At 36.0% G+C, this 288,358-nt stretch overlaps 1 protein-coding gene across 6 annotated transcripts; it reads right to left on the bottom strand.

The window, feature by feature from the left end:
* Positions 1-169,488: 169,488 nt before the first annotated feature.
* ZBBX (zinc finger B-box domain containing) lies at positions 169,489-287,439 on the bottom strand. Of its 6 annotated transcripts, XM_032341862.1 has the most exons (21): positions 287,361-287,421; positions 285,931-286,051; positions 279,840-279,980; positions 275,341-275,454; positions 272,714-272,804; positions 266,153-266,201; positions 265,159-265,268; positions 258,185-258,280; positions 227,499-227,654; positions 218,347-218,521; positions 213,604-213,724; positions 204,901-205,010; positions 204,418-204,518; positions 203,186-203,265; positions 200,896-201,035; positions 195,737-196,044; positions 192,037-192,190; positions 191,122-191,238; positions 184,405-184,662; positions 172,970-173,108; positions 169,490-171,197 (listed from the first exon to the last, which is right to left on the bottom strand). In XM_032341862.1, exons 3-21 carry the CDS (start codon positions 279,905-279,907, stop codon positions 171,080-171,082), a joined length of 2,505 nt encoding a protein of 834 aa, XP_032197753.1. In that variant the 5' UTR covers positions 279,908-279,980; positions 285,931-286,051; positions 287,361-287,421; the 3' UTR covers positions 169,490-171,079. The 6 variants fall into 6 exon arrangements, with proteins under 6 accessions (XP_032197773.1, XP_032197753.1, XP_032197762.1 ...); XM_032341871.1 differs by lacking the exon at positions 285,931-286,051 and having other exon boundaries at positions 195,737-196,041; positions 287,361-287,439; XM_032341853.1 differs by lacking the exon at positions 285,931-286,051 and having other exon boundaries at positions 169,491-171,197; positions 287,361-287,439.
* Between the last annotated feature and the right edge of the window lie 919 nt (positions 287,440-288,358).

Raw genomic sequence — 288,358 nt, 5'->3', positions numbered from 1 at the left:
ATCACTGGGGGTATGCACTGCTATGGAAGGCTGTGATTTGCATGGTTCTTGCAGAGGAGGAGACTGTGTTCTGGAGAGTTTAGAGGGAAGCAGAATGTGGTTTCTCTCCTCTGGGGTGGATGTCTGCATGCAGACATTTTCCTCTGACTCAACCATCCAAAAAACCACCAGAGGGGGGAAAAAAAAAAAAGTTTGCACAGAGCCCAGCCTCTTGATGGGGGACCAGGGCAATTCCACCCAAGCAGGGTTGCCTGAAAAACAGCGTGGCAGGCCCCTCCCAGAGAAGACACACTGGAAGGAAAAGACCATGACAACCTGAGGGTCCCCATAAAACTGTAAAATCCCAGCACTAAGGGAAAATAGCATACTAAACTTCTGGTGTTTCCTCATAGTCTGCATATTTCTCATATACAACTTTTTTATACGTTCTCATGTGTCTTCTGTTTTTTCTTTTTACCTATTTAACATTTCAACTAGGTGTGTAATACCTGATCCCTAGTAAATTTTTAACTTCTGCTCTTTCACACATATACTTTTTTCTTTTTCATTTATTTATATATAGATAAATATAGATATAAGCTTCAGTGTAGTCCTTTTTTCCCTATACAATACTACCTTTATGTATATATACACCAGTTTTAATTTCCCTGTAACTCTGGGAAGTAGTGTTCTCTAACAAAGAGAACAAAATACACCCAAGAAAAATTGAAACAATCTACCTCACCCACATTAAGAGATTATAGCTCCCCCATCCCTCTGTTTTGTTTTGTTTTGTTTTGTTTTTAACTTGATAAATCTTATTCTTTGGTTTCCTTTTGGCTGGGTTTCCTTGGTTGAGGTTTCTAATCGCTCATAATTTTTTCAGGGTGCATCTTGTCTGAATTGAGGTTGATATTTTCAACTCTATACATTCCCTCAACCACCTCTCAACAGAATTACTAGGAGGAGGAACTCCAAACATTAAGAAAAGAGCCAGAAACAATGGCCACTCCCACAGACCTAATGGATATGGATATAACCAAGATGTCAGAAACAGACTACAAGGTAACAGTTATGAAGACAATAGCTATGCTGGAGAATACCATTAATGGTAACAGATTCTCTAAGGGCAGAATGAGAACTAATCAGGCTGAACTTAAAAATGTTATCAATGAGATGCACTATAAATAGATACTCTAACAGCTAGGGTAAATGAGGCAGAAGAATGAATTAGTGACCTGGAAGACAAAATAATAGAAAAGAAGGACTAGGAGGAGACCTGGAAAAAACAACTTAAAATCCATGAAAACTGAATTAGAGAAAAAATGATGCCATGAAATGTTTCAATGACACAATTACTGGGATCCCTGAGAGGGTGGAGAGAGAGAGGACTAGAAGATACATTTGAGAAAATCTTAGCAAGAACTTCTTCAAGAAGCAAGCGTGCATGTCCTAGAGGCAGAGAGGATCCCTCCCAAGATTAGAGAGAACAGACCAATACCCCAGCATGTAACAGTAAAACACAAATCTTAGAGCCAAGGAAAGTATCTCAATGGCAGTTAGGGGGAAGAGATTCCTTATATATAGAGGAAGGAACATCAGAATAATGTTAGACCTGTGCACAGAGACCTGGCAAGCCAGAAGAAAGAGAAGGAAAACTTCCAAACTCATTCTATGAAGCCAGAATTACCCTAATCCCCAAACCAGGCAAAGACCCCCATCAAAAAGGAGAATTTCAGACCAAGATCCCTGAGGAATATGGATGTCAAAATTCTCAACAAGATCCTAGTTAATAGGATACAACAGTACATTAAAAGGATTATCCATCATGACCAGGTGCGATTTATCCCTGAGATGCAAGGGTGTTTCAACATTCACAAATTAATCAATGTGATAGAACACATTAATAAGAGGAGAGAGAAGAACCATATGGTTCTCTCAATTGATGCAGAAAAAGCATTTGACAAAATACAGCATCCTTTCCTGTTTTAAACTCTTTAGAGTATAGAGATAGAGGGAACATTCCTCAATTCCATAAAAACCATCTAAGAAAAGCCCACAGCAAATATTCTCAATGGGGAAAAGCCGAGAGCCTTTCCCTTAAGATCAGAAACATGACAAGGATACCACTCTTGCCACTATTGCTCAGTATAGTACTAGAAGTCCTAGCAACAGCAAACAGAGAACAAAAAGAAATAAAATGTATTCAAATTGGCAAAGAAGATGTCAAACACTGCCTCTTCACAGATGACATGATACTTTATGTGGAAAACCCAAGATTCCACCCCCAATTACTAGAACTCATACAACAATTCCAGTAATGTGGCAGGATACAAAATCAATGCACAGAAGTCAGTTGCTTTCCTAATACACTAACAGTGTAACTGTAGTAAAAGAAATTGGCGTATCAATTTCATTTACAATAGCACCAAAAAACCATAAGATTCCTTGGAATAAACCTAACCAAAGAGGTGATGGAGCTATACTCTAGAAACTATAGAACATTTATAAAAGAAATTGAAAAAGACACAAAAACATGGAAAAACATTCCATGCTCATGGATCAGAAGAATAAGCATTGTTAAAATGTCTATGCTATCCAGAGCAATCTATATGTTCAACAACATCCCAATCAAAATACTAATGGCATTTTTCAATGTGCTGGAACAAATAATCCTAAAATTTGTAGGGAAAAAAGACCTGAATCACCAAGGAAATGTTGAAAGATAAAAACAAAGCTGTGGACATCACGTTGCCTGATTTCAAGCTATATTACAAAGCTGTGATCACCAAGACAGCATGGTACTGGCACAAAGACAGACCATAGATCAGATGGAACAGAATAGAGAGCCCCAATATGGACTCTCAACTCTATGGTTAACTAATCTTCGACAAAGCAGGAAAAAAATATCAAATGGACAAAAGACAGTATCTTCAATAAATGGTGCTGGGCGTTAGACAGCTGTATACAAAGAATGAAACTCAACCACTTTCTTACACCATACACAAAGATAAACTCTAAATGGATGAAATACTTCAATGTGCAACAGGAGTCCATCAAAATCCTAAAGGAGAACATCAGTCACAGCAATTTCTTTCAAGACACGTCTGCAAAGGCAAGGGGGATAAAAAGTGAAAATGAACTTTTGGGACTTCATCAAGATGCTTCTGCACAGCAAAGGAAACAGTCAACAAAACAAAGAGGCAACCCAGGGAACAGGAGAAGATATTTGCAAATGACACTACATATAAAGAGCTGATATCCAAGATCTATAAAGAACTCCTCAAACTCAATACCCAGAAAACAAATAATCAAGTCAAAAAATGGGCAGAAGACATGAAAAGACACTTCTCCAAAGAAGACATATGAATGGCCAATAAACACAAGAAAAAATGTTCATCATCATTAGTCATCAGGGAAATTCAAATCAAAACCACATTGAGATACCACCTTAAACCAATTAGAAAGGCAAAAATTGACAAGGCAAGAAACTACAAATGTTGAAAGAGGATGTGGAGAAAGGGGAACCCTCTTACACTGTTAGTAGAAATGCAAGGTGGTACAGCCACTTTGGAAAACAGTGTGGAGGCTCCACCAAAAACTAAAAATAGAGCTACCCTATAACCCAGCAATTGCACTACTGGATATTTACTCCAAAGATACAGAGGTCGTGAAAAGAAGGGCCATGTGCACCCCAATGTTTATAGCAAGAATGTTCATAATAGCCAAAATGTAGAAAGAGTTGAAATGCCCTTCAACAGAAAAATGGATAAAGATGAGGTCCATATATACAATGGAATACTACTCAGCCATCAGAAAATTTGCATCAACAAGGACAGAACTGGAAGATATTATGCTAAGTGAAATTAGTCAAGCAGGGAAAGTCAATTATCATATGTTTCACTTATTTGTGGAAGATAGGAAATAGCATGGAGGATATTAGGAAAAAGAAGGGGAAATCAGAGGGGGAGAAAAACTCTGAGAGACTATGGACTCTGGGAAACAAACTGAATATTTTAGAGGGAAGGGGGGTTGGGGAGTGGTTAGCACAGTGATAGGTATTAAGGTGGACATATATTGCATGGAGCATTGGGTGTTATATGTAAACAATGAACCATGGAAAACCACATCAAAAACTAATGGTGTACTGTATGGTGACTCTCATAATGTTAAAAAAGAATGAATAGCCTATATTACAGGTAACTGTTATTGCAGTGTACAGAGTTAACTGTGTACAGACTATGATATCAATTCAATAAAATGTAATATGGCAACCAAAAATTTGAAAATAAAAATAAATAAATAAAAGAGTCCCATAATGTTGGGGTTATGTCAATGGGATAAAGGACTCAACTAAAAGAATTCCCAAGAATTTAAGCAACAAAATAAAGTAGTATTGGATTATTACCCCAAATATAAAATAAATATCCATGAACCCATACTGACATAAATGACTAAATAAATAAATGAATGAGAATATATAAGTCTCTAAAGTAGAATAATTTCAGTATCAAGACATTCAATGATTGAATTAAAAGGACAGTGCCATGGACTGAATATTTGTGTTCCTTCCAAAATACAAATGTTGAAATCCTAACCCCCAAGATAGAGTTTTTCAAAAGTAATCAGGTCCTAAGGGTGGATTCTTATGAATGGGAATAGTGAACTCAGAGAACTCTCTCCCTGTTTCCACCATGTGAAGATACAATGAGAAGATGGTACAATCTGCAACATATTTGAACAGGCCTTTCTCCAAAGAAGATATATAAACAGCGAATAAGCATATAAAAGATTGTTAAACATCATTAATTTTAGGGAAAAACAAAACAAATCAAACCATGTCAAGGTACTACATCATACCTAGCAGGATGCTTAAAATTAAAAAGACAAAAACAAGTGTTGGCCAAGATGTGGAAAAACTGAACCCTTATACATCACTGGGGTACTATAAAATGGTATGGCTACTTTGAAAAACAATTTAGCAGTTTTTCTCAAAAACGTTATATGTACAGTTTCCAGTTGTTACATGACTCAGCAATTATACTACTAAGGATATACTTGATAAGATTTAAAAGGATAGGTATCCACAGAATTGAGTATTATGAGTTTTATCTTTGGATCAAGTCTAATTAACAAAAATCTATATACTTTTTTTAATGTGGTATCTTTACCCGTTATGAATGCCTCCACTAAAATATAACCATATCCCTTATAGTCAACAGAGAAGGAAAATTCAAAACTGAATTCTAACTACATTAAAGGCTTAATTTACATAACACAATTTCAATACATACAACTCTTACACAACATACGTTAATTGCTTTAAGGAGCTTCACAAATAATCCTAGAAAATAATTAAGGCATGGACTTTGTAGAACATTACTCTAGTAACTATATCCAGTTATTTTTATTCTAATGATTTATAATATAAAAAACAAAATAGCTATAAATTATATAATTCACAATTATATCAATAATCTTTGGTTTAGTCTTTAAAATATAACACACTTCACGCTAGGAAAAGGTTAAATCAACTTTTGGCCTGATAATTAGACCATCTGAAAGTAGATTTGTCATGAATATTGGCATGATTTATAACTTACTTGGAAGAGGGAAACCATTGTTTTGGTTTAAATGTTCTTTTTCTCCACTTCCATCAAGATTGAAATAAAGATGTTATTTATAAATCAACAAGAAAAGTAGAATAAATGCATATTTGAACTCTATCAAATTTCAGCATATGCTTTCAACTAACTGCAAGTTGGACATCAATACAAGTATCTAATTTTACATATTCAAAATATAACTCATTATCTGTATTATAAAATAAACTTAACTCATCACTATTTTGAAAGTATCAAATTGGTTTTACCAATTATTCATATAAATCACAGAATTCTTCTACTTTATCCTGAAATGTCTCTTAATCAGTTTCAGTTATCCAGGCAAAAGACCAGGGTTAGTAACTATGGAGGTGAGGTAAAATCATAGGAGCCTGCACAGGATATGTAGGTAGGAATATTTCTGACATGGAGATGTAAGGGAATACAATATTTATATGCCATGAAAGTATGAATATGTACAGGTTTTTTAATATCTGATTGGTTTTGATTAGTGAAGCAAGATGGCAGAGGAGTAAGAGACTGAAATATCATTAGGTCCCAGGAGTTCAGCTAGATAGTTACCAAACCATTCTGAACACCTAAAAATTCAATAGAAGATAGAAGAGAAGAGCAACAATTCTAGGAACAGAAAAGCAAGCATTTTCTGGAAGGTAGGATGTGCAGAGAACTAAATCCGAAGTGACAGAAAGATAGACCATGGGGGAGGGACTGGCTCCAGGCAAGCTCTGGAGCAGCAGAACACAAAATCAGAACTCTTAGAAGTCTGCTACACTGAGGAAGGTCGCCTCAGAGGCTAAGCATGGGTGGAGTCCTCACGGGAACAGTGTGGTCTCAGAATCTGCAGGGTCACAGAAAGACGAGGGGTGTCTGAGTGTGGTAGAGCTTCCAGGTATCAGAGCCGGGAAGCCAGCTACAGAGAGGGAGACAAGGGGTGTGCTCTCAGCTCAGGGTTACCTTAAACTGTGATCCAGGGCACAGTCAGTCCACTGTTCTTTGAGCAGGGACCCCACAGGTGGCAGATCTGGAGAGACACCCACCTTCTTCCTCTGGGAGGAGCAGCATGGGAGTGCATGGCAGGAATCTGCTGGGTTTGGAGACTCCAAATGGGACTGTGCGCCAGAAATAGAAATGCTTGGTCAAAGGCTGGGTGAGCAGAGAGCGTGGCCAGAGACTATGGAGACAGGAGAGAGTGACTGCTTTTCTCTGAGGGTATACTGAGAGTGGGGCCCTGAGCTCTTGGCTCCTCTAGGCCGGGTATTGGGAGGCCACTATTTTCATTCCCGTCCTCCAGATCTCTATGGAAAGTGTTCAGGGAATAAAAGCTACTGACAGTGAACCCAAGCAGATTACTTAGCCTAGCCTCTGTCTAGGAAGGTACAATACTGCATCAGGAAAAGATATTTGGGAACCATTGCAACAGGCCCCTCCCCCAGAAGATCAGCAAGAACATCCAGCCAAGACCAAGTTAACCAAACAATGAGAGCCGTGGAACTCCAGAGCTAGGGGAAAGCAACACATAAAATTCATGGCTTTTTCCCCATGATCCTTTGTCTTTCAAAGTTAACTTTTTTAAATTTTATTTTTTTCTTCTTTTTATTTAACTTTTCCTCTTTTCTCTTTTAATGTTTTTAACTACTTTATCTTACCAATAACTTATTAAAAATTATTTTTAAATTTTCATTGCTATAGTCATATTTTATCCCTTCATTATATTTAACCTTATTTTTGGTAAACATATAGAGTTTTTTTTTTCTTAAAATTTTGGGATACAATTTCTTCTAATAGATCAAAATGTACCCTAAATCTAGCGAATGGCTTTGTTCTAGTGTCCAGCCTGATCACATTCTCTCCTCCTTTTTTTTTCCAACCTACTTAACAATTCCTTGTTTAGAATCTATTAATTTTTAACTTTACAGTCCTATTCTATCCCTTCATCATGTTTATCCTTATTTATGTATGTATATTTTTCTTTCTTTAAAATTTTTGGAGGTAGTTTCTTCTAAGAGACCACAATACACCCAAAATCAAGTGGGTGACTCTGTTGTACTCACCACTCTAGTATTTATGTACGTATGCATATCTATATTATATATATATGATATATATATATTATTTTTATTTTTATTTTTAAATTTTTCCCCATTTTTTTCTCCCCCCAGTTTTTGGTCCCTTCTGATTTGGTTAGCACATATTTTTCTGGATTCTTTGCCACCTTTTTTGTATTTTGTTCTATGATTCATTGGTTTGTATCTGGATAAAATGACAAGGTGGAAAAACTTACCAGAAAGAAAGAAAGAAAGAAAGAAAGAAAGAAAGAAAGAAAGAAGGAAAGAAAGAACCAGAGGCAGTACCAATGGCTAGGGACCAAATCAATATGGATATTAGTAATATGTCAGAACTAGAGTTCAGAATGATGATTATCAAGGTGTTATCTGTGCTCAAAAAGCATTGCAGACATCAAAGAATCCCTTTCTGGAGAAAAAAAATCTCTTTCAGGAGAAATAAAGGATCTAAAACCTAACCAAGTTGAAAGCAAAAAAGCTCTTAATGAGGTGTGATGAAAAATGGAGACTCTTACTGCTAGGATAAATGAGGCAGAAGAGAGAATTAGTGATATAGAAAACCAAACAATGGATAATAAAGAAGCTGAGCAAAAGAGAGACAAACAACTAGTGGGTCACAAGGGGAGAATTCGAGAGATAAGTGATACCATAAGACAAAACAATATTAGAATAATGGAATCCCAGAAGAAGAAGAAAGAGACAGAGGGGCAGAAGGTATACTGGAGCAAATTATGGTAGGGAATTTCCTTAATATGGCAAAGGAAACAAGCATCAAAATCCAGGAGGCATAATACTCCATAGTGTATATGGAGCACATCTTCCTTATCCATTCGTCCGTTGAAGGGCATCTTGGTTCTTTCCACAGTTTGGCAACCGTGGCTATTGCTGCTATAAACATTGGGGTACAGATGGGATGGCCCTTCTTTTCACTACATCTGTATCTTTGGGGTAAATACCCAGTAGTGCAATGGCAGGGTCATAGGAAAGTTCTATTTTTAATTTCTTGAGGAATCTCCACACTGTTCTCCAAAGAGGCTGTACCAATTTGCATTCCCACCAACAGTGTAAGAGGGTTCCCCTTTCTCCACATCCCCTCCAAAACATGTTGTTTCCTGAGGTTGGGGTACCAGGTGGTGGGTATTATAGAGGGCACGGATTGCATGGAGCACTGGGTGTGGCGAAAAAATAATGAATACTGTTATGCTGAAAATAAATAAATTAATTAAAAAAAAAAACACATCAGTTTAGCCAAGGGCATAGCTTAATGCTCGTGACCCTGTAGTTCAAGAAATCCAAACATTAATGGAAAAATTAGGTGCCATTTGAAGTACATTAAATTCTTTTTTTTTTTAAAGATTTTATTTATTTATTTTACAGAGAGAGATCACAAGCAGGCAGAGAAGCAGGCAGAGAAAGAGGAGGAAGCAGGCTCCCCGCTGAGCAGAGAGCCCGATGTGGGGCTCGAACCCAGGACGCTGAGATCATGACCTGAGCCGAAGGCAGAGGCTTTAACCCACTGAGCCACCCAGGCGCCCCAGTACATTAAATTCTTATCTGAGAACTGTTTAACACATAAAAACGATTATCACTATCCAAACCGTGAATCAAAATTATTACTTACACTTTTAATAGTTCTTCATGTGGGGGAAAAGATGATGCCTATTAAAAAAAGTTAAATGTTATTTCAAAATAGTTATTTCTACAAGACTACAAAAAAGCTCTTCTCAGATATAAGTTAACAAAGGTAAAAACACTATATATTCTGTATACCTGTGACCAAGTAATTTTAATAAAAATATGTATAAATTTGGAAAAAAAATAATAATCCAGGAGACACACAGAAACCCCATCAACATCAATAAAAATAGGTCCACACCCCGTCATCTAACAGTAAAACTTACAACTCTTAGTGACAAAGAGAAAGTTCTGAAATCAGCTCAGAAAAAGAAATCTGTAACATACAATGGTAAAAAATATTAGACTGGCAGCAGACTTATCCACAGAGACATGGCAGCCCAGAAAGGATGGGCATGATGCATTCAGAGCACTAAATGGGAAAAGTATGCAATCAAGAATATTATATCCAGCTAGGCTGTCACTGAAAATAGGTGAGATAAAAAGCTTCCAGGACAAATAAAAGCTAAAAGAATTTGCAAACACCAAACCAGCCCTATAGGAAATATTCAAAGGGGTCCTCTAAGCAAAGAAGAGAGCCTAAAAGTAACAATCCAGAAAGGAACAGAGACAATATACTGTAATATTCACCTTACAGGCAATACAATGGCACTAAATTCATATCTTTCAATAGTTATCCTGAATATAAATAGGCTAAATGCCCCCAATCAAAAGATACAGGGTATCAGAATGGATAAAACAAACAAACAAAACAAGATCATCAATATGCTGTACAGGAGAAACTAATTTTAGACCCAAAGATACCTCCAGATTTAAAGTGAGGGGGTGGAAAACAATTTACCATCCTAATGGACATCAAAAGAAATCTGGGATAGGAATCTTTATATCAAACAAATTAGATTTTAAGCCAAAGGCTGTAATAAGAGATGAGCAAGGACATTACATCAAACTTAGAGGGTCTGTCCAACAAGAAGATGTAACAATTTTAAATATCTATGCCCTTAACATGGGGGCAGCCAATTATATAAACCAATTAATAACAAAATCAAAGAAGCAGATTGAAAATACAATAATATTAGGGGAATTTAATACCCCCCTCACTGAAATGGACAGATAATCCAAGCAAAAGATCAGTGAGGGGATGCCTGGGTGGCTCAGTGGGTTAAAGCCTCTGCCTTCAGCTCAGGTTGTGGTCCCAGGGTCCTAGGATCGAGCCCCACATTGGGCTCTCTGCTCAGCAGAGAGCAATTTTTTTTAATTGCCTATTGATTACTATTTATTTGAATGTCATAAGGAGATGAGGTGAGGCACAAGATACCAGGGTTGCCTTTGGGTCCCATTCACATCCCTAAGACCAGGGAAACTGTTCAGTAGTTGAGACTGAGTCAGTGGTATTTGCTGGAAAGAGTTGATCCTCTGTGTGGTCATTGGGATCTCATCCTTCTAAGCTCCCTCATTTCTCTTGTGTCTGCCCAAAATCTTGTGAATTGTCCTTCTGAAGGGATCCATTGAAAGATGCAAGAGCAGTTCCCTGTGTAGTGGGAATACTACAGAAGTTGTCACTTAATGTCATCCTGATGCTCTGGGAATGAGCTGAAGACAAAGAAGAGTGGTGGTGACAGAAAGTATGTCGAGAATAGCTGTACATCACTTCATGTAGTGCAGGGGGAAGTCAGCATATTCATAAAAGTGCATTCAGTCTGAAAGCCAATAACTTAAGTCATTCAAACTCCATCTTGTTGGACCATAAAGCCTCTGGCAGTATTTCTTATAAAGGACTTCTTGGATGCTTTCGGTGAGATGTCTTCTACCTCCACGTTCTAATCTTGGCTTTTCGTGGTCAAGCCTGATGCTGTCCCGGTCCGAACAAGGGCCTTTTCCATACAGAAAAGATGCAGGAGCTTGGCTAGGGAGCATCCATGACTCTGCGCAGAGAAGCATTTTCCCAAGGGCGGCTCACTTCCTTGGGGGAGGAAGGGAGCCTGCTTCCTCCTCTCTCACTCTCTGCCTGCCTCTTTACAAAATCTTTACAAAAAAAAAAAAAAAAGATCAGTGAGGAAATAAAGGCTTTAAATGACACACTAGACCAGATGGATATCACAGATACATTTAGAACATTCCATCCCAAAGCAACAGAATACACATTCTTCTCTAGTGCACATGGAACATTCTCCAGAATAGGTCACATCCTGGGTCGCAAATCAGGTCTCAACCAGTAACAAAAGATTGGGATCATTCCCTGCATATTTTCAGACCACAATGCTCTGAAACTAGAACTCAATCACAAGAGAAAAGTTGGATAGAACTCAAATACATGGAGGCTAAAGAATGAATGGGTCAATCAGGAAATTAAAGAATAATTGAAAAAATTCATGGAAATAATTAAAGATGAAAACATAGCTGTTCAAAATCTTTGGGACATAGCAAAGGCAGTCCTGAGAGGAAAGTATATAGCAATACAAATCTTTCTCAAGAAACAAGAAAGGTCTCAAGTATATAACCTAACCCTATACTAATAAAGATCACCGCAGAAATCAATGAAATAGAAACCAAAAGAACAATAGAACAAATCAATGAAACTAGGAGCTGGTTCTTCAGGAGAATTAATAAGATTGATAAGCTCCTAGCCAAACTTACCAAAAAGAAAAGAGAAATGACCCAAATTAATAAAATCATGAATAAAAGAGGAGAGATCACAATCAACTGCAAAGAAATACATACAATTATAAGAACAAATTATGAGCAACCATATGCCAGCAAATTTGACAATGTGGAAGAAATGTATGCATCCCTAGAGACATATAAACTACCACAACTGAACCAGGAAGAAATAGAAAACCTGAACAGACCCATAACCAGTAAAGAGATTGAAGCAGGCACCAAAAATTTCCCAACAAACAAGAGCCCAGGGCCAACTGGCTTCCCAGGGGAATTCTACCAAACTTTAAAGCAGAATTAATACCTGTTCTCCTGAAACTGTTCCAAAAAATAGAAATGGAATGAAAACTTTTTTATGAGGCCACCATTATGAGGCCACCATTACCTTGATCCCAAAACCAGACAAAGACCCCATCAAAAAGGAGAATTACAGATGAATATCCTTGATGAACACAGATGCGATGTGAAAATCCTCACCAAAATACTAGCCAATAGGATCCAACAGTACATTAAAAGGATTATTCACCATGACCAAGTGGGATTTATTCCTGGACTACAAGCCTGGTTCAACATCTGCAAATCAATCAATGTGATATAATACATTAATAAAAGAAAGAACAAGAACCATATGGATACTCTCAGTAGATGCTGAAAGTATAGCATCCTTTCTTCACAGTGTAGGGATAGAGGGTTCATAACTCAATATCACCGAAGCCATATATGAAAAACCCACAGCAAACATCATTCTCAAAGGAGAAAAACTGAGAGCATTTCCCCTAAAGTCAGGAACATGGCAGAGATGTCCACTAATGCCACTGCTATTCAACATAGTACTAGAAGTCCTAGCCTCAGCAATCAGACAACAAAAGAAATAAAAAGCATTCAAATTGGCTAAGAAGAAGCTAAACTCTCACTCTTTGCAGATGATATGATACTCTATGTGGAAAACTCAAGACCACCCCAAAACTGCTAGAACACATATAGGAATTCAGTAAAGTGTCAGGATATAAAATCGATGCACAGAAATAAGTTGCATTTCTCTACACCAACAGCAAGACAGAAGAAAGAGAAATTAAGGAGCCAATCCCATTTACAATTGCACCCAAAACCATAGATAGGAATAAACCAAACCAAAGAGGCAAAGAATCTTATAAAGTACTCATGAAAGAAACTAAGGAAGACACAAAGAAATGGAAAAATGTTCCATGCTTATGGATTGGAAGAACAAATATTGTGAAAATGTCTATGCTACCTAAAACAACCTATACACTTAATGCAATCCCTATCAAAATACCATCAATTTGGGGCACCTGGGTGGTTCATAGGGTTAAAGCCTGTGCCTTCAGCACAGGTCATGATCTCAGGGTCCTGGATCGAGCCCCACATTGGGCTCTCTGCTCAGCAGGGAGCCTGCTTCTCCTGCCCCTCTGCGTGCCTCTCTGTCTACTTGTGATCTCTCTCTGTCAAATAAATAAATAAAACCTTTAAAAAAAATACCATCAATTTTTTTCAAAGAAATGGAACAAATAATCCTAAAATTTATATGGAACCCAAAAGACTTGAATAGCCAGAGGAATATTGAAAAAGAAAGCCATTGTTGGTGGCATCACAACTCCAGACTTCAAGCTCTGTTATAAAGCTGTCATCGTCAAGACAGTATGGTACTGGCACAAAAACAGACACATAGATTAAGGGAACAGAATAGAGAACCCAGAAATAGACCTTCAACCCTATGGCCAACTAATCTTCGATGAAGCAGGAAAGAATGTCCAATGGGAAAAAGGCATTCTCTTCAACAAATGATGTTAGGAAAATTGGATAGCCACATACAGAAGAAACTGGACCATTTCCTTAAACCACACAGAAAAATGGACTCAAAATGGATGAAAGACCTCATTGTGAGATAGGAACCCATCAAAGTCCTTGAGGAGAACACAGGCAGCAACCTCTTCGACCTCAGCCACAGCAACGTCTTCCTAGAAACATTGCCAAAGGCAAGGGAAGCAAAGGCAAGAATGAACTATTGGGACTTCATTAAGATCAAAAGCTTTTGCACACCAAAGGAAACAGTCAACAAAATCAAAAGACCACTGACAGAATGGGAGAAGATATTTGCAAATGATATATCAGATAAAGGGCTAGTACTTAAACTCAACACCCAAAGAACAAATAATCCAATCAATAAATGGGCAGAGGACATGAATGGACATCTCTGCAAAGAAGACATCCAGATGGCCAACAGACACATGAAAAAAAAAAAAATCAAAACCACAATGAGATACCACCTCACACCAGTCAGAATGGCTAAAATTAACAAGTCAGGATAGGATAGATGTTGGCAAGGGTGTGGAGGAAGGTGAACCCTCCTACACTGTTGGTTAGAATGCAAGCTGGTACAGCCACTCTGGAAAACAGTATGGAGCCTCCTCAAGAATTCAAAAATAGAGCTACGCCTCGACCCAGTAATCACACTACTGAGTATTTACCCTAAAGATACAAATGCTGTGATCTGAAGGGTTTATAACAGCAATGTGCACAATAGCCAAACTATGGAAAGAATTTAGATGTCCATCAACAGATGAATGGATAAAGATGATGTGGTATATGTATACAATGGAATACTATGCAGCCATCAAAAGAAATGAAATCTTGCCATCTGCAACGACATGGATGGAACTAGAGGGTATTATGTTGAGCGAAATAAGTCAGAGAAAGACAATTATCACATGATCTCTCTGATATGAGGAATTTGAGAGGCAGGGTGGGAGGTTGTGGAGGGTAGGGAAGGAAAAAATGAAACAAGATGGGACTGGGAGACAATCCATAAGAGAATCTTAATCTCACAAAAGAAACTGAGAGTTAATGTTTGGTTGCGGGGTGTGACAGGGTGCTGGGTGATGGACATTGGGGAGGGCATGTGCTATGGTGAGTGCTAGAAATGTGTAAGCCTGATGATTCATAGACCTGTACCCCTGGGGCAAATAATACATTATATGCTAACAAAAATAACAAATTTTAAAAAGAAGGAAAAAATGCTTATCAGTATTTTGATTTGTAGTTTTAAAAAAGAATCTGATTGTCTTTATTTTCTTTATTAAACCAACAAGTTTGAATAGTCTTCCCCACATCCCTAATTTTTATTCTAAAAGTTTGGTCTTGGCAGACACAGCCCCCGATGTAATCTATTTTGCCAGTAAACATTTGTTTTAAAGATCAGACATGAGCTTCAGTCATAATTTCCCCTCCTATATAAGTAAAAAGAAATCTATTTTTTATGTTCTAAGTCCATTGTGTTTGCTTTCTAGAATTTTATTCAAAATATACTAAAAATAGTATATCATCTTTAATTCCCTCATTTCAATTGTCCTTTTATTTTACAGATACTTCTATAATCTCTACAGGGAATTTAATTTAATTATGCTGAACACCAAGAATACTTTCAGTATACCCCTGCACCCATAATCTTTTTTGGACAAACAACTTACCCACAATTTTATTAATGATAACCCTCCTCTTACTGTTCCAAGCTTCTAGAAGTTGCCTGTATATAAGAAAAAAAAATGAAGAGATAGTCATTTTTATGCTACAGGAAATATAATGTCCAACAGAAAATTATACAGGTAATCAGTTCATCCAATTTTATTAACAGGAAGGTAAATATTACAATATCAAAATATTTTTCTTCACTAAAGGAGCTTAGAGAACTAAAAATGGGATGTTATTTTTTAAATTATAGACATCTATAATATTTTCAAAGTAAATATCCAATGAATTGAACAACTAAACTCAGAGACGTATGCTCAAGAAAATGATAAATGAAACTAGGTACTATATACAGAGCACTTACCATGCCAAAGCACTGTATAAGATATCACTGAGATATAGACATGATCCATCATTAAGACAACATGGAATACAATAAGAGTTGAACAAAATACTTAACCATTCAGAACAAATGTAGCAAAGATGTCATTTGAAATATACAGATAAATACTGCTGTAAGAAATTATAGAGGAGAATTATCACCTCAAAGTAAGGTCAGCAAGGAGAACGTCAGGAATTTGAATTTGATCTAAGATTTGTGCACCACTAGATTTACACAGAAACCAAAAGAAACAAGAAAATAGAAATTTAAGAAAAACTATTGCTATATACAAGTATTTATCAATGAACAACATAATAGAAAAGATGTAGAGATGGAATGAGATGATAAAAAAATTTATATATGAAAATAACTGTTTATATAATTTTAAAAACCCAACATCACTTTTCCAGGAGAATGGGAAAGCAAAAATTGACAGAAGAAAAATTTTAAAAGATGAAATGCTTTGACTGTTATTAATATTTTCACATTCCCAGCTAAGTCTCCAACTTATTTCTTCTTTTTCATGCAACACTTACAGATTCATTAGAACTGTGTTGCCTATGAGAAGTAGAGGCTACAGATGCAGAAAAAAAAAGTAGGATACCACTCCAAACAATCACTGAATCAATTGTTCCCCAGCTATTATTTTCCCTCCCTTTCTCTCAGAAACTAAATTTTGCACAGTTGCATTAGTAATTCTGTCTATCAGTTAAACAAGAAATCAACAATCTGACTCTTATTCACACTTCACTATAAATAAAATACTAGGGTAGCAAATTGATTTTATAGTTTCACACATCTATATACTTCAAAGCTAGACTGTCCTTTGGATATCTGTCTTGAAATTTTTTGAATAGCCTTCCTTTCCAGGAAAAAAAAAAAAAAAAAGAAAGAAAAAAATTGCTTTCTCAGGTTTCTAGTAATTGGTATTCTGAATCACAGGATGCCAGAATTTTCAAACTAAATATGGAAATACACATCCATACACTAGTATTGACTTCTGTTGTAGTTCCATAGTGCAGAAAATTTGTTTAAATTATCTCAAAAGGACAATACCTCGAACATCTGAATCTAACTTTTTTTTTCTCCAATTTATTTTTTTTCAAAGAAACTATGCTATTTTATTTTAACAAAATAACATCTCAGGGGTGTCTGGGTGGCTCAGTCAGTTAAGCATCTGACTTCACTCAGGTCATGATCTCAGAGTCTTAAGAGGAACCCCACTTCAGGCTTCCCACTAAGCAGGGAGTTTGTCCCTTTCCCCTTTCCTCTGCCCCTCTCCCCACTTGTGCTTGCTCTATCAAATAAGTTTTTTTTTTAATCTTAAAAAAAAAATAACATTTCAACACACCCATACATATTTAAGGATTCCCTAAACATGTTTAGAGAAAGAAAAAAACAGAAATTGACTCTTGAACATGTTTTGCTTTCTGTTATTACAAAGAAGGAAATTATCAGCTCAAATTAATGTCCAATTAATGTCCTATTACCTAGAACAGAATCTTGTATACATTTGGACAGTGAACTGAGCCTGAGATTCAATTAAAAAATCAGTTTATCACGTTACCTGATTTCAAGTTTTATTACAAAGCTGTGATCACCAAGACAGCATGGTACTGGCATAAAAGCAGACACATAGACCAGTGGAACAGAGTAGAGAGCCAAGATATGGACTCTCAACTCTATGGTCAATTAATCTTCGACAAAACAGGAAAAAATATACAGTGGAAGAAAGACAGTCTCTTTGGGGCGCCTGGGTGGCTCAGTGGGTTGAGCCACTGCCTTCAGCTCAGGTCATGATCTCAGGGTCCTGGGATCGAGTTCCACATCAGGCTCTCTGCTCAGCAGGGAGCCTGCTTCCTCCTCTCTCTCTCTCTGCCTGCTTCTCTGCCTACTTGTGATCTCTCTCTGTCAAATAAATAAATAAAATCTTAAAAAAAAAAAAAAAAGAAAGTCTCTTCAATAAATGGTGCTGGGAAAACTGGACAGCTATAAGTAGAAGAATGAAACTCAACCATTCTCTTACACCATACACAAAGATAAACTCAAAATGGATAAAAGATCTCAACGTGAGACAGGAATCCATCAGAATCCTAGAGGAGAACATAGGAAGTAATCTCTTCGATATCAGCCACAGCAACTTCTTTCAAGATATGTCTCCAAAGGCAAAGGAAACAAACGCGAAAATAAACTTTTGGGATTTCATCAAAATCAAAAGCTTCTGCACAGCAAAGGAAACAGTCAAAAAAACAAAGAGGCAACCCACGGAATGGGAGAAGATATTTGTAAATGACAGTACAGACAAAAGGTTGATATCCAGGATCTATAATGAACTCCTCAAACTCAACACACACAAAACAGGAAATCATATCAAAAAATGGGCAGAAGATATGAACAGACACGTCTCCAATCAAGACATACAAATGGCTATCAGACACATGAAAAAATGTTCATCATCACTAGCCCTCAGGGAGATTCAAATTAAAACCACATTGAGATATCACCTTACACCAGTTAGAATGGCCAAAATTAACAGAACAGGAAACAACATGTGTTGGAGAGGATGTGGAGAAAGGGGAACCCTCTTACACTGTTGGTGGGAATGCAAGTTGGTGCAGCCACTTTGGAGAACAGTGTGGAGATTCCTCAAGAAATTAAAAATAGAACTTCCCTATGACCCTGCAATTGCACTACTGGGTATTTACCCCAAAGATAGAGATGTAGTGAAAAGAAGGGCCATCTGTAACCCAATGTGTATAACAGCAATGGCCACGGTTGCCAAACTGTGGAAAGAACCAAGATGCCCTTCAACAGACGAATGGATAAGGAAGATGTGGTCCATATACACTATGGAGTATTATGCCTCCATCAGAAAGGATGAATACCCAACTTTTGTAGCAACATGGACGGGACTGGAAGAGATTATGCTGAGTGAAATAAGTCAAGCAGAGAGAGTCAACTATCATATGGTCTCACTTATTTGTGGAGCATAACAAAATGCATGGAGGACAGGGGGTGTTAGAGAGGAGAATGGAGTTGGGAGAAATTGGAAGGGGAGGTGAACCATGAGAGACTATGCACTCCAAAAAACAATCTGAGGGGTTTGAAGTGGCGGTGGGGTGGGAGGTTGGGGTACCGGGTGGTGGGTATTATGGAGGGCACGGATTGCATGGAGCACTGGGTGTGGTGAAAAAATAATGAATACTGTTTTTCTGAAAATAAATAAATTAATTTATAAAAAAAATCAGTTTAGTTATGTCAAACTGATAAGCATGAAATCAGTCTATATTTTACATTAAATTTAATCCGTCTATATTTTACATTAAATTTAAAATACATAATCAGACTGATTGATCTTAATGAATGCCTCAGTTCTAGTAACTAACACTTGGACAATTTTTTTTTGTTTAATTTTATTTTTATAAACAATCTTCAAAATGTCTTCTTCAGAATTTTCAACTTGTCCTGCCTGCCATTTTGTATCCATGTGATATATTCATCTAAATTAATCTCACTAAAGAAAGTTTCCATTTCATATAGACCTTATTCTTCTCTACCACCAAAATCACAGATTTTAAAATGCCTCAGGGACATTTTTTTAAAATCCAGAACTACTCAGCATATTTATTTGACTGACCCCTAAGTTATTGTATATTTTCACATAAAAAGCAAAGTTCAACCTACTTGGGCCATTCTGAAAGCAGTCAGGGTGTGTTTAATAGAATTCAATAAATACTTTAAAGTGTACTTGTGCCCACAGGTGGTATGGTAAATGTCAGATGTCATAAAATGAAAACTAGAGAGAACTCTAAATTTAAATGACACCAGTGAAATTTGAGTATTAAGAAGTGATGATTCCTTAAAGTTTTGAAACAAAAGCATAAGAAACATTTACCGATAATTATCTAAATAATTTTATCTGGATAGAGAATGAATTTCATGGATAAGAAATATAAACAAGGCAAAACTATGGGGATGGAAACAGACAAGTGATCATCAGGGACTGGGAGCAGAAGGAGGGGTTGACTACAAAGGACATGGGGCAATTTGGAAGTAATGGAACTGTTTTGAAGTATGCTGTGAAGCAAAATATGAAGTTCTATGTATTTTTTTCAAAGCCCATAGAAGCATACCCCACAAATTGTAAATTTTCATTTTTATAAATGAAATTTATAAAATTTATAAAAATTTATAAAAATTTTCATTTTTATAAATGAAAAAACAGAAATACTGATGAGAATTTCCTAAAGTAGAAAATCTGATGTTCTTTGTCAGTATCAGATACTACCACAGGGTGTCAAATTGGTAATTCTATTTTTTGTGCTTTGTCCATATTTTTACTCATTGTCTCAGGATATAACACCTTAATTTCCAGTGAAGATAGAAAGGCCTCAATATGCATGTGAGTCTGACAAAACAACAACTACAACAACAACAACAAATATAAATCAACTCTCTTTAATCACTTTTTATGCACTATATTAAACTTTCTGAATATAATACAGCAAATAAGACATTGTAATAAATAAGCAATATAATACTTGTTTATTTTGTTTTATAAAATGCCAAAGGTTAGCTCACCTTCATAATAAAATGTGATTAAATTTTTTATAAAAACAAAAATTTTTTTCCCATCTCATGTATTTTTGGTTGGGGTATAAAATGCCACAACCATATTGGAAAATATATGTAAAGTCCTTTAAAAGAGTTAAACAAATACTCTCCTATGATCCAGGAATTTCAGCCCTAAAAGTTATCCAAGAAAAATACAATTATATCTATAATAAGACCTATATGCTAATATTTATAGTATCTTTATTTTTAATAAAGAGTAGTCTCAAGGCACACTGATAGATATGTGAATAAGCAAACAGGAGACTGTTCCTGCAACAGAATATCACCCAAGAATTTTAAAAAGGTACTGATACATGCTTCTAATATGACAAATTCTAAAACCATTGAGCTGAGTGTATCTAGATGCAAAAGAATACATATTGTATGATTCTACTTATATGAAAGTCTAGAAAATGCAAACTAATCTACAGCAACAGAAAGCACAGAAACAGTTGTCTAAGGACTGGTGAAGAATAGGGAAGATGGTCTTAAAGTTGGAAGAAGTATGTTTGGAGAAAGTAATGGAAACGGTCTAAATATCGACTTGAGTAATGGCTAAAAACTATGAATATTTGTCAAAACTCATTGAATAGCATATCTAAGATGGGCTCATCTTGTACATAAATTTAAAATTTTAAATTAGATTTTGCAACTAGATCTTAGATTCTAAATACCATTTTCCAATAAAAAGAGTCAGCGCTCATAAGGAATGGGTTGATTTTAGGTCCTAGAACATTTTATAGGACCAGAAAATCAGAAAGTTCTAAAATGAAAGAAAGGAAGGAATAAAGAAGCATAGAACCCATCTGAAAGAACTCTGAAAGAACTCACCACAATGATCAAAGTTTCAACTTAAACAACAAAATAAGACTTTTTTTTTTTTAAGGAATGAGCCCATACTGATATATACAAATAACAGACAAATAAAGGGAAGACAAGTGGCAACCCTTCCCTACAGAAGAATTCCAGTTAGTAAATATAGAAAAAATGAGGGAAATAGATATCCAGAAATATAGCAAAGAATAATTATCACAAACTATAAACACTGATAAATGCTAAAATGAGTAGTCAAGAGTTTATCCAGTAAAAGGGTATTTGTAGGGTTCCAAAATATCTCTCCTAATATATTTAGTAATTCCAAAGAGAAAATTAAGAAGTTTATGGCATAGACTCTTGGTAGGCACGACGTTAGTCAAAAATGAAATGTAACATCACAAGCATGAAGATATTCTGACATCATATGCCTTCTAGCATAATATAATGAGACAAGCACCTTACCTCCATAATATCCTAATAATATAAATTCAGTATAGCTATAAGAAAACATAAAACAACCCAAATTGAGAAACATTCTATAAAATAACTTACAAGTATTTTTCAAAAGTGTCAAGGTCATGAAAGACAGAAAAAACTGAGGAACTATCATGAATTGGAAAAGACTGATGAGATATGGCAATTAAATTCAGTGTGAGATCCTGAACTGATCCTGCTACAGAAAATGTTCATCATCACTAGCCATCAGAGAAATTCAAATCAAAACCACATTCAGATACTACCTTACACTAGTCAGAATGGCAAAAATTAACAAGACAAGAAACAACAAATGTTGGAGAGGATGTGGAGAAAGGGGAGCCCTCTTAACACTGTTGGTGGGAAAGCAAGTTGGTGCAGACACTTTGGAAAACAGTGTCTAGTTTCCTCAAAAAAATTAAAAATAGAGCTACCCTATGACCTGGCAGTTGCACTGCTGGTTATTTACTCCAAAGATACATGTGTAGTGAAAAGAAGGGCCATATGTACCCCAATGTTCACATCAGCAGTGTCCGCAAGAGTCAAACTATAGACAGAGCCTACATGCCCTTCAACAGACAAATGGATAAAGAAGATGTGGTCCATATATATACAATGAAATATTACTCAGCCATCAGAAGGGATAAATATCCAACTTTTGTATCAACATGGATGGGACTGGAAGAGATTATGCTGAGTGAAATAAGTCAAGGAGAGAGACTCAATTATCATATGGTTTCACTTACTTGTGAAACATAAGGAACAACATGGAGGACATTAGGAGAAGGAAAGGAAAAGTGAAAGAGGGAAAATTGAAGGGAGAGATAAACCATGAAATACTGTGGACTCTAAGAAACAAACTGAGGGTTTTATATGGGAGGGGGGTGGGGGGATGGGTGAGCATTAAGGAGGGCAGGTATTGCATAGAGCACTCGGTTTTATACATGAACAATGAATCTTGGTACACTACATCAAAAACTAATGATGTACTATATGATGACTAATATAACATAATTTTAAAAAAAGAAAAAAGAAAAGGGACATTAGTAGAAAGATGAGTAAAATCTGAATAACTTCTATGTTTTAGTTAATAATAGTATGCCAGGGTTAATTTCCTAGTTTTGACAAATTTTCTATGGTTATAATAAGATGTTAACATGTGGTCAAGCTGGGTGAAAGTATATGAGAATTCTCTGTATTATTTTTGCAACTTTTCTGAAAGACTAAAATTACCTCAACATATTTATTGTTAAAAAGTTTCAAATATTACTGGTGATATTACATGTTTCCAAAAATACATAGAAAATTAGATCCTTAGCAAATATTCAGTGAATTGGCTTTTCATGTTTGAATAAATTAATCAATTAAAATTATATACTGAATTCTTACTCCATGCTACAGAGAGAGCAAATTTCCCATGGAAAGGAAATAAAACATCCCAATTTAAAATAATATTCTACCATAGTCCCTTCATTCAAAAGTTATCTAGCATCTACTATTTAAGAAAAAATGTATAATATGTGAAAATATTCACAGAAAGCTAATTTAAAATACCAGCAAGTAAAATAGGAATTGATGGGTCTCAGGGGCCCTGGGTGGCTCAATTGGTTAAGAGTCTGCCGTTGGCTCAGGTCATGATCCCAAGGTCCTAGGATGGAGTCACACATTGGGTTCCCTGATCCACAGGGAGTCTGCTTCTTTCTCTGCCCCTCCCCCTGACTCATTCTCTCATTGCTCACTCTCTCTCACATGAATAAATTCTTAAAAAAAAAAAAAAAGAAAAAGAAAAGAAAAGAATTGATAGGTCTACATGGATGTCATTCAAAACTGGCCATATTTTTTTTTCCCTTGGGACACTTGGGTAACTCAGTTGGTTAAGCACCCAACTCTTGATTTTAACTCAGGTCATGATCTCAGGGTCTAGAAATTGAGCCTTGTCTCAGGCTTGGCACTAGGCATGGAGCCTGCTTAAAATTATCTCTTTTCCTCTGCCTCTACCCCTGCTCCCTCACCCACTAAAAATTTATTTTTTTTAATTCTTAGATTTTTTTGCTGCTTTAAATAAAATGATTCTAAAATGTGTGTAAAATTGTGTTATAAAAATTATTGTTTTACTCCATATAAATATCTGGCCACATACATGGTAATAATATGCAATCATTGTTTTCACCAATTTATATTACTTAAGAGTTTTCACTTGCTAGGAATTCATCTAGAAATACCTTGACATTGTACCTTGCTTTAGTTAGAAAACATCAAGTCAATGACAATAAAAATAACTACCACTGCAGAAGAAAAAAGTAGGACAAAACTTGTATATTATTAGCTTTTCTTTAATCAATAAACTTAAAAGCACACAGAAATTTGATTGCTTCTTTTAAGTGGTTTTTCAGTTGTTTTTTAAATTTTGTCTAAGTGTATATCCTGTATGAAGTACATAGGTGGGTTTTATTTTCCAACCCAATCTGTCAGTTTCTGCCTTTCAACAGAGGATTTCAAAACATTTGTATTTAATGATATAATTAATAAATTTCCTTCAAATAATAAACATTTTATAATTTCTCTATTGTTTCTTCTTTTTGCATTTTCCTTAAAACTACTTTTTGAATGTCAAGTTCCTTGCCAATGAAGCATAAAGAAAATGAAGAGCCATTTTACATCAAGTGCATCAGATACTGTGAAGTCCCACATTAAACAGCCTAGAACTTCACCCCTTAATTTATCTGAGAACAAAGCATCCTCCTTTCAGTGTCCTATTACATTGCTTGTTCTATTATTAAACAAAAGAAATAACAACGGATATTAATTTATGTATCCCAGGAAAGGTTGAGTTTGTTTGTGGCTTTGAGCAAAGGAAAATAAAGAGCAGCTTATATAATATTGTTATCTACTTACATTATCTCTGAAGTTTCAATCCACAACATGGAAGCCAGGTATCAAGGGATTTGGCAATTCTGTCACTCTGGGCAGTGGGCAAAAACTTGGAACTACTGATCTCTCTCCACCTAGCCACTTCTGGGTTTAGTGCCTTATGTGCTGTGAATGACCTCACAAAAACCCTATTTTAGGAACTCCTTTCTGAAATTTCAAAGACTGTCAAATTTCTTTGAAATTATAATTTTTGTTTGTGTGTTTTAGCAAATTTGGTTGGGGAAAAAAAAAAATCCCAGTTCCCTGTGAAGATAAAGTCCCTTCACCATCTGGCTTTTCTGAGTTGGTCAAGAAAGAAGATTCTTACTTCATTATTTCTCCATTTCATGCTTTAGTACCAAAGACTCTACCAATATTCCTGAAAGAAATGTATCCACTGCTTCAAAAGGATTCAGCTTTATCAGAAGCAGGGCCTACACAAAATCATCTTTTTAGGTTTTGTCTAGAAGTTGTAATATGAAGTTTTTCCTCACCACACAGAACTGTATCATTTAACTTTGATCAGCAACGTTACTGTGAAGAGAGAAAGGAGAGTCTGTTCAAAACAACAGACAGGAACTGATTCAAAGACTCATTTTCTTAATAGTTATTTTACAAGATCTTCATTGCAAGGTAAATCATTGAATCAGATCTCATCAGAGACATTGAAAAATCATGAGGTTTTTGGCACATTGCTCCATTGTGTTAGTTAGATACTAGAAGTAGACAATTATGTGAACTTCCCCAAGCTTAAAATAAAGTTTCTGGCTAGCTGATACACAGAATGATAAAGCTGTGTCTATTTATCCCCAAGTAGAAATCTATAGAACTTGTAAATGCTGAAGAAATTTTGTATCTGTCCAGATAAAATTAAACTTGACATGTGGATTTATGACCATTTACTTATTGCTCTAGATAAGACACCTCAGTGAGAGAAGACTTTCCAAACATGAGGTCACTGGCTTACAAAGAAAATTGTTCAACAGAAAGTCAGGGCTACGAGTTGAAGTCCAATGTTCTTTAACACAAGCCTTTCTTCATCTAGTAAAATTAGCAATGTGACATTTGGGAATGATTTGTTTTCCTATGTGTGTAAAATTTTGCATTGATAGCTGTTATGATCGAAATGCAAAGCTAAAATTTGTATGATTTCAAAAAATATTACCTAACCGATTGGTCAATACTTTTCACCTGTATTTCACTATCCCCCATCCACAAGTGTCTCAGTCCTCCCTTGCACCTTTGAGGAAATGTGAGCTTCCTACTCTTACCTAATAATTAATTTGCAGTGATAATACAAGCTAAGTACTGCAAGCCCTGATTTATTTACTCTGAAATGTAAAGTAGCCAGTGGGAGAAACAATAGGACTATAGTAATCTGGAAATTCTCAAATCTACTAATTTGGATTTGCATATTTCCATAATTTAAAAAAAAGAAAGAAAGAAAGAAAGAAAGAAAGAAAGAAAGAAAGAAAGAAAGAAAGAAAGAAAACCTCTCTCTTTTGACTTAGATATGCCCCAGCAGTAAAAACCTCTTTCTCTTCATTTATTATTTCCTTAGAATGGTACATCTTTCTTGCCACCCATCTTCCCCATGTTGTCTTATGCTGTGAAAGGCCACTTAAACAAATGATATTTGTAAATCTATATCCTTGTCACCATACGGTTAAAGAAATGAAGCAGTCTTCTGTTTAACACCTGCATCATCCCTAATAATAGTAACCTTAAAGCTACTTGATTTTCTTCCCTAAAACTCTTAGATTTTCTTCCAAGTGTATAACAGCATATTTCTTCAAAAAATATTCAAGTTAAAAAGTTATCTAAATTAAAGATAAATAAAAAGTATGCTTTGAGACAGACATTTTATCTAAAAGGCATCAATTAGTGTTAAACTGAGCTACTCATTTCTTCACTGTTTTACACGTTTTAGTCTGTTATTTTGTGCAAACAGTTTATCTACTTTTTTGGGACGTATTATATGAACCTTACATGCAATGTATTCTGCTGCTCAGCTATACTCCTCATCATTTCACCAACCCCAAATTTCAAATACTTTTTGTGCTAAATAAAAGCATCTTTATTACAGTCATTTACTTTTGAGCAGAGTTAAAGTTTAGGTTTGGGCTTATTTTCACAGCTTGAATATCATTTTATTTAAGAAATTACAGTTGCATTTTGCTTGAAAAATGGAGAAAAAAATTAATCCTTTATAAAGATTGTTTTTACATCCTACCTATATAAAATATTTTATAGTTTTAAAGAAAACTTTCTATCAAATTTTTTAACTTTACATTTACCATGACAGGTATGTTACTGTTTTTTAAATGTATCATTTTAATTGAAATAAGTATCTTATTCCTCTTAGATAATGTTGACCTGCTGTCATAGTGTATATTTCAAAAATAATTTCATGTGCATTATTTCATTTGATATTGATAAAAACTTTCAACGGAATGGACCAACCCTTCACTGGCCAACCTTCCAGCTGCCTCCCCCAATTAACCAATTTTATAATTGATGACATAAAATCATCAAGAATAATGGGCTCTTTTATAGCTATATAGTAACTAAAAGAGGATTTAAGACTAATGTTTATCCCTTTAGAACAGAATGTTCACTTCCCCACACCTCTTTTTTTATTATGTGAGAGAAGGGAAGAAATGTGATTCATTATTCATCAATTGTCCCAGCATACTAAATATCTCTCCCGAGTAAATAATTTAATTATTTTTGATATTTACTTAAAATCTTCCAATATTACAAGTGCAGAGACTAGAGGAGTCATCAGATCCATCTTACAATTTTATGTAACTCCTAAAGTATTTCATACATGAAACAAAATCAAAACCATCTACTTTCTTCTTATTCTCCCTAAAGATAAAAACTGTTTTGCATATAAATTACCAAAATTCTATCAAAATCTTTATTTCCCCAGTCTACATATTTGAGTCAGTTGAGATGTTTCAGCCAGAAACATGCCATCATCTAGACAATTTATCATCTGATTTAAAGCATGTTACTGATTCTTAAACTGTAAAAACCATTGGAGACCAACCCAGATCATTCCAAAAAGGTTTCTAAATTTCCGTTATCAAGTTGTATTCACATTTTGCTTTTTTGATATTTAACAATACTTTGCGTCAATAGGCAGTTCATTTTCAGAGGTCATTTGGTTCTTTAAGTGTTAGAGAAGAATCATTGTTTTATTGGTTTGCTTAGTTTTGGAGGTGGGATGGATAGTCGGAAGACCTTTACCTTTCTTTGTTACATTCTCTCAGAAAGGCCCACCAGAGGTTAGCAAACTTTTTCTGTAAAGGTCAGTAATAAATATTTTAGGCTTTGAAGGTGGGAAGGGAAAATAAAAAATATCACATAGTTACCTATGTGACCATTTAAATGTAACCATTTACAAATGCAAACACCATTCTTAGCTGTCAGGTAAAAAAGTCCACTGGGGAGCTCTCTCTTTGCAGGCTGCCAGTGCAGGATTGTTTCAACCAACCCACAAGATTCAAACACAGGAATTCAGACTACTAGTACATAAACTGAGGTCTTCTAAAACATCTCCAATCCAGCACTGGCAGTAATAACAAATAGGTCTGAATCAGAGGGGCTGTTTGCACAACCCCTGATAGGTCTGGGTGTAGAAGAAGTACCCATACCATTCTCCAGAGCACCCTCTGCTCCTAAACATTCCCACCAAAGAAATCACCTCTGGTCTCTTCAATACAGGCTACACAGGGGGTTATGGTGATTCGGGATCAACATTGTTATCTTTTGTTGAATTATCTTTTACTAAATTCCAGGAAGATCCATGATATTTGGGACTTTGTGTCCCCTTCTTAAAGACAGAGGGTAAGAATATCTTCATTTGCAAGAGGATAGTTCCATCTTGAAAGGCGGGACCTGAGGGTTATCACTACGGTGATACTAAAATTTGGCTATCTATAGGAGGATATATATGGATGCTCAGTAAGCAGTATTTGACCATACTATTCATTAATCCATCATCTCTCAGCCCTAAATCAACCAATCTAGATTACGATTTGCTGGGCTGGGAATGGGACTCTGACAATCATACTTCTCTTCAGTCAGGTTCCAACAGTAAAGGGCACCAGAGGGAAATGAAGTCAATAGCAACACTTGACTTCATCCTCCAGCTTCTTGCAGGCTCAGATCAGCCTAATTGGATATCCTCCAACAGAGCAGCAGGGGTAGCGTCCTTCCTCAGAAGGTCTGAATTCCAGCTTCTTCGGGCCCTTTCCCCAAGACTCCAGGTTTTGAGCAATCCAATAGGTTCTCCGGGATGACAACTGCTCCCTGCTCTTCTTACCCCAAAGTTCCCTCTTGACTCTTTCAGAACATCTATACCTATGTTCCTATAGTTCTATCAAAGTCCTTTGTTAAAATGTCCAGTGTACTTTTAATTTTCCTATCAGAATCCTAGCTAACGTAAAGGAGAGGATAGATTTCAAATTCAGGTTAAAACTGATTTTTTAAATTAATCTTTTTATTGTTTTGACAAATTGTTAAATTGAGATTGGAAAGAGATCATTAATGGAAAAGATCAAAATAGGAGATTTTTTGGAAGAGCAGAAGGCAAAGACTAATATTCATAATTTCAAAAACAGGAGCTACACTATTGAGTGTCTACTAGTAGCCAATATTGTACGAAGAGCTTGTTTACTAAATCCTCACGAAAGCACTGCAAGGCAGAATCATTATCTCCACATCACAGGTGAGGAAACAGGATCAGAAAGTTAAATGACTTGCACAAAATCACAAAGCAAGAAAGTGGCAGGGTCAATACTGAAGTCCTGTTCTATCTGATTCTAAATTATGTCATTCTACCTCCTAAGGAAGGAACCAGTCTGAAAGGCTGTGAGTGTTCCTAGTAAATGAAGTCACATAGCTAAGTAGGGATGAAAGAACAGAAGATATTGATTAAAGGCTCACTTCTTTGGCAGTAAATATATGTACAATAAGTTTGGAGAAAGCAAAAAATGTACCACTTGCACTGTGAGAATAAAAGTCTGAAAATGCAAGGAACACACTTGAGATCGAAGGCACATGCCCCTATTGGAGACACTTATTTGACAATTAAAATTTAAATTTTAAAGAAGTAATTTTGATTTTAATACTACCTGAGGCAAATTTGCTTTAAATTCATGTTGTTACAAAAGACTATAGAGTAGAAAAAAAGTAATTTTTAGGGGATTCTCTCCAATTATTTAGATGCCAGATTCTCAGCAGTTGGTCAAAAAAAGTTTGATTAATTACGTAAGGGATATAATTCCAAATCCGAGATCAAGGACTTGGAACGGAAGGGCAGAATTTGGGCATTAGTTGTGTTGGCAATAGTAGAACAGCCAGTTTGTACATAGGTTGAGAACAATAATGGCTGTGGAAAAGCTTTTGCAGGACCCCTGGAAAGAAATGGATTAGGCATTTTCCGTAACAGCATTGAATGGCAGCATTTGTGACATTTAAACATTTGGCTATTCCACTGGCTGGTGTGAATTACAAGATATGATACATATAAATTATTTTAGAGTCTAGATAAAGTCTATTCTACTGCCATACACCCTACATTCTGGGCATATTTGTCCTCTCCCCTAAGAATTCATTGCACCATGGGCTTACCTTTGAACACTCTGAACAGAATGCTGTAACCAAACCCTCCATCTGACAAACTTTTACTCATCTTCAATGTCAAATCAGATTTTATCTATTCAATAAAACTGTCTTAGGTGCTGTCAGGAAAAGTTCATTGTTTCTCTGTGATTCCCTAGTGCTTTGTCAAAATCCCCTTAATTATATGTACAATGTTGTACCTACTTAATTCCTATTTTCCCTTCAACTCTCCAGCTATGAATAGGAAATTTGTCCTCTTCATTTTCTAAACCCATCTAAAATGGTGTCTTATAAAAGATAGTTACAAAATGAGCTAGAATTCTTGCCTCACCAATAAATATTTATTGAACAAAAGAATGAGTTAATAAATTAATCAAATACAAAAATGTCAGTTGGTTATCTATTACAAAGAACAAACTATTCTGTCAATTAAATTTAAAGTCAAAGACACAGGGAGATGAAAAATCACAAAAACCCAGAAATAATGACTCTAAATGCCATAGTTTTATAATTTTAAAATATAAGCAATTAAAGCAGTGCCATACATTAATGATTTCTAGTAAATTAAGCAACTTGGGTATTCAACCATGCTGTTTAATTACCTGTGTCCTTAAGTGTTACCAATTATGTCTCCCCTTTATATGAAAAAATATGGCTATAAGTCAGTAGAGCATCACTCCTTCTGGACAAGGAAAGTGAGTAGTTAATTAGTGAAGGAGATCAAACTGCTTCCTTTGGGATGAGAAAAGTGGCATTCAGCAATACCTGGAGCATGGACTGAGAAATAAGTAATTTTAGGTAAGAGGTTCTTGAGCTAGTGACTTCTACCAATTAACACCAAAAATTTAGGGTAACATATATTTTGGCAGGACATGGACAATGCAAGAAACTGAAAAATCCTCAACTAGATAGAATTTAGTTGTAGGACTGCTGCGACAACCGAATTTCCTTTCTCCCAACTTTTCAACAATACTATAATTATGATCAAATAGGAATACGGGTGTTCTGGTTACTCCAGGTGACTAACGAATCTACACCATGGACTTAGCTCACTGATGCTTACTCAGTTAATCCTACTTCAATTTTGAGTTCTTTGGTCCTCTTCACCTGTCTTGCAAGATTTTCTCTCTTTCTTAAAGTTCCAAATGCACAGTTGATCACAGAAAGGAGGCATAAAAAATAACCTTTTTTGTTAAAGCTTATAAGTTTTATACTATCAATCCTTTCTTCCTTGTCATCCTCCTGTATCTGAAATCTTTTGGTTTCTGACTTGGCAGTTGAGACAAACACACTCTTTTCATGATAATGATGTATGAATGAAGAAATAAATATCCCTGAAAGCTAGTTATTTCCTGATGCTCAACTAGAACTTTGAGATTCTCAGATAGAATTCAACTTTCTGCCCCTCATCCTTGACAAATGATTCATCTGGCCATGGAGCTTTTGTTGAGCATCTAAAAAGTTGAAGAGAAAGTCCTTTCCAGAAAGGACCACGATGGTACCACATGAGCAGGCATAAAGCAGCAAAAGCACCAAATATGGGCTGAGAACAAGAAAGTTGTAGAATTATATAACCTCTCCAAGAATGTTTATTTCATCATCTCAAAATAAGCATATTTAGGTAAACTTTATAGGATGTGTTGTGAGAGTTAAATATGATAATTTCTGTAAAACATTTGGTTTGGCAGAGATTGCAATTTATGATAGCATTCCATTATCGCCTGGGCAAACTACATTCCCCAGACTTCTACGGAGGAAGCTGTGGCCACATGCCTATGTTCTGGCCAAAAAATGTAACCAGACATATTATGTATGATTTATGGAAAATTTCCTTCCAAGGGCTACACTCATTTTTTCTTTTTCAATTCCTGTTGGCTTGAATGTACTAATCATACAGCTGAAGCAGACATCTTAATCATGAGGTAGATCATGAAAGATAGGTGAGCAGCAATATGGAATGAATCTAGTTCTCTGCGATGTTTTACTCCCTACTTCTGGACTCCTTCTATTTGCAAGTCATAAAAACTATCTTTATTTTGTATACTCATTTTTTGTTTCTTTGTTCCTATACATTCAGCACAACCTAAATCTTAAAACTTATACAACTTCTTACAACTTCTATAATGTCAGGATGATTTTGAAAGAACAGAAATAGAAGAAAAGGGGACCAAATAAGAGACTCTTACCTAAATGAAAAAATACTGCAGAGACTAGATAGGCAAGGCACTGGTCTTTAAAGGGGTCAAGATGATGATTTGGAATGATATATTACTGAGACTTTACACAGAGTGGCCGGGAATATACATGGTAATATTAATCGGAATAGGGAATCCACAGCAATAAAGCTATTATGGAAGAAAAGAATAGGTTGGATTTTAGACATACTGAGTTGGGTATGCTGGCATAGTATCTAGATGAAAATGTGAAGAAAAAAAAAAAGAAGAAAGAAAGAAAAAAGAAAAGAAAAAATTTGAAGCAAATATCACAGTCATATTTCTGCCGGGTATAAACTTAGATTGTACTCAATTTATTGTAATTATTAATTCATTCAGAAGTTTTTCTTAAGCATCTGTTTTGTACCAGACACCATTTGGGGCCTTTGCAATACACCAGGATTTTTGTCCTCCAGAAGGCTCACTGTCATAAAAAGCACATTTAATTTTCTTCTAGGGCATGAAGAAGGTAAATTCATTTTACAGAATCCATCATTGTTATGATAATACAGTAATTGCACTGATATCTTACCATTATCCAATATCTTAACCAAAACTTTACTTTTAAATGTAATTTCATTTTTATTGTGTGATACCATGAAGGAGCCAGTTGCTTAACCTTGAAATTTTCAAAATAAAGAGTAATAGAAAGTTTCAGGACAGAAACTAAAGGAAACAGTCTTACACATTCCACTGATTTTAAACAATAATTTCCTGAGTAAAATCTGGAGCAGCACTTTGAAATTGTAGACATTAATAAAGCCTATTCCTTCCCCTTGCTAGCAATTTGGAGAGTGTACCTGTATTATTGCAAGCATAAATTCAGCTACAGAACCATGTAAACAGCTCTGTTAATATTTATTACCCCCTTTCTTTGTTTCATGAGGTTTCAGCAAAGGTCTTTATTTTGGTCTGGGAAAAAATACTTAAATCCATTTAATTTTGAGATTTCTGAAAAGTAAGTGATTATTCTTCAGTACAATGTATATGTTTATGTTGATTTTATTGACTAATGTTGGTTTTATTAATCACTTCCAACAATTTTTATATTCCTTAACTATTTTAGTTACACAGAACTCTTCAAATTTAGAATCAGTAATACTTCGTTGCTGCAATTGTGTAACAGAAATATTAAGCTATACTTTAGGACTAGCTTCTGACTAGATAAATGGTTTTGAACCAAGTCATAAACTTCAGATGACTGAGCAGCTCAGTTCACTAAAATATTTATGTCTCGCTTTAAACATTCCATAAAAATACCAACTTTGGTTCCCTGAACTCTTCTAACATTTTAAAGGCTTACATACCAGTCGCTTTGAGAGGCTTTCAGTAAACTTTTTTATAACTACCTAAGGGGCTTATTTTACACACAAACCATAGGTCACATATCCACATGTATTGACATAACACTGCCAAAGCACTACTAAGTTGCCTATTGTGGATTTAAATAATTAGGAGGAAAGCATTAGTTTAAACGTTAAGATCAGTAGGCTAGGGCGCCTGGGTGGTTCAGACTGTTAAGCGTCTGCCTTTGGCTCAGGTCATGATCCCAGGGTCCTGGGATGGAGCCCCACACTGGGGTCCCAGCTCAGCAGGGAGCCTGCTTCTCCCCCTTCCACTCCCCCTGCTTGTGTTCTGTCTCTCGCTGTGTCTCTGTCAAATAAAATCTTTTTAAAAATTATGCCATATTCACTGAGTCTAATTGGCTGCCAATTTCATCATTTTATTGAAGGATATCATGCAAGCTTGAGTGTAAGTATTAATTTTAAATCACAATACCTGCCATTTATGGGGCAAACATATGCTTTTCAAAGTGCTTTATCCTTTTCAACCCTACAACATTGTGTGAGGCAACATTTAAAGAAAGCAAACAGTCATGGATATTACTGAAAAGTTCATTTTTTTTAAATGTAAAAGTCCTATTTACCATATTTTACATTACTTATGGAAATAGGTGTGTAGGACCTGCTATTTTGTTTTTAAAATATGTTTTCTTGTGTATATTATTTATGTTATAATGTTTAGCTACGCCTACCTGATATGTCCATTCAGCAGTTAGTGGCTGCGAAACACATATATAAAATATGCATAGGTAATATTAATTTAAAAAAAAAAAACTTCAAGAAACAAGATCACAAGTTACAAATCATTAATTCATGTATATATGTGTGTAAGATTGATTTGTTTTTTAATAATTTACTGAATTTGAGGAGGCTTGGTTATGATAAACTAGATTCCTCACTTTATGAATCCCAAAACAGATCAGCAGCCTGAGTCAGGCCTAGGTCAAGGTGGCAAATACCAGGGACAGCATGAGATGAAGGGCTTAGACACTGGTCCAAGTCCCAGCTTTGCTCAAGGTCATTCAGCTACTAACTGGCACTCGTTCCATAGTTAAGAGTATCAATTTCCTTCTTTGAAAATATATCCCTGCTGGTATCACTGGGAAAAAAAAAGGACTCAGATATGATGATTTATACCAAAGCACTCCATATTTCAAGCACATGAAAAAAATGTAAGTTATTAATACTACTGTGCTGTTGTTGTCACATTTTTATGGATCACTGAAGAGTAATCATATGCCATATGTTCCAGAAAGGACATTCAAGCTCATCTCTACTCATTACCTTGTGAACTTAATTTACTCATCCATGACATCTGATTCTATTTATCTTTTGTCCACACATTGCTAGTATCTCCTTACAGTAGTACTTGCCTGGAAGATGGTAAGTTGATTTCTGATGGCTCAAATAGTGATTCTAACCCAAAACTTCAGTTCTCAGAATCTGGGCTGAGCTGATCCCTGCAATACATTCTCTAGCAGCCCATTAAGGAAATAACAAGTACACTTAAAAACAGAGATGGAATTGACAACCCAGTTGTGATTCCCCATCTCCACTTGTTTTTTTCCTACCTCCCTCTTCTATGACTGGTAGAAGCTACACTTCTACTGCCACACTTTATTTATTTATTTATTTATTTTAATTTACTTGACAGACAAGAGATCACAAGTAGGCAGGGAGGCAGGCTCCCTGCTGAGCAGAGAGCCCAATAAGGGGCTCAGTCCCCGGGCCCCAGACCCCGGGATCATGACTGGAGCCAAAGGCAGAGGCTTTAACCCACTGAACCACCCAGGCACCCCCTATTGCCAGACATTTTAATGTAGGTGTTTGAGTTAAAACTTGAAGTTAAGACATTCATAAATTCAGAAGACATTCCACTCATTATTTGTCTCACTACTTCTGTTTTTATTTTTTTTTTAATATTTTATTTATTTATTTGACGGAGAGAGAGTTCACAAATAGTCAGAGAGGCAGGCAGAGAGAGAGGGGGAAGCAGGCTCCCTGCTGAGCAGAGAGCCTGATGCGGGGCTGGATCTCAGGAACCTGACTGAGATCATGACCTGAGCCGAAGGCAGAGGCTTTAACCCACTGAGCCACCCAGGTGCACCTGTTTTTATTTTTTTAAAGATTTTTATTTATTCATGCCCAAAAGAGATAGCGAGAGAGGAAACACAAGCAGGGGGAAGCTAAAGAGGGAGAAGCAACCTCCCTGCCAAGCAGGGAGCCCGATATGGGGTTGGATTCCAGGACACTGGGTTCATGACCTGAGCCAAAGGCAGCTGCTTAATGACTGAGTCACCTAGGCACCCCACTGCTTCTGTTTTTAAAAAAAAAATAATTACTATTTTAGGGAATTAACCAACAGTTTTAAAGGACATTTGAATACCTTTATATTATATTTATTAGGAATGTGGCTTTGCCCAACTTTCTTTTTCCTTATTTTTGTGGTTGATAAAATATCAGAATTTGAGGTCCCACTCAAACTTTGAGATCTTATGTTTTTCAAGATGCCCTTTTCAGGCTCCCTCTGAAGGATGGGTTCATCAGTTAATTTTTTAAGAAGTTGATAAACATTGATATAACCAATCAAATAATCTTTTCAGTTACATCTTATTGTTCTCTAACAGTGTATCTTTTTTAATGTCATTTTTCTCTTCCTCAATTTTTTTTCCTACTCTTTTTCCAAATCAAGAATCTTTTCAAATTCATTCCAATGCCTCTATTATTATCATTTTCCTTAGGCCTCGTATTCAAGATGGCAATAACTATTTAAAAAGTAATTGAAATGGACAGTACATAAACATTTTTCCTTATTAGTACTAAAATAATTTGGGAATACTGACAGGTAATGAAAGGCTGATCAGCAAATTATCAGACATTTCTATGATCACATTCTTTACATAAGCATACCGTTTGCTATAAATCTATTTCAAGAGAGCTAAAAACTACTCATTCAGTCTTTTTATAACACAGTTATGGAACACTTGTGGGTTTTACAGAGCTGTACTTCATTGGAAAAAATTATAAAATATGATCTTGGCCACTGAAGAATGTACAATACACAAATACACTCACTCATGTTGACTACAGTAACTATGACTTTTTGTCCACTACTTCTTCACAAAGAGCCTGATGCATAGTAAATACTCAGCAAGTACTTTGAATCCATAAACTCACAAATGGTGTAACCTAAAGAGCCGATTACATCATGTGGATATTCCACAAAGAAAGAAAAAGAAGATGGTTACGTGATTGGAACCAAGAAATACTACATGGAGAAGATGAGACACAGAGTATTTGTGGCAAAAATGCATTTCTAGTGGAAATTACTTCAAATGTTGGAAGATGGCAAAGTGTTTCTATGGCTATTTATGTCAGTCAATGAAGTTTTACCTAGACCCCTACCCCAACAAAATTCTGAAAATCTCCTCTTATACCCATTTACTCTCACTTCTCACCTACTGGACTTCCCACTGAACTGTCTGGAATTCACAGTCGAATCCCTTCAATCCCTAACAGCTTCCCCAAATATTCCCTTCACATTGTTGCTGTAACTTAACTGGATTTCTCATGAACATATTGTTACCTGAAACCTCCTCAAGTGATCCCTGATTTTCTTCTCTCACCACGCATACCACTGAGCTTAGAGGCAAGACAAAAACCAACCTTGTTCCACATGCTACTTCTAGATCTTCTTTGATGATTAAAAAAGAAAAGAAAAATCCTTTAATCTAATATCTTTATATCATTAGATTACAACCTCTCCTTGTTTCAATCACCTACAGACAACTTGGGTGTCTATGGTGTCTAAAAATCTATGAAGATTTTTGGCCACAATGTCACAGTTGCTTTATTTGGAAAAGTTCTCAAAATCAGTGATCCTAATATTCACACTGATTATATATCCAGTATGTTGGGTTTTGAGATCACTAAATGTCTTCTAATAAAATAGTTCTTTACTTTTTCTTATCTCCTCACTCTCATTATTATACCCTGTATTTTATCTTAAGAACAAAGTTAATACCTTCATAGTCTCAATTGCTATTATTCTATGTACTCATTGTCTAATCCTTCCCTGTGTTTTTTTCTGATTGATTCTCATATTTTTGACCTCTAGATGCCAAAATGCCCACCTAGACCTTGTTCTCATATATATTACCTGTCTCTGTTTGCTGACTCTTCTGGTCATTTCATCCAATCTCAATTTTTTAATAGTGACCCAAATGCTACAATCATATATCCAAAGTCTTGACACTTTCACATGAACATCTGATATTTCAGTATCAACATGTCCATAAGATTCCTGATTTGTTTTTTCATTTAGACCTTCCCCCCTTCCAATGTTTCCTATCCAAATCAACTGAATCTTCCCAGTTGCTTAGCCACAAACAGTGCAGTTATACTTGATTCTTCTTTCTCTTGAAATTTTAATTCAGATATTAAACTTCATGTTCAAACTATATTGCTTATTTACATATTTATATATATTATATATAAACAATTATATCTAACTAGTAGTTACATAATTTTATGTATCTATACATATATATATTCCAAAAACTGTTCCTCTGTTGCTATTGTCTGATCTAAGACATCTTTCACCTAGACTATTCAAATAGCTCCTAGGTGGTATCTCTGTTCCTGCCTTCATTGCTCTGCTCTGTAAATTAGTATCCAGAATGATCCTTTCAAAGCTTAAACCAGATCCTGTTATTAATCTGCTTTGGAAGAAATCTAATTTTTCCCCTATTTCACTCAGAATAAAAACCAAATTCCTTACAAAAACCTATAGGACCCTGAATTATTCTGCCTTTCCTTTTATTTATATGACTTCGTCAACTAATAGACCCCTGCCCACTTTATTCCAACTCAAGTGAATTTGTGGCTGTTCCTCAACCATGCCAGGCCCATTTCTACCTTAGGACCTTTGGAGTTGCTTTTTTTTTTTTTTTTTTTTTTTGAGGTGGGTGGGGGCCAGTTACACTACTTTCCTAGATATCCACATGTCTCACTCTAACAAGTTTTGCCAGGCTTCAGGCATATGCTCAAGTCTCCTGAAAGTATCACATCTTCTCCATGAGACCTTGCTTACCAAATATCCAAAACTCTACTCTCCTAGCATTTCCTAATCCTGTTCCCTATTTATTTCTTCATAGAATTGATCACCTTTGATATAATATCTATATCATTTATTACATCTATTGTCTTTTTCTTCCCAGTTGAAATGTAAGCATCTTTTTTTTTTTTTTTTTAATTTTATTTTATTTTATTTATTTATTTTTTTTATTTCTAGCAACATGGACGGGACTGGAAGAAATGTAAGCATCTTGATGGAAGGAATTTTTACCTATTCTTTCTCCTGCTGTATCCCTCATACCTAATACAGAATCTGGTATATGGTAGATGCTCTTTGTTGAATGAATGAATGAATGTGTGAGTGAACAGAAGAATAATGAATCGTTAAAGACTAGGATTGCAGCAAAGTAGAGACAATTTTTCTTACCAGATTAAAGAACTAAGATTTTATATCTTATAAAACTATCTCCATTCCCCTACATTTCTAGTGCTTTCATAATTTCTGATTTGTACAATTGTCTCCAGGCTTTTTTTTTTTCCCCAAATACCACAAACTACCAAGGCCGTTTTATTTCTAAAATAGAATGTTTTCATGCCACTCACATTCTTAAAGCCTTTCATTGGTTTCTTATTTCCCAGTGGATTCAACCCAAATTCATTTTGGCACTTCAGGACAGAAATAAGACTGTTTAAGATACATCCCAAAAATGTATTTTTACCAACACTGTCAACAGTACATACCAGAATAGCAACTGTATTGGTCTGGTCTAGCTAATCCATAATGCTGCCCTAATCCGTTCTTTAACTCAATTGTTCATGTTATATACAATAAAAATTTTATGTGAGGTTAATATTATGGAATTAAAGTTCTATATAACTTCCCATAGCTAACTACATAATTTTAAACAACCATTTGTAGAATACAGCACAGTTCTGATATTAAATATAAGAATTAATGCAATTGCTTCTCAGCCTTTTGGCTAAATCAAGTGTAGAAAGTAATGCAAGTGTCTAAGTTCAGTGTGGCTATGGGAAACTTCCATTCGGCTCCCAGGCAGATTTTCTTCTTTTCCTTCCTTCCTTGCCTGCCTGCCTGTCCAACCAGCCTGCCTGCCTGCCTTTCTTCTTCTTCTTTCTTTTCCTTCTTTTTCTTTTATTTTTTATTTTTGCCATTCTTCTTCAGTGTATCCCCTTCTATTGCTCCTTCTGGTCCTGCTATACTCTGTATTCTTTGCATCAGCCTTCTTATATCTATTTGCAGAATAATCTCAAATCTTTACTGTAAGACCTAATCTTTTACAATTGTTTTGCTGAGGAGGATATACTTTCTTCCAATGATAATTATAAAAATTTTGCCACAAATTTTATTAATCACCTAGAATAGCTCTTATAACTGCATGATGCTTTGGTATTAGTTTTTGGGTTTTTTTTTTAATTTATTATTTATTTGACAGACATCACAAGTAGGCAGAGAGGCAGGCAGAGAGAGAGGAAGGGAAGCAAGCTCACTGTGGAGCAGAGAGCCTGATGCAGGGCTCAATCCCAAGACCCTGGGATCATGACCTGAGCTGAAGGCAGAGGCTTTAACCCACTGAGCCACCCAGGCGCCCCTGGCGTTATTTTTTTTATTTAATTTGAATTTGTATTTCCTCATACATATTTCCTTATCATCATTGATAGAACCATTGTCTCAGGGACACTACTCATCTTTTCTAAGACACTAACAATTCCACATGTTATTATCATCACAGGTGAGTTTGTTTGTTTGCTTTTAACTTATAATGTACTTAATTCTTTATGGCTCAATTCCACTGGAAAAATATAATGCTAAATACCTAGTAGGCACCATTCTTTCATTTACCAGCATTTTGCATTTACCAGCATTATTCAGTAACTGTACATTGATACTATTAAGGCGTATATATATTAGCCTCTAGTATTTAGCACCAGACACACAATAAGCACCTCAAAAATATTTGTTAAACTATCCTGTGGATAAGAAATGTGGAGTTTCTGTTACCACTAATGGTTGACTATGTAATTGAGGTCAGCATTCCCTCCAAGGACAATCAGAAAAGATGCGCAAAAAAGAAAGCAGGATTAAATGCATGAGAGTACTGAGTAGCAGGGAACTGAACCAGAGGGCTAGAGCCTTATTTTTCTATGAGGTCATATGCTAAGTCAGGAGGATGAAGTTGACAGATCAAGAAGTTTAGCAATTTCTTGCCTAATCATGGGACAAAGCCCACAGAAAAAGGTGTATAAAGCCTGTCAAGATGGGCAGAGATACCACAGGGCACAGACTAGACTGGCCGTATCACAAAAGCAATTATTCATGTTGCCTTTTCATCATAAGGAGTAAATTATTTTTCCTTTTTTCTTATGTTCTTTTTTTAGTGTATCTATATGAAAAGATGGATATTAGTTGGGCCTGTTGTGGCAATCATTTCATAATATACATAAATCAAACCATCATGCTGTATATCTTAAACTTATACAAGAAAATATTTGTTATTTCTCAATAAAATGGGGGGGGGAAGCCACCAAAGAACACATTTTATATCATCCTATTTATTGAATTTTCAAACATCAGGCAAAACTAAATTATAGTGTTTAGGAATGCAATAAAAAAAAACCCAATTATAAAAATCAATATTGTGTTACCTTCATGGGTAGGAATTGGAGAGAGATGCCAAGGTAGCATGAGAGAGATTTCTGATATGCAAATAAACTTTCCGTTTCTGAATTAATGATGGTTACAACAGTGTTTGCCTTGTAACATTTTTGTTTTGTGAACTCTTTTATATGTGTTTTATATATTGCCTCAAATAATTATTTATGAAAAAAAGAAAATGAAGAGCCATTGGAATATGTTAATAAATGCAATTATATATTTCACCAAGAACAGCAAACTATTTAAAAGACCATTTAAAGGGTGCCTGGGTGGCTCAGGGGGTTAAAGCCTCTGCCTTCAACTCAGGTCATGATCCCAGGGTCCTGGGATGGAGACCCGCATCTCTGCTAGGCACGGAGCCTGCTTCCTCCTCTCTCTCTGCCTGCCTCTCTGCCTACTTGTGACCTCTCTCTGTCAAATAAATAAAATCTTTAAAAAAAAAAAGACCATTTAAAAAGCCCCGATTATCTTTGAGAGTATGATCCCTGTTTTCTGGACTTTATTCTTTACATGAAGAAAGAAGGAAGCAAGCAAGCAAGCAAGCAAGAAAGAAAAACATATTCCTGTGTCTAGTGAAGTTAGTCGCCAAGTGTGGCATGAGAATAGGGAAATATGCTATATTCAGCAATGTGTTAAAACTGTCAAAAAAGATATGAGCTACATTGTGAAACAGATGTTATAATTCTGTGTTTTGTTATGGTGATGAAATTGCTTTCTCCCTTAAAAATAGAATATTTCAAAAAATTGATTTGTGTGTGGGAGAGGGGAGATTGCGGTGGGCCATCTTGTAGAGAAACCAACACAGTTGTGTTTGCACCCCCACACTGACCCACACATACCTTGCCACCTATTTTTTTTAATAATGTCTGTGCCTCCAGGGACCTCTGAGTGGTGTAGTCAGTTAAGCATCTGACTCTTGGTTTGGGTTCAGGTCATGATCTTGGGGTAATGAGGTTGAGTCATGTTCTGCCTAAAGTTTGCTTAAAACTGTCTCTGCCTCACCCTTTGTCCTCCCTCTACTTATAAAATAAATAAATGTCTTTAAAAAATAAAATAAATGCTGTGCCTATATTTTAAATCTAAAAAGTTTTCCCGAAATGACCTGCATGACATTTTGGTGTTATCCAAATTATGTATTCCACAGAAAAGGCCATCAGAACTAAGCAAAAGTCACAAATTTTGTTAGATACTCCTTTCTAAAGCAGGAAGTATGGCTGACACAATAGGCTATAATCCATATATTTATTCCTCTGAAGATCACATGTTCACCATAGCTAGAACATAAAAGTTTGAAGAAAAGTATGCAGATATTACTTAATTGGTCTTTCCCTTGATTCAAACTACCAAGTATTACTGCTTAAAAATAATTTTATGTGTATTTAAAGTTGGTATCATTATAGAGTAAAATATAGTGGCCATAAAAACACACTGATTATCCTTTTTTTTTTTAAGATTTATTTATTTGACAGACAGAGATAACAAGTAGGCAGAGAGGCAGGCAGAGAGAGAGAGGGGGAAGCAGGCTCCCTGCTGAGCAGAGAGCCCGATGCGGGGTTCAATCCCAGGACCCGGGGATCATGACCTGAGCCGAAGGCAAAGGCTTTAATCCACTGAGCCACCCAGTCACCCCTCACTGATTATTCTTATCTCAGTCTCCTTCTGCAGTTGTGGAAAATAATATTGATTTAAGGTAATTCATGTCACAATCACAGCAAGGTATCTAAGTCCTTAATTTTCACTTTTCCTGTCATAGCAGAACTTTAATAATATGAGATAAATAATAATCTTTAAATGTTGTTATGCCTCTAATGTCATATATAGATGAAACTTATTCCCTTCCCATTCACAACAAAAGCACGGCAAATATCCCATGCAGAAAATTTACAAATGATTTATGCAGATAATGCATCCTTAAAAAGGGGAACATAAATCCCTAAGTGTGCTATATAGAAGGCACATTTTATAGTAGAGAAACTGGTAAATGCTAGCCCAGCCAGTTGATTATGGTTAATATCAACAGTCATATTGACATATGCACCCTTGATTTGATGTAATGAGAATGGCACTTCGTCTTTGTGGTCTTCCTTCCAAAAACATGCACTCTAGTCTAACCATAGAAAAACATTTAGAAAATTCCCCCATCGAGAGATATTCTACAAAATCCCTGGCCAGTCATCTTTAAAAATTGTCAAGGTTATCAGAAACAAAGAACACCTGAAAAACCATCACAACCAAGATAAGCCTAAGGAGACACGATTAGTAAATGAAATGTGGTATCCTAAATAGAATCCTCAAATAGAAAAAGGAGATTAGGGAAAAACTGAGGAAATTTGAAGAAAGTATAAGATTAATAATAAAATACTAACAATAATTAATAAGAATGTAACAATATTTGTCCATTAAATGTGACAAGGATACTATATTAATATCTGATGTCCATAACAGAAAAAACTCAGTTTAGGGTAATCAAGAATTCTCTGAACTACTTTTAGAATAATTCTGAAAGCCAAATACTGTTCTAAAGTATAGGTATGGTTTATCCTAAGCCCAGACTAATTATGACAAAAGGTCTAGAGACAGGCATATGAAGGATATGTTCTTTGAATATCTGACAATATGATTATTTTGGGATGTGTTATGTTTGAGGAATCATCAGTGTATCCAAAGGAGAGTTCCAGGATTAAACTAATAAATTAGGGGTAACATTTAAAATAGAGGTCATTATTTGAGATATAGAACTTGAAATTCAGAATAGGGAAGAACTGGGGTTAAGTGAGAAAACAAAGGAGCGTAGTGAGCAAAGAAAAGAAAGAGACTGACAAATCTTAGAAATAGCTTTTATTGGGCCAGTAGAAGGAAGAAGAGAGACTCTGGGTGGGTCCAGAAAAGGAAGGAAATAAAAGGTGCAACTAGAATGATGCAGGGACACAGAAGGCAAGAGAGAAGAGAGGTTTAAGAACAAGAGAATGCTGGTCTCAGTCATGAAATGAATAAGCAAATAGTCATAAGAATTAGAAACAGCTGGTAATACAAAGACCATTGTATGGTCAGTAGATTGGTAGAGTGGAAGCTTGAGGCAAGGAATGCAGGAGTGTAAAGAAAATAGGAGAAATTGGACAGTGATTTAGTGAAATGGTGTCTTAGTTGATGCTACTATAACAAAATACCATGGATTAGGTGGCCTAAACAACAGACATTTATTTCTCACAGTTCTGGAAACTGGGAGATCAAAGCTTGAGAAGCCAGCAGATTTCCTGTCTGGCTGAATCTTCTTGCTGCATATTCACATGGAGGAGCAATCTTGTGTCTCCTCTTCTTTTTATAAAAACAATAATCCCAAATTAGAGCCTATTCTCTGGACTTATTCTAACCCTAGTGACCTCCCAGAGTTGCCTTACCTCCAAAAGCCATCACCTTGAAGATTAGAACTTCAACATATAATCCTCAGAAAGACAAAAACTTCAGTTCATAGCAATTGTTTTGTCAAATATAATTTGAATTTTTCCTATTCAAGAGTATTGTGGACCAGCAGCATCATCATCACCTGGGACCCTGGTAGAAATGTGAGAATTCAGGCCCATCCCAGACATACTTAATCAGGATGTGCATTTTAGCAAGATACTCTGGTGCCCTTTACAGTTTGAGAAACACTAGGTTATACTATTATGTCAAGATGTTTAACAACATCAAAATAGAAAAAATAGTTTAAGTGAAAAATGAATTATAGGAGTTTTGTTTTTGTTTTTGTTTTTGTTTTTTTGTTTTTTGTTTTTTTTAGAATAGAAGACCCGTGAGAATATTTGTAGATGAGAGGAAGAAACAAGTGGGGAGAAAAAGACATAAAAGAAATAAACACGAGGGGGAAAAAGTACTGCCCACAATATTATTCATTATAACTGTTCTTTCCGATTTTTATTCAATTATCTCATGCTTGCTTCTTCTCCCTGAGGCTGTGTCATTTACAGTTAGTGAAAGTGGAGATGCTGGGGGAAAGGGGGGGTCAACAAATCTCTTGGCCAAGGGTCATCCAAGGTCTTTTGTAAATTCTCTGAAACTTTGACTTCTCTTTCACCGTCCTGAAAATAAGGACCCTGAGCAACTGCCTGTATAAGGTATTAAAAGTTCAATTTTTAAAAGTTTTCTAACTTTGAAGACACTTAGTTAGCATTAAGTAGGTATTAAAAAGACAGCTATTCCATTTGAACTTCCCTCACAGATTGTACTTTACAATCTGACTTTCCCAATTAATTTTAATTTTTTTATGAATCCCCAGAGAGACTGACAGACCTGTCCTAATCTGCTAATTAGGAGGCCAGCAATGTGCCACTAGGTTTTTTTGGAGTACCCTCCCTAAGGAAGCATTTAGTACCAAGTATTTCTCTTTGAATGATCTGTAAATAAATTTTAATGAACAAGACATTATTCATAATGCTCCTATGGAGACCCAAGGAGCACTAAGACAGCTTAAGAAAAAGCACTATTTCATTGATATCCATGACAATGTAGAGAAAGGTACAAGGGTCTCAGCACTGAGGCCTTGGAAATCAAAGTTATAAGAATAATTCAATGACTTTGGCCTTTTTATTTCTTCTCTTCTAGTCAGTGTTTTTGTCCTAAAATGGGGAGATTGAGCTAAATATGATTTAACAAACTGGGAGTCCCGAGATCAGATGTGCCTCACATGAGTATTTTAACTTGGAGTCTTTTACATTTGACTGAAGATTTAATGTAGGTAGATTTAACTCAATGATCTGAATTACAGGATTTTTTTTGAAACGTTGGAAAATATGATGTTATCTGCTTCATTTTTCCACATGACAATTATCAGCCGAAACTGATTAGCACCATGGAGGAGATCTGATGATGCCGTGCTCAGATACTTTCTCCAGAGCCAACATATCTCTCTCTACACCACCACACCCATTCACCCTGCGCCCAAATTCTCCTGGGACTATCAACTGCTGGCAGCTCATAATTGTGTTCATTGTTGAGAATTACCCTTGACCAGATGCAAGAAACTATCTAACTCAAGACGGAGTTAGACCAACAGAGGCCTGACTCCTTTTCTTCAACTAAGGACAACTCTGAAGGGTTATCCAGCTCTGGAGCTCTGCTTGGGCTCAGATAATGTCTTTACTCAAACTTGCCTTCCTTACTTTCTAGAAATGCATCTCCTAAGAGCACATCCTAGTAAGCCTACATGTCATTCTCCTCCTCAAAGTCTATTTCCAGGGACACAATGTAAAGCACTTGTCTCCAGTTTGCCCAAATGGCCACCACTCACTAATTTTTTCCCGGGGGGCATAAGCTAAAGTTTCATTCCATTATTTATCAACACTATCCCACTGTTGTTTACTTCATAGTAAAGAACAATTTACCTATACTCATATTTCTGTCATAGTTAGGAAAACTAAAGACAAGATGGCCAAAGGACTCAATATTCATCCTTTATTCATGCCTCTCTAGAAATTAGAATTTATGAACTCAGGACTGGATGTTTTTCTAAGATCCTTTCCAGAGCCAATACTCTGTGGTATAAGAACCCATGTAATTTTTCTATTGCAAGGAAGAGCAATTTTAGTACAAAGAAGTTACTGTAACTGTGAAATTTCAAGACTCAGAAAGAGGCCACTGTTCACTCTAGCAAAGAGCAGCATCAAAGCTTAGCAGTAGCACCATAAAGAATAAACACAGGGAATAGTCCACATGACAGTTGTTTCAGGACTAATTATGCAGTGCAGCTGGAACATGTTTTTGCCCTTTCTTCTAGATTATATAATGACCAGTGAAAAAGAGTAAATGACCTAGCAATATATTCCCAGGATAGAGACCCTTGCTATTTCCAGTAAGTAGGTCTGTAGCCCATTAGCACTTACCAACATCTTTACAAATAACTTTTAAATATGAATGCTCATTTCGACAACAGCCCTGTCAAGAATATATTTTTAGCCTCATTTACAGATGAAAAAATCAGAAGTTGGGAGAAATCAAATCTTTTGCGCAGTCGGGAAATACAGAGCAGGGGCTGTGTACGCAGATTCCAAACTTAGACTATTTGACTTCTTTTCAATCATGGAAAATATAATCCATGAGATGTTAGTGTTTATCAGAATCTCTCCAGAGTTGGCAGAATTTTTCACGCTGAGTAGCAATATTTAGATGACCGTACTGACATAATGGCAAATTTTGTACTTTATGCTTTCATTTCTCCTCTACATATCCAGTCTAGTACACAGAGAAGTTTGGTTGACTATATAAGATTTGCTTTTTAAACTTTACTGTACTGTTCCAATATAAGGTATTAACATTACCACTATTTCTAATCAGTTCAAAATAGATAAATAAAAGTCAGCTCCAAGAATAATTTATTCTAGGAGTGAACTCATTGCCTGGAAACAGTACTATCTTCCCTGTATCTTCAGCAAGATTTACAGGAAAAAAAAAAATTGGACCAAAAAAGCAAGTAAGAAGAATCTCTCTGGACAATAAAACATATATAATTATTTTGGGTATTTCCAATTGAACATCTATGTATGTATTATAGACACATATATATGATGCAATATAAATGTATTTGGATTCACAAACCATATTACTCAGTGTTACCCTCAAAAATGTTTATCACAGTTTTATTCAGAGCAGTGAAAAACATAAAATGATCCAAATGTTCAACATAAGAGAATCAGTTTGGTAGATTACGTCACACCCACAAAATGGATTGTCATGTAGCCCTTAAAATTATAATTATGAATAAAACTTCATGACACAAGCAAAGAGAAAATGGTAGGAGAAAAAAAGCAGGATGCAATTTATGCAAACTATGTGATTTCAACTTGTTTAAAGAACAATTCATATAAAGCTGGAAAGAAATGTACTTATATAATGTACTCTTATAACCTCAGTATCCTTCCCTTTAAAGTATTATAATAACCTATTTCATAGGGCTGCTGAGCAAACCAAATGAAACAGGGAAGCAATATAGCACAGTGGATATATCTTCAGAGTCCTAATGGAAACAGATGGCACTCTCAAATTGGGTAACTGGAGATAATTTGATGAACGACTTACCAAAATGCGGCAAGGGTATAAGACAACACCAAGGAAAAGTGGAGTAATATAGGACTTGTAAAAATCAGGGTACAAGAATCTCTCCTGACTATGAGGGGGCAGATTCCGAATCCCAGAAGAAAAGATATCCATATGAAAAGAATTGGTCCACAGAAGCTTTGTCCTCCTGTTGGGGATGGCAGCCAGCCTATTGTAAACCAACAGAAAAAAAGCCAGGATATTAAGTACCCCAACAGGCTTTTCTTCCTTCCCTCTATAAAGCCATATAGCTCTGCCTTAAGGTACAAAATAGGATGGAGAAGAGGAAGGGAACCTGGTAGGAAGAATGGAAGTTATTTACAGAGCTGGCTTTCTTTCTTCTTTTCTTTCTTTCCCCTTTTGCATCCATTTTTATCCTACTACCAGTGAAAACGTGTATTCCCAAAACAGAGATCATACAAAATCTTATCAACGACTTCATCCATGTGAGATCTGTTGTTTGAGATCCAAGGTGAAGGATAAATCACTCTGAAAGCTCATTGATGCTTATACTGTAAGAAACCCTATGGACAGAAAGGTAATTTTATGTCCGTAGGAAGGGTTCCTGTATAGTCAGTGCACCACCAGTTCTTAAAATTAAGGTGGGGAAAAAAGTGATGATGGGTGTAAGGGAAGAAGAGGAGGGAGCCGCTCTGACAGGATTGGTGTGGGATGGCTCATTCCTTGATCTGAGGCCTCAGGTCCTGTCAGACAACCCTACCTACTCAACTATCTTAGTTTCCAGGTTCCAACAACCATTCTCTCTTCTTATCTCTTCAGCCCTAGTGATGGCATGCATTATCTCTTATGAGTTTCCAAACATCCTGCTCAGAGGACAGTAAATAGACATTAAACTCTCCTCAAATTACCCAGTTGGACCTTAACATCTATTTTCTAACACTGACTGATAGAATAATTGGAACTGAGCCATGGCCTCAGGAAAGATATTGTCAAAATAAACTCTGGGACTGAGTTACTTATATAATTGAAGAGTAGAGGGATAATCCCTTTGGCAGAAGGAAATGAGTGATGGGTAATCCATGGCAGGTGTTAGTTTTACAATAATTCATATAATTTAAATTACTACTGCTGGTGGCTTACTATCTTAGCCAGTTCAGCTGCCACCACAACATACTACAGGCTGGATGTTAAATTTCTCTTCTCACAGTTCTGGAAACTGGAAGTTCAGGATCAAAGTATCCACATGGTTGGTTTCTAGTGACAACTCTCTTCCTGCCTTGTAGATAGCCACTTCTTGTTATGTACTCACACAGCTCTTCTTTGGTGTGTACATGTGGAAAGACAATGAGTTCTGGTCACTTTTCTTTTTCTTACAAGGGCATCAGCTCTATTGGATTAAGGTTTATGATCTCATTTAACCTTTATCACTTCCTCACAGGCCTCATATCCAAGTATAGTCACATTAGGTGTTAGAGCTCCAACATAAGAATTTGGGGAGGATACAAGCTGAGATAACAAAATATATACACAGGTCTCTGCCCCCAAAGCTAAAATGTTTATAATTTCCTAAGTGATCAGTATACTGGGAGCATCTCTTATTCTATTTGTCTTTGACCCCATCCCTGACATATATTCATAAGTGATAAAAAGGATTAGAAGCATCTTTTTTTCTGTTAAGGTGACTCTGGGTGGGCTCCTGGATGGAAGCTGGTCAGCAGAAAGACAAACCATGATTAAAACCATGGAACTTTTGCCCCTTCCCCATCCTCCAGAAAAGGAAAAAGGGCTGGAAATGGAGTTCATAAGTGATCATACTTAGGTGAGGAAGCCTACATAGAAGCCCAAAAATACAAGGCCTGGAGAGCTTTCAGGTTGGCAAACAAGCATATCCATACCAGAAGGGTGACACACTTCAATTCCACTGGGACAGGAGCTCCTGAGCTTACAACCCTCCCAGACCTACTGTATCTCTTCATCTGGTTGTTCATCTGTGTCATTTATCATTTCCATTAATAAACTGGTGAACATAGGTAAGTGTTCCCCAGAGTTCTTAGAGTTACTTTAGCAAAGTAATCAAACCCAAGGAAGGTAATTGTTGGAACCTCTGACCTGTGGTCAGAATCACAAGTGATCACCTGGGCTTGTAATTGGCATCTTAAGTGGGTTGTGGGGTGGAGGGTAGGAGATAATGTTGCAGACCCCTTAATTGGTGGGATCTGACATTATCTCTCTGTGGACAGTGTCAGAATTGAGTTAAATTTTAGCTGGTGTCAGAGAGAATTGTTTGATGTGGGGAAGAACCTCCATACATTTGGTGACCCAAGTGAAGTGTTTTATGTGAGTAGTTAAGGAGACTCAGAGGGAAGAAACACACAGGAGAGAAGAACTGGGTTCTTCCCCCACAGAAGGAAGAAAATTGAGGTTTGCCCCTTTTTATACATATTCAGTCCATAACACTTAGGATTAAGTACACAAGGCAGGAAGAGATCATATAGCTGTGACACTGATATGACTACAGTAATAATAACCAAATATTGATTACAAATTGGTGCCAGGATCTAACTTTTGAAGTCCTGGAACATGTAGCAAGAAAGGAAGGAGAAACTAAGACATGTGACTGCCCAACAAAGAATGCAAGTGGACAATAAGAAAACCTCTTTGGGAGTTCATCTCTTACAGATGTTAGCAGACATGGCTGGGAATCAGACCCAAGACCTGATCATAATGACAAGAATTGCAGTGTCAATTAAGTGCCCAATCCAGCCAACTAAAGGCACTGGTAGGGAATGAATGAGATTCTGAGACATGGAGAGAAATGTGAGCAATCACAGACAAGACTGAAAACTTTGAAATTATAAATCATCTTGAGGCCCCTTTTGCCAGCTGAGGTACAACCAATTACCCTCCCTTTGTAATAGAAGCAGGATTTTCTGAAATAAAAAGCTTTCAGTGTTTGTAATTGGGACAGTTAACTCATTGCCTCCAGACCCCGAATGGGACTCAAGATTCCTGAATATCCCAGACAGCCAAGTCCAAAACTTGACCCAAGAAGAAACAGCTTCTATTAAGAAAAAACTGTAGGAATTCATCCATCGGTATGGGCAGCAGTTAAATAGAGTATGTGTGGAAAGGGTAGATGAAGCAAGATGAAATAAAACTCTTGAGTGGTACAACTTAATTGACAACAGTGGGCATATCCAAGGTTCAACATATTAATGTGTTGACTTAAGTATTAAAAGTCTACGAGGTTGGCTTATTGAAGCTTGGACTCAATAAGTTTCAAACAATAAGATTTTTTTTTTTAAGATTTATTTATTTATTTATTTGACAGAGAGATCACAAGTAGGCAGATAGGCAGGCAGAGGAAGATGGGGAAGCAGGTTCCCAGCTAAGCAGAGAGCTCGATGAGGGGTCCGATACCAGGACCCTGAGATCATGACCTGAGCTGAAGACAGAGGCTCAACCCACCAAGCCACCCAGACGTCCCAAACACTAAACTTTTGTTTAAAGTGTTGTACACACACCAGTAGCATAAACATCACTGAAGAGCTTGCTAAAAGTGCACCTTGGCCCCAAACTACATCTACTCATCAGAATCTGTTTTCTGACAAGAGCCCCATGTGACTTGTATGCACCTTAAAATTCAAGCAGCACTTCAGGTAAAGAAAATAATCCAAAGGAGCTCAATCTGAGAAAATTTCTCAGCTAACTGTAACCTCAATAAGAGAGACAATTTTCTATCATTCTCTTGCATTTCTGCATGTCTTATAGGCAGAGATACAGGCTGCCTTTTTTTTCTGAAATATTTTCCCAATGATATTCATATAGTGAAAGGCTTTGAAAGATAGAGATAGTGTTCCTTCTGGAAACTTCGGAAACTTCAGAAAGGCTTAGTATTTAGTATAATAAAATTAATGTCTCCTCCTATAGCAAAAGGCAGGCAGGTTTGCTGCCAAAATTATTTGTGTTCCCCAAACTCAGAGTTCCTCCCCCATTATCTCGAACGACTGCAGAAGCACATATCATTTGTGCTTCTTCCCATCACCAAGGGACTAGAACAAGAAAATGCTAATGTTCTGGTTAATGCAATTTTTGTAGGTAATAAAGCCTTTTGTGTCTGCTATAGGATGCTCACATCTGCCAGCATCTATGAGCATTCTAGCCTGTTAGCTTGCAGTTAGGGTAAAATATCAGACTCTTCCTAGTTCTGGACAGTTTTATCAACAAAGATGAGATGCTGGTAGAGGCATGATTTTCTAGAAAAGGAAAAATGAGGCCCTTTCAAGTCAATAAATGAGATCTGAACAAGCCCATGGGAATTGGTAGTAACTATGTTGATGGAACCACACAACTAGACAATAAAATGGTCTTCCAACTTATTGCTTGTTAATGAGAAAGAACTGGGAAGATTATTGTAAGTCAAGTGCAGTTGACTCTTGAACAATGCAGGAGAGGGGTATGTCAAAAATCCACATATACCTTTGGACTTCCCCCCAAATTTAACAACTAATAGCCTACCATTGACACGAAGCCTTATCTTTAACGTAGTCAATAAGCACATATTTTGTATATGTATTATATACTGTATTCTTACAATCAAATAAGCTAGAGAAAAGAAAATGGTATTAAGAATATTTTGAGAGAAAATATATTTAAAGTATTGTACTGTATTAATCCCCAAGAAATCAGCATGTAAGTGAAACCCTGCAATTCAAACCCCTGTCATTCAAGGGTCAGCTACAAGTAAATGGGTTCAGACAGCTGACCTCATTGTTGTAACTCTCCTCCATGTGGCAGTATTTCCTCTCCAATTTGGTGATCCATCTCAGAACTACTCCATTGTCACAATTAGTACTAAGATTTGTCCTGAGTGACAACCTGGAGAAAACAGTTACAGGGAAACCCACTTCAACCAAGAGTGCAAGGAGGGAAATCTATGACCATGGTTGGCTGAAACCAGGTAAATCATTAGAATTTCGGTGGTTAACTTGGGAGATGTGGGGTTGGAATATGCAATGCTTGGTAAGAAAGAAGACAACTCCTAGATTATCCTAGGATTCAACCCTTCCTAGGGTTTATCATGTTAAACTTCAATCCACTTAAAGACAATAAAATTTCTACAAGACTTTCGCAGTAGGTATTGACAGTTTCAAGGAAGCTTTGGGCCTCACATTTCCCTGGAACAAATGTGATGGTACACCATAGATGAGGCACTGGATAGTATTCAAGCCCTTACTGTTAACTGCAGATGAAGATGACCCACTAGAGAATGAGAAATTGATTCAACGAAATCTAGATAAATGTTTGCTGTCAGTCTCGCCACCCTAAAAAAGTTCCCTAGCCCTTATGTTAAAATGATAGAGTAATTTAAGAGATGTTCTCATGACAACAGGAAAAAAAATGCTTCAGAGTTTAAGGAGGACTGCTTTTAAAAAATAACCGTTGTGCAAATCAAGCACCACAGCCAACTAAAAAAGCCCCAGAGCTCCAGCCAGAAAGCAATGTGACTTTGGATGCTGAGTCAAAGTGTCCCCAACGTAATCATGATGCTGCTGCCCCATATGGAGCTGTGAGCAGACAGAAAATATTGGTAGTTTGGTTGAGCTACAAGCAGCAGCAACACTACTAGAAATCAAAGGTAAATGTACCTTGCTTACTGGCAAGAGCCCCCCTCTCTCTTTCCGTCTCTCTCTCTCTCGTTCAGTTAAATTAAAAACAAAGATTATTAAGCCCTTGGGCTGGAGTCTCTGGTCCCAAGAAGAACCAAAGGCTGTAAGCACCTATTTAAATATGCATAGAAACTTTAGTGAAGGGAGGAATTGAAACTTAACTTTCCACCACAATACAGTTTGGAGAAACCATGATTTTCTAAACATTTAACATAATATTTAAGTTTGTGCTTTAGAGTCAATCAGATCCTTCGTTTTTAGACCTTGTATAAGATGTTAAACAGCTCTGTGTTTCACTTTTCCTCATTTTAAAATGAAGACCTTTAGAGTACCTACTTAATAGGATTATCTGTTCCCAATCATTATTAGCCCTCATTGTCATCTATATAAAATGTATTATGCATACAGCACCATAATAATGTTGCCATTGATGTTATGACAGCCAAAGTGTTCTTCTAGCACTGCTACAGTAAAAATATGGTTTGTACTAATTATAAAATTAGTATGAATATAAACTCCAGAGATTGAGTGCAGACTTTTTTTTGTACTGAAGCTTACAAATGAATATAAACTTAAAATACCTAGGAATTAAAATTTATGACATAGATCAATGTATATTGACATGAAAAGAGAAATACAAAATATTGCTTAGGAACAGAAAAAGCAAGCTGTAAAAGTATGCAATAATAATTGATCATATTTATACATATATAGAGAAGTATATAGAGAAAGTGAGAAATTGTGTGTGTCTGTATATGATAGAAACTAGACTAAAAAGACATACTGTAGATTTTAACTATGGCTATCTCTGGAGATGAAATTAAGAAATATTTGTACTGTCTTTTATTCTTCTGTTTAAATACTTTAAAAACAAGTATGATTTATACATACATATCCATGTAACACTTTATTCACATAGAAAAATTCAATTTTTATTTAACACACATCTCTGAAAATCAAACAGTGAGATATGTTCATAATATATAATCCTTCCATACTTTCTATTATTTTTCACATATCTGTCATATATAACTCCCCAAATCCTTCTGAATACCCAGAACAAACAAAATCTCAATTTAACAGATTTTAAAAATGACTTAGAAATAGCATTCCACTATCATTATTTTGTAAAATCCTTGAAAAATACCAAAGCTTTTTAGTAACATGCAAAAAGTTAGTACAAGTATTCCTGTTCCTAAATATTGGTCTATTCTTTTTTCTATTATTTCACAAGGATCAGCTTATTAGAAGTTTATACTGAGGGTACAGTGAGAAGAACTGGAGGAAACTGACTTATCTACGTGCCAAAAGCTAAGCTTTTGTCAAATAGAAAGAAAATACAGGGAAGAAGGAGTTAAAGTGGCTGTGTTCCATTTATTCCCTTTACTGGTGGGATACTCTGTGGGAAACAGAGAAGGCAGGACATCTAATCTAATGTCCCTGCAAATAATTTTCCAAACTGCTAGGTAAAGAGAATAATGATATTTACTAAGTAGAGGATGTTTATCCATAGCATATTCTTTATAAGAGTTCCATGTTCAGAGTGTTGTGGTTAATAAACCCAGAATCTATAAATACATAAATCTTGGCTTCATGGACAGTGCTACACAAGCTATGGTATAATTGGGGGAGAACTAAAATCCTTCTGCTATGTGAGGGACCATGTCTTGAGAGACCATGTCTACTCTCAGCCAGAGAGCATATGCAGGAAGGAAGAACATAGAAAGCCGTCCTCCATGTCCCAGACTTCTCCCTACTTTGTCTTGCAGTTGCCTTTAAGATTAGTAACAGGTAATATTTTTGATTCACATGAGTCAGACTTGGAAATACAATTATCTGTGTTAGTTCAAAAAGAGGGTGAAAGCAGCACCTGGGTGGCTCAGTCTGTTAAGCATCTGCCTTCAGCTCAGGTCATGATCTCAGGATCCTGGGATCGAGTCCCACCAACGGCAGGAGAGCCTGCTTCTCCCTCATCCTCTCCCCTCTGCTCCTACTCTCTATCTCACCCATGATCACTCAAATAAAATCAAATCCTTTTTAAAAAGAGGGTTAAATAAGAACCAAAATACATACTTAATAATGCATTTCTCCAGTAACAGGTGTGATTTTAAAATGCAAAGGAAAATGAATATTCATGTAGAGCTTACCATGAACCAGGAGCTTTCTCTATCTTACTTCCCTAATATTACCTACCACGTGAGGTAGTTAGAATTATTCCCATTCATATAAAATTAATAAAACATAAAGATTTTTATTAATGTGAACTCTTACTCAGCTATTATGCCAGGGATGTGGCATGCCAACCTAGATCCAATTCTCAACTAGTTACCACTGCCTCTTTCAAACCTTTCCATGAGTTGAATTCAAGAACCAGTTTTCTAGTTCAGAATCCTATGTGAAATCACAAATGTATTAGAAAGTCATACTTTCTAGGTTTTACAGCCCTGTCTTTATCCCTTTCAAAGCTTCATATGTCCAACAACTAACTTCATCACCTTTGTTTAGATGGCCACTTCTAGTTTCCAAGACTCGGGAAGGTGAAACGATTCTTCAACTAATAAAATTTCCCTTGTTGGCACTCAGCACCTACTCTTGAAAAAGTCACTTTTAATTACACTTTGACATTTATTTTACTTTACATATAAACAAACAAGCAAACAAACCAACCTCATGACTTTTAATGAAACAGACTTGGATTTGGCCCTGGTAGTAGGCCAAAACTGAAAGAGGTTATCTATAAAGCTTTTGAAAGAGTTTGAATGAAATTACATCATGTTTCTTCATCTAAAAATAAAGTGATTCTTCTGTGCTCCATAGGTAGAAATTTTTCTTCTTTTTTGACATATGATCCAGGGGGATTTATAACACTTCTGTAGAAAAATGAAATCTGGAGAGGCTAAGATGATGAATAATTACAAGTACCAGAGTTCTCTTCTTTTTTTTTTTTTTTTTTTTTTTTTTTTTTTTTTATTTTTTTTTTTTTTTATTTTTATTTCCAGCATAACAGTATTCATTATTTTTGCACCACACCCCGTGCTCCATGCAATCCGTGCCCTCTATAATACCCACCACCTGGTACCCCAACCTCCCACCCCCCGTCCCTTCAAAACCCTCAGATTGTTTTTCAGAGTCCATAGTCTCTCATGGTTCACCTCCCCTTCCAATTTCCCCCAACTCCCTTCTCCACTCTAAGTCCCCATGTCCTCCATGCTATTTGTTATGCTCCACAAATAAGTGAAACCATATGATAATTGACTCTCTCTGCTTGACTTATTTCACTCAGCATAATCTCTTCCAGTCCCGTCCATGTTGCTACAAAAGTTGGGTATTCATCCTTTCTGATGGAGGCATAATACTCTATCCCCAGGGGTACAGGTCTGTGAATCACCAGGTTTACACACTTCACAGCACTCACCAAAGCACATACCCTCCCCAATGTCCATAATCCCACCCCCTTCTCCCAAACCCCCTCCCCCCAGCAACCCTCAGTTTGTTTTGTGAGATTAAAAGTCACTTATGGTTTGTCTCCCTCCCAATCCCATCTTGTTTCCTTTATTCTTCTCCTACCCACTTAAGCCCCCATGTTGCATCACCACTTCCTCATATCAAGGAGATCATATGATAGTTGTCTTTCTCTGCTTGACTTATTTCGCTAAGCATGATACGCTCTAGTTCCATCCAGGTTGTCGCAAATGGCAAGATTTCATTTCTTTTGATGGCTGCATAGTATTCCATTGTGTATATATACCACATCTTCTTGATCCATTCATCTGTTGATGGACATCTAGGTTCTTTCCATAGTTTGGCTATTGTGGACATTGCTGCTATAAACATTCGGGTGCATGTGCCCCTTTGGATCACTACGTTTGTATCCTTAGGGTAAATACCCAATAGTGCAATTGCTGGGTCATAGGGCAGTTCTATTTTCAACATTTTGAGGAACCTCCATGCTGTTTTCCAGAGTGGCTGCACCAGCTTGCATTCCCACCAACAGTGTAGGAGGGTTCCCCTTTCTCCGCATCCTCGCCAGCATCTGTCATTTCCTGACTTGTTGATTTTAGCCATTCTGACTGGTGTGAGGTGATATCTCATTGTGGTTTTGATTTGTATTTCCCTGATGCCGAGTGATATGGAGCACTTTTTCATGTGTCTGTTGGCCATCTGGATATCTTCTTTGCAGAAATGTCTGTTCATGTCCTCTGCCCATTTCTTGATTGGATTATTTGTTCTTTGGGTGTTGAGTTTGCTAAGTTCTTTATAGATTCTGGACACTAGTCCTTTATCTGATATGTCATTTGCAAATATCTTCTCCCATTCTGTCAGTTGTCTTTTGATTTTGTTAACTGTTTCCTTTGCTGTGCAAAAGCTTTTGATCTTGATGAAATCCCAATAGTTCATTTTTGCCCTTGCTTCCCTTGCCTTTTGCGTTGTTCCTAGGAAGATGTTGCTGCGGTTGAGGTCAAAGAGGTTGCTGCCTGTGTTCTCCTCAAGGATTTTGATGGATTCCTTTCGCACATTGAGGTCCTTCATCCATTTTGAGTCTATTCTTGTGTGTGGTGTAAGGAAATGGTCCAATTTCATTTTTCTGCATGTGGCTGTCCAATTTTCCCAGCACCATTTATTGAAGAGGCTGTCTTTTAGCCATTGGACATTCTTTCCTGCTTTGTCGAAGATTAGTTGACCATAGAGTTGAGGGTCTATTTCTGGGCTCTCTATTCTGTTCCATTGATCTATGTGTCTGTTTTTGTGCCAGTACCATGCTGTCTTGATGACGACAGCTTTGTAATAGAGCTTGAAGTCCGGAATTGTGATGCCACCAACGTTGGCTTTCTTTTTCAATATCCCTTTGGCTATTCGAGGTCTTTTCTGGTTCCATATAAATTTTAGCATTATTTGTTCCATTTCTTTGAAAAAGATGGATGGTACTTTGATAGGAATTGCATTAAATGTGTAGATTGCTTTAGGTAGCATAGACATTTTCACAATATTTATTCTTCCAATCCAGGAGCATGGAACATTTTTCCATTTCTTTGTGTCTTCCTCAATTTCTTTCATGAGTACTTTATAGTTTTCTGAGTATAGATTCTGTGTCTCTTTGGTTAGGTTTATTCCTAGGTATCTTATGGTTTTGGGTGCAATTGTAAACGGGATTGACTCCTTAATTTCTCTTTCTTCTGTCTTGCTGTTGGTGTAGAGAAATGCAACTGATTTCTGTGCATTGATTTTATATCCTGACACTTTACTGAATTCCTGTATAAGTTCTAGCAGTTTTGGAGTGGAGTCTTTTGGGTTTTCCACATATAGTATCATATCATCTGCGAAGAGTGATAATTTGACTTCTTCTTTGCCGATTTGGATACCTTTAATTTCCTTTTGTTTTCTGATTGCTGAGGCTAGGACCTCTAGTACTATGTTGAATAGCAGTGGTGATAATGGACATCCCTGCCGTGTTCCTGACCTTAGCGGAAAAGCTTTCAGTTTTTCTCCATTGAGAATGATATTTGCGGTGGGTTTTTCATAGATGGCTCTGATGATATTGAGGTATGTGCCCTCTATCCCTACACTTTGAAGAGTTTTGATCAGGAAGGGATGCTGTACTTTGTCAAATGCTTTTTCAGCATCTATTGAGAGTATCATATGGTTCTTGTTCTTTCTTTTATTGATGTGTTGTATCACATTGACTGATTTGCGGATGTTGAACCAACCTTGCAGCCCTGGAATAAATCCCACTTGGTCGTGGTGAATAATCTTTTTAATGTACTGTTGAATCCTATTGGCTAGTATTTTGTTGAGTATTTTCGCATCTGTGTTCATCAAGGATATCGGTCTATAGCTCTCTTTTTTGGTGGGATCCTTGTCTGGTTTTAGGATCAAGGTGATGCTGGCCTCATAAAATGAGTTTGGAAGTTTTCCTTCCATTTCTATTTTTTGGAACAGTTTCAGGAGAATAGGAATTAGTTCTTCTTTAAATGTTTGGTAGAATTCCCCCGGGAAGCCATCTGGCCCTGGGCTTTTGTTTGTTTGGAGATTTTTAATGACTGTTTCAATCTCCTTACTGGTTATGGGTCTGTTCAGGCTTTCTATTTCTTCCTGGTTCAGTTGTGGTAGTTTATATGTTTCTAGGAATGCATCCATTTCTTCCAGATTGTCAAATTTATTGGCGTAGAGTTGCTCATAGTATGTTCTTATAATAGTTTGTATTTCTTTGGTGTTAGTTGTGATCTCTCCTCTTTCATTCATGATTTTATTTATTTGGGTCCTTTCTCTTTTCTTTTTGATAAGTCGGGCCAGGGGTTTATCAATTTTATTAATTCTTTCAAAGAACCAGCTCCTAGTTTCGTTGATTTGTTCTATTGTTTTTTTGGTTTCTATTTCATTGATTTCTGCTCTGATCTTTATGATTTCTCTTCTCCTGCTGGGCTTAGGGTTTCTTTCTTGTTCTTTCTCCAGCTCCTTTAGGTGTAGGGTTAGGTTGTGTACCTGAGACCTTTCTTGTTTCTTGAGAAAGGCTTGTACCGCTATATATTTTCCTCTCAGGACTGCCTTTGTTGTGTCCCACAGATTTTGAACCGTTGTATTTTCATTATCATTTGTTTCCATGATTTTTTTCAATTCTTCTTTAATTTCCCGGTTGACCCATTCATTCTTTAGAAGGATGCTGTTTAGTCTCCATGTATTTGGGTTCTTTCCAAACTTCCTTTTGTGGTTGAGTTCTAGCTTTAGAGCATTGTGGTCTGAAAATATGCAGGGAATGATCCCAATCTTTTGATACCAGTTGAGTCCTGATTTAGGACCGAGGATGTGATCTATTCTGGAGAATGTTCCATGTGCACTAGAGAAGAATGTGTATTCTGTTGCTTTGGGATGAAATATTCTGAATATATCTGTGATGTCCATCTGGTCCAGTGTGTCGTTTAAGGCCTTTATTTCCTTGCTGATCTTTTGCTTGGATGATCTGTCCATTTCAGTGAGGGGAGTGTTAAAGTCCCCTACTATTATTGTATTATTGTTGATGTGTTTCTTTGATTTTGTTATTAATTGGTTTATATAGTTGGCTGCTCCCACGTTGGGGGCATAGATATTTAAAATTGTTAAATCTTCTTGTTGGACAGACCCTTTGAGTATGATATAGTGTCCTTCCTCATCTCTTATTATAGTCTTTGGCTTAAAATCTAATTGATCTGATATAAGGATTGCCACTCCTGCTTTCTTCTGATGTCCATTAGCATGGTAAATTCTTTTCCACCCCCTCACTTTAAATCTGGAGGTGTCTTCGGGCTTAAAATGAGTTTCTTGGAGGCAACATATAGATGGGTTTTGTTTTTTTATCCATTCTGATACCCTGTGTCTTTTGACAGGGGCATTTAGCCCATTAACATTCAGGGTAACTATTGAGAGATATGAATTTAGTGCCATTGTATTGCCTGTAAGTTGACTGTTACTGTATATGGTCTCTGTTCCTTTCTGATCTACCACTTGTAGGCTCTCTCTTTGCTTAAAGGACCCCTTTCAATATTTCCTGTAGAGCTGGTTTGGTATTTGCAAATTCTTTCAGTTTTTGTTTGTCCTGGAAGCTTTTAATCTCTCCTTCTATTTTCAATGATAGCCTAGCTGGATATAGTATTCTTGGCTGCATGTTTTTCTCGTTTAGTGCTCTGAAAATATCATGCCAGCTCTTTCTGGCCTGCCAGGTCTCTGTGGATAAGTCAGCTGCCAATCTAATATTTTTACCATTGTATGTTACAGACTTCTTTTCCCGGGCTGCTTTCAGGATTTTCTCTTTGTCACTGAGACTTGTAAATTTTACTATTAGGTGACGGGGTGTGGGCCTATTCCTATTGATTTTGAGGGGCGTTCTCTGAACCTCCTGAATTTTGATGCTCGTTCCCTTTGCCATATTGGGGAAGTTCTCCCCAATAATTCTCTCCAGTATACCTTCTGCTCCCCTCTCTCTTTCTTCTTCTTCTGGAATCCCAATTATTCTAATGTTGTTTCGTCTTATGGTGTCACTTATCTCTCGAATTCTCCCCTCGTGGTCCAGTAGCTGTTTGTCCCTCTTTTGCTCAGCTTCTTTATTCTCTGTCATTTGGTCTTCTATATCACTAATTCTTTCTTCTGCCTCATTTATCCTAGCAGTGAGAGCCTCTATTTTTGATTGCACTTCATTAATAGCTTTTTTTATTTCAACTTGGTTAGATTTTAGTTCTTTTATTTCTCCAGAAAGGGCTTTTATATCTCTCGAGAGGGTTTCTCTAATATCTTCCATGCCTTTTTCGAGCCCGGCTAGAACCTTGAGAATTGTCATTCTGAACTCTAGATCTGACATATTACCAATGTCTGTATTGATTAGGTCCCTAGCCTTCGGTACTGCCTCTTGTTCTTTTTTTTGTGTTGAATTTTTCCGTCTTGTCATTTTGTCCAGATAAGAGTATATGAAGGGGCAAGTAAAATACTAAAAGGGTGGCAACAACCCCAGGAAAAATTGCTTTAACCAAATTAGAAGAGATTCAAAATCATGAGGGGGGAGAAAGGGGATAAAAAGAGGTTCAAAAAGGAAGAAAGAAAAAAAAAAGAAAAAAGAAAAAAAAAAAGAAAAAAGAAAAGAAAAAAAAAAAAAAAAAAAGGAAAACACCTAAGAAAAATGTAAAAAAGAAAAAATATATATATTAGATAAACTAGTAAAAAATCGTTAAAAAAGAAAAAGGTAACAGTTAAAAAAAAAAAAAAAATTTACCCGAAGGCGAGAAAAAAAAAAAAAAAATGAAAAAGAAAAAAATTAAATTAACTGCAAGACTAAAAAAAAATCACAGGGAAAAAGCCATGAGTTCCGTGCTTGGCTTTCTCCTCCTCTGGAATTCTGCTGCTCTCCTTGGTATTGAAACCGCACTCCTTGGTAGGTGAACTTGGTCTCGGCTGGATTTCTTGTTGATCTTCTGGGGGAGTGGCCTGTTGTAGTGATTCTCAAGTGTCTTTGCCCCAGGCGGAATTACACCGCCCTTACCCAGGGCCGGGGTGAGTAATCCGCTCGGGTTTGCTTTCAGGAGCTTTTGTTCCCTGAGCGCTTTCCGTAGAGTTCCGGAGGACGGGAATACAAATGGCGGCCTCCTGGTCTCCGGCCCGGAGGAGCCGAGAGCCCAGGGCCGCACTCCTCAGTGCGCTCTCAGAGAACAGCGCCCAGTTACTCCCGTCTGCCTGACCTCCGGCCGCGCTCCGAGCTCTCCGAGCCTGCGACCAGTTCAAGGTAACACCGAGCTGTGAGCTTACTGTCGGCTCTGTCTCTGTAGCCCGCTTTCCCGTTCCAATACCCGCAAGGTCTGCGACACTCAGACACCCCTGCTTCTTCTGTGACCCTGCGGGACCTGAGGCCACGCTGAACCCGCGTGGGCTTCGCCCCGGTTTAGCCTCTGGAGCGATGTCCCTCAGCGGAACAGACTTTTAAAAGTCCTGATTTTGTGCACCGTTGCTCCGCCGCTTGCCGGGAGCCGGCCCCTCCCCCCGGGGTCTATCTTCCCGTCGCTTTGGATTCACTTCTCCGCCGGTCCTACCTTTCAGAAAGTGGTTGTTTTTCTGTTTCCAGAATTGCTGTTCTTCTTCTCTTCGATCTGCCGATGGATTTTCAGGTGTTTGCAATCTTTAGATAAGCTATCTAGCTGATCTCCGGCTAGCTGAAGCAGTCTCAGCGTGCTACTTCTCCGCCATCTTGACTCCTCCCCAATACATCGAGTTCTCTTCTTTTGATGTTATTCCCAGTTACCCCTAATTCTGAATAAATAAGCATTTCTGGGAACAGAAGGGCAGTTGAGAAGTAGGTGCAGGTAGGAGTATGCTATGTTATACAACTCCGGAATTCATTGGCAAGTAGGCATTATGCCATGAAGCAGAAATCCACAGGTGCACAGGTGGCATCAATCCATATGCAAGGTCATCTGGGCCACATTTTTAAATAACTCTTAAAATATACAACTTAAAATATATAACTCATTTAACTCAGTGGATTGGGATAACTGAAAAAGATGTAGGCTATGAAATCTATAACTCCTAGGGAAAAAAAGATAATTAAAATATATAACTTATAGGAAAAAAAGAGTTCTTTTGTGGTCCCATGATTTTCAATATTTTCCAGAATTCACAAAACGTATTTGTGAATAGGTTTACATTTAAGAAAAAAAGAAAACCTCATGTCAACATATCACAAATGACAGAAAATCTAAAGCAGAGGTGATCAAAATATGTAACTTCTGCATAATCTGGCCTAAGTCCTTTTAGAAGAAATGCTAATGTAACAAAATTTTCTTTTTGCTGCTATTTCTGGTTTTGCATAAATTATTAGTGATGTGTTAGTTTTTGTATCCAAAACAAGCTCATTTGATTATTGGTATGATTCTTCTGGTATGAAAATTGGTAAGAGGAAGTTCCTGAATCCACAGGCTTTTGCTCTAATGAAGGTATACATTCACATGTTGACAATTCTTTTTTTTTTTTTTTTTTAAGATTTATTTGACAGAGATCACAAGTAGGCAGAGAGGCAGGTAGAGAGAGAGAGAGGAGGAAGCAGGCTCCCCGCTGAGCAGAAAGCCCAATGCGGGGCTCGATCCCAGGACCCTAAGATCATGACCTGAGCCAAAGGCAGAGGCTTTAATCCACTGAGCCACCCAGGCACCCCACATGTTGACAATTCTTTTACAAACATCCAAGTAATTGACTCAATTCATTATCATGGCATGTATGACTTGCTTTTATTAACTGAGGAAGAATGTCTGAGGTCCAGAAGTTGAGAGGAGCTCTGAGTTATGACAGATATACAAGTATCTGCTTAAAGTAATTCAGCTTTTATGGCTTTTTTTCCTTGTACAGACCATTAAAATGTGAAAGTTTGCCCCAAAATAATTTTCTTGCAATCAATTCTGAGTACTTATATGCCAAGTTACAAAATGATGGGAGAATGATACATTGCCTATATTTGCCAAATAGATAGATGTGAAGTGAGGAGATGTGTATAATACACACCTATATCTATCTATCTATATTATATATGTATGATTCAAAAGGAAAACAAGCTGAAAACCTTCATAGTTCTAACATACTACTCAAAGTAGACTCACCACTCATCCAAAAATCACCTCATTAGCTCTAAGTACTTTTTTATGAAATTCAGCTAGTCTAATACCAATTTATATTTTCTCATAGTCTACACCTTCTCCAGTTATTCTAATCCAATGAAAGACTTAACCCATTTACTCAGCCACCAGATTCTAAAATCTCTACTCTTTCTCTGATTGCTTTCTCTTCATCACACACAACATCCAATCACTAACAAAATCCAGCATGGTTCTTTTTTTTTTTTTTAGGATTTTATTTATTTATTGGACAGACAGAGATCACAAATAGGCAGAGAGAGAGGAGGAAGCAGGATCCCCGCAGAGCAGAGAGCCCGACGTGGGGCTCCATCCCAGGACCCTGGGATTATGACCTGAGTTGAAGGCAGAGGCTTTAACACACTGAGCCACCCAGGCGCTCCTCCAGCATGGCTTTTTTATATTTCTCTCTTCAATCCCCACTGCATCCATTGTCTTTTAACCTTTATCATTTCTCAATTGAATAAAAGCAGCTTCTGAACGGGTACCTCTGTCTCTCTTTAATCCTTTTCACCCTTGGTTGCCAGAATGTTTTTTGGGTTTGTTTTTGTTTTCAAAAATAATACTCTGTTACTCCCTGTTTAAAATAATTTAGAGGTATTGGGGCATTATTTGTCTAAAATGCAGGTGTCTTATATGATATACATTAGCTTTTGGGCTCTGCCTACTTCCATAGGCTTCATTGCTTGGAGAAAATTGGACCTATAGGTCTTAACTATCTTATCTTTCTAACAAATGAACATTATATATATAAAAAAAAAAGTTGGCTCAATATAGGTGAACATTATCCCTCTATCTCAGTTCATATGGAACAGATTTTGGTATTCTCAGATTTTCATGCAGGAGGTATCAGGGGTGGGGAAATAGTATCTGTGAAGGATGAGCTAGCTGAAAAGAAGGGAAGCTGCTGCCACTGAGGTTTGGCCAATCCTACAGTGAGTTTTGGGGCTGGTATTCATTTCTTCAAAGTTTTCAATAATGAGGGCAAGGGGCCAAGTTTTGATGACCCTGTCCTCTAAGTACCAATAATGAATACTGGATGCTCTGGGAGAGAGGCAAGACCTGAGTGAACCAGCTTCCCCTCCAGTGAGGATGATTCCTGGAAAAGAATTTAGTTTTGAGTCAACACCTGTCAATACTAACAGCAGCTAGAAGAATGACTACCTAGGTCCCAAAGAGGTTCCTGGGTAGAGCATCCCAGTGTCCTCTATCACTTACCAGAACTGCTTTATTTCAGCAGTTACTATGATTTAAAGTTGTCCCTAGCATGATATTAATGAGAGCCAAATTCTAAATTTAAAATGAGGATAAATGCTAATGATGATCATCCTGAAACCCTAAATAGCTTGACCATGATTTCCAACGCAAACATTAAGAAAGTGAAAGTGAGGGGCACCTGGGTGGCCTAGTTGGGTGAGTGGCCAACTCTTGATTTCAGGTCAGGTCATGATCTCAGGGTCGTGAGACGGAGCTCCTGCATTGGCTCTACTCTCACCACAGGAGTCTGCTTGAGATTCTCTCTCCCTCTCCCCATCGCTCACATGCTCTCTCTCTCTCACTCTAAAATAGACAGATAGATGATAGATAGATAGATAGATAGATAGATAGATGATAGATAAAATCTTTAGAAAAAGAAAAGTTAAAATTAAAGAAACCAGCTATATTGACTGAAGCAGGTAAATTGTTAACAGGGTAGAATTTCAGATTTCCTGCTTTCCCAGGATTTCTATAAATAAAGAGGGAGAATTTGGGATTACAAAGAGCACTGGAGAAACTGACACATCCTTGTACTTTGGTCAATCCCATTAATATTACATACCTGCCTTATGGTTCTCTACAAGAGATTTCCTGACATAGGATTTACATTGTAATTTTAGACATCAATAAAAATATTGAACTTTATTTTGGACTTATTTTCTGTGCTGAAATACTGGCTGAAAATATGCAAATAAATGTTGACTATTTTGAATAACTTAATTTTAATTAAATATTATTGTAATAATTTAATTCAATGTAATATTTAGTATTATAATAACTTATGTTCTATTTAATAAAATGCAAGTAGGATTTAGATAGATATTTACTATTCACTTGTCTTAAGCCAAGCATAGGTACAACGAATGCAGAGAACTGTCTCTAAATGATCTTGTGAGAAACATAATGAATGAGGGAAGGAAGTTGCCCTCCCAACAAACACACACACACACATTCCCCTATAAAGAGAAAATAGTCAGTTGTGCTGTACTGTAAGAGCTATAGGAGAAACAGACATTCTAAGCTTAGAGTCTTCATGTAAAGATACCCACTAATGAAAATGAGCACAATAGAACTGCAGCAAGGGAATTTCAGAAAGCAAAATGAGTATGCAGATGTTTTGAAGTACTGAGATCAGAGCTGACATGGTATTCTCAAATTTTTAAATAAAGACAAGAAAATACTTCTTGTATTTTTCAACTCTAAGAATAACACAGTAAAACTCACATTTTCTTAGCAATGTATAGGTTCTATCCCTTGGTCTCATGTTTGTTCAGACAAAGATCACCACTGATTATCTAACTTGCAAATCCAATAAACTTTTCTCCAACCTCATCTTATTTTACCTTTCTACAGAATTCAGCACTGAGTGTATATGGAATCACACATATGTACATATATACATATATACATGTATTTTTAGTTTGGGGGGGTTTGTTTTTTAGTTGAAGCATTTTTTTAATTATACATGGTAAAAATGACTGAAAGTAACATAATTAAAATCAATTACATTACCATATATATGGATTTTTGGAAAAATATAAAACAATAAGACTTTTAAATTTAATTGTAAAGCTTGAACACGTTTTACCTCTGTAATTTAAAAAAATTAAAAGAAATCAAATAGATGTCAAACACTGGAAAAATGTGATAAACTCATGGTCTCCACTGAGGGCTGAGCTGGTTTATTACTCTATTTAGTTTGAGCTGACCCCCCATCTTTCATGATTGGATCAAACTTTCAAAGAATCCTACATCACAGTCAGTAATGACAAAAGAGAAAGCCACTATATTTGATGTTACACACCCAGAAGTTCTTTTTCACTCTATGGATCACTGACCAAAGGCCACAAAATTTCCAAATTGAAACCATGAATGAGAAGAAAAGTTAGCTGCTGACTGAGGCACCTTTGTCCTGATTCACAGCAGCCCATGCCTCTCCAGTTTGATGTGCCTCAGCAATGTTATTTTGGGTTAGTTACTAGGCAACTCTATCTATGAGTCATGGGAGAGCACTTGGCAACACCATCACCCATGTCATCTTTCAATAGACTTAACACAATAGCTAAACACTAGTCACCTTTTTTCCACAAAGGGCCATGTCAGAAATCAGGAAGCTGGGTTGTGTAAGATGGTTTTATATTATAGGATTCATAATTGGCTTTCATGTAACTTCAGAAATAAATATCATTTAGACTATTAGGGAAATAAATGGCTTACCAAAATGGAGTCAACAATAAGGATTATGAAATAAAAATAAATAGAAATCCCTAAGGTGGGATGGCCCTTAAGACACCTTTAGAAGATTATTATCCCTTTTAAATCTCCATTATCCTGGAGATTTAAGCTTGGGAAATCAGCTATTGTCTTCTATGCACTGAAACAGTCAACCTGATTCTTCCCTTCCTGGTGTTTATAGGACAACATACCCTGTAATCTCAGTATAGACAAAAGCCTTCTGTTCCTTTTAAACAGATTTAATTATTCTGTAGGCTTAAAAATCTGTCTCATCCTAAAATATAAAAGTTACTAGGGATTGTGGACTTGGGGCCTAAGAGGGAACAGATGGGTAATGAAGAAAATAAAAGCAGATTTTTTCACAGGCAGCTCTTCAACTGCCCAGTGGACACCTGATCAATGTGCCACAAGGGACTTTCAACATTCCACCGCATTCCTCTCTCTAGATCAGTTTTTTCCCCTGTAGGTACCTACCACCATCTAAAATAATGCTCATGCTGAAAATAACGCTTCTCTCCTCCCCTTCATTCAGCAGGCCCTCTTCCTGTGCACGTGAGCTGTGCAGGTGCATGGCAGCCTGCTCACAAAAGGGTCCCACACTTGGTCAAACACTCCCATGTCACCATTTGAAATTCTTAATCATTTATAAACAATGTGCCCTGCATTTTCATTTTTCCCTGGGCCTCACAAATTATTTAGCTGGCCCTGCCCTTCATTCCTCATTTGAAATTTGCTACCAATCCTAACCATTCTAGTGATGAAACTAACCTAAAAACATATCAGCTCTTTATCCCACTTTCATGGTTCAGGCCTTCTGCATCTGATGCTCTTGATTCAGGAATCTGACAGTCACAAGGATTTCGGGGGAAGTGTCTCCTCGAAAGTGAACAGTTAGGAGTTGAAGGTAGCAAAGAAGAATAGGGGAAAGAACGTGACGGGTGGTCGATTCAGCAAAAGACGTGAGGTAGGAAAGAAGATGGCAGCTAGATGGAAAGAGGCTTAGAAACCCTGGGTGCTTTCACTCTATTTCTTCTCTTCTTCGTTCAGTCTCCTTCTGCATATTATCTAAAGCTTGGATATCTAGTTAGAATCCTACTCTCTGGATCTGCCAAGAGATTTTACTGTAACTACTTTTTTAGTCTGTGGCACTGCGGTTTATAATAAGTACTTAGCCCTGGAATCTCTATACATCAAAATACTCCACTGTTCGGTCTATCCCAGTCCCTAAAGTAAGAGGTTGAGAGCAGATAGAGCCTCATCTCTTAGCATTTTTATATGCATGACCCATGTATAAAGTACTGTTATCATTATCCAACCAGGACTATGCATCTCTATGTTGCACAAGCTGTTCTCCTGACCTATCACTCTCTATCTACACAACACTCCAAAGAGTTTATTTCTATCTAATTGCTATCCATCTTGGAAAGTCTGAACTTCACGTAGAGTCACCCCTTTCTCCCTCTACATTCATGTAGCCAGCTTGCATAATTTCTACTTCAGAACCAGCCACATTTGTTGAATGGTTTAGAGGCAGGAAGGAAGAGAAAGAGAATGAAACAAGAGTTCTAGACTCCTAAGGAGAAGGTCTGAATGCAAATCAGCAGCTGAAGTCATTTGAAACAGAAACACTATAGCCATCAAAGACAGATCACCTACGTCTATACCGTTCCCCCATACCTTTACCCTACCAGAAATTGCCAGCATTTCCCTAAATGAATGAGTGCCAGTTTGAATTGGGCCAACATTTCTCAGGAGAAAAGCCTGAGTACTCTCCTTGCAGCCCTGAAAGAAAATTAACCAGAAGTCAGCAAGATGAGCCTCCCCAGCCTTCTGTGTGCCTATTTGCTCCCTGCATGTATAAAGGAAGATCTCAGTTGTTCCCTCCTTTCCCACTGGAATCAACATATTGGCATTTATGCTGGTTCACCGATTCTAAAAGGTCAGGATGGGAGAACCACAACTCTCTCCAATTACCAAAATAGCTGAAATCAGCAGACACTGGAAGAGTCCCTCCATAGAATCTTTTATAACCATCCAGTTTTAATCCAGTCATCTGTGTATGTACAGACTAAACAACTAAGTCATTCTCAAAAATAAAAAATAGATCACACAGGAAAGATTTCTCACCTACCTCCTCCTCTCCAGGTAAAGTAATTCCAACTAGATAAGCTGTTCTAGAATTAGAAATTTGAATATGTAATTACCACCTCAAAATAAGATGTTACAAATCCACTCAACAAAAGGCAATGCATTCGTGTTTTCAACTGTACTCAAATTAGAATATGAAAGAAAAATCATTTTGTGGTATTTTTGTCTTTTAATTCTTAGCTTAATATAATGAGAATGTTCCTAATATCCCTAGGACCAAGGTGGGGAAGAAATAAAGGGAATCGCCCCTCTCCAATACCCATGTAACCTTTGCTCTGAATTCAAAAATATGTAATGTTAATAAATTTGGCAAATTAGCATTTAATGCCAGTAATAACATTACTTGATTTCTATTATTTTGCGTTTGCCTTTTGTCTTTATCAGATTTGCAAGTTTTCCTAATTTTTTTCTTTTGAGTTTAAATTTCTGAGTCTCATTTCCTACTTATAATTTGCTTCATTTGTGAAACTTCTTTTCAATTTATACACCATGATGTTCTGTATAGGAGTGTACAACCAGAAGCCAATTATATCTTTCAGGCATGAAAAAATATGCTTATCACCACACACACACACACACACACACACACACACACACACACACACACACACAAATTATCCTTTGTTTTTATGATCACACTACCTTTGACAATACAAAGTGCATTAAAATGCAATTGCATTATGCTACACCATTAATTACTTAACATTAGAAATGTATTTCAAAGAAATAGGAATACCTTACTCAAGTGTCAGTGCTATTGAAATTCCCTCACATTGAACATGTACTAGTAATATTTGTAGAGAAAATGTGTGCGCTATATGGAACAGCATCACTTACTCAGGGTGATTGAAATAAACTCCCCTGTGTCATTCCGTGCTTAGCGCCTAATGGTGTCTGCCTTGTACTACTTCCCACCCTATCCATGTAGGAGAGCATAATATCTATATTTTCTAAATTCTCCTCAAATGAATGTTAGTTATAGCTTAAAATTCTTATAGAAACCTAGTTCTCATATAATGTGTAACATCAGATTTAAAGAACTGAGATGTAAATTTTCTATTTTTATTTTCTACTTTACACTACACCATGCAGAAAAATGACTTTGTATCACTTCTTAACACAAATGTCCTTATTATTAGTGCTCACTCAAGCCCATCCACAGTGCCCTAAACCCCAAAGCCTATTAATTTTGCCTTCGTTTTTCTTAAGATACTAAACTTAATTCTAAGTATAAAGAAATAAGATGATGATGATGTTAGTGGATATAAAACAGTAATAACAGTAGCAATAACATAGCAACTAACATTTATTTTTTTTTTATTATTTATTTTATTTTATTTTATTTTATTTTTTTATTTCCAGCATAACAGTATTCATTATTTTTGCACCTAACATTTAAATAGTGTTTCCTATGTCAGGCATCTATATAAGCCTTTGACATATGTTAACTCACTCACTCTATCAAGTTGGTACTACAGAACTTTATAGTCTCTGGTTCAAATTTCATTTTTTGTGAAATCGTTGAAAGCTCACGACAACATAAGCTTTGCTATTTCTTCCATGATCTCACTGCTTATAGCAATGCCTACAACAGAGGCTTCAAAGGGCTCTGCAGTTCTAAGAAGGTATCACTGTATCTATGGCCTCAGTAGTGCTATTTCCTACCGGCTCACAGCTAATTGCACTGGACCTGCTCTCACATCCTATGTGGTACTCTCCAGGCAAATATTACTTCAAATGCATACGGTTACTTGGATTAGGACTACCATCTCTGCCAGGTATCAGTGTCCCTGTGTTGGCATTGCTGGCTCCATTAGAACATTAGCAGGGGTATCTTACATGCAGCTACATGAGCTGCTGGAATTCATATGTAATGTCTAATTATATCTGCACATATATTATTGTGGACACTGTGTTTTATTATTTTTACCAAAGGTTAAGGATAACTACAGAGTAATATGGCAAGGTGGGTAGAATTCTCTTCCCCTGTTCTGCATTATGCTCCCTTAGCAGGAATCCAAAGCACTGTAGCTTGTGCCTTACAATTTTATAGGGCGTAAACAAAAAAAGCTTTAGTGATTTCTCTTTATACTTCCTCCTTTAAACAAATCATAAATATGAGTTCAGCCAAAACAGAGATGACAGTCATATCTGAGGAGCAAACCCTCATTCTTCTCCTGGAAGCTCCTCTTTTAGAATCAAAGATTTCTTTTTTTGGCCAAATTTGTAGAATTGCTCCCACTTCTCTTAGGATAAATTCTTTCTCACCAGACTCCCAGGTCCTTTAGAAAATATCATCACAATGGACCTATCTCATTAGTTCAGAGTATATGACCAGCCATCTTCATGCAGGAAGTAACTATAACTTAGATCTCAGGTTATTTCACTGCATCAAGATAATCACTACTGATTATTGGCAAAATGGTTTTCTCAAAAGCAATACAATCTGTAACTAAGAATGAAGGGTTAGTTAATTCAACATTTAACAACCATCCATGGCATAAACTATGGTGCTCACCAAACAGGCCTTCTGCCTATCACTCCCATGCTCTCTTACATTTAAGCTCACACATTTAATTAATGCTAAACAAGGGCTATGAGTGGAAGCTAGCACATAAGAGTATCACACAACCTCCCAGCTACCTTTTCTCTGCCATAACTGAAGAACTATGGTGCACATATAAGATGGTAGAATTTCTATCAGCCTAGAATCTTGATTTGTACCATTTGCTGATTTCTATGATGTGAATATTTCCAACGAATTTCAAACTATTAACATGAAGTTACTTAATGAGGACTCAGGAAGATATAAGCATAACTGGCTCTCAATCATTTTAACCAAATCTAATACACTACCATGGGCACCAGAAAAAAAGAAGACATACCCATAATTTAGGCAGAGAAGAAGAAAACATCACCCTGTGAAATAAACTAGTAAATAATATTCAACATAGGTTTGGTTGAGCTTAGACATCGACATAGGTAACACAAGGAACTGAGAATGTATGAAATTGTGTTGCATTTGAGAGTCAATTTATCGCGGAGAAAAGATTTCACAGATATGTTAGAGAAATTGGGAAGTCTCCCACAGCCTGTAAAGGTGGTCAATGTGAACTCAAATTCAATCAATATTTTAGTAAATGCACATTTATTTGCCAAGAGTAATGCTAGTGGATTTTACATATGTTATCCCATTTTGCCACAAACCCCTTTATTTCATCTCTATTTTGCAGACAAGAAAAAATGAAGCTGTTGGACAATTAGCAAGAAATGCAAAAGAAATTGGAATCCAAGCCCTCTGCCTCCAACCTCAGTATGCTGCTTCTGGAATAACACTATCTCTATGGTTTCAAACAACAACAACAACAAAACGGTCACTAGAATGTAACTGAGGATATAAAGTTTTATTTTGCTCAAGCATATCATAACATGCTTCAACAACTGGGTAATCACAACCAAAGAAGTCAAACACCCAAAAAATACAGAAAAGATTTGGAGTTTTTCATTTCTCTCCCTAACTGCCGTACAACCAATAAACATTTAAGAAGCTCCTACATGTTATTTTCTCCATGTAAACAAGGGAGTGGATTCTGAAAAACCAATATGTATTATTAATCATAAATGTCTCTGGCATAAAGAATGATTTTTCCAGCTACTGTGGGGTTTTGCTTCCCCAAATTTTTATTTAAATCCAATTAGACAACATACAATTTAATATTAGTTTCAGATGTAGAATTTAGTGATTCATCACTTACATACAATACACAGTGCCCTCCTTAATGCCCATTACCCATTTAGCCCATCCTCCACCCTGCTCCCTGCCAGTAACCCTCAGTCTGTAGTTTGAACCACCATCCTTTTTTAATTTTTTTTAAGATTCTATTCATTTATTTGTCAGAGAGAGAGCATGTATGCAAGCAGGGTGAGCAGCAGGCAGAGGGAGAAGCAGGCTTTCCACTTCTCCCACTGAGAAGAGAGCCAGACACAGGGCTCAAACCCAGGACTTGGGATCATGACCTGAGCCAAAGTCAGACATTTAATGGACTGAGTCACCCAGGCATCTCAACGATATCCCTTTTATAAAATGTCCATTTGCCCTTTGTCCACGCTTTGCTCATGTGTTCTTAAGACAGAAGGGAGGTTTCCTTAGCAAGGGTCCAGTATTGGTAATCTTGCAAAATGTATCTCCCATTATAGTCCAGTAACTTGACACTCTATAAATCAGTCTCTGTAGGATATTTTTACTGTGTAAATCCTTCAGAAACTGACACCATCTAGAATACTTAAATAGATTCTCTGATGCTGCACATTTAGGACCCAGTTTCTAAAACCACAGTGACCCACCAAAGGTCTCTCTTTTTCAATACATCTTATTCTAGTTTAACCACATTTAACTATAAAGATGCTAAAAATTCATTTAATTTTTTTATATTTAAGTTAAACACAGCTAAAGAATTAAAAACTGAATTAAATTTTCTGAAAGAATTGTAGGTCTTATTCTCACATGGTATTAGAGACTTTTATAATGTCTACCAAGAGCATCATTTAACAATTTGCAGAAGTGCCCTGAATTAGTTTCATTTTCAAATGCAAAGAGAGTAAATTTTCTTACTCCCAAAACTCTTTCCAACTTCAGCACACAAAATAGCAAATTAGTCTCACCTATGGGTAAAAAGACAGGATGAACAGTGGAAAGTTCATTAAACCATTCTTTTTGAAGTTCTTCAGGGTAATGTTTACATAAGGCTGCCTAAAGATGATATGACTTGGCATAAGGTTGAAAACACATTTAACAAATGAGTATAGAAATCCCTCTTCTGTCTCTTTAGAATTTATATCAGTTGTTGTTTCTCTGAATTCCCTGTCCCAATTTTTTTTTTTAGGCTTTAAGCACGCCTATCTCCAATGCCTTTCAGAAAGTTATTGTGCTAACTAAATATTTAATTTTGGGATAGTTACTTACTCTCTGTCTATCCATTTCCTTCTGGGACTTCTCAGACCAATAAACGATGGGTGTAGAACAAGACCAACATTCAGCCTCTCAGATTCTTAGCCAAATACATTTTAACATCTCCTTGTCTTGAACAGAAGAGAAATAGCTTTAATAGCCTTTAAATAGTTTAAATAGCTTTTGATAATGCCCAGTGCCATCAGAGCAACAATCCTGCTATTGTCAAGCTGTTCTAAAGGTTATACATAAATGAGAACACAATATACTTTCCAAATGGAGGAGTCTTGAGATTATTGGAAATATTGGTATTTACGATCAGCAGTTCTTTATTTTTAGACTTAGCTTTTCACCATTTGTTCTTTGAGCTTATGTAATTCATTCATCTAAGACTCAGTTTCCTGTCATGGAAAATAAGACTGAACTGAAATTTCTCTCATATTTGAAATGACAGCAGTTAAAAAATGATAAAGCAAGAACAGACAATATGTCTACAAGTAAATGAGACCAAAGAATTTGACAACTGAGAAAGTTCACCAACTACCTATCTGCTCCTCACCCTTCAGAAAATCTTCCTATTGGCATTCTCCATTCACTCACACCAAGACCACAGTCACCTCATAGTCAGTGGAATACAGTACAGAAACCATTGATGCTGAACAGGAAAATCTCACATATACTAGTCAACCTAGTTCATCATCATCATAAATACAATGGACAAAAAGAAAAGAAAAGATCAGATCACAGGACATTTGACGAAAATCATATCATGTTAGTGAAAGACCAAGATGAACAAACACAATTCATGACCCTGAAGGAAACAATGCTAATTTAGGGAAATTTTTACAAATTTTAGGACAATGCCCTTAAAGAAATTAGAGATAATATTCTATTTACAAAAGCATAACATTTTTAAAATGGTATCATATCAAAGAAACAATTCATTTGAAGAGAGAATTACTTTCTCCCTCTCTTCCACCCCCTCTCCTTCCCCCAATATACTTTTTTTTTTAATTAATTTTTTATTTTTTATAAACATATATTTTTATCCCCAGGGGTACAGGTCTGTGAATCGCCAGGTTTACACACTTCACAGCACTCACCAAAGCACATACCCTCCCCAATGTCCATAACCCCACCCCCCTTCTCCCAACCCCCTCCCCCCAGCAACCCTCAGTTTGTTTTGTGAGATTAAGAGTCACTTATGGCTTGTCTCCCTCCCAATCCCATCTTGTTTCATTGATTCTTCTCCTACCCACTTAAGCCCCCATGTTGCATCACCACTTCCTCATATCAGGGAGATCATATGAGAGTTGTCTTTCTCTGCTTGACTTATTTCGCTAAGCATGATACGCTCTAGTTCCATCCATGTTGTCGCAAATGGCAAGATTTCATTTTTTTTTCAACTACTTTTGGATATTTGATAAATACATATTAAATCCTTACTGGATATCAGTTTCTAGGAATGTTTTCCTAGATACTTTCTCACCTCAGTTTCAATCTCTAACCTTAGCAAAGAGCAAAAATTTAATCTATAATGGAAAATAAATATTCAAATAATGATAATTAAACCATTTAAGAAAAATGTTTAGAGCCAAAAAAGACACATTCAGATTGATTAAGCCCACCTAGTACGAGATAGAACAACTGAGGAGAAAAAAAACAAAAACAAAAATATGTCAAAATATTCTGGTAAAATTTCATAATTAAAAGAATAAAATTTTTATTAAATAACTAACTGACCTTACCAGATATCCCATAAACAACATGCAGACTGATAAATAAAATCAATTTTGCCACCAGAATTCTATACCAGAGAAACTATCACGTATACATGGGGACATATTCAAGTATGCAAAATAATCTTAAAATTCCCTGTAACAATAAATTGCTCAGAGCTGTTTCAGAATAAAGAACAAGGAATCCAAGATTAGGCATGATGTGAGACACAGGAATCAGTGGCAACAGGACAGTGAATAAATAAATGTACAAAGTTTCACTTATTTGAAATTTTTTATCTGGTCAACAGAATGTTAGAACAATACTTAAAATATTTTGAGGAAAAAAAAAGTAATAGCACTAGAATTCATTTTCTTATATATATATCAAATTTTTCCCTTAGAGTGAATAATATATATATATAATCATAACATTACAAATGATGTGTTGGGGTTTCCTATTTTTAGAATCTACCTATTGACAAAGGACAGGGAAAGAGCAGAAAGAAAAGAAATATGGTAATTTCCTTATGTTTCAGAACAGGAGTCAATAAAGACTATCTAAATTTGATAAATCAAGAAACAGATTTATGAAAGTTCAGTTCAACTACTACAAAAGCCCTAGAACTTAAAAAAAAAAAAAATGTTCATCATCACTAGCCATCAGGGAGATTCAAATTAAAACCACATTGAGATATCACCTTACACCAGTTAGAATGGCCAAAATTAGCAACACAGGAAACAACATGTGTTGGAGGGGATGTGGAGAAAGGGGAACCCTCTTACATTGTTGGTGGGAATGCAAGTTGGTGCAGCCTCTTTGGAGAACAGTGTGGAGATTCCTCAAGAAATTAAAAATAGAACTTCCCTATGACCCTGCAATTGCACTACTGGATATTTACCCCAAAGATAGAGATGTAGTGAAAAGAAGGGCCATCTGTACCCCAATGTTTATAGCAGCATTGGCCACGGTCGCCAAACTGTGGAAAAAACCAAGATGCCCTTCAATGGACGAATGGATAAGGAAGATGTGGTCCATATACACTATGGAGTATTATGCCTCCATCAGAAAGGATGAATACCCAACTTTTGTATCAACATGGACGGGACTGGAAGAGATTATGCTGAGTGAAATAAGTCAAGCAGAGAGAGTCAATTATCATAAGGTTTCACTTATTTGTGGAGCATAACGAATAGCATGGAGGACATGAGGAGATAGAGAGGAGAAGGGAGTTGGGGGAAATTGGAGGGGAGGTAAACAATGAGTGACTATGGACTCTGAAAAACAATCTGAGGGTTTTGAAGGGGTGGGGGGTGGGAGGTCGGGGTACCAGGTGGTGGGTATTACAGAGGGCACGGATTGCATGGAGCACTGGGTGTGGTACAAAAACAATGAATACTGTTATGCTGAAAATAAATTAAAAAATTTAAAAAAACACACACAATTATCAAAATCATGTAGTGAGAAGTGTAAGATACAATATGAAGAGACCAAATTGTTCATACTTAATGATGAGGAGTCAATAGATATGATCAAAGTTGATCAATCTAGGAGTAGGTATAATATCAAATTAATGATAATTCACTAGAAGAATCAAATTCAGAAATTCTTAGTAATTGCCTCTAGGAACTGGGGAAGAGGAATTACGAGTGGGAGAGTGGTGAGTGAGATCATTTTAATTTACGTACTTTTATGCCATTTGATATTTCTTTAATATACCTAATTCCATAGTATTTTTAAATTTTTAAATGAATACCTGTGATAGGAGAGTAAGTCCAAAATGATACAAATAATATTAATTGCTTATATTGGTAAGTTACTTAGTTATAAAAATACATTCACATGAACTGTCTTATGCCTAACAATTATTAAGAAAGTAAAACTCTGATCACCAGTTTCAGCCTGTGGGGGTTTTCCCCACACCACAAGCAACTGTCTAACACCTGCTGGTTGCGCTGAAATTCAACTGAATTCTGACACTATCTACACAGTGGTAACATCGGATCCCCCGAGTTAAGGGCTCAATCCTACAAGACTGCCTCCCCCTAACCGGACTTCAACAGCCCATTACAAACCCAAGGTATCACTTCTGCTTCTGTCCAACCAACTAGAGACTGGAGGTTCCAACCCTCCTTGGGTTCAATTAATTTAGAAGAGTGCCTCAGAAATGGGGAAACCAGTTTATTCACCAGATTACCAGTTTACTATAAAGAATATCAAAGGATATAAATCAACAGCCAGATGAAGAGATAACATAGGGTGAGGTCCAGAATGAGGGAGTTTCTGTCCTCACCTGACATTTGGGGACCAGCATGCTAGCACCAGTGTGCTACCTGTGTGTGGTTCACCAACCTGGAAGCTCTCTGAACTCCCTCCTTTTAGGTTCTTTATAAAGCCTTCATTACATAGGATGGCTTAAATCATTGACTTTTGGTGGCTGATTGAACATCCAGTCCCTCTTCCCTTCCTAGAAATTAAGAAATGGGACTGAAAATTCCAACCATTGTTCCCTTAGTTCCCTTGGCAACCAGCTCCCACCTTTAGGTGCTCTCCTAGTCGCTCATTAACACAAGAAAAGACATCTTTATTGCTCTCAGCACAAGAAATTCCTAGGGTTTTAGGACATCTGAGCCAGAAACAGGGACAAAGATAAATTGTGACAGTAACTATATATACACACACATATATAGATACACAGATGTAGATAGATCTATATATCTATATATGTGTATACATATAGTTACTACAAATCACAATATCATAGAAAGATTCTATTATTCTTGTAAAGAATTGAAGAAGAAAAAAAGATTAGAAATGCTAGTGAAAACATGGAGAAATTCTAATACTTGTACCTTCTTGTTAGGCATGTAAAAGAATTCAGCTGCCATAAAAATAGAATTACCATATGATCCAGCAATCCCACTTCTGGGCATATGTCCAAAGGAGGTGAAATCAGGATCTCAAAGAGATATCTACTCACTCATATTCACTGCAACTTTATTCACAACAGTCAAGGCATGGAAACAACCCAAGTATCCATCAACAGATGAATGAATAAAAAGGTAATATATATGTATGATGGAATATTACTCTCAAAAGAGAAGGAGAACCTGCTATATACAACAACATGGATGGATCTGCTAAGTGAATCTACTAAGGACAGTATGCTAGTGAAATAAGTTAGATACAGAAGAACACACACTGCATGATTCCACTTATATGAAGTATCTAAAATAGTCAAATTCATAGAAACAGATAGCAGAATGGTTGTTACCAGGGGCTGAAAGAAGAGGGAAGCAAGGAGTTTGTTGCTGTTCCAAGGATATAAAGTTTCAGATATGCAAGATGAATAAATTGTAGAGATCTGTTCAACACTGTGCCTACAGTAAACATTACTACATTGTATACTTAAAAATTAATCAAGAGGGTAAACCTCATCTTGTGTTTTTTCAAAAAAAAAAAAAAAAAGATATATGGAAACAAAAAAGTTTAGAGGGAAAAAAAAAAAACTGACTTGCCATAAGTCATACAGCTAATTAAATGACAATGCCAAGGCACAAACTCAGGTATGCTATTGTCAAATTTTGTTGTAGTTTGCAATAAAAAACAAAATAAACAAACAAAAAAACTAAGCACCATTTATATGAGTTGTTTCATTGTGTTTGTTGGGTTTTTTTTCCAAGTCACAACATAATTTGTAATAACTTCATCTTAACCGATTCTCTCAGTACCAGATTTGGAGACAAATTCAAGTAATAGTTTCTTAGGGAGAAGAGTACAGAAAACAGGAATATCGAGTAGCAATGCTGAGAAAGGGAAAAGCAGCAAGAAAATAGAAGTTCTGTTAGAAAGCAAGTTACCAGTGCAGAAAACTGGAGTGGATTCTTTGGGGGACCCAGGGAAGAGCACAAAATATACACCTCAGAGTTACTCCACCAACTGGTAAAGAAGCTTGAATATTTATCTACTAAATACTACTGATGAGGGGAGATTACGTTGGGGATGTTTGTTACTTGGCATTTCCTACCAGTCCAGCAAACAGGACAAGCTTTAGTGGTTGCAAGTGGAAATTGGGCTTGATATACACATGTGTTATGCAAAGGACATATGAGTAGGAATCTGCTACAAACTCCCAACTAAAATGTATCATTCCTTGCGAGTGGAATGCAGACCTCTCTCTTTATTTCTACTACCTAGCATGGGGCTAAGATTAAATAAATATGTTATAATTCATTGGATTAGGAAACCCAAGCATTCTGAACTCATCATTGGTTTAGCTGACAGTTTTATTTTACCAAAAGTAAAAAGAGTTTTGTTTTTATTCTGTCACCAAATGCAAAGATTTTCTTTATGACATTGATTCCCAGATGCTGTTTTACAACCAGTGCTGGTCTAGAAATAAATTTTTACCAATCTGTGGTAAAATAAGAAAAAAAATTTAATACTTTCACAATTTTGTGAAATTCACAAAAGTGGATTAAAGAATGTAATCAGAAATTAACTTTGTCCAGTATTTTTGGTATTAAGATATCCCTTTTTTTATGAAATTACACTGAGAGTAAATGGTACTCTTTCAATGTTTGTATGTTCTTTTTTATTCTCCCTTTAGATCCCTGGGAAAATTTTTTTGAAGTGTGATCGTTTGTGTAAATCAATTTTTAATTAAAATCATAATACTTTATAATATAAAAATATCTAGAAATCACTGATATATAGGCTATTCCTTAATAAGATTTTGTGAACTCATATTATTACCTTATGAGTTATTTTCTAAACTTAAAACAGCTTTAAAATCACTGATGTGATCTCATAAGGTAAATAAGGTTATTAGCATCTTTAAAAATAATATAAAATTTGTTTACTCATAAACAAAAAAGTGAACATCTGTTTGGCTATTTTAAGATCATATATGGGTAAAAATTAATGCTGTGTTTATCTTGTGATTATTATTACTTCTATAGTATATAAATAAACTGTTTCATTTTAAACATGAACATATGGATTTATTGAGCAGTTGATTTACAAAGTAAAATATACATCACTTTGAGGAAAATAATCATAGTCACACAGACTTCTTTAAAACCCTGGTGTAGGGACACCTGGGTGGCTCAGTCAGTTAGGCGTCGACTCTTTATTTCAGCTCAGGTCTTGATCTCGGAGTTGTGAGTTCAACCCTATGCTGGGCTCCATGCTGGGCATGAAGCATACTTAAAAAACAGAAAACAAAAATGCTTGGATATGTACAAGATTGAAATAATCGTATTTTCTAAGTATAAGAAGATATTCAACAACCATGAATATGTTTCTGAGATCACATACTCCCTGACTCTTTAAAACAGTAACTCTTTATAGCCAAAAATGTAGTTTTGTCATTTTATTGATCTTCCTGTATGTAAAGTTGAGTCCTATCTAGTTCCTTTTTATGAATGGAATGTTGCGTATGATCCAAATAATTTGGTTGAAAGATTTGGAAAAATGATTACCAACAATCCATGATATTTGGGATATCAGGCAGGGCTTTCCGTAAGTAACTGATGGAGTCAGGGCCACCTGGAGACATAGGTAGATCATACTGTGAGACTTTAGCTAAATATATGGAGGCAGAAAAAGGTTAAAATGAGCACATATACACAAACTTTAAGGACTAAGAAAGTCATCGCAGTCATCGCAATTTATACCTTGGGAACAGGTCTCAAAATCTCTTCCAACTTTGTGTGTTTAAAGGGACATACTCAAAACCCCCTTTCTATTCATGGGTATTATTCTTGATTCAGTACTCAGCATAAATCCTAGGTTTTCTTGCCTTTCAGCAGCTCTGTTTCAGAACTGACTGGATATTCCTTTATTCAATTTCTTCTATGTCTCTATAAGTTAACTCACCCATGCAGCAGTGAGCAAAGACTCTTTATCAGGCAAGGTATTAAGAGTGTTTCATCATGTGGCATCATCCATTTATATTTCTCAAATATATGGCACCCCTTTTTCCTCATAGCTAGATTCCTATGCACCCACTGGAGTAAGTCAGAGGCTAAGAAAAAGGCCTCTAAATCTTGTCTCTAAACCACTTCCACATAATAATGTAAGCTTGTAAATACGTGTATGGCCTTGTTTGTGTGTGGGGGTGTAGAGATCACTATTACTATTAATCCCATATAATTGGCAAAGTCATCTAAAAGGTTTCATTATCTTCCTAATTTATAACTTAGCACCAAAAATTAAGAATTTAGAGCTCATTTAGTTTTGAAATAATGAATTTTTAAACCCACAAAAGGTACTTGAATAAATAGATATTTCTTATGAATATTCTAATAAGAAATTATGCTAATAGCAATTGCTAAAGCTAAAAATGGTTGAGAAGGAGACTAATTACTTATAATATGCCATGAGCAACATGGGACAAAAATAGATGATTTTTCAATCCTTAATGCTCAAATATTTTATTGATATATTCTTGATGAGAAAGGAAACAGAGATTAACCTACAGAGTTTAGAAAAATATTTCAAGAAGCAAAAAAATTTTTAGTCTCTGCATAAATGTTACTGTTTTTCCTTAAAGAGGTTTATACAACCTATGAGATGCTTTCATGAAAAATAATAACTTGGTTTTAAGCCACTAACATTAAGAAGAAATAGAGGACTTACTCCACCAGATACCAAGACTTATTACAAAGCTAAAGTAATATGTATTGTATTGCAAAGATAGATAAACCAATAGAACAAAAAAGAGGGTCCAGAAATAGCTCACACCTGTATGGATTCTTGATGACAAAGACAATTGAAAAAGCAATGGCAAAAAATGACCTTTTCAAAATATGGTTTTTGGTCAATTGTATATCCACATGTAAAAGAAAAAAATAAAATTGACCCTTTTTTGAAACACACTCGAAGATTAATTCCAGATAGACTGTCATTCTAAATGTAGTATATGAACATTAACTCTACCAGGAGTTAGCATAAAAGAATATTCTCATGAATGTGGAGTAGGTAATAATCTCCTTCCTCATTAACATTAGCCACATTAGAAAAGATTACCAACTGGATTACACTGCCAGAACTTCTGTTTATCTAAAAACACCATTAAGAAAGAGAAAATTTAAAACACAGAGTGACAGGAAACATTAACAATACATATAAATAATAAAGGGCTTGTATATAATATATATATTAGGAAAAATATGTAAGTCAGTAAGGCAAATAATCCAATAAAATGAATAAAAGACTTGAACAGGCATTTCACAAAAGAAGATATTCAAATGGCTAATCATAAAACATGTGACTAACATCACTACCCATTAGGGGTATGCAAATTAAAATCACAGCTATATACCATTACATGTATACCAAAATAGCTGAAATTTAAAATTGCAATAACACCTAAGTGTTGGAACAGCTGAAACCAGAACTGTGATACAATGCTTGTGAATGGAGGAGGAAGAAGACAAATTCTTGAAACCACCACATAGAATTTTTTGGTAATATTGGCTAAAATTTAACAAATACAAATCCTAGGAACCAAAGATTCATTTCAAATTAAATGTCCCAAATTGTGTGTGTGCATGCATGTGTAGCCAAAGTAACCAAAAAAATGTTCACAGCATCATTATTTGTATTAGTCAAAAGCTAGAAATAACCCAATTATACTTCAATTGAAAAATAAATTATAACAATTTCATACAATGAAATACAATAAAACAGTAGAAATACCTGAAGTGCTATATGGAATGACACGGATTCACTTAACAATAGAGTTAATTTTTTTTCTTAATTCAAGACTTTGACTTTTGTCTCCAGCAAAAATACAGCAACAGGAATGGTATTTACCCTTCCACCTGAAGCAAAAAACAAAAACAAAAACAAAAATGATTAAATAAGTGAAACAACAATTTTCAAAGCACTGCAATGAAGGACAATTTTCTCTGAAAGACAGAAAACAAATGAAGTGGGCCCTGCAATTGCCACAGACTTACCTACTAAAACAAGTTTCCAAGAAAAAGAGACACAGCAGATGCTCTGAGTTGAAGAGACAAAGCTGAGAGTATGGGGTAGGTAAAATGGCTAGAATTTGTATCTAGAATACCAGAGAGGAGAGAACATAGAGAAATAAAACCACAGAGATCTGCAGAGTAACTCCCACTAGAGTACACAACAGAGTGTGGACTGATACAAGTTCCTAAAGAAACCATACAAGGCCAGGAAAAGAACTACCTCTAAAGATTAGAGTTCACAATGTCTGGAGATCACAAAGAGGCAGGGATAGTACTTGATCCAACCAGTCATAATGGAAAATGTCATAATTCATTAAGTATTACAGAATATTCAAAAAGGTCTTGCCTCAGTAGTGGGGAATAATTATCCCTACAGCAAATATTATTTTGAACCTGCCCAACACATCTTAAATGTAAAATCCAAGAGGATCAAATCATTTCCAAGTAATTTAACGATCCCAGAACACATCTCGAGAAAATGTATAAAACTATAATAACAGTAGGAAGCTAGGTAAAATGTAAAATGTCTGGCATTCAATCAAAGGTTACCAGCCATACAAAGAAGTAGTAGTGCAGGTCATTATGGGGAGAAGAATTTAATCAACTGAAACCATTCAGAGCTGAATTAGATGTTACACCTAGAAGAGAAGGACATTAGAATAGTCACTGCATTCTTTATATTCAATCAGGTAAGCATAGACATGGAAAACAAATAATAGACCCAAACTGAACTTCAGTATATGAAAACTACAATGTCTGAGATAAAAAATACACTGGCCAGTACTGGATTAAGAAAAGATTAGACAGGAGAATAAAGTATTAGTAAACCTGAGGACACAGCAACAGAAACTATCCAAAATGAAACACAGAGATAAATTAATGGTAAAAGAAAGAGAGAAATGGAGTGGGGAGATGGACAAAATGGTTGAAGGAGAGTGGGAGATACAGGTTTCCAGTTAAGGAATGAATAAGTCACAGGAGATAAAAGGCACAGTGTAGGGAATATAGTTTATAGTACTGTAATAGCATTATGCGGAGACAATGGTAGCTACAGTTGTGGTAAGAGTAGCATCATTTATAGATTTGTCAAATCACCATATTGTACAGCTGAAACTAATGTACATTGTGAGTCAACTATACTCAATTTAAAAAGAGAGAAAGAAAGAAAGAAAGAAAGAAAGAAAGAAAGAAAGAAAGAAAGAAAGAAAGGAAGGAAGGAAGAAAGGAAGGAAGGAAGGAAGGAAGGGTGGGTGCCTGGGTGGCTCAGTCAGTTAAGTGTCTACCTTCACCACAGATCATGATCCCAGGGTCCTGGGATCAAGTACCCATTGGGCTCCCTGTTCAGCAGGAAGTCTGCTTCTCCCTCTCTCTCCTCCTCTGCCTACTTGTTCTCTTTCTCTCTCTGTCAGATAAATAAATAAATAAAATCCTAAATAAAGTAGGAAGGAAGGAGGGAGGGAGGGAGGGAGAAGGGAAGAAGTTCTTATAAAAATGTATAACTGCGAGTAGCCAAAGGAGGCAGTTACAGAAAACTATGCATATAGAAATAAGCACCAACGTTTCTCCAAATTTCACAAAAATTATAAATCCAGAGAGGCAAGAGGCTCAATAGTCCTCTCGAACGAGAAATATGAAGAAAACTGCAATAAACTATATCACACTGAAATTGTTCAAAACTAGGAATAAAGAAAATAACCTAAAAATAATCATAAAAAATAAGACATGCATATACAGAGGAACAAAGATAAGAATGACAACATATTTCTTGTCAGAAATAACGCAAGCAAAAAGATAGTGGAGCAGCATCTTCAAAATACTTAGGGGAAAAAAATGTCAACTTAGTATTATATAACTGACAAAAATATTTTTCAGAAAAGAGGGCAAAATAAAGACATTCAGACCAACAAAATCTGGGAGAATTAACCTTGAGCAGACATACACTACAAGAAACATCAAAGAAAGATCTTCCAGCAGAAGGAAAGTGGAATAAGAGGGAAATATAGATCTATACAAAGGAATTATAAAAAAATGGAAATGCTAAGTAAAGACATGGGTTAATGTGTGGATTTCATTTCCTTATTAAAATATAGAATATAAGTTCTTTCTTACTGCTTACAACTCTTTAAAGACCACTTATACCCCCAGAGAACTGAAAGAATACATCCACACAAAACTTTCACAAAGGTGTTCCTGTAATAATTAAAAAGTGAAAGCCCAAATTTCCATCAACTGATGAATTAAAAAAAAATGTAGTAGTCCCATACAATGGACTATTTTACAGCCATAAAAAGGGATAATATGATTCATACTACAACATGGTGAAATCTTGAAAATATTATGCTAAGCAGAAGAAGATAAATGCAAAAGACCATATATCATATGATCTGGCATATCCAAAATAGGCAAATCCATAGAGATAGTAAATAGGGCTTGTGAGGGGCCAGACTTTGGAAGAATAATAAATGATTGCTAAAGGATACAGGGTTTCTTTCTAAGGTTCTGAATTAGATAATGTGAATGTTTGCACATTTGGTGACTATTGGAAGTCACTGAATTCCACACTTTAAAAGGGTGAATTTTGTAGTCTATAAATTGCAGTGGTCAATAGTGGCCTCCCAAAATTGTGTTCAAGTCCCAACCCCTAGTACCTGTGAATATGACTTCATCTGGAAATAGGGTCTTTGCCAATGTAATTCAGTTAAGGTTCTCAAGATAAGGTCACCCTAGATTTGTTTTGAGTGGGCCCTAAATCCAATGATGAGTGTCTTTACATGAAAAAGGAGTGGAGGATGGGAGACTCTCATACACACAGAGGAGAAGGCCATGTGAAGATGCAGGCAGAGACTGGAGTTATGGCACCACAAGCCAAGGAATGCCAGCAGCCCCTAGAGACTAAAGAGAAGTATGAAACACGTGCTCCCTAAGAGCTTACAGAAGGAAACAACACTGTTGACAAATTATTATGAATTTCTGGCTTCCAGAACTATGAGAGAATACAATTCTATTGTGTTTTTTTTTTAATATTTTATTTATTTATTTGACAGAGATCACAAGTAGGAAGAGAGACAGGCAGAGAGAGAGAGGGAGCGGACTCCCCGCCGAGCAGAGAGCCCGATGCGGGGCTTGATCCCAGGACCCTGAGATCATGACCTGAGCTGAAGGTAGAGGCTTAACCCACTGAGCCACCCAGGCGCCCCCATTTCCATTGTTTTAAGCAACCAATTTGTGTTAAAATGTTACAGCAGTGCCAGAAAACTAAAGCCTAAACTGTGTATCAAATTAAAATACTATGTTTGGAAAAAAGATGGCTTATATAAAAACAATATAGTACAGTTGGATAGCATATATGAAAGTAAATGTATGAAAACAATAGTGAAAAGTTCTATAGGATACCCAAAGGAGTGTACTATTGCAAGGTTCTTTTTATGGGCTTGGGTAGTGTTCCCCAAAATTTCATGTCCTTCCTAGGACTTCAGAATATGGCCTTATTTGAAACAAGTTTGTTACAGATTGAATTAATTAATATAAAATGAGATTATACTGGGGTAGGGTAGGTCCTTAATCTAGTAAGACTGCTGTCCTAAGAAGGAAAGAGGAGACACAGAGACAGACACATGGGAAAGTGCCATGTGACAACAGAGGCAGAAGCTGGAATGATGCACGATAAGCAAGTAACATCAAGGATTACCGGCCACAAGCAGAAGTTAAGCAGAGGCAAGGAAGGTTTCTAACCAGAGCATCAGGGGGAATGTGCCCCTACTGACACTTTGATTTAGACTTCTGCCCTCCAGAACTATGACAGAAGAAATTTCTCTTGTTCTAAGTCACACAGTCACACAGTTTGTGGTATTCTATTACAACAGTCCTAGGAAACTAAATACAGTTTGCACAGGATGCAAAATTCTGTACGACTTGAGGGTGTAGATGTGATAAGTTGAAGATGCATTTTATAAATCCTAAAGATACCACTGGAAAAAGTATTTGCCCCTTCGGTTTGAAGTGGTGGGGGGCGGGAGGTTGGGGGAACCAGGTGGTGGGTATTAGAGAGGGCACGGATTGCATGGAGCACTGGGTGTGATGCAAAAATAATGAATACTGTTATGCTGAAAATAAATAAAATAAATAAATAAATAAATAAAAATTAAAAAAAAAAAAAGATTTTATGGCTTTCCAGATTCTAAAATACAAGTTGTATAAATAAATGACACATGTTTAAGGCCTGCAAAAAAAAAAAAAAAAAAAAAAGTATTTGACAAAATCCAATACCTGCTTTTGTTAAAAACCCTCATAAAGGGGGCAGCTGGGTGGCTCAGTGGGTTAGAGCCTCTGCTTTCGGCTCAGGTTGTGATCCCAGTGTCCTAGGATCGGGCCCCACATCGGGCTCTCTGCTCAACAGGGAGCCTGCTTCCACCTCTCTTTCTGCCTGCCTCTCTGCCTACTTGTGATCTCTGTCAAATAAATAAATAAAATCTTTTAACAAACAAACAAACAAAAAAATACCCTCATAAGGGTTGCCTGGGTGGCTCAGTCCTTAAGCGTCTGCCTTTGGCTCAAGTCATGATCCCAGTCCTGGGATCAAGCCCCACATCAGGCTCTCTGCTTGGCAGGAAGCTTCTCTCTCTCCCACTCCCCCTGCTTCTGTTCCCCCTCTTGTGGTCTCTCTCTCTCTCTGTCAAATAAAAAAAAATCTTTAAAGAAAACCCTCATAAAAGTAGGAATAAAATGAAAATTCCTCAATCTAATAAAGGGCATCCATGATAAACGTACTGCTAACCATACACTTAATGGTAAAAGACTAAAAACTTTCCCCTGATGAGTAGAGTAGTAACAAGATCTAAATACCTGCTATCACCACTTCTAATTAACATATTTTAGGGTATCGGGCCAGCAAAATAGGCTACAAAATAGAAATAAAAGACCTTATTTATATAATAAGGGGAGGATTAAAAATGTCCTTATTCACACACATGGTCATGTGTGTGGAAAAATGGATAAAAACTACCCCCAAAAAGCTACTCAAACTAAAAACTGAGTTAGCAGTATTTCTTTAACCTGGTTTGTGGAGCTTCCTACTTCTGTAGGATCAATATATAAAAATCATCTGTATTTCTACATAATAATAATAATAAACAATTGAAATTGAAGTTAAAAAAAATTAATACCATTTAAAATAGCACCAAAAGCATGAACCACTTAGGGACAAATTGAACAAAATATATTAAAGGTTTATACACTAAAAACTATAAAATATTGGTGTGGGAAATTAAAAATGTAAATAAGAAATTAAAAATGCTCTATCCCCAGGGAGTTGGGGGAAATTGGAAGGGGAGGTGAACCATGAGAGACTATGGACTCTGAAAAACAATCTGAGGGTTTTGAAGGGACGGGGGGTGGGAGGTTGGGGTACCAGGTGGTGGGTATTATAGAGGGCACGGATTGCATGGAGCACGGGGTGTGGTGCAAAAATAATGAATACTGTTATGCTGGAAATAAAAATAAATTAAAAAAAAAAAAAATAGAACTACCACATGATCCAGTAATTGCTGGACATTTATCCAAGGAAGGCAAAAATACTGATTCAAAAAGAAAAAAAAAAAAAAAAAAAAAAAAAAAAAAGAAATTAAAAATGAAAGTAAAATGTAGAGAAATAACTCGAAAACCTTCTGGTTCCATACAAATTTTAGGATTGTTTGTTCCAGCTCTTTGAAAAATACCTGTGGGATTTTGATTGGGATGGCATTGAAAGTATCAATTGCTCTAGGCAGTATAGACATTTTAACAATGTTTATTTTCTGATCCATGAGCATAAAATACTCTTCCATCTTTTTGTGTCTTCTTCAATTTCCTTCATGAGTGTTCTGTAGTTCCTCGAGTATAGATCCTTTACTCTTTGAGTATTATGCCTCCATCAGAAAGGATGAATACCCATCTTTTATATCAACATGGACAGAACTAGAAGAGATTATAAGTCAAGCAGAGGAGTCAATTATCATATGGTTTCTATGGACTCTGAAAAACAATCTGAGGGGTTTGAAGTGGCAGGGGGGTGGGAGGTTGGGGTACCAGGTGGTGGATATTATAGAGGGCACGGATTGCATGGAACACTGGTTGTGGTGAAAAAATAATGAATACTGTTATGCTGAAAATAAATAAATTAATTTAAAAAAATGTAGAGAAATATACCTGTTCCTGGGGTATATCCTAATATTAATTTCAATAGTAATTCGACTAATATACTCAATATTAAAGGTAGTTCCTCCTAAATGGACTATAAATTATAATTCCAATCAAAGAAGTACTGTACTTGCATCAAGACAGATGTGTCGAGGCATGATGAACAAACCTTTTTAGAATCCCTAAACGTGGAATGCTTGAGTGGCTCAGTTGGTTAAGCATCTGCCTTTGGCTCAGGTCATAATACTGGGGTCCTGGGATCAAGCCCCACATTGGGCTCCCTGCTCAGTGAGGAGCCTGCTTCTCCCTCTGCCTGCCACTCCCCCTGTTTGTGCTCTATCAAATAAATAAATAAAATCCAAATCTAAATCTAAATCTATCTATCTATCTACCTACCTATCTATCTATAGTACCTAAAAGTTAGGAAGAAGAGATTCATTGGAGTCGCAGCTAGTAAAGTTCCTGGGGAAACATGGTCTTCACGGAGAATAAAGTGCTCTGGAGAATGAATAGTTTTTATAAAGTTATATACTTTTCACATCTTACAAAAGCTCCAAAGAGTATAGATTAGCATATAGGTAGGAATCATGAGTTTTCTCACAAAGGAATGCAGGGAGTAGGAGCACTGATGGATATAGCAAGGACAAGATGGTTTTCCTTGAGGCTACTCATTCACAAAATGGATATACAATGCATGTGTGGTGGTCCATAAATCAGGCTTTTAGTTTGAACAAAGTTTATATATAGTCTTGTTGACTTAGAAATCTAAAATGGCCTCTCAAGTATATCATGTCTTTGAAGAGCTTTTCTCTCACCATGTGTTTGATCTCCAACAAATCAAGGAAACAAAATAGAGTGTCTAGAAGTAGAACCATGCATTTATGGACAACAAATTTCTGACCAAAAAAATGCAATTCAGCAGAAGAAGAACACTTTTTCAACAAAAGGAGCTGGAATAATTTATATGAATATGCAAAAAAACCCCCTTTGATCCTTAAATTAACTCAAAATTGACCATAGTCTTCAATAAAAAATAAACCACAAAGCTTCTAAAAGAAAATATAAGAAAATTTTTGTGAGTTTAAGTTGGACACTATAAGCACAATCCATAAAGGAAAATAATAGATAAATAGTACTGCACCATTTTTAAGAGATTGAAACGGCAAACCACAGTGAGGAGCAAACATTTTAAAAGCATATTTCTTAAAAAATGACTGGTTTCTAGAGCCTATAAGGAAGTTTGGAGTATATTAAGAACTTTAAGACATCAATCCTAAAACAAGACCACCCATTTTTTTAAGAAGACAAAAAAAATTTGAATGGATATTTTACCAAAGAAGTTATACTTAAGACCAATAAGTACATGGAAAGATGCTCAAAATCATTAGTCATTAGGGAAATGTAAATTAGAACCAGAATGGGATTTCATCACCTACCTAATAGGTGATGAACTATATATACAGATCTATAATGTTAGAATAACTAACACTGGTAAGCATGTGAAACAACTGAAACTACTAATGGCACTGAATGTACATGGACCTAACTGCCTTGGGAAATGATTTGGCAGTTTCTTAAAAAGTCAAACATATACCTACTTCATGATCTTTTCTCTCCTAGGCATTTCTTTACATAAGAAAAATGAAATCATATGTCTATGATATTACCCAAGAGAAATGAAATCATATGTAGAAAAAGATATCTACATGAATGTCCATATAAGCTTTATTAGTAAAAACCCCAAACTGGAAACAACCCAACTGTCCACAAACAAGTGAATGAATAACCTGGTGTATCCATACCATGAAATGCTCATCAGCAAGAAAAAGTGAACTACAACATAGAGGACTCTCAAATAATTACACAGATTTTTTAAAAAGCAGAAAAGAGTACATAGTCTCTTATACCATTTATATGATCTTCTAGAAATGCAAACTACTTTTTATTGAAAGAAAGTAGATCAGTAGTTACCTAGCCTGGGAGGGAAGAAGAGCAAGGAATGATAAAGATGCTTGATGAAACTTTTGGTAGTGTTCACTATGTTTACTATCCTTATTGTGACAATGTTTTTATGGGTGTACACATAAGTCAAAACATATTAAATTGTGTAATCTAAACATTCATCATTTTGTGTCAATTCTGCCTCGATTTTAAAAAGACTTTCTACCTCTCTGTGTTAGGTCTATGCAATATCTGCATATATAACTTCCAGGTTGGTTTGTTTGCTAGGATCACATCTTCTGGCCCTGTTCAGTTGCAGAAGATGACATTCTTACTTGTAGTTACATTCTTCCTCAATCAGGAATAAGTAGTTTCTTCTCCAAACAGAGCTACTGCTCAAATTATGCTCCTACCAATGCATGTAACTTAAATATCTGGATTGGGAATGTTATTATTCAGCCTGTCAATCTCTGTTCTCAACATTTATACATGCTACCTAGTCTGGCCGTACAGTGGGAATAAAGTATTCCCACTGAGAGGCAGTCTAGGTAACAGAAGACATCACATCCAGCAGCCAAGACTCCCCATTTCCTCACCATCATTTATTAGGTGACCATGGACAGTCCCTAAACCTCTCTGAGCCTTAGTCACCTACTAGAAATATCGGGACATGAATTCCTGTCAGAACTATTGCTAAAGCAGATGATTTGTCAGCAACCCCTCCAGTTCAAACAGCCATGCCACTACGCTACAAAAATTTGAAAACAGACTTTAAAGTCACACAATGATTTGTAGAATGATGTACAATAGCCATCATAATTATATAAAGATTCATAGGAAATACTTTATTTATTGTTTTCAGTGTTCCAGAATTCATTGTTTATATACCACACCCAGTTCTCCATGCAATACATGCCCTCCTTAAACCCACCACCAGGCTCACACAATCCCCCAACACCTCTCCCCTCCAAAACCCTGTTTGTTTCTCAGAGAGACTGTGAACTCGAGGAAATATTTCCTATTTAGAAAAATCTCTTTCTTTGAAAGCCTACAGTTTCTACTAATGTATGTCTTCAGACATCTTTCAATAAAGTTATATGGAGAAAATATACATTCTCTTCGGTAATATTTCTAAAAATTGCCATCACCATTCTAACCAGAAAATACACACATACACACACACACATGCACGTGTGCATTTAGCAAACACTTTCAGTGGATATTCACAGTTTTTATAGTATTTGAGGCAGTAAAGGACTTTAGAGATCATGCTGTTTTAGCCTTATTTTAAAGCAGAAAAAGCTAAATTCCAGACAGGCTAAATGACAAATCAGAGACATTCTGGCGTGCAGAAGTTGGTGTGATGTTCTAATCTACAAAGACTTCAAAGAGCAATGAAAAAAACATTATTTGTCATGAGGAAATGTTCAGATAAAGATGTTCAATTCTCACTGCCTCTAAAATAAAGAATTGTCTTACAGAAATTATCAAAATAGACTTTTTTCCTTTGGCCATATTTTTCCATTCAAGAGAGATTCACATTTGGAATACATGATTTGGTGTTGTATCTGACCAAACATAGGTGTTTTTCTAAAGGCACTTTTACGCTTTTGCCATTGTGATTAGTATAAGCACTACCCTTTGCTATCTATGAGAACAGAAAGATAGCACCCATATCGATCCTTTAGAAGCAGATAATCTTTTAAACTAATATTCTACTTTTTTATACAATACTATTTCATATGTTTCCTGGAAGCTTTAATAATTACAGTATTTTGTCACACTGGGAAAAGCATTTAGTACAAACACTAAATGTATTAGTGTGCAGAAAAATACTTGGATTGATAACTAGTTCAATTTTTCTAAGAATATACTTGTATTTCTGATTAATGACTCTAACCTGACTAGTATTTAATGCCTTCGTGGGATGAACAGAGATGAAGTAATCATGTATAACCATTCATTGTTCTTTTGTTTTCAAGAAATAGAAAAATCAAGTTCCTTGAATCACTGCTTCTCATAAATTTAAGTCAGCCAAAAAAAAAAAAAAATCAAGCACAAGTCCAGCAAATAATGCAAGATCAATTTTTTAATATAAATGTTACTTATTTCCTAATTCCATAGAAATATTTGTGTCTATCAAATGTTGGATAATCTAAGAGATAGTCTTTTCATTATTCTGTGCAAACATAAGTACTACAAAGATCTTTATATATAACTTTCTGAGGGCACTGGAGTGGCTCAGTTGGTTAAGTGTCCAACTCTTGGTTTTGGCTCAGGTCTCGATCTCTCAGCTCAGGTCTCGATCTCAGGGTCATGGGTTCAAGCCCTCCATTGGGCTCCATGCTGGGTGTGGAAGCTACATATATATAGATGTGCATATATGTAGATGTATATATGTAGACACACACACACACACACACATACACACACACAGAGAGAGACAGACAGACAGACGTATATGACTTCCTGGTACCTATCTATTTCTTTCTGCCCTAACTCAGTAAGAGGAAAGCCTCTGATATTATAAGAAGGGGAAATGGTCTCTTCTTGGTCTCCTCATAAGTGCCTTGAAGATCATCTGCTCCATCAGGCCTGATATAATTTGATTTCTTTGATTCACTTTGTTGATGGACATCTAGGTTCTTTCCATAGTTTGGCTATTGTGGACATTGCTGCTATAAACATTCGGGTGCACGTGCCCCTTTGGATCACTACGTTTGTATCTTTAGGGTAAATACCCAATAGTGCAATTGCTGGGTCATAGGGCAGTTCTATTTTCAACTTTGAAGTCTGCAATGAAACAATGTGCATCAACAACTATGTGGCATTGGTAGGCAAACATCCCACATGACAACTATAATCTAAGCCTATAGAAAGCCTAGATCTCAAAATCAAATCGAACTTAAAGACAATGAACATAATAATATGCACTGACATTTCCAGAAAGATTAAATATATTTAATACTGGTATAGTTTTATCAGTGTACAAAAGGAATTTCTGAGGTCAGCTGGACAATTGTTCTTAGTCTTATTATTCTTTTCTGACAATAATCTATCCCACTTTGAAGTAATATAAAAGCCAAACTATTCATAATTTTTCTCTTTCCTTAGTTTATTTTTCAGTATTTACATGTCAAACTAAAACAAATTTCTCTAATGCAAATTTTTTAAAAATTCTTCTATCTACTCAAAGATGGATGCACAAGATCACAGTTTTTAAAATGCATATGCTCCTTCACAGCACTCACCAAAGCACATACCCTCCCCAATGTCCATAATCCCACCCCCTTCTCCCAAACCCCCTCCCCCCAGCAACCCTCAGTTTGTTTTGTGAGATTAAGAGTCACTTATGGTTTGTCTCCCTCCCAATCCCATCTTGTTTCATTTATTCTTCTTCTACCCCCTTAAGCCCCCATGTTGCATCACCATTTCCTCATATCAGAGAGACCATATGATAGTTGTCTTTCTCCACTTGACTTATTTTGCTAAGCATGATACACTCTAGTTCCATCCACGTTGTCGCAAATGGCAAGATTTCATTTCTTTTGATGTACCCCTGGGGATAAAAATATTAAAAAAAATTTAAAAATTAAAAAAAATCAAAGAGTATTAAGATATTGTACTAAAGGAAGAAAATATAAGTATATTTTACCTAAAATAGTGATCAACTTCTTTGCCTCTCAATAAATAAATGTAAAACTTAAAAAAAATGCATATGCTCCTATTTCTAAGATCTAGGATTCCCTCTCAAGCTGAGTTTCCTCAGGCTCTATCACATCTTTGCTTCTACTGTTTTGTACTTATGAGGTCTTTGGTAAATACATTCATCTCTTTCCTACTCCCATATACTTTGCAAACAAACCAATATTAGTTTTCTTGGAATCTGTAAATGCCTAGGTCCTTATTGAGGGATGAGAAAGAAAGAGGAGCTTAGAGGGAGGAAGGAGTGACCCCATCCAGATACACTGATTTGGAAAGAGAAAGGGAAAAACCTGACATTTGGAGGAAGATAGGAACCTTTCTGGTTAAAAAAAAAAAAAAAAAAAAAAAAAAATCTACTTTGTGTCTCAAGTACTAGGATCATGAGTTAGTGAAAGCACACAAAAGCCCAGTAAAAGACTTCTATCCACCTAGACAAAGATACATACTCTTAGAAATAACTCCTCTTAGAAAATTATAGATTCTATGGAAGAAATCATATAGGAATGCTAGAGAAAAAGGGTAGGGGTGAAGTTAAAAAACAAACTATTTATAACTTAGTAATATCACTCAGCTCTTAGCCAAGACTAGAGTATACAACAGGTCTTTAATAGAATAGAACCTAACTAGGTGCTGTTCTAATATGTTTTACTTAAAATTTTCAATGCATATATTTGCCTTTGACAAAATGTATATCATGAGGCTGTAGGTTCAGGCATGCTCAAATAATCCTTTTGTGTCTTATATTCTCTAAATCCTTGATATATGGCCATTGGTAGATATCAGGCCTGAATGCGTATCACCTAAAAATATTAGATTCTGGCACTCAGAGCAGGCAAAGACAGGAAAAGGAAACCCCAAACTAAAAAGCAAAGGAAAATGATATTTAAAGGTGTTTTTTATTTTGTGAATTATACAAATTGGAAACTTAAAAGTTACTCATGCAAAGGTTCTAATCAGCTCTGCTATATCCTGCCTCAATTACTCAGAAGGTCACAGAGTTGTAGGAAGAACAAAAAATCACCAGCAGTAATGAACCGATGACAATTTCAAGCAAGTCTTTTTTCAAACTTTGGCCTATGAACTACTTGTATAAGAATCTGCAACTGCTTTATTTATTTTGAACAAAAAATGAAGAGTCCTAGGCCTCATTCCCAGAGATCTGAAGTTTACCCAGGAAGATTCTCAGGAATATGTTATTTTAACCAGCTCATTAGATGATTTTTTTCAGTACTTTCAAGCTTAAGACTGTGCCCACCTGCTTCAAAGATCTTCCTATGAAAATACAGACACCATCTTCTATTTAAGACTGTACAACGTCAGTGACATTTCTTTTAAAAAGCTATCTACATCCATCTTCCAACTATATGCCCACTCCAGCTCTCAAACCTAGTATTCTGTTTTTCTTCTTCCACAGCAGTTTCTTATCAAATCTTCTCTAACCAAAAGCTAAGGTCCACGAGAGCAGAGACATGCCTGTTTTAGTCACCTATATCCCTGGTACCCAGTAGTGTAGGTACTCAAATTTAGCTCTTGACTGAACAAATGAATACATTAACAAAAAAGACAAAAGGATCCACTGAGCATAACTAAAATGCCACTCTCCTAACATGCCTTTTATTATAGAGTTAATCTAGACGTGTATGTGTGTGTGCGCGTGCATCCATGCATAAATGATGTCTTCACATTGTGGATGAGGAAACTGAAATACAAAAGCCCCATGTGATTAATTCTAATTAATTCTGTGAAGACAGTAGTCTTCTATGTACCCTTTCCGTTAAGAATCTAACATGCAATCAACTCCCTCTCCATTCAAAACCCCAGGAAGAAGGATGGCCTTGGCGCTCCCTTTCCCTGATTCAGAAACAGAAGGAAGTTTGATAACTTAGAAGAGAAATAGAATCAGCAAACAACAAAGAAAGAAGGAACACACATTTCACGTGGGGATCAAATGGTACTCATTCCCAAACACTTGCATAGCTCCTCACTGATTCATGGCACCATTCTGCAGAGCTCCAGCACTGCTGTGAAATCCCATTACACTTCTGAAATTTCTGCTGCACCAATATGACAATCGTACACTTTCTGCAACATAGTGTTTTTTTAGCATACGGTGTTCTCCATAAATAAACTGTAAGCCGCTTCAGGGGAGGAGCAATGTATTTTACTCATCTGGAATGTTACTTTTCCTATCTCCCAGAAGTTAAAACAAAGTTCAGTTAGTAGATGGCTTTCAAGAAATATTTATTGAACAAAATAATTAAAAAATGGACTACTCTGGGCTGAGCCAGGCAAAAAGAAACAGAGCAGACCAACCAAAAAAAGAGTCATTAAAAATGAGAAAGAGCTATATTTTCTTGCTGTTAAATTATTCAGCTAAATCAGACTAATTAATTATAGACAGAAAAGACCGTATCTACTCAAAACTATATTTTACTTTCCACTTTAATTTTTCCACATTAATGCTGTATAAATAAAAGCTCTCCTTCTTGAATGCAACAAATTTACGAGGACAACACATAAAATGTCATATTCATAGGTCTTGGTAATAATAATAATAAATTATCTCCATGTTTCTATAATTCACACTTGCATGATTTCCCCAGAATTTTTTATCACCCCTGGGAGTTAATGGATTTTACTATAAGGCATTGGAATTTATTTTTTTGTAGTCATGAGTGCTCATAAAGATCCATTGAAAATTACAGATTTCTCTGTGACAAACTACTTCTACACACAAGTTCTTATACAATCTGGGGACATTTTCTGATCTCTTTGATGTCTGAGTAAAGACTCCCACTCTGCCTTAGAAAAACTTTACATTCCTAAGGGACAAATAAGGGTGGTTCACCATGTTCTTTGGAAGGACAAGTGGGCCCCTGTTTTGAAATTTCTCTTTTCCCTGCTTCCTTACCTGGTTCCCACCTGGACAGACTGCTTTATCAGACTGCACAGCTGCCCACTCAACATTGATCAGAACCTCATTCATTATATTTATAGATATGTTTTGGTGCCCACTCACCAAAATTCTCTTTTTCTTCCATCATTGCCCATGATCCCACATGACCCAGATGCATGACATTTTTGTTCACTATGACAAATTATTTGCCTTCAAAATTTCAATCTCATAATAAGTTTCAGTTTTAAAACTAAGATTGTGTTTCAGTGACTGGTTAATGGACATAAGCCAATTATCAAGGTTTCCCGGGTGCAAAGTTCTAATATATCCATGTAGCACAGCCAGAATAGGAATTCATCTAAATTCTACTTCATCTAAAAACAATTGTCCCGGGGCACCTGGGTGGCTCAGTCAGTTAATTGGTTGCCTCCAGCTCAGGTCATGATCTCAGGGTCCTAGGACTGGGCCCCACATCAGGTTCCCTGCTCAGCAGAGAGCCTGCTTCTCCCTCTCCTTCTGCCTGTCACTCTGCCTACTTGTGCTCTCTCTCTCTTTCTGTCAAATAAATAAATAAATTCTTTAAAACTTTTTTTAGATAAAAAAAATAAAAAATAAAAACAACTGTCCCATTGACCAAGCATAACATTCTAAAGGGGATACACATTGAATAGCATGAGCATGAGAGGATATTGGCCTAGCCACAGCAAAAAGTACTAAAGATAGAAGAAGATATCAACAGCAGTTTCTCTTCAGTCCAGAACTTTTTTTTGTTTTCAAAATGGCAGGGCTTTCTTTAAGTGACACCAAGAACAACATTCATGCCTTTAAATTACTGTTTTTTTTCCCTGCCAGCAAAATGAATCATCAAAGAAAATTAACTGCTGCACCATCAATGTCTTATCCCATCTGCTTTATTGAACTTATTTTATTATTGGGAAGCTCATATTAAAAGAAAAAGCTCATATTAAAACATAACAATGAATTCCTGGTGTTAAAATATTGCTGCCTTTGCTATCAAGCAGTTTGTGATTACTTGAATATAAATTTGCTTTTTTTCCCCAAAATTCTGCCTCTCACACTAAAGTAAAATGACAGCTTTGAGCTTGAAAAATATTATATTTTAATTTTCTTCTGTGTCAATTTTAATGATGAATAAACATGGGAACATTCATAAAGAGGAAAGACTTTTAAACCACTTACACAGTGAAGAATAAAAGGAACAGATTCCAACCACAAGAAAGTTGGTATCCATCTATCTTTTCATGCAACTGCATAGAAAACTGTGTATCTTTTCTAGCTTTGGAATACTTAAGTTCTAGGTTGATTTAGTAATAAATTGGAAAAAAGCATTTAGTACATCTATGCAGCACTCTAGACCTCAGCTTCTTCACCCGCATGGTAGAATGTTCTAGTCTTGCTACACAATGTGTGGTCTGCAAATCAGCACCGAGAACATTACCTGAGAGCTTGTTAGAAACCAGAACTGTCAGGACCCAGACCTTCCTGAGAACTTCCAAATCAGAATATACCTTGTAACAAGATCCCCAAGGGACTGGTATATATATTCAAGTTTGACAAGCATTGATCAAGATGGTTTCACCAAGGCCAAAAGGAAATCATACTGGAAAAGAAAAAAAAAATATAATAAGATGAAAAGAGGAAACTCTTCTGCGTTTAAGTCTTCTACTCATTTCTCAGAAGTAATGAGTGGCCCAGGTTGTCTATTTATGGAAGAACACAGGTGACCACTTGTAAGTTCATCTCAGAGATAAAGGACATGGTTTTACAAACAAAATTTTTATATAAAAATGATAAACAAGAACAAGAAAGGACTAGACCAAAAAAGGTTTTTTGAAAATTTGCCCATTTGTTTTCAATAACAGGAGAAGATGAAATTAGATGAACTTCTCCAGAAAGATAATAGGGAAAATTTGCCTAAGAGCATGCTATTGAAAATAAGATATAGAAGCAATGAAGTAGAACATCAACAGGTAACAAGAAAACAAGCCCAATACAGGAAGGGTGTTTATTGTAATGCCTGGCTATAGGTAGCATTGTCATGAATCTCAAAAGTGATTTTTCCTTCTTCTGAGGAAACGGTGACTTGAATAAAACAAAGTAAAAAGGAAGAAAACACCCATAGTCTTAAGTTGGACTAAGATGTAGAAGCAGCACTACTTGGCAACTGTGTTGTAAGCATAATAATATTAGGACAATGTCATTTGAAGGGAGAAATATTTCTCCTCTACTTGCTGACTCTGAATTGTCTATAAGGGTATAAAAGATGTTAGTAATAATGGAGCAGATACAACTGAATTGGACAGAGAAAATTCCCCATCACATATAGCCGAGAAAATCACAGCTATATTTTTGTCAAATGTTTCAAATTGGAAAATCCAGTTGAATGCTGTGGTTTGCTTAGTAATTTTTCAATACAAGTGCTTTTTTCTTGATTCTTCAGCTATGACCAACCTATGAGTTTTTGAAAGATATAATATTTCCAGAAGAAACCAAAGAAAGTGAAGAAAAAAAAAGCATCCTTGGCAAAGCAAAGAAAAAGCAGATACTTTTTATAGGCAGTAATGATTTTCTCCATCAACAAATAAGTCTGTGGTAGATGGACACAAAATACCTTGTCCCGGGACTGCATGGCGGGTTTCTGCTTCCCCTGACTAAACTGAGGAGTTTGGCATATCATTTTCTATTTTTTCACATCATCAACAATTTCAGCAAATCAAAAGTCCTGGAGGAAGTTCTAATAAAAGAAAACAGGGCGGGTGGGGGAGGAGGATACTTGCTCTGTTACATTCAGGTCAGGCTTTTCCCAAGTAGAGATGTAAGCAACTCAAAAATAGCAGTGAAAATGTTTAAACTACACAAAGATGTTTGGGAAATATGGACTGTGAATGTCTAACAAGTCTCTAACATCCCCAGGGCAACTGTATAAAAAAACAGTTCTTCATTTTTTAATATGTTCAGTCACTTTTCAGAAGTCTTAAGAACCAGCGGCACAGGCCATTTGCATGTGTAGAAAATTCTAAGGATGTGTATGAATTCTGTCTATAGAATGAGCACCAGGGTTTGATGAGTTCATTCTGGAGGGTTCTTTAAAGGGGACATAGTGAGGGACACATGCATCAGCCTCTTTGAAGAGTAAATTTGGAACAACTTGAGCAAATCTTAGTATAGACTCCGGAAACCAATTATTGAAAATATATAAACATGAAACAACAATGTTTCCTTGTAAGCAGCAAATCTTCATTAAGTCTTTTGGCATTGATTACATTCACATGATTCATTTTGAACTCTTCTTAGTAATGTGAATTTAATGCATAATTTCTGTGTAATGACTTTTTTTAATTACCACATAATCACGGTGGAAAAAAGTGTCTTCCATTTGGTCCATTTTATGAGGCTAAGCAAATAAATCTATAAAATAATTTATTCTGCTAGTTGCTTGGAAACCTTATTGTTGATATGACAACCCTAGCATAATAAATCAAATCACTGCTTTTTTTCATTTGCATGTAGAAGTCCTATATTTTCAAAAGAAAAGAAGTCCCCTTTCTTTTTGCTATGCTACAGTGACATCTACAGAAAGGAATGAAGAAAAATAAAAAGGAAAGAGTTTTCTTGCTTGCTTTTTTTAACAAAATACTTCAAAATACACTTAAACTCCCAACTTTAAGAAGTAAGTTTAATATTTCCAACATGGAATCTTTTATAAGTACTCTAATAATCTCAGAGGGCCTAATTTACAAAAGCTTATAACTTGTGCCTCCTGAAAATCTAGCTAATAGCAATTTTTCAAGCAAAGTTAGTCATGATAATTCCAAAAAGAAGTAATTATTTCCTTCATGAAGATCAGTAATACTTGAATTTTTAGAAGATCAGCATTTGTAGTCAAGAATAATCACTTAATCTTTGAAGCTTCTTTTTAAAATGCTTCATCAGACATTTTGCAATCTATTACTACAAACTACTATAGATTTTTTTAAAGTCCTACCGATTTTTAAATAATTTGAACAAGCAAGCCTTTGTGCTTAAAGGGGTGGGGAGAAGGAGGAACAATAGAAGTACCAAGCTCTATACCAAATAAAATATAAATGAGATTTTTTTATTGCTAATTCGCCAAATATCTATCTCCTCCAACTACAAAGATTGATCTGAGAGGAAAATGATCTTAATTCCTGTGTTCTCGTGTCTGTAAGTTATTCCACCTGCACCTCATTAAAAAGAATAAGAATAGAAATAATCTCCCTTGGGCGCCTGGGTGGCTTAGTGGGTTAAAGCCTCTGCCTTTGGCTCAGGTCATGATCCTGGGATCGAGCCCCATATCGGGCTCTCCACTCAGCAGGGACCCTGCTTCCTCCTCTTTCTCTCTGCCTGCCTCTCTGCCTACTTGTGATCTGTCTGTCAAATAAATAAATAAAATCTTAAAAAAAAAAAAAGAAATAATCTCCCTTTTCTGTCAGTATCACCACCACAACAGAGATGTCCAAAAGAAAAATGTCACTTTGAGTAGAACCCACTGAAACAGCTCCCTTTTTTACAATCTGTCCTGCAATGACAGATCTCAATGTGATTTCTAAGAGGTAGTGAAGTTATGCAAAGCAGTATAGCAAAGACTTTTGTATATAGAAAGGAATTTTTCCAAATGCCTATGTAATCAATACTTTCTCATTGAATGTATTTCTTTTGCAAATTAAATCAAAGGGAAAGGATGATATCACTGTTGTCGTCATCATCACATTGTGATGTATGGGAGAGAATTCAACTGCATGCGATGTTCTTGGTTTGCAGGGTAGTGAGAGGAGGCTGGCAAGTGTGGAGGAAGTCAGCTGAGAGAGGAAAGAATTTCAGTTCAAGAAAACAAACTAAATTAATTCAACTGACACTTAACAAAACACTTGCCATGTACCAGGCTCTATGTTCACTGGCAAAGGTACAAGGAAAGTAGAAATGAGATGTTTAAAAACATGGAAATGATTCCCTGGAACGGTGATATCCTATAGGACTCGGTACAGATGTATATGCATATGGATAGATTAGATAGCTAGAAAGAAATTTTTTCCTCCACCAAAAAGCTTTATTTTGGGGTTTTGTATTTTGTGTTTGGCTTTGCAGAAACAGATTTAATTCTTGGAAAAAGGTTTAATTCATATTGTCTTATTATTTTAAATGCACAGAATAGCTATTTATTAGGAAGAATACCGTCTCACCAAAAGCAACATTGTTTTCTACCCCTGGCACCACACATTTCAAAAGCACATGATTAAAAATGTCAAAAGCTCTTTCTTTTGAAGAAAATCCTTTAATCCTGCCTTCATCTAAGAGGCAATGTCCTCATTCCAGTAAACCCGCTGGAGTATTCTGCACAATATAGAAAGAAGTCCCCCATTCACATGGCCTCTCCACTCATCTTTAGCACTGGTCATAAGAAAGATCTCAATACAATCCCAAAGAAAACGCTAATAAAAATATCAGATGAAGTCAGAATGATGTAATTCTGATGAGTGTTGAAGTCAGGGATGGATACAGGAGGGGTCCATTGTGTTACAAAATACAGAAAAATATATTAAAAGTTTTTTAAAGGAACATTAACGTCACAAAACTGCCTGAGATTCTAACTTTCTGTTAATCAATCTATTTCATTTTCACTGCAAAATCTAAAACCTGTTCACTATGAATTTATACCATTTCTTTCTCACAGATCACTATATAGTAAATTTAATCTGAGATTCTATGTTGGGTTTATACCTATGAGAGAGGAGCTGGTAAATCATGAAGTAGTAAATAAGGAATTATCTATGTTCTTTAACATTTCTTTTTTAAAGACTTTATTCATTTTTCAGAGAGAGAAAGAGAGGGAAAGAAAGAACACAAGTAGAGGGAGGAGCAGGCAGAGGGAGAAGCAGGCTCCCTACTGAGCAAGGAGCCTGATGCAGGACTCCATCTCAAGACCCCAGGATCATGACCTGAGCCAAAGGTAGATGCTTAAATAACTGAGCCACCCAGGCATCCCAAAGGTCTCTTTTTTTCCCAATGGCTATTTGACATAACCCACAAAATGGACTCTAGCATATTGCTGAGATCCTTGGAGCCTGAGCTTGACACAGGTATGTAGCAGGCCAAGACCTTGGATAAACCTAGGAAACAAATGAAAACAAAAATTTAAAAACCTTCCAATACCTAACCATGCCTAACTTTTCCTATTGACTGTATTTAGACCCCTATTTCCTTATTTCTTCACTTCTATCTCTTCTGGTAGCTCAGCTGATCAGTTTTTCTGACTCTTGAACCTTTAATGCCATTTCTGGTTTATGGATTGACCCTTTATCCTTGTCTCATGCTTGGATTTTTGCTACCTCAAGGGATTCCTGGGGGCCCCCTCTCTGAACTGCCTTCTCTTGCATTTCTCTGGAGTGAGGCCCTATTTTCTGGGCTCTACTCCAACACTGGCTCAGGCCACAGTGGTAGGACTCTGAGAGGCAGTATTCTCTCTACTGGGGGTTGCATAAATCAACAATGCACAGTGGGGGGATCTGAGTTGTCCTCCCATCTCTGCTCCTGTATGTTGTTGGTTTATCTGGCACAAAGCTTTCTGACTACAGACCTAAAGCTGTGATCCCAAAAATCCATTTTACTGATATTTCATAGATATTCAAGGCCCAAGAAAAGAGTTTAGAAAAAAATCACAAAAGCAATTCCAACTTACTGCAATAGACATTGCACAGAAAGCCACTGTTGATCTCCTAAAGAGTTCCCATTTGTTTTGTGGAATGGTTATGGCCTCTGACTTCACTTAGTTATTCTTCAATTCAAGGACTGAAAAACCCAAATACTATGTAATGGTGTGCAGTTATACAAAACACTAGTATATTAAGGCTTTCAGATACCATAATTAATTTGGATTCTGGAATTCATTCTTACAGTTCTTCAACAAATACATATTCAGTGCCAATTATCTATTGGACCCTGTGTGCTAGTAATCGCTAGATAAAAAGTAAGCAAGACAGACAGGGCCCCTGCCTTAATGAGCTTTCTGCCTTATACAGGAGAGTGGAAAATAGACAGTGATAAAAGGATCATCTGGTATATACTTTAAAAAAAAAGAATTACTGTGAAGGAAAGTTATAAGGAGCCAAAAGCCCAAGGTAAGGAGATTCTATAAGGTCCTATGAAAAGACTCTCTAGGAAATGTAATATTTTTGCCGAGATCTGAAAGGTGAGCAGGATCTAATGAGGTAGGGAGAACAATGTGAATAGGAGAGAGATTTTCCTGGCAGTGAAGATTAGCATGTGGAAAAACACCAAAGGAGAAATATGTCTTTGAGGAACTTAAAGAAGACCAGGGTGGCTAGAACACCAGACAAAAAGAATGATCCATGAAGGATACAAATGCCTAGCAGAACGGCTGTAAAAATGACAGAACGTTCAAAGTTATGTTGGTTGCCTATAATTGGCGCCAATGCATATGTAGTTACTAATTTTTTTTTAGATCTCTCTCGTTCTAACATTTAGCTGTATACCAGGTTGAATTTTGTCAGCTCATTTATCTATGAGTAAAATAATTCTCTTTTATTCATTTGGTTATTGGTTCCAAAATCACCTTGAACTGACTGACAAATATTTCACCCTATTTACTACTTGATAGTGCTCTACAAGTTCTCTAGTTAGTAGTACTCAGCACCATTCATTTATCCCCCACAGGTTCCTTGACTTATTGGCAAGACTTAAGAACACTTTAGTCATAGAAGTAAAATCGGTCATCAAATAAGCAAATAAAGTGATACTCATATTAGATAATAATAATCCATTTCTTACTTTTTGTCAGAAACCCTAAGAAGTACTTTATCTGAGTGAACTTCCCACAGCCAAAAATGGAACTTGGGTTTTCTGATAGTCAATTCAGTGGCCTTACTACTACTCCATGCTCCTCTCTCCACCATTAACTGTGGTAAGATACACATAGTTATCTCATAAGGAAGGAACAACTCCTAGATCTAGGAAATGGTGTGGAACCCACTTGTATAAACACCTTGTATAAAGCAGAGGGTCACAGGTACAAACTTTTTGATGGGGAAGACTTCCCAGGGCAGCACACTAAGCTATTGTGTTCTATGGTTAGAACCACCAGAAAGAGAAATTCTAGAAGAAGAAAAGAAATGCATCCTCTGAAAAATAAAATTGAATTTCACTGTGGTTCTCAGAATCTCAGGAGATTTCCTGAGAAATATACTCCTTCTTAAAAGGAAGGAAAATTAATTATTTAGGACTAATTACTTTTAAATTGAAGCATCTATGCATGCTTCAGACTAGGCTGACCAAAAGGGCTTACATGCACACAAGCCAAGGTAAATGATTACTTCACATAACTGTTCTCTCTCCAAAGAGATCCAGTTACTGGTTACCACTGGTGACAGTTTTGCTTTGTGATATAAAGCAAGGGATGGTAAGGAAATCAATGTCATTTGGTCTCCATTACAAAAGGACACCATATTGCATTTGCTTTAAGAACAGAGTAGTATACTTATTTAAACAACAAACTACAACTTCTAATGAGGGAAGGTATTTTATATGTATTACATAGTTGGTATCTGAATTGTCATGTGTGTTTTGGATACAATCAACAATACAGAACATCAAACACAAAGCATTTTCTGTTTTCACTACATGACAGAGTCTGGAGAGAATATGAAAATGGGATGCAATCGTGTCATTACACTACATGAAGCATTTGGGGGACAGCAGGTTTTCTTCTAAAGCAGTCAATGTGCCCTAACACTACCTATAGATTTTAGCTGATGAGCAAACAATTTAGCTTCCTCTTCTAGGATAGCTACATCCACTGGAAAATAGAATTATTATTAAAGAGGTTCTTCCCAAATCATATATATTTTTCAAATCACTTGTATAATTACTGTTCTATGTTCCCACTTGCATTGTATTCAAACAAACCATTTATATATGGTTCAATTCAGTTATTCATTTATTTTTCAACCAATATTTAAGTAACCTTGAGTAGGCAGTGGAGACACAGCTATCACTGAGAATCTAGAAGAGGATTAAAGATGTTAATTAAATAAAGTGCTCATGCAAATAGATTTCAGTTCACAACCATGACAAGCATTTCCAAGTACTAAAATGAGAGATTTTGAGAAAGGAGATTTGACTTTCTCAAGGAGGCCAGAAGAAGACTTCATCCTGTATTATGTGAGAGCAGAAAATAAAATGATTCCATTATAAGAAAGAAGACCAAGGGAAATTATGAAAGGTTGAGAAGTCCCGGTGGGAGGAAAGGGAAGTGAAAGAGGCAGAAACCACCTTGTCAGAGATGAGATGGAGAAGGCAGGACAATTCAGGGCTTTGTAAACCATGATAATGGGGTTCATCTTACCCCATGGGAAGTAGGGGAATGTCACAGATTTGCATTTTCAAACTTCAATTTATCTCTGTAAATTGAGTGTAGGCCAGAGTACATATAAGGAGAATAACTGTGGTTTGAATCAGAATGGTTCTTCCCATGACAAGAGAATGAGAATCAACAAAAATTGTGTTTTGCTGATTTAGGAAGTCCTGTATCGTGTTATATAAACTAATATATTGGGATCTCTCAGAATATGTTGAAATATTTCTGAGCCACCACCAGCTTCTCATTCCACTATCAGCTTACTTTGGAACCCTCATCCCATAGAGGAAAAAATTCTCCCCCACTTTTTTTCCCTCAGAGAATTTCTGGTTGGAATTATATAATTCAAACATAGGTGCTATCACTATTTGTCCAACTTGGGATTTCAGTGTCAGGACTCCCCAGGCCTAGAATGCATGTGATTCAAGTTTCCAATGTCATCACCGATTTTTCTCTAATTCTGTTTGCTACACATTACAGCATTCCCAGTGCAGGTATGAGAAAGATCAGAGCAGCTGGATTTTTTTTTAATTTTTAATATTTTAATTACTTTTCAGTGTACTAGAATTTATTGTTTATGAACCATATCCAGTGCTCCATGCAATACATGCCCTCCACAATACCCACCACCAGGCTGCCCAACTTCCCACCTCCCACCCCTTCAAAACCTTCAGATTGTTTTTCAGAGTCTATAGTCTCATGGTTCATCTCCCCCACCAATTTCCCTCAACTCCCTTCCCCTCTCCATCTCCCCATGTCTTCCATGTTATTTCTTATGCTCCACAAATAAGTGAAACCATATGATAACTGACTCTCTCTGTTTGACTTATTTCACTCAGCATAATCTCTTCCAGTGCCGTCCATGTTGAAAAGGAGGTGGGTATTCATCCTTTCTGATGGAGGCATAATACTCCATAGTGTATATGGACCATATCTTCCTTATCCATTCGTCCATTGAAAGGCATCTTGTTTCTTTCCACAGTTTGGTGACTGTGGGTGCAGCTGGATTTTAATGTCACTTTTGATGACCTTTTTTTTTTTACACTGGAATGCTATCTTTATCCTCTATGTGGTATACAAAATTCTCTTAAAGTTGTATTGTTGAAAATAATGGGTTTCTTTTTGTTTTTTTTCCTTGCTAAGAAATACAATTCTTAATGATTAGTACCACGTAATTCATTTTAAGTACCTTGTTATTTTTTTTCTACCTACCTATGCTAACATGTGCTAAATACCTTCACAAAGGCAACTTCTAACAGTAAAAACTTATTACCCCTCCCCAAAACTGTAAATGTAGTCTAAAGAACTCAGAAAAAAAGTCATTTCATTCCTACGAGTTACAATTGCCATTATGTTCAAATTATCAACACGTGGAACTCACAATCTCACTTATATATGTGTATTTTTTAATTTAAATTTTACTTTTTTTAACATAGAACAAGACTGTGTCTTGCCAGGATATTTCAAAAGCGTACCCTCCTCAACAATGTTTTGTAATTCATTTACTTAGGAAGCCATAGCTCAGATGCAGCATCTGGTTTTCAGTGAGTTTTGGCTTTTTCCCCATTTTTCCATCTGGATTGACTAAGGTACAAGTCAATCAAGTGTGGAGCCAAAGGTCTCACAGCAAGACAGAGTCTGGTCCAGCAATGAAGTCCAAGCTTCTCCTTACAGTAAGCAATGTACCACTAAACAATGATCTTTATATATAGATCCCTCTTTATATATACAAATCTATAACAACATACAGATATTGTTTAACTAATTCTATTTTTAAAGCATGGATTATTGCAGCCCTGCCACTGTTAAAACTACACATTTGACTAAAGATTACAGTCATAATAGCCATCATTTTAGAGCATCTGTTATATCACACATCCAAGTTAGCAGTTCTAATATTCTGCAGCATGACTTTCTTTGGTAAGCATCCACCCTGTTTGCTTACCAATGAAGACCTCATTGTCGAATCTACCACTAAAAAAAAAAAAAAACAGCAAATATATCCTCCCTAAGGAAGAGAGTATAATATTTTGAGGAGGGCCGAAATTTAAGACCCAGTTCTGGCTCTGTGATCTGAGTAGAATATTTAACCCCTCCAGATCTGTTCAACATCTAGAAAATGAGTGAAAATAATACTACATTATTCAAAGTAGTGTTACGAGAGAATAAAACTTGAATGATGGTTTTTTATAGGCACAAGAATACCTTAAATTTCATATGCAGACAATGGTAATTGTTACAATGGATTAGCTTTATGATTTTTCTGAAAATAGAAGATATAAGAGATCATTGGCTAGGGATTGTATCAAGTTCCTACTTAAGTGACTACATACTGAGTTTAGACTGGTACCAGAATATACCATTGTGTGGGGTTTTCCTGTTTTCTGCGAAGGAGAGAACATTTTATACCAGACATTCTATGGTCTCTCTCAACATTTCCTAACCTCCTTGTAGTTAGGTAGGTTTTTGTGACTAGTTCTGGAAAAGAGCTCTAAGTAAACATGACTTTTGTCATTTCCAAGTGGAAACATTTAGGTCCCAGAACACAAGGTTCAGTAATCTCTTCCCTTGTTGTATTAGTTATCTAGTGATGGAAGACCAATTGCCCCTAAATTTTGCAGCATTAAACAACACACATTTCTATATCTCCCTGCCTCTGTGGGTCAGGAATCCCCCTGAAGCTAAGTTGTCTGCCTCAGGGTTTTTCACAAGGCTGCAATAAAGATGTCAAATGGGACTGAAATCTCCTCTTAGAGCTCAACTGGTGAGAGATCTGCGACTAAATCTCACTTATGTGGTTGTTGGCAAGGCTCAGCTCCTTAAGTGTTGTTGAAATGAGGCTTCAGTTCCTTGCTGGTCACTGGCTGCAGGCCACCTTCAGGCCCCCTTTGCCACGTGGATCTCTCCACAAGGCAGCCTGCTTCAAAGTCAATGAGAAAAAGTCTGCTAGCAAGACAGAAGCCACACCATTTTAGAATCCAATTATAAGAGTGGCATGCCTTCCACATTGTTACAGTTGTCTACTGGTGGGAGGCAACTTAATCAAGGGGAGCAGATTACACAATGAATGCCATGAATATCAGAAAACAGGTATCCTAGTAGGCCATCTTAGAAGCTACCTGCTACACCTACCAAAAGATGAGATAGCCGGTATCCGTGTGCTCCTACAATGCTGGGAGCAGAGCCTCCATTCACCAGTGCTGGATATGTACCACCAAGATTTCAGGGGATTTTGATATCCTGACAAAGATAGCATGTGCTTAATTTGCCTCTTACAGCAAGAATTCTCAAATTAGGCAAGACATTTCCCAAATATAGCTAAAAGAACAGACTCCTAGAGTTTAGGTAATTTTCTTTTTCAAGATAATAAAGCAAACTACATCAAAACTTAATTCACAACCAGGCATTTGACCTCAAAACTAGTGTTCTTTAGTCTTACATTTTCCTGTAATACTGTGTCCCTTAGATCTCATCCCACCGCCCCCCACCCCCAACTGTCACTCTGGTTATCCTAAATGGTAAAAAAAAAAAAAAAAAAAAAAAAAATGTAGATAACATTTTTGTTACCTTTCTCTCTTCTTTTGGCTCTGTCTGCCTAAAAAATGAAGTTTAAACTCACAGAACTGCACAAAGCAATTATTTTGTAATTCTGTTTCTGCTTGTCCAGTTACTTGATCTATCTTCTAGAGGGTCCCAAAAATCCTTTGCTCACACCTCTTTTTTAGCACTCAGCACTCTGAAGTGGAATTTTTTTGTATCTCTCCCTCTTCCAGATGGTGAACCCCTTATGAGTAGCGGCCCTATTATTCTCATAGTAAAACATGTGATCAATTTGGAAAACATTGTTTATCTAATCAATATAATGCAGAACTATTACAACTCGGGTATTTTGCAAATTCCATGTCAAGTTCAAACAACTATGTATTCCTTTTACTAAATTTAAAAATGGCAACACAGATTATTAGGTCAATCCACATAGAAAAGAATTCTAAAAAAAAATGAGAGTCCAGGTCTCATTAGTATCTTACTTCTGAATGTAAGTATTTGAGCTAGTGATATGCACTAGACCTGAACACCATCAACTTCCTCCTTTGCCTGCCGGGGATATATTTTCTAAATATATCTAAATCCACAATTTAAAGTAACAGAATACTGCTGCCTCTAAATCCACAATTTAAAGTAACAGAATACTGCTGCCTAATTTTCTTTACAATGCCAGACTTTTAAAATTTTGTCTCCATTTTTCAGATAGACGTATTCTCCCCTTCATCTTGGTTAGAAAACATAGTATTTGAATCTAACCTTATTCCTCTTAAATGTTACCAGCTTGGCAGGAATCGTAAACTGTCATATGTTTAAGCCAAATTAATACATACAAAAATATTTTCTATCCAAGCATGCATTTTTACTCATGCATCCCCATCACAGGCAGGTGCAGAGTGCTAAATGAGTGAAATTGACATTCTGTGGCACTTGATTCGGGTTATTATCCACTATCTGAGAGAGAAGGTAAAATGGCTTTGTAGGCTAATCTGCTATGTTAGTCTGTTTTCAAGCAGAATCAGAACTTTAAGGATGAGAAATGGCTGCCAACTGATAGATAAGAATCTATTGTGCTCTTGAAACTTACAGGTAAGGAGATTCCTTTGTGTACTTCAATACTCTTTAAGAGAAAAGTGCACTATTTACATAACTGACTGAAGCTGAGGCCCACAATTTCCTTTTAATTAGCAAGGATGTAATATTATGTTCACAATCCCTATATAATATTCTTTTGTAAGTGATAATACAAAAACATAGTAATGAAAGTAATAATAACAACAAACATTTAATGGTGCTTATGATTTGCAGGCACTACACAAAGAACTTTACATGTGTTATCTCATTCATCTCCAGAATGTATGCTTAAAAGGAAATGTCATTGGAGGAATTCAGTCGGAGAAAATTTAGACCATTTGCCCAAGGTCAAAAACGCAGCATTTATATGGAATTATGATTCAATCATGAATGTCTAATTCTAAGTCCTTAGTGCTAAGTTGCTCAACTATACTTTCTTTTGAATAAAATACACATTCAAATTTATGACATTCCCAAAAATATTAGAGCCAGACTAATTTTGAGAACTCAGAACAGATCACATTTTAGAGCTCTCCCTGCTTTCACCCTTGCAAAGCTATAGCTATTGTCAATTCAGCAGCCAAAATGATCCTTTTAAATAGAACTCAGATCATGTCACCCCTCTGCCCACATTTCCAATATCTTCTCCTTTAGCCAATTAAAAAAAGTGCCTACCATGTCTTACAAATCTCTACACACTCTGCTCCCACCTCTACCACTCTCTCTGATCTCGTCTACCTACTGTCTCTCTTCCTGCCTTCCTCCTCTCCACAGACCCGTGCTTGTCTCATTCTTCTCTCCTTGAACATACTCTCCCTTCTCTTCTCCTCTTGAACATACTCTCCCTCCTTGGGGCCTCTCAACTTGCTCATCCCTTGGGCTGAAATGCTCTTAACTTGTGATTATATGACTTGATCTTCCAACTCCTTGAGGCTTTGGCTGAAATACCCTTCTCAGTAAGACTTTCTCTGACCTCCTGTTTAAGAGGACAGCCTTTGTCTGACACTTCTTGGCACTTACTCTGACCACTTCACAACCATCCGACATAGATTTTACTTAATGTGTCTCTCTCCACAAAAATTAGAAATCCTTGTCTGATTGCTGAGGCTAGGACCTCTAGTACTATGTTGAATAGTGATGCAACATGGGGGCTTAAGTGGGTAGGAGAAGAATCAATGAAACAAGATGGGATTGGGAGGGAGACAAACCATAAGTGACTCTTAATCTCACAAAAACTGAGGGTTGCTGGGGGGAGGGGGTTTGGGAGAAGGGGGTGGGATTATGGACATTGGGGAGGGTATGTGCTTTGGTGAGTGCTGTGAAGTGTGTAAACCTGGTGATTCACAGACCTGTACCCCTGGGGATAAAAATATATGTTTATAAAAAATAAAAAATTAATAAAAAAAACATTGGGAAAAAAAAATTAGAAATCCTGAGAGAAGGGACTATTTTTTGTCTATTTTGTTTGGTACTGAGTCCCTAGTACCCAGAATACTGCCTGGTACATAGAAGGTGCCAAATGAACACCTGTAGAATAAACAGAACAAAACAAATGAGTGAATGGCATTCATAAGCCCAGAATGCATATCCTAATACAATGATTGGCTTTATTCTATCAGCAAACTGAAAAAAAAATATGTATTCTAACTAAAAATCAGAAATATGATCTATAAACCTATGTAAAAATGAACAAATTACTTCAAGATAATTTTAAATAAAAAAGAAAAGATCTCCCAAAGCCAGTTTTAATTTTTAAATGCACAAATTGAGAGTTTAGACAAGAACAGACATGTGAGATAAACCACCTAGATACCTCGAATATGAAGTGCTCCAAATAGAGCAACTAATAAAGTTACCAACACAAAATGTCATGTGCAGAAAAAAATCAAGATTACAGTGTCATGACTTCATTGTTCCTGTCAATTGAGAAGTGTAGGAAATGAAGCAGAATTTAACCAGTGACACCAGTGAACGAAGTGACAAGAAGACAAGGGAATAATAGCTCCACAGTAATGACTCATGCGCATTTCAATTCATGCTTGCTTTTTACCAATTTCACATTAAAACCTGATAAAGATAAGAGTGAAATATAACCACACAAGGCCTTTGTGAGCTTTTAATATGAACATCAGAAAGATCAGGAGTCAGAAAGAGCTATCCTTAAATAATTTTTGAGCAGTCATTCATTCCTCACTCTGCCCGAAATGGAAAAGAAGACAAACCAAAAAAAGTGAGCAGGGGCTGGGAAAACATTTTTCAAGTGGCATCATATTCCCAAACACTCATCGACCTGCTTTTTAACTACCTCTCCTTGGCACTGAAACCAGCCAAACTTTGTGAACTTGGCTATCTCACCAGATGGAGTGTGCTCAAGCTCCTCTCTACTACGATCTTCTCCAAGGAGAGTTGAAAAGGAAAAAAAAAAAAAAAAAGAATTCCAAAAACTCGGCAGAGAGAACCATTCTTTTTATTTTGGCAGTGATGTGCAGCTCCTTGGCAAGCAGCACTGTTAGTTAACGTAGTTAGCACTCTGGAATTGTCTATGACTTTTGTCATGTGTTTAAGCTGATTAGCCCCCTGGGTGACTTTGGCTTTCAAGGCAGCATTTCTTTTGACAGCTTGCTGAGGGTACAGATGTCTGGACAGCAGATAAAGTTCTTAACCCTTATTTCTCATTTGGTTTCTGCTCAACTATTTTAATAGCGCCTGTGGACTTATAAACAGAAGGCAATGGTTTAAAATGTTTAAGATGTTCACTTACAGGCTAACAACGATCGGCTACGGCAAATTTGCAACAGTAGAGGCATCGTAAAATGTGACTCTTCTTTGACACTTGAACTTCTTTCACATGCTGAACTCCATAGGTTCTACTTCTACAATTTCAAAATGGCTCCAGCCTTTTTATGCCTATTGCTACTACCCTTTCACCAGCCCTATTACTTATGCCTGAGAACAGACTCTTCATGAGGTCTGTTCATCTTCAGCTCTGTATTCTATTGTTTCCTTGGTATATGTGCTGCCGAAGCGAGCACTCTATTGTTTCCTTGGAAATGCTCCTTCCAAACTGGAATACTTTGTACTACCTGGTTATGCCCACTGCTTTGTGCTTTTTTTCCAGATTAATCCACCTCATATATTTTTATTTAATCTACTGTTCAAATCAATGCTTCAGTCACAGCTATTCATTGTGATATATTGGATATATCCTCATAATCTTACCATCATATCAAGTCCTAGTTCTGTTTTTCAAACACCTTAAAATACTTTATATATATATATATATATATATATCATATGTATTTTTTATATTATTTATATATTATACATATTTATTGTTATATATATATTTTCTCCATCAAATTAACTCTACACACTGCTAACAAAATTCACCTTCCTGAAGGACAAATCTTAACTGGCTATAAAATGAGATTCTAACCCACATTCACTGTAATTAATCCTTTATTTCCATAATACTTGTGGTACTTTCCTACTTGAACCATGACATATAAATCCAAAGTTTAACAGCACAAATTATTTTTGACCCAATTATTCATTTTTATTAGAAAAAAATCCATTTTCAAACACAAAGAAAATGAATAGCTTTGTTTCTAACACAAAGAAAATGGATAACATTGAACAATGCCATTCATTGTAATGGCAAAAATTAGAAAACATTGAAATATCTAGCAATTAATGAAGTGGTTAAATTATGAAACATTCTTATGTCATGTAATATGATGCAGTAATTAAAAATGTCTACATCTTGGGACAGTGGCTCAGGTGGCTCAGCTGGTTAAATGTCTGCCTTCGGCTCAGGGCTCAGATCATGATTCCAGGGTCCTGGGATCGAGAACTGTTTTGGGCTCCTTGCTCAGTGGGAAGCCTGCTTTTACCTCTGCCTACTTTGTCTGCTCTCCCTGCTTGTGTGCTTGCTCTCTCTCTCACAAATAAAATCAAATCTTAAAAAAAGAAAAAAAGTCTAGATCTTGCTAGTTGCAGTCACCAACATAGAAAATTTCTCTCTCTCTCTCTCTCTATATATATATATAAATTTGTCAATAAATATAAAATTTGTCAATATATATTATATGTATGTATAAAATAAAAACAGCAAGTGGTAAAAAATGCATACTGCATTATGTAACATTTAATAGAAATAAATGCATTGAAAAAAGTCTGGATTTTGCCATAAACTGTTACTTCTTAAGAAGGATGTGTGTCTGAGTAATGGGAACAAAAGGTACTTTTCTTTGTTATTCGACTTACCTTTGTATTGTTTGAATTACTGAAGGAAGAATGTTTTCAAATACTATGCACTTATTTAAAACAATATATAAAATGACAAAATCTGGCCTCACAATAGATCACTTAATGGAGACCTGATGTCTTACTATTTATGTTTCTTTTTAATTTATTACTTCACAACCACATCAGAGAAAAGTTTATTGAAGTTGGCTAGGATGCTAATGTAATTTTATAGAACATTGGCAAAAATGGGAAGACACTTTCAAGCAGCACTGGTCAAATCCTATCTAGGGTATAATCTTAATTTCAGGTACCATATTTCATGAGCAAGATTAATAACCAGTATAACTCTGGAGTAATCAATGCAATGGTTAATCTAAGGGATGCCCAGATAGCTTGTACAACATTTCTCAGTATGTCTGTAAGGGTCTTTCTGGAAGAGATTAGCAAAGATCTAAGATCTCCCTCACCAATGCCAGCAGGGCTTCATTTAATCCTTTGAGTTTCTGAATAGAACAAAAGGCAGAGGAAGGGCAAATCAGCTCTCTGCTTGAACTAGGACATCTATCTTCTCCTACCTGTGGACATCAGCACTCTTACTTCTCAAGCCTTCAGACTCAGAAAAGGAGTTACCATCACTGGCTCCCTTGATTCTCAGGACTGAATTTGGACTGGAACTGCAACACCAGCTTTCCTGGAGCTCCACCTTGCAGACAGCAGATGGTGGGACTTCTCCTCCATAATTGTGTGAGCCAATCCTCATAACAAATATCTTTCTATATATATATATATATATATATATATATATATATATATATATATATATATATATATATCTTACTGGTTCTATTTCTCCACAGAACCCTAATACAGTCAGGATCTAGAATCCATGTGATATTAAAAACTTTAAACAGGAGAATGTTTACACTGCACAAAAGGTTATATCATTTAGGAAGATGGTACCTGGAAAGCTGGAAAGCACCATAAACAAACTTCTCATACAACAAGAGTGCACTGCTGGCACTTTCAAGATGAGTTACTTCATCTATGACTATGTCACAATTTCCCTTCATTGTTGCAAAAATGACCCAAAAAATCATGTGCTCTCATGGAAATATTAAAGGCCAGGGAGAAGAGAGGGAGAGATCATTTTTCCTGCATCACTAAGTATCATTGAGCAAAACTTCTACCTCTCTCCAGTCAGCCACATGAGAGAAGACATGTGATGATACCATAAAGCCCTTTTAGTCCATGTGATGAACTAAATCCCTCTAGAACCTATTCAACTCCAAGTCTCTGGACTCTCCAAATAGCTCCACAAATACCCTAGTCCACAAAAGAGAAGCAACCATCCACCACTGCTGGAAAAACAGAATAACCTTATTTTTAAAAAATCCAAATCCAAAGCTTGAAGTTAGGTTATCTAGCTAGTTAAAAAATAGCAGCTCTATGCAGTTATAGGATAAAAATATATTATCTATATACTAAGCCACTTGTAATAGCACTGAAGTCATACTCAAGGTGGAGGAAAAATATTACAATTTATAATTTTTAATTAATTATATTATATATTATATATAGTTAAAATTATAATTAATTAATTATAATTAACATAATATATTAATTATAATTAATAACACATTAATTGTATAATATATAATATAATACAATACTATAACATAATGTATTGATTATTATTAATTGATTATGATTAATTAATTATAATTATAATTTTATAATGATTTTATACACTTACAAATGTCATTTGGAAACCAGAAAATTACTAAGCTCGTCCCACATAAATGTTTGGTTAAACCAATCTAAATGTACTAATATACCCTAAGAAACAAAGGACATCCTCATAGGAACATTTTTTTAATTATTATCTTAGATTCTCTCCTTTATAATTCAGTACCATATTTCTCGATTCTGTTATTTCTCCACATGCTTAGCCGATTCTTTTCTGTCACCATTATCTACTAGGCTTCCTCACTCTGTGGAACTCATCATTATTTCCAATTCACATCCCCTGAGAAGATGGATTTAGGAGCTAGATAGTGATTATACCATAGTAATTTATAAAGGTCTTTTTAGAATAGGCCCATTTTACATGTGCCAATGACCAGCCCACTGAGTTTTACGTTATCCAGTATTACTAAACCTGCAGAGATACTTCACAGGGTTTCAGCCTTAATAAGGATGAAAAGGCAAATGGAGGGACCTATTTATAAAACCTCAACATGTAGTTTATTTACTAAGCAGTAAGTACTGGCCATTACATTGATTCACTCCCCTTCACTTTACTAAACTCCCAAGGTTATTTAATATGTTCTTCAGTATTTACTTATTAATTTTAAATCCAAGCATTAAATTCATGCCACACTATCACCATCTCTTAAATCTAAAATGCTTTTTTTTATATCTTTCTATCTTCTCTATTGACATTTGCCTCATCCATCAACTCCAAATTGTCATTCAATTTCACATACATCCTCTATGAAGTTTGACCAGTTTTTGGCTTAAAAAAAAAAAAAAAGATTCATCTTTCCCTCAGACATCAACAATAATCAACAGCTAGCCAATGACTTAAATGAAGTTTCTGAATCATATATGGTGGAGAATGTTAAGATGAAAACCATTCCTTTGATATCTAATTTAAGGCCTGCTAACAAAGCATGATTCATATCATAATTTTAATTATATTTTTAAAAACTAAATGAATTTTATTTAGTTTCATAGACTTTATCCAGAAATCTGTACACTGAATGCATCTTTGGTCTCAGGTGTTCATTATTAAGTCAAGATTGGGTTCAAAACATGTAATAATTTCTGACACCAGCTACCCAGTGTTATGCCAAATTTTACAGGTCAGGGGCACAATCCTCCATAAGACTGCCCTTACTTCAGACACTGGCTACAGGTATTGGAGTCCCTAGGGCATCCTCACTTCCGATGAGCTGGCTAAAATTCAAGATTCTCATTATTCCCTCAGGTTTGATAATTCACTAGAAAGACTCAAAGAAATGAACAAAGCAAATATTACAGTTTTATTGTTGCAAAAAGATAGAAATCAGAAAAAGCCAAAGAGAAAGATGTATGTGTGAGGATTGAGAGGGCTATCAAAATGAAGCTCCCATGGTCTCCAGAGTTGCATTGCCCACATAGCACACTGAGGTATGATAATAGGCAGAGCACTGCCAACCAAGACAGCTCACCTGACCCTCAGGGTCCAGGGTTTTTGCTGAGGTTTCATTATGTAGACATAATTGACTGAATCACTGACCACTTGGCAAAACTCAATCTCTAGACCCCTATCCCTCCCCCAAGGTCAGGCTGATAGCACACAACTCAAAGCCTCAACTCTCTAAGCATATGTTTGGTCTTTCTTACATGGCCAGCTCTTACCCTGAGTCATCTTGTTACCAAGAAGTATCTCGAGGTTCAAAGTGAGTCATCTCATTAGCATAAACTACCAAGCATAGTCCAAGAAGCACACCATGAATAACAAAGACACGCTAAACACTTAGGAAATTCCAAGAATTTAGAAGCTATCCCTCAAGAACTGGGAACACAGTCCAGCAAAATTCTTTACTCCAAGGGTTTATAGGTTATTTCCCAGAAACAGGGATCAAGGCTAACCAAATTCTTTATCACAAAGGATAAGACAAAAAAAAAAAAAAAAAAAAAAAAAGAGAGAGAGTGAGAGAGAGAGAGAGAGATTTTTATTATGCACATAATTCTCTATTTCATATGAAATTCAAAATTTCTTAGGTCCATAGAGAAAACTAAGCATTATACACTGAGAACAATGAAATAAACTTTATGCTCAATGCCAATCACTTTTTTCCCTTGTATCCCTTCTCGTTTAATAGCCAATGCCTTAGTGAAGAGAAGGAATGTTATAGTAAGGGAGGCTATGTCCAACATGCATCTATTAGTTGAAAAACCAGCAGGGCACAAGACTAGCCCACCACATATCAACCTACAAAATATTTCCTTCCGCTGACTTTGTTGAACCTAGCATTTTTCAGGATTTACATTTTGCTCTTCCATGAAGGTTTTTCTTATTGTGACAATAGACTATGTTCCTATCCTGTTGTAGAATAGACTTCTACCTTTTTTTTTTTTTTTAGTTTTGGTTTTCATTTAATGTATTTTTAATATATGTAAACATCTGAAGTATGCCTATTCCAAACAGAACAGCCCCTTTCTCCTGATGGAATAGACCGAAAGAAACACCATCAAAATAACTAGGAAGAAATAATACTCCAAATAAAGTATATAACTACTTAAAATATACATACTTCACCATTTTTTTTTTCAGGATTATGACTGAGCTATGATTCTGCATGCTTTTTTGTTCCTTAAAAGCACACTCTACATTTTGGAGAATGCCAAAATTGAAACCCTGGAGATAAGTTTATTTAGCCAGAAGGTCTTGGTAACTGAGCTGGGTGAACCAGCAAATAATTCTACTGTTCCAGGGATAAAGACAAAGCCAACAAATAATTTATGTGCTTTTTTCAGTGGAATATCCATATTTTGAAATCAACCAAAGAACTTGGAGATTTATATAACTCCAATACTAAACCACCTACAAAAAGAGTTAAGAGCAAAATTAAGTGTGTTAAACTAACTTCTATTGAAATGTAATCACTTAATTAAGAGAAGTATTTAAAATATCTGCATGTTTTTCCCTAAAAACTGCAATTCAAGTCTTGAGAGTCAACAAAATGAAGACTCTCATCTGAGTGACTGAGACACACACCACAGCACACCACTCCCTCCACACACATACCTCTATCAAGCAAATGGAAATGCATTAATATGCTTAAGTTGCCATCTTACATTTATCATGAAGGACCATCAGTTTTTAGAACTTACAATGTCATTTAAAAGATGTATAAGGTAATGTTGTTACTGAATTCTTTGAATAAGGCAATTCTAAATAATGTCATATGTTTGGGTGAAATATCAAGTCGGAATAAACTTCCAACCTTTCCTTTGAAGGTGATTACTCTCATTACCTACCACCAATAAATCTATAATCTAACTAGTATATTTTTATTCAGAATGTTTTGTTTCACGGACACTCTATTTCACTTGCTTTTTCATCCTAAAGTGCAAAAGTATAATGAATATTATGATGATTTTTAAATGCAAATACAAATAATACTATAGTTATGTAAAAAAATCACAAAAATCAGGGCGCCTGGGTGGCTCAGTGGGCTAAAGCCTCTGCCTTCAGCTCAGGTCATGATCTCAGGGTCCTGGGATCCAGCCCCACATCAGGCTCTCAGGCTCTCTGTTGGGTAGGGAGCCTACTTTCCCCTCTCTCTGCCTGCCTCTCTGCCTCTCTCTCTGTGTCAAATAAATAATTAAATCTTTAAAAAAAAATCATAAAAATCAACTAAATATGGTCACTATTATTAAAATTATAGAACCAAATATCTTCCAGGAGGAGAAAACTCACCATTCACAATGTACAGTGAGTAAAGTGATTTTGCCTTACAAAGCAGACACGTTTCATTCAGCATATAAAATTTAAGTTGGCGATTCTTATCTAACTGAGTTAGGAGAATTTTAATTTGTATTCAAAAATAAATTGCACTTGCAAATAAGGTTGCATATTGAAGTCTTGTACATCATAACTGTCTTTTAAATTGTCAGAAATGCACTTCTTGAGAATTACCCAAAGTAATGTGCAACAATTACCTTTATATTGGGTTTTGATCAATTGTACAGCATATTTTCTCAAAATTATCAGTCATAAAGAAAAGCCTTCAGCAAAGATAAAGCCCAAAAATAGTTTATTGCATTCACATTTACTCAACTCATTTATGTTTTCCATTCCTCTATATTCAGATGGATTTTTTGACCTCATTTCCTATATTGTCTCTAAAACAATATGCCTGAACATTTCTTGATGTTTTACTTAATTTTCTGCAATGCAAAGCTTCCAATACTGAACACAGATAGGTAATTATCTAAAAGATATCTTTGTATTTATTTGCCAAAAGTCATTTTTCAGAAGTGCTTTGTTGTTGCAAATGTTAGCCTGCTAGAATACTATTTCCTCTTAATTAAAGAGCAGCCTGATTCCTTTGAGACTTTATGATAAGCAGAAGTAAAATAAGACTATACCTCAAACCTCTCTGCCAAACTGTTAGAAAAATACTGAAAACTATGAAAGATTAAAATATGTGTCCAGAGATGAAGGTGTTAGTTTTACAGAACTAAAATTTATACAATTGGTGGGAGGGTAGGGGAAGAGGCAGGGGAAGCTCTAAAAACATACGTTACAAATACAAAATTAGGCCAGGAGGAAGTCGTGAGGGACCCTAGAGCTTAGTATTCATTAGCTTCACAGCAAACTCATTCTGACTATTCACTAAAAACATATCTCTAGACTTATTTTTAAACTGGTAAAAATTGTTAAATCTACATTAAATCTTCTATCACATTTCTACAGAGTGAAAACTAAGAATTAAAATCAATTCCAATATGGAAAATAGGCCAAGTGCTGCCAGAGGTAAATATTATGCTGATAAATAGAGCTTTATTATGAAAAAAATTGCTAAGCATTGAGATAAAACCTGATCATTATAAAATCTGAACCATCACCTCCTCCTTTGCAATCCTTATGTTAGGGAAGACCAAATAGCAATTTTTTTTTCATTTTGTTGCTGTTTCTGTTTTGTTTTAAATCTAGCTAAAAAAAAAAAAAATTAAAATCCACTGGCTCATCCAAGCATCAATAAATTTATAATCATAGAAATGTGAAATCTGAGGTTACACAAACCTTGAAGCTGAAAGAAAAACAAGGACTTTTTTGGAACTAAAAGTCAAATTATAATTCTGTCTCTGTTACCAGAGGAATATAATTTAATCTTCCTTAGAATGAGTTTGCTTATCTGTAGAAGGTAGAACCATAACCCCTACCTGAAAGTGATGTTGTAACAATGAGAGTTGATGTATGTGAAATTTTTAACATGTGGGAGATTAAGTAAATAGTAGTTTGTAATGCTAAACCGTCAGCGGTAGCATCCTCTAACACTGTCTATAGGGAATTCTACTTCAAAAATGTATTTATGCACAACTGACCAAAGCAACTGAAACCACTATTTATGACTCACTCTTCCCCTCAATGTCTTAGTGCAGTGGATAAAGTGTGTGTGGCTATGATTTTGTTCATGATTCCAAGCTGCCAGTTTGACTGGACCAGGTTAACCCAAAAATCATATTCAAGAGAAAGCTGGAATTCTGCTCATTTTGCCATATCCTGGAAGAAACTAGAGAGACTTTTGATTTCTGTTTAAAATGAAGAAAGCTGGAAAGGACATTGCTTTCACTGTTACAACAAAAACAACCACAAATGCCAGACAATCAACAAATTCAAAACTTTCTTGAACCCATCAGAGACATAAGGTCTCAGAGCAAACAACTGACCTGAAATGTAAGGAGAAAAGCTGCTTCCAAGAAGGAAAAGGATATGCGCACTTGGATGCCCCAGGGAGAATCTGCCTGTTGCCAAAGACGACAGGACAAATTCAGGTAAAAATTTTAATCCATTTCTAAAGGCCAAGTGTGGGCAGGAATGAGAATACAGAATCCCTGGGAGCCACAGACACAAGCTACATTCATACCTCCTCACTGATTCTTCAAAAACCTCACAGGACTCCACAAATAAATAAATAAATAAATAAATAAATAAATAAATAAATAAAAGGAAGAAAGAAAGATTGGGTAGGGACATGAGTTCTGAGAAGCCTCCATCCGAACAATGTTAGAGAGGTAAACAGCTGTGGAAAAATCAGAAATTCCTGCCCACACTCTTCTCATCTACCCCTCCCAAAACAAAAAGACAAGTATTTGGGCTTAATGCCCCCAAAAGTCTGCACCTGGGGCAAGGGAACAAAAAATAATCCTCTCTTTCTAGCCTTGTGCACTTGGACCATACCACGAAATAATCTCGACAAGGTTGTTATTTTTTGTTATTTTTTCGGTCTGTGTTTTTGTAGAAATTGTCAAGTTATGAAAAGATAAACTAAATTAGCCAAATGAGTTCTGAAAAAGCAGAACAAAGTCTGAAGTGCACTGTAACTGATTTCTAGACATACAGTCCAGTCCAGATAGTTACGTGGTGGAGAAAGGATAGACCTGTGGGCCCGTGGAACTGGATGGAGAGTTCAGAAACTGAAATAGACCTACACATATACAGCTGACCCTTGCACAACGCAGGGAGATGGGAGGGTGTTAGGGGTGGCTATATATAACTTTTGACTCCCCCAAAACTACAAACAACCTACTATGGACCCGGAATCCTTACCAATAACATAAACAGTCTACTGGTACATATTTTGTATATGTATTATAGGTTGTATTCTTAAAATAAAGCTAGAGAAAAAAATGTTAAGAAAATCATAAGAGAAAATACATTTCCAACACTGTAAAAAATCCTCATATAGGCAGGGTGCCTGGGGATCACCAAGATCTGTCTCTTGCTTCAACAGTGTTAGATGATATTACTCAGTCATCACAAAGGATGAAATCTTACCATTTACATTGACGTGCATGGAACTAGAAGGTTTTATGCTAACTGAAATAAGTCTGAGAAAGACAATTGTCATATGGCTTTGCTCATACAAGGAATGTAAGAAACAGTGCAGAGGATCATAGAGGAAGTGAGGGAAAAGCAGAATGGGAAGAAATCAAAGAGGGAGAGAAACCATTAGAGACTCTTAACTATAGGAAACAAACTGAGCGCGCATTGCTGGAGAAGAGGTCAGTTGGGGGATGGGGTAACTGGGTGATGGGCATTAAGGAGTGCATGTGATGTAATGAGCACTGGGTGTTCTTTGCAACTGAATTATTAAACTAATGATTTTCTATATGTTGGCTGATTGAATAAAAAAAAAAAAAAACACAGTGTTAGATGGAGTAATGTCCCTTCTTCAACAATTCTTCCAGTTGCAAACTTAGAAACTATTGTCTCAGCCAACCTCTGACAACACAACTAGTCAACACTTTTTTTGTTTTGATTTGTAGCTTAGCTCCTTATTACCAATTAACCATGAGCTCCCAGGTTCCTCAGGATTATTCCTTTCTGGTGGAGGCTGCCCTCAACCACTTGATAAACATATAACCACAGGAATCTACACTTATCTTTCTCTGGTCCGCTTCTATTCCTACCATGACAATATGGCTCTGGAGGGCATGGACACTTCTGTGAGATGGCCAAGGAAAAGGGCAAAGGCTCCAGCATTTCTCTAAGATGCAAAACCAGCGCAGCAGCAGCACAATTTTCCAGGACGTGCAGAGCCAGCCACGGATAAGTGGGGTTAAAACCCTGGACACCACAGAAGCTGCTATAGTCCTGGGTAAAAACCTCAAGTAGAGCTTTTGGATCTGGAGGTCTGAGGCTCTGCCCACGCAGATTCTGTAACTTCCTAGAGAACCATTTCCTTAATGAAGAGGTGAAACTCATCAAGAAGATAGCGACCACGTGACTTATTCTTCGGGTTGGCCCGCAGGTGGGCTGGGCAAGTATAACTCACTCTCAAGCATGACTAGGAACCTCCAGAACACAATGACCTTTGATGGGTCCCTCTGGCATTCCCCTAGTGTCAGTGCTTCTGCCTAAACCACTCCCTGCAGCTACTTGGCTGGCTTTTTAACCGTCCTGGAGTCTTCTTACAAGCTGTGGACCGACTGAAAACAATAAAGCTTTTTGCAAGGCTGGGGGTTGGGGCATGGGGGATGAGATCTGCCTATAACGGGACTCTAGAGGTTCAAAAGTATATTGTTCAAAAGTCAACTGTATGTTCAATTGATTTTCAATTAACATGCAAGAAAATTCAATGGATAAAGGATAGTCTTTTCAGCAAATGGTGCTGGAAAAGGTGGATATCCATAAGTAAAGCAATAAAGAACCTTAACTCTTACATCTTGACTTATATAAAAATTAAATATAAACTGATCATAGAAATCCATTAAAGAACAGATAGATTGGACTTCATCAAAACTTAAAATATCAGCTTTTAAAAAGATAAGATTAAACAATAAAAAGACACACTATAGGGGCACCTGGGTGGCCCAGTCGGTTGAGCACCGACTCTTGATTTCAGCTGGGGTAGTGATCTGGGGTGATGGGATTGAGACAACCCCCACCTGCTTCACGCTCACTGTGGAGGATTCTCTCTCTCCCTCCTCCTCTGTCTCTCTCCCCACTCACAGACTCTCCCTCTAAATATATATTTTTTTAATTTAAAAAAAAGACAAGCCATAAAATGAAGAAAAATATTTGCCAATGACTGGTAAAGAGCTTGTATCCAAATTATATTAAGAACTCTAAAAGTAAATAAACATAGAATAATAAGAAAGGGTAAAATATTTGAAAAGGAATTTCACCAAAGAAGATATAAGGATGTGAGACAGGCACCTTAAACACAATATCTTTAGTAAATAGGGAAGTACAAACTAAAAACAAAATGAGATACTACTATATTTGCATTGTAATGGCTAAATTAAATGAATACAAAATGCTGGTGAGGATGTAGAGCCATAGAACTCTCATCTATTTCTGGTAGGAATGCAAAAATAGCAGATCACTTTGCAAAACGTTTTGGTAGTTTCTTATAAAAAAACATATACTTACCATATGACTGAGCAATCTTTCTCCTTGGTATTTATTTACCCAAGTGAAATGAAAGCCTGTTTTCACACAAAACCTCACAAATAATGGGGTAGGCAGGCAGAATAGTCAGAAGAGCACCAGTCACATTCAAACAGCCTGGTCCAGGAAACCCCATTCCCAGGGCCCTAAGATGCCTCTATTTATCCAGACTGGTATGGGGAAAGCTCTTCCACCTCCAGAAGCAGTACCAGTGGGAGCTATCAGGAGCCACTGGCAACAGGTAAATCAAGAAACCATAAAAATGTGGCAAACAACCTAGATGTCCATCAACAGATGAATGGATAAAGAAGATGTGGTATATATATACAAAGGAATACTATGCAGCCATCAAAAGAAATGAAGTCTTGCCATTTGTGACAACATGGATGGAACTAGAGGGAATTATGCTTAGCGAAATAAGTCAGTCAGAGAAAGACAACTATCATATGATCTCCCTGATATGAAGAAGTGGAGAGGCAATGTGGGGGGTTGGGGGGGAGGAAAAGAATAAATGAAACAAGATGGGATAAGGAGGGAGACAAACCATAAGAGCCTCTTAATCTCACAAAACAAACTAAGGGTTGCTGGGGGGAGGGAGGCAGGGAGAGGGTGGTGGGGTTATGGACATTGGGGAGGGTATGTGCTATGGTGAGTGCTGTGAAATGTGTAAACCTAGCGATTCACAGACCTGTACCCCTGGGGATAAAAATACATTATATGCTTATAAAAAATCTTTAAAAATTAAAAAAAATTAATATTAAAAAAAAAAAAAAAGTGGCAAAGACTCTACAGATGATACTGCCTTTGGAAACACAGCCCACAATAGACCAGAACCTGCATGATAAACCTACCAGGGCGATGGCTTGCTAAAACAAAAGAGTTAAATAAGATTCAGAACCCTTGTCAATAAGGAAAACAAAAGAGCTCTCCATATTATTTCATACATATACCTGTGAATTTAATATTATCTCAATTAAAATGTCAATTAAAATACAAAAAAAAAAAGAAAACCTAAATGTTTATGTGCTTATATAACAACTTTGCTTGTAATTTTCCCAAACTAAAACAACCAAAATAAATATCCCTCCAGTGGAGAACAGATAAAATAATGGTTGTACATTTATACAACAGGAAGCCAATCAGCAATAAGGAAAAAAAAAAAAAAACTACTGATACACACAACAGCATTTTTAAATCTCAAATGCATTAGGCTGAGTGAAATAAACCAGAGTCAAAAAAAAAAACTACATATTCTGGATTGCTGGGTGGCTCAGTTGGTTAACCATCTGCCTTCAGCTTAGGTCATGATCCCAGGGTCCAGGGATGGAGTACCACATGAGGCTCCCTGCTCACCGGTGAGTCTGCTTCTCCCTCTAACCTTCCCCCCTGCTCATTTGGAGGATAGAAATTTTTCTATATTTGCTCTGCATCTGGATTATGGTTGTGGTTTCATGACTGCATGCTTTTTTCAAAACTTTCAGAACTATACAATAAAAGGGAAAATTTTGCTGTATGTAAATTTTACCTTGATTAAAGAAAATGAAAAAAGGAAGACACATTAATTTGACCCCTGAATATTCAAGACTGATTGTGATTATAAGAAGTGAGTCCATTACGTAGTCCATAAAAACATTGAAACCGCAATTAAAGCATTTTTTAAAATCATCCACAGTCCTGCCATCCCAAGATGTCACATTCTTTTATTTTTTATGCACTATCTATGTATACATTTTAAATAGAAACATATTCATAACCATTTTCAATTTGTACACTATTTCATCAAATTAAAGTATAATTGACTTAACCTTTCCTCATTAATGGACATTTGGACTACATTATAATGTTTTAGTATGATAAGCAAAACTCCATTCAACATCTTGACACACATAATCATTTTTTCTTTTGATTGCTTTCACTCAGGGTAAATTTCAATGCATGAAATGATAGCAAAGAACACTTCATTTTTCTTCACCAGTTTGATCATTTTTCCTAAAAAGATTTTTGCTTATTTTTCCACCCCATAACAGAAATTAAAACAATTTTATAATCTCTCATATTCACTAATATATATGTTACATATGTAATATTTTCAACTTAATTTGTTTGAAATGGGCATTTTGCTTTAATTTCCATTTTTCTTTTGTATTACTGTTAACATAATCTCAAAGGTTTGCTTAAAGTTTCAAATCCATTTGAGGTATAGTTTATTCATGGCCTTCATCCATATATATTTTTCATATGTATGAACATAGTGGTCTTGCATGGATAAGTAGTATTTTCCTAAATGTTCACTTCCAGATTTATGACAAATTATACTAGGAATCTCTACTAAGTAAAATGAAGCTAAGGACCATGGGTTGCACAGTGGTCAGATGCTCAAAAAATATTTGTTGGAAGAGGAGGAAGGAAAGGAAGAAGGAAAAACATTATTCCCCAGGGGAAGAGCAATTATAACCGAGGAGTAATTATCTTAATGGGAGGTCTGGGAGAAGTCTCTTTGTCTTTTTCTTAAGGGAATTCAGAAGCTTGCTGTGCTTTTCCCTTTACCCATTCAACTTTAAAATATATTTTTCTATCTAAGGGGGTGATGAAGTATCATCTGTAGCTGGAATACTATATTTCTACCAGGAAGATGGGACAACTCTCCATGCATTTGGTTTTGAAGGTTTTGACTCTTTATTTTGCAGAAAGGAAAAAGTGCTGGGGCAGGGGAGGTTTTGCTACTATAGACCCAAACTGCTCAGTTTTGTTTTGATTTGTTTTTTAACTTCCCCTCTCCTGTCATCGTATTGTATATGACACCAATCTTATTCAAATGAGGTAGTTTTGTTTGTCAAGTGAGATGGCAAGTGTAACAAGTACATTTCTGGCAGAATAGTGGGAATAGTGAGAAATCTATCTTTGACAATGAGTAGCAGCATCACAGATTGGTGGTTCCATAGGAGAACTGTACTACAGAAAGTCATCTCTGCCCACCCCCAGGAGAAAAGTTCATGAGATATTGGTGGTCCACCTGGAGTGCTCAGAGCCATTCTGTTAATGCAGGAGGATAGTCGTACATCAGAGCAAAGCTGGGGTCATCCTGTCGAGTTAGGTATGGTAACTGGTGATGAACACTGGCCTTTTAGAGAGGCCAGAATCAAACCACATCTCTCTTTTCACTATGAATGACAGAGTTCTGTATCCCATTGTCACACTAAATCCCATCTACTACATCTGAGATACCTCAATAAAATGAAAGCAAACATTAGTTGCAACATTAGCTATCAGTCATACAAAATTTAGTAGCTCCAATTTACATTTGAATAGTAAATTGAAATGAGCCCAACAAATACCAAGTTTGCAGCAGAATGATAGTGGAAAATACAAACTTAAGGTTATTACTATCCAGATGGCAAAGGATACAAATGAATGTTGAAGTTGAACATAAAACTGTCCAGTGTTTTACTTGTTGATATTTATGAAAATGTATGATTGGTTTATGATTTCCATTTCCTGCTCTGAATTACACAACAGGAACTTATCAGAGAAACCAATTAATATTGACAATATATCCACTGTTATAATAACTGGTAGAATGGCTCAAAATAGAAAAGAACACTCTTGAATCCCCGGGATCTCCAGAATGACATACTCTCCAAACTTTACCTCAAAGATAGAGGAGAAAACAACTTGGGATCACAGGAAAACAACCACAATACAGAAAAAAAGTCTGAGATTAAAGACAATGCCGTTAAATTCTGTGGGATCAATGGTACTACCATAATAGCAGTTATTTCGAGGGAAAGCATGGGGGAAGAGAACAAGAGATTTTTTTTTTTTTTATAAAAGAAAGTAGAAGATTTAGGGAAAGATTTAGTTTATTTGTTCATTCACAGATTCATTTATCAAAACATTCATTGAATATCTATCATTTCTGAGCCCTCCGGTAAGATTTGAGATAAAAAGATAAATGTTACAAAAGATCACTTTTAAGGGGTACCTGGATGACTCAGTTGGTTAAGTGTCTGATTCTTGATCTCAGCTCAAGACTTGATACCAGGGTCATGAGTTCAAGCCCCGCACTGGGCTCCAGGCCAGGAATGGAGCCTACTTAAAAGAAGCAAGCAAACAAACAAACAAAAAACCCACAACAACTTACAAGTCAGTGGGGAAGACAATATTTAGAGATATAATGTAAAATAGGAAAGTCCTGTACTAGAATTATACACAAGGAAAACATTTATAAGTCTTTAAGAGGGGCACTAAACTCTTACTGTTAGCTGTCCTACACCTACACTAAACCTTAAAAGATGAATAAATGTTATAAATATGATCAGTTTGTTATCAGCATAAGAAAAAACTTACAGTGTAATTATAAATATTCTTTGACACTGAGAGTCAGTCACACATCTAATATTTGCGACAAAAATTATAACACAAACATTTCCTCTTCCTTTTGCTGGCTCTGAAGGCCTGAGCTTTGATTGACCTTTCAACCACACAATAGATTTACTCATTTACTGCCCAGCTGTTTCAATTAGAAGACCTGAAGGAACAAGTCTGATTCTTGACCCTGTACCAGGTTAGAGCTGACAGATAAACGAGGCCCTAGCGGGAAAGGCAAGCATGTGTGCTTCTCGCATTCAGGAATGTAAGGTCAGGGCTGCTGATTTTTGGTAAAAGTCTCCAAAGAAGTGTTTTGGGAAACCCTTGAAATTATAAACACCAAAAAAAGAATTTTCTAGGCTAGGGCTATCGATGATTTTCACATTTTATTCTCTCAGCCTTGTAAAGATGATTAGAACATTTTGGGGGTTGAGAGATGTATTAAAGAAATGGTAGTGAACTGGGAAAATTACTACAATTTGAGAAATCATAAGATATTTGAGAATGCCTCTTTTTTAGTTATGTTTAGCATAGGATATAATGTGATATGCAAGTGTCATGTTGTGACTCCAATTAAATTGCCAAAAATTCTGGCAAGACAAAATTTCTGTTCCCTATAGCTCAGATTCCATAGTTCTAGGAGACACTTTCAGTCATAGAGAAGCCTCAGGTTTTAGAAGAGAAAACAGATTCCCGTGTTCTAAACACTGCATAGCCACTTGAGAAAATTTCTCTCTACATGTTAGCACCCAGACTCTCTTCCTTATATTTACCGTAGTTACTAGGAAAATATGTGTCTTTCAAATTAAAGTATATCAATGAGGACTGTGTCCTACTCTTCAATGCTTTCAAAAATAAAACATTTTAAAAAACAAAAATCACCCATTACTTCATCACAATTTCAAAGTAAACTAAAAAGTGAATTCCAAACACACACATGCACACAAACACACACACACACACACACACACACACACAAAATCCCTCTGAATTCTGAATCTCAGAGTAACAACTGTAATAGGTGCATATATTTTCACAATATTGTCCATTTGATACAAGTATGGACTTTTTAAAAAAGAGACTTTATAGAGCATAGGTCTAAATAGGTCCAGGTAGACCTACCTTACTTTCTGGTTGTGTATTTTAATTTATTTTGAAATACTTTATTGATAGACATTTGGTTTGTTGTCTGTTTTTTTAATCACAAACATAGGTATAATAAACATTCTTGCTCACATATATTGCTATTTCATGTACAAAATTCTGGAGATCACATTCATAATGTCAAGGTAGTACAGAGAAAAGATCATAGTATTTGAAACCATAAAATATTTTCTTTCAATTATAGTTACATCATTTGCAAGTGTAACAGTTTTTGCCAAGTAGAACCATAGTTTCATTATTAATAAATTGGTGGTAATAATAATCCCTTTATAAGACTGTGAAGATGGAATGAGATAAAATATATAAAATTTATTTTTAAAACTGAAAGTAACGTACAAGCTTTTATTGTTAGAGGTTATGTGCAATTGCAAGATTATCAACTTGATCAGTTGTTACCATTTCTCTGAAGCAGGGTTATGAACTGAAATTTACACCAAGAATGGCCGGGGTGGGTCCACAGAATGAGGGAAACAGGGTGGAAAGAAGGCTGCCAGGAGACTGAAGTCTTTGCAGTGAACTTCAGAGCATCTTATGCAAAGAGTCTACTGGGGGTTCCTAAATTAGTTGTAGAAATTAGAGTCCATGAAGGCTTGCCTCAGTCTGAAAGCACGGTAGACAACAGGAGGAACCAGAGGCCTCCAGCACTGTCATGGAAGCAGCAGTTGCCAAGTGGATATAGTGGCTCCATTGTGACAAACCCTGAAGGAGCAGGAGTATTGCAGAGCCTACGGACCTTTTCCTATTTGAAGTAAATTATCAAAGAAGAAACTTATTCTAGAGGTCTAGGACTGTCTCTCAGTCAGAATTAGGGAAATCTCATATAGGTTTGGTCACATCCATTCTCCAAAGAATCAAGAGAAATAATCTATCTTTGCTGACAAGGGCACACACATACTAGTTCAGGCAATGTGTGTGTTTCATTGCAGATGAGACAGAAAATTCCAAAATTGGGATACTTAATGGGTTCTGCCACTCTAGAAGGAATCTTTCCCTCTTCATCATCACACTCAACTCTTATTTTTTTCCTTCCATTTGAGGAATATTAGGAAGAGATCTTGTGATCTTGTTGTGAAGCCCCAATTTTCTTCCCAAGAAAGAAGGAGCAATTTTCTCTTCTGTAAATCTGGTTCATGGAGCACAGAGCTATCAAAGCCCAGTCCATATGCACCTACTCTTGGGATCCAGCCTTCCCAAACACCACATATATTGCTTACTCTTCTATACTATAAATAGCCTGTGCAGGGGTGGAAGGGAGACCTAAGCTCTCTGGCTTCTCTGCCTATGACTGGGCGAATGAATCAAGTCATGGAAAAGGAAGTAGGATCCAATTTGATCTCAAGTCCATGGCTGATTTCCCAAACTATTTGGCAGAATAAAACTGGTGTTTGGGATGTCTTGGACTCCCGTGTTTATTTTTCAACGGGTTTAGAATTTGTGAGTGAGAGATATGTAAAACAGAGCATATTCAAAGGATGTGGCAAAGAGCAGTCAGAGAACTGTCAATAACCAAAATTGCTTAGGCTAAAGCAGAAAAAAGATAGCGACTTCATCATCAGACTTGACTGGCTTCCACTGTAGCCTTTAGCCTCATTTTTTCCAGGTGGACATTTTTTTTACTCTCTAAACTGCTGGTATGGGCTCTGCAGGGCCACCAGGACTTATCTTTACCTTGGGTGGGAAGCTTTTAAGGGAACCTGAACCTAACCCTTGGGATTAGAGGCAGTTTTACCAGGGAGATGAAGGTCAAGCTTCAGGCCCTTCCCTTGCAGAATTATTTCCCAAGGCCCAGTGCACTCTTTCTGAAACACTGGAAAGAAGCTATGACCCTGGCCCAGCACCAGAAGTATTAGACATTCTTGCTTTCCTAGGGATTACCCTTTAAGGTCCTGGGCAACATGAAGGGTCAGCCAACTTTGAGCACTATCTTCAATCAGTCCCAGCAACAGGCTACCGTTGCAGATCTCTTGGAGCAACCAGATTCTATCTTTGACTGTAAGAGGGAAAATGTGAATTAGATGTGATTGCTTCATGGCAACCTCCTTCCTAAAGAATGGCTCAAGATAGGGAGGTGATGGTGCTGAGAGACTTACCAATGACAGTGGAGACATGACTGAGCTGGACTAGCTATAGCATCAGAGATCCTTCCAAGGAAGGATGAAGGCCTGGAGTTCTCTGAGGCCTTGCCCTGCATAAGAAACCTGAAAGCAACAAACTACAGAAGTGACAGATTTAGGGTTACCAATAATGAGTTGTAAAAATGATAATAAACACATTTTGATTAATCAAGTTATCATAAATTTCCTTTCTATTGCAATATTGAAAACAATATTCATGTGAATGTCATATGAAGAGGTAATCACAGAGTATGCCGAATAGTAAAAAATAATAAGCATTGTGGATAGAATTGTCAAATCACTATGTTGTATACGTGAAATTAATAACTAATATAACATTGCATGCCAAACTATACTTCAATAATAAGTTATATATAATAAACATACAATAACATACAATAAATTGAGATGTACCAAGCAGTTAATAAATAAGTTAATAAGTATTTCAATTTCCTGGATTTGACAGTTGTGTTGTCAGCTTCTCAAAATTTGTAGTGTGTTTTGATTTCTCTTTTTCATTCTTACAATTTTTCATTTTCCAATCAAATTCTAAGTTCACAAATTTGCATTGTTAAGAAAGCCTTCAAAAATTGAATAAACTTTTGACCCTCATAAAATCTGCATCTACCTTTGCTCAGAATTCATTATAAAGTTAACCTCTGATACCAGATGATTCACGGCTTGTTAATCTACTCTTACTATTTATTTCCCTACATCATCATTAAAAACTGACAACTTTCTTTGGATATGAACCTGTGACCCTTGGCGTAAAACTGTCTCTGGATAACATGTTAGGTAAACGTAAGTGCCAACCATTTGAAGCATCTATTATTTTATGTTAACCGTTCTTATATTGCTATAGCTTGTGCTTCAGACGCCAGGTGTTGGCCAGCAACTGGACTTGTTTTTAGCTCTTGTTGAGTTTGTCACCTGGTACTCATTTTAGGAATAAATCTGATTTCAGGTCTCACTCTCTGCACTTTTGCTCAGACACAAATATCAGGACTTTTTTTTCAGGCATGAAACAGTGTTTTGTTTCTCTATTGCTGTGTAATAAGCTGCTCAGTGATTAGTGATTTAAAACAAGAACAATCTTATCTTCAACATTTCTGTGGGTTTACTGTGCTCAGTCAAAGGATTGCTTCTGTGCGGTGAAATGTGGGTTGGGCTATAGTCGTCTGAGGGCTTGGTTAGGCTGGACCATCCGAGATGGCTCATCACATGGCTGGCAGTTGATGCTGGAGCCCAGCACAAACAAGTAGCCCACTTGGCCTATCAACCAGGCCACACAAATGAGCTCTCCATGGGCTCTGGGTTCTCACAGTGTGGTGTCCAGAGTGTGAAAAATGTTTCAAGAGTGTGATTTCAGGAGAGAAAAAGCAGAAACTTCAAGTCCTCATAAATCCTAGGCCTATAACTGGCACAGCATCAATTCTACCATATTCTATTAATTAAAGCACTCACAGGCCAGCTTGGAAGGGACAATCAAGTCAACCTTTCAATGGAAAGAGTGACAAAGGATTTGTAGCCATTTTTAACCAGCCATGCAAGGATATATAACAGCTAGATCCCAAAAAGATATCATTAAATTCCCAGATAGTAGTTGTTATGTAAAGTCAGAGACTTTTAGGCAGATATTTTTCCTCCTTTGTAATTTTGTCTTTGAATTCTGCCTGAAATTGTGTAATCTTAGGACGGATTAAATTAGAGTAGATTTCCCTATGCTACAGGACAATTTGATGACTCTTTATTCTCTCAGCTCTATTTCTTCTAAAACAGCATTATTTTCCTAATGAGAAAAGAAAAATGTTTGGGAATAAAGTTGATCAATATCATTGAATGTACATTCATTATTAACTCTTAGATTAATCATTCAAATTAACGTGGATCCTGTCAATAAGAGATTGATGTTGGTCATTCTGCTTTTGAATAACTACAAACTGAGGCTCCCTTCCTATCTAGAAGAAAATAATATGAAGAATCCCAAAACCCTGGATATTCTTTATAACTTGGAAACATATGCCAAACTTACTCTTTCCCAAATAATATTTTACATAGAAATACAAGATGTGTGGCTCTGTCAAAAATATACATTTAATCAGCATCAGTTCTAATCAGACTGAAATTTGATAAAATAAATTTTCTTCCTGGCACCTGTAGTAATTCTTATATCGGAGAGTCACACCATCTATTGTAACAACATCATTTTGGGGATTTCTTAGAGAACATATTTACAAAATCACCAGATATGCTGTTAAAATTGAAGCCACAATGGTAGCCTTTAAATGCATCAAATTTAATGTTTATCATTGCCTAAAGAAAGCCCCAAGCCATCTCTATATATGCTGAAAAGTCTAAAGCAGTTGTTCCCAATATAAACTAATCAAGAGCTGTCACAGGAGTGTCTATACCATCTGGCATCACATACCCTAAATCTTCACTTAACACCAAAGTTCAAGAGTTTCACTCTCTCTAGATTAACTAATTTTGGGATTTCATAGTGTATGCAATTAGTAAAAACTGATACGTGCACGCTGCAACAGTTATGGTATGTCTGATATTAATGAAGCCATTCCCAACTATTATTTCATCTCAATAGTTGTTAGTTACTATGGTTGCTATAAATTCTTCTGTTTAATACTAATCACATAGAGATGTCACTAAAACCATCACAATGAGTGTTGCCTTCCCCTAGGCAGTTTCTTCAACTGTTGCAAATACCCCTTTTATCTGTGGTATGACCAAGAGAATAGCTTATAAGAGCAAATGGGAAAACTGTTTGCTAAAGTTCTAGATAAGAATCTGGGAACTAACACAGTGACCCAATTCTATTTCATCAAGATTCAGATATTACAGTGATGGTAGAAGCCATGAATGTAATTTTTGGAGCAAGGAGAAAATTTAAAATAAGTCTAAGCATTTTGTAAAAACTCCTTTTACTGTGTAAATAATTCAACATACATCATCAGTTTACTAGTGTTAGAGACACTACTCAGATAGGATTTCACCCTGGCTGTATTTAAAATAACCTGCAAAGCTTTTAATAAAATAGGTGCTTGGGATTTATATCCCTTATGTTTCTTATTTAAGCAGGAGACTCAAAAGTAAATATATAACTTAATGGACCCTTACTTACAGCCCAAGCTTATCAACAATTGATAATTACTAAGGTTGCTATGTCATGATAGTAAAACAACCCTCATTCATTCAATAATAATTCAATTTTAGCGTCACCTATGTGCTGATACTGTTGACAATAGAAGCTCTTAGAGAATTAGGATTCCAGTTTATACTATAATATCGTATTGTATTGTGTTATATTATTTTATTTTATGAGAGAGAGAGGGAAAGAGAGCGCATCCGAGTGTGGGGGGTAGATAGGGATGGAGGGATATGTAGACAGAAAATCCCAAGCAGACTCCTTGCCCAGAGGGGAGCCCAGCCCAGGCCTGGATCTCACAACCCCAATATGACCTGGGTGAAATCAAGAGTCAGTTGTGCTTAATAGACTGAGCCACCCAGGCACCCCAAAATAGTTTAATCACCAGCCTATCAGAAGGGAAACTTACTCCAAGCTTATTTAAAACTTAAAGAATGCTTGGGTACCTACATTTTATTTTTTAATAGGAAATTGTACCTTTCAGTATCCCTTTCAGAAGCTAACAAATCAATACTATTGGATTCACACGGTGAAAAGAATCTCTGGCAAAATAGCTCCAGAATAAAAATAGCCAACCTTTCCTAAGTTTACACACTTTGTATCACTACTTTGTTCCTTTCAAGACGACCACAACAAAGCTGTTTCATTGGCTGTTGACATTATAGGAAAATGAAAAAAACATCAAGTAGGTATTGACATAGAGTATAAGAGCAAAAACAGCTGTCATACTGAAATGAATGCAATGCGCTCTTTTTTACTGTGATGCTTTCCTCGTGGGACAAAGCATTCAGCCCAAGATTGCCTGATGGCACTAGCTATATACTACTCAAGAAAAACGATATCTACAGTATTTAAAAATACAAAATGGACAGGAGCGCTCCTTGTTAAGGAGTTAACAATGTCCACAGTCGGAGCCACAATTCAGACATTCAAATCAGTATAAATATAAAGCTTTTTGTGATTTATTTCCAATATTTTTATTATTGTTGAAGCATGAATCATCTACAGGAACCTATTAGTTTCAGATGTACATCTCAGTGATTCAGTATTTTTATATTTGACAAAATGACTCCTATAATAAGCCTATTTACCATAATTATTTCACTACCTATACCTGCCAGAGTTTCCTGTCCCACGTTTATGACCACATGCTCCTCCTCATACTTGGAAGAACAGTCTATAATGTTGGATCCTGACTCTTCTATCATCTGGTTATGTCTAGATCATGATGTGGCAACTTTCTTAGGAGTTCTAATCCATCACTTTCAGCCTATTAAATTATGTAGTTAGCTGCATAGAATCTTATATTGACAGGTATCTATGAGAGTACACACGAATTCCAAAGAATTTTGTGCTATTGACGAGCTGTCAAAATGAATCATATTTCCCCCAAAAAGATTATTTTATTTCAAAAAGTAAGTATTGGGGCACATGGGTAGCCCATCTGGTTAAGCATCTGATTCCTGTTTTTGGCCCAGGGTCATGATCTCAGGATTAGGAGATCAAGATCTACGTCAGGCTCTGTGCTAAGTGTAGAATCTGCTTGTCTCTCTCTCTCTACTCCTCCCTCTGCTTGCTCTCTCTCTTTCTCTCTCATAAATAAATTAAACCTTTGGGGAAAAATTAAGTAATTATTAATGATAATGGTCATCAAATCATGCTGTACTATGAGCATTATATTCTAATATTATTTGCATGAAAATTATGGAAAATAATTATTGACATGTAAGGACTAAAATAAGTGTCCAGATATGTGTTATAACAAGTTACAAAGTTTCTGGCCTCTAATAGAAAATAGGTAAAGAGCCTTGGTTATTTACTCATATTAATTTTGGAGGAATATATCAAAAAAAAAACTTTTTTATGCTATTTTTTTTGACAGACATGTTGAGCAAGGGAATCAGGTAATATCAGTAAAATTTTTATATTCTTTAGTAAAAATTACCATTTTCAGATTTCTTTCAGCCTTACCTATGAAATCATTATTTTTTAATGTATGTATAGGCAAATATATTATAGTTAATTTCATTTTCTTGGTCATGGATCATTATCTCACTATCACCATCAACATTCATTTATCTAAAGCAGCCTAAGAAGACAAGGCACATTGTTGAATGAAATAACTAATAAAAATTATCATTTCCCCATCTCTAAATATGTCATTCTTTGACCAATTCTCCTAATCAATACTACTGAGTTACTAATACAGTGATACCTCAATACTTTTCTCAATCATCTTTACTCAGACTGACTGGCCTTAGAAGACCTGTATAAACATGTATGTTCATGCATGTACACACACACATGCACACATACACAAACACAAACAAATAATCTAGATGTTTCTGTCTCTACCCCCATCATAATCATTTTTACCAAAAATGTTAATCTTTTCTGGTTCTCTAGGACTGTTGGATCTGGACAAGATAAATGTCTGTATCTATGGTACAAGTCTTGTAGCACGATCTGTAAGAACCATGTAAGTACCAGTGTACTTATGAGCTATTTTAGAAAAACCTTGTTAATCAACCATGAAGGAATTATTCCCAGGATTCATTGCTTAATAAAAACAGGACCAGTGGAAGGATCTTTTCTAGAAAATTGACACTGCTTTTTCTATAACATTATTTGAGAATTAACCAGCACCCAAAAGGGAAGGAAAACATAATAACCCTTTCCAGGCATCTTAGTTACTTAAAGAGGAGTGTCCTGGTAATGTATCTAGCTTGATAAAAACAAATTTTCAGAATCATCCCTGTGCTTTCCCTTTTGGTTTGCTCTATTATTTTCTTACATGTTTCGATGAATGTGAGTAGAGTTGGTAGAGGTCTTTATTAATCCTAAAGAGACCTCCTAGTCCTGGTCTGTATTATTGTTACAGACACATGAATATCCTAATATGATAATGTAAAACTTTAACTTATAACATTCTTGAAACACTTAGTGAAGGTGGAGACGAGAAAATCAACAGCAGTTTTACTTAGATTTGAAGCTGGAAAAAAAAAAGATTTGAAGGTGATTTCTCTTCTAAAGGTCAATTAAAAAATTGTTCATATAGATCCTGGGACTTTGAGGAATGTTAAGAAAATGAAAGTCATAAAATAGCAGAGGCTATGTTTTAGAAATTAGAAGATTAAATGAAAAGAGTCTTGTCTAAATGGGCCCATTTAAAATTACATCAGGTTTCCAGCCAAATCATATCAGAAATACTTATCAGATTTGAATAGAAACACAAAGCTTTAACAACCACTAGGCAAAAGCACCACTGGATTTTGAGTTATTTTGAACAATTTGAAGTATTTTGAACAATTCTTTAAAACTACAGCTGCTGGAATTATTAATGACAAAACGTACCTTCAAAAAAGCTCTACACCTATCAGGCTGCCAGGGGTTATCTCCATCACACAGGATTCAGAGTTTGGGCAAGTCTTTAATTTGGTTAAATAAATGAAAGTAAAGAAAATTTAGTAGGAGTGCATGCAGATTCAATCTTTCTGGAAAGCAATTTAATAGAATTTACTTTAAAACATAAAGCTTATGTGTGTTCACTCTGTTTTTGTATGGGTTTTCCCAAATGAAGAGAGAGAAAGAAAAAGAAAACTGAGATAAAGTTTTAGACACAAACAGTTTGTTTGGTATGCGATTTCAAGAGGCACGCAAGAGGATGAGGAAGTGAGACAAGGAAGCAAGGGAAGCCAACGAAGAATGTGTTGATGAGCAGCCTACCTCTGTGGGCAACTGGGGCCCAATCTTATTGGGGCCCATCTGAGAGACTGTGAAATGTATCTCACAGTTGTACCACTGAGAATTCATGAAGTTGGCAGATTTATCCCACCATCTCTCATTCTTTGTGGATTGAGGGTCACTCCAAGGACAAACTCTCTGATTCATCTGGCCCTATGATGCCAGTAGGCTACCTACCACATCAAGAGACAACTCTCAGGCCATCAAGTCAGGATACCATCACACTGGGAATTGTGAGCAGATGGCCTCCTGGGTAGGCGAAGAAGACATGAGTAGGGCACTGATGCTGTCTCTATGCCCTTTGACCCAGGAAATCCATGCAGCAGCAATTTATTCTTCTGTTATGTCTCTCACAGTGAGTAGATGAATGCTAGTAGAATTTCTAAATGGTTTTGTTATGTTCACATGCATATTACATAATAAGCCAGTAGATTTTTGTTTAATATTAGGTTCTATCAAAAAGCTGTTTCTTCCTACAATCAATTCAAATTTCTACTGAAATTGTGGTCTACTAAATAATCTGTTTTATAAACCTATAGCTATAATCACAACACATCCTGCTATCATGTGATGCCTGATAATATGATCAAATGAATAATCTTAGGAAACTGAAGAGAATATCCACAAAATTGCCAAATTTGAGAAATAAAAACTAAAGGACAGGGATACCTGGGTGGCCGGGTCTGTTGAATGGCCAACTCTTGGTTTCAGCTTTGATCATGATCTCGGGGTTGTAGCATCAAGACTTGTATAAGCTCCATCCTCAGCTCGGGGTCTGGCTGGGATTCTCTATCCCTAACTTTCCCCCTCAGCCCCTCCCTCTCTCAAATAAAGAAAAAATAACAAAATTTTAAAAAACAGAATCAAAAAACTACGGAACACTTAAGTGTATTCATTTCCTGGGCTATTATATCAAAGTACCACAAACTAGGTGCCTTAAAACAAAAATTTATTCTCTCACAGTTCTGAAAACTGAAAGTTTGAAATCAAGGTGTCTCTCTGCAGGCTCTGGGAAGGATCCTTCTTTGATTCTTCCAGCTTCTATCGGTTGCTGGAAATCTTTGGTGTTCCTTAGCTTGTAGATGCATCATTCCGGTCTCTGCCTCCAGCTTATGATCTTCTCCCCTCTGTATCTCTCTGTCTGTGCTTCTTCTTATAAGGACAACAGAGATTGGATTTAAGGCCCACCTTCATACAAGTCTTCATCTTAACTTGACTACATCGGCAAAGAGCCTATTTCCAAATAACGTCACATTCACTGGTTTCAGGTGGCATGAAATTTGAAGAGACATAATTCAACCCAGTATACCCTGTTACATTTGAATTCAGATAAACAATTGTCCCCAAATAATGCATGGGGCATGCTTATACTTTAAAAAACTATTGCTCATGCTGGGGGGAGGGGGTTTGGGAAAAGGGGGTGGGATTATGGACATTGGGGAGGGTATGTGCTTTGGTGAGTGCTGTGAAGTGTGTAAACCTGGTGATTCACAGACCTGTACCCCTGGGGATAAAAATATATGTTTATAAAAAATAAAAAATTATTAAAAAAAAAACAACTATTGCTTACTTAAATTTAAATTTTAATTTGATGTTTTTCATTTTTATCTGGAAAACCTACTCCTAATGAGTACTCAGATGTTTTAGCATTACCTCATTTTTTATAAGCCTTTTGAACAGACTGTTTCTGAAACTGGAGCTTGAAATTAAGAAAAAGTAGCAAAGAGTCTCAGCTTTCCCTGAGGCTTGAAGTCTAATCCACTTTCTCTAAATAATTATAGAAGTATATGGATTAGTGTTCTTTGTTTTTGCCCCATTTTCTCCTGGAATCAGAAGTCTAGCCGAATTCTACTTTTTAAGTATTTACTAAGTTATTCACAATATATAAGAATATGTGTGGGATACTTGGGTAGCTCAGTTGGTTAAGCTTCTGCCTTTGATTCCCGTCATGATCTTTGGGTCCTGGGATCAAGTCCCATATCAGGCTGCTTGCTCAGTTGGAAGTCTGCTTCTCCTTCTGCCTGCTGTACCCCCTGCTTGTGCTGTCTGTCTGTCTCTCTGACAAATAAATAAATACTTTTAAAAATATGTGTGAATAATGAGTATGGGCACACAATCAGATGGTAGAAAGAGAACATGCACCTCCTGCCCCTTGAGAACTTACAAGTTAATTCTAGTGATGAGAAAGTTATCTCCCAAACTGCAGGAAGACAGACTATGTGCTACCAAAGAAGTATGAGCAAAGTGGAAGGAACCTCAATTATTTGTTATCTCACCCACTCTAGAAAGTTCATATCAGATTTCATGGAGAGAGAACTTTGGAATCAAAACTTAGAAGATCAATAGGACATAAATGCAAAGTTTGATGGGACAGAATATCCTATGTAGGTAGAGACTATATAGGAATCTGTTTAAGGATAAATAAGTTATTTAATTCCGTGGTTCCTAAAGTTTATTGTCTGTCAGGTTCTCCAATATTCTTAATGCCTACAGTTTTAATCCAAAGGGTATTGATTCAGTAGGCCCAGGATGGTTCATTAAAAATAAATAAATAAATAAAAATCCCCTAGGAATTGTGAAGTATAATAAAGACCCAAATGGGCAATGTTTCAAATGCAACCTAAGTTTATATTTGGTTCACATTATAGTCCAAGGTCAATGTGGTAAATTAGGGTCAATTAGGTTGCATAGGAGTAGATTGAGAGAGGAAGTCTATTTTGTATTTCTATAACACAAGTTATTTTTAGATCTACTCAGTGACCTGAGAATTTTATAGCCAAGAAGATTTTTCACTAATACAAGTCCCTTCTTTCCTTCTTTTCACAAATATTAAAAAAAAATTCCTGTTACTCCTTTCCCATTAAACAGTTAAAAAGTCAGAGAATAATTCCCATTCCAAACTAATTTGTAAATGCCCTATTACTGATGGATTCTAATTAGTATCATAAAATGAAGAAGACTGAATATTCTCAGTTCTAAAACATGAACAAAACTGTGCTAATTGGTTATTTATTTTAGCTTACTGATATAAACGAGTCAGGAGCACATGAGGTAAATTGCATCAAAATAGTGGAACTGGCTAACTTTTCATGTAGACTACCAAAAAAAGAAAGTATCCAAAAATAAGTGTAAATAGCTAAAAATAACGGTGTGATTCAAACTCCAGGAAATGCAGACTGTTGCTTGTTGTGTCTCTGCATTTCAAATAATGTTTAGGAAGAAAAAACTTACTCCTCAAAAAAGACAAAATATGCAAATTTACACATAGGAATGTGAACTTTCAGAGCAATGTTCCCTGACAACATGGAAAATGCTGAAGGTCTGTAACTAGAAAATTTCTTGTTCTCTTGATTTTAGGAAGGCCTCATAACATTTTCATGCCACGCATCACCTTGTAAGCAGAACACCAAGAATGTATTAGCTGTTTGAAAAGGTCAGTGTACTTCTCAACTATATACCAGGTAATAATAACTAATATTTGCCATTTATGAAACACAGGGGCCTGTCCTGTTGCTTTTGGTCCCTAATAGTTGTGATGGACGGAGAGGGATGGGGGCTACGGTTAGTGTTACCTCTACACTAACAGTCTGAGGGAACCAGTCTGTGTTTAAGAACGTCACTGGAGGTATTCAATGTTACAAAACTTAGTGAGAGAAACGTGGCTTGAATCTGATTTGCAATCCTGATTAACAGTCCGTTTGTCTTCCTATCAGTCTGTGAAGTTCCAAATTACCTCAGGGAAAGCTTATCCTCATGGAAATAATGTGTCAAGCTGAGAAAAGGCAATTGTTCTATTTCCTTCAGTTTCTGAGAAGTATTATTGGGTTTTCTTATTTGTGAGAAGTAGAATTGGATGTGGGTTAAATAGCTGAGAAGCAGTTATGGAGGATATGCACCCATTATTAGGATTTAATATCACTGCTGTTTTGTTTTAAAATAATTTAGTAAGCTGAACTAATCAATATGATCAAGTAATGGTCCACAAAATTCTATTTTAAAGCACAACTGTTAAAGAATCCAAAGATAAAATCCGAAACCAGTAAGCCCCTACTAGTAATCCCCTTTATCGTTTTAATGAAATTCAAGCCAAATCATGACAAACATTCAGAAATGAAGGGTTTAAAAAGGAAAATACGAAAACTGATTCTGCAGAGTTTCATTTCAAATCAAGCCTTAATAGCTATGTTTTAAGATCGTGAAAATGGAGGGTCATAGGACAGGCTTTTAACCATTACAGCAGTAACAAGGTACTACTGCTGTCAGGTAACAGTGTTTGCAGTGAAAAGTGTGATGCATATTTTAACATTCTTACTTGAAATAAACTATCCATGTTATTATACCCCAGATAATCAACCCAACAGCTTCTTATTCAGATCATCTTAAGGGACCCGTGGCTTCATTAATTCTCACTTTTGAAAGTACTTTAGCAAACAGGAACAAAAGCTGAATTTCTAACAATAGGGAACAGTTAAATTATGATGTTTCCTTATATTGGCATATTATCTCGTGAAGAATTTTTATTGACAAGGGAAAATGCTTATGATCTATTATTAACTATGAGGAAGAAAAAAAAAAAAAACATGATACCAATTGAATTAGTTTGATAAGGCTGCCATAGCAGCCTGGGTGGCTTCACAGACTGGGTGGCTTCAACAACAGAAATTAATTTTCTCACAGTTCTGGAGGCTAGAAGTCAAGATCCGGACGTCAGGAGGTTTGACTTCTTTAAGGCCTTTTTCCCAGGCCTGCAGATGACTAACCTCTTGCTGTGTCTTCACATGGCTTTTCCTCTGTGCATGCTCACACCTGTCATCTCTTTCTCTGCTTACAAGGACACCAGGCATATCAGATTAGAGCCCCATTCTAACAGCCTCATTTTAACTTAATCACATCTATAAAGACTTTTTCTCCAAATAAGATTACATTCTGAGGAACTAGGGGTTGAGACTTCAACAGCATCAATTTTGAGGGGACGTAATTTAGTCCATAACACCTGTTACATATAGAAAGATTTTTCTCTGGCTATATGTCTGTGTATTTTATGATAAAAACTAAAAGGAAATATGGCAATTGAGCAGGACAAAGTTAATTTTATTTTCATCTTTATAGTCTTCTGAATTATAAAACAAGGCAGGTTTATTTAAAGAAGAATAAATCAATTTGCTATTTTAATCAATTATAAATGAGTCATTAAAAATAACAGGACATCTGATTAAAGAAGTATTGTAATGGTAAACCAAAGGACTTCTACATTAACCTATCTATATCAGTGATTATCTTTCTTTTTTTCTTTCATTTTCTTTTTTTTTTTTTAAACTATAAACTATTTCTTCAACAAAATTCTTAGGCAGAAGCTCAAGATATTATATTGGCAAAAACAGAAGTACTCTAGTTGATGCAAGATCATTTTCTTTGTAAACTATAAAGAAGTCTGTTGTCCACAGTAAATTTTTTTTTTTTTAAAGATTTTATTTATTTATTTGACAGAGAGATCACAAGTCGGCGGAGAGTCAGGCAGAGAGAGAGAGAGAGAGAAGCAGGCTCCCGCTGAGCAAAGAGCCCGATGCGGGGCTCGATCCCAGGACACTGAGATCATGACCTGAGCCGAAGGCAGCGGCTTAATCCACTGAGCCACCCAGGCGCCCCATCCACAGTAAATTTTTAAGTACTTTGAGGGCATAGACTAAATCTTATTCATCTTTGAAAATTTTAGTCCCTAGACTAGTGCCTTCAACTGAATCCATACTCAATAAATATGTCAAAAGACAAGACACTCAAGTATCTCATAGCTATTCTTTAAACAAGAAGATAACAGAAAATATACCAGATTGGAGTCAAAGCAATTTTGTTCAAGCACTTGTTCTGCTGAATATCACATGGGTATTTCTCAGAAATCCACACAAGTTCTCTGTGCTTTGGTTTCCTTATGTGTTGGTAATGAAGAAGAAAAATCAATTTTCTTAGCTAGTCTAGGTCCAGCGAAAGGATTTCCTTTGTTTAGAAAAGGTCTGTGATAAGACACTTGGGATAAAAGATAAGATCTTGAGAACAGGAGCTAAGACAAGGGGGAAAAAAAGAAAGAAAAAGAAAAGCTTGGTTTCTTTGTACAAAAAAATGAGATAAATTTGGTTCTTTGGTTCTTACTATTGAAGGGGCACTGAAAAGAGGAATTAAAGAAGAAATAGAAGGGGAGCAAGAAAGATGACAGCAAGATGGTGAGGGTATGGAGGAAATGTGAAATATTACAAGCATTAGAAATCCCTGTGACAAGCAGAAGAAAAGTTTAATATCTAATTTTAAGTAGTTTGCTCTATAAAGTGTAATTCTATTATACTGTAGGACTTTCTATTGTTGATGGTAAACAGTAGGGGATGTGGAGGGAGAAGGGATGACTCAAGACAGGGTAAATCCATTTCTGGAGTAGAGTGAAAGAACTAAGGCAACCATGAGAATATAACCCATGAAAAATTTGCAAAAAAAAAAAACTTTAAGAAGAATTTTGGACTTCCATGATCCTAGATCAATTTTATAAAATCTTAAGTGGTTTTGAGATCTCAAGTGATGTGTAGATCATACGTTAAATGGGATCATTAGGTACTACTGTTGACTTTATAGATTTACTGTATCAATTGAATGAGATAATCACAGCTGGCATTTATACAGGACTTACTGTATGTTAAACACTTTCGGAAGTGCTCTAGATAGTTTTATTCTTTTGCCCCTCACAATGTGATAAGGTTCCTACTGCATGTTTTGTCTGCATTTTATAGGATAGGAGAAAAAACCTGCCCTCATTATATAGCTAATGTGTAATTGGTAGAGTCAGGATTCAAAACCTATAATGACTACACTATTATAAATCATACTAATATAATAATTTATGTAAATTAAACTATATTGTAAGCAATATAAGTTGCCTGTCTAGCATTTAGACAGATTGGGCAGTCCTACATAGGAAGAAAAAGAATGGGAGAAGTATATAGGAATTGTTCCACCTCCCTTAGTAATGACCTCAGAGGTATAAGGTCAAATAGGTTTTCCTAGGATGGCCTCTCAGCTTGAAATATCCTTCTGTTTATGTCATGGAGATTGTGCTTCACATCAGAATTTGGGAACAGGAAGTGACTAGAATTGAAATCCATTATCCAAGCCATGTGCCCATTGGGTTATAGCTACCAAAGGGGACACCTTTGTAAATCTCACACAGAAGTGCTTATAGTCAGCGGTGGATCCTGCTTCCTCTCTCTCTTGACCTAACCAGCATCTATTCATCATTAGAGAGTCCTTCTCTAACCCCAAGCTCTCTCTAGTTTCCCCTCAGGCTTCTTACCCCATGGCCATACCTGACATTCTGGTTTTCACTTCTATCAAATGCTAGCCCTGCCTTCTCCACCTGTGTGTTAAGTCCCTTAAAGCCAATAGTTTTTTGTTTCCCAAGTCCAAAATGCCCAGCAAACTGCTAGGTATACAGTAGGTCTTCAAGAAAAAGACAAAAATTCAATAAGGGAATAGAGAACCAAATCAATTTTTCTTGTCAGTGACATACTTGGAAAATAAGTCACACATCCTGGAAGTGATTTTGTGTGAAAATTCTGAACTGAAATTTAGTTTTAGTTCTGACTATAACGAGCTCAATAATGTTGGGCAAGTTGCTTAACATTTCTGGCCCTCAAGTTTCCCCTATAAAATCATTGGTTTGGATTAAACTGATCTTTCAGGTCAATTCTAGTTCTTAACCTTCTATTAACATTGTTTCTCCTCTGTCATAAGTTTGATTAATGAACAGACAACCCTTATAACCCATTGGTCTACTTGGAAATTCAGGCAAAATATCTGCCTTAAAATCATTATTTAATGTTTTTCTTGGTCCAAGTTCAGATATTTACAGTTCTTGGGCATTAATAACTTCTTTTCTAATATATTCTTGCTACATATGTTCTTAGCCCTGTGATTCAACTTATATGTCCTTATTACTAATGGCTCCACATATAAACTATGCGACATTAAAAGAGAATGATTTCTCTATGATGGCTAATTGTTCCACCATTTCTGAAACACTAAAAGAAAAATAGCAGTATATGAGAGTGAAATGGCTGGAGATGTTAATGCCTTAAGCACTTTAACCTTATCCAACAGCTCAGGTCGATCTGCTTGGCAGACATGCCAACAGGAGGGAACAAAGCAGGTGGGAAACAAGATATTAACAGGCTCAAATGCAGGGCAATTAACAGTCCATTATCTCCACATCAGGGCTAGATTGGTTTCTCAATAAGCCTCTGAGTTAACCAGCCATCACATTCCAATGCAAATCAATTAAATATATTTTACTGTATTATTTTCGGATTTCTCATAAGTACATTGATCTATATTTGCTTAATTCCATGTATTTTTGATAAATCAGCATACTTAAAGGTCATGCTGTACAGATATGACATACATCATTTCTGAATGATACAGTATGATTTTAGATTAGCCTAATTTCATAGTTAATAATAATAAAAGTTAAAAATCACTATTGATGGAGGTAATATGTAAATTGAACCCTTGCAAAAATATATTTGGGAAATATTATGGCATTAAATACATAATCAAGTTAAGTGTCTGCCTTCGGCTCAGGTCATGATCCCAGAGTCCTGGGACGGAATCCCCACCTTGGGCTCCCTGTCCAGTGGGAATTCTTCTTCTCCCTCTGCCCCTCCCCCTGCTATGCACATGCACTCTCTCTGTCAAAATAAATAAATAAAATCTTAAAAAAAACAAAAAGACTTTATTTGAGAGGCAGGAGAGTTTGGGGAGTAGGGAAGGAAAAAAATGAAACAAGATGGGGTTGGCAGGGAGACAAGCCTTAAGAGACTCTTAATCTCACAAAACAAACAGGGTTGCTGGGTTTCAGGGAGATAGGGAGCGGGTGGTTGGGTTATGGACATTGGGAAGGATATGTGCTGTGGTGAGTGCTGTGAAATATGTAAGCTTGATGATTCACAGACCTGTACCCCTGGGGCAAATAATATATTATATGTTAATAAAAATATTTTTTAAAAAAAATCTACAAAGTGTTCTTTTTAAAGCCTGTCACTTGTTATAACATTCTGTCCACCACCAGAGATATGATATCCTCCACAAAACTTACATCCCCATTTCAGCAAAATGGTAACATTCAAGATACATCTGGATGCTCCCCTTGTGGGAAGAATTGTGGTTCTTCCATGGTTACAACTGAGCACAGAGAACTGAAACCATATGTGCTGACAGAGAATAGGCACAAAGAGAAGGAGGAGACAAAGCAGTACACTCCAGGTAACTCAAGAAACTATGGACTCTCATAGCAAGAAGGGAATGGGGTTTTAAACGAAGTTAAAGCAGATCTCAGAGGACCACGGGGTCCCAGTTGAACACTGAGTTTCATGATGTGGTTATTGCTGCTGCCATTACTGATCTTGGCCTCTGCATTGCTAGTACCATCCCTGCTTCATTTTTTAATGCCTGCTATATATTGAACATGTTGCAAAACACTATGCAAATATTGTCTCTTATCTTCACCATCCTCACAAATGATAGGAATAACTCTCCCTATATTATATATGGGATAAAGAAGAAGAAGAGGAAGAAGAAGAAGAAGAAGAAGAAGAAGAAGAAGAAGGAGGAGGAGGAGGAGGAGGAGGAGGAGGAGGAGGAGGAGGAGGAGGAGGAGGGGAGAGAATAAGATGACTCCAACATATTCCCTGCCTCCAGCTCTAATAAAGATGTTGAAGCTCCTTGCTAATGGGCTCACACTTGTTTTATAACTGCTGACTAACACAGAAACTAAACCCTGACTATGTAATATATAAGTGGAGATTAATCTGGCTTGGACCCTAACACACCACTGGTCATCAAGACTCATTTGACTACCAAGGGGACTCAAAAGGTCTTTTGTCTCTCTCTGCACCATGCATCTTCCTACTCAGACAATAGCTTCAAACAAGATTACTTTCCTCAGCGTATCAGGCAGTCTTCTCAGTTTTGCAACCCATGTGAACAGAACCCTCTATGTCACCATGGTACCTCATCAGCTGGGATTATCTTCCAAGAAATGAGGTTCCAAAAAACACATAGGGGATTTGTACACCAGAGTTTTTTGCATGCTTTGTTATAAAAACAGGGTGGTAGTGTCGTCTGAGTTTAGGGGAATGGAATCCCAGTTACCTATAAGACACCTTTCAATTTAAAAAGATATACAGGTTGATGCAGATACCTCATAAGGGCATAAGACTTGTCAAGCACAGTGGAAGATAGATTTTGTTCCATATTCATCCCATTGATCTGGCATAAACTGCACAACCATCTATAACTACCCTGCCAGTGAACTTGGTAAAAAAAAAAAACCCACTGGAGGGGTCAAGAATTGATAAATAATAACCATAATCACCATCATAGAAATTGAAGCCAGATTTTCAAGGGCTTCCTGAGTTTTCAATGTGAGATGCCCTTCTGTAACAGCACAATGACTAAGCCCAGATGTGGATATATATGTTATTTGGAATCTTCACATATATACCTTTTTATTCTTACATGCTAGTAAAATGCCATCATAGCATTCTTCTGAACTCTCGTGAATAATCAAGTGATGACATAATGTGTCTCCCACAATTAGTAGGCAAAGGGTAATCTGTAAAGTCATAACAAAGTTCATCTCCTGAGACCCAGGTGACCCAAGGAAAGCTGTACCATTGTTACACCCTACTGGTGAAGACCATCCGGTAGACCTAACATTTACCACCCATAATCCCTTGCCAAATTATTAGAAAACAAGTTGAGAACAATGGATTTCATCTTGCATTACATGTCATCTATTTCCTTTCTTTCTCTTTCTCCCTCTCTCTCTCTCTCTCACACATACACACACACATACACACATAGACTCTAGGATCCTTGAAGAAAGCAAAGTGGTTTTCTTTATCTTTGATTATCTGTTCCAGCATAGTGCCTCAGACATCTTAGGCATTCAGAACATCATGGGTAAATGAGTGAATGAATAATAAATTAATAAGGGCCATGGTGTAATTTAAAGTAAACAACAATAATAACAAAAACAACAAAATAGAGGCGATAGGATTATCATAGCCTACCCACCCCATATTCCATAGAGAAAACCCCCTTACTTCTAGTTCTTCTTCTTTATTGGCAATTAACACAAAAACAGTTAAACCCAGGAACAACTCCTCTGGAAGTTACTCCAAGTGGAAGTACCTGAGAAAGTCGGATTAAAGATAAATTTTTGTCTGGGAACTGGGAATCCAGGTCTGCCAGGGTTTAGAAATGGTTATCTAGTCAGATCATTGCAGCCACTCTTGGATTTAACCAAAGGCCATAAAGTCTTTTCCCCCTGCCCCCCACCCCCCCAACTTTGGTTAAACGTGAATAGCTTTTATTTTTTAATTATTTTTATTAACATACAACATATTATTTGCCCCAGGGGTTCAGGTCTGTGAATCATCAGTCTTACACAATTCACAGCACTCACTATAGCCCATACCTACCTCCCCAGTGTCCATAACCCAACCATCCTATCCACCCCCAACCCCTGACAACCCTCAGTTCCTTTTGTGAGATTAAGAGTTTCTTATGGTTTGTCTCCCTCCCAATCCCATCTTTTTTCATTTGTTCCTTCCCTATCCCCCAAAACTCCCTGTCCTGCCTCTCAAAATTCCTCATATCAGAGAGATCTTATGATAACTGCCTTTCTCTGACTGACTTATTTTGCTCAGCATAGTACCCTCTAGTTCCATCCAGGTCATTGCAAATGGCAAGATTTCATAAAGTCTTAAATAAACAGTGTAGCCCAACTCTTTTTTAGTGGAGATTTGGCAAAGCTCCTAGTGCCTTTTTCTGAGACTAGCCCAGACATACAGACTTGAAACCAGTCTTCCCAGTAACAGTCTTGCTCCACAATAATCCATTCTCCACAGAGAAGCAGGAATGAACTTCTTGAACCATAAAATCAGTCTTATCACCTGAATCCTTAAAACCCCTCAATGTTTAACTTTGCACTTAAAATACAAATACTAGCCTATCTTTCTGGTCTCATTTTCAACCAATCTCCTCCACTTTCCATTATTTTCAGGTGACACAAATGTTCTAGAAACATTGTTTCTAGAAAACATTGTCTAGAAACAATGTTTCTAGAAAATTCCAAGTTCACTCTTGTTCATGTATGTTGTTCTGACTAGAAGCTTCTTCCCTTCCTCCTCTCATTCCTTATTCACATGGCCTGCTTTTTTTTTTCTTTCACCCTTTAAATCTCAACTCAGATATTATCTCTTCATAAAGGACTTTCTTGACTACCTAAAGTAGCTGCTCAGTCTTTTTTTTTTTTTTTTTTAATCTTTCTTTAACCAAAGAAATATAAATGGAAGTGGCATGCATCACTTCTGGTCAGAAGTTTACAGAGGGAGCGTATGATTATCCCATTCTCTTTCCTTATGCCACAGTAAGATTTCATCAGACTACATATTTGAATGACAGTGATGTGGAACAAAGCCTCAGTGAACCAGCCATGGATATATGGTGTAACTTGTATTAACCTACTAATTTTAGTGAAGTATTTGTTGCTGAAGCATAACACAGTCAGTCTTAGCTAATACAATCTCAGAACTTATTTCTTTTGTATCTCTAAGTACAATTTATAGAACCTATTATGTTCTCTACAGTTAGACTACCCTACTAGAATGTAAGTTTCATGAGAGCTAGAATCCATTACATGCCTACACAAGGTCAAATACATTATAAGTGCTAAGTAAGCATTTGATGAATATAGGAGGGGATTCAGGTCAGTATGCTCACTGGAAGAGAAGCTTACAGATGTCCACTGATGAATCTGGAAGTCGTACTTTTTGTTAATTGTCCAAACTCTAGCTCTAGAGAGAAGTCTTCAGGAAGGACAAAGTTATACTTTGTATAATTTCCTCTAACTCTCCCCAAAGTAGGGGCCAGCTAATTCTTCTGGTAGGCTGACTCTTACACACAGTCTGGCATTCTTTCCCATATTTCTTTAGGAAGTAGTTTGTTATTCAGGTATCTCAGCACTGAGTCCACTTGGCCTAAGTCCAATCTAATCTCTAATAATCCTGAACCTTTTTTATATGTGGACTCCTTTCAAAATTCGGGATCAAGCCATGGGTTCTTTCCATAGTACAAAATCATGCAAGTTTACAATTTTATAGGATTCAAAAATTCCCTGGAGTTTCTTTAGGGACTCATTCCCCCATATTCTAGAGACCTCAGGCTAAGAAATAGACTTCAACCTAATTCTCTGACAAAGTCCCCATGCATCTCATTGTTTCTGAGCCCTATTTTGATGATCTTGACTCTTGATCTTCTCTTGCTGAGGTCCTGCCTTGATCTTACTCTCATTTTCTTTTCTCAATACCAGGCAGGAGCTCAGCTAACTGCTACCCCCTTTTATTTCCAGTATGTCCTCTGTAAAGCTTGCCTATTGCTAGATGGTAGCCCTTCTGTCAGCTACAATGCTTGTGCCATCAGAGAAATATGTCTTCCATTTAGGTCCTACTCTCCTGCTTTCTACAGTTCCACCCCAAAAACATCTTCAGACACTCTAAAAGAAGAAAAAAAAAAGCCTCTGATATTATCACTTTTTTTTTTAATTTTTTATATTTTATAAACATATATTTTTATCCCCAGGGGTACAGGTCTGTGAATCACCAGGTTTACACATTTCACAGCACTCACCAAATATTTCTTAAATTATTCTTACAACTGACTGAAAATAGGTTGTAGAGTCACTTCACACATTAAGGGGTTTCCTCAAACTCTTTTCAGCAGAAGTAGGTCTACAGATTTAAAGTGCTTCTTAAATTGGTAAAATTAAAGTGCATCACCAGAACAATGACTCAGCTTCTGAGTCAAGCTGAGTTTTTCCTAAACAAAGTGCTCTGCAGTCTATCTTATAGATTTGAGCATTATGCTGCACTAAGCGTGTACACAGTACTATTCCACTCAATTAAAATAGTCATAAGAAAGGCTCATTTCTCATTATAGAGCACTTAGAATAGAACAGTACTATTTAAACATTCTAGATGAGAAGTCTTTGGTGGAGAAAAATCTTACACAAAAAGGATGTTGCTGCAACTAGGGTAGGGGTCACAACAATCCTGCCCCCTGATGCCCTCTGCTCTCAGGGGTCTTCTTGAAACCACCAAAGCTCCATGTAGCAGAGTTTGAAACACATTGATATAAAAATGTCTCTAAGCTGCATATGACAATGCAGGAGAAAAATACCTCAACAAACAGTGCAGATAATGCTTCCCATCTTCCACTAAATCAAAAGATGACAGCTCATGACCCCATCACTCATTTTGCTAGAATTCCATGGTGATGACAGTTTTTCCAGGAATTTGAGAAGGAAAATAAGCGCATACTGTTGTACTGAATAACGTAACTCCTGCCATATATAGCTGGCTTCAGCTTGTCCCTATGTATTAGTGGGAATCTCCCTTGTTCTTTTTCTGTCCTGTCATCATTACTTAATATATAACTTGAAAAATAGACTCGATTGCTTCCTGTCTTTTTAGGACAGAAAACCAAGTCTTTAGAGCTTAGAAAAATATACTGTTTCCTAATGTAAAACCTTAAGATAACTTTGGCATGTGGTAATTCAGAATTTTCCGTCTTCGGGCTACAAATTGCCAGAATAGAGAACTGAAAAATAACTAATGAACTTATTAATGAGAAACCTCAAAGGACAATTGTTTCTTTCTATATGTGGGCTCTTTCTGCCACATAAGTTTTATCAGGAATACCTTTCATCCCCCACCCAACTATCCTGCTTGAGATAACTAATTCTCAACATCCAAATTAAATATCACTTCTGTGAAGTCTTCCTTAATGCAAATCTCACAGAGGTGAGGTCAATCTACATTCATTAGTGCAATTACTTGTGTGTCTATCCTCCCTATCAGACCATAAACTCCTTCAGGCAGGATTCATACTTTATTCATTTATGCCCCAAAGCCTACTTCAGGGCTTAGCACATAATGGATTGTCAAAAATGTTTATTAGGCTGATAATACGGACTATTGATATAAATGAGATACCTCACAGAATTGTTTTGTGGGTAGGCATACTTAGAAGATACTATGATCCAAGGGGTACCTGACTCTATAGCCAAGGACATAAAGGACAAACACTAAATTTAACTTCCCTACCACCACCCCCTGTTTATTACAAAAAGAAAAATGAGCCCTGTAATTTTTTTTTTAATTTAATTTTTTATTTTTTATAAACATATATTTTTATCCCCAGGGGTACAGGTCTGTGAATCACCAGGTTTACACACTTCACAGCACTCACCAAAGCACATACCCTCCCCAATGTCCATAATCCCACCCCCTTCTCCCAAACCCCCTCCCCCCAGCAACCCTCAGTTTGTTTTGTGAGATTAAGAGTCACTTATGGTTTGTCTCCCTCCCAATCCCATCTTGTTTCATTGATTCTTCTCCTACCCACTTAAGCCCCCATGTTGCATCACCACTTCCTCATATCAGGGAGATCATATGATAGTTGTCTTTCTCTGCTTGACTTATTTCACTAAGCATGATACTCTCTAGTTCCATCCATGTTGTTGCAAATGGCAAGATTTCATTTCTTTTGATGGCTGCATAGCATTCCATTGTGTATATATACCACATCTTCTTGATCCATTCATCTGTTGATGGACATCTAGGTTCTTTCCATAGTTTGGCTATTGTGGACATTGCTGCTATAAACGTTCGGGTGGACGTGCCCCTTTGGATCACTACGTTTGTATCTTTAGGGTAAATACCCAATAGTGAAATTGCTGGGTCATAGGGCAGTTCTATTTTCAACATTTTGAGGAACATCCATGCTGTTTTCCAGAGTGGCTGCACCAGCTTGCATTCCCACCAACAGTGTAGGAGGGTTCCCCTTTCTCCGCATCCTCGCCAGCATCTGTCATTTCCTGACTTGTTTATTTTAGCCATTCTAACTGGTGTGAGGTGATTGGACAGCCACATGCAGAAAAATGAAATTGGACCATTTCCTTACACCACACACAAAAATAGACTCAAAATGGATGAAGGACCTCAATGTGCGAAAGGAATCCATCAAAATCCTTGAGGAGAACACAGGCAGCAACCTCTTCGACCTCAGCCGCAGCAACATCTTCCTAGGAACAACGCCAAAGGCAAGGGAAGCAAGGGCAAAAATGAACTATTGGGATTTCATCAAAATCAAAAGCTTTTGCACAGCAAAGGAAACAGTTAACAAAATCAAAAGACAACTGACAGACTGGGAGAAGATATTTGCAAATGACATATCAGATAAAGGACTAGTGTCCAGAATCCATAAAGCCCTGTAATTCTAAGACTATAACTTTATCACATGTCTAGATTTTACTTCTGATATTTTATTCAACCAAGACTGATTGAAAGTCTACTAAGTTCAATATGGAAGATTTTTAAAAAATCTTTTCAAGAAAACACACTTTTAAGAATTAAATTATGTCTGGGGTGTCTGGGTGAGTCAGTCCCTAAAGTGTCTGCATTCAGCTATGGTCATGATCCTGGGGTTCCCTGATCAAGCCCCAGAGTCTGCCATCCAGGTTCCCTGCTCAACTGGGAGTCTGCGTCTGCCTCCCTTCTACCCCACTCTGTGCACTCTCTCTCTCTCAAATAAATAAATGAAATCTTTGGAAAGAAGAATTAAATTATGACTTACTTATAATAAAGCTAAATCCAGCTATTTTACTAAGGAAACCTCAGATCCAATCTTGGCACTTAAAGTTAAAATTTGTTCCATGAATCAATAGTACACTATCTTTTTAAATTTCACTGAAAGGGAAAGAAGTGGAAAGGAAGTACTGTACATGTTGGTAAATTTATACACTGGAATTGGAAGCCTATATTTGTAATCTGTCACCCTTATTTACTAGCCCAGTAACCTTGGGCACATTATTTAACCCTTTTGTGCCCTTGTTTCTTCATATGTAAAGTTGGGACTAATATTAGTACTTATAACATGGGGTTGCTCTGAGGTAATGAGAAATGCTTACAGTGCATGAAAGATGCTCAATATACGTTAGGAAGTTACTATAGAAAGTTTTTTCCATCAACTGCCTACCTCATACCTTGCAAAACAACAACAACAACAACAACAAAAAAAAACCAACAACAACAAAAAACAGTTTTTCACTCAATCAATACGCATGAATGAATAATGATACTCACTAACGAATGTTCTCTGTGCCAGGCACTTGCTGGTAACATAGGAAGGGGACAGCCTATGCTTTCAAGAAACTTATATTCTAATGAAGGATACTAGTAAAAAAAAAAAAAAAAAGTGAATAAAGGCTTTCTGTAGTATCAGTGAGGGGAAAAAAAGGTACAAGAGGATAGATTTAAGAGGTATATGGGTTCCTTCAGGTACAGTGGCCAATGAAACTGCTCTGAGATATATTTGATGTGAGACCTGAACCTCTAGAAGGGGGATACCTTGTTCAGGGTATATTTTAAGATAGCGCTAACAGCACTTACTGCAGAATGGGTATGAGCCTGTGAGTAAAGGAAAGTTTCAAAGGAGACTCCCGGTGTCCTTGGCCCAAGGAGTTATGTGAACAGTGCTGCCATTTACAAAATAGAGAAGACCAAAGAAGCCAGTTTGTAAAGAAAAATCCACAATTCTGTTTTGGTCACGTCAGTGTCCTAATTTGGAGTTAAGGGGTGACTTTTAATGTGAAATTATGTTTTGCAGGTCAGACAGGATCACTTAGTGAGAGTGTAAATATGTAAGAGTTCAAAAGATTGTGCCTTGAACTCATTGACATTTCAGAAGCTGGGAAAAGAAGGAATTCCGTATAATACTATGAAGTAACCGTAAGACAAAAAGGAAATCATGAGTGTGAGGTATCCCTAAACATGTGAACAGCAATTTCAAGGATGGTGGAGTAGTCAACCACATCAAATGAAGCTGAGAGGCAGTGATGATCTCTGAGATATACGGAGGTCACTATTGACAAGAACATTATGGTCAAATGGTAAAAATAAGAGCCTAATTTTATGGGTCAAAGAGGACACAGGAAATGAAAGTGGTGTATAGTAATCTCTTTTGAGGAATTTTACTATAGATGGTGCAAAAATTACTATGAGGGGAATGAGTAAGACAGTATGAGTTCAGAGAAATCTATTTTTCAAGGGGAGATATGTTCTCTGTCGCTTCTCTAAGAGGAACTTTTTGGGTTGAGCAGATAATGGGAATTCTCACTCTTTTGTAAACAAATATTCCACCAAATTTGTGTTGGGCATTCCAAAGTTTATTCATTCCAAGAAATTAGATGCTTAATCTGAATTTGAACTTTGTACAGTTGGGATTCCATAAAGAAAATGCAAAACACTTTTCTTCTTCTGAGGTAGCAGTTATGCTGACTAGTGTTGTAGAATCAAGTAGAATAATATCTCTAAATCTAACCTTAAAAGCTGAAGCATTTCTATTTCTATATTTTAGAATAGGAAATAGCACAAAATGAAAAATTGACCATTTTTGTATGACCATAGTCTATTTTTGTTTATAGAAAGAGAAAACAAAATTTCATCTATTCATGAAGTATCAGTAAATCAGATACTTTAATTCATGAAAAGATAAAGAATTTTTTTAGAAATATGGAAAATTAAATTGAGACTGTTTTTGACCAGCTTTATGTCAAAATTGTCTTTTATATAACAGTGCTGTGAACTGTGTTTCGCTAATGCCAACTAAATGTGTTTTTAATGATGTTATAATAAAACTAAAATCTGGAGAGGAGAGTGATGCTGTCAAAGTATAATTGTTTCAAACTTAGAAAATAAACCATTTACCCCCAGGGCAAGGTTTATTTGCAGATAAATGGCTTGTTTTCACCTTGGCATTTATCTGATAGCAGGAGGAGACATATCCTTGGTAAAAGTTCTATTATCATTATCTCTTATTTTAATCACAAGCATCTGGTTGAGGTTTAGTTCCTCCTCTATAAAGAAGAAAATGGGGCCATTTCAAGAATCAATAAATGGGAATCTGTGAGAAAGGCTTGAGCTCCCGTCAGAATCATCTGGCCCTGGATGCCAGACAAGACAAGGAAAGGCACCTGCCACATTTGTCATATTGCTTTGGAAGTCTGCTGAGACCTCCAAAGAACACTTTGCCCCAAGAGGAATTCGGTGTGAAATCTCACTTCATAGTTGTCAAGTAGATCAGTCCTGGAAATGAAAAAGTGTCTATGATGAGGACATTAGAGAACAAAATTAGAATGAAGCTCCAGGTTACTGATTCCAGCATTGGCCCTTTGAGAATAGAGTAATATTGACACTCAAGTCACAGGTGAAAGGATGGCCCTAAGGAGGTCTAGTGAGAGCACAAACCCACACTTCAGGTTGGTGCTGTTTGAAACTAAGGGAACAACAGAATGGTTCCCATACAGTTAGGGTGATCCTGTGGTAGCATCAGCCCTTAATACCCTTTCCTTTTCTGTCCCCCTCTTCACACCTACTGCAATATTCACAACTCTGTCCTACAAACCTCCCTTTGGCACTCAGGTCCTCCCCTGAGCGTTTTTCTGAGAAGTCCATGCCATATGAAACCCACTTCACTTTTGAAATCATATCCGCTGGCCTGCTGAATTACAGAGGCCATTTTTTAAAACAAATTGTCCTTTCTTCTCTCCATGCCTTCTCACCATAGCCTGGAAACACTTACTTGCTGATAAGTTCACACCCAGGCCTGAACCCTCCTTAGGCAATCATGCTGCCTGTCTTGAAAATATAAACTGAACCAATCCAATGTCTCTCTCTGAATCTAGAATTGAAAACCAATTCAAGGGACTGAAATAGTGATGTGGGGAGAGCAGAGAGAGAGAAGCCATGAGGCAGAGGCCTGGGTGAAGAACAAGTTGCATCCTTGGGTATAAGCACGAAGTTTGAGTGAACAAAAGAAGCCAGTCAGTAGGGAACATAGAACTAATGTGCCCCTCCAAAGCAAAAACCCATGAGTGGTCAAGACCATCCAGAGACAGAATTATCTCCGGTCCAGGAACTGTAAAATCCTGCCATACCACTTTTCTACAGCTCCTGTTCTTGGATTTTCATACCATTTCACTTCTCACTAAAATAAACCCACTTTATTTTCAGTGCCTTGACTGGGTTTCTGTACTTGAAGAAAAAGATATCCAACTAGAAATCAGTTAGCAATGTAGTCTGCCTAAAGCTGGATAATTTTTGAAGAGATTTCAATGAATTGAGGAGGAGAAACTATCTTCCTTCATTGTTCTCTGGAGTCTGCTCTTACAGCAAGAGATATAAATCCAATAAAACATCCTAACAATCTATCACATTCTGTGACAGCATAAATCCCAGAAAACCAGCCTGACAGGGGCCCAGAGATCTAGGACTCTAGGCCACAGTCTAACTTTTGTGGTAAAATTCTTTCTTCAATCTCACAAAGAATCCCTTTATACATTAAAACAAACAAACAAACAAAACAAGCAGAGATGCTTTTGTTGAACAACTCAGTCCTCCTTTAAACTCCTCCCTGAAATCAAGAAACCCTATGGGTCCCCAGAACTTGGTTTGAAAACATTTAATCTCTCATTTGATATGTGAACTACAAAGGATTAAAGCACTGCTAAATGAGCATATAACCATGAGACTTTATCTCTAGGACCATCTGTAATCTCTGGCTCTCCTATGCCAATATCCAATATTCCTAATAGAAGAAACTACTTTATATTTGTTCTCTGTGTATTCTTGTGAAAATTTCCATCATAGGTTTCAAAATATCTTAATATTGGAAACTTCATTTGAGACAAATATTTCATATCACAGTATTTTTAACAGAGTGCATTCAAAGTCCTTGCCAAAGCAGATTGGATTTGGGCATCAGCCCAAAGACTGAACTTTAAAGAGATGTGGAATGTGTTTTAAGAAGTCCTAAGGTGAAAACCTGAAACTGAATAATGATGAAGTCTCTGTTTGTGTAACAAAAGCATGCTTTTCAGACTAAAAGAGAGGTATGGTTTATATATGAATTTGAATGATCCAAGTATAGGAGTGTCTCTTAAATTTATCTTACTTAAATCTCAAAAGGTTGGTTTCTGCCACATATTGCAAACCACATTAACTGCAAAATGCCTATATGCTGAAAGCAAGCTGCAGTAGATCATTAATGAAGGTAACATTAGAGGCTGCAACAGACCTGCCAGGTGCCTTCAATATCCACTCTCTCCAACTTCCCGGTGTAACAACCCCACTTTTATTCTGAGCAGCAATGTGCCCTCTTCAGTGACTACATTTCCAAATCCTCTTGCATCTAGATGTGACTAAGTTCCAGCCAATAATACATAACAGAAGTGTTGCGTGAGATATCCAAGAACACTGGTTAGAAGAAGTTACCTCAGTTAGGAGGTGTCTACTTTGCTCTACCCACTGTCCCCCTTCTTGACACCTTGAAATCAGATTCTGAAGGCTGGAGATCTATCCCCATCTTGAATGACAACGTCAACTTGAGGACAGAAACAACACAGCAAGATGTAGTTGCTGCACCAACTCCATAATGCCTACTCCCGGACTCAACTTACAAAAGAATCTTCTATGTTAGTCCGCTGTTATTTGGTATTTCCTGTGATATAAAATTAAATCAAATCCTGATTGGTTCAACGGTCTCACACAGTTTTCTTCCAGGGCTGTGGTGTGGTGTAGGTCAGAGGAGAAAGTGAATGTGGGGTGACTACTTTTGAAAAATCAAATGTGCATCTGTTCATCTTCTGTGGCACTTGCAGCTTTTATTTATTTTTTTTTTTAAGATTTCATTTATTTATTTGACAGACAGAGATAACAAGCCGGCAGAGAGGCAGGCAGAGAATGAGGAGGAAGCAGGCTCCCCGCAAAGCAGAGAGCCCAATGCAGGGCTCCATCCCAGGACTCGGGGATCATGACCTGAGCAGAAGACAGAAGCTTAACCCACTGAGCCATCCAGGCGTCCCACAGGTTTCATTTTTTTAAGTGCAGAAGCTGTTTACAAATCTACCATCGCTTGAATAAACAAAAAAAGTTATACTATAAAAATAAGACAATTCTAAAAAATGTGAAATATCAAAATTTACCCTAAAACATTTCTTTCATACTTATGTTGAATATATAAGGTTTAATTGTAAAATAGGGATGGAGTACATTTCCCCTCTTGGAAGTCTTCCTAAGCATTTGTATCTAGAATAATGTATATTTGTCTTCCGGATAGAAGGCGATACACAAAGTGCTTCCTTCTGGCAGAAATAAGAGCATAGAGATGCTTAGAACTGATCCATAAATGTTATTGCATATTACATGTAGTTGAAAAGAAGAAACACAAGCTAACCCCATCAATCAATTAACTCTTTTCATTTTAAACATAACTGTCACCTCATGGAGAACATTAAAAATATCCTCTTCTTTTCTTTAACTATGGAAGACATTTGCATTAAAAAGGGAGGATTGTATTTCCTTAGAGTTCATCTATGCCTGCTGGTTATTCCCCAGCTAAAGTCATAATCCTGTTTGCAACATCATAATCATTTACCCAGCAAACAATCAGCGTGTCACTAACAAAGAATTATGACTTGAGGTGGGGGATAAACTACAGGCACAGATGAACTCTGAGGAAATAAAGATTGTTTTCATGAAAATGTGGTTAGTAATAAATAACCAGCGATGAAAATTATGCTGAAACAAAATATCCCATAAAAACAGATTTGGGGAGGTATAAGTATGTTTTTAAAATTTCTCCTCTCTGAAAGTATGACGCACAAAGTGTTTATAAAAGTACCAGCATGGAGCGCCTGGGTGGCTCAGTGGGTTAAAGCCTCTGCCTTCGGCTCAGGTCATGATCTCAGGGTCCTGGGATCGAGCCCCACATCAGGCTCTCTGCTCAGCGGGGAGCCTGCTTCCTCCTCTCTCTCTCTGCCTGCCTCTCTGCCTACTTGTGATCTCTCTCTGTCAAATAAATAAAATCTTAAAAAAAAAAAAGAGTACCAGCACAATCTTAATATTTAAAAATTAAATTTAATATTTAAAATTTAATTTTTAATATTTAAAAATTCTGAATTTTTACAGGATAGAAGAAAGCTAAACATAGGAAACAATGTTTCAAAAATAATTTTAATAAAATAAATTTAGATATTTAGCTTTCAACATAAACAACTTTATACATCATTCAGTCTAACTGTCCAACTCACTGGAAGCATTTTCCACTCTAGATACTGAGTGACTTTTATCATTCATTAACTCAATCCTGAATTCACTAATTGATCCATCCATAATTTGTCTGTATTTTCAATGACTATAGCATAAACTCTTAAAAAGTGATGATAATAAGCATGGAAGAGAGCTTTTCAGTTCTCAAAGTGTTTCCACAATCACTACTGCTTTGGATTGGATTCCCGCAACATTTCTCTAAGAAAAGCTGGTGACTTTTTTTTCCATTTCATGATGAAGAAACACGTTCAGATAAGTTATTTGCCACCTAGTAAATAGTGTATCCTGATATCCTGTGTTTCTCATTTTATATATCTTACTGTGTCCTCTTGGGAAAAATTAGGGACTGAAATGACTTATCATTGGATCCTGTACACTTTATTCATTCATTCATTCATTACTGATGACCAGCAATGTGAGCTAGGCATATGCTACAGGCTAAGTGTACAGTGGTGAACAAAATAGACAATCCAGTCGGTTGAAACGTATTGTCTGACATACATTCAAAAATTACACCAATAAATTAATAGGTCATGAGGTAAGAGAGGAAGGAGAGAAAAGTAGGATGCCATGAGAAAGAAGAGAAAAAAGGAACATGAGAATTAATTTCAACAGAAATGGAAAGTTTCATTCAGAAGGTACATTTTGAGACCTTAGAGATGAGAAATATCATGTAGCCAAAACCAAAATGAGGTAAACGTTGCTCAAGATCTTTCCAACCACTGAATCATAGGGACAGAGAGAACTGTTTTATTCTGAATCAAGACATTATCTAAAATATCTGAGGCCCTATTACATATGGAGCCACTTTGTAGAATTCTTTTGTTCAAGAAAGGTTTTCTGTGCACTTCACATATATGGCACATACGTGTCACAGTGTGACATACTCAGAGTGCACTGGATATGAATGACTTCAATAAATATCAAACAACATATCCAAGTTATCAGATATAATTCAATGTCAATTCATTTCCATTATGTGTATGTCCAGAGCTGCAAAATTATAGAATTTCATATGACTATTACACCACTAAGCAAGTCTGAGTATAAACTACTAAATCCCAACATGCATATAAAACCATGGGATCACTTGTCCAGTGGTTGCTAGAGGCACACTGTGGTAACTGCAGCATTTGCAGCATGGTTGTGATTCTTCTGGAATATCTGTAACTCTCTCAATTCCACAGTCAGAATTAGGTGCATGCCTTTAACAGTGATTTTAAGCTTGCGCTTCGAAATGAGAGAACACATTGAAACTGCTTCAGGCAAAGGCTCTAATCTTATTTAGTTTTTATTTCCTCATTAGACTAATGGAAAAGGAATTAAAGATCTTTTCTAAATGTGTGGTTATGGGAAGCAAATAAAGACAGAAGGGGGTCTGCTCTGCCACAGAGGACCCTCATGTTTAATTTCAATGTCATATTGGAAGTCAAATGGCAAAGTCAATGATACATGCCTTATCTCAGGTCCTGGCCAGAAATGCACTAATGACAACTAGTTCTCAGATTTATTGTTATTTTAAAATTCTTTTATTGTGAAAGGTAATAACATCTTATAAAATCTCTTTCTGAACTAGTTCATAAAAGACTCAAGCTATGCCTGGATCCACAGAAGGAATAGCAGTGGTCCTTCTTCCTTAATGAGAATAGGACACCTCCTTCCACTTGGAGAAAAACGCTGGAGTTGTATAAATTGTCACTGGGGAGCGATTTTCTTCTTCGTCAGAAGGAAAAAGGAAGATACTGTCTTACAGCAAAGGAGGATAGAGAGAGTCAAAAAAACTTTAAATCTGAGAAGACATGCTAAAAAAAAATGTATTTTCTTCCTATTTTAATTGATGAAAAGGCAATCTCCATTTTAACTATAAATTCTAAAATTCAGAAAGCTATCAGCCTCAGGACAAGATGCCAGAAGGGCCTTTGACATAAATGATGAGGATTTGAGGGTGACTCACTGTTATCTTTCTGAGATGGTGACAGAGGAAGTGCTAAGAGGACAGTGAAAACTTCGGAGGAGTTACACTCTTTAAGATATTTGTTTCTTTTCAGAAATTCTATTTTGATAGTACGATTGGATTTCCTTATTGCTTATTGTTCATATATGTTACTCACTTTTTTTTTTAAAGATTTTATTTATTCATTTGAGAGAGAGAGAGAGAGAGAGATCACAAATAAGCAGAGAGGCAGGCAGAGAGAGAGAAGGGGAAGCAGGCTCCCCGCCAAGCAGAGCGCCTGACGTGGGGTTCGATCCCAGGACCCTGAGATCATGACCTGAGCCGAAGGCAGAGGCTTTAACCCACTGAGCCACCCAGGTACCCCTGGGTGCCCCCTTCACTTTTAATGAAGGACATTTTTAGACTTATTAAAAATCGTTCATTTATGTTACTTTTAATGAAGGGCATTTTTAGGCACAATTTAAGGGCATCTCTAGACCTATAGACCTAACTATTTTTAGACCATAGAAATAGGTGTCTTCATCATTTTTTTATCCTGATAGTAGGTCACCTGTGTGAATACGAGTACAATGTATTGATCCCATAGAAAATATATCAAAGATAAATTACGCTAAATAATCAACGGTCTTATACAAGGGGTTATTACCCAGAATCAGAGGGAAGAAAAAAGAGTTTGATTCTTCAGCTATGGCTATGCCCTGATGATGGCATTACTAACCTACAGGTAAGTTTTCCTGATGTCAATAAACTCCTTAAGAGGAAACTGTCCTAAAATGTCACAAAGTGACAACCCATAAAGCTTTCCTTGGGCATGTCTTTTTCTGTTCTTTTGTTAAACCCTTGGATTATAAGATCATGTAAAGAATTGAACCCCAAATCTCTTACTACTGGAGACCAGCAGAATACCTCTATGTGTACTCATTTTTTTCACTGTAACAACAATCCAGAAACTATTTTTATTAGTCAGTGTTCTCCAGGGAAACAGAACCATTGTGACAGCTAGCAAATCCAAAATCTATAAGGCAGGCCAGAAGGCTGGAGATCCAAGGAAGATTAGATGCTGCGGTTTCAGCCCAAAGGCAGTCTGGAGGCAGCAGTCCCCTCTCTTTGGAGGACCCAGTTCTTTTTTCTCTTAAGACTTTCAAACTGATTAGATGAGACCCACATATACCATTTAGGGTGATCAGCTTTACTCAAAGTCTATTGATTTAAATGTTAATCTCATCTAAAAATACCTTCATAGAAACATGTAGTATACAGTTTCACCATATATCTGAGTATCATAGCCTAGCCAAGTTGACATAAAATTAACCATCACATGACCCTCCCAAAGTAAGAGGCTTGAGGGGGAGTTTCTGTGTTCTCTAGTTTATGTCTTTGTGTCATATTAGAATGACAAGTATTATGTCTGCTTTATTTTGGGTCCTCTTTTTCTCTTCTTGCAGCAATGTTTGAAGTTACCAGAACTTTTCTAAATGTCAAAAACCCTAACAATCAAATCAAAACCAAACAGTAGTTACCAAAGTAAAATATGGATTCTAGGCTCAATTAACTCTTATGATGACATCATTATTCAATATAATTCAGCAATTAAATAGTACTTTAAATACAATCATGTTCTAACCTACAGTAGTTTCTAGACACACAATATAAATGTCATTGTTACAAATTCACCAAATTTTCCTAATATGATCTGCAATATAGATTAGCATTTGACATACAATAAATCATTTGGAAAAAAAAGCCCTTATAATTTCACTAACTTTTATTAGTTTGCAAACCTTGAAACATCAGAAACATTAATAATCAAAATCTCCAGCACCTGTACAGGTAATCACTTGGTCACTTTTTTCAGCTGTTTGCTTTACTTTGGATATAAAATCGAAAAAGTAATGAACAAATGATCATTATCAAGAGGCACTCTATGACCACGATAGCATGATGACATGTTGCTTGTCAAGAAAATCCTCTTCCTCCTCATCTGTGCTGCTTTCAGAAAGTGTCAGCAAAGACTGAGCTTCAGTATCTCTTTCAAAAGAGCTGGAAATACATTAAAAGATCAATACACAATATACAGAACCAGGTTTCAACTCTTCATTTATTTTCTGATCAATACTACATGCATTGAAGTCATTGGAGGCAGGCAGATCTGAGGAGGCTGTCTCAGACCCTGGCCATAATTTTCAATGTGCCCAATATCCGAAGCTTCCTTTTAATGAGAAATTCTCATCATTCTCCTTCTCCCAAGAAATAAAGGCACAGTGGAACCAAGGGGAGAAGATTGTATGGTCTCTGGTTGCGTCTTTCATTGATGATTCAGAAGGCTCTTCAGAAACTTGCAGAGCCTCAGGGTCATCATTAAGAACATTCATCATTACATTGGCTGTTTAATAGAATCCCAATGAATAGACTGCCAGATAAATCACCTCTTTTGTGTACAGTAAATTAGGACTATGTGGATAGCCAGTCAAGATATGCCAAAATCAAAATTAATGTCAGCAATTATTTAGTTGTTTTATTTTGTTATATTTTATTGTGGAAAGGAACTGGTAGAAACTCTAGTATATAGGTGTCAGGTTTAGGAAAGGAGGTAGTGTGGGGAAACAGAAAGGAATTTGTACAATTCAGATTTTTTTTTTTTTGGTCCAACTTATCTAGAATTTCAGCCCATGTATGCTACTAAATAATATAAATATGTCTTCCTGTGATGGATATTTTTTTAGATCCCTTTTATAAGCCCAACAGAGGCTAAATCAGCAGTTCCTAAACTCTGATCTGTGGACCAGGGCAGATCTGACTGAGATAAAAATTTCTACTGGTCTAAGAAGAAAAAATAACAACAAGATAATGACTTTTTCATGACATTTTTAATTTAAAAGAATTTTGCTTTATTCTATTTATTCCCCTTATATTTTTAGTATGAAATGTCCTTTCTTTTCCTGAAATGATACCTAGAGTACATGGTAAGTTTAGTTACTTTGTTTTAAAAGAGCTTTTTAGGGAAAAAATAGCAACTTTATATTGATTCCTCTTTTTAAAAACATAAGTGGTGTTAGAAATGCAAAAATCCAAGGACCACAGCTAAACGATTTTCTCCTTTAAAAAGACAGAGTAATGGACTCTTGAATCCTTTTCACTGCAATATTAGACTTCAAACCAAACAAAGGAATTTATAATTCAAGGGACTTTTATTTTACATTTATCTTAATCCTTCTAGAAAAATCCATCCTCCTTTTACAAGAAACTCTAGCATGCCAATAATAGACCAACATGATAAACTACTTTTTGAAGCATTTATTAATATAACCTGTATTCTTTACAGACTGATCATCCAAAAATGTTTTTCATGTGCAGAAAGAATGAAATGATACAATTTAAAATATGCTATCATTAACAACCTTGACTTAACTTTAAGAATCTTCTTAATACTCTAAAAACCTTATTCATATTAAGTAAGATCCTATTAGTGCAAACTAGTGAGATTTATTAAGTTAATTAATCCAAGTAAAGCAACTGTTTTTCAACATAAGAAGAAAGGCTAAAGGATTATAAAATTACAAATATCTTTTCATTTTGCTGACACACATTGTGCAGCAGAGAATTATCTCTTCACATTAAAGTAACTTCTTCATAAGACTTCTATGAAATCCTGAAAATAGGTCAACTAAGGACCCAAACATTTTATAGAGGATGGCCATATATAGTATACCCATGAGGACAATCTTTCTTTACATAGTAAAGATAACTATTCGGGGCTTGTCAAAAATTTCACTATGCACTATCTTTACATGTAGGCTGTAGCCTTAACCTACCTCCATTCCTCAACTGCACAAAGGCCTCTTGCACTTGAGGTCTTACAGAAATCTAGGGTAGTCTGACTTATGTTCAGCGAATGGTTGTTGAAGGCTGGTAACTCTTCTGAGGTTAGGCTGTAAAGTTTTTCTGAAGGATCTGAAACATTTTATTTTATGCACTGTCAACACATAAATTCAAGACATAAACGCGCAGCATATGGTACTAAAAGTTTACCCAGCGTAAACTATAGGCAGTACAAAGAAGGTCAGTACAGATTTTTGATCACCTCAATTTTCTAGTATTTGTGGGGTGGGCAGAATATGAAGTTTGATCTGACCCTCTAAATTAGGACATTGGTATCAAGTCACTTCAATCATATTGACTTTGCTTTTAGTGAATTCCCCAATTTTTTTCCATCTCTATGGGAATATAATGGACATGTGACATTGTGTGAGTTTAAGGTGTACAATATGTTGATTGGAACACATATATTGCAAAATGATTAATACCATAGTGTTAGCTAACACATCCATCATGTCATATAATTAACTTTTTTTATTTGTTTGTGGTGAGAACAATTAAGATCTACTTTCTTGGGGCGCCTGGGTGGCTCAGTGGGTTAAGCCTCTGTCTTCAGCTCAGGTCATGATCCCAGGGTCCTGGGATGAGCCCTGCATCTGGCTCTTTGCTCAGCAGGGAGCCTGCCTCCACCTCTCTCTCTGCCTGCCTCTCTGCCCACTTGTGATCTCTGTCTGTCAAATAAATAAATAAAATCTTAAAAAAAAAATCTACTTTCTTATTAACCTTCAAGTATATAATATTATTAACTATAATCACCATGCTATACATTACATCCCAGAAGTTATTCATCTTCTAATGAGAAGTTTATATTCTTTGGCCAATATTTCCCCATTTCCTCCACCCCCCAAGTCCATGGTAACCACTATTCTAGTCTCTGTCTCTACGAGTTTGGCTTTTTTAGATTCCATACATAAGTGATATTATACAGTACTTGTCTTTGTCTTTGTGACTTATTTCACCTAACCATATTGATTTTTAAATATATATTATACTTAAAGTGTCAATTGTCCTGAAAATTTATAATATCTCAAAGAGTGTCATGGGATCCTTTTTAAACCTAGAATATTAGGTGACACCTCAATTTGCCTGAATGTTAACTGCTTTATTGTTTATTTTTGTCTTCTAAGAAATAAAAGTTTTACCCCCACACAGTCTGAGGCAAAGATTAGTCTTAGCAAAGCTACCCTTTCTTTTTCTGCTTCCTTGGTTTGTTTGGGTAGATAATAACCATTTGTATGCGAAAGGGGAGAAGCCTTAAATCTTCTCCTTTTACATGAAGTTACCCTATGATTTAGCTCAGGTAAGGACAAATAGTGCAAGTTAAATAAGCCAATGGACAAGCAACCATTTTATATAAACTACCAAAAAGTCAAGTACAGAAATAAATATGATTATTATATTAGAAAGACGATAATGCCTTCTTTTCATCTTTGATAAAGTTTTAAGGGCCAATCTAGCTTGTACCTAAGGTTATACTATGATGAATTTTAAAATCATTAAAAATACTGGATCTGGGAGTTGGACACTTCCAACTCCTATGAAAGTGTCAATCAAATATCCTCCTGATCTGAAGGACCACACACCAAACTACGTGTATTATCCACTTGACGAAGAGAATTATTTTAGTAGCATTATTTTTTCTCGGAAGATAGCACTTACCAGAAATTTTTGAGCAAGCAGAGATTCCCCTGCTGGAAGAAACTTCAAATCATTCCTGCTGCAAGAAAGACCTCAATATATATACAACTGGAAGTGTCCTTAAAGTTAGTTAGTCCAGTGACTTTCAAATTATGATACATGGTAAAGTTCAGAAGGCTTGAGGATATTGCTCCTGCTCCCACCACCCCAAAGCAATCAAGACAGCTTTCACTGGGTCTCATTTAAATCTGGGGCTCTGTATAAGACTAATTTTGAGAAAAATAAAAGATCCTCAGCTAGAATTTTTGTCGCATCCCCAGCTGTTGAAGATTAGAAATTGTGGGTCCCCAAGGCATTGGTAACTTAGAAGTCACACACCCGAGGAAAAGAACTGGAACTAGCTCTAAGCTCTTCTAGCTCACCAATATCATCAATCACTATGTTCCAGAATCTAATTCTTTAGCTGAGGCTTTTATTTTCTCTCCTTTTTTCCACAAGGAATAAGACCGGTATGCAAGATACCTTTACTTGCCCCAATGATAGGGATTGTTATGGTGAGAAAGCAATCAATTCAGGATTTGGAATTGGTAACACTATAGTACTGAAACCTAATAGGGGCTCTTAGATCTAAAGAACACCAGAAGGAGAGGTATTCAACCGCTGTTAGGTATTTGAGTCCTAATTAGCACAGGGCTAATTCAGAAAGTACAAACAGAATGGGTCTATTTTTGTGTAATTGTACATTCTCAAAATTATATTTCAAAATACCTTTTGAAGTTAATAGGGGCAAAGATGACATCACTTGATTTTCAAAGCAGTGGAAAATAAAACTGCTTATGAAAACCCTATTGTGGGTTAGTGTTAAATCTAAAAGATCAATTGTACATAAACCTAACTTTTTCTAATATAAGATCAGGGAAGACTGGATTGACACTTATATTGGAAATTCAGCTATTATAAATTTACTTTATACCTGTCAAAAAAGTGGACTTTTGAGGAATGGATTGAAATTAAACGTTTTCTATCCCTTAATCTTTTAATTTATCCTTTAATTACTTGGCTTAGTTAACTGCCTGAGTGCCTTCCTTGGCTCAGTTAACTGCCTTTAAAAGTCCACTGTCTGTGGACTTTTAAAACATAGGATCGCCATGGGAATTTAAGCCTTAAACCACAAGTCAGAATGAATTTGAACAACTGAATCGTTTATAACTAACAAAAATGTGAATGCTTTAACATGCATTATTATTGAGACTTCCTCATAATACATATCTTTTGATATTTCCCAAATTTCTTCTGGCTATAACAATATTCAAAAATTGACAAAGTGGCTTGGTAAATAAGTTATACTGCCATGTTGAGCACATTAAAGGAAGTGACTATAACATCATTTACAGATATTCATAGAGGAAATAATTATATGGCATGAACTATAGCTAACTATATCCTCAAAGTGGCCCCGAAGAAGACATGGTTTTAGGATAAAAAACAGCTTTTAGATCTTTTTGACTAGAAATTAGACTTACCAAGAGAATCTTACCTGACTATATGTGGAAAATACCACTCACTGGTTCCTTACATAATTTAACAGATTTTTTTCAGGACTTACTATGTGCTAGGCAATTAACTCTTGAGAGAGAGTGTGTATGTGTGTAGAGAGAGAGAGAGCATGAAAGAAATCTTCACAAATATAGTATTTATTTTTTTTTTAATTTTTTATTTAACAGACAGAGATCACAAGTAGGCAGAGAGGCAGGCGGAGAGAGACACGGAGGAAGCAGGCTCCCCGCTGAGCAGAGAGCCCAGGACCCTGGGATCATGACCGGAGCTGAAGGCAGAGGCTTTAATCCACTGAGCCACCCAGGCGCCCCACAAATATAGTATTTAATATATAATTTAATTCAGTCATTGGACAATTTTATGATAGGGCCTATTACTACCCAGGTTTCATACACAGAAACTGATGCAAAATCAGATTAAGAAAGTAATTTGCCTAAAGTCATGAAGCTAGTAAGGAGTGGTTTCAAATTTCAAAACCAGGCTCCTAGCCAAAGAAGAGCCTGGCTTGCAACTACCATGTTTTGCTTCCCCCTACCTCCCACCTCAGCAGAAAGTTGTGTCTGCAACCAGCACATACATCTCCTGTCCCCGCCCACCGGCCCCGCCTGCCTGCCTCCGAAAAGGCTCTAATATCAGCCACAGCAAGCTGAATGAAAGGGGAAAACACTTCACTTAATGCAGTTATTTCCTGTCTTTTCTTCTCCTACCTCCGTGACACAGTTGTTTTCCACAGAACTTAGAGGAAGGGAAGAGGAACCCTACAGCTAATAGAAAACAAGTCAGGTTTGTTGCTCTCAAAAATTTGGCTTTCACAGGGATATGAACACATTTACATTTGTATAAGAGTCAAATTGTGTAGCTGTGCTTCTGTGGAACCAAACCTCATGCGGAGTTTTTCCAGGTTGTGCCATGAGTAGTGAAATGTGGGTGGAATTTTTCTGCCCATTGATGCTAAGCAGAATACAGAAGTCTCATACACAAACTGATTTTTCTGGAAGAGCAGCTTATTATACCACAGCATCTGTCACCTCAGTGACTGTTGGGTTGATTCAGCTGATGGGCCACCCTCTTCCTTCCTCAGCTCCAGGTGAATGTCTCCAAAGCTCTGCACTCTTCCAGAGCCAATCTTCCCAAATAGAAAGAGAGCTGTTTGTGGGTCAAGTGTGTGTAAGTGATTTTGTTCTGCTCCTGGGACATCAGAAAAGCCCTGGTGGTTCACAGGCTACACAGTGTGTGCTTGCTTTTGTATATGAAAAGTTATGTATCCTAGTGAAAATACTGGTGTTGGCATATGAGAAAAGGAGTGGCCCAGAGAAAAAGTGAAATATGTAAGAACAAAAGTGATAAAGGAAATAAGAAAACCTAAGTGGTTAGAAACAACGAGAAGAGACTACTGCTTTTTAAGTCCTGTGTTTTATTTATAAATAGAATTTACCAATTTATCTAAATAAGAAACCCTTCATTTTCTGAATAAAAATTGTATGATTATCCTTTTTAGATCCAGTTCAGATCTGTCAGGCTTCATTTTAGACTTGATCTTTAATGTGAGAATTACCTCCAAGAAGATTTGCATTTGATTTTTAGTATTTCAGAGTAAGGCAAATGAACAGTACATACAGATGGATCATAGACTCTCATTCCTCACCCCATAATGAAATGAATAGAAAAAGCAGAAAAAAATTAAAATCAAATCAAATCACAAAAAGAGTCAAACAAAGGAAGGGATACAAGTCCACATAATAAACTAGGACAAGGGGCAACCAAAGAAAAACAGAAGATTCATTGAGGTTACAAGTGGGTGCTACCACTGTCCACCCATTTTCCTCCCCACCCAATGGGCACATCAAACCAGTAACAGGAAAAGGAGAGTCATCTAAAGTACAAGTCTCACCAATACCACACCAATTTGGAGAAAAGTAGATGAACGGGAAGTAAGAAGAAATTATTTGAAATATTTTTAAAACCCCTAAGTACCCACTGTAAGATCCTGGCAGAAGCAACCAAATTACAAACCTACAGGTGTCCCCATAGGGACAGAATACACTTGAAACCAGGTGTAATGAAGCTTAATGTAACAAGAAGACTAGAGTGTCCAGGTCCTCCAACACAGGAGGATGAACTCTCCATTACTTCCTCTATCTCCCCATGCTTCTAAGCTGGCAAGACATGAAAAACAATGCAATAACCAACCCACCAATAGTAGCTCCAAAGATAAGACTGACACATCTCAGGTGAACAGCACTTTAGGGAAACTGTCATATCACTATACTAGAAAAGAAGGAGCATATGAGCAAAGTAGCCCACAGTAAATATAAACAGGGAAGATACAAAGAATAGGCAGCAACTAGCTATGCAGACAAACAAACTACAATCTAAGAATTCATAGCATGCAAAGAATGATTAAATAAAAGATCAATCTGGTAGAAAACAAATCAAGATCAGAAAATTTCCCATGAGTGCTTTGGTTACAAGAGAAGTAATGAAAATGACATTTTAAAAAAATGTAACACTGTGAAGAGCCAGTCCAACATGGTGGTATAGAAGACCCTGAACTCACTCCTCCCACAGACACACTGAGTCTAATCCTACTTACAGAGCAATTCTTCCTGAAGAGGAACTCAAGGCTGAACGAATGGCTCTTGCACAATAAATGAGAGAGGGAACACACAGGGAAGGGTAAGAAATGGAGACACGGTAATGAAGGGAACCCCATCCCCAGTGTGGCAACCTGAAGTGGAGAGTGTGTGCATGTGTATACTCCCTCACCCTGAGACACAAAGAAAAAATAGCGGTTTAAAGGGAAATCAAATGATAAGTGAAGGAAATTTATTTACCAACCATAGAGCACCTACCAAATGCTGAGAAACTACTAAAAATCACTCCAGGATTGGAAGCACTGGTAAGTGTCATTAGTATGTTCCCCTTGCTCCTTGATAGCACAGACAAAAACGCAGGATCCAGGTACTGTAGTTGGCCTGATGAGGCTGACCTGAAAAGCCCCAGGCCCCTAGCTTAGAAAAGTTCCAGCCATTTCCCTAAGACAAACCCCCAGCATGTTACACCCTGTGCCAGTCCCACTCCTGGGTACAGAAGGAATGCACCTCAACATAAGAAAGACCCATACATGGGAAATACAAAGCTAACATTATACTCAACCATGAAAAGCTGAAAGCTTTTCCTCTAAAATCAGGAACAAGATAAGGTTACTCACTTTTATCACTTTCATAGGACTTCCTTGTTTTATTCAACATATTCAACATTGAAAGTCCTAGCTAGAGCAATTAGGATAGAAAAAGGAAAAAAGGCATCCAAATTGGAAAGGAAGAAGTAAAATGGTCACTATTTACAGATGGCATGATACTGTGTACAGAAAAACAGAGACTCCACCAAAAAGCTGTAAGAACTAACAAATGAATTCAGTAAAGTCACAGGATACAAACAGAATTAACATACAGAAATCAATTGCATTTCTATACACTAGTAATAAGGTATTAAAAAAAGAGAAATCAAGAAAACAATCCCATTTACAACTGCATCAAAAAGAATAAAATATCTAGAAATAAATTTATGGAGGTGAAAGACCTATACTCTGAGAACTACAAGATAGTGATATAAGAAATAGAAACAACAAAAATAAAGATACAATGTGCTCCTAGACTAGAAGAAAAAATATTGTTTAAATGTCCATTCAACCCAAAGCAATCAAAAGATTCAATGCAAATTCCATCAAAATCCCAGTGGCATATTTTATAAATCTAGACCAAAGAATCTTAAAATTTGTATGGAACCACAAAAGAGCCCAGTCTCTTCAATAAATGGTGTTGGGAAAACTGACAGCTACATACAGAAGAATGAAACTGTATCACTGTCTTATACCATTTATAAAAATAAATTCAAAATAGATTAAAGACTTGAATGTCTTTAAACACTGAAAACCATAAAACTCCTAGAAGAAACCGTAGGCAGTAAAATCTATGACATTGGTCTAAGCAATATATATTATTAAATATTTTTAGACTAGTATTCTCAGGCAAGAGTAGCAAAAGCTAAAATAAACAAATGGGATTATAGCAAACTAGTAAGCTTTTGCACAGCAAAGGAAATCATCAACAAAAAGGAAAGGTAACCTACTGAATGGGAGAGACTATTTGCAAATTATATAGCAAATCATGAGTTCATGTTCAAAATACAACTCAGTATCAAAAAACAATGTAATCAAAAATTGGGCAGAGGACCTAAATAGACATTTTTCCAAAGAAGACATACAGATGGCCAACGGGCACATTAAAATGTGCTCTATAAAATCATAATTGTCATGTAAATGCAAACCAAAACCACAACCTCAGCCCTGTCAGAAAAGCTATTATCAAAAAGGCAAAAAAATAAGCAGTGTTAGTGAGGATGTGAAAAAAAAAGGGAAACCTTGTACACTGTTGATAGGAATGTAAATCAGTACAACTACTATGGAAAACAATATGGAAGTTCCTCAAAAAATTAAAAATAGAACTACCTCACAATCCAGCAATTCGATTTCTGGATTATTTGAATAAAATGAAAATATCAATTCAAAGAGACACCTGCATCCCTATGTTCATGGCATATTATTTACAATAGCCAGGATATAGAAACAACCTGAGTGTCCATCCATATATGAATGGATAAAGATGAGATACACACACACACACACATACATACAGAGATACACACACCAGAATATTATTCAGCCATAAAAAGAAAATGAAATCTTGCCATTTGTAACAACCTGGATGGACCTAGAAGATATGCTGAGTGAAATAAGTCAGACTGAGAAAAAAAAATATCATATGATTTCACTTATATGTGGCATCTAAGCACAAAAAAAAAAAAAAAAAAAAAACAAGTGTATAAAACAGAACAAACAGAACAGAAGAGTTTCATAAATATAGGAAACAAACTCTTGGTTACTAGAGTGCTAAGGAGTTGGGGATGAGCAAACAGGTAAAGGGGATTGAGAGCTACAAGCTTCCAGTTATAAAATAAATAAGTGATGAGGATGTAATATACTGCACAGGGGATGTAGTCAATAATACTGTAAAAACTGTGTGTGGTGATAGATGGTAAGCAGACTTCCCATGGGGATTATTTCATAATGTATAAACCCAAACCCATTAATCACTCTTATGTACTCCTGAAATTAATAAGATATCGTATGTCAATTATACTTCAATAAAAAATTAAGAAGAGTAAAACTAATCTTAAAGATCAAACAATAGCATGTCAGACATCAAAAAAAAATTTTTTTTTTCAATAGTCACCTATTCCTGGGTTGAATTCTGTACCAGAAAAAAACAAGTATAATGAACACCATTGAGACAAATTTAAAAAATTCGATATGTACTGTGGATTAGAGAATCACATTATATCAATATTAAAATTCCTGATTTTGATAATTATATTATGGTCCTTAAGAGAATGTCCTTGTTCCTGGGTAATACACATTGAAGTATTTCTTTGATCAAGTGTCATAATCTTTATAACTTTCTCTCAAATGCTTACAAGAAAGGACAGTGTGTGTTTGTGTGTGTGTGCATAGCTAAGCAGGGCAAAAGACAGATACTAGGTAATGAACTGGATAAAGAGCATACAGGAGTATATAAGAGTTTGTATTTTCTTGCATTTTTGCAAATTTTCTATAAACTCGAAATTTATCAAAGTAAAAATTTACCAAAAAAATCAAAGCAATTAAAAAAAAACAAAGCAATACCTTTAGAGAGCTAATTTAGTAAATCAAGCCATTATTTGTTAAATCAATTCATAAAGAATATTCTATAATTATAGCTGAAAATTAAACTTCCAACATAGAACACGAGCTTAAGATAAAGTAATAAATGCAAAGGAAAATAAAAACTGGTTAAAATAGTTGAAGAAAATATAAATACATACATTGTACAAAGAAGATCCAACATTGATAAAATAGATTTGTCAGCAGGAGAAAGCCAAATGGAACAGAAAAGCAATTCAAACACACAACAGCAGAAAATTTCTCTGAAAATAAGGAGCAGCTTATTCTACAGAAAGAAAAAGAGCCCTGGGCTTTAAGAAATGCTCAATTATCGATATTGAAACACATTCCTGGTCCAGTTACTGAATTTCAAAGATAAAGAAAAATATTCTTCAAACATCTAGTCTGGAAAGAAGCCCTCACTTGGAAGAGAGAGAGTGAAGAAAGAAATCAGGGTAACCTGAGACTACGTCATAACAGAATTCAGACCCAGAAAACAAAGAACCAGTACGTACAAGGTTTACAAGTAAAATGACCCAAGGAACTTACCCTCCACTGATACGCCGTTGAAATATAAAGGAAGCACATTCTCAAACATGAAAGAACTCGAGTGGCAGAGCTACCATGAGCCCTACTTGGGAGGAAAACTACTTGACAATTAAATTTAACCAAACAAAGTTTAAAAAAAAAAAAAAACTGTGCTAAACTAACTAGCATCAATAATCAGGGACAGAAGACAGTGGAGAAATGTCTATTAGGTGCAGAGGAAAAAAGTTGTGATTCCCTAAGTTAATCTAGCTAACTTGCCAATTGACCAAAAAGTTGAAACAGGCATTCTGAAGAATTCCACAATCAGATCTTCTAGAGATGAATCAAAATAAAAGGTCAGAATTGGAAAGTCATAATAAAAATGCTAGTACTGACCATTTAATCTAATATGAATTTTCACTAAGAAAATGAAAAAGGAAACCTCAAAAAATGGAAAATAATAAAATTAAAATAGCAATACATTCTATTATAAATATAATATATAAATATATGTATATATTTGTATATATAATTTTTATATAAAATACAGTTATAACCACATGTGGTTTTAAAAAAAAAGAACAGGGGCACCGAGTGGTGCAGGCAGTTGAAACTCTTACATTTGGTTTCTGCTCAGGTCCCTATCTCAGGGACCTGAGATCAAGCCCCACCTTGTGTTTATCAGCTTAGCAGGAGTCTGCTCAAGTTTCTCTCTCCCTCTTCCCTTCCTTTGTGTGTGCATTATATATATATATATATATATATCTCAAATAAATGGATAAATCTTTAAAAAAAAAAAAAGAACTGAGTCCTCTTATTATACGGATTTAATCGTTATTGTCTAAAACTAAGTCATATATAGTTATAAATGGCCTTCATAGCTTAATGTTTCCTTTTTCCTTTTTCCTTAATTTTTAAAGGGATATTTATAAAAAGCTATGGGATATACTATATAAAATTGCCAATATCCCACTGTTTCTTGGGTACAAAACGGCAGTTTCATATATTTCAACTTCATATTTTTGTAATAAAAAAATACTTCTCAGAAATGTATGATTTCCTTTGAATTTTTCTTTTGTGAAACAGAGTAAATACAAAATTATTTATAAACTTGTAAAGCATAAATATATTTTTATAGAATTTTTACTGTCTTTCCTTCAATCTACTCATCCTTCTATGTATTTTTACATGTATACTCATGATTTAAACAGATATATAAAATGGTGCTCATCAAATAGTATGGTTGTTTTTGGAAGAATAAGATTTTGTGGGGATTCTGGCTTCCTTTTTAGTATTTTTTTGTAATTCTTTCAAGGATATGGTTATGATTTGCTAGACTGCAGACACTGAGGTTTAGGAAGGAGAATGCACAAGTATAAATTCCCCTTAAACTGGTCCGCCAACCAGCATTGACATCAATTGGGTACTTGTCAGATGTGCAGAATCCCGGTGCAACCCCAGAATCTGCATTGTAACAAGATCCCCAGGGCGTTTATATACACACTGAAATTTGAAAAATACTGCTTTAAAAGATCTAACAGCTCAAATCCCAACAAGGGTGTTGGGCGGTGGCTTTCAGGAAGCTACAGAAATTAACCACTCAGTGGGGTTTGTAGAAAGGAGAAAAAAATTACTTTGTTGTCCACATGAAGTTCCTTGTGCTATATTTTGACTGTGTATTACATAAGCGAAGGGGACATCTCTAGTGTGGGCATCCATATGTTTTATAACATTCTCAGGGTGATGTCATGGGACACCCAAGGAAACAAATACAAAGGTTGGTGGTTGAATAAGGGAGAGGGAAAGCCTGTTTCCTTGGAGTGTGATAGGAGGAATCAAGCAGAAGACAGACTTAACATTGTCTATAGGGGGAAAAAATAGCATTACCTGCAAGATTTCTCAGGACATTTAATTCTTTTTCCAAACTGTCTAAGGTTTGCTGATCATCAGTGCCATCTAAGAATGGCTCGGTGTGGTGAGTAGTATCAATATATTCAATTTCTGAAATTTCAGAAGCGGCTCTAGACAATGGTCGAGCCCCTGCACTTCTTGACCGAGGATGGGAGGAGACAAGACAGCTGGAGCTTTTTTTAACAGAGTTGGAAAGGGATAAATTTGCTGTTGAAGGTCTCTGGGATATCTGGCCTAAAATGAAAAATAAAAAAATTTTATATCAACTTTTTTATGCTTAAAGGTATAAAATACCAGCCCCCTAAATCTAGAACAGTTAAGGTCATACAACAGAGTTTAAGAGAAAGTGTACTTTAAATTATCATGCATTCTGGTTTACCACAATGTTTTAATCCCAAATTACTTTCCCTATGTCATAAAGAACACTTCTGAGTTATTTTTCCCTTTCTTTTCTACATTCAGAAAAAGACAAGCTAATTTTAACTAAAACAAGAAATCTGTAAACCAAGTTAATTCCAGAACAATTCAGTATCTAATCTTCTTTTTTTCCAATATCCAATCTTATAATCTGTTCCCTAAACATCCCAAACTATGTCATGTTTCTTAAATTCTAGGTGATACCACACTATGCCTTGTAAGAGAAAAAAAATAAACCATAGAATAGACATGGGACCACTTCCCCATGAATTTTTTTGATGGTGTGTAACATTCTTCTATTGAGACAGATATGGAGACAAAATAATAGTATGCGAAATCTTCTAGAAAAACATGGGCTTTAAAGAAATTGAGATTCTATTTCTAATTTTCCTAAATATAAGTTCAGTTTCTGCTGCTATAGAGGGCACTTTAGTGGAAAAGTTCCAGAAACACAGATCTAACTTGGGTTATTACTTTGTTCCACTATGGTAGTCACAACTTTGTTTTGACTTTGTTTAGTTGGTTTCTTTAACATTTGTGTTTCTTTCATAGCAGGAAAAAAGATCCCTTCAAATCTTACACTAACATAAAATAACTATTTCTGTCTCTTTCTCTATCTACATATATCCATCTATCTATTGATAGATACGTATATCTATCTTTTGATACTACTCACAAAATTCTTTAATGAAGGTCAAGGGAATATTCAAAGTACAAATTTAGAAATTCAGAGTGAAGGTATTTTATATGTACTAAATCACTGTTCTTATTTAGATTAATATTTTCATATTAAATATAAATATAAGATAACCTTGTGTCCCCTTAATGAGAATTGGCTTTGTGTAAAATGTTGGATTATTTAAAGAAGCACTACTGTCAATATCATGAAAATCATTATTTGAATGAACATATGCCATTATAACATTATGCCCACTCAATTCGAAGGAAAATGTAAGATTCAGAAGAACAGCTACAGGTAGTTGTCATGCATTAAACATTTAAAAACTACTGAATTTGGGACGCCTGGGTGGCTCAGTTGGTTAAGCAGCTGCCTTCGGCTCAGGTCATGATCCCAGTGTCCTGGGATCGAGTCCCACATCAGGCTCCTTGCTCGGCAGGGAGTCTGCTTCTCCCTCGCCTCTGCCTGCCATTCTGTCTGCCTGTGTTCACACGCGCTCTCTCTCTCTGACAAATAAATTAAAAAAAAAAAATCTTTAAAAACTACTGAATTTGTCTTTTTTTTAAACTTAAAAATATACTTTGAATGTAGCTAGTACTCCAAGAAGCATTCTAATGTAGTACGTAATTATTTAAGTAATTAAAACTGACTAAGGTAAGTCCCAAAGGGCACCAATTTTAATGAACATTTCAGAAATCAATTTTGAAAACATTTTTTGTCGGAATGAAATTATGAATAAATTAAAATAAGATTCTGACCTTTTTGTCTATGTGCACAGAGATAATTATGAAGAAAAATTATTGACAAAAATGTATCTATGTTTGAGGACATACAAATGCAAATATCCTTATGGATTACTTTAAAGGCTAGAATTTGGAAATAATTTCCCCTTTTACCTGTAATACACAGGAGTACATCATATATAAAATAAACAAATACATAAGAATACATGACACACAAAAAAGCAACCTTGCCATTCCTACATAGCAAAGCCAGAGCAAGAAGAGCTAACGTGGAAATGTGAGTATAACAATAATTCAACTATATGAATTGAAAGTTCTGCATCTGTGGAGAAAATGATACCCTTCTATTTGTATTGTGCTCTGTCCCAGTGAAGTAAAATTCAGAGGAATGCAGAACTCTGACTAAAATAAATCAAGTGGAAGATGTTATGAGGAAGAACCGGACTTCTGCCAACACAGGCAAATATGAGTCGAGAAAAATTTAGCATAATATGGATGTCCTTCAGAAGATTCAGAAGAGCACAAACACTTGCCGAACTGTTGTGACAACATCTGGTTGCCACAGTATTAGACGTTAACTGATCCCAGTTGAGAAAACAAGTACACTGAGGGTGGGACATGCATGCAGCAAACAGACCATCTTTTTGTGGAAAATAAGTTTAAAGACTAATATAAAGTCCCCCAAACATAGAAAGAGACAGCAGAAGCTTCAATCTGGTCCTTGATTTTATTTATTTATTTTGTTTATTTAGATGAGTATATTGCTCTCTGTACAGGCTTATTAATGTAGAAGCTTATTGATGTTACCGCTGGGGTTAAAATTTGAAACACCGTTAAGACTGACACTAATGAAAAGTGCCATGATTGAAGGGAGTGCTCTATAATTTTTTTTTTTAAAGTTCAGCTTGTAGATTAGGAACATAAGAAGTTCTTTTTAGAGTAACTTGTGCCATTGCTGGCAATGTAATCTTACAAAATTATAGATTACCAGTGACCACAGTTATACTCTGAAAATAACTTAAAAAACTCTCCTTGGTATTAGCTAAAGAAAATGTGCTCCATGACTACTAATGAGACTATGCTTGCTATTGGTAAGATAAAAGAGAAGGGCACTTTGGACTATATTAATGGGCATAAGAATACTGACAAGAATATGAAAGTCTGAATCACTCAGTGAATGGTATTTAGTACAATAACTGTTATTGCCAGTCTAAATAAAAACATTAGAACTGGATGAAATATCAATAGAGCAACATGCTTTTTGTGTAGTGTCTCAGTAACAAATAACATCTGATCAAAGAAGCCACTATTTTATTTCTGAATAAAGGTTGTGAAACATCATTGCCTTTTGACATTCTTGTTCTTCTGTGTAAATTACTAAGCATTTATACTTTAAAACATAAAAATGTATTTTCTAAGAGTTCTTGACACATAGATGGGCGTTTATTTAGCAGTATGGGTTAGTAGAGAGAAGGCTAAAGTGGGAAGCACTTGTCCATTCTCACTGAATTAGAAATCATCTTGTGACCAAGGCATGCAAATATATTTCAACCTACAAAAGTTAGGAGTAACTTAGGAGTTGGGACAGAATATCTCAAATCCTCTCCAACTCTGAAAGCCTATGAATTAATACCCAATTCAATTAAATTATAAAATCATTTGTCATATCCTGAAATTGTCAGGCACTGTGTCAGGTTCAGGGTGCTCAAAAGTGAATGAGACATTGCCTCGACCCTCAAGCTGTACTCCAAACTAACACACGGCCTTGCTCTCCTGCTTCCCTCCTTCAGACACGGTTGCTAAGTGCTGACAATATGCCAGGCTGTGTTCCATCACTGAGGACGCAACAAAGAAAAGGACAGGCTAGGTCCTCGCTTTCTTTCCAACCAAGCTTAGGATGAGCAGAAAATAAATAAGTAAAATAATTTCATCTATTACTAGTAAACAAGTACAATAATTACATCTATTATTAGAAACTATTATTAGTTTCTAGGAGAAGGAAAAATAAGGTAAGTGTGACGGGGGTCTCAAGAGGCTGGCATTAGTTAAGGTGGTTTCAGGAGGCTTCTCTAAGGAAGTAGCGTCTGGGCTGAGATAGAAAAATGGAAAAGAAACGATCATTTGAAAAACGGTGTGAAGAGTGAGAAAGACGCTACAGACCATTCCAGGTTAGATGGAAGAGCAAATTCTAAAGCTAAGGAGCAAGACAGAGAGTGGCCTCTATGAAAACAAAAAGAAGCCAGCCAGTGTAGCTGCACTGTGAGAGGACCACTGTTAGCAGAGTTGGGCAAGGCCAGCTCAGTACTGCTGTGTGATGTCTGGTAAGAGATGTCGTGGGTTTGTTTTTTTTTTTTTTCCTGTCTTCTATAAGAAGCTATAAAATGCTTTTAAGCAGGAGAATGACAAGATACAATTTATGCTTTAAGTTGAAAGAAAATGTGATTAGCTCCCTATAAACTATAAACAATTTTACAGCTATAAACAATTCACTCACTGACTATAAACAGTACAATTTGATAGAAATTACTTACTGAAACTTGTTTTCAAGAAAGGCAAGAAGTGAAATTGAGAGATAATGGACAACTGGCTTAGGCTCCTCTGGAATAAAGGTAGAAGCGGTCAGATTTGGGATCAGTCTCAGAGCTGAAATCAACAGAGTCTAGGGATGACTCAGCTGTAGAGGGTAAGAGAGAGACAAGAAAGCTCCTGACCATCTTACCAATGCTTATACGGTTTTGTAGACGGAGACAGAAAAATGGGGTGGGTGAGCAGGAGGTTTTGGCAGGAGTTGGGGAGATCAATGGGCTTGCTGCCGTATTTCATAGCTATTGTGTTTCTACATTCACAGACTTAAAAATCTTACAGAAGAATTCCTTTATCCACTAGTATCAGTTCAGAACATAAGATTTTGATAACTTGTGGCTTAGCCAGAAAAATTTAATTTTTATTTCAGGATACTGCTTCTGTTCAGAAAGTCCTTTCCCTCTGCCCCTAACTGGTACATCTTATTAATTCCTTAAGACTTAGATGAAATGTCACCTGGTCTCTAACACCTTGGTGATCTACACCTTTTAACAGCAAAGCAATCATTTTACCATCTCCATTCCTAAAAAGACTGCACATGTACCTACCTTTACTATAACTGATCACATGTACTATGATTATCAATTACCTGTCAGTCTCCAAAAGTATGTTATTCAAAGTCCTCTTACAAAATGTGTATTTTATATGGGGTAATTTATGTGTTTATGTATCTATATAGCAGTTTTCCCTAAGTATGATTTTTGGACTGCCTACATCAGCATAACATGGAATTATTGATAAAATAAGTGCAAATTTCTAGCTCCTATCTCAACTTTAATAAATCAGAATATTAAGAATGAGGTGGTGAAATCCACACTACAACAGGCTTCTCAGGTGGTTATGCTCACACTAACATTCTAGACCTTCTGCCTTAGCCTAAGCTCAGGGATGAGGGCGGCTTTTGTCTCACCATGTCTGCAGTGCCTGGCTTACAGTAAGTGCTTCCACAAATGTCTCTTATAATAAATTAATGATTTCAACTGATCACTCCAGATCAAGACTTAAAGGCATTTGGCATCTTATCTATAAAGATTTGTCCTGATAACACATTTCTCATAGCATGCATATGAATTTGTTTTCAGCAATATGTGGTAACTTAAAACAGTTCCTTTGGCTGCCTCCAGATGAAGCTACCAGAAGTTTTGAAGCTGCTTGAGACTTTGATGTGAGAACAGGTACCTAATTATAGAGCCAAAAAACATTTATAATAAATGATGGTTATTTCATGAAAAAAAAAATGTTTTAAATCTGGCAGATTATCAACATAAATGCATATGAAAGGGATCTAAGCTAGCCAGAGTTTGAATCATAGGATTTAGGGCAAGAGAGACATATAAATTTTGCATATTTGGACAAATCATCTGTAATTAAATCTCTGGCTTGAAGATGGCATTCAGATGAAGGCAAATAACCCCCTTGTCAAGCGTTCTTCCTAAACCTGTGAGCTCCTGGAGATCAGGGAACATGACTTACGCATCCCTTTTTCCTCAGGGCCCAGCATCAGGCCAACATACTCAACACATGTCTGTTGAATTGCCTTAATTCATCAGTCATCTACAGCAACTTCACATGAAATTCAGTATAAAGCAAACTTACTGCAACAGGTGTTCTTGGATAATAATAATAATGACATAATAAAACTACTGATTTTAATGATGTCAAAATTCTCTGCGTACATTCTCTAGGAAAATATTACAGTGAGATTCAACATTCAAAAGAGTTATCATAGAGACAATCTTAAGACTATTTTGGTTAGTGAATGGAGTCAATGAACGTAAATCAAAATTTCAGGGTTAACATATTCAGCACGAGATGTAGAACAGAGGTGTCTCAACCATGGCTACAGAAAGCAATCTTAACATAAACCATTCCTTTCACAAATGGCTATGTCTGATCATAATGTGAACCAAGTATATGATATGCAAAATCTAGAACAAATACACTGTGTCCCAGAGTGTAATAAAACTGAGTATGTACTTTATGAGGATTGTTTAAAATACACACCATACCTTGAGCTACATTTAAAAAATACTATTTACTAATACATTGTAGCAAAAATAACTAAGAGACTGAACTCATTTTGTTGAGAAGAATATGACAAGTCTTGCTTTTTTGGTTTTGGAAAAAAAATGTAAGGCAGCCAGTAAAATGAATAAGTTCACATTATGAAACTGCAAAAACTAATTTTCAGGTACCTAGTAAACTGCTCAGAGAAACTAAAAAACACAGTGAGTCATCAGTATGGCACTGTGGCCTTCCAGCTGATCTTACCCATTTTTCGTTGTGTTCTACTCGTTGACGGGTTCTGGGCACTCTGCTGAACACCCAAGGTGACTGCATTATCAGCATATGTACTTATGCTACGGTCTGGAATCCACTCTCTGTCTCCTGAAATGGAAAAACTGTAAGCTAATTTAAATCTTAAAAAGCAGAGAGATCCATATTATGGCTTTATTTTATTCATCATCTTACTGGATAATCTAAATAAGGAACATTGATAAGAGTGAGGGATATATTATAAAAGACAGAAATCTCATAAATATATAATAAAAACATTAGATTTGCATAGCTTAATAAAAAGAAATAAACTAAATTGCAAAGATATCACATATACATTTGAATAAAAACAAATACTTAAGTATATAACAATATACTTAATATATAATAAAAATAAATACTTTAAGTATATAACAATATAACATAAAGCATAAAAGTACATGAATAAACATATCTGAATACATGGGAAACCTAAGAATATAGGTGATACCAGAACTTGCAGAAGGAAATTCCAGCTATGTTTCAAAAATTCCTATAAATCCTGAGTTTTTATATTTGCTTTTAGGATGGTATTTAAGAATCATCATACAATACTTAGCAGCTAATTAACTGATTCAAAGAATTTCTATTTCACAATTTAGTAAAGGCTACATTTCTAAATTCTAAAAATAATCTCTCCTCAGTCTCATTATACTTATATTCTCTCACATTCTGAGAGTAGCCTCAAATATAAATATGTGGCAACTCACAGAGGGTTAATAATTTCAGCTGGAGAAGAAGAAAATGACTTTATTCATTGAACAGAATTGCCCAGTATTTCCGAAAATGAGGACGAGCTGTTTAAAAAAAAAAATGTCAGGAAATTGTTAGTTTGGTCCACAGGCCATCTGATTTCATGTCTGAATTTACCTGCAGTTGTAATCCTAGTACTGGAATAGCTGCATTCTAAGCTATGAGAAGGAAGTAAGTTGAGTCTTTCATTTTTATCAAAAACAAAGAATCTTTCAAGTCCTTGATATTGTTCAGTTATAGGCTTACTTCTGAGGGCTATTTCTTGTAACAACTAGGAAACAAAATATTCAACAAAATTAAGTTTATTTTATCTCATCAACACAAAGCAGCACATTCATTCATTGAGCACCTACTATGTTCTTGGCACAAATTCTCTCCTCATCAGATTTAGGTTCTTGTAGTGAAGACATAGAAAACAACACAACATTTATATATAGTAAGTCCTGAAAAATATATAAACCACAATTATCGTAATTATCTGAAAGTTGTCATCAATCCAAGAAGGACAGAAGATCACAAAAGAAAAGGTCACCTTTCTCCCTCCTTTTATTTTCTTCCCTTAGTGTCTTCGTGCCTAAGTTACTCCGGAAAACAGATTCTTCCTCATATGCTGTGCTTTTGAATTAGTATCTTTGTCTATATATAAACTAATTTCAAAGATGAAAGTAGAATACCAAAGGGAATAAAACTTGTCATGGACAAAATCCAAGTTAACAAAATATTCATTATGAAACAAACATCTATGTAGTAAACCGAGGCAAGAGCGAGCTAAGTTATTTGAGAAGGTCATACAATTAGAAACTAGCAGACCTAGGTTTGGCTGATGTGAAGCATAGGCTTATTTTCCCGCCCTACAAATTCATTTTGTGATATGCTTCATCCTAGGGAAGAATATTAATGGGATTAAAACATACATGATTCTAGTAAGTAACAGATTAGAGATTCAGACGTGAGAGCTCTAGATGGGCTTAAAACATAATCAGAGTGCTTTCAGTATTTAACAGTTCCCTAATGGATCTAATTAATGCCCAAATGCAGTCTGTTTCCAGGCAGTAAACAACACAAAAAATTATGATAAGTCCATTCAAATTTATAAGTCATATAAATGATAAAACGTTACAAAACAAAGCTAGTGACCAGTAAAGCACCTCCTTCAAAGACAAATCTAAGTTGGCTCTATTCATGGCATCTTCCCTGGTTGTCCAGGACACTGATTTTCAATTTATAGCAACCCTTCAGCTCTAGTGCAGCTCTTATTTGTATTAGACAACTGCAAATCTGGAGCGTTTTTGTAAAGCATCAGTTGAGAGATAAGAAAAAGAAAGTGGATTGGTTTGTTTCCCAGACTACTATTGATGGTGTCAAAACCAGAACCAAGAGCCCCTAACTAGTCCATGCTCTTCCTGGCACCCGGCCCTATTCCACTGCTGCTGCTCTACAACTTGGTACTGAATTCCACAGTTTCCACCTTCACGAAGGACTCAGTTTCTGAAAACTGAAGTGCAAAATGAATGATCGTGCACTCCAGTGCAAGTCAAGTAATACTACTGCTAAAAACTGCCCCCACTGCTCAATCTTAAATTTTCTACTGCAGCAACATAGATTTTTAAGTAGTCTCTGCTCAAGGAATAGCTTCTACTACAGCAGGAAGAGAATAAAAACAATTCATGTCTAGTCATCACAGATTAAAACAAAGTAGATTCTATCACAATATATAAAGCACTGTTTTCTGTGACATAATCTTTTACCACTTTTTTTTTACTATAGTAGTATAAGTAATCAAAATATGGTTAGTAGCTCTGTAACGCTTCAATTCTAATTATGAAATACTTTAAGTATGTAGATATATATTATATATAACATGACTTGATCACACAATTTAATATCAGTAATTTAAAATATTCATTTCACGGGTGCCTGGGTACCTCAGTCAGTTGAATGTCTGACTCTTGGTTTCGCTCAGGTCATGATCTCACATTAGTAGGATCAAGCCCTGTATCAGGCTCCACACTCAGCATGGAGTCCTCTTCAGATTCTCTGCCTCTCCTCCACCCTCTCAAATTCATATAAAGATTTTTAAATCTTAAAAAATATATATTTGCTTCAGATATCCATGCCAAAAAATTAGTCTTTAGAGCTAATTGTATTATTGCATTGAAGTAGACATACTTAATTCCAATGCATGTTTTTGACTATTACTACATCTGAATGTATCCATAAAAAGTTATGTCTTAAATGTTTCCAAAAATACTGACTTATCTCTACGTGTCCTTTTACATTTAAATTTTAATGCCATATTTTTTTAGATGGATCCATATAAATAGAAATAGTCCTATGCCATTCATTTTAACTGCTAGATTGCTTTCCGTTATACAAATTACCACAGATTACATATCTGTGAGCTTTGGCCAACCGCCTTTTATTAGGTTACAGCAGAGAATGTCTCGCCCTAGGGCACAGGTCAGGCAGGCTTGCACCCATTATAAAAGAATTGGGGTCCTTGTGCTCTAGGATTCCTCTCCCTTAACACAGGACAATGCATGTGTAGGTTGTCACTTAGTCCTCTTCATGAGGCCATGTGGAAATTGGAAAATTAGAGTTCTGTTGGCAGAAATTCAGTCTGATTGCTTTCTTCACTGAGGGAGGAGGAAGAAAAGCTCCTCTGCAATGAGGCTTTGTTTTTGAGATCTATCATCAGCTAAATTGTGAGAATGTCTTCTAGAAGGAATTGGATTTCTTCTGGCAGACACATTAAGGTATCAACAGAAATGGATTAAAATTAATGTGAATTTGTTGGCTTGGAGCTCCTAAGCAAGAAATATATATTTAAACTGTAAACCTATGTTAAATGAAAGCCCAAAATTTCCATTTTTCAGGTAAGGTATTTTATTGATCTGTCCCAGTTCCTCTGCAGAAATCAGTTTCTCTTCATCTTGTTGCATCTGTGAGCATGTCTCCCAGGGTATTCTTCCAGTGACCGAGAAGACTTCTACGGATCAAAAGCTTTTGCAAAGGTCTCAGTTCCAATTTTGCATTTCAAAAAGGAAGAAGACCCATCACAAGCTGGGCCCCTAATCCAATCCCCCAAGCAGAAGGGGCAACAAATCCATAGTCATTCTTCTATGGTTTTGGTCCCACCTTCACTTTAGGCGTCATGAAGATTCATTTCATATAACTTTGAAGGGTTGTTAAAACATTTGACTTGCCTAATTTCCAAAATCTGTATTAGGTAATCATGATTACCTAAGATTTTTATGTATAGAACAGAGATTCAAATATAGTTTCAAAACTGGGCATTAATGCAATGACGAGCTACTTTACTTTTTCCTCTAAGATGAAATGAAAACTATACCCCTATTTATTTATTAGCCATTTTTCTGAAGGAACCACCTTTAAAACCTTGTACTTACATTAAGCCACAAAGACTAGTTATATCTACATATCTGCATTTATTTCATTTTAACAGTGACTATATACTGTAAAAAGCTAGAAAGGATTTATTATGCTAAATTATTTCTAATAATAAATTTCATTTAGAAAAGTAACAGCTCTCTTACTATGGTGCATGAGGTGGGCCTTAAAGTGTTGTCACATAAAACCGTTTGTTATAATGGCATTTACCATATTAGAATTTTTCCTATAGGTCATTAACATTCTTTCCCATATGAGTCATTCTTCAACTGTCTCATGATAAGATAAGGTAGCAAATTTTAACTTCAATAGGTAGTAATGTTTAAGAATATAAGATGTCAATATAAAATTTTCTTATGACATTTCATATAAAATTTTTAATGTAATAAACACAATAGAGATTTACCAGTGGCGACTCCGTAGCTTTAGAATCTTCAAAGTTTGGCCTCTCATGCAGATTGCTAAATTCCAAGGATTCTTTGATGTCCTGAGGTAACTGCTCCTTAATGGAAGGTTTTTTTAAATCTATGCTTGGCAAAGAAGCCTTGCTCTCAAGTGATACGCAGGAATCACCAGACTTTTGATTACTCTCTGTATCTATCATTTTATCCTTGAAATTTCTTTCAGAAATGCTGCTTTCCCCTATTTTCTTAATGGCAGGAAAATAAACATCAGGATCCACAATGATTTCAAATTCAGTATCTGAAGTTCCTGCTGTTGAAAACAATTATTTACAAAACTTAAATAAATTAACTAAACTTAATAAACCAAAAGTTTTGTAGTGTAAACCTTTATCAATAAGCACTATTTTATCAACATTTCTTTACCGAGATCTCAGTGTTAAAATACATTTACTCTGTTAATGTTTATAAATGATAATCATAATTTACTGATATATTCAAACTTTAATGGACCAGACTAAAGGAAGGAGGCAAGATTTTATGTTGTAATGAAATGTCAAAATTGATGCACATTTTTACTTCAGCCTGTGGTTCAATTCCCACTTTCCTACATCTTCTCCCACTCCAGTTTTATATTGGCAATTTATGAAAAATAATGCAGAGAGAACCCTATTTCCACATTTTGCGTCTTTTCTTTAACATGCCTAGTGATGAGGTGAGGGCAAGGGGAGATCTGCAGATGAAAGAGCAGTAGCAGTTAGGGGCACAGAAAATGTTTCAGCTGGGACACCTGCCTCTGGAAAGCTACAAAATGAGCAAGATTATATTAGTCACCACCTCATTATGTCTGCTTTAAATAAATGAGTTGCTTTAGATCATTGGTTTTCAACCTGGGTGCACAATGGAATCACCTGAAAGTACTCTTTAAAATTGTCAGTGTATGAGCCTGACCCCAAACCAATTAAATCAGACACTGGGAGTGGGATTCAAGCACTGCTTCTTCCACCTCCCGCCACAAAGTTCTCCAGGTGATTATAATGTGCAGCCAGGGTTGTGAAACATTGGTCTTAATTTTAAGAAGAATAAAAATTCTTTAACAATTTTTATACCATACTGCATTCATTTTAACTAACAGTATGTTTATCATTATCCAGATGGAATATAGCTTCATCTGATTATCCCTATGCTCTTTCCAATATAAATATCTTCTCTCTATAAATAGATGGTATAAAATAGTAAAGGCTATGACTAAAATACTCTCCAGTGATGTAAATTCTGCCTTGCTGCCCAAAGGACTTACTTGTTGCAATCAAATGTTTGTATAGCTTAGCAATTACACATAGTATTTAGAACCTCCATTTCCAACAACTACCACCTCTTACCACAAGTACTATGAGAAATACAGTAACTTGTATATCAGAGAAATATTTTTACAAGCATAACTTTATAAAAACTGTTCAACTTAAGGAAACTTCCATAATAATGCTGCATTTTCCTCCTAAACTTCAATAGAAATTAATTGATTTTTTGGTACAAAAAGATGCTATTTCTTCTATATAAATGTCTACAACTAACCTCTGCAATATTTTTGCAAGATTGCAAAATTCTATTATAAGGATCAAATGTTGCTGAAGAGGTGACAAAGCTGCCTCTTAATGATCTTTAAAATATGATGAAGAAAGTATAGGTATGATTTAATTTAGTCTATTCAGTGGAAGGCCCAGTAAGCCATAAAAATCAGATGTCTTGGTTCAACATTTGAAAACCAATTAATTGAATATGTCACATCAAGAGGTTAAAGAAAAATCACAAGATCATATCAATAGATGCAAACCAGAAACAAAAAGGAACTTCCTCAACTTGATAAAGACTATCTATAAAAAGCCCTAGAGTTAACATCATACTTAACAATAAACTAGATGATTTAACCCTACCATCAAAAACAAATCAAGGATGTCTCCTCTCACAACACCTTTCCAACACTGTACAAGTCATAGTTAATGCAATAAAACAAGAAAAGAAAATAAGTATACAGATTAAGAAGGAAGAAATAAATCTAATTTTGTTCACAGATGGCATGATTATTTATGTACAAAATCTGAAAGTATCAACCAAAAAACTCCTGGAACTGATAAGTGATGATTGCAAGGTTGCAGGATACGAGATCAAGATACAAAAGTCAATCACTTGCCCATACAACAACATGAATAAGTAGAATTTGAAATTAACAACACAATGCCATTAGTACTCAAAAACTGAAATACTTAAGAGTGAACTTAAAATATGTAAAAGATTTATATGAGGAAAACAAAAATCTCTGATGAAAGAAATCAAGGAACTAAATAAATGGAGAGATAGTCCATGTTCACAGACAGGAAGACTCGATATTGCCAAAATATCACTTCTTCCCAACTTAATCTATAGAGTCATTCAATCCCAATTAAAATCCCAGCAAGTTATTTTGTGGATATTGATAAAATGATTCTAAAGTTTATATAGAGAGGCAAAAGACCCAGAAAAGCCAACACAATATGGAAGGAGAACAATGTCACAAGACTGACACTACACAACTTCAAATACTAAACAATTGTAGTGACAAAGACAATGTGGTATTGGTAAAAGTATAGAAAGATACATCAATGGAACATAACAGAGAATCTATAGATAGTCTCCCATAATATAGTCAATTGATCTTTGTCAAACAGCAAAGGCAAAATAATGGAAAAAAGACATTCTTTACAACAAGTGGTGCTAGAGTTGGACATCCACATGCCTCCAAAATAATCTGAACACAGACCTTCCACACTTCACAAAAATTAACTCAAAAGAATGATATACCTAAATATGAAATGCAAAACTATAAAACCCTTAGAACCTAAAAATCTAGATGATTTTGGGTATGGTGATGACATTTTAAGACACACCCCAAGACCAGGACCATGAAACAAATAATTGATAAGCTGAGCCTCATTAAAATTAAAAATCTGTTCTGTAAAAGACGCTGCCAAGAGAATGAGAAGACAAGCCATAGACTTAGGGAAAATATCTGCAAAATACATATCTCATGAATATTATATCTCCAAAATATTAAAAAATCTAAAATCTCAACAGTAAGAAAATGGAGAGCTCAATTTAAAAATGGGCCAAACACCTTAATAGACCTTCATCAAAGAAGATACATAGATGGCAAATAAGCATATGAAGAGGTGCTCAACATCATATGCTATTAGGGAATTGCAAGTTAAAACAACAATGAAATCCACCCCACAATTTTTGGAATGACAAAAATCCAAAACACTGACAATACCAAATGCTGGCAAGGATGTAGAGAACAAGAAGTCTCATTTCTTGCTTTGGGAATGCAAATAGTACAGCTACTTTGGAAGACAGTTTGGTGATTTTTTTACAAAACTAAACATATTGTTACTAGGTGATCTAACAATTGCAATCCTTGGTATTTACCCAAGTGGGATGAAAAGTTATCTTCAAATATACATGGATGTTTATAACAGCTTTATTCATAATTGCCAAAATCCAGAATCAACACGTTGTCCTTCAATAAGTGAATGTATAAATAAATTGTGATACATCCAGATAATGAAATATTATTCAGTACTAAAAAAAAGAGCTATCAAGCCATGAAAAGACATGGAGGCACCTTTAAGTGCATATTACTAGGTGAAAAAAGCCAATATGAAAAGATTGCACATCATATCATTCCAGCTTGACATACATACATGACATTCTGGAAAAGGCTAAACTATAAAGTGAAAAGATCAGTGGTTGCCAGGAGTTAGGAGGCAGGGAGGTAACATAAAAAGGCAGGGCACTATAATGATTTTTTTATGATACTATAATGGTGGATACATGTCATTATAAATTTGTCCAAACCCACAGAATGTACAATATCAAGAGTGAACCCTAATGTGAACTATGGATGTTGGGTGATAATAGTGTGTCAATATATGTTTGTTGATTGTAAAAAATGTACTACTCTGGTTTGGGATGTTGACGGTAGCAGAAGCTATGAGTCTGTGAATGCAGATTGTATAAGGGAACGATCTGTATATCCTGCTCAGTTTTGCTGTGAACCTAAAACTGCTTTAAAAAGTCAAGTCTATTTACATAAATCAAGTATCTTGTAAAGTAACACTTAATGGATATTTATATTCAGCATTTCCTCAAAGACAACTGGAACACCATGCTCCAGGTAGGTAAGAAAATATCTTTTTGGAGCCCTGTGAAGTCCTAAATTCCCATGTGGATATAGTTCATAGTTGGTCATAATAATTTAGAGGCTTATTAGTTGAAGATGTCAAGACCAGCAGGATTATCACAAATCATGGCTCTACCATCTATTACCCAATCAAAAGTAATCATCAGTTTTATAACTAGTTATTTTAAATAATGCTCTCGAGTATCTCTCAAATCTTTCATATAAGAAACATTATTAGTTTTTCTGAAAATTCTAAAGAGAATAAAATTATATTAGAAAGGCAGATTAGAAATAATCTAGTTCCTATGTTTTAGTTTAGGAAAATGCAATCTAAGAACGCAAGTGACATATTCAAGGTCATACAATGATTTAAGACAGAAATGGAAATGAAATTTGACTTCCCGGACTAAGATAATTTATTGTGACTGTCTTTAAATGGTGCTCTCACCATCTGGAAATTGAAACCAGACATTTACACCCAGAATTCTAATCTATAAATTCTAAGGAATTTATTAGTAATAACAATGTAGATATATAAACATGATGATTGGTTTTGTTTGGTTTTATCAATTATGTGAAACTTTACCTCAAATTTGAATATTTTGGGAGATTTAATGCAAGGCAGGCAACAAGGTGTCAATTAGATTTTCTTCACTAAAAGCCTGCCCATGTAACCTTTTAAATGCTAGCTCAGTCCACAATAACTTTTAGACAGACCAGCCAACATTGCCTGCTTTTCTTCTGATTACAGACACTGTTCCCCATTGACTGAAGAGAGTATTTGCTAGATAACTATATCTTCAACCAAGTGTTTCTAAGTACTAAATTTTTGGGGCTTAAAATAAACATCATAATAAGAAAAGCTTTTACACACTGCAATACCTACTGGTTTTATTAACATGCCAACATTTATTGTTAATAATATTAATCTATAAGGAAAAAAGTTACCTTTTGAGTTATTTTTACAGTAAGAAGAGCTGTTGTTCAGATGAAGATGTAAGAGGTCTGTTTTTTCCTTGGTGGAAACATGACGTTGATGGATGTCAGTTTCATATAGAAAAGTATTCTGATAATCATGAAATGTGCAACTTTCATGTTTCAGGGTAAACAAAAGAGAAGAATTGAAAGAAATGATATAGAAAAGAACGTAAAAAGGCCCATCTTATTAAAATTACAGTAAAACCTTCAGGGAATAGGGTTATTCACATTAATTTAATATTTTTTTAACCTTACTATGGACACATTCTAAACCACAAGTAACTAAATAGTATTATGGATTTTAAAGAAGGAGGTAACTGGTCAGATCTGATTTGATGAACAATGTCAATTGAAAACCTCTTTTAAAAAATATTCTGAAATAAGTTTGTTCTTGATATTATTTCTTCTAAAAATGGAGAGTTATCTACTAGTGTATTGAAATCTGGTAAAATCAGGGTTTTATTACTTAAATAAACTTTTTATTTGTTTATCAATGAACTATCAGAGTCAAAAAGCAATACGTGGTGGGTTAAAGCCTCTGACTTTGGCTCAGGTTGGGATCTCAGTGTACTGGGATAGAGCCCCGCACTGGGCTCTCTGCTCGGCAGGGAGCCTGCTCCCTCCTCTCTCTCTGCCTGCCTCTCTGACTACTTGTGATCTCTATCAAATAAATAAATTAAATCTTTAAAAAAAAAAAGGGGGGGACCTGGGTGGCTCAGTGGGTTAAAAAGCAATAGATGATATTTATTTTCAATTTTTAATGATAGTTACTATATACTTGCATATGTACAATTCAAACAACACTTTCTATGAATTGAATAATATATTTTAAAATATCTAATATTTAATAATATCCATTATGCAAGCTTTACATAGTACCACATAAAAACTGGATTATGCTACTGTGTCACTTATGATTCTTTATGGTTCTCCTTAGAAAGAAAGAAACTTGGGATGCCTGGGTGGCTCAGGGGGTTAAGCGTCTGCCTTCCACTCAGGTCATGATCCCAGGGTCCTGGGATCGACTCCCACCTCAGGCTCAGTCCTGGGATCAAGTCCCACATCTGGCTCCTTGCTCAGTAGAGAGCCTGCTTCTCCCTCTGCTTGCTCTGCTTGCCACTCCCCTGTTTGTACGCCCCTTTTCTTTCTCTCTTTCTCTCTTTGACAAATAAAATCTTTTTAAAAAAAAAAAAGGGAAGAAACTCTACAGGCACCTCCATACCCAAGAGACAAAAGCATTGCCAAACCATGATCAGTAACTTTCTCTGCCTTCTGTAATACCCTACGTGGAAGTCAAAGCAAGACTTGCAATAAGACATATAAAAGAACCAAATTAGAGAGCAGATACGTCATTCATTTTCTTAGGAATACAGTAGTTCATACAAATCTTTTATCTACTGACTAAAAGGTTATCTCCTGCGAAAAGCACATTGGCTGCTAGACATCTGGGTCTCTGTGTCCAAACACGGGTCTTTTCCCTTAGGAAAGGGACAGGTCCAAGGATATCCCTTAGGCCCACTGCTATTCCAAAATGCTGATAGGGCTTAAGTTGATCTGAATGTATAAGCAAAAAATTGGCATAGGAGCTACTTAACAGAAATCTCACTCTGCTCTTTACCCAACTTAATACTTTGTAATCAAAACACATGAAACCCTGGCTGAAGTTTTAAAAGCAAAGAAGACCCAGAGTCCTTTTATCATTACTAACAGATACAGCTATTATTTTTCTCTTGGAAATGACAAAATTCTAAAAAAAAAAGTTACAAAGTGAGCTGTTATACTATACTATACTATACTATACTTATTTATCACATAGTAAAATCTACCTAGTAACTAATCTATAGTTTGGGAGCCCTTTTGTTTCTCAAACTAATCATTAATATAACTTTTTATTTAGGGTTCATAGCAAACTAAAATAAGAACAATTCAAAGAGTATCTTTGGAGAAAAGAAGAAAGCTCATATGACACACATCACCCTTGGTAAGTTACTTCAAATAACGATGCTAAAATCAGAAGTATTTATTAAATAATCCAGATACTAGGTAAGAATATAAACATACCATTATAACCATGTTGCTTACTATTGAATGTTGGCAAATATTAGCAATATTGTACACAAATTTAAACATGGCTTTAGTAAAATATATTCTAACATTGAAGTCACATGTTTTTTACATCATGATTTTCTCATGTAAAGAAATAGTTGATTTTGAGAGTAGGTTTTTAATAAGCATCAAAAGTGAGTTAGCAAGATCTTACCTTTGTTGACTATCTGCATCTGCTAACTCAACTTTGTAGGGCACTGGGTCTCCTGGTTCTTCAAATTCCTCTTCATAAGTCTTATTAAATACATGTAGTATAATATCAGTATATTCAATAAATGTATTACACATTAACCAGCTAACAAGTATGTAGTATTTAGAGAATTTTCTTCCTACAAATAATGTCATTAGCTTTCTGGCTATGTGCCATAGAACATGAGTTCTAGAAGAACTAAACAAATACAACTATTTGTTGAGGGCATTTGCTGTGTCAGCCATTTTATCCCTACTATCACACCTAGAAATAACACTAACAGCTGTTTTATTACGTACCTACTAAGTGCCAAGTAGGCTAGTGACTGAAGTGTTTTTAGTCCTCTGAACAGCATGTTTTTAAGCTTACTCTGTGCTTCAACAAAATAATGACAAGCACACACATATATATGCAAGCACATGTGTTTATTTATTCTATATCTTAAATTTACCCAGAAGAGAATTAAAATGTTTCTAGGCATACATGCAAAAAGAGCAGAAGTTATTAACCGAAAGAAGAAAGTGGTCCTTAAATAGATACTTCTTCTCTTCTAGTCTTTTTCTATGAGAACCACAGGGAGAGAAATATTGAGGACAAGTTGTACATTCAGCTACCAGATAACTAGAAAGTCAGAAATGTGCTGACACATTAAGTTTTGTCAAAACTTAAACCTTTCACAAAAGCTCTACCCCTGACTGGCAAGAGCTCCTGTTGATTTTACTTTTTGTCTTCTAGAGGTTTGTATCCAAGTTATTATTATACTAAATCCCTTAAATCTTAGTACTATTTTTCCTTTAAATAGAAAGTAATATTAGATGGCGTTCAAGAAACAACATGTATACAAATTATATTAAACAGATATGATATTAGGAGACTAATTTTTGTTTAAAAAGACTGATAACATAAAGACCTAAGCAAAACAAACACTAAACTACATTTATATAAGTTAAAAGTAGTACATTTCCCACACTACACACTTCCAAAAATGGCACAGTATCAGTACAGCTCAGAAATAGACTGCCTACACTAAAAATAATACTGTTTTACTCCTTTCAACATATTTAATTCAAACTCTTATAAATTTCCTTCCAAACAATGTTGAATTATGAGAAAAGTCTTCTTGAATATAATACATAGTTGTAATTACGTGTTTTGAAATTTCTTGTTAGGTAACAGAGCAGTCATTATGCACTTACATCATCCAGTTCAACTATTTTTAGAGATGGCTCAGGTCTCTCTATGTTTAGTTCTTCTACTGGCAGAAAAGGCGCTGGGTACTGTACTTTGGTCTCCTCAACTAGGATATAAGATTAGGAAATAATATCTTAAGAATATACTTCACCTGATAATTCCCTATCGTCAACTATTGTTGACTATAATAATGTTCTCTTGTACATCTACACTAATATGTAAATGTTATCAATTTCCCCACCTCAAGTTAAAATACACATTTTCTTAACATTCAATGTTTAAATAAATAAAATGATACAATTAAGGCAAAGTAAATCTATGGAATGGGAAGAGGAGTGTGCTTGATTCTGATCTAGAGACAAAGGGTGCTTAGTCCAACTGAAGATAATACAGTAATAAGTAAATAAATAAATGCAGATGCTGACTAATGCTTAGTGTGTAAAATTTGAAATGATAAATTAGACAATATCAAATAAGTCTGAACTAACCATCACTATCTTCATCACTTTCATTCTGGGAACACTGTGCCTCACTCGCTGTTTTACATTGAGGTATGAATGTATCGGGTAGCATGTATCGAAGTTGCTCCTGTGGAGTTCTACGAAACAAGAAAGAAGCAATTATAAGACTAAAATCTATTATGTAAAATTTTCCCTGATGAGATCTTGATTTATTTCACAAACAAGTGAGTATACAAAATTAATGATGAAAGCAAAGCTATGCCTCTAATTCACAGAAGTATGATTGTATAAGAGAATCTTAATCTACTAAAATAATTTTATAAATTAAATTAACATCACACAAGATTTTTCTTTTTTTTTTTCAAAATGTATTTATTTTTTGAGAGAGAGAGAGAGAGCACAAGCAGGGGAAGGGACACAGGGAGAAGGAGAAGCAGACTCCTCGCTGAGCAGGCAAATGGATATGGGGCTCGACCAGGACCTAACCCAAAGGCAGATACTTAACCAACTGAGCCATCCAGAAACCCCCACACAGGATTTCTCAATTGCATGTCCTACTATTATTCATTTAGAATGAAAATCAAAGTTATGATAGAAGTCAGCATTCTTGCAGAAGTCACATGGAGCCCATGAAACATATTACACTATTTAAAAAGCTAATTTATGGGGCGCCTGAGTGGCTCAGTGGGTTAAAGCCTCTGCCTTCAGCTCAGGTCATGATCCCAGGGTCCTGGGATCGAGTCCCACATCGAGCTCTCTGCTCAGCGGGGAGCCTGCTTCTTCCTCTCTCTCTGCATGCCTCTCTGCCTACTTGTGATCTCTGAGTGTCAAATAAATAAATAAAATCTTTTTTAAAAAATTAAAAAATAAATAAATAAAATAAATTTTTTTTTAAAAAAAGCTAATTTATGAGGGCCCCTGGGTGACTCACTTGGTTAAGTGGCCAGCTCTTGGTTTCAGCTTAGGTCATGATCTCAGGGTTCTGGGATCAAGCCCTCCATCAGGCTCCATGCTTACTGGGAAATCTGCTTTATCCCTTGCCCTCTCATGTTTCTCTCTCTCTCTCTCTCTCAAATAAATCTTTTTAAAAAACCCCTAATTTACAAATATGTGCTGTATCACAGCCTACGTAACATGTTGATAGGTACTAAGGGAACCTAAAGATATTCTTCTAAACTTTCATCAAGCCAGTAGGATGATAAAATCTGCTCCTACAATGTGAATGCAGTATGTTCTGGCTGTCACATTTATCTCCCAGTTAATGAGGTCTGATATGGCCCAACTCATATAGAAGGCAACAAGACACAGGAATTCTCAGAGGTCAAGATTATGCATCTGATTCCAGAGGATATTCCCAAATTGTCAGGAAAGTGGTACTTTTCAATCAAGAATATAAGTAGCTACAGCCCTTCCAGACCATGCCAGTTCATGGAGTCCTCGTGTAAAAGTCAGGGCCCTCTAAATGATAATTCTGTGTAGCACTGATACAAAGCTTAAAATGTACCAGGCTCTATTCAAACTAAGTTGGGGTATTAAATATTAATAGGTAATATTAAATAGGTACCAGTATTATCTTAATTTTACAGATGAGAAAACTGAGGCACAAAGAAGTAAATCAAAGTGCTCAAAGTCATTCAAGTAGTAAAAGCAGAAGAGGAATTTGAACCCAAGGAGCCCATGTCCCCAAGTCAATGTTCTTAACCACTAACTTTATATAACCTTTCTCCTAATTTGTAAAGGCAATAAAATTTGATAATCTGGCAGTCTATGGCTAAGTGCATTTTCCTAATATATGTAATGTACATATCAGAACACTCCAAAATATTTATATTATATTATTCAGCTTTGTTTCTTAACGGATTTGATGGGCATGACATCTTACATCTATAATTTAATTAAGTGATGGAAAATTTTAAAGAGTAAAGGTCAAAACAAACTGGCATCTGGCCACCAGAAACCTCTTTCCAGTCTGACACAAATATACTATTAAAAAAAAACCTCAATCACAAATGCACATGAATGTACAATTATCCAGGACTCCTTTTAAAGTAAAAATTTACCTTATTTAATGAGCAAAGCCCTGAACCAAATGCTTATAGAATCTAGACAACAGAATATTGGAACTATTGATTCTTTATTCTAGACTCAAAATTTTGAAGATAAAAAATGTAGAAGAATCAATGAAACAAGATGGAATTGGGAGGGAGACAAACCATAAGTGACTCTTAATCTCACAAAACAAACTGAGGGTTGCTGGGGGGAGGGGGGTTGGGAGAAGGAGGTGGGATTATGGACATTGGGGAGGGTATGTGCTTTGGTGAGTGCTGTGACATGTGTAAACCTGGTGATTCACAGACCTGTACCCCTGGGGATAAAAATATATGTTTATAAAAAATAAAAAATTAAAAAATTAAAAAAAATGTGGATCAAAATATTTTATGGGATTTTCCCATGAACAAACAACTAGGTAGTCAGTGACCTAGGTCTGTACTCTGGATATTGGGACCCTAGCACCAATGCTTATTTGAAAGATCATGCCACATAAATAAAGGGTAAGCATCTTTTTTTTTTTAAGGTTTTATTTATTATTTATTTGACAGACAGAGATAACAAGTAGGCAGAGAGGCAGGCAGAGAAAGAGAGGGAGGAAGCAGGCTCCCTGCTGAGTAGAAAGCTCGATGCAGACCTTGATCCAAGCAAGGATCCTAGGATCATGACCTGAGCTGAAGGCAGAGGCTTTAACCCACTGAGCCACCCAGGCGCCCCAAGGGTAAACATCATTTAAAATAAGACTACCTCACCAGATTTTCCTCAAAATTTGAACAGATATTTATTGAAGACTGATGAAATGACAGGTACACACTACTGAGTTTCATACGAAAAAGACTATTATGGGAATTACACTTTATAAGAGATATAGACAGCTTGGACAGCAGTTGTACAGGAATAATCAGAAGAATATATGAATGAACTTAAATACCCTGCCACATAAACCACAAGGGGATACAACTATATACCTATGAAAATGACCACCACCAAACAAATGAAAAAACAAGCAAACAACCCTGAAATTACCAGGCACTGGCAAAGATGGAGAGTGGACAGAATTTGCACATTGTGAGAAAGGACCCAAATTGTGCAGGTGCTTTGCAGAAATGGTCTGACAGTTTCTCATAAAGGTAAACATGCACTTACCATATGATCTAGTCATCCCAGTCCCAGGTATTTACCCAGGGAATTAAAAACTTACATTCAAACAAAAGCTTATTTGTAAATGTTTCTAACAGATTTAGTCATAATTGCCAAAAAACTAGAAATCAGCAGGATGTTCTTCAACAGATTAATGGATAAACCGTACATCAGGATGATGAAATTCTCCCCCAATTATGGGGGGGGGGGATTTTGATTCACTGAGGAACACAGATGACTCTTAAATGCATTTTGCTAAGTAAAGGACACAAAAGGCTACATACTGTGTGCTCTCATTTACATGACATTCTGAAAAAGGCAAGTTCCCATGTGTTGGGGAAGAAGGGTTAAGTACAAAGGGGAAGCAAAAGGAAATTTGGGGGCAATGGAACCTGTGCTGTTTGGTACCACGGTGAACACTTGACTCCAGGCATTTGTAAAAACCCACAGAATCATATACAAGTTTATGCTATTCAAATTTTAAAAAGTACTCAGCATTTGGACATAACCGAATGAATGGCAGAACTACTCTAAAGGAGGTGGGAAAGAAATGAGAGCCATGGCCTTAGCAACTTTGAAGGAAAAGATTTGGACTGTGTACTGAGGGCTAAAGATAAAAAGCACTGCACACAAACAGTGTGTCGCAGTGTAATATATATGTATTTACACACACACACACATATATAGTGGTATACTATATACATATTTATATACACACACACAGGATGATAAAGGAATAAATATATCATAGATAATGAAAGCCAGGATTCTTACTGTGGGAGAAAGAAACTACAAATAAGCAAAGGGAGAATGTGATGCTGGTTTTGAGTCAGAGATATGAGTACACTCACGTTTACTTTAACAAATACTCAGGTAGATAGATACAGAAATAAATTTGGCTGTATGTTTATAGTAGGTAAGTATACCTACATATATTTCCTAGATGTTCTCTGAGAAGACCGAGGCTCTGTTGGTACCTTTGTAACCATGAGTATACCTATAATCCAGATCTTGGTTTCTGAATCCATTTTCAAAAAAAAAAAAAAAAAGAATCAAGATTATTTGGAAAAATTATTTCTGGCCTAGGGCACAGAAATGTATCTTCAGTGTCAGAAAAATAAAGAGGTGTTACAAGCAAGCCAACGAACAAACAAAAAAGGATGAGACCACGTTGAAAGCAGAGAGGAGTCAAACTAAATCAGCTCTCAGTGGTCAAGACAAGAACCATTTGAGTCACAAAATAAATAACAATAGTATGGGATATTAATCCAAAAAATAAAACACATATCCAGGAGTCTACACAAATAAACAGAATAAATAAATGGAAGGGGGGAAGAAATATTCTTCCTTGAAGAATTCTAATTAGTAAATATAGAAGAAATGAAGGAAATAGAAAATCCCCAGATATTCTGCTTCTGGCAAAATCCACTGATATACTAATATTAGTAGTGGAAAGTTTAAGGAAAAATAGCATTTTATATCATCTCATGGTATCTCCCCTAAAACCTGCATTAGTTATTATGATGTGAATGTGCCCCCTCCCAAAATTCATATGCTGACATCCTAACATCAATATGATGGCACTAAGAGGTGGGTTCTTTGGGAGATAAGTTATGAAAGTACAGCCCCCACATGGGACTGATGCCCTTATAGAAGAGGTCCAAAAGAGCAATGTGGGAACACGGCAAAAAGAGCCTATAAGCCACGAGGCAAGCCATCACTAGACTCTGAGTCTGCCAGTATCTTTCTTTTTTTTAATTGATTTTATTTTATTTATTTGTGAGAGACAAAGAGAGAGAGTGTGTACCTGCACATGCAGGGGGAGTGGCAGGCAGAGGGAGAAGCAAGCTCCCTACTGAGCAGGGAGCCCCATGTGGGACTGAATCCCAGGACCCTGGGATCATGACCTGAACCAAAGGCCAATACCTAGCCAACAGCCACCGAGGTGTCCCTGAGTCTGCCAGTATCTTGATCTTGGACTTCCAACCTCCAGAACTCTGAGAAATAATGGCTGTTTGTAAGGCACCTCAGTTTATGATATTCTGTTTCAACATCCCAAATGTACAAAGATAAAAATTGGTACCAGAAGGTGGATGCTGCTAAAAATGTAGAAGCAGCCTTGGAACTCACTGATGGGTAGAGGCTGAAAGAGGTTTAAAGTTCATACTGGAAAAAAAAACTATAGTGTTATGAAAGCACTTTAAAGACAATTTTGGTGAGGACTCAAAAAGAGGAGAACAGAGGAAAAGCCTCAGTCTCTCTACAGAATACCTAAGGAATCCTGAACAAAGTGTCAGTAGAAATATGGATGGTTAAGTGCCATTTTACTGAGATACCAAATGGAAATAAGGAACATATTATTGGATACTGGAGGAAAGGCAATTTTCATTAATAAAGTAGCAAAGAACTTGGCTAAACTGTGTCTTTGTCCTGGTGTTTTATTTAAAGTAGAACTTATGAGTGATGAAATTAGTTCTGTGGCTGAGGCGATTTCTAAACAAAGTGCTGAAGAGGAGGCTTGGTTTCTCTAGACTGCTCATAGTAAAAAGTAAGAAGGAAGAAATGACTTAAAGACAGAATTATTAACCAAAAGATAAGCAAATGTAAATATTTGGAATATTCTCAAAATATATATATTGAAAAAGAACGAGAGGGCCTATTGAGGTGAGAACAAGAAGTAAATGGCCAAAGGGCCATCTGAAATGGAGATTAATCAGAATCACCCAGATAGAAGTTGTGGCTTTTATCAGAAACAATGGAAAAATGACCTCCAAAGGCAATTCAAAAATCATCAGGGCTATTCCTTCAATTGCAGGCACAGAAAGATCCAGGTCACACAGCCAAGAACACCTGTTGGGGCAATGCCTGGTGAAACTATGAGGGTAAGGAAGCCCCTATAACCCCAAACTAGAAATGCCACATGATTTTAGCCCAAGGGAGCCACAAGATGTGACCTCACACAGGGCCATCATAGGAATGGGACCACCCAAAACCATGGAGGCAGAGACACCCAATGTCTTGGAAACCCCATCCCCAGCACAGCATAGCTATGGGGGCACTCCTTAGTGTGTCTGGAAGGCAGGACCCCCATTCTAGTGTGTCTGGAAAGTGGAACCTTCACCCCAATGGGCCTTGGAGTACAGAACACCAATGAAGGGGATAATTCTCAAGACTTAAGGTTTTATAGAATTTGCCCTGCTACTCCTTTCTTATACCCTATTTCTCTTTTTTGGAATGGAAATATTTATCCCATGCCTGTCCCACCATTATATTTTAGAAGCACATAATGTGTTTGATTTCATAGGTTCACAGTTAGCAATTTGCCTCAGAATGAATCACACATTGAATCTTACCATATCTGATTTAGATGTTAGTTAGATGAGACTTTGGACTTTAGACTTGAGTTGATACTAGAAGAAGTGAAACTTTGGGAGCTTTTAGGATGCAATGAATATATTTTGCATGTGAGAGGACTGATGAACCTTGTAGGGAGCAGGGCTGAGCTATGTTCAGAATGGTTCATATGTTGCAATCCTAACCCCAAAGTGATAATACTAGGATGTGGGCCCTTTAGAGGTCATGGCTTTATGAGGATAGAGCTCTCATTAATGGATTAATGCCCTTACAAAAGAGACCTGAGAGCGCTCCCTAGCCATTCTGTCCCGGAAGGACACAGAGAAGGCTGCCATCCGTGAATCGAGAAGCTGGCTCCCTCCAGACACCGAATCTGCTGGCACCTTTTTCTTGGACTTTCCATCATTAAAAACTGAAATGTGAATGTTTGTGTTCATAAGCTACCTGTTACTCTGTGTAATAGCCCAAAACATTATTTACAAAGTGAAAAGAGTGCGTATGCAGTGGAGGAACTCGGTGAGCACCACATTAACCACGGGCTCAAAGTTAACATGCTGGTATTAAGATATACTGACAGTATGATTATGTGATACCACACACTAAGAAGGGCACATCCTCTCTGTGTTATCCTTCCTCAAAATGCACAACCTCAATCTAATTATGAAAAAAAAAAAAGACATATCCAAATTGAGTATATCCTATGAAACAACTGGAAAGTACTCTTGGAAAATGTCAGGGTCTGGAAAAACAAGGAAAGACTAAGGAAGTGTAATGGATAAGGAGCTATGATTAAGAAAGAAAAAAAAAAAAAAAGGCAATGTGGAATCCTGGATTGGCTCCTGAAGTAGAATAAGGATAACAATGGAAAAACTGGTGAAATCCAAATAAAGTCTGTAGTTTGATTAATAATATTGTATCAAAGTTAATTTCTTGGTTTTGACACATGTACTATGGTTATGTAAGATGTTGCCATTATGGAAAGCTGAAGGAATGATATGTGGGAAATCTTAATACTGTTTTACAACTCCTTGGTATGCCTTATTACTAAATCTAAAAAAAAAAAAAAATTAAATATGTCACATGAAAAACAATTAAAGGGGCATGGAAGTAGATAGTAACCTGTCATCAAACAGAAGCTTCAAGGAAGATATGAGGGTTGACTTCAAAAATCCAAAGGAATGCCATGGAAAGGAAGAATTCAATTTGCTCTATACTGGCTTAACTGGTAGAGTTGAGACCATGTTTGGAAACCAGTCAGACACAAATTACAGTTCCCTAGAAGATACTACAGCAGGCAGAAAGTTCCAAAGATGGAATGTGCCATCTCAGGGGAGAGTTTTATATGATTGAAGGTGAAGCAAGAGCTTGATGACCATTCCTCAGGTACCTTCAACATATTGGCACTCCAACACATTGGTCCTCAAAATGCAGTTCAGAGACCAGAATTACCTAACTAGTACCACCTGGGAGCTGTTAGAAATTCAGAAATGCAGAGTGTCAGGTCCCACCCAGACCTACTGAAGAAGAAACTGTATTTTACCAGTCTGCCAGTGATTCACAGGCACAATAAAGTGTGAGCAGCCCTGCTATACGAAAAAGTGAGACTTTAAAGGTACCTCCCAATATGGATCTTATTTGATCATAAAAATGTGAATGACTCTAGCATGTACTCAGTCATAATTCTGGTCTGAGATTTAACAAATTAACTGTTGAACAATTGATGAAATGGCACATCTAATGACATAGTCTTTGAATAAAATAACTGAATATTATTAATAAAGCTATACTATTAAAAGTCTAATTAACTTAAAAATAGATTCTAAAAAGTAGAGCCTCAAAAGTTTATGCTAATGTAAAAAAATAAGAGTAATACTTTTTCAAAATAATCATTCATTACACATTTTTGCTATCGTTCTTAAATTCTATACCATATTTGTACCCTTTTTTCACATACATATTTGCATTTCTCCTAGCAAACTCTAAATTAATGGTGCATAACATACATAAATAAAATTTAAATTCTTATTAGAATAGAAGAAGCTTCACAGGGATTTAATATTGTTTTAAAATTATTTACGCAAATGTGAAGCGCACATATATAATTGCTACAAAAAAGCATGTCACACAAGTCAGGAACATAAATAGCGTTTATGTTTCTTATTAATAATGCAAAGCTTCAGAAAATACCTCCTGTGTTTTTTAAGCCATAACTTTTCCATATAGGATAGACTGTCTTCTTTAAATTCAATATTGAGTGGTTCTCTCCAAATTTTCAGATTAGTTTGTACTTCACATTCTTCCAATGAGTCTATAAAAATAAATATAATGTATAAAATTAATGTAAACTAATCTATAAATTAAATCTCTCAAGATACAAAACTCACCATTTTTGAAGCAAATATGCTTTGTAGTCAATAGTTCTAGGCTTAATTAATGCAAAATGTTAACTATTAGTGATTTATTAAATGACTGTACAGCTTTCTTCAATAATCCCTTGAAATGAAAGAATCTTATGATTCATAAGGTTTTTAAAAGGAACCAATTCTTTTCAATGATAAATACGAACAGGTTCATTATATATTCTATAAATGCAAAGACACATAAAGGTATGTATCATAACCACTGACAATAATATTTACACATTATGGGAAACAGAAAATAAATAACTCAGAATGGCACCTGGAGGAGACAACTGTCTTCATGAATTTATATCTACACAGAAATTCACTTCCAGATGCTTAAGATATTTCTGAAGTACTACTAAATTAAAACCACTATTCAGAGATATTTAAAACTGATGGAGATTTCTGGGAAAGAAAGCAGTGTAAATCCAGAATTACCAGTATCTCCACCTTCTTGGATACTATCCCTCTCTCCAAACTGACCATAAGAGGAGGAGAAAAACTTCTGAAGAAGAAAGGGAAGCAGTGAGGAAGAGAAAAATTAGTTTCGAAGGCTGAAACTAGAGAACTAGTTCCAACTAGTTCCAACATCATACCCCACAGCCTTTAAAGATTAGCTTCCAGAACAGCCAAATGCCAGCAATAGAAAGAACCAAAAGAATTCCAGTCACACTACCCATATTCTTCCCCTAAAAGTGGAGCTTTGTCGAAGAAAGCGATTGGAGGAAGCTCTGAGAAACACTCCAGAATGCACTAACCTGTGAGCAAAAGGAGATCCCTCCACTACGGGTCCTCCTTTCCAGTGCCAAACAAAATATGTCTTGATAGGAAATCTGAAACTAAAAATGAGGACTCACTTTTTTCTCTGACTAGGCATAAAGAGGAGCCACTCTGCTTGAGCGATAACTCCCAGATCTATCAGCTGATGAGGAGGAAGGGGATAAAGCATCACTCTTCTCCCATTACCAAGGGTTCATCCCCGGGAAATAAAGTCAGTGGGTAACCTGAGTTAATCTGCTTGTGAATATGTTAATAACTGAACCTACTGGCAAATAGATTAGTGATATTAATGGAAGCAGACTCTTACCTGTTTAATGCATTTAAAAGGATAGCCCTTGTTTAGAACTGCTTATAGAAAACAATTCTAGGACACATGGTTCTATGAAACATGTCTCTCTGAAAAGTGTCACATAAGCTACATATCTTGGGTTTTAGTTTGATGGCATTTTTTCATGGGTCTCTGGCTACCTTTTGTGAGAGAATTTGTGTGAGATGTCCCAGTATTCATACTGATGGGATGGTGGGTGTTTTTCTCAATAGACAGTGCCAAAGTCTTAAGGTAAACGTATGTTTTGATGTGTTGGAGTAGGTGTTGGAGGAACAGTCAGCCAGCCAGTGTAGCTGAAACAGAACAATCCAAAAGGAGAATAACAGGAGGTGAGGTCACAGAGATAACAGACTTGAAATTACACTGAAACTTCTAGGCCATTGTAAGTATGTGCCTTTCACACTGAAGGAGATGAGACTTTGGAGTTCACTTAAAATGAAATGAAGTTAGAAATCAATAACAGAGGGGAACCGAGGTGGCTCAGCTGGTTAAACATCTGCCTTCAGCTCGGGTCATGATTCCAGGGTCCTGGGAACTAGTCCCACAAGTCATGCTCCCTCTTCAGTGAGGAGTCTGCTTCTCCCTCTACCTCTCCCTTTGCCCCTCCCCCGGCTCATACTCTCTGTCAAATAAAAAATAAATATATTTTTTTTAAGTCAATAACAAATAACTAGAAAACTTGAAAATTCAAAGCATGTTACTAAGTTAAATGGCCAAGAAGCATATAAAAAGATACTCAGTATCACTTGTAATGAGTTACACAACGTAAATATGCCTTTTCATGTCTATCAGAGCAGCAAAAATTTTTAAATCTGACAAAACATTGGTGATAATGGGAGGTAACCAAACTGCTTATCTACTGGTGGGAGTATAAACTGATACAAATACTTTGGTAAATAATTCAGTTTTATCTAGTAGAGTCAAAGACATATGCAGCCTATGATCCAATTATTCTACTCCTAGGAAAAGACATCCTAGAAACGTGTACATGGGTACCAGGAGACCTATACAAAGATATTCATACCGGCATTGTTTATAATGGCAAAATAGGAATCAACCCCAAGCCCATCAACATTTAAACATGTAAATGGTGGTAATTTCCTATAACAGAAGAATATTAAGCAGTAAAAATGAATAAAATACAACTATGCACGTCTTCGTGGGTAAAGTTTAGTAAATAATATTGAGTGAAACAGGCTGCAAAAGAATATATATGCTAGCTTTCCACTTATGTAATATTCAAATACATGCAAATTTAACATATTATTTAGAGATACACAAAATACAGTAAACTACAAGGAAATTTTTTTAAATGAAAAATACAGAATCTGGGCGCCTGGGTGGCTCAGTGGGTTAAGCCGCTGCCTTCGGCTCAGGTCATGATCTCAGGGTCCTGGGATCGAGTCCCGCATCGGGCTCTCTGCTCAGCAGGGAGCCTGCTTCCCTCTCTCTCTCTCTACCTGCCTCTCCATCTACTTGTGATCTCTCTCTGTCAAATAAATAAATAAAATCTTTAAAAAAAATTAAAAAAAAAGAAAAATACAGAATCTAAGTTAGTGACAATTTCTTAGAGAGGAGGAAAGAAGAGAGAGAACAGGTGCTTACTGCTTTGTTTTTCTCCAGAATCTATACAAATTTTGTAAATGTTCTTTTCTATCTACTTAATATGTCAGGAAAAGAAAAATATTGACAAACGTATACATATGGTATACCCACAGTCATATATACAATATACTGGGGCAAGAAAAATCACATACCATATCAACAGAAGTCCTCTTCTTAATGATTTCTCTTCAGCAATCACTGACACAGTATTTCTACATTTAAAAATTTATTTTAAGGTAATCATACCAGTACACAAAGAGCTAAGATGGTCATTATAACTTATTTTTACCATAGTGAGCATTAGAAACAAAATATCCATCAATAAAATCCTGATTAAGTAAATCTTGGCATACAGAGTATTATGCAACAGTTACAAACGATGACATATAACTGTATTTATATGTAACATTGTCCATGATAGAATCTAAGCAAAAAAGTCACAAATAGCATTCATAGTGACACCCCATTTATACCTGTGCATGATGGTGCAACTGTGTCTATTGAAAAATGTACTACATGTTAACATTGATTAGATGGTTGAATTAGGTTATTCTCATTTTCTTCTTGGTTAAATTTTTGTAATAATAAAATCATGCAAAATAATCATTGTTATTCTAATAATATAGTTATCACCACTATGAAAAACAAAGTTTTTTTCTTCTCTGATCTCATCTGATTTATCATATCTGTCCCTTTATTAGTTTAAGTCTTTTAAAGTAGACAATCAAAAGGTATTTGTATAGAAGACTTTTCCCGTTCAGAGCTAAAAAATAAAAAATACATCAGAATTTGAAATTTCAAATAAAAAACACATAAAATAACATAGTCAATGAGAATTATATTAAGATACATGCTACAAAGAGAGTATATAAATAAAATCTTGGAAGTATTAATGAAACTGATGCAGCATGAACAATGGTAGGGAAATATTTCAAAGAGAAAATTATTTAGAAAAAATTCCAGTTCTAATTGGAAAATGGTATGTGACACCTTGACGTCAGGAATTATAAACAATGTTAAAAAATGAATAAAAATATAAAAAATGAATAATCAGGAGAATTCCTGCACTGGAAAAAAAATGAAGTAAAAATAATAAATTGGATCCTGTCAATAAAGATACATGATTGAAATTCATTGCCTCACATTTTATTTTCAGTGAAAAACAACTGGATGTCTCTATAAGATTCTGAGAAATAAAATTAATTAATCAAATAGTTTGAGAAGTATGATATCTCTCAAAAGATTCTGGGAAACGTAAAACAGAAACAGAATGTGCCTCAGTCACCCAATCTTCAATGTCTAGAATATGGGTGCAAAAATCATCAAGGAAAAATAAAAATAAAAAATATTCCTTTTGGCAGGAGGGGAAAAAAGATAAATCAATTCTCCCCCTTAAGTTCATAATGGTCCTTGAACTATATTTTTTCAAGACACATACAAAAAATTCTTTACTTCTCTATCTCACAGATCCTCTTGTTTTATATATAAATACAGTTCAATAAAGGAACAGTTGTCCTGAGAAAAACGTTCTGCCAGGAGTGGGGGAGCTGAAAGCATCCAATTCTGCATTCATTTGACAGTCTGAATTTACATAGGAAACAAACACAAATCTCCCCAGTGCTCAAGTCAGGGTTCTATAAATATTAAACCACTTACCCTTGGTTGTACAGTGAATGCTCCTTTGAGGAGTTACATTAAACTGTTATCCTAATGCTAACAGTTTTTAAACACTGCATTTTTATTCACAGAGAATGGAGATAAATAAGATAAATTCAGCTTTATTTTATAACATTCATTTGATAAAAGTAACTGTACCTGCTTTTGCTGCAGGTGGATTCTGTTTCTCGTTGTCATCTTGATGTCCAGTTCTCCATTGATTTAAAGTTTCCGGAAAGGACTGGGCAGAAGCTTCTTCATCAAATGACCCTTCACAGAAGAGCCTATCTTTTGGATGTGAACACTCTGCTCTTTTTGTGGTTGGAACGTCTACCTAAACCAATTAAAAGTGCATCTAAGTGTGGCTTTGTTAAAATTTCCCTATCTTAAAATATAAGTAGCATTAATTATTAGGCATTTTGAATCATACACTACTTTTTAACTTTAAAATGGAATTTTTTAAGTTGTACTTATGCATATGCTTTACTGATTTCTTTAAAATAGTATGGACAATTAGAAATGGTCCCTTCAAAAATTATTAAAACTAGAGCCTGCATAACTGAGGATTTATCATCATGCTATTCACCAGTGTTCCCCACGGGGAGTGGCAATAGCCATGAACCTAATCCCCCTGCTTCAATCTGCTATCAGCAAACTTCCCATGGCAGACGGAGCAGTTTTTTTGTTTTTGTTTTTTTTTTAATATGTGAATCTGATCATGTCATTCCTATATTCAAAACTTTCCAATGATTCTTTGAAACCCCCAGTTCCTAATAGGACCTATAAGGCTCTGCAGGCCGTGTACTTCCCTGCCTTTTTACTCCACTTCCTTCAATCCCCCTCTTCATTCCCCTCTTCATTCATCAAGAATGTTCACATTCTTAGTGCTGAGCCCACGAAACACATTCTCACTCAAGGGCCCTGCACTAGCCGCATCCAATACCGTGACCCTCCCTCCATATTTTCACATAGCCATTCCACTCATTACAGTTGGTCTGTGTTCAAATGATGACCCTACAAATACAGCCCTTTTACCCCCACCTTCCATTCCCTTACCTGCTCTCTTTTTCTCTGAAAAACATCTCTGTGTTAATTTAGTCTACATGTTTGTTTGTTTATTGCCTGTCTCTCCCCATTAGAATGTAATGAGATCAGGGATTTTTTCTTTTTCTCAGTGCCAAGAGCACTGCCTGGCATAAAGTAGGTGCTCATTAAAAGTTAGTTGAAAGAATGAGCAAATTAATTAATGCATACGAAGCATCGCATGCTTCCTGGCATAAAGATAAGAGGAAAGGATGAATTCAGCACAAAATACAGGCTCACTGTGAATGCACAGAAGAAAATAAATGTAGGAGTTGGTAGTTACACACAGGATCAGAGAAAATGGCCAAATTAGGAAAATAAGGCAAAATAAAGTCCACACCAATGCTGAATTAGCATTGTGGATTTACCTACACTGATCAAATTGCTAAATCTCCATTGTGTATATTCTAGATACAAAAGTAGAGTTCTCTATGTTCACCCCTTGATTACAAAATAAACAGGCAGACCGTTAGAGTATAATTGAGAAAAGAGCATTAAATATGTGTCCAAAATTTTGAATATAAACAAAGGCATTTGGGAAACTTAAGTCACTGTGCCAGCTGCTGGCCACAGAAACACGGGTTTAAAAGTCCACAACAGAAACAAGTGCAAGAAACAGGTTATTTAACTCAGATAAGCAAGAGTTCTACGGGTAAAAAGTGGTAGGGACAGTATTCCAGAGAGAGGGGACGGTATATATGCCAAAACATGGAGTCAAACAGCAAAGTGGCATGGAGCCATTAGTAGTTTACACTGAAGTGGTAAAAAGTAGGATAAGAGAAAATATAATTTGTGTCCGATCATGAAGGATCCTGCTGCATAGAGAGGAAGTTAAACTTACACATAATGGAAAATCAAAGTCACTGTAGACTTCTACATAGTAGTGTGGGAGAAAGAGAAATTAAGGAATAGTGAGTTTGGATGCAAAGAAACCAATTAAAATATTACAGCTAATTGGTAATATCTATGAACATTACAAACACATGACATGTATATATACACAAACATGTATAAATATATATATATATCATATAGAAAATATATTGCATATATATATGCAAAAATATTTTTCAAAATCACTCTTTATATTCTACTTTGAATTGACAAAAGATCAAAATAATGTAAATGCTGGTCAGTGGAAATTTTAAAATTTAAACTTGTATTTTAAAGTAATTTTTGTCTAATAAATAGGGTGTTTTATAGCCACTATGTAGAATGAGAAGGCTATAGAACGTACTTATGTGAATATCAAAACATTTTATAAAAAGCATATTTGCAGAGCAGCATTGAACATATTATTAGTTGTGTGAATAAATACATACATATAAAACTGGAATTATTATTGCATGTAATGAATATTTTGTACTTCAAGAAAACGCTAATTTCCATATTTGGAAGACCAATAAGGACAGAAGGACTCAAGTATTCAAGTGAGTTTTTAGACAGTAGCTGCATGAGACATGGTAACCAACTGGATGTGCAGAGGAAGAAGAGAAAGGACTACAGAAAATGATGGTTCGTGGCTCACCTGAAAAGCAAGAAGATAGGCTGTCATCAACAGTGACAGTGATAGGTTTTGGGGGAGAGGTAAATTTGGTTTGAAAGTACTGAGGTTTAGGGTCACCTGTGAGGCTCAGTTGGTAAGTGGCCAACTCTTGATTTTGGCTCAGGTCATGATCTCAGGGTCATGGAATCAAACCCTATGTTGGGCTCTACACTGGGCATGGAGTCTGCTTAACATTTTCTTTCTCCCTCTCCCTTTGTCCTTCCCCCCTCCACTCACACTCTCTATCTCTTAAAAAAGGGAAGAAGGAAGAAAAGGAGGGACGGAGGAAAGGGGGGGAGGGAGGGTGGAAGGGAGGGAAAAGAGAAAGAAAAGAAGTGCCGAGTTTGTGGAAGGTATTTATAGGTATCCAGTAAACAATGTGAGTGCACATATGTATGTATGCTGCACAAATAAAGAAGCACTGGAAACTCAGTGCTTAATACAAAATGGTTTAAGGATGCAGTGATTCCAGCAGGTGTCCAGAGCAGCTCCTTTCCAACCAATAAGTCAGAGATATAAGAGATCTGCTTTTTATAGCTATGTTTTTTGGAATACTTGGCTTCCTCACAGCAATGGCAGGATAGGAAAAATCAGAGGACTAGACATCAGCTTTCAAATGTTTGAGTCCAGAACTCTCTCATATGCTACTTCAAACTCAAAATCTAACATGACTCTACCCAATTCTGAAGGGAATAGGAAATTTGAAAGAGCATATGGAATTCAGTGAATAATATTCATTATCCTTCTAAGCCACATGGTATCCTTGCAAGATATGGTTTAATATCCCCACTTTCTAGAAGAAAGGTCACATTTTAACAAACTCACTCAGTGCTTCTGATGTTTATGTATTACAGCTAGAGAGCCACTGCCCTTTGGCACTGAGTACAGGTGCTCACCTAAGGGTTGATAGCAGTGATGTCCAACCAGAATACTTACACCACCATGACTGAGCAGTTGTTAAAATCACACCTGTGGACCCACCCAAAGAGAGGCAGAATTTGACCATGTGTGTGTGTTCCTTTAATGGTTTTCCAGTTGGTTCTGATGTGCACTCCTGGATGAAATCTCTGAATTAGTAGTTTTTAGGTTAGGAGGAGAAGTAGAGAGGGTCTATCTAGCATAAGCAGTCACCTATGGGGACAAGAGGCAGCATTTATTGTAGGGATTAAAAGCACAGGCAAAGGCATAAGCTTTCTAGTAGGGCTAGTTACTAAGTTCCTCTCTGCCTTTGTCATCTGTTAAATAGAGTAATAAAAAATGCAAAACTTATATGGTTGTTGTGATTGTTGGATAAGATAAGGCAATGAAAGGATTAAGCACAATTCGTAGTGTTAGGTGTTTAACAAATGTTAGCTATTGATCTATCACTATTTTTTTTAATTAATTTTTTATTTTTTATAAACATATATTTTTATCCCCAGGGGTACAGGTCTGTGAATCACCAGGTTTACACACTTCACAGCACTCACCAAAGCACATACCCTCCCCAATGTCCATAATCCCACCCCCTTCTTCCAAACCCCCTCCCCCCAGCAACCCTCAGTTTGTTTTGTGAGATTAAGAGTCACTTATGGTTTGTCTCCCTCCCAATCCCATCTTGTTTCATTGATTCTTCTCCTACCCACTTAAGCCCCCATGTTGCATCACCACTTCCTCATATCAGGGAGATCATATGATAGTTGTCTTTCTCTGCTTGACTTATTCCGCTAAGCATGATACGCTCTAGTTCCATCCATGTTGTCGCAAATGGCAAGATTTCATTTCTTTTGATGGCTGCATAGTATTCCATTGTGTATATATACCACATCTTCTTGATCCATTCATCTGTTGATGGACATCTAGGTTCTTTCCATAGTTTGGCTATTGTGGACATTGCTGCTATAAACATTCGGGTGCATGTGCCCCTTTGGATCACTACGTTTGTATCCTTAGGGTAAATACCCAATAGTGCAATTGCTGGGTCATAAAGCAGTTCTATTTTCAACATTTTGAGGAACCTCCATGCTGTTTTCCAGAGTGGCTGCACCAGCTTGCATTCCCACCAACAGTGTAGGAGGGTTCCCCTTTCTCCGCATCCTCGCCAGCATCTGTCATTTCCTGACTTGATGATTTTAGCCATTCTGACTGGTGAGAGGTGATATCTCATTGTGGTTTGATTTGTATTTCCCTGATGCCGAGTGATATGGAGCACTTTTTCATGTGTCTGTTGGCCATCTGGATGTCTTCTTTGCAGAAATGTCTGTTCATGTCCTCTGCCCATTTCTTGATTGGATTATTTGTTCTTTGGGTGTTGAGTTTGCTAAGTTCTTTATAGATTCTGGACACTAGTCCTTTATCTGATATGTCATTTGCAAATATCTTCTCCCATTCTGTCAGTTGTCTTTTGATTTTGTTAACTGTTTCCTTTGCTGTGCAAAAGCTTTTGATCTTGATGAAATCCCAATAGTTCATTTTTGCCCTTGCTTCCCTTGCCTTTTGCATTGTTCCTAGGAAGATGTTGCTGCGGCAGAGGTCAAAGAGGTTGCTGCCTGTGTTCTCCTCAAGGATTTTGATGGATTCCTTTCGCACATTGAGGTCCTTCATCCATTTTGAGTCTATTTTTGTGTGTGGTGTAAGGAAATGGTCCAATTTCATTTTTCTGCATGTGGCTGTCCAATTTTCCCAGCACCATTTATTGAAGAGGCTGTCTTTTTTCCATTGGACATTCTTTCCTGCTTTGTCGAAGATTAGTTGACCATAGAGTTGAGGGTCTATTTCTGGGCTCTCTATTCTGTTCCATTGATCTATGCGTCTGTTTTTGTGCCAGTACCATGCTGTCTTGATGACGACAGCTTTGTAATAGAGCTTGAAGTCCGGAATTGTGATGCCACCAACGTTGGCTTTCTTTTTCAATATCCCTTTGGCTATTCGAGGTCTTTTCTGGTTCCATATAAATTTTAGCATTATTTGTTCCATTTCTTTGAAAAAGATGGATGGTACTTTGATAGGAATTGCATTAAATGTGTAGATTGCTTTAGGTAGCATAGACATTTTCACAATATTTATTCTTCCAATCCAGGAGCATGGAACATTTTTCCATTTCTTTGTGTCTTCCTCAATTTCTTTCATGAGTACTTTATAGTTTTCTATAGAAAGGTATCTTATGGTTTTGGGTGCAATTGTAAATGGGATTGACTCCTTAATTTCTCTTTCTTCTGTCTTGCTGTTGGTGTAGAGAAATGCAACTGATTTCTGTGCATTGATTTTATATCTTGACACATTACTGAATTCCTGTATAAGTTCTAGCAGTTTTGGAGTGGAGTCTTTTGGGTTTTCCACATATAGTATCATATCATCTGCGAAGAGTGATAATTTGACTTCTTCTTTGCCAATTTGGATGCCTTTAATTTCCTTTTGTCTGATTGCTGAGGCTAGGCCCTCTAGTACTATGTTGAATAGCAGTGGTGATAATGGACATCCCTGCCGTGTTCCTGACCTTAGCGGAAAAGCTTTCAGTTTTTCTCCATTGAGAATGATATTTGCGGTGGGTTTTTCATAGATGGCTTTGATGATATTGAGGTATGTGCCCTCTATCCCTACACTTTGAAGAGTTGATCAGGAAGGGATGCTGTACTTTGTCAAATGCTTTTTCAGCATCTATTGAGAGTATCATATGGTTCTTGTTCTTTCTTTTATTGATGTGTTGTATCACATTGACTGATTTGCGGATGTTGAACCAAACTTGCAGCCCTGGAATAAATCCCACTTGGTCGTGGTGAATAATCTTTTTAATGTACTGTTGAATCCTATTGGTTAGTATTTTGTTGAGTATTTTGGCATCTGTGTTCATCAAGGATATCGGTCTATAGCTCTCTTTTTTGGTGGGATCCTTGTCTGGTTTTGGGATCAAGGTGATGCTGGCCTCATAAAATGAGTTTGGAAGTTTTCCTTCCATTTCTATTTTTTGGAACAGTTTCAGGAGAATAAGAATTAGTTCTTCTTTAAATGTTTGGTAGAATTCCCCCAGGAAGCCGTCTGGCCCCGGGCTTTTGTTTGTTTGGAGATTTTTAATGACTGTTTCAATCTCCTTACTGGTTATGGGTCTGTTCAGGCTTTCTATTTCTTCCTGGTTCAGTTGTGGTAGTTTATATGTTTCTAGGAATGCATCCATTTCTTCCAGATTGTCAAATTTATTGGCGTAGAGTTGCTCATAGTATGTTCTTATAATAGTTTGTATTTCTTTGGTGTTAGTTGTGATCTCTCCTCTTTCATTCATGATTTTATTTATTTGGGTCCTTTCTCTTTTCTTTTTGATAAGTCGGGCCAGGGGTTTATCAATTTTATTAATTCTTTCAAAGAACCAGCTCCTAGTTTCGTTGATTTGTTCTATTGTTTTTTTGGTTTCTATTTCATTGATTTCTGCTCTGATCTTTATGATTTCTCTTCTCCTGCTGGGCTTAGGGTTTCTTTCTTGTTCTTTCTCCAGCTCCTTTAGGTGTAGGGTTAGGTTGTGTACCTGAGACCTTTCTTGTTTCTTGAGAAAGGCTTGTACCGCTATATATTTTCCTCTCAGGACTGCCTTTGTTGTGTCCCACAGATTTTGAACCGTTGTGTTTTCATTATCATTTGTTTCCATGATTTTTTTCAATTCTTCTTTAATTTCCCGGTTGACCCATTCATTCTTTAGAAGGATGCTGTTTAGTCTCCATGTATTTGGGTTCTTTCCAAACTTCCTTTTGTGGTTGAGTTCTAGCTTTAGAGCATTGTGGTCTGAAAATATGCAGGGAATGATCCCAATCTTTTGATACCGGTTGAGTCCTGATTTAGGACCGAGGATGTGATCTATTCTGGAGAATGTTCCATGTGCACTAGAGAAGAATGTGTATTCTGTTGCTTTGGGATGAAATGTTCTGAATATATCTGTGATGTCCATCTGGTCCAGTGTGTCGTTTAAGGCCTTTATTTCCTTGCTGATCTTTTGCTTGGATGATCTGTCCATTTCAGTGAGGGGAGTGTTAAAGTCCCCTACTATTATTGCATTATTGTTGATGTGTTTCTTTGATTTTGTTATTAGTTGGTTTATATAGTTGGCTGCTCCCACGTTGGGGGCATAGATATTTAAAATTGTTAAATCTTCTTGTTGGACAGACCCTTTGAGTATGATATAGTGTCCTTCCTCATCTCTTATTATAGTCTTTGGCTTAAAATCTAATTGATCTGATATAAGGATTGCCACTCCTGCTTTCTTCTGATGTCCATTAGCATGGTAAATTCTTTTCCACCCCCTCACTTTAAATCTGGAGGTGTCTTCGGGCTTAAAATGAGTTTCTTGGAGGCAACATATAGATGGGTTTTGTTTTTTTATCCATTCTGATACCCTGTGTCTTTTGACAGGGGCATTTAGCCCATTAACATTCAGGGTAACTATTGAGAGATATGAATTTAGTGCCATTGTATTGCCTGTAAGGTGACTGTTACTGTATATGGTCTCTGTTCCTTTCTGATCTGATCTATCACTATTTTTAACGATTAGGTAAATTACATAAAATGGCAGGCAGGAAGGAGAAAACCTTAATGCCACAGCCTCTGTGTAGCAGCTAAAAGCAAATAATTTGGAGTCATAAAGTCTAGGTTTAAATCTAAGTTTAATTTATACCTTGGGCAATTTATAAAAACTGATCTTTGTCACTAATTTTCTCATCTGGAAAAAGTAGGGAAAAATTAAGAGAGGATAGAAAGAGATAATACATGTAAAATATGTAAGACCATGTCTGGCACAGAGTCCATTTTCAACACATCATTATTATGATAACAAGGCCATAATTCATTCAGGGATTCTTCACAATCACCATTGACAGCTCTATTAGAAAGTGAAATCCATGTAAAAACACTGACTTTCCTGGACAATTCAAGCACAGTTTCTTTGCTGGAAAGAGGTCCTATACACATAAAGCATGTTTTCTTCTTTGTTCCATAAGCATGGGTTAAGAACTCAAGAGACTGAAGTTCAAGCATGACCCTGTCACCAAGTAAGAAGTTTGGTGACTGGCCATGTTTGTTACTATTTCTGAACTATAGTGGAAAGGTGAGTGGCATCTAAAAGGATGAGAATTAAAATATAGATCAAAAATCAAGGAAGCTTGTTCCTTGCTAAAGAATCATTACAAGACGTCCATTACAAAATATAGACATGAACTGATGAAAGCTTATCTAGAACAACATGGGATCAGTAGTCAATCGGAATAATGACCAGAATTTGGTGTAAGTCCAATTTTAAATAACTGTAAAATTGCCCATCACCTAAAAACAAAAACAAAACAAAACAAAACACACTTGGCAAGTTTTTGTATTTTTAGCCTCTCTGAAATCCTAACTAAAATAAAATTGTTATATTGAATTGTGTTATTTATTTTCATGTTTCTCCCAAATACTCATTCATTTCCTTAAATGGCCCCAATGACCAGAAAGCAACATGTCAAACAATCATTCATTAAAAAACAAAAAAAAAGTCTTCAGTGGAATCAAAGAAGTCTCCTTAAAGAAAGGATTTTAACAGTCAAGATGTTTTTGAGTCTTAAAAAAATTCAAATATTAAACGTGATAGAATAACCTATGAAACTGTTTGCCTCTAGTTAAGTCTATGAGTGACAGTCTCCATGATCATGTATGACAGAAAATGTCTACTCTGTTTTCCTTAGCTTACCCCAGAGTGGCTCCCCTGTAGAAGAGATTTGGGCTTGTTCTCACTTTTACTGATCTCTTCTTCAGAATGATTATTCCCTTTGGGTTCATCTGGATTAACTTCCTTGATAAATCGATGGGCAGCATCCAATACATTGGATAACATTTGAGATTTTGCCTGTTAAAAAATAAATGAAATAGGACTAAAAAGACTAATATGTCAGTTGAAGTAAATTAGATACATTAAATTGCATTTTTTATTATTCTATGATTACTAAAATCCAACACATTTTATTTAATATTTCAGAATACAAATTGATGTTTATATCAACCAATATAATAGTGACAGCTGCCATCTACTGAGGAGATACTATCCCAAGTATCTTGAAAACATATCATTTAATCCTCAAGTCAACTCTACAGCATTATTATTTTTGTCTCTGTTTTAAGAATAAAGAAATGAAAGCTGTGATAGTTTAAATAACTTAGGCCTGGTCACATGGTGAGTGGGTGGCAGAGCTGGGAAATGACCCCAGGTGTGTTTAATTCTGACTCACAGCCTTTCTACTATGTCAACCGCAAATAGATAGATGTGTTATTTTTGTACAACATAGCTGAAGAACTAAATATAGCTAATCTAGTAGGAGCCTGAATAAGCAGTAGTAAGTATCCCTTGGTGATAAAACATCTTTGGAAAGTATTAACTATTCAAAAGTGCACATCAGAAAGTGGCTCTGCCTGAAGGTTCCTAGTAAATTCCAAGTTGCTCCTCATTTAGTATCTTCGCCCATGAGCTTCACTAACCAGAAAGGATTTCCCTCTTTTACCATCTTTTTTGCCTGGCAGATTCATCCCAAATGACTCCGACAGGTCTAGGAACCTTTCTTTGTCCTCCTCACTCTGGCTGTGTGAGGTGCTCATCCTCTGTACCTTCTTCAGACCCAAAGTAGATCTCTAGTAACCCATACAATATTGACTGTACATTCCCTTTTGGTGTCTATCTATTCCATCATACCATGTAAGTTCAAAGAAGAAAAAATCTTGTCTTCTTAAATCTTTCTATGGCTACCACAGTGCCTGGCATATAACATTTGGTAAAAATAAGGGGGCGGGGGGGGGGGGGGGAGAAGAACCACAGAATTAAAATAAATGACTGAGAAAAAGACTTCAAAAACCTCTCCCCATGCCTTCAGTGTAGCTAAAAAGGAATAGGTAACTCCTGGAAAGTCCCTGTTCTCTGAGAAGTCTCCTATCAGCAACTACTCTGATGTGCCCTAGGACTCAGCAGATTCTAGGTTGCATGTGACCTTGAACCAAACAAACTACAGGGTGAAACTCTCTGAAAACCTGGTATTAGAAAGACAAACGATAGGTCGTACTCCTTTAGCAAATGTCCTCAAGACAGAGAATAACTTCAGCAGGGATTAGAAATAATTATTTTGTACTTTCTCATGTAAATATTCCTATTTTTAAATTTTTATCTAGTTACCTATTTAAATGACTAAGATTATACTGAATCTTTCCAGTTATGACCTTTTACAGATCTGTTAAGATTCACTGCAAACTTACTCTAGAATAAACCAATGAAGATCAAATTATTTAGTGTTATTTCATGTTGAATTAATGGATTATCTATGAAAAATGACTAATGTGATATATGCACATTTATTTATATATATATATATTTAATGCACAGATATCAGTGATATTTGATCTAAATTTTCCCAGTGATCATCAAAAAGCCTATATAGACTTATATAATCATTTTAAAAGAAATTGAAGCCAATGGTAATGCTTTACCAAAACAAGTATTTTTTAAACAGAGTAATCCAATATAAGCCTGATTTTAAATTCCCCGGAGTAGAGATCTATTGATTTAAAAGGTGATTAGAAGATCTACTTGTCATTTTACACATTCTTAAAAGTAGTAAAAACAACTATTAATTTTACAGGGATTTTCTTTCTTAGAACATCTTATATTTAAATATTACTTTTCTTAAAAATGTTTTTAATTTAAAAAATAAATACTACTTTTTTCAGTTGTAAATGTAAATACATTTTTCTTACTCTTAAAATAAGCATGCAAGGGAAGGGACAGATATTATGATCCCCATTACATAGACAAGGAAAATCAAACTCATAAAGCGTACGTCAAAGCCAAACGAATACAAAATATCGCAGCTTGAGTTAGAACCAAGATCTTCCTTCTCTCAGCCTAATTCCTTTACCCTACTGAATTACACTATTACAGATAATGTGTTTTACTTTTTTATTTCCTAAGAATTGAAATATATTAGATTTTATCTCCATAGATATGAACATTTTTCCTTCCTTTACAAAAAAATTGTAATTATGTATATAATTGCTGGTGTGGGGATTACATTGCTTAGTTTCTGTTTCTAACTTATTCTGCTTATTTTCATGTTTGACTAAGCACTAGCAAATTGAAGGGAGAAACAGATTTTTCTTTTACTTGTCTCATCTACTATCTGCAATGTGGGGTTGGGGAGGCATATGAACTTTGCAAAAACAAAATTTCCAAAAAACAAAATTAGACGTGTCCTAAGAGTAGAATTATAGAACACACTTAAAATATCTATCTCTTAATTAAGATGTATAAGATTTAAGAAAATTATTAAGATTAGAAATTTACCACACTACTATAACATACTATTTTACAAAACTTTTAAGTTCCTAGGTATGTGAAAAATATATCATTTATGTGTTAATGATTTGCAACTTCCTGTTCTCCAAATCCAATTTCTATACTTATTCCAGAGAAGAATATATAATCTAGGTGGAGTTTATGATAGCTTAACAGAATGTGAAAGGTAGTAATGAATATTACTTCTACTGGCAAGGTGGTAAGAAACTACCCCTTTTCCTGTTCAACAAGCCAGCTAGATGGATATATAGTTACCTTGGAAATAACATATCTAAGATGGTGGTGCTACACATTAAAGTCCCCAAATCAACAGGGAGGGAGATGTTTAAAATGAAATGTCTTAGGAACATCCATGTTGAAATTTAGGTAAGTAAAAATTAAACTTTTTCTGTTTTAAGCTACTGAGATTTGGAGGTTGTTCTACTTCAGCAAGGATTCCACCAATATATAGCCTCATATTTGGAACTACTCCTAACTGGGTATTCTGTTTCACTGGCGGGGTGGAGGGGGGATGCTTTAAATGTGTTTCCTATTAAAAACACACATGAACATATTACTTCTATGTTTTGCCAAAGTTTTCCTCTCTAATGGCTAGCTTTCCTATTATAATTCTGTTTATCATTTTAGGCCCAGATCAAGTACTATCCAGTTCCAATGTATCTGAACTAGGGCAAATTATTCAATTTCTCTAAAATGAGTTTTCTTCTTCAACTAGCTGCAGCAAAATTTATGTATTTTCTAGGTGCCCTTATAAACCCTTACTCATATCGTACTAGAGCTTTGCTCCTCAGTGCGCCATCTATGTACCAGCAGCAGCATCACCAACTGGAAACTTGCTAAAAATACAAAATCTCAGGTCCCCCTCAAAACCACTGCAACAGAATTTGGGCCTTACCATGTAATCTGAACGTTCACTATGGTTTAAGAATCATGTGTTGTACCATTCAGTTGAGTTACAATTGGTTGAATACATCTGTCTTCTCTTTCATGATTATGAATTCCTTGTGAGAGGAGACCATGTCTTATTCTAACTTACCCATGCTTTATATCAACTTCTTTTGCTTCTCCTCCCTGCAGCTTCATCCTTCACACTTTGCAACTAGAACATTGCCTGACACTGGTTAAGTACTAGAGAAATGTTGGTTGAATCAAATTTCACTGACTTACTGAGATAAAAATGACTAAATATTCTATTTGAACATTCCTCCTCTCTACTGAAGCTATCTAAGTCAGTGTCAACACAGACACAATCAAAGGCATTGTTAATAATAGCATAAAGGGGGAAATCACTTATCTTTCTAAGTGAATAATATGAAGACATTATGTACCTTACAAAGCTGTTGTGAAAAGTATACATCCTGTATGAAAATCTCCTACCAGAGTGATGACACAAAATAGTGCATCCAAATGATTGCTATCATTTTATCTAGATCACAATATAATACTTCCCTGTAAGTAAGAAAAATAGTTCAAATACCCCCAAAATAGAATTCTTATTCAACTCAATAGAGAGAGATAGAACATCTGACTATGGCATAATGAAGAGGTCAGCAAATAATTCTATCTCCATAAAACAAATGTTACACTGGATAAATTTTTTAAAACTATTTCAGGACTCTGAAATCAACCAAAAGCTAACAAAAAGTTGAGAAGTATTTACTTAAGAAAAACTACTATGATATAACTCAGCAAAAATCTATGGCTGTTTCTTATAACTCCCTTCCTAACTTGGTCAATGTTACGAGGGAAAGACGGAACAAGGAGTGTGCTTGATTCCTGGCAGAGGGCAGAATCTTAAAATTATAGTGGCATTATCAGTGAACTAGCAAATTTGATTATAAACGAATGGGGGAAACCCACAGCTCTGACAGCCTGAGGCTTTGGTCCCAATTAAGGTGAGCAGTGGACTACTCAAACATTTAATGGGATGATTCTGAAAATCTCTGAGAGAGTTATAGAGGAGCTACTTAAAAATGGAAGTCATAAAAAAGAACCAAATGAAAATTCTTGATTATGACCTAGAGTATGAAATATTTTAAAAGGAAAAAAATTTCAGTATATTTAAAGTTAGAGATAAATTATCTAATATGAAGAGTAAAAAGTAAAAGTTTAAAGAAAATGAAAACAGCCTTACAGACCTACAAGACCACATCAAACATCCCACATACATTTAGTGAGAGTATCAGAGAGAAATGAGAAGAAAAATATATGTGAAAAAATGATGGTCCCAAACTTAAAAATTGTTACTTTAAAAATTCAAGAAGCTCAACAAGCCCCAAGAAAGATAAATATGAGATCCATACCAAGATAACTCATATCCAAACTACTAAAAGTCAAAGATAAACAGAAAATCTTGAAATAAATGAGAAAAATTACTCATCACATATAAGAGCACATAAATATGAATAACAAACTGATTTTGTATCCGGGGGAAAAAAAAAATGCAGACCAAAGGCCATAGAATAACACAAAGTGCTTAAAGGAAAAGCTGCCAAAAATAATTCTATACTAGGAAAACTGTCCTTCAAAAATGAAAGCAAACATAAAGATTACTCTCAAATAGACTAACTAATAGATAATTCATTACTAGCAGATCCACCCTAACAAGAAACACTAAAAGAAAAGGTGGTAAAGACGAAAGTTATTAAATCCACCAGAAGGGGGCGCCTGGGTGGCTCAGTCTGTTAAGCGTCTTCCTCCTGTTTGGGTTCTGATTCCAGGATTGAGTTTCCCACCGGCTCCCAGCCTGGTAAGTAGCCTTGCTTCTCCCCTCTCTCTCTGCCTGCGGTCCCTCCTGCTTGTGTTCTCCGTCAAATAAATGAATAAAATCTTATTAATTAATTAATTAATTAAATTCTACCAAAAGAAAGATAGATCCCCAGAAACCCTAGACCTAGAATATGAATGCTTCTAAAGCTCATATGGAACATTCTTTTTTTTTTTTTTTTTTTTTTTTTTTTTTTTTTTACAGAAATAGCAGATTTATTCATAAGAGCCAAAAATTCTTTAGCTAGACCATATACTCCACATAAAAAAAAGTATTAATAAATTTGTAAGGTTTGAAATCATAGAAAATATGTTCTCTGACCTCAACAACAACAAAAAATTAGAAACCAGCAACAAATAATTTTGGGAAATCACAAGATATTTAGAAATTGAACAACTTGTTTCTAAATAACCTTCGGATAAAAAAATAAATCACAAGGTATGTTAGCAAATAATCTTGAATTGATTAGAAAGGAAGCATAACAAATCAAAATACATAAGATGCAGTTAAAGCAGTGGTTAGACTGAAATTTATAGTTTTAAATGGTTGCTTTGGAAAGGAAGAATATCTAAAACCAATAACGTAACCTGAGCCTCACTCAAAAAAGTAGGGGGGAAAGAAATCAATGAAAAAAAGTCCAAAAGCCGGTCAGAACCAGAAAATAAAGATCAGAATCAATGAGATAAAACAAAAATTTTTTAAAAAATCAATAAAACTAAAATCATATTTTTAAAAAGACTTGAAAATTTATAAACATTTAGCTAAACTGCCCCAAAATGAGTAAAATACAAATTAACAAAATCAGTGATGAAAGTAAGAACATCAATATAGACTTACAGATATTAGAAGATTATAAAGGTATTGAAAAACTTATGCCAGGTGCCTGGGTGGCTCGGTGGGTTTAACCTCTGCCTTCAGCTCGGGTCATGATCTCAGGGTCCTGGGATCGAGCCCCACATCAGGCTCTCCGCTCAGCGGGGACCCTGCTTCCCCACTTCTCTCTGCCCACCTCTCTACCTGTGATCTCTGTCAAATAAATAAATAAAATCTTAAAAAAAAATTATGCCAATAAATCAGACAACTTAGATTGAATGGATAAATTAAACAAAAAACACAAATCACCAAAACTTACTCATAACTAATAGAAATTAGAATAGAACAATACAGTAAAGAAACTGAACTAATAATTCAAAATCTTTCCATGAAAAAATCCCAGACTCAGATTGTTTCACCTGTAAAATCTACCCAATATTTAAGTAAGGAATTATACCAATCTAACATAAGTACTTTCAGGAAAAATAGAAAGAAATATTTCTAAATTCATTTTATGAGGCCAATACAACTCTAATACCAAAGTAGACAAGCACATTCCAGGAAAATAAAACTACAGACTAATATCCCACATGAAGTTACAAGCAAAATTCCTTCACAAAATATTAGCAAATCTGTTCCACCAATACATAAATTATGATTCATGACCAAGTGAATTTATATCCAGTAATGCCTCCTTAACTGGACATCTAAAAATCAAGTATTGTTAAAAAACAAAAAGCTTATTAATAGAAGACCAAACAACTTGAGCATTTCTATAAAAACACAGAACAAGAAGCAAGAAATACAAAGAGATTTTCTCATGGTAAAAGCACCTATGAAAAACCTATAGCAAACATCACAACTATTGGTAAAAAAGACAAAATGTTAAGCCCTTAATAAGGAACAACGTCAGAATGTAAACACTTGCCACTTGTATGTAACATTTTACTGATGGCTCTAGTTAACACAAAACAAGAAAAAAAATTAAAACCATCTAGATTAAAAAGGAAGAAGTAAAACTATTTTTCACTTGTACAGGATATGATACTGCATGTAGAAAATCCTAAGGTATCTAAAACAAACAAACAAACAAACAAAGCCAGCTACTATAATAAGTGAATTTACCAAGCTCACAAGACTCAAGATCAATACTCAAAAATCAATTTTATATATATATGAATAAACAACCCAAAAATAAAATTAAGAAGTATCCACAGTAACATCAAAAAGAACAAAATACTTACAAAAACGTTTAACAAAAAAGTACATGGATTTAACACTAAAAAGTCTAAAACATTGATGAAAGAAATTATGTAAGATCCAAATAAATGGAATAAGGGGTGCCTGGGTGGCTCAGTGTGTTAAGCCTCTGCCGTCAGCTCAGGTCATGATCTCAGTGTCCTGGGATCGAGCCCCGCATCAGGCTCTCTGCTCATTGGGGACCTGCTTGCCCCCACCCCCTCCTGCCTCTCTGCCTACTTGTGATCTCTCTCTCTGTGTCAAATAAATAAATAAAATCTTTTTAGAAATTTTTTAAATAGATAAATAAATGGAACAAAATCATGTCAGAGACTGAAAGACTCAATATTGTTAAGAAGGTTATTTTCCCCCAAATCAATCTGTGTACTACATAAAATCTTTATCAAAATCCCATCAGGATATTGCTTTGTAACAATTGACAAGCTTACCCTATTATGTATACAGAACAATGAGATGTTATCTCACACCCATTAGGATGACTACTGTCAAAAAACAAAGGATAACAAGTGTTGGTAAGCAGGGGGAGAAGTTAGAACCCTTGTGCACTATTTTTTTTTTTTTTAAGATTTATTTATTTCAGAGACCGAGAACTAGAGAGAGTACAAGAAAGGTAAAGGGGAAAGGAAGAAGCAGACTCTCAGCTGAGCAGGGAGCCCTATGTGGGACTCTATCCTGGAACTCTGTGGTCCTGATATGAGCCGAAGGCAGGCACGTAACTGAGCCACCCAGGTGCGTGACTCTTGTGCCCTATTAATAGGACTGTAAAATAGTTCAGCTGCAGTTAAAAAAAAAAAAAAAAAGGAATTCCTCAAAAAATTAAAAATGGACTTAACGTGATCTACCAATTCCCTTTCTACATGCATATTCAAAATAATTGAAAGTGGGGTCTCAAAGAAGTGTCTACATACCCATACTCATAGAAGAACTATTCACAATAGCCAAGAGGTAGAAGGAACCCAAGCATCCATCAATGTATGAACACACAAACAAAATGATCATAAACATGACACATAAAAGAATCAATTGATAAATTAAGGCTTTGTAAAAACAAACAATCTGTGGATGCCATATGTTCTATACCAAAATTCTATCAGCTTTTGCATTTGTTTGGGGTTTCTATAGTAAGGGACAATCTTATCCTAAAATTTACAGCCTTATTCTAAAATGTATATGGAAATGCAAAAAATCCAGAATTAGTATTTTTTTAACTTTCATTTTAAAAGTCAAGATATATAGATTAGGAGAAAATATTTGAAAATCATATATCTGATAAAAATCTACATCCAGAATGTATAAAGTACCCTTAAACCTCACTAACACAAACAAACACAAACCATGCGATTTTAAAAATGGCCAAAAAAATTAAATCAACATTTCAACAACGACATACAGATGGCTAATAAGCAAATGAAACGATGTTCAACATCATTAGTCATCAAAGAAATGCAATTAGAACTCCAATGAGATATCATCACACATACAGAATAGCTATAATGCAAAACATATTTGACAATACTAAGTTTTGGCAAGGATATGGAGAAAAATGAAACCCTCATATATTGTTGGTGGGTAATGAAAAATGTTACAGATATATTAGAAAACAGTTTGGTATCTCCTTGAAAAGCTAACAAATATGTTATGAATGAACTCCTACAACGAACATGTGGAAGAATATTCTCAGTGTGGAAGAATGTTATGATAAGTGAAGAAAGTCAGACACAAAGCATCACATAGGAATGATTCCATTTATATGAAATTTATAGAAAAGATAAATCTATACCAACAGAAGCAGACTAGTAGCTGTCTGGAGCAACTAGAAGTAGGAGCAAGGGTTGACTGCACAAATGTACCAGGAAGTTTTTTATTGTGATGGAAATATTCTAAAACTCAATTGCGAGATTGTTGCACAGGTTTGTAAATTTACGTTAAAAAAATCATTGAATTGTACACTTACAATGTGAATTTCAGAGTGTATAAATTAAAACTCAATAAAAGAGTTTGGACTAAAAAATAAATCAATAGACAAGTACCTTCCTGAATCACTGGGTCTAACTGCAGTGGAGCCTTGTATTAAGGTGAATACTCAGTTTCCAGTAATGTCCCATTCTATGTGATTTCTCCCTGACCCACAGCAGTGCTCCTCTGCACCAGCCCCACCATGTGAGGCACAATCACTCAACATATTTCTGTCCTCTAGGCTATGGCTCATTGGACAAGAAGTAAGCACCTAGTCTTCATTGAATTCATGAGAACTTAGATTTGGAATCAAGAAAGCAATATATGTTCTCTCTGTCACTGATGTTCTATAATCTAATTCATAATTTATTCATTAAAAGAAAAGAATAAAGTAGATATACAAAGAAAAAAATAAAGTTGAAAGTGGAAGAAGTCTGGCAAGTATCTCAATAGCTTTGCAATTTCCAGTCCTGTTTCTGAATATGACTCAGCTGCACCATCCTTAGCCCCATACAATGAGAGACATCTAAGAGGCTTTTAGCAATTAAGAAACAAGTCTTAGGCCCAAACTACTGCAAAGAGACCTAATTAATATAAGGATCAGTACTTCCTAACCGCCGCAAGGAAATTTCAAAGTGTGGGAAGGGGGGCGCCTGGATGGCTCAGTGGATTAAAGCCTCTGCCTTCTGCTCAGGTCGTGATACCAGGGTCCTGGAATCAAGCCCCAAGCTGGGCTCTCTGCCCAGCAAGGAACCTGCTTCCTCCTCTCTCTCTCTGCCTGCCTCTGCCTACTTGTGATCTCCATCAAAAAAATAAAATATTAAAAAAACAAAAACAAAAAACCAAAGTGTGGTAAGGTGATTTGGGTTTTCACACTCATTGTAGAGCATTACTGATATTTAATGGGTGATAACCAGGTTTAATGAGTATTCTGAAATCTGAGGAATGGTGCAGCTCAAGAAAAACATTCCTGCCCAAAATACTCAAGAGCATCCTCAATCCAGAAACACTTAACATAGACCTAGCCTTCAATTAGCAACATTTTTTTTAATTACAGAAACCCACTAAAAATAAATCGTAATGCCACCATATTAAAAATAACAAATAGACATTCCTTCCAATTAATGAGTGGTACTCCACAGGGGTAACCACCTGCAGTCTTTCATCTTATGTCTTCGCTTAGATGGACACACCTAGATTTGCAACACAAAACACATTACAAATACAAAATAGTTAACTACGCATATTAATTATCAAAGACTGTACCTTATCTATTACGGTATTATCAAAATTAAAAATTCAAAGATAATTATATTTCCATCTGCTAAATATGAAAATTTATACATAACAGTACTAAAAGGTAGCAAGAGAAAATGGGGGGACCAAAAATGAATAAAATTACTTGTGCAACTTTTCTACATGTTAAAAATGTTTAAAAATCAAACCAAAAGAGTCTTCAGAGCAGATAGTAAATCATATATCTCACTGTGGGATAGAAGCTTAAACTAAAGCCAAAGAATGTGATTTACTGCCAGCATTTCCAGATCCCCTCCCCAATCCTTCACTATACTGTGTGATGGTAGGATTTCATCTGGTAACTGTTCTAAATTCTTACCTGAACTTTTTTCTCCCTAGAATGATATTATCTTTCAAATTACACTCTAGAAGAATTCATCACTCTGACAATGTATCATTAATCAAAAGTAAAGAGGGTTGATATTTTATAGCACTTTGGAGTGGATGGCACCTTGTAGAAGTTTAGGTCCAAGAGTAAAAGTTTTAGTTCAGTTAGAAAAACGATATACTTTATGGTAGTGTCAGTGCTTCAAAACTCTAAGTACCATCATTATCCCAAACCCTGGCTATCCAGCAATAAGTATTAATAATCCTGTTGACATAGCCATGCCTCCTTAGGTGATCCAGAAGTTTCAGCTCAAAGAAGATCACATGTAATTTAAACCTATATTATTTCCTAAATTCGGAAGAAAAAAAATGCTGAAATGTCTCTTTTCATGGTGTTAATTTCCATTGATTTTCCAGTTGCAAGATTTTAGAAGAAATTTACTGCAACCACAGGCTTTTAATAAAACCTGTTATTTCATTTGTATTGCTAGGCAAATAGATATAGATACACACATACAAATACAAGAAAAACTGTGTTAAGCTGAACTTAAGAACCATTATGAATTCATAGGTTGCACTGACTGTTGAATATAAGTAGAACTTGGATAGCTGTTAACTATAAAATTATTTCAGAAAGACCAAATTACACACCAAGGGGAATTTAAAAATTACATATAAGCTATATTTCATATATATATTTATATATAATTTTTTTGGCCTGGATTTTGAGAAAACACTTTCCTCCCATATTGGAAATATTTTCCCACAGAAAGCTTCTTCTGGTTTCTTTGATGTGAATTACCTTAAATGCAAATGGTAAAAAGGGGAATGATGTCAGTAGAACCGTGGAGCTTTATTAAGTTTCTCTTTTCCAACACATTACTGTTTTGAGACAACTGTGGGCAAGCTATCTCACCATTAAAACCCAAACTTTAGCAATATAGGAAGAACTTAAGTAAAAAGCTGAAAATCTGAATTAAATCTTCCCCTTTGTGCAGAACTATTTTAAAGGTTTTAACAACCTTGCATTCCACTAAGTCATCTGGAAAAAATGTGAGTGTGAATAAAGAAGCTGATTTAAAACAATGGATTCATAAAAGAAGTAACAGTTTGATTCCAATTTTTCATTTTGATTAAAATGATCTGTTAGCAGTTAATTCTATCCAGGATCTACATCACAAAGAAGAAAGAGATGAAAGCACAAGTCCTCAAGGTGTGTATATTAATGCTATTGCAGTATTGTTAACTGTTTTTGTTAGGGCTCTGGTTACAAAGTGCTATAGGATTTGAGTGGTCTTACCCTAATTTTTCCTGAAGTTATTAAAAGGGTTACTATTTTCCAAACTGGAAATTTTTCAGAAATCATATATCATGTTATAGCAGAAACACATGTACACTAAAAAATATATTTACAGTAAAATAAACCTTTTCATTAAATATCATATAAACATTTGCTTAAGATTTATTTATCCAGGGGTGCCTGCATGGCTCAGTGGGTTAATGCCTCTGCCTTCAGTTTGGGTCATGATCCCAGGGTCCTGGAATCGAGCCCCACGTCAGGCTCTCTGCTCAGAAAGGGGGAGCCTGCTTCCCCCTTTCTCTCTGCCTGCCTGCCTCCCTGCCTACTTGTGATCTCTCTCTCTGTGTCAAATAATAAATAAAATCTTAAAAAAAAAAAGATTATTTATCTAAAGAAACTTCCACAGATTATTTTGCCAGCATATTTTCTCTTTACACATTGCATTGAACACATTCATGATGACGGTATAAGGATCCTGCTAACTACCGTCAATAATTAACAAATGAGATTAAATCTGAGTTTGGAGATATGTAGAAAAGAAGGACTAGTAATTACAACAAGCAGATAAACTCCTCAAATTATCATAGATCTAGGATAAAATGCAATAAGTCCATTGGGGCACGTGGGTTGCCCAGGGGAATACACACACACACACACACACACACACATATATCTTTATATATAAAGGAAATGTCTTTTATTTCTACAGAAAAGTGTTGTCCTGCTTGTCTGATGAAACCATTTTTACAGATTATCTTAGTTCAAATTTGTTCCCTAAAAATGGGTTTTACCATAGAGTCAACTGTGCATTTTCTATGAAAGTTGAAGAAGGAAATATCCATAAATGATTTTATCAAAGGTTTCATCTAGTGTTGGGATAAAAAGAAAGAGAAAAAGAGTTAACTTTAGAGCAACTAGAAAGGCAGAGAAGCAAAGATGGGAATTTCCATATAGTAGAAACTGGAAAAGAAAAACAATTTGGGTAAAAGTTCCCATATAAATACATGAAGAAACAGGAGAAAACTAAATATTTACAGGATGAAAGAATGTTGCAATGAGGCAACTCACAACAGAATCATGTTTTAAATACAGTTCTGCTCATCATCTTTCTAAAAACAGACATGAGTATTTGCATGAGGGGTACAAAAATATCAATGGTATAAAAAAAAACCTGCTTACTGCAAGCTAAATAAAAATCAAATTCTGGAAGTGTAAAATTCATGTGGCTAAAATTTATTGCTTATTCTAGCATCATTTAAGTATAACTTTAAGTAGAACTTAAAGGACCCTTGGATTTACCTTTCCTCTGAAAGTTTAATGAAAACCACAGATTTTATTAATCAAAGATTTATGTATTGGTATTCTCCCTTTACACATAAAGAGAAAATAAAAACAAATGAGGATCTGGACACATGCTCCTGATTATAAATGCAGTTTACTGAGAGAGCAATTCAGGTCAGCCATGCGGGAAGATCCTGATCTCACCGTCTCCCATGGACACACCAAACCTATAACTACATAGAGACCAATTCCCTCTACAAAAGACCTGAAGACCTGGAAACTAGCTGAACAAATGATAAAAGGACCATGTTAAGACAGGTAGGAAAGACAGAGATGCAGTGTTGCCAAAATCCTCATCTCTGGCATGCTGACCCACAATTGGGAAGGATCTCACAACTATGGAGTTTTTCCCTGAGAAGTAAGGCATTATACCTACATCAGGCATCTCAGCCCTTGGGATCTATACCAGAAAGATGAGAGCTGCCCCCCTCACCCCTGCCAAAATGTCTGGCTCCGAAAAACAATGGGGTTTATATCCAGGAGATCCAAAAGATTAAGGGAACAGAAACTCTACTGTCAAAGGGTTTGCATGCAGACTCACCTTAAGAAGTAAAAGCAACAGTTTGAAAAGCACCTAGACCATATGTGAAGATTCATTAGCTAATCTTCAAGTATCTCTTAAAGAGACAGTAATCTAGTAGGACTTTCTGTGGCGAAGGAAGTAATAGCAGGCACCATTGCTGTGCTCTACCTGCTTCTATCTTGTTGGCACTGGTGGGCTTGCTCCACCCCCTCACCACAGCCCTGCTAAAACAAGCAGGCTTCCTCCTCTCCTGACCTCTGTCCTAAAGCTGGCAGGTTTTCCCTGCCCCCTACACTCCTGTGGTCTCTCTAGGTCCTGCAGGCAGGCTCCACCCACAAGCTTTCCCAGCTGGAGGTGGGGGGTTTGCCCTAGCTCCATGCTCCCTGTGGCCCCAGTGAAGTCAGTGAGCTTGCCTTAGTGCCAAGTTCTCCTATGGCCCCACTGAAGCCAGTGGGTGGGTATGCACAGTCCACACAGGGCTGCCCCTTGAACACCTGGCTCTGGTGGCTTGGATCTGTGCTACAGGGCCTCAAAGGACTAAAACAATTAAAGAGAAAGTTCTTGGCAGGCTATCAACTGGATGGCATGGCACAGAAAGCAGACTGAAATGGTCTTTTTGTGAAAAAAAGGCCTATTTACTTGTTGTGGAGCTTTAGCCTGAAGGCTAGGCATCAGTTTACCATACATATAGAGACTATGGAGGAGCTCTCAGGGAATGTACCTGGGGGATCCAGCTTTGCACTCTCACTGGACCTTGCTACAGCTCACCTAGTATCTCCTAGAAGGAAGCTTATATACTCATCTAAAGCCTTGATTTTTACAACTGCCCTTAAGGGGCTGGCTCTGAATTGCCTGGTCTAGAGGCTGGCAGGATTGCAACTGTGGTTCCAAAGGACTGTATATATTTGCATACTTAAAAACTGCTGCCTGAGGGTATGGGTTTATGTAGGCTTGAAACTCGATGGCTGAGACGCCTCCCTTTGGAACACTGGCAGGGCTGGGAACAACCTCAACAACTGGGTTTTATCAGGAACAAATCAGATTGCTTAAATAATCATGATGGTTCAAAAGAACCAAGAACTAAAGCAAGATTGAACAATAATGTTCCTCATCTACACAAGGTCATGTAAGACTGGGAGAGGCAGTTGCTTCACCTAATTCACAGAAACAAACACAGAGAAAGAAGCAAGTCAAGGAAATAGAGGAATATGTTCCAAACAAAAAGAACAAGATAAAGCCACAGTAAAACTCCCAATGGAACATAAGTATGTAATTTACCTGATAAAGAGTTCAAAGTAATAGTCATAAAGATGCTCACTAAATTCAGAAGAAGAATGGATGAACACAGGGAAAATTCAACAAAAAATTTTTTTAAAAAAATGAGAAAGTACCAAATAGAACTGAAGAACTGAAAAATACAATAACTGAAATGAAAAATACAATAGAAAATTTCAATAGCAGATTATATAGACAAGAATGGATCAGAAATCTGAAAGACAGAGCAGTGGAAATCTCCCAAACAGAGCAACAATAACATATTAGAAAAGTAAATATAACTTATGGGACATTTGCAACAAGCAGAATAACAGTCACATGATAGAGTCTCTGAAGGAGAAGAGAAAGAAAACAAAATGGCAGAAATCTTATTTGAAGAAAGAATATCTCAAAACTTCCCTAACCTGTGAAGAAAACAGACATCTAGGTCCAGGAAGTACAGAGAGTTCCAAAAAATATAAATCAAAAAACCCACACCAGACATACTATAATTAAAATGTCAAAAGTTAAAGAGAGAATCTTAAAAGCAGCAAGAGAAAAACAGCTTGTTATATACAAAGGAACCCCCAAAAGACTATCAACTACATTTTATCAGAAGTTTTATAGGCCAGAAGATAGCGTCATGATATATTCCAAGTGCCTGAAGGAAAAAATCCCAACCAAGAATACTCTAACTGGCAAGGCTATCATTCAGAATTGAAGGAGAGAGAAAGTTTTCCAGGCAAGCAAAAGCCAAAGGAGTCCATCATTACTAAACCAGCCTTACAAGAAATGCTAAAGAGACTTCTTTAAGCTGAAAATAAAAGATACTAACTAAATAATAAGAAAACATATGAAAGCAAAAATCTTAATCGCTTCTCGGCCTTTTGGCTAAGATCAAGTGAAAGCAAAAATCTTACAGGAGAAAACAAATATATAATAAAGTTAGCAAACTAGTCACTTACAAAGATAGCATAGAGGTTAAAAGACAAAAGTAGTAAAGTTAACTATAACTACAATAATTAGTTAGAGATACAGAAAATAAAAAGATGTAAAATATAGCATCAAAAATATAAAATGGTATGGGAGGAGAATAAAAATTTAGAGTTTTTAGAATACTTTTAATCTCAAGTTATTATCAACTTAAAAATACTATGAAATATATATGCATGCATATATGTAGATATACATGCACATATATATACATGTATAATCTTGTATGTGAACCTCATGGTAAGCACAAAGCAAAAAACTATAGTAGATATACAAAAGATAATGATAAAGGAATCCAAACATAACACATAATCAAGACACAAGAGAAGGAAGGGTATAAGAGAAGAAGAAAGGAAAAGAGAAAAAACACAAAAACAGCCGAAGAACTACCAAATGTCAATAAGCACATACTTATCAATAATCACTTTAATGTAAATGAACTAAATCCTTCAGCCAAAAGGCATAAAATGATTTTAATGTGTTAAGAAGGGACCCATCTATATGCTGCCTACAAGAGACTCACTTTACAAGTAACAACATAAACAGACTAAAAGTGAAGGGACAGAAAAAGATATTCCATGCAAATGGAAGTGGAAAAAAAAAAAAAAGCTGGTGTAGCTATACTTACATCAGACAAAACAAACTTTAAAACAAAAACTGTAGTAAAATGAAAGGCATTATATAATAATAAAGAGGAAAATCCAACAAGATAAGATAATATTTGTAAGTATTTATAAACCCAACATAGAAGCACCTAAATATATAAAATAGGTATTAACAGACCTAAAGGAAGAAATTGACAGTGATAAAATAATAGTAGGGGAATCTAATGTCCTACTTACACCAGTGGATAGGTCATCTAGATAGAAAATCAATAAGGAAACATCAGTCTTATATGAAACATTAGACTAGATATACTAAATAGATACACACAGAACATTCCATCCAATAGCAACAGAATAAACATTTTTCTCAAGTACACATGGACCTTTCTCTAGGATAGATCACATGTTAGACTACAAAATAAGTCTCAATAAATTTAAAAACACTGAAATCATAACAAGCATTTTTTTTCCCAACTAAGTGGTATAAAATTAGAAATCAATTACATGAAAAAAATCACAAATATATCCAAAGAGGGAAGTTCATATTGATGCAGGAGTACCTCAAGAAAAACAAAAATTACAAATAAACAAACTTTTACACCCAAAGGAACTAGAAAAATAACAAAAGTAGCCTCAAATTAGTAGAATGGAGAAAATAATAAAGATGAGAACAGAAACAAATGAATAGAGGGAAAACAATGAAAAGATCAATGAAACTAAAAGCTGGCTCTTCGAAAGATAAACAAAATGGCAAACCTTTAGTTAAAATCATCAAGGAAAAAGAAAGGACTCAAATAAATGAAATCAAAAATGAAAGAGAAGATACAACTTATCCACAGAAATATAAAAGATCATAAGTGAATACTATGAACAATTTACTCTAACAAATTGGACAACCTAGAAGAAATGGATAAATTCCTAGAAACATACAATCTTCTAAAATTAATCATGAAGAAATAGAAGACCTAAATAGATTATTAGAATAAGGAGATCAAATCAGTAATCAAAAAACTCCCAACAAACAAAAGTCTATGACCAGATGGATTCCCTGATAAACTGTACCAAATATTAAAAAAAAAAAGACTTAATACTTCTCAAACTCTGCTAAATTACTGAAAAGGAAGGAATACTCCAGACTCATTTTATGAGGTCAGCATTACGCTGATACCAAAACCAGACAAGGATACCACAAAAAAGGAAAATTACAATCTAATATCCCCAATGCTCATAGATTAAAATTTCTCAACGAAATATTAACAAACCAAATTCAACAACACATTAAAAGGATCATATGCTATGATCAAGTGAGATTTATTCCAACGATGCAAGAATGGTTCAACATCTGCAAATCAATCAACCTGATTCACTGCATTAACAAAATGGATAAAAATCACAGTCTTCTTAACAGATGCCAAAAAAAGCACTTGACCAAATTCAGCATCCATTCATAATAAAAACTATCAACAAGAAAGACAAGTAAGAAACTTTATAATAAAAACTATCAAGAAAGAAAGAAAGAATCTCAAAACAATAAAGGTCATATATGACAAACCCAAATTAACATCATACTTAATGGTAAAAAGCTGAAAGCTTTTCTTCTAAGATTGGGAACAAGACAAACTTGCCCATTCTCACCACTTTTGTTTCACAGATCATTGGAAATCCTAGACACAGCATAGAAAAAGAAACAAGCAATCAAATTGGAAAGGAAGAAATAAAATGGTCATTATTTATAGATGACATAATACTATATATAGGAAACCCTAATGACTCCACTAAAAAAATCTATCAGAATTAACAAATGAAATTAGTGAAGTAGTAAGATACAAAATCAATATACAGAAATCTGTTTTCTATACACTAATAGCAAACTATCAGAAAGAGAAATCAAGAAAGCAATCCCTTTTAGAATTACATGAAAAAGAATAGAAAACTTAGAAATAAATTTAACCAATAAATTTAACCAGGAAGTAAAAGAACTGTACACCAGGTGGTGGGTATTATAGAGGGCACGGATTGCATGGAGCACGGGGTGTGGTGCAAAAATAATGAATACTGTTATGCTGGAAATAAAAAAATAAATAAATAAATAAATAAATAAATAAATAAACACTGATGAAAGAATTTGAAGACATAAATAAATGGAAAGATATTATGTGCTCATGTATTAAAAGAATTAATATTGTCAAAATGTCCATACAACCCAAAGCAATCTACAGATTAAATGCAATCTCCATCAAAATACCAATGATATTTTTCACCGAATTAGAACAAATAATTCTAAACTTCATATGGAACAACAAAAGACCTTGAATAACAAAGATTTGAGATTTATCAAACCAACCTTAAGAAAGAAGAACAAAGTTGGAGATATCAGGCTCTCTGACTTCAAACTACACTACAAATCTAAAGTAATCAAACTGGTATAGTACTGACATAAAACCAGGCCTGTAGATCAAACAAAACAGAAGAGAGATCCCAGAAATAAACCCACACATATACGGTCAATAATTTATAATACAGAGTCAAGAATATACAACAGAGAGAGTAAGGACAGTCTCTTTAATAAATGGTGTTAGGAAAACTGGACAGACATATGCAAAAGAATGAAACTAGACTATTATTTTACACTACACACAACAAATAACTCAACATAGATTAAGGACTTGAATGTCAGACCTGAAACCATAAAACTGCTAGTAGACAGTAAACTCCCAGACATCAGGCTTGGTTTTCAATTTTTGGATATGACTCCAAAAACAAAGGCAACAAAAGCAAAAATATATAAGTGGGACTACATCCAACTTAAAACCTTCTGCATAGCAAAAGAGACTATCAGCAAAATGAAACAGCAACCTTCTTGATGGAAGAGAACATTTGCAAATCATATAACCAATAAGGGATTAATATTTAAAATATATGAAGAATTCAAACAACTCAAGAGCAAAAAACAAAACCAAACAAAAAGCAAAACAAAATTAAGAAATGGGCAAAGGATCTCAACAGAAATTTTTCCAAAGACATACAGATAGCTAACAGGCACATGAAAATATATTCAAATTCACTACCAGGAAAATGCAAAGCAAAACCACAATGAGGTATGGCCTCACATCTGTTACAATGGCTGTTACCAAAAAGACAAGAAACAAGTGTGGATGAGGGTGTAGAAGAAAGGGAACCCTCATACACAATTTACTGGAAATGTAAATTGGTATAGCCAGCATGGAAAACCGTATGGAGGTTTCCTTAAAAATTATAAAGAGAACTATCATAGGATCCAGCTATTCCACTTTGTGGTATTTACCTACAGAAAACAAAAACACTAATTTGTAAAGATATACGCACTCTTTCATTGACTGTAGCAGTATATACAATAGCCAAGATATGGAAACCTAAGTGTCTACTAATAGATAAATGGATAAAGAAGAAGTGGTATATATATACATATATGTATATGTGTATGTATGTATTTATAATATTATACACACACACACAATGGAATACTACTCAGCCACAAAGAAGGAGGGAATCTTGCCACTTGTGAAAATATGGATGGACCTTGAGGGTTTTATGCAAAGCAAAATAAGTCAGACAGACAGACACTGCATGATTTCATTCACATGCAGAATCTAAAAAAACAAAACAAATGGACAAACAAAACAAAACCCATAAATACAGAGAAGAGAATACATGGCTATCAGAGGGAAGGGGGTTGGATAAAATGGATGAGGGTGGTTAAGTGCACGGTGACAGATGATAACTTATTGAGGTGATCACTTTGTAATGTATACAAAAATAGAATTATTTTGGACACCCGAAACTAATATGATGTTATACACCAATTTTATTTCAATTAAAAAAATTAAAAATGTGGTTTACTGTTCAAGAGATAGTAAATGTCAAATAAAACGAATCCAGACTCAATATTTAATAGTGTCAAAAAGTGATGTGAAAATCATGAAATAAAACAATTCATGCAGGAAAATATTTTAAAATAAGACAATAAAGCATATGTATATAAAAGAAAACATATTGTTGAAAACTGTTAAACTACTTGATATCCAGAAAAATAATAAAATGGGATCTTGATCTAAATAACTGTGCTTTTCAAATTTTATTAACATTTAAAAATTCTACTTAGATATCAATCTTAAAAGTGAGCCAGAATAGCAACAAAAAAAATAACACAGGAAATTCACACCTGCAATCTTTCTATTTGCAGTTTTGATGCCGTATAATTATGCACTATATTAATTACCTTGGCAAGTACTTACTATTGTTTTCAACTAATATTACATGTATAATGCATCCAGATGAGTTAGCTGCTTTCAGTAATTACTCATATTGAGTTACATGAGAAAGAAATGATTTTATATGCAGTGCTCTGAATAATAGATTTTTTTATCATAGCAGAATAAGCTTCCTAACAAATAACAATCAATAATTTGTCATATTTGGTTTTTATATATAGCAGTGCTATTACATCACAATTGAACATTTTTGTCCTATAAAGACCAACGAACATAAAATACTGTAAAACTTGTCAGATTCCATGAAAAAAATTTTAAGAACATTACTAACACCTGCAAATTATAAAGGCTCCTCAAATATTCAATAACAATGTGATTGATTAAAGGTTCAGACATGTGGTTAGAATAATAATTTTTATGGTCCCCTCCAAAATTGAGATTCGATTATTCTCCATTCGGATAATGAAAAAGTCTGTTTTTCTCTAAAACTTTACTTCACTGGTTGTTCATGAGCCTCCCGAAATATATATTACTATAATGATTTTAAAAATAACCCTAAAACCAAAGGTAACCTTTTCATTAATTCTTTAGATTCATTACCATGAATATAATTTGTTTTCCAGGTTCTAAATTTAGAATGTAGGAATTGTGCTAAATTTCTCCAAGTACTATATCCTGACTAATAAAACCTAATATATGGAGCACCTGCTATAAGCAGAATACTTTTATATTTGTTGTCATTTAATTTGTTCCTCACAACAACCCTGCATGTTTCTGAGCTTGCATATATGAGTTTTATCTTAAAGAGTCCCTTAGTATAAATATTACAGAAACACTCTTCTTTCCTTTTGATATTAGTTTGAACCACATCTGTATTAAACCTTTGCACTGTATCCTTCTCCACCGTATCTGTTACTCCATCTGTCATTTGATATTGTAACATACTCCCTAAACCACTTATGTTCTTCCAACTCCACCCTGATAGTAATAGAAGCCCTACTCTCCCTTTACCATACCCCTTTCAAATATCATCTTTTTCATTTTTTTAGCCTTTCTTAATACTAGCATTGAACAAGTAATCATAGATGTGGTTTCACTGAAGTGTTGCCTATTAACTGTCCCATACCTAGGTCCTCTCAAAACTTGTAGGGGCACCTGTGTGACACAGTTGGTTAAGATTCCAGCTCTTGGTTTCGGCTCAGGGGTGATCTCAGGGTGGGATCTCAGGGTTGGGAGATCAAGCCCCACACCGGGCTCTGCACTGGCATAAAGTCTCCTCAAAACTCCCTCTCCCCCTGGCCCTCCAGCCCCTTGTGTGCGCTCTTTCTCTCTCTCTCTCTCTCTCTCTCTCTCAAATAAATAAATAAACCTTTAAGAAATGAAGAGGAAACTTCTTATCAGTGTTTCTCCAAAGAACAAAAGTTAAAAATAGAACTACCTTATGATCCAACAATGAAACTGCTGATTATTTATACACAGAATATAAGAACACCAATTCAAAGGGATACATGCATCCCTATGTTTACAGCAGCATTATCTACAACAGCCAAGATAAGGAAAGAACCCAAGTGTCTACTGACTGATGAATGGATAAAGAAGATGTGGTATATATATATATAATGGAATATTACTCAGCCATAAAAAGAATGAGATCTTGCCATTTGCAACAACATAGGTGCAGTTAGAGAGTATAATGCTAAGTAAAGTCAATCAGAGAAAGACAAATACCATATGATCTCACTTATATGTGGAATTTAAGAACTAAAACAAACATAAGGGGGGGGACCCAGAAACAGACTCTTAACTATAGAAAACAAACTCATGATTACCAGAAGGGAAGGGGGTGGAGGGATGGGTGAAATAGGTGATGGGCCTTAAGGAGTGCACTGGTCCTGATGAGCACCAGGTGTTGTATGGAAGTGGTGAATCACTAAATTCGACACCTAAACTAATATTACACTGAATTAGCTTACTGGAGTTAATGTAAGAACTTGGAAAAAATAGGGGATGAAATACTGCCATTTGCAAAGACAAAGATGGAGCTTGAAAGTATAATGCTAAGTGAACTGTCGGAGAAAGACAAATACCTTATTTCACTCATATGTAGAATTTAAGAAACAAAACAAGCAAAGGGAAAACATAAGAGAGGAAAAAAAGAGATAAACCAAGAAACAGCATCTTAATTACAAAGAACTATCTGAGGGTTACCAGAGGTGAGAGGGCTAGGACGACAGGGGAAATACGTGATGGGGACTAGGGAGTGCACTTGTCGTGATGAGCCCAGGGTGATGTATGGAACTGTTGAAGTACTAGATTGTACACCTGCAATATGACACTGTATGCTAGGAAAAAAAAAAAAAAAGTGAGACAAAAACAAATGTTGGCTAGGACACAGTGAAATCAGAACTCTCAAATTCTGTTGACTGGAATGTCGAATGGAGCAGCCACCTTGGAACCCCCTCTGGGAGTTGCTCAAATAATTAAAGACAGAGTTACCCTGTGGCCTAACAATTTCACTGGTAGAGAAATAGCTAAGAGAAATAAAAACATATGTCCATATATAAACCTGTACGTAGGGGCGCCTGGGTGGCTCAGTGGGTTAAGCCTCTGCCTTCGGCTCAGGTCATGATCCCAGGGTCCTGGGATCGAGCCCCACATCGGGCTTCCTGCTCCGCGAGCAGCCTGCTTCCCACTCTCTCTCTCTCTGCCTGTCTCTCTGCCTACTTGTGATCTCTCTCTGTGTCAAATAAATAAATAAAATCTTTAAAAAAAAAAAAAAAACCCTGTACGTAAATGTCCATAACAGCATTATTCATAATAGCCAAAAGTTGAAACCAACAAAATGTCCATCAAACAATGAGTAAACAAAATGTGGTATATCAATGTATACAATGGAATGTTATTTAGCCTTAAATATAAATGAAGTACTGACACATGCTATAATGTGGATGCACCTTGAAAACTCTTTTTTATTTTTACTGAGAAAAAGAAGCCAGTCATTAAAGATCACATATTATACAACTCAATTTATATGAAATATAGGTTAATCTACAGAGGCAGAAAGTAGATTAGCAGTTCCCAGGAGATTTGAGGAAGGAGGGTATTGGGAGATGGGAGTAGTAGCAAAAGGGTATGGGGTTTCTTTTTGAAGTGATGAAAATGTTCTACAATTAATTGGGCTGATGGTTATACATTATCTGTGAATATACTAAAATCTACTGAATTGAGTTGATGAATTCATAAATTCATCAATCTCTGAGATACAACATCATCCTTGAGATAAAAGTTGTATCTCAAGGAAGCTGTTTTTAAAATATTCTTGTCAACAATGCTGCACAAGTGTTCTTCATTTATCTTTTAGGCATTTCACCATTTTGTTTTTTGAAACTGTAATGCTCACCAACGAGTCTGCCTGAGTTAACCAAACTTTCAGACTCACAAGGCTGTCATCTGACCAGTTTTGGCATCGGTCTGCTGAGAAGGGTAAGAACAGGGACAGCACTTTACTAATAGGACAGCACCAGTTGTTCTTGGGTGGGAGTCTTGCAGAAATTCATGCACCAGTACAGCTTGAATAGGTGAGGATGATGCCTGCTTAGGAGCTTTATTTTCCACCAGGGTCAATCCCCATCTGCATGGCTTCCAGAGCCCCCCAGCAAAAGGCATAGATACAAAGCTCAGCATACTCAGGGAGCTATGGCTTACTTGAAGTATTTATAGTTCTCCCATTTGGAGGCAATCTGCCAATCAGGGGTTATGTTTACCATAAATATGTTGTCTAGGAACACAGCTGACATCACTGCCTTTATCTCCTTCCCAGGGAAACAGCTAGGAAATTAAAGTTCAAACTCTCAGACTTAAGAGGCTTTTACTGGCCCTTCACCCACAGAACACATTAATATACCATAAATTCCTTTAATTAACCAATCTTTGGTTTTCAAAAATTCAGAGAATAATAAAATTTTGCTACTTAAAATACAGTTTCAAATTATTTCAGGAGCTTGATCGTATCATTGGGGACTCATTCATGTTGCCATTTATTCAAAAACTTGATTTATGTGGGCCAGGTGTAATGTTAAGCACTGAGAATCCAGTGATGAACAAAATAGAAATAGTCTCTTTCCTCACAGGATTTGAAATTTATCAGAAGCTATAAAAGAGTGTATAGTTGATAAGAATATAATTTTAGAAAACCCTTTGATAGAGGAAGTACAAAGTGATAATCATATAGAAGGGTAATAAATGCAAACTTGTAGCATAAGGAATCTTTGTTAATAACACTATTCATATTTAAGAAAATAAGAAAAACATGCCATGGCTCAGTTGTTTATATATATTTTAGGTATTTTGATTTTACTTAAGTGCAATGTTAACTAATATTTATAAATAGCAAATTTATACAAAGACATTTACATTACCTGAACTTTAAAATCATAGGAATTTGTGATTATTCTTTTTTATGGTAATATTTACTCTTCATCCCTACATATCTATCTTATTGCTGCGACTTTGGAGAAGAAAAGGAGCATGTTCACTGCTGTCCCTTCTGGGTTTTCTCTCTGAGCTCTGCCTGTCCAGAGAAGAATACACTGCAATCTAGATATCCATTAAGAAGTTTTACTGGGTAGATCCTGCCCTGGCAAAGGGAAATGTCTACCACTTGGGAGGGGGGTAAAAAAATGTTCAATTCCAGGAAGAATTGGGAAGCTGACTGTGGCAATCAGTCATTTTAATTGTAGCAATAATAAAATTGATATTTAGATTTCTATGTCTTCCCTCTAATATCTGTTTCTCACTTGATTCAGAATCTGAAAAATGAAAAAAAGAGATATTATACATTGACCTCCAAAAATTGCAGTGCACTCTAAAGTTGGGCTAAAAACTCTATAATTCCACTCTGAATTGGATATTGTCATGGGTCAGGTTCCCAGGAAACAAATTCCGAGATCTGCCTGCCTAACTTTTAGTGGGAAATTCTTTGAAAAGAACAAGTATGATTGACAAAAGAGGCAAATTTAGGGAAAGAGGAAAACTGAACTTGATGCGATTGCCAGTTGAAGCTATGATGGCCCATCAGCTATTCTCAACTGAGGCAGGGGTCTGCTGCTGGGAACTTTTACCCTCACTTAGACCAGAAATTGGACCAGAAAATGACTGCCTCAAGGAATGGAGTGTAAGCTTGGAAGTGGCACTTCTCTTTGGGCAAGAGCAGTTCCCAAGGAGAGACCCAAATATGATCCACCTATAGGCAAATACTCCAGGTAGCTAAGGAAGTGAGTATCTCAGTCCTGAAGATGAGGATCTCAGTAGCACACCATGGCATCTATAAATACTGTGTACACACAGCATTTAAAATGGGTCCATTAAGATCATCTTAGTAATAATGATATTGTCCAAATGACTAGCTATGATTTAAAAATACTGTATTATTCCTAACATTAACAGAACAATGACAGTGTGAGCCTGTAAGCTGATATTGGTCATTGTCAACTAAAAGAAAAAACTACCATAAATAGTATTCTGATGATAACTGAAGTTCTACCTGGTGATTCCTTTCCTACAAGTATGTTCAAGCAAACATATAACTCTATTATATCTACATAGACATACCTTTCTTTGGAGATTAAAAAAGGTAAAGAGGCTGCATATAAATGCTTTATACCAGAAAACATGGAAATACTACCTCAATTATCTCTTCACTCATTAATAACCATCCCCCTTCCCAAGATCTCTCCCTCCCAGCTAAGAAAAATCTCCATTCCAATTAAGAAAACACACATACCAGAATCTATTAGTGATGTACCTAATCCAACCTCCCTTTGTGCATGTAGTATTTCATAATGGAATACCTTTTGTTTGCTTTCCCTCCTATCTTCTATTATCTCTGATTAACCTTGTCTCTTGTGTTTGATCGTATGTTGGTAAAAGGAAATAGAAATGCCTGATAGATTAAGACCTTATTTTTTTATCAATCTGAGGCTTACCCACTGAAAAAAATTTGTTTCAATCCTTAAAGTGTTGCAAATCATTCTAAATGTAGAAATAGGATTTTCATCCTTAGTAATTCTCCTCATGCATTTGCACTTTATTTTGCAGATAATTAACTATTTAACAGAGATTGGAGAGGTGAAAAAAAGAAAAAACTTGTGTTAGAATCATTGCCAAGTATAAATCAATCATAAATCAAAAGAAAGACCCTTTGAAATTATAATGTCAGTCAACATGGAAATGGTAGTAGTTTGCCTTCAATTTTTTCAAGGATTTATCTCTCAAGTAAAAGAAGATATACAGTACAAAATGGTCCCTGTTGACTGTGAACTATATAAAGACTCACTGGGCTATAGGATGGGGGCTGAAACAGTTTACAGCAATCAAATTTGGCTGTGCTCTAAAATAACCGGAAATGTCAGCATAGGTTAAAGAATATAAAAGTAGAGTAGCCATTAGCTTAGAAAGCTTGCTTTTTATATAGTAATGCTTAAAAGTCAAGTATCAAATGTCGGCTCTAACTTCTCAAATTTGGCATGAATTCAGCACTCAACAAAAAAAATCTCATGGCTTTGACAGTTGCCAAATTAGTAGAAAGGTAAAAATACTATATGACTGGTTAATGAGAGCTAAACAGAGAGAGACACCATTCATTGCTGACCAATGGTCCTCAGGCCAGGGAACAACAGCAGCAAGAACCTTTACTGATGGGAAAAGACCAGGGAGAGTGATGAAAACAAGGAGAAAAAACAAGATGACTGAAAAAAAAAAAAATTTAAAGGGCTAAACAGAGAACAGAACGAGGAAGAAAATGCCAGATAGCTAACGGGACAATTGATTAAAATCAAGAAGTGATGGCAGAGAATTAGTGAGACCATGATAAAGAAGAAAATTGAAATACTAATCAGAGCAAACCTCTTAGAAGGAAGGTATAGCTCCATCTACTATATCTGCTGGCCAAGGCCTCTTATTAACTAATAAACTATTGTAACAGCTAGTGGGCAAAACAATGAGCAGGAGTCACCAAAACACAGTGAGACTGTATTCACTGTAATCTTTACTAAGATGGGAGGGAGTATGTTACACATTTTGAAAGTTTCCTTAAAACAAAAATCCCTTTTTAATTAAATTTTTGTTCAATGAATAAAGGTCAAATTTACCTGATTTATTTGGAAAAAATCTTCAAGGTATTTCACTACATAGCAATTTGGGTAAGTGAAATGTTGTTATATAAAAAGAGGAACAATATATGTTCAGCTCCCAACATGCACAGTCTCCCCATACTTTTCTCTAAGTTTAGCCTCCTAATTTGATTTCCCCAGTAGGAATGAACTTCCCAGAACTATCCTCGAAATAGCATCAAGTAGCAACTTTTGTCTTCACAGATTGTAGGGCAATACAGAGGACTAACATGAATATGGAAAATACATAGTTCTCTATGGTATTTAACTTTAAAATATATACATAAAGGAACCCCTGTGTTTAAAGAGACGTCTCAAGGATTTGTTGTCGCTTGCTATGCTCTTTGATCCACACCTGTTATAAAATTCACTTCTGTTAACTTTTAGAGATGAATGTGTCTTCCACAACTTGAGATTCACTAGGAACTTAAATGCCATTTTACTATTTCTGGCTCACCAACCTTTCTTCCCCTGCAATCAAAGCTAGAAAATGTGATGCTGGTAGGATATAACAACAGTGTATGATACAAAATATATTCTCATAAGTATTAATTCTCTCTTCCCTACCAATTCCACACTAGAATTACATGAGAATCCCAAATAGAAAGATGACATTCTTCTTTTTAAGACATAAAAGACATAGATTTTAATGACATAATGTTTATAAAGCCTACACTATATTGCATTGCTTTTAGTAAGCATGACTTGACCCATATTATATCTGTCTCTGGATAACAATAAGCCATATCACAGCACAGTCTGTCTTTTGAAATTGTGTATGTGTGTGTGTGTGTGTGTGTGTGTGTGTGTGTGTGATGTGTATGGAAGAAAGAGAGGGAGAGAGACATGAAAGAGAGGACTAGAGATGGGGTCGGAGGGAGGGAGAGGAGAGAATCAGACCTCATCTCGGATCCATGTCTCATTCTTTGTATCTTCCACACCAGCAAATATTACTAATATGAGCTTGGTGGGCGAGGGAATTAGACTCTACCCTTAAAGTGGAATGCCTTTAAATTCTACATTAGTTCTATATTAACAATTACATTCACTTTTATAGACATTAATTTTCAATTCTATAATTGTCCAGTTGTACAAACCTTCCTGAGACAGGAGAGTAACAGGTGGTTGGTTATTTTTGTTTTGTTTTTCTCTCATGATTTCTGCTAAGAAGCTCTAAATATTGAATAGTCACTCAAAAGTATGTCACTTTGGTAAATACTGATACAAATAAGGTCTGTTTTATGTTTTGTGATTATTATGACTTGAGTCATCAGCATCCTTGAGAGTTATCAATATTTATGGTGAGGCGTCATGTAAAAGTTTAAACCTACCAGTATCTTTCTAAATATTGATCTGATCCTCTCCTTCCTTTTGCCTACAAGATAGTAAAATCTTTAACCCATTACACAAGGTCCCTGGTTCTCACTTAGGTCCTTAAGAGCAGAATCCTAGTCTTATTCATCTGTGTAAGGTACTGCCTAGCACAGACCTTGCTTTCTAAAAGGTAGTCAATAAATATTTGTTGAATAAATTGCTGCATAATGAATAAAATCTATGACAAATCAGTGCACTGTGAAATGTAACCAGTATAATATGTCCTATCTATATTTAACCATATTTCTTGTTAAAGTATTAGAATTTTTAAACCATCTGACAGGGTTTGAACTTGAGCATTTCACAGAACAATGCCTATATGAGGAAAAATAAAAGCTTCTATTATGTAGGAGGAAAAGTAGAAACCTGAGAGATAAGCTTATTTAAATGATAATGGGTGAGGACAAATACAAGACTAATTAAAAAAAAATGAAAAGAAAACAGTAGAGATTTCTATTTATAAACTATATAGAAATAATACTTAAAGCAAACCATGTGTTCATTTGAAACCACAATAGATAAAAATACTGTCTAATTTTTAAATGTCAAGTTCACAGATAAAATGCATGATCTAAAAACTCTAATCAAGCTCATGTCTCAGGAACTATATTAAAACCCAGTTTAAATAGCAAAATTGAACCCAGATTAACACTCAGTAAAATAATTTGAGATATAAGTAAAAAACTGTACATAATAGAATTTTGTAAATTAATATAAGTCATCCTAAATTCTAGATAATTAAACATGTTTTAAATGTCTTTCGGTTGAAACATTTTATAAATACAGTACAAGTAAAGCATTTTTAAAAGTCATACCTGCAAAAGAGTTGTTCTATGGAGCTTCAGTGCCCCCTTTTGGTGAATTTTAGCAAAGCAACCCAAACAATAATCTTCTCCACATTCAAGGCATACCTTAAAAGACATTAAAATATCACACAATCTTATATTAATGACCTTGAGAAAATATTTGCATAAAGAAGTCATTATTCTTATCTTTATTTCTCCGATTACATGCCTAGATGTCATCAGAATCGAGAAGTCCAAGGAAACTAGAACAATTTGACCCAAAAAATTAATTTGTAAACTCTAATTACTGTCATATGAAAATAAATATAATAGCTGCAAGTAACTTTTAGATATATGTGTTAGATGTATATATGTATATACAATTCCAAGTAAGTCATAAAACACCAGCAACCTGGGACCAAACTTCTTGATCTGGTAAGAACTAAGCAGGCATTCTCTCTGGGTCAAAACTACTTCATTTTTATCAGTTCTTTAATTTTCCTCTATTGATTTACATGACACAATGCATATACTGTTTGTCTCCAAAAATCCCCACACACTTCTTTCAATGGTACTAATTCACCGGTGATTCTCAAAACATGGTTTGAGAAGTATGCTTAGAAGATTCCTCAAAGGAAAGTAAGTATAAGAAAAAGAACAGGATGGAACCACATCAATATGTCAGCAATTCTTATGACTGGCAAAATGATTATGGACAAGTTTATATTTATCTTTCAAATTCCCTATGGTGTTAAAATGTAATTTTTTTAAATTTATGAATAAATTGATGGGATATACTTGTACCTATGATGGTGCTGAGCAAGACTGAAAGTAAAAAGAAAAAAAAAATGGAATTTTTACTGCTACTGAAAGTACTATAGGCAGTTGTACAGCCACTTCAACGTGAGCCTGTACAACATAAGAAAAAGCAGCCCAAATAGCTAAGACCTCTAATTTTCTTGAGTTTGGGCCATGTAAAGAATGCCAGCAGCACAAATAAGTAAGAAAGCGCAGGGTCTAGAGAGAGAATGTCAGAAAGTCTATGTCACAGAGCCCACATTCCCTTTGATTCTTTTTCATTTCCTCTCCTCCACTTTGCATGCCCACCACCATTCTTCCCCTCCACCCTCTCTTCTCCTGTCAAGGGATCTTACGCAGAAAGCAGCTAGGGCAGATTGGGGAAAGGTCGACCACGCTCTTCTACCCTAGACTAGGGAGTGACTGACTAAAATGTGCAATACAGTGACCCCTCTTGTGCATATGAATCACCTGGGATTCTGCTGCAGTGAAGACTGATTCAAGAAGTCCAGATTGGGACCTAGATCCTGCATTCTAACAAGATCCCAGGTGACGTCCATGCAGCTGCTGGTGTGCAGACCACACACCAAGTAACAGGCACCAGAATGTATAGGGTGTAGAAAAGTAAACACTTTCTAAAAACCCAACAGGAGACCATTACTTTAAAAGAAAAAAAATGTATTACAAAGTCTCCATATGATGACAGTTGCCTGCAATAATGTGACCAGATTTATTAAATATAAGATGATTAGGACAACACCAACAACCACCACCAAAGGTAAAAAGAGTAAGACATTTTATAAAACTAATGAAACTGAAAAGGCTAGAATCCCATAACAATAACAGTAACCACAAAATTTACAGAACACTAACTCACTGTTCTAACCGTTTCATATGTTTCATCACTGAATCCTCCCAACAACCCTAGAAGATTAACATGATCATTGTATCTCCATTGTGAAGAGGAAGTAACAAAGGAACATAATGATTGGGAATGTGCCCAGTCACACAGCTAATGGAGCCAGGATTTTAATCCCACAGACTGGCTGAAAACTCAAGCTTGCCCATGACCCAAATTATTAAAAATCAAATTGACCATTAATCATAGCACTAATCATTTATTGAAAAACCTTGATAAAATCTGCAATAAAATAAAACCCAATGTGACAAATGACTGCTTGGGAGGTATTTATCATTATCCAATTGCATCTTTTTCAAATGTGATTAGCTATACAGAACTGAATGTTTTATTTAAGTGAAGGAAAAATAAACACTATCCCTAATAGCAGAACTAGTCCCACCCTTTCAACTCGTGTTTGAAGAACAACAGTCACTTACAGAAATGATGATTAAAACATTATCTGGATCCATAATTTTTAAATGCACAACCAAATATAAAGCTGTAATTTCACATACACACATGGCAGTACTATTGTATTGATGCATATTTCCAAAAGTATTCTGCATAATTTTAACATATCTGCGAATATTTTAATAAATTTTTTAGACATATTGGAACTGTCTTTACACTGTAATATAGAATACTGAAAATCAGTTTTAACATTGAATTCTAAGCCAAGTATTTGTTAACAACAGATTTTTAATGAAAGTAGCTGAACGGATGTTGTAGACTAGAAGATCAAAGCTGGAATTGCAGAGTAAGCTTATATATTTTGTTATACAAGCATATTTGGATTTAAATTGGGTTAAAATGACCGCCAACTGGAAAATCTTTTTAGGCAGTTTGTATAACTGGCAGAAACGTACTAAAAATGTAGATAAGGACCCCATTCCGCCACAGATGCTTCTTCAATGATGGAATACCCAAGTGCAGTTTTAGCAAATATCTTTTTAATTTGATCAAGCCTAGATCAGTTGTGCTAAGCCTTGAGAATCCCTTTGAGTTTAATTAAATTATCTACATTTGCCAAATTAATATGTAATTTTTAACGATCCATTTCACTTTCGCCATGTACAAACAGCCTAAAGCTACTGGAATTTCTTTTAAAAATAAGGAATCTGGAGGTTTGGGATTTTATTTTTACCATCAATGTATGTGAATGCATCAGGAGATATGAAAATGTGCCAACAACAAAACACACAATTTACTGTCTCCTCTCAATGTGTCAGGAACAATGCTAACTACTTCATATGCATTAACTATTATTCTCAGTAACTCTGAGGTATAGAATATATTACCTGTATTATCCCATTGTAACAAATTAGAAAACAAAAATACAGAGGAATTAGGCCATTTTCTATAGATCACATAGCTAATAAAAGGTAAAGTCAAGATTTAAACCATCAAAAATTCAAGCTCTTAACCTCTACTTGCCATATATAGTCTACCCTGAATGAAGGCCCTGATGAAGGCCTTATCATAATTTATTAGAAGGTTTAATCTCACTACACACCAGCATTACCATCTAGAATGATGGATGCTAAGAATACAAGATAACCTTAAGTTCACCATCACCACAGTCTATTTCATTAGATATGCCTAACTTGAATTTTTAAATAACTTATTATGGTGCTTGACAAATAATCATGGGTCATTACATTCACTTCAAATCAACCAACATACTTTCTTAAAATCTTAGCAAAAATCTTCAAGACCATGTAGGGTTTAAATGATAGCTTCTATTTCTAACAGTTTTCAGGCAAATCAGCCTTTTAATCACTGCACACATCATCACTCTCATCTGCTTTCCAGACAAGGCATGTGCCATTTATCTTGTCTGAAATGTCCGCTTCTTGTTTTTCCTTCTCTTTGGAAAATCATCCTTTATTTCCAGGTCAAATTTACCTACCTACATATGTCATGTTGTTCAGATTTGATGGTCTTTAAATAATGCTCAACACAGAACAGGATTCACAAGAAATATTGACAGCTCCTACATAAATACTTTGCTCAGATCATGAACAGTGGACCTCAACAATTCAGTTCAGCCAGCAAGTTCCTTTTAGCTTTCATACTTCCAACTTCAGGAACATTAACATTGTTTGTATTTTTTTAAAACATTTCTGGATAGGTACAATTTATAAAGATTTCTTAAATTATTGTCCATCACTACATCAAATAAGAAGACAGCATGATGTAATGGTAAGAGCATTGTACCAAGAGCCAGGGTAATATTAAATATTAAATATATTTAATATTGCTATTATCTCTTTATCAGACTTACAGCATTCTAACTCTCTTAAACAACTAAAACTGCCATGAAATAAGGACGGTAACAGAGTCTCAAATCAGAAATGATGAAGGCTAAATTCTCCAAAACCTATGACAAATATCATTACAGTCATCTACAAATATTTGTTATAATCATTAAATTTGGGGGGGTGGGAACTTCTCAAAGGCATATAATATTTTAAATTACATCAGATATTAGAGTACTTTTAATACTAACTGAAAGGAAGATATATCTGAAGTCTTTATTACAGAAAAAAAATGGATTCTTTCAACAAATATTTTTTGAGTGCCTCCTAAATTGCAACCATAATTCTAGGTGGTGGGCATACAACAGTGAACAAAACTAAATCCCTACTTTCATGAGCTTGACATAGGTAGGTGGAAAATAAACACATAAGTACATATTAAGAGGTAATAAATGTAATGTGGTTGCATGGAGAAGCTCCAAAAAGTTCAGGGCTACTCAGCTGTTCCTCCCTTACAAATGGCTGCTGAGGCAGGGAACATCTGAATTGACCATTTTTCTAAGGAGACTGTGGGGAAGAAAATATGTTGGAAAGATACTAAAGGTTCAATTTTGAACACACTAAGTTAGTGATTACTGTTAGACAACCAAGTAGAGCTGCTGAGTAGGCAGTCTGAGTTGGAAAAGTTCAGGGGAAGGAGAGGACTAAGAGATGTATATTTTTTGAAGATTTTATTTATTTATTTGACAGACACAGAGAGATCAAAAGTAGACAGAGAGGCAGGCAGAGAGGGAGCGGGGAAGCAGGCTCCCTGCCGAGCAGAGAACCAGATGCGGGGCTCCATCCCAGGACCCTGAGATCATGACCTGAGCTGAATGGCAGAGGCTTAATCCCCTGAGCCACCTAGGCACCCCAAGAGATGTAAATTTGGGTACCATCCATATAGAGATGGTCTTTAAAGCCAAGAGAGTAGACAAAATTACCTATCAAGAATAAACAGATGGGAGTACCTAGGTGGCTCAGTGGGTTAAAGCCTCTGCCTTCAGCTCAGGTCATGATCCCAGGGTCCTCAGATCAAGCCCTGATTGGTCTCTCTGTTCAGCAGGGAGCCTGCTTCCCCTCTCTCTCTGTCTGCTTCCCTGCCTACTTGTGATCTCTGTCAAATAAGTAAATAAAATCTTAAAAAAAAAAAAAAAGAGTAAATAGATGGACTAGAGAAATGGGTTAAGGACTGAGCCCTGGGGCACTCTAATACTCAGGGGTCTAGAATACAGAAAACCAACAATAGGCTGAGATGGGACAGCTAGCAAAGTAAAATGAAACCAAGAGAGAATTATGTCCTGGAGGAAGCCAAGTGAAGAGTCACAAAAGAAAAAAGGAATACTGTACCAAATATTACTGATAGATTAAGATAAGAACTCAGAATTGGCCACTGTATTTAAGAATATGGATGTCATTGTGACCTTGATACCAGCAGTTGCTGGACATAGACCCAATTCTGAATAGACAGCGTTCAAGAAAGAATGGGAATTTTGCAATTCCACTTTTGGGCCTATACTCAAAAGAACTGAAAATAGAAACTTGGACAAATATCTATACCCATGTTCATTGCAGCATTATTCACAATAGTCAGAAAGTAGAGTCAACCCAAGTGTCCCCTGATGGATGAATGAACAAAATGTGGAATATACATGCAATAGAATGTTATTCGGCCTTGAACAGGAAGGAAAATCTGACACATGCTACCATATGGATGAGCTCCGAAGACATTAAGTGAAATAAGTCAGGCACTGAAGGACAAATATAGTAGCTTCCACTTACACAAAGCACCTGGAATAGTCAAATTCCTAGACAGAAAGTAGAATGAGAAAGGAGAAAGATGGTTACCAGGGGCTGACAGGAATGGGGAATGTGAATTTTTGTTCAATTAGTACAGAGTTTCAGTTTTGTAAGACGGAAAGAGTTCTGTGGATGGATGGTGGTGATGGCATCATAACAACGTGAATGTACTTAACACCACTGAACTATACTCTTAAAATGGCTAAAATGGTAACTTTTAAATTATGGCATATTTTGCCATAATTTTTTTTTTTTTAAGTTCATGAAATCAGCAACAATGAGAAGTTAGAGAACCGTTGGAACCCATTTGGGGGCTTTTTTTTTTTTTTTTTCAATTTCACTTCATAACTTTCAAGGAGAAAAAATAAACATCATTTGTTTGAAGGAAAAAATTAAAAGACCTGCACATAAATATCCAAGGCAGCCTTAAACACAGTAGTAAAAAACTGGAAACAACCCAGTATGTCAATGAATAAACAGATTGTGGTATATTGTACAATGGAGTACTACTCAGTAATTCAAATGAACAAATTACTAATAAATGTAATAACATCGGTGAATCCCTATGTGGAACAAAAGGAGCCTTACACAGAAAAATATATACCCTATCATTCCATTTACATAAAGTTCAAGAATAGGTGCCACTAAAGGTACGGCTAAAAATCACAAGAACGGTTGGCTTTGTAGTGAAAATTAATTGGAAAAGTCATAAAAGAACTCTCAGGGGTATTCTCTTACCTTGACGGGGATGTAAACATCTGTCAAAAGCCTTCTAATTGTACATTTAAGGTCTATTTCACATAAGTGTTTTCTACCTCAGTAAAAAAGAGAGAGAGAGAGAGAAAATAGGAAGAGAGAATATGATGAGAGCTAGTGTACACACCTCCTTAGAAGTTTTATTAACAAGGGTGCAGAGGGAGATGTGGTGGTCATAGAAGAACTTTGGGTGTAGTTTTGCTTTGGAAAGTGCCGCACATGTTTGTGTGCTGACTGGCATGATCCAAGAGGGAGAGGACAGGAGGAAGGTGATATCCTTAAATTGGAATGAGAGGATGAGATGCAGTGCATTGAACAGGGCGGCTTGCTCACTTCCCCTTCAGCAACAGCAGCGAAGGGAAAGTATCTGACTCCCAAAGCAGGTCAACTTGGAAGATGTGAGTGAGGCCATGTGAAAGTTAGGTTCTAGGACCTTTTTACAGTGCACATACCAGCAGAGCAGCTTTGTTCTCACACTGTCCACAAACCTTCCCTTTTATCTTGGATTTTTTACTTTCAGAAGGATTGGCCATCTTATAATTAAGTTGTGGTTTCACTGGATCTGGAAGAAAAGAAAAATGTCAGGCCAATTAGTTTTCTGACTGATAAAGTAATGAACTTAAGCACATTTCTAAATTCTCAAAGAGTATTTAAATATTAATTCCCCAGTAAGAATGGGTGCAGGCAAGTCTACTCTTCCCAGTAAACTGTGGAAACCATACTCCTCCCTCATAGCCCCCTGTGACCTTCGGGCCCACATACATGCCCATACCCATCCTGCTTAAAACTCACTTGAATTAGACAAGTGAAATTACAGAATGTCAAAAACTATGCTCTTGATAGAATCGCTATGGCATTCTGTCCCATCTCCGGATTAAATTAAATGAAGCTCACAGAAAACAGCCTTCTATAACAAATGTTACATGTATTTCTAGAATTTGTCCTACCAAATTATCTTATCCATTCAAATTAAATGTACTTATCCTCTATAAAAAATTTACTTCTTTTGGATTTACTGTGAATTCAAAATTTATTTTCAGGTTTTGCTATTTTGAAATAATTAATTAAATATAAAACTATTTTCAATATTCTTTTAGATTCCTAGAGTAGAATTTCAATATATAATTTTATACTGCTCAATTATCTTCCTGGTTAAAAGATTATATAAGTAAGGTCACAGAATAGTACTATCAAAGTCCTCAGTTTGGAAAATGTTTATTATATTCATATTTTAAGTTGACTTTTTTAACATAAAGTAAGGCTGCCCTCCACCAAAAATAAATAAAATGAATTTGAATATCAAAACCTCACATGAGAGTCATCATTTTGGGTTTTAAAATCATTATATAGCACAAACAATTCTAGCACTTTAATTATCTATGTACTTCAAATGAAAAAGAAAAGTTATAGCTTTAGCATCTAATAACACAGTGGTAAACGGTTTACCTTGAAGTTGCTCCTTCAGTAATTTTAATTTCACTTTTCCAGCAGAAAACTGTATTAATGAAATGGATATTATTTGTCAGGTATATATTCTCTTATTCAAAGAATGCTTAAGTTACTAACAAAAATGGTAGAGAGCCATAAAATTTCTGTGCATCTTGAGCAAAACAAACATTTGAGAGAATAATATAAAATTAATAAAAAATCATGACTAAAACTTATATAGAACTTTGAAGGAAGAGCAAATCCCCCCTCCAAAAAAAAGAAACTTTGGGCAATAACTAAACCACTTTTAAAAACATGCCATAAATTATGTTTTGAACAAAAATAGTTATATATCCTCATGAAACTATTTTAGGAAAGCACTAGTATTCAAACACTGTAAAGGCTCAGTAAGCCTTTTCTATCTCTGATCTTTCTGAAATACACAAAGTCTAATATTTGTACAGACTAAATCTAAACTGAATTCTAACTGAGACACTCTGCTTACCTAACTGTAGAAGCCAATATTATCTTATTTGTCTAATTTGGAGAACCACATGTTTAAGCATCATAGATTTAACCTTCAATATATTATCTGTGATCCCTGACGGTCCGAAATTATAGACAAAATATTGAGTAAATAAGCTTCGCCTTTAGGTGTTTCAAATAGTCACTTAAAATCCTTGGATCTTAAGATTTTAAGACATAAAATGGACTCACTAACTATATATACTTGCCTTGGTCTTATTAAAACCAACATTCAAAGTACACAAATGAGCATGGAGGAATGGTGCACATTTACACAGACCCTGTCAATTCATGCCTAGTTTTCAATTTTCAATTTGCATGCTCAATTGCCCAATTTGTACATGAGAATATAAGAACAACAGTTGCCTCTATGTCGACGGCTGCACCAACTGCAGTCATCTTTGAAAATTTAGGCATAATTATTCTCAGTGAATCTAGTGGTTTTGCTTCAAACGGGCATTTTTTGTTCACATTCTTCAAGTAGCTGCTCAGATGCTATGTACCAAACACAGCAGAAAAGAAAATGGGATTGAAATAATCAACTTTTCTGTGAATCACACTTATTTTTAAACTGAAAATGTTATACAAGTTACAGATAATTTAATCTCATTTTTCATAACAAAATTATCCATTATTATTACCTTAATTATACATCTGAATTGCAACATGGTCAAGGTGGTTATAGGCAACCTGGGCAGGATGGCTACGCCAAAACAAATTGAACCCATTATTAGGGAAATTTTATAATTTGTTTTTATTATTGTAAATATTTTTCAGCTCTATAAATATGGTCACATTTACTTCAAATGATTCAAACTGCATAAAAATATTTCAGTGAACAAACTGCTAGCTGCTATTTTTAGGCAACTAGAATTTCCTCCCAAGTCTGATTTTTATCTGTTTGGAAGAGTCTAGGGTCAGGTAGGGTTGGACCAGGGATACACACATTACATCATACACACACACATCCATATGTATATATACATGTGTACATGTATGTATGTATATGTACATACATGTATATCTAAAACATCAGTAATTTGGTATCCTGAAGCCTATGCCTTATTAACCCACTTATGCCTCCACCAGAGAATACTGAAGGGGTACACTGAGGGTCAAGGAAGCTTAATAGTTGTACTATACAGACATATGACATGGTCCCTGGGAGTCAGACTATGCTATCATCAGCCTCCTTGCATTGACAAATGCCTCCAAACTCCCACCAATGCCCTAATCTGCCATGCTGGGCCCACATCCTCCCATGAGCAACTTTTTCAAGTATTCTTATTCTTAATACAATTAGCTACATAACTTTTTTCCATTTTCTACTGCTTGTCCTTATATCCTGGTTTCCTGCTAGTCCATAGAGCCCTTATTAAATAATCATTTATCCTATGACTTAAACCTTTCCTAAAAACATCTCTTGCAAAAGTTCCCATTAATGGGACTCACCTTGCTTTAGACACAACCTTCTCTAAAGAACTCTCCAGAGGAACTAGCTCCATTTCTACTCCCTTGTACTCACCAGAAGAGAAGAAAATCTTTCTCCCTGTTTGGTCCTCAGTCCTGCTTCCAGAATATCGCTCTGATCTCATCGTTCAGCAATGATGCCTCTACTGAAGGTCCTCACCAACCATGGACCACTTTCATTAATATTCACGATCCTCTTCCACCTGAACTAGAGTAATCTGCTCAGTATTTTTCTCCATCACAATTCTGAGTGATGATCATAGAGATTTCAATGTCCATGTTCACCTGACATTTTGATGCTGAAAACCCTCCACCATGCTGACTACTATGAACATCTAAATGCCTCTTCAGCCACCTGACCATTATGACCAAACCTTAAACCTAACAGCAATCTGAAAGGCCACACCTTCAAAAGCCCAGACTCAGAGCTATTCAGTGCTAAACATGATCACCCTACCTTCTTCCTCTTAGACCTCTACCTTTATCTACCTACCATTGTGATGAAATAATCCTGACTGGGTCCCCTACAAATCCATACTCTTATGCTCTTCAGCAGTCTCCTTATTCATTTTGTGCTAAACCTCAATCATGACTCCCACATGACTCAAATGTTCCCCATTCTGAAAGACTCATATTCACCCCACTCTCCCTCCTTATTGTGAGCAGATAATGTTGCCTTCAAATTTACTACAAATGTTGAGGTCTTCCCATTAAAATATTTCCACAGCTTCCTGCCTCACCTCCTGTTAAATGCAACCTCTAAAATATTACCTTTACTGCCACCTGCTTTGTCTTCTGTCTTTCTAACCAGATGCAGTGTGTCCTTCTTCCATTGGCCAAAGCCTACCTAAGGAACCATCATTGCAAAGACTACACCCCAGCAACTGACACCTTCCTCATTTGCATCTTCTACATTTCCCCCACTAGTGAGTCCCATCCCTCAGCTACAAACTGGCTCACATGTTTCTGATTATAATAAACAATATACAGTTGACTCTTGAACAATATGGGGGTTGGGGCACCAATTTTTGGCCCCCCAAAACTTAACTGCTGATAGCCTACTGTTGACTGGAAGTCTTACAGAGAACATAAACAGTTGATCAACACATATTTCATATGTTATATGTTTATATGCTGTATTCTTACAATAAAGTAAGCTAGAGAAAAGAAAATGGTATTTAGAAAGTCATAAGGAAGAAAAAATACACTTATGGTACTGTACATAGGTCTATTGAAAAAAATCTGCATATTAAGTGGACCTGAACAGTTCAAATCTGTGTTGTTCAAGGGTCAACTGTAATAAAGTCTTTCCTTGATCCTGTTTAATCCTTGAGATGTCACCCACCACTCTCATGCTCACTGCAACATTAGACTTTATTCACTGCCACCCACCCTTCTTCCTGTAACCAACTGATATTTTTACATCTAATATCAAATCAAATTCAGTGTTTTTTAAAAATTCTAATTCTCCACAAACATTTTCAGCCAGTGTTACAACTGGTTTCACACACATAATCTTAACATTGCTTAAAACTCTGTGAAGTAGTTAGCAAATATTGTATGGTTACAAATATAACAGACGCTCAGAAAACTTAAGTGACTCACCTAAAATCACAGAGCTAATGAAAGGAGTCAGGATTTTAGTCAGTATGGATGAACATAGGGTTTCTTGACCTTGATACCATGGACACTTTAGGCCAAGTAATCCTTTGGTGGCGAGGCTGTCCAGTATGTTGTAGGATGCATACCAGCACTCCTGGCCTGGAGCCACTAACATTCATTAACCAAAAACCTGAAACCGTTTTGGTGGTGATAACTAAAAATGTCTCCAGACATTGCCAAATGTCTCCTAGGAGGCAAAACTAACCCCTGTTGAGAAACACTGGTCTAAAATCACAGTCAAAACACCCTCATTTACTTTCATTTTCTCTGAAATTGCATTACTTGGGTTCTACCATTCTTCCTCTTCTCAAGCTCCCTCTACCGGAGAGCTGGCAAATCACCTTAGCACCAGCTTGAAAGCCTGCATTCCAAATCTTGGCCCTGACGCTTGACCTTGAGCAAGTGAACTTTTTTGATGTTAAATTACTTCATCTGTAAAATTGGAAAAATAACTGCCTCTCAAGAGAAATATAAGCACTTAATGAGATAAAACAGGAAAAAGCAGCTGAACTGTTGACTAATATAAAATAGATAGTGATTATCAATATTAAAGTTCTCTTTTGCCTTCATATTCCTTGAGCTTTATCCTTCATACCTGCCCTTTCTGAGCTTTATCCTTTACCCCCTTCTTCTCCCTTTTATAAATTCTTAGGAAGCATATTTACTCTCTTGGCTTCAACTAACATATTAGAAGTCAAATAAAATTCTAAATCCTCAAAATCTGCTAGGTAGAACTTAAATGTCCTAGAAAGAAAATAAGGAAGGAAGGAAAGAAGATGAAAGAAAGAAGAGGAGGAGTAAATATGTGAGGTAGGGATGGGTTAATTATACCTATGGGTGAAATCTTTTCACAATGTATACATGCATCAAATCATCATGCTGTTACACTTTAAAATATCTTAAAATTGTAACTGTCAGTTACTTCAGTAGAGCTGGGAAAAGAAGGAGAGGAAGGAAGAAAGGAAAGGAGGAAAGGAGGGACAGACGGAGGAAAGGGGGAAGGAAAGAAGAAGGGAGGGAGGGATTTCTAAATCCCAATTTTTTTCAGCTTTTCTTTATTCTACCTCATTGTCAATCATTCTGGTATCAGTTATACATTTGACTTCCTCCTTTCCTTTCTCACTGCTTGTTTGGTTCCGTGATTTCCTTCCTATTTCTTCTGCTACATTCTAATTTAGACTCTTCTCATTTGACTTCTAGATTCTTTTACTAGTCTTCTAAATAGTCTCTCTGCCTATTTAGACTTTGGAGGCTACTATCTATATTAGTGGCCTCCAAAGTAGCATGTATGCATGCCTGAGGGAGCTCAGGAAAAGACAAGAAGGTAGAAATGAAGTTTGTGTCATCCTTAAATAATGTCCGCAATTTGTTTTATAATACACATGATATATTAGTAAACTATCATATTTATAAATAAATTTTATTTATAAATAAATGAAAAGTTCATGTATAGAAAAGTTCATGATCAAAATACATTCTTTACTGATGTGGGACATGATGAAAATAGTTTCAATATGGCTTATTCTATCCTCTATTTATAAACTCCTAATGCCCTGCATATTTAAACAAAATCAGCCATCATAAATCATCACCTTAATCTTGCTGTCTTCCTGCTCAAAAGCTGTCAGGGAATTCCATTCCCACAGTGAAAGAAAAGACTCTGAACTCTGTTATTCCCTCCTGCCCTAGCTCACTTTCTAACCCCACCTTCCAGAGCTCCCTAAACCCCATGCTTTCACATCTGACTCAATTATGAGATTTGTGGGGCCTGGCATTATGATTTATTCATCATTTTTTCCTTACAAAGACATCTAGAAGACTCTCAACTATTTGTAGAACTGAAGTATTTTTTCCCAAACACAGATGGTTTATACACTAAATGGTTATGACAAAAATGACATACTGACTTTTCCTATTCTCATATGTACATCATCTTTTACATTAGATGAGGATCTCCTTGAGAACAAGGATAATACACTATGTGACAAAGGAGGCACTTAATAATTGTTATTGAATAAATAAGTCAATAATCATAGAGTCAGCATTTTTATTATATTATATTTCAATAACATCTAAAACATGGAACACTATCTCAGAAAGATCATGAGAAATGGGAAGTGGATTATAATCCAAAAATTAAAGAATCATATCTCAGGAAGAGAATGACACTAAAAAATAAAAGGCTTTTTTGAAAACAGAAAGGTTAGAAGCATCAAGTAAGATATTTATAGATGCCAACTGGTCCAAAGAAAGTTTAATGATAGGTATATAAAAGAGAAAAAGCTATATAAGTTAAGACTTACGAAGTCACGGATCTTGTACTAAACAATCCAAAAACAAAATAGCTTTCCTTACATAACATCACTCATCTTGTTTTAATCTTAAATATAAGGTAATGTTATATTTTATAATACACAGTAAAGCTAAAGCAATTCTATAGCTGGGAAACCTGAAAACATTTTTTCCTTGGGTATCTTCACACATAAACTCAATACTATATGAATAATAATTATTCAAGCAAAACATAAATACTATTAAACAAATGTGATTATAGGAAGGCAGAAAAAAGTCTGTCCTTTGTTACATCAAATAACTTAGTTTTCATCTAAATATAAAACTACATAGCTGTATTTCACATACTTGAAACCAGAACTGATTGAACTGTATAAAAAAAAAATCAGTCTAGAAAAATTCTATTCAAGGTAAATTCTTGAAAATCATCTTGTCGATGAAAAACAAAATATATCTGAATAATGAAAGTTATAAATTAACCCATAAGAATTAATCAAAACCCAATCATATGCAGTTGTTAAAAGAAGAATAGTAGATTTCTTAAATATAGAAGGGGATACAAGATCTGAAAAATTAATTTATATCTCTTCACTGAGTAAATTCCCTGAGAGCCAAATGGTATTTTCTTACCTTAATAATATTTCCTTTATTTTGTGACATCGTGTGTGATTGATTACCTAATTTTCCCACTCGTCCAGATTTCCAGTGATATCCACTTGACCTTTAATATATATAAACAGAAGATGAAATGTAATTACCAAATACATTTCTCCTTTTAATGAAAACAAATATATTTTCCCTGTTTCAAGAAATGATATTCAATCATTAACATGTAACAGACCACCACAAAATGAAAATGAAATATCAATAATGCCATGATATCCTCAGCAATTCCAAAATATAGCTCTACCATATTTGCAACTGTTGAGAAGAAATGAATAAAAGTAAAATGTCCAAACATAGATGAAGAATTTCATTTTTTAGACATTTATGATGATTAAAGATAGCTTTACTGATTTATAGGAAACTTTACAGATTGTTGTACAGTTTTAAAATTTAAGTGTCTACAAATGTAAAGAGGAAAAGGAAGCAAAATAATACCCAAAATATTTGGCAGATCTACTAGTGATGAATTCCATGTATAAGACTACAAATCAGTTCCCACGTTGAAAGGTAACAGAGATGAGAAAGAAGGCAAACTGTTTAATTTCCAGTTTTCAAAGCACTTTTGAAACTCACAAAATTTTCTGAAGTCAGCAGGGCAGAAGTCCAATTCTCACTTAAAAAATAATGAGACAAAAACTTCCCCAAGGTTACACAGACAATAAATAATAAAGTCAAGGTCAGAACATTAGACTTCTATCTTCCTGACCAGTGAGTGGCAAGTTCTCATTCTAGCAGTGGCATTTACTATCTATGTGACCTTAGAAGAACACTTACCTCTTCTGAAAACTCAGTCAAGCCTTAGAACATTTTTAAAACCGTCTAGAAAAGGTTCTTCTGCTAATGAAAACCCTCTCTTGAGGCTGATTTCAGGAACTCAGATTCACAAATATTTCATGAGCCATTGAGAAGTGCAAACTAAGTTCATTGGATCATTAAAAGAGGAGTATCAAAATATACAATATACTTTATCACCTGGGATGACATATGACATTGAGATCCTTGATTAATCTGTTATTAGAAAAGGTGTGTGCATATGTCATGAATATTTTTCAAAGAATCAGATTCTAAAGATAAATACTACTGACGCTATAGTAAACATTTGAATTTTATTTAATGGTTCAGAAGGTATTGCATGGATATTTGATGATATCACTTGGATATATGATAAGACCAAACAAAAGCAAATTTAATATACAAAAAGCCTGGTGAGATTTAGTACCAGCCAAAGCACATGAGACATGCACTATTATCCTTGTAGGAGAAAGCTATACATTTTTGAAGCCTATCTGAAAGACAATATTCCTAGTTTCTACTAAAATGTAAACTGCACATACACTTTGACCTAAAATTTAACCCTTTGATACTTTTGCATGTGTAAGCAAAAATATACATAGAAGCATGTTCACAGTAGCACTTACAACTTCAAAACTGAGAAAATTTAATAAAGATCTGAAAAACACACAAAGAAATATTATGTGGCCTTTAAAAGAATGAGATCAATTGTGTGCTGATGTGGCAAGAATGCTAAGATGTATTAAGTAAAAAAAATAGGGTATAAATCATTTTATAGATAACCTCACTTGTAAAAATGTAAAAGATATGTGAGAAATACACAAATACACATTCATACAAATACACACACACAAACACACACAGGCTTACACAAAGATAAGATACTTGTGGGGGAAAAAAACTTAATTGTTAAAAGCAGAGCTACAAATGGTCTAAGACTCAGCCTACAGATAAAAAGAAATAATTTCCATTACATAACCATCAGCTCTGTTTGACTTTTATAATCTATGCTTATTATTTTTATAATAAAGGAAAATGTCCAGTAAAATTAGTATAGATAGAGAGTACAATATTAGAGAGTGCTCATTAATAAAATTTCAGCTAAAACATATTTGTCTAAAAATATTTTAAACATACTTGAGGGTTTGAATGGTTCTTATAGATGAACATATAAACTCCTGTACCCACAAAGTCTTGTCTTAAGTAAAAATGACCTTAAACACAAACACAGTCTCCTATGGATGGCAGCTTTATGAGAGCAAAGGCCAACTTCTGCATTTCTGTGCTAAACATCCCAGACTTTAATGGTTCACAAGTCATGTAAAAAGAGAAATAAGAAAGTGTAAGACCAAATAAGGTACAAAGGAAACAGAAGTAATGGTAATTTTCTTTGTTTTTTTTTTTTAAGATTTTATTTATTTATTTGACAGACAGAGATCACAAGTAGGCAGAGAGGCAGGCAGAGAGAGAGGGGGAAGCAGGCTCCCTGCCGAGCAGAGAGCCCGATGTGGGGCTCAATCCTAGGACCCTGGGATCATGACCTAAGCCAAAGGCAGAGGCCCAACCCACCGAGCCACCCAGGCGCCCCAGAAGTAATGGTAATTTTCAAAAGCAACATGCCTTACATCATAAAAGACACAAAGAAAAAGTAGGAGAAATTTAATACTATTTGTTCATCAGAAAAAGCCAGAAATTATTCATTCAGGGCAGCTCTTTTTTGGAATGATATATTAATATATGAAGTAATTCTTTACCCAAGTCAGTTTATTCCTCTCAAATTCCCTAAAAATGTCACCTACTCTCTTTCTTCCTTTTCTTTACTCCGGGCTGATTGGAATTCCTGTAGCTTCTTTTCCATCTGTTGATTCTCCAGTTCTAACTGGACCTTCTCCATCCTCAGTTCCTGAGCATTTCTGAGTAAGAGATAAACACAGAACATTCATTTGTGGGAAACAAATAAACAAAGACAAAATAATTTCATAACATCTTTTGCCTTTAATTAAAATTATCTACAGCAAGTGTAAGGTATTCTAACTACTTCCTTTGCATTCTGTGAAATATGGTTTCTCAAGTTAGCAATAACTTCCACTAACATTCTTCTTGATGTATACATCTCTTCAAATCTCAAATTTTTGTTTTTCCTATTACAGTGTTAGATGCTTCAAATCATAAGTCACTTTCCATATGAACTTTGCCTTCACATATGCACAAAATATCTATGCTATACAAACAGAATGCAAAAGAAAAAAATATGTTCTAATTTTCATACTGTCTTTTTTCTAAAGAATTCAAATAGTTTGAGGCATATGGTTTAAAGTAACCATTTTTTTTATTCATAGAATACGCATTTTTTGCTGACCTGATCATCTTAGAAACCTTCAATAAATTTCTACCTCTATTGTATTGTATAAGTACAATACAAAGAAAAAAAAGAAAGAGCAGAGCCTGTTTGGGGCCTATTAGGAAGAAAGCATCTATTGATGGTCTCGGTATAGGAGCCATCAAAAGGACTGAATGGGAACTGGGCCAACACCACCTATTGTTTCCTCTGAAGGAAGACAATAAGAAAAAAACTTTTTGAAGAAAGAGAGGAGCCATCTTAGCGATTCCTGTGCAAGAGATTTTGATAATAATACCTGAAGGTCATCAAACTTTTGACACAAGCCATTTTCTTCATTTTACAGTTCTCATCTCTTGTCAGTATTAGTCACTGACTCCGTCTTCCATAGGTCTATGCCAACCTAGTTCTCTAGCTTTTATTATCTATAATGAGTTTAAATTTCTTCCTTTATTACTACATTAATGATTGTCCATATTCAGGCAGTGTGCATACCCAAGGATTTAATGGCGAGGAGTTGAAAAATAAGAATAATGGAGATCAGAAAAGGGAACAAATTTATAGAGGCAGTCACCAAGGAGCAAGAGGGCCAAAGATCCATGCCCAAGTGTACACTACCCAGGGAGATAAACAGAAAGTGAAAGGAGGCAAAGCCTGCCCCAGGGTTCAGAGAAGCTGTCAAAGATGCTGAGAGGGAGGACTATTTTCGTTGTATCTGCTCCACAAGGAGTATTTCAGCCCCCAGAACAAACAGGCACAGGATATGTGACAGTATGTGAAAGGGGATGAGACCCAGTAGAGCTTCCAGCACACATAGGAACACAGACATGCCTGAAGGTAATTGAAATACCGTATAATGGTGCTGTCAGTACCTGAACACACAGAAAGGGCACAGAGCACATACCCAGCCGATGGGCCTACAAGAGCAGTTGCAGGAGAAAGAGAAGTCTGAGCTGAGCCCTAAGGGATGAAAGGACCTAGCCAGTCAAAGAGAAATGGTGAGAGCAGTGTTCCAGGAAGAAAGAAAAGTGTGAGCACAAGTGGATACAGGTGATGTATGGGTCAAGAAGCAAGAGATTCCACTTAACCAGTCATTATGTGCAGGATGGGAAAAGTAGCAAGAAATGGAACTGCTGAGGTGGAGAATGGCCAGATCATGAAGAGCCATGTAGACCATGACAAGAATTTGTATTCTACAAGCAATGAGACTCACCAAAGGATTTTAAGAGAATTGATCAGACTTGCATTTTATTTAGAAAGATCACTCTGATTGCAGAATGGGAAATTAGAGGGTGCAAGGCTCAAAGGCAAGGCAAGGTAGCCAGTTGGGAGACTATTTTGGTAATCCTAATAATAGAGAGATGACGCTGGTCTGACTGGATAGAGACAGTGGAGAGAAAAATGGGAGCACTTGAGAAATATGAGGAAATAAAATTAACTGGGCTTGGAGACTGACCAGAAGCAGTTGACTCACCAGGGAAGGTACAAAGAAGGAATCTAGAAGGAATCTAACCTAATCCTAGGTTTCTTAACTCAGGTGACCAGAAGGATAATGATGCTTAGATCACTTTGGTATCGGATGGGGACACAGTTCAGGACTGATACCTGAGCTGGTCTCCCTGCCAAAGTCTCAATGGCCCAGAATACTTTTCACATGGCTTCCAGAAAAAGGGTTCAAGAACACAAATGTGATTGTGTTACTCACTTACTTAGAAAACATTTAATGTTTCTGAAGACCCCACTGTGGTAGAGGAAAGGGATGAGAATGGGGGGGAAAAAAAAAGACTGGCTTACTGACCAAGTGGTCAAGTTGATGGAATGTTATGGTTGTGAAACAAGACAAGGGTTCCTTCTGGAGACAGCCTCAGACTCAGAGCCAGAGGGCAGGCAGGACCACTGAGGAAAACTAGGTTTGATCCTGCAGAGACCAGGTCAACCCACCAAATCCAAGGGCCAGAAACAACCTGCTGAAATGAGTTAGAGGCTGAAAAAGAGGAAAATAAATGTTGGAGAGCACCAATACATCAAACAAGGTTAAGATAATCATTAAGACAGTATCAAATGAAAACAGGGGACAAGGGGAATAAGGAAAGGGGAACAAATGGACCTCCAGAGCAATTACCATAGAGTGGGTGTTCCTGTCATAGCTTCTGTAGGTTATTGATCATGGATGGATCAGGAAGACCTGCAGGCCATGGAACAGTGATTCCCCCCCACCATACCTCCAAAATAAATTTCAAACTCCTTAGTGTGGCACACAAATTAATTTATTATCTGTACAACCCTGCCCTTCTCTACAACTTGGCTCTATAAGTCTCTGTTCCATACATCACTGGATGTGTCTGAAAGTTTCCAGACTATGTGGTCTTTGTGCTTTTGTCCAAGTTTCTCCCAGTAACTACCCAACTAACTGCATCATTCAGAGGAAACTTGGAGACCTCCTCCCCACTAATCCAGTAGTTTAGACCATGTTCTCACAGCCCACTGTGCTTTCTCATCACACTACACTTCACACTATCTCATAAATGTGATTTTATCCATTTACATCCTCTACAAGCTACCTGAGAGCAAAGGTTTTGTCTTCTTACTTTCATATCCACCATTCTCCAGCACAGTGTATAGAACACATGCACTTAATAAATGTTTGGGTAAATGGTTTATAGGTATATAAAAACAGACTGGAAACATATGACCAAAATCAAATTTTGTATGCCCCATTTTCTTTTTACACACAAAAAAAGCAAATTTGGTAATAGTAGCAATTGGATAGCTCCCCTCCTACCAAAAAAAAATGGTAAAACTAATACAGATAATCGAGGGGTTTGAACTGTATGGGTCTACTTCCACACAAAATTTTTTTTACAAATACAGTACAGTACTGTTGTCTTTTCCTTACAATTTTCTTAATAACATTTTGTTTTCACTAGCTTAATTTATTGAAAGAATAAAACATGCAACATACAAAATATGTGTTATTTTACTATTTATGTTATCCATAAGGTTTCTGGTCAACAGTAGACTATTAGTTAAGTTTTGGGGATGTCAAAAGTTATACATGGATTTTTTTTTTTATGTGCTTTAGTGATTCAGGGTCAGTGCCCCTAAACCATATGTTGTTCAAGGGTCAACTGTGCTGAGAATCCTAAATATTTGTGTAACATTTTCCAGTTTACACGTGCTCTTACACACAGTATCTCAAAAGTGAGGGAAGAATTAGGAAGGCTCTTAAGACACTGAATAACCACAGGACTATTGATCTCTTCCATGGAACTCAAACTAAAATTAAAAGTCTACAGTCTGTCCTGAATCCAAACCAGCTGGCCCTTATTGATACTTGAAAGGAAGGCCTTGGCAATTTCCTGTGACTCTAGATGACCTCAAAGGGAAACAGTATATTGACATTTCCAGTATTCCTGCTGTGTTATGAAATTCCCTGGATACCCAAAATGGCTTGGTTTTAGTTGAATGCATCCACACTGCAATCCAGGATAGAAGGTGCCCCTCCTAAGAAAGGTGAATTTAACACAGTCTCTTAGTAGGCAAAGTTCTGGGATAGTTAGTACCTTCTCTGTTTAAGATCTCTTGGCCCAATAGTGTCCCTAAATTTCAATGTCTTTCAGTTTCTTCAGGGTGATTCCTTTTAATTCCAAACAAGGGCCCCAAACTATTTATAACTTTGTTAGATGGCTTTAATAGTCAACAAATCCAGATTTTACTTATAACTTCTCACTTCAGTTTTGTGACATAAAGAATTTTAGTCCTTATTTTAAAAACTATTTTGGATTTATAATATGTCAAACTTACTCTCTTATAGATAAAAATACACCAAGGTAAAAAAAAAATGGAGATAATAACTCACAAATTTAAGTCTAAACTGCCTCATATAAAAAGAATACTTAAAATTACAACATACAGAAATGTTAGCAACTATTTCTATTTAAGTAATAAATACACACTTACTTATATTTCAGCTTTATAGAATTTCCAGGTTTTCCCCAAGGAAGAACTACAAAATCTTTGGAGTTCATGATCACTGTCGTGTTTTTTTTTTTTTCCACTGTCTTAATAGTAAATAAAAATCATTGTGATTTGCAAAAACTTCTGGAAAAGTAACAGATAAAAGAATTACGCCTGAGTAAGCCAATCAATTACAAATTCAAAACTACATATAGTTCAGGCAAGTTTTAAAAACAGAGATCATTATGAAGCAAAAAGCTGAATTAAAGGTTAGACAATAAATATATATATGCTAAATATAAATTTTATAAGTATTTATATATTAACAAAGTTATAAATATAACATATCTAATGGAAGTAAAATTTTATCAATAATTATATAGCAAAAGACTATGGAAATAGTCAATTGAAAGTGAAGAATGCACTCATTAAGACAGAGAACATTCTCCGGCACTTTCTATAGTAAAGAGTATAAAAATATATATCAGGTTTTGCTCCCATCCAAATATCCATGGCTAAATATAGGGAAAAGAAAAGAACTTTTGAGATACAATCCAAACTCAAAACTTTTTTTGTACATATATGGCAATGTAAAATGAGAGTTAAGGTATGTAATAACTACCCAAAGGCATTCTAATATCCTCATTCATCAAAGAAAATTTTAATGATGCTCTTTGCCGAAGACCAGAAATTAGCATATTTAGAAAGAATTTTTTAACAAGAAATGAAACAAAAAAGATTTTCCGCCCAACTCCAAGTTAACCAGAAAATTAAATTATTCAGAACACCCTATTTCCTGAATATCCCAATTATTCATGTTTCCATAATAATTTATTCTGTAATGCTGAATTACTGAATCACATGCACAACTACTTGATTTTTATACCAATAAAAATTCCCAAATTCTGAACATTCTTAAAGAAATATAGGCATTACCGTAGAGTCCAGACTCTTAAATGGCCAAACCATTTGATATTGTTAGTTTATATATGTGTTACTACATATTCACAACTTCCACTAATATTTACTAAGTCTCTGCTATATGCAAAGCCCTGTGCTGAGAGGCATGAAGGAATCAAGGCCCAGGGAGATTCATTTTCTGGCTCAAATGGCAAAGAGTCAAAATGGGCATATAAAAACTATATATAAAAGCCATAAAATAGGGTAAAAAATATAAAGGCTATAAAGCAAGATGTAATAATATAATAAGTGAGAGAAAGGAAAAATTCGAGCTGGCTAGCATTTAAAGTAGAGTTCTAAGGAGAAGGGGGGCTTATATAAGAAGATATAAGGGGCACCGGGGTGGCTCTGTTGGTTGTGTCTACTCTTGATTTCAGTTGTCATGATCTCAGGTTGTGAGAAGGAGCCCCACGATGGGCTCCATGCTGGACATCGAGCCTGCCTAAGATTCTTGCTCTCTCTCATCCTCTGCCCCTCGCCCTCTCTCCCTCACTAAAAAAAAAAAGAAGAAGAAGAAGATATGGATGGGATGAACACTCCACACTATAAGAAAGAACAGCTTTTGAATGGGGACTAATAACTGGTTCCATTTGGTTGATGTGTGGGTTTACATGGAGGGGGGAAAGTAGGCATACACTTGGAAATAAGGCTAAGGCCCAAAAACAAGTGGCTTTAAATGCAAAGTTAAGGTATTTGGAATTTATTCTCTAGATAATGAGAGTCACCAGAAGTTTTAGATAAAAGAACAGAAAATAAATCTAGAAGCTTTGCTCAAAAACTTGAGGAGGGAGGGCATCAGAACAGGAGCAACAAAATGGAAGGCTATTGTAACATCAAAGTCTACATAATCGAATAAGTAGTTGTTTGGTTTTGTTCCTTTGGGAACATAATTTCAATGACGCAACTACTGATCAAAACATTTTTAGAATGCCTCTTCTGATGGGTGCCTAGGTGGCTCAGTTGGTTAAGTGTCTGCCTTCAGTTCGGGTCATGATCCTAGGGTCCTAGAATGGAGCCCCTTGTTGGGCTCACTGCTCAGTGGGGAGCCTGCTTCTCCCTCTCTCTCTGCAGCTCCCTCTGCTTGTACTCTCTCTCTCAAATAAATAAATTATTTTTTTTAAAAGACTCTTTTGAAACTATCTGAAGAGTCCATCATATACCCAACAAACACACAGATCTACCTTGTTATGCCTCATTTAAAACTGAAAATGATATTGTTCAGCAAGAGTGACTATTTTTTTCAGTCAAATTTAGTTTCAAGTTACTCTACCTCCAAAAAAAAAAAAAAAAAAAAAAAGCAAACTAGTCTGAAAGGGTAGATTTTTACTACCTTGGAGAAAATTCTGAAGGAATTTATTCTCTGGAGATAATTCCACAATGGAATTATACAAAGTAATTTTATATTGTAAGCAGTTTAGTGGATGTAGTGTAGAATTAAGTGTATTTGTGCATTCAAAAACAAACATTTAGCTACTCCTTTGTGACTCCCTTGGGGTTACCGAAGTCACAATGGTAAAAACATGGTGTCTTCCCTCAAAGAACTCAAAATGAAAGGGAAAGCACACAAACCTTGAAAGAAAACAAAAACAAAAACAAAACTCCAGGAATAATCTTACTCAAAGAGTCTATATCTCTTTTTTATTATAATCTAGAAATTCAACAGCTGGGCCCTAGTCTACTGTGGCTAAATTTTTCATGAAAAGTTCCATATTGTTATCATTACCAAAAAAAAAATTAAGTTGAAAACTATACATGGATTTTTCACTGTGTAGGGAGTTGCTGTACCTAATCCCCTACACTGCTCAAGGGTCAATTGCATATGTACATATGCATAAAACCAAACTAATACATGAGGACTGAAATGAATTTTTTAAAAAAGTCTGTAAATTTCATTAGGATGAGATGATTCAGATTTATAGCTCTGCTGATAATGTGATTTAACCAATAAATGGTCTTATTTGAGGGCATTTCACTTCACTGAATGCAATTAGTAAGGCTTCTTCTCAGTTAAATGTTTTATCAAGTCACACACATAAGCCAATTTTCTTGTATGAAGAAAAAAGGAAGATCATAATTGTGAGTCATGCTGTTCTGCCTGTTTCCTTTCGTAAAACCAATAGAGAATTAGTCACCTTTCTTGGGACAGCAAGGATATAACAATGTCAGCAGGAAGAAAAGCAAAGCACTAAACTTTGTCTCTTAATGGAATCAGGGAACTACAGATAAAACACCCTATAATGCAAATTTTGTAGTTCTGCCGTCCTTTGGTTACTCCATTTTTTGCTGATGATTAAATAGCAAAAGTTTAATAATTATTTGGAAAATTTTCTCATTACCTGATTTATTAGACTGAATCATTTTCCAACCCCAACCTTGTTCTTCCCCACACATGTACACGTAATATGACCCAATGTTGTCCATGATGGTTTGATTCTCCTCCTACATAAGTTCCTGTTCTGGGAATGCAACCCAGTCATCAAGACTGACTACCACAGAATGGAAACAAGGAAATTATGATGATTTATAATCCTAGAAACTCAGAGCATTCATCAAGAGTTGCCCTGGTCTCCTAGAATTTGCCATGACGTCATTGGCAGAACGGGAGGTTTGGGAAACCACTGTTTTAAAGATGGGACAATTTTTTTATGAAACAAGATGGGATCAGGAGGGAGATAAACGGTAAGAGACTGTTAATCTCAGGAAACAAAGTGAGGGTTGCTGGGGCTGGGGGAAGGATAGGGTGCCTGGCTTATGGACATTGGGGAAGGTATGTGCTATGGTGAGTGCTGTAAATTGTGTAAGACTGATGATTCACAGACCTGTACCCCTGACACAAATAATACGTTATAAGTTAATTAAAAAAAAAAAAAGATGTGTTTATTTGAGAGAGAGAAAAAGAGAGCACAAGTGTGCTGAGAAATAGAGGGAAAATCAGACTTCCTGCTGAGCAGGGAGCCCAATGTGGGGCTCAATCCCAGGACCCCAGGATCATGACATGAGCCAAAAGCAGATATGGAAAGGACTGAGCCACCCAGGTACCCAAGAAGGGAAAATTTTTATAACTGAAAACTTATCTAAGATGTGTTGGTTATTCTGAAGACCCAGATCATCTTAGACCTAAAAATTTAAAAGCCAGTTTTAACACATATTTTATTTAACACATATATTTATTTTAACACATATTTTAAGGTCCAAAAGCAAGCTCTTTTGGATGGATTAACATGTTTACCATAGTACTTAGAAATCAGAGACTCAAAAAAGAATTGTCAAATAAAAATGAATTTTTTTAAATAGTTTTAAACTCTTAAAAGAATTATGCTTTTACTATTTTCACTACCTGATATTATCCATATTCTAAATGTATATATTTATTTTAAAATCTTTTTAAAATCTGGGAAAGACTGATAATACATGATCCTTAGCATATCTTGGGCTTGAATGGCCTACTAAATAGACATAGGCCATTTTCTCCTAGTGCAGACCATGAAAGTAAATCAGGTATTGACTTCTCAGCTGTGCTTAATCTTTCAACCAACCAACATATCTGATAAATACTGTCTCAGGGTACTAAGTAGTACCCATGTCACCCAGTTTTTACCTTGTATGTGCAGGTTCCCTTGAAAACAATTAAGGAAGTTTTCTTTCAGATATCAAGGGGTGAGGTGTCTTTTTAAAATATTTGCCAACTAATCTTTAAATAATAATAATAATAAATAAAATATTTGCCAACTAAAAATGACAAGTAATACTAAAAATACCAGTTTTAAGTTCTGAAAACCTTTTGTGTCAGAGTGGTCTCTGAGTCTCAGTTTATCAGTATTAAATAAGGAGAATTAATTCCACCCCCACAGCCTCCCACCCCCACCTAATTTCCAGGATATCAAACGAAGGACTCAAATTTGTGGCCTGTAAATCCTCCTTAAGGACCTCCAGAGAGTTCAGGGTTCAGGGAAGGAGCAGCCTTAGAAGCTACTTTGAGAGGGGAATGAGGGAGCATCAAGGCTTTTCTTAAACCACAGCTTCTCTGATTCCATCTATTTTACATAATGAGCCTCTGGTTCAGATTAACTATAAAGAAACTCCTCTATAGCTTAAAAAAATGTTTTAAAGGCACAACAGTAAATTAATATACAATCATTATTAATTCTGTATCAACCGAAAACTGCATGATTACAAATAGCAATGAAAGCATTAAGTTTATAAATCACATCTTTCAGAAACCCAATCCTTTTATATTTATCTATCCCATCCATTCTCATAAAATCCACTATTAGCTTAAGTGATCGCTTATGACTATTTTAGGAATGGGAAAATTAAAGGCACCCGTCCAAGATTAGTGACAAAGCCAGAAATTACAATTTTATTCCCAGTCCTGTTAGCTCCTCTTAAGTCTCAAAATCTAAATATTGTTCGATGTACTTAAAATGATGAATTTATATCATTCATCTTCTTCCCCCTTTCATACTCTTAACCTGTCATAAAAAAGAAATTTAGAGAAAGAACTGTTTGGCATCAGATCATTTTCTAAATTTTACAGCAATGTATTTAAATACCTTGAAAACCTTTTAGGTGCCAAATCGCTCCCATGTAATACAAGATAACAAATTTTTGTTTCTATATTTTTTCCCCATACCCAAAAGGAAAAAAAAAAATTTTTCTCACTGCTCTGTTTGGTACCTTAAGAGCCTCAATTATGCATTCCAATCTTCCTAAGCATTATACTTTATTTTCCACTTCTCTGCTCACCAAGTTTTATTCTTTTCAGTTCCCAGTTGGAACGCCACCTCTACCATGAAGATTTCTTCCATCAAAAGTGAACTTCTCCTGTAAGGACATCATGTGTAACACCATCATTTGCTACTCTGTGCTGCCCTGTGTTATTTCTTCCTGCTTTGCTTGTACAGGTGTTGTTTCCCTAAGCATCCCAAATATATCATTGATCTTTGAATCCCCAGCAATTAGAAGAGGGCCTATTCATAAGGTACTGCCAGTAATAATATGTTAAGTTTTAAATATTTAGTTTTTTCCTATGGCTTTGAATTTATTGCACAAACCTTATGGGAAAAAAATTAAACAAACACACCCTCTTTCCCACTTCAACAAATCCTTTTGTTCTTTTTTCTCTGTATCCTACCAGACTTTGATGAACATTCAGTAAGTACAGAAACACCTCCTCTGTGCCAGGTATCAAATTAAGAACTGAAGAACAAGGTGAACCAAACAGGCATAACACCAATCCTCACTGAACTTACACTCTGGTGAAGAAATAGGAAAAAATTTAAAAATTACTTAAAAATTAAAATTTATTTGCTTTTTAAAAAATTAAAAAGCAAATAAAATAATTGGAACATATTAAACGTTTTGAAGTAAACAGACAAAAGACCGAGGCACTTTCAAATACATTTGTAACACCACCAAAAATACTACTAATAATAATAATAAAGTCAGGACAGGCCTGTAAGTGGCCTATAAAATAAGGTGTTGGAGGGAGGTGGGGTGTTTTTGTTCTTGTTTCTGTTTTCATTTTCTTTTTTTTTTTAAAGGTTTTATTTATTTATTTATTTGACACAGAGAGAGAGAGATCATAAGTAGGCAGAGAGGCAGGCAGAGAGAGAGGAGGAATCGGGCTCCCTGCCGAGCAGAGAGCTTGATGCGGGGCTGGATCCCAGGACCCTGAGACCATGACCTGGGCTGAAGGCAGAGGCTTAACCCACTGAGCCACCCAGGCGCCCCTGTTTTCATTTTCTATAAGCGTACAGTTTGCACAGTTTTAATCTTGTGTAGTTTCAAATTTACATCACTTTTTCCCCCCTTAGGAGTCTAGCTAACTCTGGATTTAGAAATCAGGCTATTAAAAAAAAAATTATATATATATATAATTACACTTATATATGAGCACCTCTATCTAGCTGATTTGGGGATAGAAGAAAAAAACTCCCACAAGCTTCAGATTTCTTAGGAATCTGCCACCCCTCACCATGACCTTTACATGGGAGGGGCAGACTTCCAGAATATAGCGGGTGCATGTATGTGGCCCCAGGCAGGAAGCAGGCTCAAAAAGGGGATGTGGTAACGACTTGTCAGGGCACCAAATTTTTCGTAAGGCACCAACGACTTCAAAGGATAAAAGACGGTGGCGTTTGAAAAGGTCAGGTTGTAGAGGGAGGACAAGCCCCTGGTTTCCCTGTCTAGGGTTCACTGTCAGTTCATGACTCCATTAGCATCATGGGCTCAGAAGTTCTTTGTTTACAGAAAAAAAAAAAAGAACTTCAACTCCTGAGGCCGATGCTGCGTCTCGCAGTCCGTGGGCCCGGGACAGTGTCTGGCACAAGGCAGAGTCTCCGCACACACCGACTGGGCGGGGGCCCCAGCTCCACCCTCAACCCGGTCTACTTTCCCGCCGTCCCGCCCTGCTCCCCGCACCACCGCAGACCTGGCGACCACACACACACACACACACACACACACACACTCACACACTCACACGCTCACACACTCACACACCCCCGCCAACTCGGAAGTCCTCCGCCCGGCACCACCGTCTTCTGCGGCCAGCTGACCCACCTGAAGACCCCGCCGGCCGCGTCACCGCCCTGGGCTCTGGCTATCCAGAACTTCCGCCTCGGTCTCCTTGGTTACCGCGTTACCTCAGTACCCATAGCAACCAGAACGCTAGGTCCTGCCGCTGTTGACCAGCAGAGGGCACAAAGGAGCCTGCCGAGAGAGGGAAGAGGGGAGAGGAGCGGGAGAGGAGAGGGAAGAAAGGAGGGGTAGCAGGGAGGGGGAGAAGAAGGATCTTCTCAAAAAGGAAGGGCTGGGAAACTCAGCAGGCTCTGAAGACTTTCTGCTGCAGGGGTTCCCACCACATTCGCAGCAATATTCTAAAAGTTTTATCTGTAATATTTAATTCATCCTCATAATGGCCCAATTTATAGCTAAGAGAATTAAGGCACAGAAAATTTGAATAATGACTCAAAATTACGAAGCTAGCAAATGGCAAACCCAAGAAGAATTAACCAAAGCAATTAAGAAATCCCACACGTGGGGCACCTGGGTGGCTCAGTGGATTAAAGCCTCTGCCTTCGGCTCAGGTAATGATCCCAGGGTCCTGGAATCGAGCCCCGCATCGGGCTCTCTGCTCCGCGGGGAGCCTGCTTCCTCCCCTCTCTCTCTCTCTCTCTCTCTCTCTCTCTCCCTCTGCCTGCCTCTCTGCCTACTTGTGATCTCTGTCAAATAAATAAAATCTTTAAAAAAAAAAAAAAAGAAAGAAAGAAATCCCACATGTATGCTCTGTTCAATCATTTATCAAAGGTCACAATAGGTAAAATCAACACTAGAATCCAGGTCTTAAGAACCCTCTTTTCTTTATACCAAATACATGACCCATGGTTGTGTGTGAGTCTTTATATATTATACATTATACATTATACATTATACATTATATTTTATGTGTATGTGAAAGAGAGAAAGAGAAGTAATCAACCTATGCTTCTCAAACTTTTCTGTCCAGTCACCTGTGGTGAATTTATTTTTTGTTTCCTAAATATGCAGTGTTGTCGTTT

This window comes from Mustela erminea, chromosome 1 (assembly GCF_009829155.1).
Source record: "Mustela erminea isolate mMusErm1 chromosome 1, mMusErm1.Pri, whole genome shotgun sequence".
Lineage (NCBI taxonomy): Eukaryota > Metazoa > Chordata > Mammalia > Carnivora > Mustelidae > Mustela > Mustela erminea.
This window is presented reverse-complemented; position numbering and strand designations above follow the sequence as displayed.

Excerpts from the sequence above, each read along its gene's own strand:
- ZBBX (XM_032341853.1), bottom strand. The coding sequence starts at position 279,907 with ATGAACTCCAAAGATTTTGTAGTTCTTCCTTGGGGAAAACCTGGAAAT. Across the intron at positions 218,522-227,498 it reads TACAGGGGAGCCACTCTGGG|GTAGACGTTCCAACCACAAA; the intron begins GTAAGCTAAGGA and ends TAATTGGTTTAG. Across the intron at positions 192,191-195,736 it reads AAGCTACGGAGTCGCCACTG|TTGTTACAAGAAATAGCCCT; the intron begins GTAAATCTCTAT and ends TTTGTTTCCTAG.